This window comes from Lepisma saccharinum, chromosome 22 (assembly GCF_977018435.1).
Source record: "Lepisma saccharinum chromosome 22, izLepSacc3.1, whole genome shotgun sequence".
NCBI lineage: Eukaryota > Metazoa > Arthropoda > Insecta > Zygentoma > Lepismatidae > Lepisma > Lepisma saccharinum.
Genome location: NC_139250.1, coordinates 1,357,069 through 1,645,426, shown reverse-complemented (window position 1 = coordinate 1,645,426; position 288,358 = coordinate 1,357,069). Strand labels below are relative to the sequence as shown.

General features: G+C 37.7%; 10 protein-coding genes across 17 annotated transcripts in view; 5 read left to right on the top strand and 5 right to left on the bottom strand.

Annotated features, from left to right (window-relative positions):
- The window catches only part of LOC146004997 (dual specificity protein phosphatase 22-like), a 103,081-nt gene extending 98,478 nt beyond the window's left edge, over positions 1-4,603 (top strand). Inside the window, exons 5-6 of the mRNA XM_083144103.1 lie at positions 1,572-1,750; positions 2,912-4,603. Of these exons, the coding sequence (XP_083000229.1) occupies positions 1,572-1,750; positions 2,912-3,284 (552 nt within the window). The 3' untranslated portion in view covers positions 3,285-4,603. The remainder of the gene's footprint in view (positions 1-1,571; positions 1,751-2,911) is intronic.
- LOC146004659 (transmembrane protein 42) overlaps positions 1-33,813 on the bottom strand; it is a 165,732-nt gene extending 131,919 nt beyond the window's left edge. Inside the window, exon 1 of the mRNA XM_083143572.1 lies at positions 33,784-33,813. The gene's annotated coding sequence lies outside the window, so the exon portion shown is untranslated. The remainder of the gene's footprint in view (positions 1-33,783) is intronic.
- Positions 32,311-42,371, top strand: LOC146004658 (uncharacterized). The gene is made up of 2 exons (XM_083143571.1): positions 32,311-32,662; positions 41,287-42,371. The coding sequence occupies exons 1-2, from the start codon at positions 32,574-32,576 to the stop codon at positions 41,879-41,881; spliced, it is 684 nt and encodes a 227-aa protein (XP_082999697.1). The 5' UTR covers positions 32,311-32,573; the 3' UTR covers positions 41,882-42,371.
- Positions 42,372-44,288: 1,917 nt separating this feature from the next.
- Positions 44,289-58,583, bottom strand: EMC8-9 (ER membrane protein complex subunit 8/9). Its single transcript, XM_083144186.1, has 5 exons — positions 58,340-58,583; positions 52,594-52,670; positions 50,384-50,453; positions 46,890-46,984; positions 44,289-44,978 (listed from the first exon to the last, which is right to left on the bottom strand). Exons 1-5 carry the CDS (start codon positions 58,541-58,543, stop codon positions 44,807-44,809), a joined length of 618 nt encoding a protein of 205 aa, XP_083000312.1. The 5' UTR covers positions 58,544-58,583; the 3' UTR covers positions 44,289-44,806.
- Positions 58,584-63,928: 5,345 nt separating this feature from the next.
- Tcs3 (Probable tRNA N6-adenosine threonylcarbamoyltransferase Tcs3) lies at positions 63,929-79,115 on the top strand. The gene is made up of 8 exons (XM_083144093.1): positions 63,929-64,273; positions 68,456-68,573; positions 69,967-70,046; positions 70,253-70,394; positions 72,813-73,032; positions 73,680-73,858; positions 77,865-78,096; positions 78,526-79,115. Exons 2-8 carry the CDS (start codon positions 68,459-68,461, stop codon positions 78,560-78,562), a joined length of 1,005 nt encoding a protein of 334 aa, XP_083000219.1. The 5' UTR covers positions 63,929-64,273; positions 68,456-68,458; the 3' UTR covers positions 78,563-79,115.
- Positions 79,116-85,976: 6,861 nt separating this feature from the next.
- LOC146004632 (uncharacterized) lies at positions 85,977-129,950 on the top strand. Of its 2 annotated transcripts, none has more exons than XM_083143527.1 (14): positions 85,977-86,370; positions 90,628-91,445; positions 99,638-99,770; positions 101,561-101,644; positions 102,135-102,289; positions 104,722-104,976; positions 105,865-106,014; positions 107,263-107,468; positions 107,782-107,929; positions 108,081-108,295; positions 110,699-110,775; positions 111,673-111,784; positions 127,184-127,260; positions 129,167-129,950. In XM_083143527.1, the coding sequence occupies exons 2-14, from the start codon at positions 90,643-90,645 to the stop codon at positions 129,287-129,289; spliced, it is 2,538 nt and encodes an 845-aa protein (XP_082999653.1). In that variant the 5' UTR covers positions 85,977-86,370; positions 90,628-90,642; the 3' UTR covers positions 129,290-129,950. The 2 variants fall into 2 exon arrangements, with proteins under 2 accessions (XP_082999653.1, XP_082999652.1); XM_083143526.1 differs by having other exon boundaries at positions 85,977-86,680.
- Positions 129,951-137,320: 7,370 nt separating this feature from the next.
- Positions 137,321-154,168, bottom strand: LOC146004725 (RNA-binding region-containing protein 3-like). 5 transcript variants are annotated; one of them, XM_083143684.1, is made up of 6 exons: positions 154,133-154,168; positions 148,749-148,906; positions 144,141-144,263; positions 140,456-141,267; positions 139,319-139,472; positions 137,321-137,914 (listed from the first exon to the last, which is right to left on the bottom strand). In XM_083143684.1, the coding sequence occupies exons 2-6, from the start codon at positions 148,904-148,906 to the stop codon at positions 137,746-137,748; spliced, it is 1,416 nt and encodes a 471-aa protein (XP_082999810.1). In that variant the 5' UTR covers positions 154,133-154,168; the 3' UTR covers positions 137,321-137,745. The 5 variants fall into 5 exon arrangements, with proteins under 5 accessions (XP_082999810.1, XP_082999808.1, XP_082999807.1 ...); XM_083143682.1 differs by lacking the exon at positions 154,133-154,168 and adding an exon at positions 151,714-151,752; XM_083143681.1 differs by lacking the exon at positions 154,133-154,168 and adding an exon at positions 151,650-151,692 and having other exon boundaries at positions 148,749-148,907.
- A 1,532-nt stretch (positions 154,169-155,700) lies between these two features.
- LOC146004724 (DNA repair and recombination protein RAD54B-like) lies at positions 155,701-226,057 on the top strand. Its single transcript, XM_083143680.1, has 19 exons — positions 155,701-155,852; positions 162,200-162,339; positions 163,703-163,964; positions 164,624-164,723; positions 165,383-165,478; positions 169,513-169,704; positions 171,632-171,834; positions 174,388-174,535; positions 174,966-175,130; positions 176,538-176,661; positions 179,042-179,247; positions 190,384-190,542; positions 190,878-191,036; positions 192,747-192,873; positions 193,692-193,851; positions 194,357-194,483; positions 194,931-195,155; positions 197,151-197,318; positions 225,889-226,057. The coding sequence occupies exons 2-18, from the start codon at positions 162,234-162,236 to the stop codon at positions 197,211-197,213; spliced, it is 2,622 nt and encodes an 873-aa protein (XP_082999806.1). The 5' UTR covers positions 155,701-155,852; positions 162,200-162,233; the 3' UTR covers positions 197,214-197,318; positions 225,889-226,057.
- LOC146004728 (enoyl-CoA delta isomerase 2-like) lies at positions 197,703-216,929 on the bottom strand. The gene is made up of 8 exons (XM_083143690.1): positions 216,444-216,929; positions 214,134-214,410; positions 212,559-212,726; positions 207,686-207,861; positions 204,198-204,318; positions 201,629-201,718; positions 200,167-200,310; positions 197,703-198,153 (listed from the first exon to the last, which is right to left on the bottom strand). The coding sequence occupies exons 1-8, from the start codon at positions 216,473-216,475 to the stop codon at positions 197,998-198,000; spliced, it is 1,164 nt and encodes a 387-aa protein (XP_082999816.1). The 5' UTR covers positions 216,476-216,929; the 3' UTR covers positions 197,703-197,997.
- Positions 226,058-226,361: 304 nt separating the features above from the next.
- On the bottom strand, positions 226,362-277,321 carry LOC146004727 (enoyl-CoA delta isomerase 2-like). 3 transcript variants are annotated; one of them, XM_083143688.1, is made up of 8 exons: positions 277,198-277,321; positions 243,882-244,158; positions 234,953-235,120; positions 230,669-230,844; positions 229,315-229,435; positions 228,685-228,774; positions 227,939-228,082; positions 226,362-226,881 (listed from the first exon to the last, which is right to left on the bottom strand). In XM_083143688.1, exons 2-8 carry the CDS (start codon positions 244,086-244,088, stop codon positions 226,726-226,728), a joined length of 1,062 nt encoding a protein of 353 aa, XP_082999814.1. In that variant the 5' UTR covers positions 244,089-244,158; positions 277,198-277,321; the 3' UTR covers positions 226,362-226,725. The 3 variants fall into 3 exon arrangements, with proteins under 3 accessions (XP_082999814.1, XP_082999815.1, XP_082999812.1); XM_083143689.1 differs by lacking the exon at positions 277,198-277,321 and adding an exon at positions 270,103-270,121; XM_083143686.1 differs by lacking the exon at positions 277,198-277,321 and adding an exon at positions 245,348-245,588.
- Positions 277,322-288,358: the final 11,037 nt, after the last annotated feature.

Here is a 288,358-nt window from a genome sequence, read left to right as displayed (position 1 = left end):
TAAAAGTCATTGATCAATCAAGGGATTCCTATTTGTTTGTCAGGTGTCAAACACATTTATTTCTCCTGTAATATAATGCAATTCACACAATATTTTGCAAAATGGTTAATGTAACCAGTAGGCAAACATTGTCTGTAGTGATGCAAGAGTCTCCCCTTTGAAGGAAATAGAGTCCGTGGTGGACTAAGGGATCCATGTTTTAATGTTCTAGCAAGTACAATAAAATGTATTACAAATTTTTACACAATTCATCGAAGTGTAGATAATATGTAAACATGGTAAATTTCTCGTATCGGACAAACAGATTATTCAAATTTACAGGAGAAATTACTTACCGAATGCAGTTTCTTTATACTTGTGGAAGTTCGGGGAAGTGCTTTCTCGCATCGTTCATTGAATTTTGCCGGAAAATCATCTATTTTTCGATATAAATGTGTGACCGATGCACGAAAGCTCTTGCATCCATTTACTTCCAGGTGGATGTAGCCTGTGTGTGATGACATAATCCCGGTCAATCCCAGTCAGTGTTTCCAAAAACGTGTTTTTGTAACTGAAGAAGGTACGTTTCCGCAAATGATTTGTGGGGCTATGTGTCAATGGTTCGTGGGGCTATGCGAGAATGGTGTGTGGGGCTACGCATATTTTTTTCGAAACCAAAACTATTGTAACCTATACGTGACCTTACCTAACCTAACCTTACCGGAAATGGTTCGAGGGGCTATATATGAATGGTTCATGGGGTTATGTGTCAATGGTTTGTGGGGCTACGTAGGTATTTTTGGGTGCAGTTGGGTGTAAACACTGCATACGTACGGTACTGAAACTGTGACCGCCATTTTGCGTGTTGCCGAAGGCAAAAGAAACGAAGAAAACTTACTCGATATGTCGCAAATAGAACTTATTTCCGTGAAATAAGCGAAATGCCACCTTCAGCAATGTTTCTCAATGCAGAATACGAAAGTTCGAATATTCAAATTTAATGAACTAGCAAATTTCAGCCGTTTGTCCGATAACGAGAAATTTACCTGTAACCATTATTATTTAATTAATTTGATTTTTCTTGCATAGCACAACACAATGGTGTTGCTGGATTCTCGTTAGATTCCTTTGTGCATAAAAATCTTGCATACTGGAAACTAGAGGGAATCATTATGAAGAATGATTTTTAAGGGCTCCCTTAATCACTTCTGCAGAGAGGCCCAAAGCTGTTGGTACATATTAATCGTCTATTAACATTATCGACCTGTAAATATCAAGTAGATACAGTCCCTATTAACCTATTTATGTTAAACTTTATATTCTTTGGCAGTCTGGAAAGGTCATTATCGAAATATTGCTATTTGATGTTGCTGGAAGTTTTTGTTTTGTTTGTTGCAGTTTCAAGATATCATCCATTTTTTTGTTACTTATCTCTTTTGGGGGAGGGAGCAAGTGCCTCTGTGTACCCTGCTATATCTGCCAATGCGACACAATATATTAAAAATTTGCCCCCTCTATGATTGACTTCGCTCCCCCTACAAAGAATTCCTGGCTACGGGCCTGCTACTGTAGCTTAATTCTTTCCCTTCCAGGAGCGCCGGAGACTGCTAGAGCGTTTCCCCAGCCTGGCTCTGGCGGAACAGGATGAGGATCAGTGCAGGAGAATGCTGCTCTCCTACCAGTCGCTCATCATGTCCAGGGACATCTGCGAGGGCAACTGCGCCGTCGGACAGCTCTGCCCCACGGGCCTTTGCCGCACGGACTCCAAGAGGTAAGGCTCTCTCATTGAATGATTTGGTTTATATTACTTCGCTTTTCTGCCACTCCGCCACGGGGCCAGCCAAGAGGTAAGGGAATTTCCCGCTTTCCTTCAAAATATTTACCATTTTGTAAGTAAATTTCCCCCTTTGTAAGAAATATATTCCTTTTTCTAAAAAAAAATAATAAAAAAAATACATTTTCTAATACAGTTTCCTGATAAATATTACTATTTTCCTTATTTTTGAGAAATTGTTTTAACTTTTCCTAAGAAATGTTTTCATTTTTAACTCTTTCAGATCCTCTGTGTACATTTTTAAATATTAATATGGAAGAAAATGTATTTTTCCGTGCTACATGAATGTCACATAACTTCAATTGTACATACTCATTATTTTCTTTGGAATTAGCCCAATGAAGGAGGAAGTTCAAAATATCCGCAATCAGATCAAGATCTAAGTATGGAATTATTGTCAAAGTTCTTTTCAAATTCCGACAAGAGGTTAAAATACATGTTCTTTTCCCAATGAAAAATCTTTCTAGCGATTGTTTTCTCTTGTAAGTAAAGTAAAATGTAGTTCTTGCTCTCTCTCTCTCTCTCTCTCTCTCTCTCTCTCTGCTGAATTTGAATTGTTAATTAGATTTTATTTTTTAAATTTTTTGTTATGTGTACTACAAGACAAATTTTTAGAGTTCGTGTTCAAAGTGACGTTAGCCTAATATATATAAATAGTTATAAAGTGAATTTCATGTAGGGAGGTCTTTCAGATGTGTGTTTGGTATGAATCGTACAAATAAAATTACTTGTAAAAAGCGCAGTGTTTCCCTTGGAGTATGTTAATGGTTTCCCATTTTGCTATTTTCATCGTTCTTATATAGTTTAATTTGTTAATAAGACCGTCCGTGTCAAATTTCATGCAAGCAAAATGCAAAATAAAGCATCTACTTTACATTTGTTGCAACTAACGTAAATATTTTCAACCAATCAATGACCGTTCACTGTTCCTAATTGATCATAAACAATAACTTTTGACGTTTTTAAAAAGGAAAATATACACTCGATTGCTCTGATGATAATTAACTGTTAAAATCCCTCTTCAGTTAATGAGCTTCGTTATTGTTTCAGTGCAATTACCTTTCGTCCCTCGAATGCATTGATTGCTTTTCGTTGCAGCCGCATCTTCCGCCGAAGGTCGTCGCAGAAGAACACTCCCCCAACGTCGGGACGCTCCACGCCGTCCTCGCCCCGCCTTCTCCCGGCCACGCCCACGGGATCACGTGACAGGAGCAGAAGAAACAGTCCCCGTCCCAGCCGGAGCGGGACCCCCTGCCCCGGATCGGCTCCCCCTTCGCGATCAGGATCGCGGGTCGACATATCCGAAGTTCCGGGAGCCACCTGGAGGGGGTCGACGGGATTTCTGGAACCGACAAGGTTCAGGTCCAGGAAGAGAGCGGACTCTGCCCCCACGACCCCCCAAACCTCCCCCGGCCCTTCGCCCTCACCCTCGCCGCGCCCTTGGAGACACAATTACCTCACGAAGTCGTAATGATGGCCCGATGGCGGTGGTACAATGAGAAACCGCCTGAGCTAAAGATTTCCTCGACTCGAGTTTGAGCCGGTTCTTCACGTCTCCGGGGGCGAGATGGTTGATCACGCTGCGAGCTAAAGAACTCAGGAGACTTCGGAAGATGCTCCTCTACAATCATGCTACTTGTTCTGCAAACTCACCTGTCTTCTGTCGCTATACCATACGCACATTCTTTGCCGCACACGAACCAACAAAAGGATAGCCTTAGTGACATCTACTTTACTCTATGAAGCAAGTTGCTTTCCAAACCAATTAGCAGAGGGACCAGAAAGGCATTTCTTTTCTTACTTTGGAGAGCAAAAAACAACGCATCAGGTCCCTCCAGAATCACAGAACTTCTAATGAAATTTCATTTCAGAACACATATTTAGGGAGTTGCAATTGAAAATGACACTGGATACTGTTTCATTTCCTTTGTCAAGGTCACTGAAGAACTTATAGAAGGTGCAATCTAAATGGAATGAATCGTAAAAATATCTTACGAATTGACCATGATTGTAGTAAAAGGGGAGGGGGATTCTTTATTGGTAAGCAATCAAGCAAACAAACCAAATCTTGATGCGAACGAAACGAATTGCGATACACACAAGTATACATTGTTCTGCCGAAATCATAACTTGAAAACTTTCATGACTGTAAACGTCCAAATTAGGTAATTATGTCTTAATCAAAAAGTAAAATTAACAAACACAATACCAAGTATCTGCACTCCCTAGAACACTACATTGCGAAAGTTTGCAACTCCAACTAATTGGGGTGCTATTAAAGATTTCAAAGAGCGTAATTGTTGTGGTACAGCGATTCAAGGGCTAAGGTGATGACAGTTGAAGAATGTTATCTTTCCCTGAGGACAAAATAATTGCTGATAGATCTGCAGCTAAAACATTGACCATAACTTGCAGAGAATATTCTGTTTGTCAAACAATAAACGTCTAAGACGTTGATTTAAGATATATTTAAGAAGAATTAGGAATGCCTTATTGGCATCTGCATCCACTAATATTACACATTTCAGAGAACAAGACTGTGAAGTGAAGTTTACACTAAAATCTATATTGAGTCCACTGGAAAGATGGAAATGTAGATAAATGAAGACCAAATCGAAAGATGTTCAGGTTTGTACTCATACTGAAATTGAGGGTTTGCATATTTAAACGTCAAAGTAGTGGCCAGCATATTTTATTTTCTATGGCATTGAAACTAACAGGATGATTATTATGTTGATTTATCTAGTTGTAATTAAATAATTTCCTTAAATCTGGTCGTATCGAATGTTCTTCGAACTATAAATCCTCCAACTATAAATCAGGCGTCCAGGAATGTTCATGTCTCTGGTATTTTGTGATATACTGACGTCACTTATCTTTTGACTCGCTGTTCCACAATGGCAAATGAAGGGTAGTATTACTAATCATGCAGCAATGGTTAGTGAAGATTGTCAGTTTTCCAACAACAATGAAAGGCTTCCAGGCAAATCCTTACTTGCAATTTCGTTGCTTTTCAAGCACCTGGCTGCTTAACAAACTATATAATACTTCGCATGTGTACAGAAGATCATATGTACTTTACATATACAGTCACACACATACGCATAAATATGCATTCATGCACGCTTACATTTTAATGTTATGTCCTGAAAGAAGCTACGGATGATCAGTATTTACGAACAGACTGCAATTGAAGAGTCTCTGGTTCACACCAGCTATTCTGACTTAACACTTCGTTAATTTCATCTTTCTTCTTCCATAATCATATAAGGTTAGATAATCAAAAAGGTATCCGATGCTTTGAGCATTATAATTGAAAGAAGTACAGTTAATTTTTCGTCAACCAAATCTATACATTTTACCCGAGGATTTTATTACATTTCGGTACAATTTTTATATCCATTAATATATTTCGTGTAATACCTTTTAGTTACAAGTTTGTTGTGTTAGTTATTGCTTAGTAATTGAGATTTCGTGTTTGATTTTTACTAAATGTTTTATACTATAGTCTTACAGTATGTATTAACAAAATGTTAGGACAGGATGTATGGTTGTCCAAGTTATTCAGTAATGTTATGAACAGAAGCTACAAATATCAAAAGTTGTCCTTTTCTCCAGTCTTGTTCCTCAGTCATTATACTAGCCAGTGCTTTGGGTTAAATTGTTTCTGATTATTTCAATAATGAGCTGCATCTTCTACGTGAAATATCATACTGTTTCTAACTCACCATCATAATATTTCTGTAACTGCTACTACAAGAATATTTCCATTTTGTGATATTAGTGAGTTTAGTGGTGCGAGTCAGTACTGAAACATCATACATTTACAAACATGTTCACTATATTTTCAGTCGATTTTTTTTAATGGATTGAAGAATGATGTCAAAATATGACAAAAATGTCTATATGTAAATAACTTACAACTTACAACAACTCGCTTACGAGCATGCATTTCAAAACACAATAAGACTTGCAATACTGGAGCTACTTTTTACACACGGTAGACAGGCCAGTTGCTTATCGTAAACTGTGCGTCTGCTTTACTACTGTGCTAAACAGGGTAGCATAAACATGACTTTCCTCGTATGCACTGGATTACGTTCTCTGCAGTACGTGAAAGTAGTTGTCACAAAATTAACCGTGACTAGTATAATTTGACATGTTGGCTTCTTGCGTTTCGAGTTAAGCGAAGCCTATCAAAATTCTTCGGCTGAAGCTTCTTTGTCAGGAGATTAAGGCCAATAATGATCCCGTTACGCCACAGTGCATTGCTACAAAAAGCTTTTCAGGCAGGTAGAATTCTAAGTTTGTAGACTGAAACCTGGACACTATCTTGAAAGAATAAGAAAAACCTCACCACGAACGCAAGTTTAGAGCTACTTATAATAATATTGATGAAAATCTGCACGTTGATCACTGCATCAACGGCATCATTGCAAACTACTCTTTCAGGACATAAATCGACAAATGAAACACTGGTATTGCATGCTACAACAATTAAAAGTGCTTTCATACTGTATTCTATGCTCATTCGTCTCTCCAAGTGATTTTTCACTATGTAAAATAACTTGAAACTGGAATCCATACAATCTGATTGTGTCAAAACTAGTGTAGAAAAATGCATAGTGTAGCGTTGTGATTTTTGTAACATTACCAACACACGTTTTGCAAAAAAGAAAAGTTTCACAGACAGATCAAATATGTCTAGACGTCCAGACAAAGTACAAGAGCTACTGACAAACCTCTTTCTTTGTCCTTTTTTGCTACTTATAGAACATTTTTCTCACTAGCACTCTTATAGAAAATATGTGCTCCTTTGAAGAACGCTTTGAATGTAGTAACGCAGTTCCAGTTTAGTGTCAACAATGCTTGATAGATTTTACACTTTTCGAGTATATGCGAGAATGGACTAAGATTTGCATTCAGTCTAACAATGTCATCCAACACATCATCATTTGGAGCGCAATATCAACGCACATAACTTACCTAAGGATGGAGTTTTGGTAGCTAAACTCTCTCCTGAAATTGTTATATTATATGTAACGTGCTGTTAGTTTTCTATTTCTAAACTACATTCTGTGTTATTCTCGTATCTGCTGCTCACATGCTAAAGTTTACAACTTCCAATCTATGGTAAAATATGACTTGTTCTATCTTTATAATTGTTGGATTTTGTTAAACCGGGAACACGACCATACAATGATATCAATAATGCTTGACCTGTGGCGTGTCTAGATTGAATGCAATATCTAAAATAATCAATTATTCATGCACAAAGGATCTAAATATAACCACATGCATATTATAACTTTTAACATTATATGTCTTAAAATTTTACGATAGGAACTGAATGAAACGCAACCAAAGGTTACCACACTTGATATTTAATCCGTAAGATACTGGTATACAATTATATCTACAATATACAAGAGCCTCAATAGTAATTATAATAACAAACAGCTCATTTCAGAATCATGCATGTAATAAATAACTTTTAGTAACAACTAATGACTTCCTGCGTGCGGTGTGCATAGATAATAGCAACAATTCTTGCTTCTTGCTATCTCTTCGGAATTAAGTATGAGATTAATATAAGACGGAAAAGCGTTTAGAGAATGATCAACAAGGATAAAGCATCCCTGATTAGATGGGAAAACATTTCTCCAACCAAAGAAGGCGTTATATGTAAGAATACAGTCTTAACTTTCTTACTTTTCCTCGACTCGATGAGGTACTTTAACATTATCGTTTATATCTAATTTCTTTTTCATGTTTTGTTCATTTCTACTTTTCTTTCTTAAGTGTAGTGTTTTCACTTTGTGAATTTTTGCATTAACATTTATACAGTGAGACATCAGCAATAATTTTAAGTTTTATAGAACGAAGCAAAGAATCTAACATGTAAATAAGGCGATTATCTTGCAGCTGCTAAGATTCAAAATTAGAATGTTCGAATATTTGTGAAATTATTAAACTTCGATTTCTCAGCCATATTCTTTAAATGTGCTGTTGACTCCGGTGGCGTAGATGTTATGTTATTTCTGGTAACTGCACTGTGTACTAGAGAGGTCAAACAATGTCTCTCATAAGTTATGAATTCCTTGGTGCCACCGGTCTCTGGATGTCAGACCTCGTTCATCGCGAGACAGTAAAGGAGGCCTAGGTAACTCGCCCTACTTGTGCAAGAGCGCTCTCGTGTGCACGCGTGAAATTCAGAGCAAGCTTCCTGTAGCGGTGTTAGAGAGCGGAAAGGGAGAGATGGGGGTGCATTGTGCAGGAGAGAAGCTCGCCAGTCTCTACAAGTGCCCAAGCCTTTGCTAAAACAATCTCCGCAAACTACCGGAGCTGGTGATCGACAATTTGGCGAACCTTTCCTTAACGTTATGATCGTCTATCAAAGGTTCTCCTTGGACATATTCCCTTAGAATCGCTCAATATAACAGGCATATAACCAGCAAGCCAAAAGCTTCTGCACTGCTCGACTCAGTTTTTACAAGCCAACGAACAGTAGAGTAATTTGTTTCTTTCGAGCGAAATAAAATAACACAAAATAGCGTTACAGGTTCCCAGGAATACATGGAATTTTTCAGGCCCGTAGAGAGGGGTAGGCTAGGGGCGTGAAGCCTATGACGTCATACACAGAGGTCACCATTCAAAGCTTGTTTTCAACAGTCATAATATGCGACGGAGAAATTTTCACTTGGCAGAGGTAAGGGGAGAAGGAAAGCACACAAGGTGTTAGTGAAACTTGTTCCCATTGAAGATTTTCAAATGATGAAGTGACCCCAGATACTTTCTGGTGGCGGGCAGGGGGCACGTGAAAATAGACGTGGCCTTTCCATTTATGAGGTTGATACGATACAAATTGTAGGCTGTAAATATAAAGAAAACATGGCATATGAAGAAAATATCGAAGGACGCACATAAATGTGCTGTTGTGGAATTTCTAAACTGCAACATAACTAAAACAAAACTATAGCAGCTGAAAGATAATGTCCAGTTAAGTCTTGCATTTATGTACAGATTTCGATGTTTGGGATTGTAAAATGAAACTGCATACTCCCGCCAAAAGAGGATGCATTTTCTTTACGGTGCCTTACTCTTGTTGAATGCATCTGTTATGCAGAATTGTGTTGATATTCAGAGGATTATAATCATTGCAAAGTTGTTGTTGGCAAAATAATAATCTGCAAATTTGTTTCATTTATTGAAATGTACAGTTAAATCACTCATGTTTCAATGATACAGTTCGCTAAAATTTGTATAAAGATGCCTTAGAATTATGTAACTGTTATTTCTTGAGCCGGACACTGTGTTGTGTGGCTACTGATGTAACAAGAACCACAGTTGGCTTTATAATGCTTGCATGCTACGCACAGTTATGTGGCAAAAGAAAACGAACGAGTGTTTTGATAACTTGTTTAGGAGGGTTGATGTTAAGACTATTTTGATGTGGTTATTTTGTTGATTGTTGGATAACGTTTGGCTGTATTTTATCCGGAGATATGCCCTAACTGTAAATATCGCAGAAAGTGCTTTGGCATACATTCACTGGAAGGCTTTTTACCACAAGTGAATAAACTTGTTTGCTTTTTTAGATTAATGACATTTACAAAAGGATATTTGATGTGTGTGAAAGAGAAACCTATGTTTATTAATGCTCACAGTGTTGTATTAGTAATTTAGAATACAATATTCACCTTCTCGCCCCACTCCAAATGTGCTGATCTCTGATGGTTATTTTTGCTAAATTGAAAAGACAATGCTCAAATGTTTATAATCATATTGATTGTTCTTGGAATATTGACATGTTTCAGTTTTGGGGACAACGCTAAGTTTAAAATTAATATAAGAAATGTTATCAAGAATATATATGACAATGTTGGTAGTTCTGCATCTAGGTAAACCACTTGACATAAAAAATTAATAAACTTCGTGGCGCAACACCCTTGAGGGGCCAGTACCTGCCAAGTGGCGTTTCGTTGGTAAATCGTTGGAAAATCACATCGAGTATAATTTACATTTAAACTACTAATTACATTTGCTTTAGAATCACATTTGGATAGAAATATGAATTTCATAAAATAACCATCCGTACATAATTTCAATTTTCTTCTTTAAAAAAAAAATTTAATGATTTCAGACATCGGTTAAAGAAATCGATACCTAAGTACCTATTTATTTATCAGAAATCATTATGTTTCTACGTTGAATATGATCGAAAATTCTATTTAGTAATCAATTATAAAATGTGCATTAGGTAGGCAAATATAGTTAGACACATTTATTGGGTAAAATTAGACATTTGATTTTAGGCAAACGAAAGAATCAAATTTGCCTGAAGAGGTTTATGGAGGATATATCCTGAAATTGAATCCATACGTATATCATAACAGAATCGTATGCTACTGACGACTACAAATCAAGTCGTCTCAATGCCTTCGTTGTGAAAATATGTATTGTAACCACGATTTCCATGAAAGGGTCCTCATTTTAACCAAAATGGGGGCCACAATCCTTAAATATTTGCATATTGTAGTTATGAGTCGTACCATCGACAACATAAGCTAAAAATATTCCAGCTCGTCCTATTCATCAGTGAAAACAGAACGGTAAATATGAGCGTCTTCTCTTGCCATAATAAATGCATGAGATTTCACAAATATTTCTATGTGGCTTATTATTTTTTTTATCTAATTTCCCATATTCAGTTCGACAAAGTCATACTTTCAAAATAAGCAGAAATTCAGTTGTCACCACGATTCTGGGCGAACCAAAACGTGTCTCCCCAATGAGTCTAACGCACAACCAGCCTTTATTATCTTGAGTAGTATGTGAAAGTGGTTTGCCGGTAGCTTGAACTGCCTTTTGTAAAAAGAAAATATATACATATAATTCGGATAAATGGGTGATTTATGCTCATCGCGGAAAAATACAGCATAAATTCCTTCTGTGCCTATTCCTCAGGAGAAATATTTTTATCATTTGTTGTTCAATATGATTGTAAAGTAAACATGCTTTTAAAAGATACTTTCCACGCTATGGACATAATGGTACATGGTACCACATGTCAAAACCTGCATGTGAATAATATTCACGTGCGTGATTTAGAGATACCCTTAGTATACTTCATAAGTACATAAAAATCGTAACATTTTCCTAAACAATTGAGTGTGATTTGTGGTTGTGGACAAGCAAGAGTTATAGCACTACATTAAACCTGCCAAATGATATGATCCCTTGGTATCAGTAGTTTCGCATTGTGGTAGAAGTAACAATATGTCTGCACGGTTTTAAAAAGTCGATAATTCCACAATAGTGGCATAAATACAAGTAAATTACGATAACAGAATTATAATGATTTAAAGAAAGGTGATATCATTACAAACGAATGTGATTCTAAACTTGTGAAAAATTGTTCTTTTGACGAAACAATTAAGGTTGGTGGTACCACGATGTTAAAAAAAATATGAGAAGAATTTCATTCAAAAGTGCACATATATTATTTGTGTGTGTCGCATTATGTAAAAGTTAGTATTATTATGTACATTTACATTAGTCAAAGAGATAGAATTCTCTTTTCAGATATTTGCATTTCCACATTTTTGTATATAGATCATACATGTATGAAGGATGGAGATATTTTCATATTGCTACTTAGTGTACGATATATTTTTCCAAGGCATGGCGATTTGTTTAAAAAATGGCGATTTGGGCTCGTTATAAGTTCACATATGGTATAAGGTAAGTCGCCAATACATTATTAGGACTTGTTTCACAGCATCGTAAGCTACACCGTTGTATTGTGTGTAAACCTTAGTATATGACAACAACACATGTGTTGTTTGCGAAGTGACCTTATGAGTTATTAGCCACTGAAACAAATGTATTTGAAAGATGATAATAAAGTTTTGTTTTTAGGTTCTTCTGCATTTTTATTTGTAAGTGTTCAGTGTGAACACAATGTTAAGTGTTATAACCTGACTTTAATACAAGTAGCTTCATACCTAGGGGTTCACGCTAGTGTGCTGCAGTGAGAGGATTTCGCTCCAGCGCCAAATAGTTACCACGGACGACGCTAGATAGCGTACGGAATCGAGAGCTTCTTTGCTCGAACAGGAAAGACGAGCGATATACGCTCGAAGCCCAGTAGTGCACATATATCCGTAATTTGTGTGTGGTAGTGGGCCCTCAAATATGGATCGTGAAGTGAAAGGTGCAGAGAAATTGAAACTAAAGTAAACATAGTCATCATCTCCATGTTACAGTGTAGTTTAGTCTATCTTACCAATACACTGATGTATGAAAATGAAACAGTGATTGTGGACTGAAACTGACAGGGCGGATATATTAGGATACATATACGTGTCTACTGTAAAAGCTCGAGTGTGGGAGACCGTCACAGAGTGGTTAGCACATCGCGCTACGACGCCAGGGGTCCCGGGTTAGAATCCCGGCCTGGGCATGGATGTTGTGAGTGTCCATTCATCAATTTTATCATATCACCATATATCGTTTTTTATTCGGTTTCATTAATACAGTTTTTTATTCTGCCGTCGAACAACGTCAATAACACAAAATGAGATCAGCAGTGAATTTTTATATTTAAGTATCTGAGTATTCATACACCACAAAATACAGTATTAATATTTATTAAAGGCCCAGGCACCTAACGTCTGTGGTTTACAAACGATTCCGGAATACACAGATTAGTCAGCTTCCGGTGTGAATTTGTTGAGATATTAGACCAAACTTAGTTCTTAGAGGTTATTTCACAGAGTACTTACGTCTTCGATGTAACTACTTAGGTATTTACTTCACTTGGCGATAAACACGCTGAAAAACACTAACGTTGAACACTTAGGGGGAGTTGGGGGGAAAGCACAAATCTTGCTGATACCGAGTTCGACGTCTTCAATCTTCTAATCCTCCTGTCGTTGGTTCATAATAAACATGTAGCCTCTCTTCTTTAGTAACCTTTTCTCAGGTTCTGGTAGAGATACTGCACAGGCCGATAGTTCACTCACAGTTTATTCTTTAGACACTATCTCTCTTTCCGGCACAGATCATGGCTGTTAGTTCAATTACAGTTTGTTCTTTGACCCGCAAAACCAATAACCAACGTAACACGGATCCTAACCGTATCAATGCTTGACTCGGACTGTCTTCTCTACAACGCACGTCAATCGTCCCCCAGAAAAGACGTTAACGTCTCTTGCCGCCCTTTTTTCCCCAGCGAGGGCGGGCCAACTTTTATAAGGGGTGCGTCAAGATCGGTTACAACCACTCATCCCAATCTTCGCAAATTAGCCAAAAGTTGCACAAAAAGCGAAGTAAAATAAAACAAATCAATCCATCCAATCTTTCTCTCAAGGTACAACTTCAGTGTGACAATTTTCTCATATATATATATATATATATATATATATGTGTGTGTGTGTGTGTGTGTGTGTGTGTGTTGATGAAGAAATTGGGAGCATGAAAATCGAAATATCCATTTTGTTAAAACATCGCTCTGAAGCTCGCCGGTTGAACACTCATTCACCCCACGCAGAGCCGAGCAACAAGAATTTTCCACTCGGGTCGGCACAGTCAGCAGCGGTGAGTGCACCTCCACTGAAATTTCCCACCAGGTGTACAGCTGGAGGTGCAAAGTCCACCACGTCACGAAGAAATCCTGAAGTATAAAAACCCCTGGTGATGGTAAATCGACACCACACCATCTACAACACGGTCGGCGCTGATTAACGAGACCACTTCGAGAGATCGCGACATCACGAGGCGGCGACAAGCGGTCAGTACAGTTGCAGCGGTCAGGACTACAGACAGCCAGAAGCCAAGAAGCCAGCCCGAGTCCGGAGAACTAGCGTTCCAACAACAAAGCCACCGAATCTCCAGCCGCCTCTTATCGCCAACATCATCTAGGTCAGCGGTCTCTCCAGCGTCTCCCGCCATCTCCAGGTCGCCCGTCTCCGTCAAGATGTTGCGGCGGTCGTCGAGGGCCAGATCATCGAGCAAGGGGTGAGTAGCGTTCAATCGACAAGGCTCCCAACATCCTTCGTCCACACCGTTCAGGGTAGAGGTGGTTCAGCTAGCCCCAAACTACAGGGCCTTCAATAACGTAGTGTGGAAAACGGCACAGTTCTGCGCGTTCTGGCTGGTTCCACTCAAAAATGACCCGCTAGAGGCGCTGGTGTTGACCCCGGTGCTTGGTGTTCGACTGCTTATAATGGAAGTAAATGGAGTTTTCGCTACAACGTCTGATTCTTTTACATGAAGCATTTCTATGAATGTGATAATTGCTATGATAAGTGGTACAGTGGTCGCAAAGATATTAACGAACATTCTAGACAGTCGACCACGTCCTGTTATCGTCATACTTTCGTTAATAATACGGGAGAAAAAATACGCGTGGAATGCTCTTGGCAACTAAATTTTTGTGTATGAATTAGGTTCATTATTATTATCATCATCATCATTTCTTTTAAAGATATACACACTGAAGCATTTGTATTTTTGATATTTACTGTCTCTTTTCTTCCGCTTTAAACTAATCGCGGCGATGATGATAATGATGATTGCATGAAACGACAAGGGGAACCCCACAAAACTTTCTTAGTGCCATCGACATGAGTGTAAGGAAACTTTCAAACCAATGGGACAAGCGACATGGGATGTTCACATTGTCACTAGTGACACACACTTCAAGACTGTAAAATAGCATTCATTGCACATGAGGGTCCAAACAGCAAACGACACGTTCATATGGCGTATTCGCGTGCTACTTGTTACTTCGGTCGGAAAGCTCCTTAAAGGAAGGGTGCTGAGACCGAAGCGACGCGCTACAGGGGGAGTTCCCAACTAAGTGACAAGCGACATGGTGGCTTTAGTCTATTGGCAAGCGTTCGCTGCTAATTGTGCGAACAACAGATAGGCGACACGAAAAACAGTAGTAGTATTTACGGTACTATAAACCCGAGAAAGTATGAACCCCTCTCCAGCAGATTTGCTATACTTAAAACAAGCTTAACATGAGCATATGAGCTTTTTGTTCAAGTGTGGAATCTTGTCTAATCTAAGATTTTTGTGAAAATGCCCTCGGGAATTTCCTCAGAAAGTATGACCCTCTCAGATTGATTTGTTTATACTTACAAAAGGCACTTTTGTGAGATTGTTATCCATAAATTTGTTAAAAATATGCCCCTCTTGTGGCCACACTTAAAACTGGCCATCCACACACATACACACACACATACACACACACACACACACACATATTTATTTCTGGTTTAAGTTCAATTGGCCACCAGGCTCAATTTACATATCTAATATTAAGACAATGTAATTCTTCTAGAATTGCTCCGTGACAACAGACCCATCTATGTGCAAATGCCTGAACTCGGTGAATACTTGGGAACAAGTCCATTTTTTTCATTATGTCAACATTTTTAACTTCTTTTGCCAGTAATAGGGAAATGGTAGCAAGCATTAGACAAAGTACTTTGGAGCTGAATATTCCTTTTCTTAGACGTCGTATATTACTAAAATATTTTCAATTCACATATTTCTCATACCGCTGTATCTTGTTCTATTAGGCCTCTTCGAGAACATTGCCTATTAGGACTCTTCGAGAACATTGCCTATTAGTGAAATAATAGGACAAGCATATGGCGGTATGGGGATATGTGAATTGTCGGTTTCTTCAATTCAGATAAATGGATTGAATAGAAACTGGGATATTTTGTATTTGTTATATTCAGTTTCTTTGTTGTAATCTGTTCATAATATAAAATCAAGCCCCGAGAAAGTATAAGATCAATACTTGAACAATATGTGCGCATGACGGCCCCAAAGCGGTGGGATCGATACTTTCTGCACAGCGATCAGTTCATTTCGAGCCCAGCACCGGCGTGTCGATCAATATTTGGAGCAGCGATCCTTTACAAATTAGTTCCAGACAATTCCGCTCCCCTAAGCGTGGAGGCGCTGCGGTCGGGATTGCATGTACGCTCAGCAGAAAAACGGGATACATTCAGAAGAAAGTACTTCGGCAAAAATGTTAGAGAATAGCTCATGTTTCTGAATGTACTCTCACAGTGTTTCTATTGGCTCTGTAAAACTATAAAAGCTAGGGTACAGTGCAGATTCTTCACCATTGCTGGATTGGCAGTGGAACCCACTGCTCCACCAAAGTATAGGAGACTTGAAGCATATAATTTGGCGGAATAATCCAAGTAAGGTCATATATACATATACATACAAAGCACAGTGCTGAACTCAACTGATCCAGCATAGAGTTTTGAATTTGAACCCCAAGAAATTGTATATAAATACCAAAGCCAAAACTATTAATACACATACACACATACACACACACACAAAGCACAGTGCTGAACCCCAACTGATCCAGCATAAAGTTTTGAATTGAATCCCAAGAAATTGTATATAAATACCAAAGCCAAAAAATATTAAGTGTATACACGCATATATACATACACACACACAAAGTACAGTGCTGAACCCCAACTGATATTTTTATTCAGTATAAAGTTTTGAATTGAAACCCAGGAAATTGTATATAATAAACAACAACAAAAATGCCGAATCAAAAATATTGTAATCAATGCAATAAAAATATATCCAGCCCCAATTGGGCCAAGCATCAAAAAATTTGTAATCCAGACAAATACAAAACTCCCACAAAAATTTGCCCCAAATGCAATAGAAAATACAACATGGAATATTTCACATATAAACATAAAGATACTTGCTCTGCATTGCCCTCTCAACCATCTACATCTGGTCTGAAAAGAAGGCACGAAGCACCTGTTAATGCCAGAGCAGCAAAACAGCCACGCTATGCACCACCTACCCGTAGCAGTTTTAATGCCCAACTTAAGGATTACCAGTTTGTATCAGAGCTAAGATGCGGCATTGAGAATTTCTTGAACAGTATAAATTCTGATCTGCAGGCAATTCTTAATGCACAAAATGGCTCTTATAAGCTATCCCTCAAATTGTTTGTACAATATAAGAAACCAAATGGCACAAAATTTACACAGCCCCACATAACAGAAACTGTACCGGTATATTCAAATGCAAATTCAGACACAATAATAAGCAGCTTGATAAATCAACTGAACATCAAACACTCTGAATTTGCGGCAAAAGAGTCCGGATGGAGCCTATGCGGTTCATCACACAAGTTATATGTTAATATTTCTGAATTCACTCCATTACAAGGATCCACTTATCTGCCTTTACCTGCCAATATTAAAAACAGAAGAGCCGTGGTTAATATAGAAAATACCGACCAGAAATGTTTTCTGTGGTGTATATTAGCTGCTTTGTTTCTAGTTTCAAGGCATCCTGAGAGAATAAGTTATTACAAACAGCATGAACATATTTTTGACGATGCAATGAAGGGTTTAGAATATCCAATGTCAGTTCAGAATATTGATAAATTTGAAAAAAGGGCCAGGCACATCAATGGCAAACAATTATCTATTAATGTTTTTATTTGTTCTACTGGACGTGGCAATTCTTTGATAGAACCTCTCAGAATCAGTACACTTGATGATGAATCTGCAATTCCGATTGATCTGCTCTTAATTGAAGGGGATGGCACATATCATTACACTCTGATACACAGTCTTGAAGCTTTAGTCAGAAAACAACTAGACAAAACTCATACAATATTCAAGTTGTGCAGAAGATGTTTGACTGTATTTGATGGTCAAAAAATGGTGAAGGGGGTTCGGGAAGAGAATGCAGAAATTGCAAAAAACAAGTTAAAAGAGCATCTGAAATACTGTGGCAACCATAAACCTGTTCATATGGTGATGCCCAATCCAGGTGAAAATTGCAAATTCAAAAAGTATGAAGCCCTGTTGGAACACCCAGTATATATTGTCTGTGATTTCGAATCGAACCTCAAACCTATTGCATTCTGTAGCCCAGATCCAGAAGAATCATCAAGTACACCATACCAGCAACATGAACCATCCAGCTTTTGTTATGTGGTTATACGGGACGGTGTTGTTATTAAAATAGATTCATACAAGGGACCAAATGCCATCAAAGAATTTGCACATAGAATAGAAAATGTGTGCCGTGACATAGCATCTAACATCTTATTAATATCAAAGCCTATGTTGCCTTTAACAGAGGAACAGATTGAGGATTTCAACAATGCAGAAAAATGCCCGGTATGTGATTCTGAATTTTCAGATACAAATATCAAGGTGAAACACCATTCTCATACAGATGGTAAATTCTTAATGGCCCTGTGTAATAGCTGTAATATTAAGATCAAGAGACCAAGATTTATCCCCATATTTTGCCATGGAGCATCCAATTATGATTTCCATCATCTGATCAAGTACGAGGGGTTTGAGAAGCAGAATTTAAATATTTTAGCTGAAAATGACGAGAAATATATATCTATTAGCAAGATAATTAAAGTTGATGGTGTTCCTATTCACATAAGATTTCTTGATTCTTACAGATTTTTACCTGCTAGCCTGGCTACACTGGCCTCTCAATTATCTGATGATGACTTAAAAATCACACGTGCAATGTTTCCAAATCAGGACCTGAAATTAATTAGGCGGAAGGGTGTATATCCATACGACTATGTCACAGATTCTTCTAAATTTGATGAGTGTTCCCTGCCACCACAAGAAGCATTTTACAGCAAAATCAGAGGATCTGGAATCAGTGATGAAGATTATCACCATGCCCAGTTGATGTGGGACAATTTAAATTGCCAGATATTTGGTGATTATCACATGGCTTATTTGAAACTTGATGTCACCCTCTTAGCTGATATAATACAGATATTCAGAAAATCTTCTATGCAAAATTATGGACTGGACCCAGTGTATTTTTACAGTGCCCCGGGCCTAGCATGGGCTGCAATGTTTTTCAACACCAAAAAGCCATTGGATCTGATCCACGATCAAGAAAAGTATCTGTTTATGGAGGAATGTATAAGAGGGGGGATGGTGCAATGTTCCCAGAGATATGCCAGAGCAAATAACAAATACATGCCTGATTATGATCCAACACGGCCATCAAATTATATACTGTATGTAGATGCCAACAACCTCTATGGTCATGCTATGATGGATAAATTGCCATATGCAGGGCTTGAATGGGTCGAAGATTTCAATATTGAAGATCTTAAGGATTTTGATGACAGTGAGTATGGCCTCTTCTTAGAGACTGATCTGACAATTCCTGATCATTTACACAACAAATTTTCTGATCTGCCCCCAATTCCCGAGGTTCAGTGCTCACCTGGCTCTAAACAGAAGAAGCTCATGACGACACTGGAGCCGAAACAGGGTTATGTCATATATTATAAAAACCTCCAATTCCTGATGAAACATGGTGTCCAAGTGACCAAAGTTGGCAAAGTTTTGAGGTTCAGGCACTCAAGATGGTTGAAACCATACATTGATACAAATACGGAGCTTCGAACATCTGCAAAGAGCGAATTTGATAAGGGCTTGTTTAAATTGATGGTGAATTCAGTGTATGGCAAAACAATTGAAAATGTCAGGAAACATACCGATGTTAAAATAATTACTGACCCCAGCCGGAGCAAAAAATTGGTTGCAAAGCCCAACTTCAATTACAGAAGAATTTATGATGAGTACATGGCACTTTTCAACATGATGAAAACAAAGATCAAGTTTGATAAACCTATTTATGTAGGGGCTGTGATATTGGAATTGTCCAAATTACATATGTTAATATTGTATTATGATGTGCTGAAACCTTTTTACGGTGATCGTGTAAAATTATTGTACATGGACACGGATAGTTTTATTCTTGAAATTCAAACAGAAGATGTTTATCAAGATATGTCACAGCCTGAATTGTTTCAATACTTTGATACCAGTGAACATACAAGAATTCAACAACACCACAACAAAAAGGTGCCTGGCAAGTTAAAAGATGAGACACTTGGTGATGTTATTGTGGAATTTGCTGGGTTAAGAGCCAAGATGTACAGTTTTGAAACATGTAGTGGTGCTGTTGCCAAAAAGGCCAAGGGCATTGGCAGAGTAACTGTTGAAAAAGAGCTTGTATTTGAAGATTACAAAAATTGCATCAAATCACAGAGTTCAATCAGAACATCAGAAAATAGAATTCAGAGTGAGGATCACTTGTTGACTTCAAATGTTGTAAGAAAAGTGGCCCTGGACCCACATGATGATAAGAGATGCATTTTGTCATGTGGCACACATACTTTACCTTGGGGGCATTGTGATTTGAAAAATGGAAATCAATGCCCAATTCCAGAGCATGATTTGAAATAAATAAACATGCCTATGAACTTATTTGGGTTCAAAAAACAGGCTATTATGGACCTGCCGACACCACTACCCTCTCCTGATTTACAATCTGTAATGTCTAAACTGAGTGGCTTGTTAATTATTCATCTGAACAGCATACTTACAGATAATGATGAAGAAACAGGCAAAACATTGTACATATTTAACAATAATTTAAATCATTACCAATTACCTGTAGGTGGGCAATTACAATTTATTACAACCCCTGAGGGTGATGTCAAGATTTCAGTAGGGAGAAATATTTATAGAATTAAGCACTCAAACATGATTTCTGGCACTGTATATACTGTTTCTGCTGGTGACTGCTTATATATTGAGGTCCCTGGATCCTATGACAAGCTTATACCTTTTTTTATAGAATTAAGAATCAGATACTCTATAATAAATAACCATTAAAAGAAAATGCCTAATGATATATTTGGCCATACAAGACATGAAGATCACAGTGATGAGATTCTGATGCTTGATGTCAGAGTCAAGAAATTAAGAAGTGATTTACAAGCTTTACAAACCACACTCAATGCCAGTCTTCAATTAGAAATTACAAATTTACAATCACAATGCATGGACCCTCTTCTTAAAATTGATTCTGAACTCAAATTGTTGCTTCAGAAATATACTGACCTTGCAACATTGGATAATTTTCAAAGTTTAGAAGAAGCTGTAGCAGCTCTTCAAGCTAAATTTAAGACCCAGGCCAACAACTCTGAGCAATTGAAACAACAATTAGAAGAACAAATAAATAATGTCCAGGCACAGCTCCAAACAATTGTCAAAAGCATAAAATCACAAGAAGATTTTGATCTAGTGATTTCCACTCTAAAAGAACAGATTCAGTCACTCCAGATACCTAATCTGGATCCTCTGCACAATGCCATAGACGAGGTTAAAGAAAAAATTGAGACACTTGAAAATTTTATGAACAATTTACCATCTTCTGATGCTTTGAGTGCAATAACTCGGAGTGTAGCAAATATTAAGCTGCAACTTGAAACATATGAAGATTTTGGAAAAATTCAAAGTACCATAACCCATCTTGAGGGTACAATAGCAGCAGTGCAAAATGATTTGGCAAATGTACTAGAATCCAGATTGCCTGGAATTGTAGATACCCTTGTCAGTGTCCAGCAACAAATCACAAAGCTTGAAAACCTCAACACTGAATCTGAACTGTCTCATTTTCATCACTTGATCGATGATATCCAAACAAAACTTGAAATTTTACAACAATCCACACCCTCTCAGGCAGATATAGCCCTGCTCCAAAATGCTATGCAAAATGTGGCTGATGCTTCTGAATTAAACAATGTAAAATTGGCACTTGAATTTTTACAAAATACAGTATCAAATCTTCCCACATCACAGGAACTTAAAAATATTAAGAGGGCAGTGAATAGGATATTGAAATCAGAAGATATCAAGAATATCCAGACAGAGATCAAACAACTCACTCAGACAGTTGCCACTCTACCAACGAATCAACATATTAATGAACTGCATGCCCTGTTTGAGGATATCAGAAGGCAGGTCCATGATCTCACTGCTCAAAATTCAAAATTGGCAGTTGTTGAAAATTTGCAACAAATTGTAGCTAATATCAAGCAACAGCTAGGGACCATGGAATCCAATCAAGCAAATGCCCTGTCTGTTTTTGCCACCCAGCTACAAGAAATTGTGCAGCAATACAAGAAACTTGTTGTGGACGTAAAGATCAAGCCAGGCCATGATGATGTTGTTAGGACCATCAATGAGCACCTTGAATCTGTAACAAGCAGATTGCTTACAGCAGAAAAAGAAATAACGGGCATAATCGAGAATCCAAAACATTCAGTAATTCTTGAATAGTACAGCATCCCCAACAAAGAATATGATTCACCATTTACACCAGGTGGCAAAATATATATGCTGTCCCCTGCACAATTTTATTACCAGTTTTTTGTTGGGGGCACACTGAGACCAATCAAGATCAAATATTGGCTACAACCACAGGCACACCACTACCCCACCTTATCAATAACAAATGCTGACAACAAACCAAAAATCAGCAGTGTAGAATTGGAGGATTTTACAGACCCCAATACATTAGAAACAGCCTATACTGAAGATGATGGATCTCTGGAATTTAAAATACAAATAGGGGACAAATTATATTTAGAAAATCCTGCAGTCTCAGCTGCTGAACACCCCATAGTTGCAATATTCTTGTTTTCATATCATGTCTAGACAAATTATTGTTGATGAATTACACAGACAAGCCAGACATAATTATAAGAGACTCCCAGTAGTCACAAAGGGCATAGATGATTTATGGCAGAGCGACTTGATTGAAATGGCAACTGGACAGTTGAAAAACTTAGACAAAATCAACAAGGGCTACAAGTATCTACTCACTGTGATAGACACATTTTCAAAATTTGCCTGGGCTGTGCCACTCAAATCCAAGACTGGAAAATGTGTTACAGAAGCCCTCAGGACAATCATCAATCATTCAGGAAGATCCCCGCGCTATTTGCAAACAGATAATGGCAAAGAATTTTATAATTCAGTGTTTCAACAATTTATTAAAAGCCAGGCAATAAAACATTACTCGAGTTACAGTGACCTCAAGGCCTCAATTGTAGAGAGATTCAACAGAACCCTAAAAAATCTTATGTATAAACAATTTACACTTCAAGGTAATTATAAATGGATTAATATTCTTCCAGAACTTCTACATAAATATAACAACTCGGTCCATTCCACAATCAACATGAAACCCTCTGAAGTAGCTTCATCTGATGAGCAAAAATTGATCAGGACTGTTTATTATCCTAGATACCAGCCAACAACAAGAAGGGCCAGATACAGGGTGGGTGACCAAGTAAGAATCAGCAAATATAAGCACTTATTCAAGAGAGGCTTTACGAGAAACTGGAGCACCGAATTATTTACAGTGGTTCAAGTTAAACCTGGGACCCTTAACACATATATAATAAAAGATCACAGAGGAGAAATTCTCAAAGGCAGGTTCTATGAACAAGAGCTCAGCAAAACTAAACAGCCTGACACATATCTCATAGAAAAAATCATCCGCAGAAAAGGCAACAAGTTATTTGTCAAATGGCTGGGTCATCCGGAAAACAGCTGGATCGATGCAGACAAAGTGATAATATGAGCACCTGGGATGTTATAAAAAGGCTGCCAGAACCTGAACAACAGAATAAGATAAATGGAGTGCTGCTGCCTGATAATATTAGATGTCTTATTGTTGGGCCATCTGCTTGTGGTAAAACTACACTAATGGTTGATAATTTTTTATTGGCACCCAACTGGTTAGACTGGAAAAACAGGCACTTGTATATCTTCTCTAAGAGCTTGGAACAATTAAAATATCAGCAGCTGATGAAGCTATATGATGGACTGGATATTGCCACTTTTGAATCAGATGTTAAGCCACTTGATGAATGTCTCGATAATTCTGTTGTTGTGTTTGATGACGTTATACTGGATAATCAAAACAAGGTTAGAAACTTCTTTACACAGGGCCGGCACAAAAATATTGACTGCTTCTACCTGGCACAGACTTTTTCTAAAATACCGAAGCAACTGATCCGAGACAACAGCAATTTTATATGTGTGTTTCATCAAGACCATACCAACCTCAAACACATACATGATGAATATGTAGGTGGGGACTTGAGCTACAATGATTTTTCCAAGTTTTGCAGCAAGTGCTGGAGCCAGGACAGTTATGGGTTTGTCACAATTGATATGACAAGAAAACCCAATAGTGGCAAATACAGAAATAAAATCAACGATTTTCTAGACGTTGAGACATAAATAAACAACCATGAAACGACCAGTCATTGATGATCTTAAGTTAAGAGATTATCTTGTAAAAAGATTTAAGGGATGGAAATCAGAGAACCGTGGAATTTATGAAAAACACAAACAAACAGAACAGCCTGTCATTGATGCTATTAATAATTTAGGTAAGAATATCAAAACTGTTACAGAGCAAAATCAAGATTTGATCACGGAGCTTGTACCTGTAGCTGCAAGGAACATATTAGATTATCCATTCACCCCACTTTCCAGTATTCATACACCTAGTCCTGTTGCTCCTAGAAGAATTGAAGCTACTCAGGATCCTATTGAATTGGGTCTTCTTGCTCAAAAATATTTAACCACACCTAAAGACAACAAAGATGAGGTGTTTGGCTTATATGCCGACACAGAGCTTGATGGCAGTATCATACACAGAATTGGTAATTTCAGAGTAACTTTTATGGGAGATGATCTGATTGTTTATTCAGAATCTCGTCTCGGAGAAAAAGGTGGTTTTGTTAAGTACCCCGGAACACCTGGATTGTGGGAACTGATGACTAGGAAAAGGCCTGGCAGCTATACAGATCAAGATTATGAGCATTACAAAGAAATATTAATAAAATCAGATGCTCTATACCAGAACAATGATCCCACACAAAAAAGAGTCAAGTCGAGCAGTGGAGCAAAATACAATAATTTAATCAAGCCCATATGGTCACAGATCAAGACTGGCAGTGGAATCAAACAATACAACACCCTGCCCAAAGAATTTGTATGGGTTGATGATGTCAGGAAACTTGTAGATAGGTTATTGGTGATAGCCGGGGAGGAAAATGCTGGCAACCACAATTTTTACAATGAAAAGGTTGGAATTATGGACATGATAAGCACCAAATTGTCTAATTTTATAGTGAATGACCCTAAGGGGATTGGATATCTTATAAAAATTATTAATACTCTACCACCCAAATTTTGGAATGTCTCTGAGGGTCGGGGGCTTGTTAATGACATTATAAACAAGCTGCCATTTGAACTACACATTCCAGGCTATCAGTATTGTGGTCCCGGTACAAAATTGGACCATAGATTAAACAGAGGGGACCCTGGTGTTAATCCCCTAGATGCTGCTTGTAGAGACCATGACATAGCATACAACACACATTCTGATCTAGACAAGAGACATGTTGCAGACAAGAAATTAGAAGAGGCTGCATTTGGTAGATTTGTAAGCAAAGATGCTTCTTTGAGTGAGAAAATAGCAGCATTGGGAACCACCATAGCTATGAGCACCAAACAAAAACTGGGGTGGGGGCTGTGAATATGTATATAATAAACCTACAATGAAGGCCAAGGGTGTTATGTATCAAATACCTTATGCAGGTCTCAAATCTCTTAAAACTATTGATAGTCTTTTAACCAAAAAGCAGCGCAAGAAAAAAAGCTCTTGTCTTGCAAAGGGCCATGGTATGAAATTGTTGCTTAGTACCCCCCAATTAAAAAAATTACAGCAATCTAGAAAAAAATTGCATACAGGGGGATTCATATTTACCATCCCTGCCATCTTAGCTGCTCTCGGGGCTGTTGGGAGCTTGGCTGGGGGATCAGCTGCCATAGCAAAAACAGTAATAGATGCCAAGAAGAATAGGGCAGAATTAGATGAGCAGAGGCGCCATAACCTGGCCATGGAGAAAAAAGGCAAAGGTATTAAGAGAGCCATGAGTAAGTTTAAAAAAAACAAGAGCCGCTTACAAACCAAGATATTGAAGCTTTAATCAAGCCACTGGGCATCAAACATTTTAGAGGTGTGTACATGTCTGATTCTTTACCGGAACAACCACTCAACAAAGAGTGTGGCATTGTTAATTTGGATAAGTACAAAAATCAGGGCACTCACTGGATTTGCTATCTTAAATATTTAAAAAATGAGGCATTTGTGTTTGATTCATTTGGAGGTGTTCCACCTGAAAATTTAGTAAAATATTTAAAATCAGCTAATCTTTATTACAATAATGCCCGTGTTCAAAACTTCAAAGATGTTAATTGTGGACATTTGTGTTTATCTGTTCTCAGATATATGTCTCAAATAAATAAACCATCAATTGAAAATTTTCAAAAAGCCTTGTGGTATCTGAAACATCATGGGGGTATTCCATCTCACCAGCCAAAATTCAATATTGAAACTCAAATTGCATGATGACATAGTGTATCCCAAAACAATAGCTCTCAGAGCATTTTACGGCATGTACCTGATCCCTAATATTACGCACCACAACAATACAATTGCAGTAGGGGATCAAAAAATTGTCATCACTCCAGGGCAATATAATCTGTCCACTCTAAATGCTCAATTACCCAGAGGTGTAGTGTTAAGTCAAAATTCTGTCACTCACAGAGTAGAGATTGTATCTGCTACGGAGACAGTACATCTGGGTACTATAGGAGAGCTGTTAGGATTTGAGAACAACACAAAACTTGAAGCAAGCATCAAACACACTGCTATGAATATACCTAAATTCTTAGCCATAGAGACTCTGAATATTCACTGTAATGTGGCTGAGGGTATGATCACCAAATCAAATGGCATAGGCACTCACAAACAAACCGGCATCATTGCAACATTCAAACCTAATTCCGAATTCATGGAGCCAATCATCTACAATCCATCCCCAACATTATATTTTCCTGTGTGCCATAATAGAATAGATTATATTGAATTGATGGTCACTAATGAAAAAGAAGAATTAGTTGATTTTGCTGGAGCCACAACAACTGCTATCATAGAGATTAACATTTAAATAAAAATACATACAATGGAAAATATTGAGAGTTATGAGCTACAATCATTCCCTCCAAACAGGAGGACATTTGCAAATTTAAATCAACCCAACACAGAGATTGAGGTTGATCTTGATGTAGGGGATGGCTTTATACACCCCCACAGAGCAGATCTATACATCAAATTTGATGTTGTAAAGCTCGATGGAACAGATTACCCGGCAAATTCAAATATAAGATTGGTGGATAATTTTGTGCCGCATCTGTTCTCTGAAATTGAGATCAGAAAGCATGGCGTTGTTATAAACAGAATAGATTATCCCGGCATTACCTCCACGGCTTTGGCCACACTAAAATTATCCAAAACAGAGGCTTCATACTACCAAATAGGCGGATTTGAAGCTGGTGATAAGATATTATCTAAAAATCACACAGTGCTGTTCCCCATGCGCCTGTTGCCAGGATTCTTCTCGGATTACAAAGATATTATGTGGAAGGGCGGGTTAAGAATTACATTTAGAAGAGCTGCAAATGATAATAATGCTTTGATGAGGTACAGTGCGATAAACCCTACAGGAGAAGCTCTGCCCAATACCTTACCTGATGAGGGCAAATGCATTATTCAGACTATGGAGTTAAGAATCCCTGTTGTTGAATATGAGGCCAGTTATGCTCTTAAATACAAAGCTGATATAATAAAAAATCCACAGATTCCTCTGCAATTTTATACATATCAATGCGTACAGAAGCCTGCCTCTGGTACTTATTATGAGTTTGATGCCACAAATTCATTCTCCAGTATTCAATTTGACATGCCTGATTTTGTGGTGGTACTGTTTCAGACTGGGAGACACAACAATCAGGAAAAAAATTCAAGTAGATTTGATAACTGCAACATCAAGAACATTTATCTTAAAAATGGCAGAAATGAGGTCTTTCCTAGAGAAAATTACAATTTAGACATGTCCAAGGATGATTTCCTCAAATTATATGAGGCTTTTTCGGCTTTCAAAAGGGTCACTACTGGCAGTACTGATATGTATTACTCACCAGATGAATTCAAAACACGGAGACCCATGTTTGTAATCAACACTTCAAAAAGAAAACAAGTTGTAGTGAACGACAGGACAAACATTAAAATTATCTGTGAATTCCACGAGGCATTACCCGATGACACCATTTGTAGTGTCATTCTCATAGGTGAAAAATCATATGTTTATGATGTAAGAAATGAGAGAGTCACGGAGCAATTCTAGAAGAATTACATTGTCTTAATATTAGATATGTAAATTGAGCCTGGTGGCCAATTGAACTTAAACCAGAAATAAATATGTATGTGTGTGTGTGTGTGTATGTGTGTGTGTATGTGTGTGGATGGCCAGTTTTAAGTGTGGCCACAAGAGGGGCATATTTTTAACAAATTTATGGATAACAATCTCACAAAAGTGCCTTTTGTAAGTATAAACAAATCAATCTGAGAGGGTCATACTTTCTGAGGAAATTCCCGAGGGCATTTTCACAAAAATCTTAGATTAGACAAGATTCCACACTTGAACAAAAAGCTCATATGCTCATGTTAAGCTTGTTTTAAGTATAGCAAATCTGCTGGAGAGGGGTTCATACTTTCTCGGGTTTATAGTACCGTAAATACTACTACTAAAAACCGCACATTACAACAACAGATCTAGGTGACACGATAAGTCACACGTGTCGCTTTGTTGCTTGTGCGTCGCTCAAACTGGGCCATTTCCTCAATTGCTTGCAACATGTTGCCGTGGTTTGTTGTTCGCGCATGCGCGATGCAATGAGTGTCTTGCTTTAGGGAGATTGCGCACCTAAGCGACAAGGGGCACGCGACACTTATCGCTTGAGGATTTCACCAACCGAACGCTGGCCTGTGGTTCCCGTCATGCCGCTACGATGTGAAATGTTGCTCTTGATTGGCTCGTTTCCAAGCAACATATGTCGCTTCGGTGTGAAAGTTGCCTTGGACCGAGGGACCCGTGTCGCTTTGGTGTGAAATCCTCGTATCGTTTGTCGCGTGTCGCTTTGGTGTAAAATCTCCTTGAGGAAACGGTGCAGTCAGAGCTTGTGTCCCTACGGTTCGAATGGCTGCATTGATTACGGACTGCTCGCTTCCAAGCGACACTTGTAGTTTGTCGCCTCGGTATGAAATATCTCTCAGGATACTATTTATATTCTAATAACATAGAAAAATAAAACTCTAGTACACAATCCAACACCTGACGTCCGGAATCACTTTGCGATGTTTCTTCTTGTGTTACGCATACTATTTATTTATTCATTTTATTTTACTTTTCTTTCCATATTAATGTCATTTCGTGACTGCAAATCACTCCACAAATATAACTGTTTCCATCAATTCACGTACCGCCTTTCAAGACAAACAAATCTACATGATATATTCCAAAAACTGACATAGCCGCATTACTTTCATAAGAACATTAGCACCGACATTGATCGCACTGCCATCTATGTTTCTCATCCGTCTGCGGAACCAGCTTCTTGGGTCGTTTTCCACACTACGTTATTCAAGGCGCTGTACCCAAACTTAACCTTTTACTTTATTTAACTGAGGTACGTCCCGGCGTGACTTGATCCCACACCGTACCCAACGTCACGCTACATGATGGAGACAGCCGGCTCCACTCCGTGGATTCGCACATTTTCTCACGCCACCCAAAATTCCATAATTTAAATCTCCGCCGCACACAGCAGCAACTTAAATTATTTTTCTCTCTCTATAATACACTTCGTCCAATACAACCCCCCCCCCCCAACTCGTGCATTTTCTCTTCCGCTCGCTATCTATAATTTCTTGTGAAAAAGTGAGTGAAATCCCCCTCCCTAAAATTCGCATGAACGAATCCCACGTTCGTCTTCACGAGGATGTAGATCTACAATATATAAAAGGAACATGAAATACAGAAAAAAGATGGGGGTTTCCCCGATGGCGTAGTGGTAACGTCGTATCCTTGTAATCATGGGGTCCCAGGTTCGATACCCGGTTGAGGCACTTGGCACAGTTGTTCAGATCCAACTTAAAACTGTAGGTCCAGTCCCGATTAGCCTATATGTGCATAAAGTGTACGTAAAACCCAAATCAAACAGAAGTTATTAGAACCCATTTTAGATGTAAGTAATTTGTCCAGCATTAGGACAAACAATTACATACGTAAAATACAGCAACTAACGTTCGGAGCTTGTCCCAACCGCTCGTCGGCTCGATTATTTTTTTTTCCGGCAGACAGTTATTTCCAAGGGTTTTGGTCGGAAAGTTCGACAGATTTAAACCACCGGATTTTCCTGTCGGGTCACCTCAGATAGCAGGTGTACCCCAACGGCGAAAGAAACAGTAGGCGAATTGTCCACCACCATTTTTATTCGGTATGAATTACACGATATCATAACAACGAATTGAAATAATGACTTCAATAAGCAAAGAACAATACCTGCTTCGAACCAACATAGTTTCTTTCCTTAAAACAACACAGGATGTAGAATAAAAAAAAGTAATGAAAATAGCGTTGTACAATTTTCCTACCATTATCTTTGCCGTTGACTGTACAAGCACCTATGCGAAGAATTATCCCAGCGCAACAGGACAGTGTCTGCCTCCGCAATGCCACCCTCCACGTGACACATGCGGATGCAAGTACTCAGGATATCTAATCATGGTTTCACATATTACAGTATATTACTGACTTATTTTACACCGAAGCTTGTTATATATTATAAAGTTTTATAGAATTTCTACATGAAATATAAATTAGTTTAAAACTAAACGCTGGTTCTCTGTGATTGTCTTTCCAATATCATCCAATCATCACTCATCGTCGCAATTGGACAAGAGTGGTGGAACAGCGACACTAAATAACGAAAGTACAAATATTTATTATTCTCTAAAACTGTCGCTGCCTGGGACAAGTTACTTCCTTTTTTGCGTCGCTTTTCAGCTACTTCTGGCTAATCAGGACGATGAATGCTTATTAGATGAAATGGAAGAGGCCACGGGTGCCGACTTGTCAAAATTATTGGAGGGGCTCTGATCACTGAAATAAATGAATGAATGACTCATTCCCTCCCTTTTTATAAAAATATAAAATATAAAAATAAAAATTACGTCTACATATAGCAGTTTTTAAGCAGCTATTATATTCCTCATGCGAATGAAATGGAACATGAAAAACTTTTAGAAAATGTTTCAAAGTCTTTTTATGTCTTTTGTGTCTGCTCATTTGTTTTTTTTAGATAACTAACATTTTTATTGAAAAGTAGGCTATGTATTTACATTAAGAGGCCAACCTAACAGATTAATGCCGGCCTCGGTAGCTGAGCGTGTTGGGTGGTCGACTCAACTCGATTTGGTGTGTTTTAATGTCCGCAACAAACTTGTATAGAAAGGACATGTGACAGATGTAAATAACCTTAGTATTGACCTACCCATAAAATAACGAATATTTACAAAATTTAACAGTTTTACTTAATTATTTACATAAATGCTAACACAAATCGCAGGAAAATAGTTTTACTTTTTTGATCTTGCTACAATATTTTACTTCTTAACTTTAATTTTGCAATTATAAAAAAACGCATAGCACGCCGTGCTTTAGCAACAATGCATTTGATCATAGCCGTTCCCGCTTTCGCAATACAGACTTTTCATAAGCTTTCCTTGCGTACTTTACTGCAAGCCAGTGTTAAATAAACTCAAAGACTTTAGAATTATTTCCCCATTATTCCTTGGACTAGAGGAAGAGATTTCGAGATTTCCGACCTCAAATTGTTCAGAATTCACTAAACAACATACTGGTATAATTGTCATATCACCTCGTTATTTAGAAACTTCTTTTAGTAAAAATACTCATAATTATATACTTAGCATATAGTAACAAGTCATGTGTTTACTGTCTCCGGTCATAGACCCCCAAAAGTTGATGGTTTAGCGGTCTCAGCCCCCAAAGTTGATGGTCTAGAACATTTCAAATGTGTATTTAAAGTTAAGTTCATGTGGCACAATACGGAGTAAACTTTACAAGAGAAGCAAAATTATACATTAGATCCTCTTAAGCAAAATTATTTGAGGGGCTCTGCCCCAACATCATTAACATTGGGGTGATTCGAGCCCCCCCAAGCCCCATTGAGAAGGCGCCTATGGAAGAGGCACAAAACGCCATGTCCAAGCCAGGAATCGAACTCGGAACTTTCGGTATTTATTTTTGAGTTGACCAATCACTGATCGAGTTTGATCACACTCGGTTGCTTGAAAAGAAAAATTGTTATTAATTTGGGTCAGTGTAAGATCTATTAGAGCTTCTAAGCTTCCGAAGCCAATGTAGATGATTTGATCATCTTCTTTTCAAAGTTTTGACTTTTCCTGTGTCAATTCCAGGGAATTGTTCGAAACCCGTTTTTGAACTCTGTTCAATTCTCGACTGAAACTCGTATTACACCACCCACGGTCAGAGGTAGTGTAAAAAAGTAGTGAAGTAAGTCTAGCTAGCAAACCTAAGTGAATAACAACGTCGTGTTTCATACCTTCGACACAGTACTTTTAACAACATCAAACTTCGGAATCGTTACGTACTGAACTCGCCTCTTTTGCATGTGAAGTGAGCTTGTGTCAGTTTGTGTACACTCGTGATTCCACTTTGATGTATCTCTTGTACCTCATTGGGCGATTTGTTTCTGGGTGGTTTGCTTATTGGAATACGCTCCCTTGGAATTAAACAGCAGGCGCGCTGTTGCTTGTTGCTTCGGTGAGCCAGCTGGATGGGAAGTGGGGCAATGTCATGGGGATAGTAAAATCATTATTCGAGGCGTTTAAAGCGTATTGCGGTGCCTGGAGTTTCACCAAAGGAAAGCCGCAAGCAAAGAACAGGTGAGGATAGTTTTTAAGTTGCTTTTAACAGTAAGATGTAGCAGCAGTTAAAACTTGTAGCTCTTACTTGACACAGACCTGCCATAATCTGTGACGTTCTCATGCGTCTTCTCAAGTACGAAACAATAACCTCATACATGCAGAGTGATTGAGAAACAAAAAGTCGTAGCTCGTAGGTTCTAATCCTGCATGATGCACGAATGTGTAATTGTGCTCGTTCCATCTATTTCATCACCCGTCGCGATTAATGCAAGAGGTATAAAGGCGACGTAAATAACCTCCTCGATACTGTAGCGACTAATGCAAAGGGTATCTGGTTGAATTTCGGTTCGGATCCAACTCACGTCCAGTACCGATCGGCTAATCTGAGCACAAAATAAATATACTTAAAAACTAATTGTACAAAACAAAAAACTTTTTGTAAGATAACCAAAAATTGATTTACTTTAATAGACCTTGGTAAAAGTGTGCCAGGCTCTATTCTTGTGAAGTCTCGATTCGGTTCTACGAATAAAGTGAACTTATCAGACTTTGTCTACTGATTATTTTTATTGGTTTATTTCACAGGGATTCGGGGTTAGCTAGTTGGTGAAAAACAAAGGGAGTTCCGGTGTATATTACTGACCCAAATACGCCTGTTAATAGTAGACGTTACGGTTTCGTTGAACTGATTTTGAAAGTTTTAGAGCAGTACTTTTGAAACTAACAAAATTAACACTTTATGCGCGAAGATTTTTTATGATGCTATTTGACCTCGTTCTTACACTCTTTAGGAATCGTGACGAAGGGTATGAATAGATTAAAGAACAAACAACGAAACTACATGCCCTGTCAAATACTCGAATCCTGAATCTTCAGCATCTTGCAAGATCGTGCGTGAGTCTACCAAGCGACATTCCGAGGCAGCGAAATCAATTAAAACGAACAAGTCATTAAACAGTTTGTAGACATTTGTAGCGCAATAAACCTCTATGCTGATAAGATGTACAGCTCGGGTAACCCGTGAACACCCTAATTGTTAATGTTTTCTTTATAAGCAATAAAGTATAAACGTGACATGATAATGAGATAAGTGATTAAGCAATACAGATGAAAATTTGTTTAAAAAAATGTATACATACCTTTGATGGACATAGCCACAGGAAGTAGGATGTTCCTGATAATATAGGGGAAGAAAAGCCTTTCACGTAAGAAATAGTGGCATCCCAAATAGAACTACTACCAAACGAACATGATAAAGAACAGCACTATGCACATTGGTGTTTTAATCGTAGAAAAAAGTGCATACAAGAGTCGAAAGTTTAGTTCATGCACCTAAATAAATACATGTTTCTTGCTTGTAGAAATGTATCATGCGTTCTTCACAGGGAATTGCTAGTTTCTTCAGTAATTTTCCGTTGATTTTTCATGGCGCAAAATTTAAAAAAGAAAAAATTGCCATAAAAGGTGAAACTAAACAGTGTTGCCAAATTTGATTTGAAAGATAACCAAATTCACAACAATGCCGAACAATCTGTCGAGTGGCATTCTCAGAAAGAAGTGGTGTTAAATCTCACTTTTTTTAACATCCATGGGCGCATAGGCACCGACTTTGGAGGGGCAAGGCATTTTCTGCCCTCCCCCTTTCCAAATTCACGTACAGGACCAGATATATGTATTTTCATATATAAAATATTGTTTATGCCAACCTTGCAACCCCTCCAAAAAAATATTTTAAGTTGCCGCCTCTGCATAGGCGTCACTAGCTTGGGGACTCGAACTAGTTTACACCCTTTGGAAATTGGATCGTTCGCAAGCACCCCCCCCCCCCCAGATTTCTGTAAATAGTTATTGTAATTTGGAATGGTGAAATTGTAGCAATATTTTATAATGAAAAATATTGTTTTCTGTGACTTGCATACCTTAAGTTACAACAACAACTATTATTATTATTATTATTATTTTACAATACCCTTCGGCACGTAAAAACATGGCAAGGGCAGTGAAGTAAATGGTCTCTTGACTCGGATTGATATCTGTGCCATCCTTAAAAAACTACAAAAAGACAAAGAACTCAGGGTTCCCACACCTGGAAAAACCTGGAATTCTCAGGGAATTTGAAGAAGAGTAAAAACTCAGGGAAAATCATCTAATTATCATTGAGTCCCAATGAAGCACATCTGAATTACTAAAATATGCTTGTTCTTGTACTAAAAATTCCAACTTCAATAACTTGCTTTATATGAACTATTTGGAAGATGTAGGCTTTAGATATGTTTATTTTGCATCACAGATTAATTGATATAACTGGGTGTCTACCAGTCAAGAAATCAAGCGACAGGTCAAGAAAAAGTCAAGAAATTATGCTTTAGGTCAAGAACTTTTTCCTATTTTTTACAGTATAGTGAACTTACATTGTTATATTACCTGTACTGTGATTTGATAAAATTGAATATTTGGAAATCTAAAATTGTATTGAGTTGTAGTGAAGATTGGTTCACTTCATTTCTCAAGAATATTTTTTACATGCATTAATAATTAAAGCAAGTCTAAATCTCTTCTTAAAGTACAGCTTCAGTTTTCATCCTAACCATTCTTGGGGCAGGAGTTTTTTTATTGAATAAAAATATATATTTTCTTTCGGGGAGAAAGCGAAAGGGCACCTTCTTTCTTTCTCTCTCTCTCTCTCGAGGAGAAGGGGCTACTTCTTTCTTTCTTTCTCCGTCTCCCCCAATAAAGACCAGAGGGGGTGGGGGGCAGAGACGAAAGAGACGGAACCCGCCACCGGAGGAGTGAAGAAGCATGCTATCTTCTCTTTCTTTCACTCCTTCTTCTCTCTTGGCCCCCCAGAGAGAGAGAGAGAGAACAAGAGATGTACTAGGGGAGAAGAGGGAGAGAAAGAAAAAGAGAAATATCTTTCATTCCTCTCTCTTTCCAGGGTTGCCCCTCGCCCCACCCCCAAGGGGGGGGGGTAAGGGGGGCCGGAGGGCTCTCTCCTTCTCTCTGTCCTGTGCGAGAGAAAAAGAGAGAGAGGGATGCCGGCGGAAGGGGAGCCGTGGCCCGCCTTTACCCCTCTCCCCCAATAAGAGAGAGACCGAAAGAAGGAACCTCTCTCTCTCTCTCTCTCTCTCTCTCTCTCTCTCTCTCTCTCTCTCTCTCTCTCTCTCTCCTACCCCAAGAAAGAGAGAGAGAGAGAAGTGGGGGAGGAGGAAGAAAAGAAGAATGGGGAGGGGAGAAGGAAAGAAAGAGAAGAAATTAATTATTTCTTTCTTTCCTTCCTTAGGAGGAGGAGGAGGAGGAGAGAGTGAGTGAGTGAGTGGTTGGGTTGGGTTGGGTTGGGTGAGGGTTGACGAAGAGGATGGGTTATTGGGGTTAAGCCCCCTCCTCTCTCTCTCTCTCTCTCTCTAACTTTGGGGGGAGTAAAAGGGGGTGAGAGCGAGTGAAAAGGAAAGCAGGAAAGGGAGAAAGAAAGGGATCGGTGGCAGGTCAGGTAGGTCCGGACCCCCGCGTACCCCCCAAGAGAGAGGGAGAGAGAGAAATGGAACCATCTCTCTCTCTCTCTCTCCCTCGCATCTCACTTTGACCCCAACCAACCCCCCCCCCCTCTCTCTCTGGACAAAGAAAGAAAGAAAGAAGGGGAAGGAGCAATAATTCCCAACTATACCTAAGTAGGGTGTGATTAAATAAATGTTAAGAATAAAGAAAAAAAGGTCGAAAATTTTGGATTTGTTATTTTGGTAGACACCCTGTATAATCTTCTGTTTGCTGAAAGTATTCTACGTATACACACCCAGTCTTTCCACATAAATATTTCAAGGTCTGAATGAAGTAACAGAAGATACTTTTAAGATATTATATCCTATGGATGTGTGTTACGTGGATATATTGTGTACACAAAGGACAAAATGGCCGCCTTTGACCTGCACATAGGACCTAAGTCGCTGTGGCCACTCATCAATTGCATTACACCTGTATCAAGGGGGAAATTTTTCCACTCCCTTCATAATATAGTGGTTCAAAGTGGCAATACTGCATTATATGTTCTTGCAAATCATGTCTTGAAGTACAGACCACAATTTTTACTCCCGAGAGCTTAAGCCTACACTGCCAGATGATCCATCTGAAAGGGAAATAAAGTTGAGCACATTTGTCTCAAGCCACTGGTGGGTTGTTTGAGCCATATGAGCTGGTGCACAGTCCTGCTGAAAACTCTACCCCTGGCAATGGAAAAATATTGCTTAGATTCTTGACTATTATCTCCAGGAAGCTCAGCAATGCTATCATAATGCCCCATTTCCCACCACCCCATGATTGAAGCAGAATGGGACCCCTCTGGACCCATTCTTCCTAACTTCTTGTGGCATATAACCTGTCATTCTGAAAGTTGAAAGCTGCCTCCATGATAATTCTTCTGTGCCTTAATGATCCAGTAGGCACTTTGCCTTTATTGCTTTCTGAGGCTAGAAAGTGGTCTGTATGTTGTTTGTACGCTTTCAGTCCTTGGCTACTTTGCATCATAAGAGACATGAACATTTTGGAACTGGTCAGTTCACAGACTATCACTTCTGTACATGATTTTTCCAGTTGTACAGTCCTTATAATACATGGTTGTCCCTGGCTGGGGCCATCTTCCACTTTTTCAGTGTCATTGAAATGCTGGACAGTACGATATTTGAAGCTGACTTCCCTATGTTACAGGCTGCTAAACAGGCACATGATTTTCGTAACTGACCCATTCCATTATAAAAGCTAAAGACAAAATCTTCTAACACTTCTGTAGGTCAATTAGCAATGACTTTAAACACCACGTGATGAGCCACCTCCTAAAGTTTGTGACTGTTTGAAATTTATTTTGTTATTTTGTGTGCTGTAAAAAAGTGTGAAAATTCCCCCCCAAAAAACTTACTCCTTAATTAAGTGCATGAAGATATCATTTTATTCTTTAATTTGTTTTGTTATTGGCTGATGGATAAAGTACTCTCTACTGATCTGATATAAAATTGCATTTGGATAATCTATAGGAAGCAAGAGTTCACTTAATTGTTATTCTAGCAGAATAACCAAAGGGAAAATGTGTTACCCCAAAAATTGAATATAAGATGCCGATAGAACTTTTGTTTCCATAGTGTACCGCTTAATACAAGAAAGAATTGGTTTCATAGACGAGATATTTTCTATAAGAAGTCACACAGCATGACTTTCATGGCCACTAACATAAGGAGGATATTTATAATAATAATAAATAAAAATTTCTTTCTGAGGGCGCTTGAGTTGTAAAGGTGCATGTTGCATAGCTGCGTTCTAAGGTGGAGGGTTTCCACAATAAAATATTTTGTAATTTTAATTATTTGCCTTCGTTTTAGAAGTTGAAGAGACAAACTCTAATTGAGGGTCATTTTAAGTGAGTCTGCACTTTGCCCCCCCCCCCAAGTTCTTTAGACTCCACTGTTTTCATTTGAAAATGTTGATATTCTCAAAATTTCAGGAGGGGCCAACACCACCAACTCTGCCCTGCGAACTTCCGGCTAAAATTTCCATGTAACATCCAAAGATTTTTCTTAACACTGTATATAAAAATTACTAACAAAATAGAATAACTGTGCATTTCGGTATGTTAACTGTATGAAATAAATGTTATGCTGGATATTCAGTCATCTGGTTGAAGTGAAACTGCCTTATTATTAGTGCAATACAACACTTGAAGTGGAAAATTTTTGTTGGGGAGATGTTTGGATGAGCTGGAGGGATGTTTCTATGGTTTAGCATGGTGACAATAAGACTGGTGGATGCTTTGTGAAAATTTTGCTAGATGATGGGATACCACCCACTGCTGCCCGCCTCACTACAAGCACTGAGGGTGTATATAATAATTATTATTTCTATTATTTAACTTGCGTTGCACGCACAAAAAAAACATTATTTCCATGTTTACATATTATGTGCTTATGGCATGGTGTAGTAGGTTATTAGAAGTATATGTAGTGGCTACCCTCTTTTTATTTTTTGAGAAGTCACATTGAGTGATGTAAAGTTAATGGAATGTCAGTTTGGGCTTCTCAAATGACATAATGGTAAAGTTGTTTCTTGGTGATCGGTGGAGGAGGCACATTGCATAGTCATTTACATACCATTTTAAACTGTAGGACCAGTCATGATTAATCTGATGTAAAACAAACTTTGACAAACTTTTGATAAGTCTGTTTGGTGGGCAACTGCTTGATGATGTACGCAAGGGGAAGAATGATGGGATAATGTTAGGGAAAACAAAATCTGGACACACACAGTAGACCTGTTCAATATCGTAGTACAGTGTCAGCAGTCAATTGCCATTGTTAGGGTAATTGAAATTGCTACAGCTTACACGCTATCCTGAAAAACAACCATGAAACATGTATTGTCTCTTGAATGTTACCATTATCTGGCTAGTCTACTAAAAATAGGAACACTGTTAAGTCTTGGTTCCATGTTAATAAAACATTAAAATACTGACCAAGGCAGAATTTATTGTATAATATATATATACACAGTAAAAACTGCATATCCCGGAACCTCTATAAGAAGGAAACCTGTAAATACTGAAAAAAAAGTCCCCAGAACGGACTGATTTTATACCTGAAAATAACCTGCTTAAGGCGGAAACGGAACACCATTTAAAGACCAACGAGATGTTTTTATTCTCAGTAAGACTGAAATTTCTTCCCTTATTTTTTTCGCTCGCAAGAAAACAATGCAATACTGTAAGTGGAACATGCCTCTGTTGCCACTCGCTTATCGGTAACATTGTCGATTTGAAAGAATGCGCTACAATACTCATAGCTGTTAAGATTCTGTTTCTTTCTTTCATCTCTTACCCTCTTTCTCCACCTTTCTTTGTCTATTTCTCCTCTGTTCTTTCGTCGTCTTTCTATTTCTCTTGTTATCTCTCTTTGTTTCTTTCATTTTTCTTTACTTTTACCTCAATCTTTCTCTTTCCCTCTATCCACATCGTGCTACGACGCCAGGAGTATTGGGTTCGAAAAGATACATACATACGTACTGTACGTTCTTACAATACTGTAAAAAGTGTACCAACATGTTGTGTAGTTACATCATTGTAATCTCTGCTATGCTTATTGCGACTGTATCACATTTTTATAAGATGGAAAATTGTGCTCGGAACCATCATGTTCCGGGATAGACAGGTTTTACTGTATATATTTATATTTTTATACAATAAATTCCTTCGTCAGTATTTTAATTTTTTAAATAAAAATAGGAATGAGGGGTATTTTCATGATTCCATAACAATGGTAATTTTCTCTTCACTGTACAACCAGAGCACCGGAGGGGGGGGATCAAAGCAGTCAATTGACCCCCCTTGGAATTGGCATAATTCACTTCAAGTTTTAAAAAAAGCCACAAACAAAAAACAAAGTAAAAACTGCATTAGAATTTAATTGTTTTTTAAAGTCCACTTTCAGGACTGGACCTACAGGTACATGGGGTCTGAACTGTGCAATGTGACTCCAACAGGTATCGAATTCAGGGCCAACTGCATTAGAGTTTAAAGGCATGTTAAAATATAGGAACAGGTGTTTTCATATGCTACCATTTAATGCAATAATAAATGGTTCCACACTTAAAATTCCAAAAATTACAGTTTCATGTAAGCGATCACACAAAATTAACTTTATGATTAAAAATCCACCCACCCCCCCATTTCCATCCTCCCAACTTCTAAAGCCTTTTCTTCGACTTGTGCTAGATATTATCTCGTCCAGTATGTGTCTCCCTAAGGTATAAATTGGTTTATTTTTATTAGTTTATAATAGTTATGGTCATGGACGTCCGCAGGATTTTTTCCAGGGAAGGGCAAGGAAGATTTTTTTTCCAGGGGGGGGGGGGGGCAACATGGCATATTTTCCCCAATAATAGTGTTCATCCCTCAAAAAACATTGCTTAAATTTGAATTTATCATGTTCGTGCAATAATTAACACACATTATTGTGGCTGAAATTAAATTATGTGTGTGAAATATGTAATTTTTGGTTGACTTTCGTTTTCCAGGGGGGGCATGGCCCCCCCCTTCCGGACGCCCATGGTTATGGTGCATTAACAATCATAACCAATATAACAATAATAATTAGTATTACTATTTGTACTATTAAAGTTTTATCGGTATTTCAGTATTATACGGACTGCCTGGTTAGGTTAGGTTAAATTAAATTATATTCCCCTCGCAAACATGATTTTGTCGATCCTAAAACTGGGGCTAATACTCCTAACCTAACCTAACCAGGTAGTCCATATAATACTAAAGCACCGTTTTATTAATGGCTTGACCACCTACAAAACTTTCTGGTGACACCCATGTACATCATGTAATCAAATGCTTGGAAATAAATCCACCTATCTGTAGTGAAGAGCCACCATAAGTTCATTATTTTACAAACAAAACGTGATTAGAGATTTTTATTTATCTTACTTTGGATACTTAGAAATCAGTATGCAATCATTCTTCATCTGTAAAGAATGAATTTTCTGCATGATGATGGTGTTATTCTATTGGATTGTCCTTTCATTTGTTTTAATCCTGCTGATATTAAATTTAGTTGGAAACTGTATACTACCAAACAAATTTAACAAACCTTTTAATCTATTTGCAGCTACATACACAAATATAGGCTTCCCAAAGAGTTCAGGAAAAAGTGCTTAAACATCCTGGTTCATGGTCCAAATGAAATATTTGCTACAAGCAAGAACCTACCACTTTGGAGGAGCGCCAATAGACATCCACACAGCCTACCTGAACCAATCACATCAACTCCACTGCAACCACACTGTGATGAGATGCAACTGTGGGATGTGTCGCCAGTGTACCCAGGTCCAGTGAAATCCAGTTCAAAAGTCGTGAAGCACGGTGCTCCTTTTATTATTTGCAGAACGAAAGTAATAGCACCTTTTGAGTTGCGTTGTGCCCACCTGTATCATATTTCCGGCCATAAGCGGGAATCTAGAAACAGTGGTCCTAAGAAACCCCCAGAGAAGACACGGATACTTTTCAATGCTCAAGGGTTGTGTTCTCGGTACCAAAATGCACCAAACGGAATGTTAGGTTGTTACTCCACTGCATTTCCTAAAAATAAAGTGCAGATGTACAGGAATTCGACCAAGTATGCGATAGCGAGCACAATTTTCAGAAAAGCAATTCACAAGGCCTTTCGTAATCAAGTTGTATTCATGCGCCACACTCATGAATAGTTGCCACAAGTCTAGATATTTGTCAGAACAATATTTCGAAGATGTGATAAACTGTTTTACCTATTAAATCCTATTGTATCAAAATTGTAAGACTGTTGTACCAGTGGCCACAGGATTGAAACCACAATGAACAATTGAGCTAATTGATGCAAAGGTATTAAATAAATGAATGTTTGTGAATTGCTTATGCAATATAGTGCAATTGAAGATAACATGAGGAACCATTCCTTAATCTTCAGCATTACTGCTCGCAACCAAATTACCTGTACAGTTTCTGCACACAGTACATTCAGAAGTGTTAAAAAATGTGACTTGCTAGTTGTTCCATGTTCCTGATATGCTGCCAAACATAGTAATAGAACGCAGCACACTAAAATGATTTTTACTGTTCTGACATGTTTTTACCATTGTATGATAAACAGATTTACTTCTTGCATTTTTCTAGATAAAACTATGAGTGTCATTCTAATTGCAAATAAAAAAAGGTAAAACGCAAGTTTCTTTTCTCTATCACCCGAATAAAACAGTTTTTTTTTCTTCTTCGACAAATAGCTCCAGGTTGGGTCCAAGTTCAGACTGCATAATTTTTGCAAATTGTATACGAAAATAATTCATACATTTAGGATACTGCAAATGTTCATGGGAGGTGGCCGCGGTGGCTCAGTCGGTAACGCGTCTGACTACCATGCTAAAGGTCCTGGGTTCGATCCCCGGCCGGTTCAAATCCGGGAACTTTTCTAACGGTGGAAGCGGCACTGGCGCCCACCCAGCGTCGAATAATATGGGTACCTGGGGGGAAACCCTGGGGGGGTAAAGGTGGTCAGGGGCGTGATGCTGATCACATCACCCCCACTCACGACCGGATCAAGAAAGTGTGGGGCGTTACCCCCACACCCCCTATACGCCTTCATGGCGTGGTGCTATGCACAGGGGAACACTTTACTTTTTTAAATGTTCATGGAGGCAAGTCTGCAATTGGAGAAACTGTTTTGCATATTTAAAATCCACGAAATTATTACCTTGTTGAGTTGTTCCTGTCTGAAGAATTTATTTTTGCATGAAAACCATGCTTTGTAGAAAGAAAAGTGCAGAAATATTAAAGCAATCAATGTGACAATCCTAACCTACTCAAAATGTGTAAACATAACACTATAAGCATGTACAAATAGAATTACAATGCTAGGAGCACCAATTTTTCCTAATCTATCTAGGTAAGCTTATAGAAGGATAACAATTTTTCTGTACGAAATCCATAAGTCATCAGAAAACCTGTTCAGCATGTGCTTCATGTAGAAATCACATGCATATGATACTGAAATAACCACCAGAACTTGCACCCATGCGTTCGTTATATGGGATACATTTAGTTTACAGAACTTTCTCTAACTCGGATGCAAGCACTCAAACAGTGTGTGCTGGAGTTTTAAAAAAAATCTAAGTTGATACAGAAATATATGGGAAAGATTTGCTATGTACTTAATAATATTCAAAAATATGCTTTTCAGCACAAGGATATTTGTTTTAAATCTGCAAATCAAACCAGTATGTTTGTTTTCACATACCAACTTTGTCATACCAAATTGTTTGAAATAATGAAATGCACGGTTTGAGAGAGATTGAATTTAATCGATGAAAACAAAGAAGGATTTATTTTTGGTACAAAACCAGCAGTGTTGAACAATGTTGAGCATTAAAAAAAAATGTTTTTTCTTAACTTTTATTGTTCCACATATTTGTTATGAGCTGGAACTATGCTCATAACATTTTTTTTTTTAAAAAAAATTGTCATCTTTGGAAGTTCCAAAAAGGAAAAAAAAATGCAACATGGCTAGTGAGATTCCAGAATCATTTCAAACTTGGCAGATTATTTGCATAGCAAAATACAAAATACAATATTATTATTGTAGTCCTGGTGGCTGGGACTTGCCATCTTGAGATGGCCCAAGTGTCGCACAACCTTCACAGCGGAAAAGATCAGGAATATGTGGGCGCACATGCCTCCACGTGGTGCAATGCACAACAGAGCTTTACTTTCACTTGTCTTTAAACAACACTATCGTAATTCATTTTCAAGAGCAACACTATTACTGCCAAGGGGGGGGAAAAAAAACATCATTCTCAATTGCACATGTTGAAGTAATTTCACTTTTAAAATCTCAATTTTCCTTTGTGGCCAAATGAATTTGGTCGACAACATATTATATAACAGTAATGGACTTTCCCAACCATATTACATTTAATGCTGCTTAAACCCTTTAAAAAAAAAAAAATCCTTATCAACTTCAGTTTGCAAAGTTATTATTTTTTGTTACGGAATATAAGTGTATCCTTTACATATAGAAGAGGTGAGGGGAAGCTCATATTCTACAAAATATGCAACTCTAATATTTACAAAATAACAGACAACTAACATTAGATAAATGTTTATTTCTTTGGATGCATTTGTACAGTCTACCACCACTCCAAATATGCTTATGTTCTCCATGCACACACATGCAAAAAGCACTTCATCCTAGTGAAACTGGTGATGGTATTGCAATGAAAAATATACAAAAAAAACTATGATTAGGGATTGTAACAATATGAAGCAGAAACAAGGTGTATATACATAAAGCCTGCTTAAATAATCTTGCACAAAGAATACGAAAGTTCATAATTGGAAAGAAATACTGTTGTTAAGCATTTTGGTTGACCCACCAAGCAGCATAGAATCAGAACCAACATCTTTGCACTCCAAATATATTTTTGATTTCTAAAAAACAAAATGCCAATAAATTTCTCATATGAGATTCACTGGAAGAGGCAGGGTTACACGAGAAGTTGGCAAATCAGGACAACATCTTCCACACTTGTTGGAACGTCCTGCACTGTCTGCAATCACCCTCGTTGAATGGAAGTTCCGACGCACCAGCTTCACAATTTTTTTTATGTACTCAATGTCATCGCTTCATCGACCATATCGTTAAGGAGCTGATTAGTCCAATCCTGTGATATGTCATCCAAATGATTGTCAAAGTCCACAAGTTTATCGTATTCTTGTCTCTGCAGGAGGACAGCCACAGACTCCATACAGTCCTCGTCATTACTCAAAAGAACTCTGCAAAGCAACAAATGAGAGAATAATAAAGCAGCAAGAATGGCTTTGAAATAGACTCATTTATTTACCATTTCATGTTTTTTGTAAATCATTCCCACTTACCGTGAGAAACAATACGTCCAGATCAATACTCCATAATATCTACGTTTTTGCCATTACACATTCTTTAAAACCAAAAATATTGCATATGAACACTTACTGTTCTATTTACATTTGCATTATTTAGAATCACTTTTCTGCCACTTCTGGTTGCGATCGTGAGGATGAGTGATTAGATGAAATGATGAAGGGATACTCATAAAAACTGCCAAGCACAGGCCAGGATTCGAACCCAGAGGACGGGATCAAAATTCCACCGTGCTGGCCAGCATGCCAGATGTTTTATTTGTATTTGTGGCGCAACAATATAATTAAAACAGTGTTTCAATACACGTATATTTATAATTATGATGGAGCATGCACACAGTGATACAAACAGTACTGACACAAAAATAAAAAATACTGAAAAAAAAATCATACATTATCATACTTGCACGTGATTGATAATTCCGTAAGTCACTAGCAAGGATTGATTTGAATTTTGTAATGTACACTTCTGCCACTTTTGGCTAATCGTGAGGATGAGTGATGATTAGGGACTGGAACCTTATAACATATTTTTTTATTTGGCATCGGATCGTGTACTGGGGCGAGATCTTTACATATCTGATGAAAATCAGCTGAAATAGACCAACTTGATAAAGCACATTTTGACATATTTTACCAATTTTGCGTTTTTACAATAAATTTCTTAAATTTTCTTGTAATAAGACATATTTCTGTATAATTTCATAATTGTCTTGCATATACTCTGTTATTTTATAATTTTTCTTCGTATATTTATCGCAACTGATAGCTAGTTCATATTATCAATGCTAGGATAAGGAAATTACAAATGGAGAATTTAAAATCAGATGCAGTCTTTTCTTACCAACTAAAAATAGAACAATAATACCCCCTTTTTTATCCCGCTGACAATTAATAGCCATGCAAACATTATTGAGGGAAAATGTCATCTCATTATTGTGCAGGATTCTGGCTTCATTTAATACTCCACCCCCACCCTAGTTGATCTTCAGTAGAAGATACTGAATCCCGTATTATGAGAAATTCGGAAGTACTGCTGTGCATATTTTTGGATTTACTGGGAATACATTACCTTTTTCTGACATATTTTTCAATTTTTATGACATAATTACATACATATTTTACAGTTTTATAGGACAAAGTTCCAGGCTCTAGTGATATATGAAATTGATGAAGGAACACTAGCAAAGAACACACATGCCGAGGCTGAGATTCGAACATGGAACCCCTGGGCATCATAGCATGCTCTGCCACAAAGTACAGTACTCGTAAAGAAATAGTTGAACCTGGAGCCATCAGTGGGGAGAACGTGTGTCACCCACTAAACATGGTTGGCTACTCTAGAGGCTAGAATTCCTACGAAGAAGCCATTCTCTACTCCTAGCAAAAATACAGAATGGATGTATTTAAATTTTCTATCCGAAGAACTGTTTTAATATTTTTCCACATTGAGTTTCTTATAATTTTTAATTATTACATCATGTGAAATGTAATCGGACCTAAAATAAAACACATTTTAAGTGCAACATTTGAATGTACTCCAATATTTAAACTTATTATTGAACAAAACCACCTTGGATCATGCAATAACAATGCGAATGTCAAAATACATTCTTAATTAAAAGTATGACACACACAAATCTTTGGCAGCCATCCAGTGACTCACATTTACACACACTGACTCACAGCTATTTACATAAGTTTCTAGATCATTTGCTACCCTTTACTTATGCTCATCTACTTCTATTACATTCTAAGTGAGAAGAAAAGTACGCTTGCACTCACAATGACTTTTCCTTGGGTTTCCACTTGCCGTCTGAATACTGTGACACACTCAATGCACTGCTCTCCATATTTAGTGTCAGTTTCCGGTTTTCAATCTGTAGGAAGAAATCATAGTAAATAGCAATGTTTTCCTATTACTAGAGGCATGCATATTTCGTTCTTCACAAAAACACGAAATGTGAAATAACACATTGTAATGTTAATTTTTCAGGTTTCTGAAAGGTGTCGGGTGAATTTTCCTACCCTACTTTGTCACGAAATGATGCGAAATGAACTGCATAATGCGAAATAGACTTTTAAACACGAAATTTACCGTTTATATACCGATGTGACACTTTCTGAAGTCTGGAGTATCCTGTGAGTTATGCAATTCACAGAAAATTGATTAATTCTGCTGTAAATATTTGAGAAGCAAAAATGGACTCCTTTATATAGGAATAAACTTAATATTCTGGTAATGATTTACTGTGCTATTAGCAGGGATATGTTTCTTTTGTGTAATAGTGCAGTTTTTAAATCAAATTTGGGATTATATTCACATTTTTAAAACCAAAATGTCATTTTATATACCGCTTTTTCACCGCTATAACAGAGAAATTTCATTTTATTTACCGCTTTTGAACCCGAAGTGCACTGTTTTTATACAGAAATTTTGCTTTTTTATTTACAAAAAATATGTGCCTCTACCTATTACATACAAGTGCTTGTTAGAATTTCAAAGATGCAAGTTTACATGCATTTCCTACTTTGATATTGCTTTGCTATGTCACTCTTGCTAGGTATAAAGATATAAATGAGGTTTAACTGCAGTATGCTATTTCCAAACTTGAATTATATTGAAGATGTTCTTCTCTTGGTAACTGAATATCTCATATGAATGTTACTGCCACATGCAATGTGGCATTGACAACAATTATGAAGTGCAAACACATTATTTCTATAGTAGAAGAATGCAAATGCATTTTCATCAAAACTTCCCCGGTGTCGAGTGAATTATGGTAATTAAAAATAGGTTAAACTGTAAAAGCTTCTTTATATTACACTGCCTTTACATCTGTTCAGGCTAAATGCAATGACGAGAATAAATGATCTTATTAGATTGATGAAAGGATGCCCATGTCAGGCACTGAGCCTGGGAAAGTCAGTGGCACCGAGTCAACTACTTTCACTAAATACAATTGAACAGATCTTGCCACTGACAAACATATTTATTTTTCTTGCAAATGTTCATTGTCAAATTCTCAGGGAAAATTAGGACCAGAATCTCTCTCCAGAAAATTTCACGTCAGTTGGTCACATTGGCATTAATAAGTGCACATTGTATTTAAACTGATGAAATAAAAAAGGCGAAGCCTGGAACACTGATTCTCCAGCTGGGGGAGGCAGACCAAGCAGGGTCCCACTTACCGCACACCGTATTGAGCACCTTTGTCTATGGAGATTCCGATAAATGTTCTTGTTAGGTTAGGCATGTTATATTTAGAGCTGTTAGCATAAATAATACCTTTTTGGTCAACTCCCAAAAATTTGTAGTGTGCTAAGAGCCTTACACCTAACAAGAACATTTATCAGGACGTCAGTAGATGAAGGTGCTCAATACGGTGTGCAATGAGTGAGACCAACCAAACAATGTGTCAGTAAGATTTTACAATACTGGATAATTCACAGATTTTGTTCATATTTCGCATACTCAACAATTTAGGGCTCCTAATCACAAACCTGCAGTTAATATTTGGCGGTCATATTTTTTTACGGTGCCCCACAAACCATTCATGCATAGCCCCACAAACCATTCATGGTAAGGTTAGGTTAGGTCTGGTCAAGTTAGACAAACAGTTAAAATTTGGGGTCGTAGTATGTATATTTGGTTTTTTAAGTATTGCAAATAGAAAATCTTCCGGTAAATAATGAGCAATCGTGCATTGTCGGTTGCGACCACGGCTCCCTCTTTTTTAAAAAATTCTACACGTAACCGCCAAATATTAACTGCAGATTCATGATTAGGAGCCCTAAATTATTGAGTACGCGAAATATGAATGAAATCGGGGAATTATCCTGTATTGTAAAATTGTTCCCAATGTGTCTTCCCCAGCTATGCACAACAGCAGTTCTTCGTCACAAATCACAACTGGGGTAATAACTAACTAACTAACTAACTCCCTAGCCTTCTTAAACCCGAAGGTTCATGGCTGCAGCAACACAGGCCTTCCATCTTTCCCTATCTTCAGCAAGTTCTATATACTCTTTTCCATCCCTACCGATTTCCCTTAGGTCCATCTCAACGTTGTCCCTCCATCTTCGTCTTGGCCTTCCTACAGGTCTCTTACCATCAGGTTTCCCAACAACAATCCTGTAAACTCCTCTTTCCTCTCCCATTCGTGCCACATGACCTGCCCACCTAAGTCTTCTTGATTTAATTATTCTGATAATATCTGGACATGAATACAAATTATGTAGTTCTAAATTATGTAACCTTCTCCACTCACCTGTCTCCTCATCCCTTTTAGGTCCAAAGATTTTCCTAAGGATCTTATTTTCAAATACTCTCAATTTATGTTCCTCTTTCAATGTAAGGGACCAAGTTTCACATCCATATAATACTACAGGCAAAATTACTGTTTTGTATATTTTAACTTTTAGTTTCTTAGATATTAAACGAGAAGACAAAAGTTTATGAAGAGAGAAGTAACATGCATTTCCTGAATTAAGCCTACTTTTTATTTCCTCTTTAATATAATTTCCATTTGTTAATATTACTCCTAAGTATTTGAATTTGGAAACTGGTTCAAACGAGTTGTTATCAATAATTAGATTTTGATTATTACCTAACACTTGGTTTCGGCCTGTAAGCATATATTTAGTTTTCTCTTTGTTAACTTTCAAACCTATCTCTTTAGCAGTTTTGAAAAATATTTTAGCATTATTCTTAATTGTATTCACATCATCCCCCAGTAAGTCTACATCATCTGCATATGCTAACAACTGAGTCACACCATTTAATTTTAGTCCTTCTTTAGTTTCTTTTACCTTCCTAACAGCATATTGTAAGGCAAAATTAAAGAGCAATGGAGATAATGCATCTCCTTGTTTTAACCCATCATGAATTGTAAATTTGTCAGACATATTAATACCCACACGAATTTTACTTTCTGTTTCACTGGTGCATATTTTTATCATACTAACAAGCTTCTTAGGTATTCCAAACTCTACTAATATATTATATAATTTATCTCTTTGAGATAATAATAATTTCCGAATTGTTAAAAGAGTACTGTTACTGTTGTAATTAATTCTACTGACTGTACAACAGAACCAAACAAACTTTACAAGGAACATATCTGCACTAATATACACTTTTCTCAAGATCTTAGCTTTATACGAGTCAGTCTGAAACTGAATCTACACCAACTAAATATCACAGCAGCCTGTTGCAAACTCCAAATATATAATCTACTTCACAGGAGCCAAAATCCCTTTCTTAATCGAGTACTTACAATAACAAGGCAAGGGTTGCTGAAATTTTCTGCAATTTTGTCTGCTATTCTGTGAGCTGCTCCTTCAGAACTGAAATAAAGAACCATGGCTGTAGCATAAACGTGAACCAGAATATTATTTCCATAGCATAATATACACACTGAATACATTATGTAAAAACAAGTAGCACATTAATGTAATCTAATCAAGATTTGCCTTTAATCTTCATGAGGCAATCTACGCATACATGCTTGTACATTTTCAACAATTTTGTTTTCTAACTGCTGACACAGTAACAAACAATAACCCACTATCAGATCTCACCATGTAAGATATCTTCATTTTGCATTTTTTTTAAAATATGGGCTAAAAACCACAAATATACCAAAGACTTCAATTTTTCATGTTTCCTAAAAAAACGATTTTCTAATGTTAGTTTTTAATTAACCCCTCATCTGTAAGTAATTAGTAAAATATCAGCATAATCACCAGAATCCAATCTTTACACTGATGTCTGATACACATCACTATTTTGCTTTCAAACTGCTGTCACTGTAACAATGCAAAAGGATAAGCAGGTTGAAAGTTTTGCTTGGAAACATACATCCAGGACATCAACTAGCTAGTGATGTCACTGCCTAACTAGTCCATTAATAACCACCATATATATTTGCCATCCAGTCTACTATTTCAAATTAACTGTAGAAAACGTGCTGGCAACATATTTGTTAAAACACTAAAATCACACACAAACAGCATGATAAAAAACACTTCGGAGTTCTTCCAAGCTTTCAACTCCTTCACGGAGTCATCTTCAGGAAGAACTCCGAAGTGTTTTTTATTGTGCTGTTTGTGCGTGATTTTAGTGTTTTAACAAATATTTCAAATTGGTCGAGTAAGCAGGAGAATTTTGAAGTTAAAATTTTTTGGATGCATCAGCACTTAGGCTATTTTACACCCGTCACTTCATACGGGTACTATAACTAAAATAAGAAACAATGCAGAAGTGCGAAATTTTCTAAATTTCACATAAGTAAAATAACATAACTGTTAACAACAGTGCACCTAGCGGCAGCCGGAGAACTACAAACAAAAGATGCACGCCAAGCAACAGTACAGCAAGTTCCAACGAGTATGGTGGCAGCATCCAAAATTAACAGAACGAAGAAGAAAAAACAGTTTCGCCTATAAAGTGAGTATTAGTTTCTCCGTATTTATAACTGTAATGTTGTGTTACTAAAATATTCTGACTTAGGCTAAAAACTGCACTCAGCACAAACAATGACAAAATACAGGACAACACACACACACACACAAAATCCTACAAAGAATATACTGGTCGCACGTCTGCAAAATGCAGTCCAGCTACTACGTTTGGTTTGAGTTGTTGTTTTAAGTCCACTTGATGCAACAGTAAGGCAAATCGGGACTGGACCTACAGTTTAAAGTGGGATCCGAACCACTTGTGCCTCCATCGGGTATCGAACCCGGGACCCCTTGATTACAAGGTGACGACTCTACGCCAGCTACTATGTGGAAGTGGAGCGAGCAGTATCCGTGAAGGAGCAAAAATATGATAGTAGGAAAAGCACTCGACAGCAATCAGTCAAGTGACTCTCCTCTTTTGACAGGAACTTGATTATACTGGAGAGAATACTCATGCCAGTACTCTCCCAAGCCATTTATACAAGGAGAGTAGCTCACTCTGCCTTACTGACATGCTTACTTGAACAATGTAAACTAGCCTTAAGATAGAGCAGGGCATCTCTAATGCACAGACTCTTTGGATGTGCCCTCCACATTCTCAGTACTATAATTTACTTCACCAATGATGACAACACTTTTTTTTATATAAAATATTTAACCCTTCATTACTTACCAGTCTCTTAACTCATACTGTATGTTCATTGGTCTTTCAATATTTTCCTGATTAAAGCTATGTTAATTAGTCACAATGTCTTTGTGCAAACAGCACATTGCAAACTTACTTTAAAAATCCAAGCACTAAAAAAAAATCACATAGCATAAGGGTTATGTAGAGGAGACTAGGACATTGAAGTGAAATTTACTTTCTCGAGGTTCAACATTCTCCTGGATATGGATTTATATTGTCCTCTTTCAACAGTTCAACAAGTATTACATTTCCTATTTTTAAAGACTGTTTTCACACATTTATGTCTGTTAACATTCATCATTCTTTATTCAACATTACTGTTCAACTGCATCGTACCTTGTATCCCTCAGCAGTTCATTAGCCTGGTAGTATCCTGCCACAACCATCCCATTCTTTGACGCCATGTCATCAATCTGTGGAAGAAACACAAATGACAACTTAATACCTTTATCTACCATTACAATGAAGATGCTGTGTAATTACCCAAGCACATTGATTTACACATATTCATACCAATACTACTAACTTTTGTATCAAACTCTGAAAAAGTTCTTCATACTAAATTTGGTAAAACTTCGATACGGTCCCAATGGATTTCTTCATCTTTACACAAGAAACTACTTATGGAAATGAGTTTCTGTAGCATTTAGAAGTTCGTGGAGGTATTTTTTTTCATCGTGGAATCTATTTCACCGGGAAATCATTTATTCTTGAACAAATATCTCTCCGACGCAAAATTGTCGTTCCTTTCATTTCCTTGCACTATGTGAACGAAATGTTACAATTGTTTGATGACGTAACTCCCTGTCAGTGTTTGCAACCAGGCCATTTTTTGCAAGACGACGACAATTTGAACTATGTTTGCCTAACGTAACCGAACCTAACTTAACTGTGCATGATTTGTGGGGCTATCCGGGAATGTTTCCTGGGTCTATCTGTGAATGGTTTGTGGGGCTAAGCGTGCATGGTTCGTGGGGATTTTTCGGTCTCTGGGGCTATCCATGAATGGTTCGTGGGGATTTTTCGGTTGACAAGGTTGGAAACACTGCATACCCAATCATGAAGTACCACGCTAGTCAAGCTGTCTCGCCATACTGTGTCTAAGTTTTACCCTAAATTTATGTACAATTTCAGGCTTTTATTTTTTTTAGAAAAGCAATTACAAGTATTTAGGTACCCTTCACCTTCTGTACCCCCTTGAGAAAGTGAAATATTTTGCATGGCTTATGAAGATTATGTTGTGTATGAACATTTTTTGTTAATTTTTTGCTCACGGATACGTGATATTATCAGGTACCAATACCTTACCATGAAGCAGAACAGCCTGAATGCTTCACGCATGAGAATATAGCACCAAACACAGTCCAAAACAGCAGCTATAATTTTATGTCGTTAGGTGAGAAGTGTTACGTTTGGAGCCAATATCAACTTACCGCGTATTCTTTCGCTATCTAAGTTGATTGATTGAATTAAAAGTTTTTGGGTGCGTCGCCACTTCAGGCAATTTTGCATCCTTCAATGTATGCAGGGAAATATTCTCTTCCTTAAAATGGTTAAAAGAAGGGGTGTAAAAAGCCCCTTGGGAAAATTAAAAGTGCAAGGTTGTAAAGGGACTTGCACAAGACAAACACAACACATTAACCCATTAATGCATAAAGTTTACAAAACCATTTCATGAAATTTTTTTCATGGTTTTGGTATCAGTACAATTCAAATAAGACACAATATACGATACATTTTTATTTTTACAGTGTATGTAAGAGATACAGTGCGTCCAATAAATCGGACACTGTGCACTACGATCACTTCTGTGTGTCCAATAAATCAGACACTATGCACAATGACCACTTTCATGTTTTGTCTATAAATAGCTGTCCCAAGGAAAAAGTATTGGTGTGGAACCAAAAGAAAATGAAACGCTTAAAATCAGTCTTGTGCAGAGGCGGATATTGGGTTCCAAAATAGGGGGTGGGGGCAAGGTGCCAATGCCAAATGTAGGAGGCAAAGAACAGTATATATTTCCCTTCGTAGATAAGGTCTATCATAGTGCGGGTGCAAAAGTGACGAAAAATGGGGATGGCAACTGCCCCCTAATCGCCGCCACTGGTCATGTATATGTTTACATACATACATAAATACATAGCCATATTTCGAAGAAACAATACAAATGGAAACGTTTGGAATAGAAATCAAATAATATACACAAAATTATTATTATTATTATAGTACAAAACACAATCGTCCGTTATCAGTTTGTATCTGTGTACAACTGGAAATCTATCATGTAACCACTACTAGAGCTTTTTTGCCAAGTTCTTGAACCCAAAACGGATCAGCTTTCCTCTAATGAACTGTTTTGCGTAGTGCCTCCCGTAGTACGGAATCATACTCTCGTCGATGGAAAGCCTTTCGTCTACACCCCCATGATGTTTGAAAGATGAGGAAAGTTTCTCCAAATATGACTATCTTCTACAGACGATAGGACTCATCTATTTGTGTATTATCATTCAAATGAATATTATGCAGAATAGTCTCAAACCGACCACAACGAATGCTTTCAGAAAGTATCGAAGGAGTATCTTTTTCTTTTGACCAAAACATACATTTGTTTGAATATTTTGTATAACCTGACAACAAGAGACCACCAAGAACAACAAGAAGTTCTTCTTTCGTCAAATCAAGATCAATATTTTTGTGCGAAGCATACAATTTGGATTGATTTGTTATAAGATTTAGCATGTCCTCATCAAAAAATAAATTACAAAAGTCTAATGGTGATACACAGTTTCGTGCTTCTTCAGATGGTTCAATACGGCAGCACTCAGTTTGTAATTAGAATGAAGGTACACTTTTCTTCCACAAGGGTCTTGATTTAGTCTGAAGACGTATTCTTTTTTTGAAGCACCAGTGTTATGTGTAGTGGTAGATGTAGACTCTACATTACTGGATGAACCTTCACAATCAACACAACTTCATATCTTAGTTTGCACCTCACAAACGCTCATTAGCGTATTTTGCGAAAAATTGTTTAGGTTGACCGCATGCTCACCATCAGATTTATCACAGTCTTTGTCTGTATCCTTGCCATCCCTGGTGGAGTAACATAAATGAGTTGTTCCTTCTCCTCCTCGACATCTTCATTCTCCAAAGTAGTCAAAATTTGATCACACACACACACGTGCGCGTACATATACACACAAACACGCACACATTCACACACTAATGCATAAACACGCACACATACACGCATATATGCATACACATGCAGACATACACACACTAATGCGCACACACATAAACACTCACACATACACACACACACACACGTACATACACATATATACATTGACAATGTCTAAACATCAAAGGTATCGAAAATTTTACAGAAAATGGAAAATATGAATAAAGTGCTCAATGTGCATAGAGTCCGATATATCAGACACTATATTTTCTCTCGCAATAGCAGTTCAGGGATGAAACTAATGCACAAATTATTGTTACATATTTGATTACTAATGTTTCTTATGCATATTTGTCAAAACACATCTCGGATAAATGTCAACTACTACATATGAATTGAAATTAGCTTTCCCGTTATGCAGACACGCAGTACAGCTCTCTCTCCATGTTTCACTCCCTTACAATTTAGCGGGAAATTTACAATGTTTCCAAGCTCGTGGGCTGACATATGCATCACAGAGGTGCCAAAGAACTAGATTTGATAAATATAACCAATTAAAGTAAAACAGTGTTACAGAAAATGCAAATATGTCAACGTCCGATTAATCGGACACCATGCATTAATGGGTTAAAATGACATAATATATATGAAAAGCTGTCTTACAGACAGTGAAAGGGTAAGACTCTACTTTACATCCTTTTCCTAAGGAATAAGTGTCATATATCGTTGGAAAGCTTATTTTATAAGAAATTCAACAACGTAAATCCCAAAGCGAGGAAAAAATTACCTGGAGGAGGAAATCGATATAAAAACCTATGTTGTCCGGATATGAGCAATTGAACATACTAAGGAAATTTCTCGATCATGAAGCACATATTTAGGGGTGAAATGAGTGCTAATGGAACCTAACCTCGTAGGCATACCTCGTCCCCGTGAATGGTTCGTGGGGCTACCCATGGATGGTTTTTGGAGCTAACGTGAGTGGTTTGTGGGGCTACCCGTGCATGTTTTTGGGACGGTACTTGTTTACTATCAGTCGGACAGATTTCTACAGAAGAAACTACTTACCGTAATAAGTTCCTGTAGTATTGTCTAACATCGGGAAGGTATTTTGTGTGAAATTCAGGTAAGTTTTCCTTATCCTGGAAACGGATTTCTTCAAATTTAAAAGTTTGGGGCTCATTTGGGGGCACGTGACTCCGGCCAATTTCTAACATGCCTTTAACAGGGAGTCTATAGAAAAAGCCGGGGAGCCGGAGCGAAGGCGGGGCCATGTTAGAGGCTGGGGGCGGTAGGTCAATTACCACAGGGGCGGAGCCCGGATTCGGTTGGAAATTTGAGTCAAAAATTTCAAACAAAAATAATTTTTTTGTTTAAATTTTGCACAGATTCCGGGATGGATAGCCCGAAAAACCATCCACGGAATGTTCCGAAAAGCAGATAGGTAAGTACGAATGTCAAAAATTAACGAAACTTAGAAGTTATAGGTGTCCGACGGATAGTAAACTTTTACCCTAATTTATTACTGGGGATAAACATATTTTACACTATCTACATGTTTTTGGAACATATTCTTCTTCATGCACCATACACACGCACAACGCACCATGAACGCAAAGAAGCAATCACCATGCAGAACGCAAACAAGCAAAGCACACACATTCACAATGCGGCCACAAAGACGAGCCTGCAGTGTTGTTAACTCCCATCGGTTACCACCAAAAGGCAATAAGGACGTAAAGTAGAGTCTAGCCAATATTCTCTTCCTTAAAATGGTTAAAACAAGAGGTGCAAAAAGCCCCTTGGGAAAATTAAAAGTGCAAGGTTGGAAAGGGACTTGCACAAGACAAACACAACACATTAAAATGATATAATATATACGAAAAGCTTCCTTACAGACAGTGAAAGAGACCAGCTCTTCTTAGTGCGCATACAAACCGTTTGAGTAACACTTTACTATACCAGAGACGAATTTCTTCAAATTTACAGGAGAAAGTACCTACGCAAATCATTTTCTGCAGCGTTGTTGATGTCCGGTAATGTAGTTTTGATCCATTTTAATGCGAATGCATGTGGTTTTCTACGAAAATCTCTTTCCGACGCGCTATACTGCTGCCGCCATTTGCTTTCTGCATGAGAGCACAATGTTCCACGTGTTTGATGACGTAAACGCCGGTCAGTGTTTCAACCCACGCAGTCTTTTCGCTATTAGATGACGTGTCGTTGTCCGTATATGATAAATTGAATTAAAGGAGTGCTAATGGAACCTAACCTAACCAAGTAGGCATACCTCGTCCCCGTGATGGTTCGTGGGCTATCATGAATTTTTTGGTTAACATCAATGGTTTTTGGGGCTAACGTCAATGGTTTTAAAAGTGCGAAATAAATCATTGACAGGTGTCTCTGGTATAGTAAAGTAGTACCACTGTTTGTACTAACAGAAAGCGGCGAAAATACTCCCAAGACGCAGATTTTTATCTACGCACACACACTTCGGGATCAAATATCTCCGTTATTTGTTTTCCGCGTGCTGGAACCAATTTAATATTACGTAAAACATAGACTTCTGTCGATTAAAAAAATCAACATAATTCTAGAGGGGTGAACAGGCACTGAATAAAATTTCACAAACATTTGGAAGTACAAAATGTAGAGGTGTATTCATTACATTCATACTTCTTACGATTCATCGTGAAAAACAGAATTCTGGACGAGAAATAAAGTAAAATCGACACCCCAAACATTATACATCTGGGGAAAAAAAAAAAGAAACCCCCCTTCGTACATGTAATACAAAACCTCGAACAGCTTTAACATGTGGCGTTTTGCAAGGTATCAATATTCATGGAAAATGAGGTATAAAAACAAGGGATCTCCAACAACCTGTTCCATCTTACATACCTGTGTAAGAGCGATTTCTGCCATAGGCGAAACATTTAGACATATATGAAATAATGGAATAGCGTCCAAAAACAATAAAGGCTTTCCTTTTTTTGATTTTGGATCTTCAGCCAATAATACTCCATTTACCGCACAATGAGGATATTTTGCTGCATGAAGCAGCATCTTTGCATACGCACGAGCAGAAAACTTTACTTCTGCCATGTTGGCTGTAACAGCAGAATTGCCATCCGTGGGTTCAATATTTTATCACCCTCCAATCAACCAACCAAAACTCTCTGAACGGAACGACCACAGTTCGTTCAATCACAGGTTCAATGGGAACCAGGGTTGGCAAAATTTGTGTTTTTTTTAAAAAAGAACAAAACAAACTGTTTTTTTTTTTTGTTTAAAACATGTTCTTTTTTGTTTTAATAATAGTTTTAAACATGAGTTTAAAAGAACATGTTTTAAACATATTTTAAACAAAACAAATTCAACCTTTTCCCGTTAAAGAGAAAAAATACTCATTTTTATGAGTACAGTGGCGACAAGGACAGTTTATTTACCTTTGGAGATAAGGTTTACCGTTCTGCAGGGTAGGGTTGTGCGGGACGGAATTTTTTGGGTCGGGACGGGAAATTCATTAAATCCCGACATTCGGGACGGGGAAAATTCTCAATTTCCCGAAAAAGTCGGAAAATTTTCGGGACGGGATGTGTTCGAAGTTTCCCAAAGCTCTTGAAATCTCGATTTCTACCCGTAATTTCCATCTTAAGTGCTTGTTTTTGCACTTCTGGTACAAAACCACAATGCAGAGAACGTCTAGAATTGACGACGTTTTAAAATGACCATTCGGAATTTCCAGACTGTTTGGAATCCCAAAAAGACGGGAAGTCATTTCCGGAAGACGGGATCGGGACGGAAATTTTCTTTCCCGATCCCGGTCCCGACTTTTCGGGATCCCGCACACCTCTACTGCAGGCATAGGCGCAGACTCCATGGGGCTTGGGGGGGGGGATTCGAGCCCCCCAGTATTAACAATGTGGGGCAGATCCATCCAAATAATTTTGCTTAAAAGGATCTAATGTATTATCTTGCTTCTCTTCTAAAGTTTACTCTGAATTGTGCCACATAAACTTAAATTTTAATACACATTTAAAATTTTCTAGACTTGGGGGAGGCTATGACCAGAGACAGCAAAACGCATAATTTATTACTAGTATATAATAAGAATGTAATTATGTGACGTAACTTGTGACATATCCATCCGTGAATATTCGAACTGTCAATAAAAAAATGATCTTTTTGAGGAATTCATGGGCTTTTATTAAGGGTGTGAGGGACGGGATCGGGACGGGAAAAATTTTTAATTTCCCTACTGAGTCGTGAAATGTTCAAAATTTCCCGAAGCTCTGAAAATCTCGAATTATACACGTCATTTTCACTTTACGTGATTTCTGGATTAAAAATTAACAATTTACGGTAAGTTCCAGAAATTGACAATGCAGAAAACGCCGAGAAATAGCGACATTTTCAATTGAGCATTCGGTATTTCCCGACTGCACGGGATCCCGAAAAATCGGGAAATCATTTCCCGAAGTCCGGATCGGAACGGGAAATTTTTTTCCCGATCCCGATCCTGACTTTTCGGGTTCCCGCACACCCCTAGCTTTTATGAGATTCCGAACACTGAGGCCAAAACTTTAAAAAGGGAGAGAGTGAGTCATTCATTAATTTATTTCAGTGATCAGAGCCCCCTCCCCAATAATTTTGACAAGTCGGCGCCCGTGTCTGCAGGCACAAAAGTTGTGGGTAATAGCCCCCCTTTTTCCGCCACTACTGAAGTAGGTTAGGATTTATATTCATCTAAATTTCAAGAAACTAAATATTATAGAATTACTATCCTCGTCCTGAAAAAATCACGGTGAAATATTTCCTGCTGCCTGAACAGTTTATATAGCAGAAAACAACCTGCAGTGTCATAATAGATTCTCCAGATGAATTTATCTTTCAAAGTACAAAATTATGTTACCAAAAGTAAGCATCTGCGCTTCATTCAGTTATACAGACCAATGAATCGTATCGCAAAAGAAAAAAAATCACGTCATGATCAAAATCACGCATTGTGTATTTAGATAATTAGTTTCCATTTCAAGCTTCCACCAGTCTCAAACTTAAGCCCCTATCACACGGAACTGGATTTCTAGTAGGAATGCTCTAGTTGGCGCTGAACTAACTTTCTAGGGCCGTGTCCGGATTGGCAAGCGCTCCGTACCGTTCTCTCCCGTTGTTCTCGCGTGCCGTCGAAGTCACGTCCAAGTCGTCCGAATCTGCATGTCCCCTTGTAGTATGGTTGTCACTTTTCCCGCCAGGTGTCAGCCCGAACTTCACCCACCGCGCTCTGGGGCGCAGGCGCACCGCACGGAAGCAGAAGGCAGACGCCAAACAAACATCACAATGATTTCCACCTAGTTACTACTCATATTAAAAATGTAACATGCTATTTCATCATTTATAAGTTTTCTACATTCAGTATTATCGATAAAATGTTAAAGTATCACTGAGTTTTACATAGTCTAATCAGTAAATGTTGTCTGTACAAAGTGAAAGTTAGAATATGGCTGCCAAGCGCAGCGTCACAGCGAGTTCAAGCGTGCATCTGTCGCGCCTCTCTGCTCTCCCCTCAGACTCCACGTCTGCCGCGAATTCGGACAACGGAGGTTGGCTGAGTCCCCGGATGGAACGGTGCTCTAGGTGACATCTGCTGCCGATTCGGACGCGGCCTGAGTAGCAATCATGGCCGCCTGGCTGACTGCTTGACTGGTTTGGAGGAATAGGACATGTTCTAATTGCTACTTGCTTTCCTCGGCTGGATTTTGTGGAACAGCCAATCAGAGCAAAGTTTCGTCATGTGAAGATAATCTGTGAGTGTGCAAAGGAGCGCTTTTGTCTGTGGTTTACGAGTGTTACTCCAGCAATGTTTAACGTATACAGCATGAAAGACGCGTTGATTTACACCATCTATGCTGAGTGCACGGTGTTTACATTTGAAACAACTAAAATCTTCTTTAATGCGTGTACAGTAAACGTTGTAAAGTATGTATTTATTGTTTTGTACCTAATAACATTTTATACGAAACGTTATTCTTCTCGGTTGAATAGTTATCGGCTTTTAAAAATGTGAAGTGATACATTGTTTACATCTCACGCGGCCGCCATTACAACTTCCTTCGCATGGGAACAAAAGTCTATCGACAAGTACGCTGATAAGTATCGTGTGATGCGAAAACTATAGCAAATTGGTAGCCAGTCCAGCGCCAACTAGGGTATACCTACTGGAAATCCAGTTCCGTGTGATGCGGGCTTACCAGGACGATACGAAACAAGGAACTGAGAGGTTTCGATTTCTACAGTAAAGCACGGGTCTTTCTTGTCGCACAACAATTTTCCTACCTTGTGCATACATAGCTAGCCTGCCTAACGTAACAACATAGGGTGCGTTCCGAAAGTCTTAACGAAACGAACGCATTCAACGAAAATAACTGGGCTCGTGAATCTGGTGAAACCAGTTATTTTACAGACTTATGGGACACGCTAGGCGAAAGCGCAGGCGCAGCGTTTTGTTTAGAGAAAGTTTCCGCATGGCGTCAGCGGAATGAATGTCCTTATGGCAAAAATAAACTCTATTATGGTAACTGTTACTCACTTTAATCACATTCTAAGAACGGTCAAGGCATACTTATCTTGTGCATGTTGCTTCATATCGCTATGTGTTAAAATTATAATACATTTTCCGAACTAGTGCAGTTTGAATCCATCAGCACGCGGTTTATCTGCAAGGAGCAGACGATTTTCACGGAACAAACCAGCATCCTGGCCCGTGCGTTTGGTGAATCTCGTTCTTGCACGAAACGCACGGAATGCGACTTTTGGGACAGCATAATGAAACTCATGAAACGCACGGAAGCACTTATGGAACGGCCAGTTACTATAACTCGTTTAACGCGTTAAACTCGTGCGACTTTCGGAACGGGCCCATAGGCATTTAGCCTAAAATTAAAAAGCTTTCTCCCGTGACGTCAGAACATAAGGTTGTTCAAGTGTTGTGCGATAAGTGATACCACGGATAAGCACGGATTATATATAGTTGACACAGATTAAAGGCCGAGTCTGCTGTCACGCACGTGTCAGCAGTATGAATAAGCGTCATATTTGCTACTGCCACGTAATACGTCTGCTAAGATGATGTTACAAATCTTAACAGATTAAGACGAGAGAAATGCAAGTTTTTGATTAGTGGGAATGAATGTACAGGTAATTTAGAACCTTTATCTTTAGAAAACATTAAGCGATATTATTTTAATGCTAACAGAACTTAACCTAACTACGAGAGCATTTAGGTTTATTATTAGAAGAATGCTGAGTTACCTAATCTTAAAACATTTTTGTGAAAGTAATCGCTACAACTTCACAGTATGTGTTACAGACGTAATTGCATACATAGCATGATGAAATCACAATAAAACAAAGACCGAGTCTACTGCCACGCGCATCTTGTTTGAGGTTCCAGCAGAAAAAGAACGTGGCAGCAGACACTGCCCAGATTAAATGAAAAACAGGGTTGCCAAACAAAAAAAATATGACAGATTATAAAATATCTACCACCAAAATGCGTTTTAAACACTTGTAAAAAAAACATGTTTAAAACATATTGTTTAAAACGTTTAAAACATTTGTAAAAAACAAAGCCGTGTGTTTTAAACGTTTAAAGCAAAGTGTTTTAAACACTTTTGTTTGGGAACGTAATCTAGGGATGTCCGCTGTGCGGGAGCGGGACAGAGATTTCTTGGTCAGGAGGAGATCGAAATTTTTCTTTTAATCCCGACGTTCGGGATGGGGAAAAATCTCAATTTCTGACTAATCGGGAAATTTTTGGAACAAGAAATGCCCATACTTTCCGGACATTGTAGAAATCTCAAATTCTACACGTCATGTTCCCTTCAAACCAGTGATGTGCCGTAGACTATAAGTTTACGTCTACATGCGTTGTCTACACGTAATCTACGCGTAGATTACATTGGGTTGTTGTTTACATAGACTACGTAGACAATCTAAAGTGCATTAAAATTAATTTTCAAGGGTTTCATGAAATGAAAGTGACATTTTCAACTATATTAGTCCCTAACGAAATGAAAAGAACCCTATTTACAACAAAATTTCTCTTCTCTTCTATTATCAACTATGGAAGAAGATAAATAGTATGCAAAAAACAACAACAGATGGCAGTCGTGAGGCAAGAGTGGTCTTTTCCCCATAAAGCACTAGAATATTTCCTATATTAGGTGTCTTCCTAGGTGAGAAATTGTTCGAATTTGAAAGCAAGAGTATGAACAGTTCTCCACACACATCAGCAACTGATACGCAGTATACTTTTCTTTTAATTCCACGGCGCTCTTTGCTAAGTTATCACCTTTCGCCATGTTGTTTACATAGATTACGTAATCTACGTGTATAACATAGTCTACGTGTAGAATGTAGACTATCGTTGTTTACGCGTAGACGCACATCACTGCTTCAAACCCATCCATCACACGGAGCTCATGTGGAACTGGTGGAAGTGTTGAATTCATATGTAAAATTTAGAATGAACAGCTGAACATTGAACATAATCGAAACGAAATTATACATTCTTGCCAGGGCACTGAATGAAATATTATGCAGGATACATAAAAAACAAGAAACAAAATTTATACAACTAATGCCTGAATTAATGTAATACTAATGTTTTCATAATTTATGTTAACATGATTCATCTATCGGCAAGTTAAGTTCCATTGTTAAGTAAGAAATACATTTGTAAATATGAATAAATTTTGCATCTTTTAAAATTTAATATCTGGCAAAACTTTTGTTTTGTTTTGAAACATCCCACGAGCGAATGTTTTTTACAAGGTAGGTTGTATTTGATTTATTTTCCACAAACGTAATAGGTATTAAATTACATTGGATTACAATATTGGTATTAGAACAGCTCATATTGCTCTAATGGTCATCGTAATTATGGGATAATGGGTTCAATTCCCAGTATGGTTTTGTATGCACGGTAGCTGACCGATAGCCCCACGAACCATTTCCGATAAGGTTAGGTTTTGTTACGTTAGGCAAGCATAGTAAAAAAATGGGGGGGTTTGAAACACTGGCAGGGTCTTACGTCATCAAACGTACGGAGCATCTGGTTGTCGTAGGGCAAGCAAAGAAAGCAATGGCAATTGTGCGTTGGTGAGATATTTCTCTTGAAAAATACATGATTTCCCTGTCAAATATATTCCACGATGAAAGAAAGGTACTACTTTACTATACCTGAGACACCTGGGAATCATTTCTTTCGCACTTTTTTACATTGCTAACGTACTATTCTGCATTCCAGAACACTTATTCAGGTGAAATAATTGAATTTGTTAGGAAAGTAATGTATATTTCTTACATTTACGAGTACTTACTGTTCTTGTTTATTTCCACACACAACATGGCGATAGCTTACCGTTGATCGTTCCTTGAGCCAGAAAAACCATTGACGTTAGCCCAAAAATTCACGATAGCCCCACAAACCATCACGGGGAAGAGGTATGCCTACTTGGTTAGGTTAGGCCTGTTAGGTTTGGTTCCATTAGCACTCCTTTCGTTCAATTTAGCATATACGGACAACACGAGAGCGTATTGTGCTCTCATGCAGGAAGCAAATGGCGGCAGCAGCAATAGCGCGTCGGAAATAGATTTTCGTACAAAAACACATGCATTCGCATTAAAATGAATCAAAATTACATTCTCGAACATCAACAACGCTACAGAAAATGATTTGCGTAAGTACTTTCTCCTGTAAATTTGAAGAAATCTGTCTCAGGTATAGTAAAGTGTTACCGAAAGAAAATACCTCGATGAACGTTGTATACCTTGGAGAAACTCATTTCCGTAAGTAGTTTCGGTACTGCTTTACTATACCGGAGACACCTATCAATGATTTATTTCGCAATTTTTACATTGCAAACGTACTATTCTGCATTGCGGAACATTTCTTTAGGTGAAATAATGGATTTCTAACGAAAATAATGTCTATTTCTTACATACTACAGCCCCACGAACCATCACGGGTTAGGCCTGTTAGGTTACGTTCCATTAGCACTCCTTTCGTTCAATTTATCATATACGGACAACATCGGAATTACAAATTCCATGGCATCTTCCACACCCGGCAACAATTTCACGACGCATCCTCGACACGTCATCTTGTAGCAGCAGCAATAGCGCGTATTGTGCTCTCGTGCAGAAAGCAAAGGGCGGCAGCAGCAATAGCGCATTGGAAATAGATTTTCGTAGAAAACCACATGCATTTGCATCAAAATGGATCAAAACTACATTACCGAACATCAACAACGCTGTAGAAAATGATTTGCGTAAGTACTTTCTCCTGTAAATTTGAAGAAATCCGTCTCCGGTATAATAAAGTGTTACCATAGTTTCTTGTGTAAAATTGAAGAAATGTGTCTCCGATGTATGAAACTGTTACCTTAGAGGGGAGTAAACTTATATTTCTCAGCTAAAATGAAGAATACAGAAAATATCTCCAATTTCGTTAATTTTTCGTATACTAATTAAATTTGAGATGAGAAAGTACTTATGGAATTGTGTTCTTGAGGACTTTCTGAAGCCGGGGAAATTGTTTTTTCGAATCGTGCAACGTATTTGGCCTGTAAGTAAGGTATTTTTCGTCATTCATGCATCTCCGTTGTACGATAGCTCATGCCGCCATTACCGTCGACTACGTGAATCAAATGTTCCGTGCGTTCGGTTATGTAACCCCCTCACAGTGTAGCAACCACGCGGAAGTTTGACAAGATGACGTGTGAGCGTTTTTTTTTTTCCAATGTCAGGTAAAAGACTAGTTTACGTCCTTTTCCTAAGGGATATGTGTCATATATCGTTGGAAAGCTTATTTTATAAGGAATTCAACAACGTAAATCAGAAAGCAAGGAAAAATTTCCTGAAGGAGTGAATCGAGAAAAACGGATGTTGTCCGGATATGCGTAATTGAATGTACTGAGGAATTTTTTAGATGATGAAGCACATATTTAGGGTGAAATGACTGCTAATGGAACCTAACCTAAAGGCCTAACCTAACCTCGACCCCGTGAATGGATTGTGGGGCTATCATGAACAGAAAGTGTAAAAAGAAAAAGGTACTTACCCGAAGAGATGCCGGGTGCCGCACCGCGAACGCAAAGAAGCAATCACCATGCAGATAAGGACTTAAAGTAGAGTCTAGCCTCAATTTTAGCTTAAAAACATTTTGTGAATAGTTTGTGCGGCATTTATTGGTTCATAAGTTTGGAAACCCTGCACATCAGCTGACGATACTGCATATCAGCTGACGATAGACAACATGAGTCAAAATTTGCGCACCAAATTAGCAGCGACCAATAAATGATTATAATGTAAAAAATAACGCTTTTTTCATGGAAAAAAAAGTGATCCCCAGCTTGAAAAATCTTCCGCTATGCATATGAGGTAAGTAGCAATGATTTTTATTTGAAAACAAACAAGTTTAATGTGTCTCCGGCTTATACTACTGGTACCCTAGACTCTACTTTACGTCCTTATCTGCATGGTGATTGCTTCTTTGCGTTCGCGGTGCGAGATTGTGGTGCGGTACCCGGCATCTCTTCGGGTAAGTACGTTTTTCTTTTTACACTTTCACGATAGCCCCACTATCCATTCACGGGGTCGAGGTATGCCTATGAGGTTAGGTTAGGCCTGTTAGGATAGGTTCCATTAGCACTCATTTCACCCTAAATATGTGCTTCATCATCTAAAAAAATTCCTCAGTACGTTCAATTGCGCATATCCGGACAACATCGGTTTTTCTCAATTTACTCGTTCATGAAATTTTTGCTCGCTTTGGGATTTACGTTGTTGAATTCCTTATAAAATAAGCTTTCCAACGATATATGACACGTATTTCTTAGGAAAAGGACGTAAACTAGAGTCTTACCTTACATTGGAAAGAAAAAACGCTCACATGTCATCTTGTCAAACTTCCGCGTGGTTGCTACACTGTGAGGGGGTTACATAACCGAACGCATGGAACATTTGATTCACGTAGTCGACGGTAATGGCGGCACGAGCTATCGTACAACGGAGATGCATGATTGACGAAAAATACCTTATTTACAGGCAAAATACGTTGCACGATTCTAAAAAACAATTTCCCTGGCTTCAGAAAGTCCTCAAGAATGCAATTCCGTAAGTACTTTCTCGTCTTTTCTCCTGTAAATTTTAAGAAATCCGTCTCCGGCTTATACTACTGTTACCAAATAATTTTCTGACATTATGCCGTTGTTTCCATTATGTACCTGCAGATGGCGCAAGCATCGAAAGTCACACGGTCTTGCCAGTGTTTCCAAACGTGCCTTTTTCTTACGAGATTTTTTTTTCTTTTTTTTTTAAACTATGCTTACCTAACCCAGCCTAACCTAACCTTGCCGGAAATGGTCTGTGTGGCTATCGTGAATATTTTTTGGGGCTGTCGTGAATGGTTTTTGGTGCTATCCGTCAATGGTTTGTGGGTCTATCGTGAATGTTTTTTGGGGCTCTCCGTCATTGGTTTATGATGACATAGTGAATACGAAAGTATGTATTTTTCGGTGAAGAAGGTTGAAACACTGCATACCCACTCTAAATCGACAAAACACAAGCACGACGTGTGATGATCCATGACGAGTGCACGCCATATTGTCTGTTACCCAAGCAGAACAAGGAATACAAATAATGACTCGTAATATGAAAAGTTGACACTATTTTATGGAAGAAGGCACCTTCACCTTAAAGAATCTTCCGCAATGCAGAATAGGTAAGTATCAATGCTAAAATTAACGAAATAAATGAGTGACAGGTGTTCGGGCGGTATCGCATATTTACCAAATTTTGTTCGTAAAACAATGAGATACAGCTTCCAAGAGAAAAAAAAAAATTGCAACTTACATCAGCTTTTTTCACGATTTCCTGACGTGACCCCCGCATTTTAACAACAGATTCGTGTGTTTATGTGGAACTGTAATAATGAGATGTTTTCATTTGTAGGCAATGGTTATTGCTATTGGATTTGAAGGAAGTGCAAACAAGCTTGGAGTTGGAATTGTGAAAGATGGAGTTGTTTTGTCGAACTGCAGACGTACATATATTACTCCTCCAGGTGAAGGTGAGTTGCATTTATTTCAAATGTGTGCATCTTGAAAATATGTTTTGGTGTACCTTTGTTACGATTGGTTTCCTTTTTCTAATTGTCATAACAATGTGAACATTATGTGCACAAAGGTGAAGTTCATAGCTGTAATGTTTGTTTAAAAATGTAAAGAAAAATGGGAGTTGTCAAAGTTTGTTAGAGTTAATTTTATGCTGAAGTAGGTTAATCGGAGCTGGACCTAATGTTTAAAAGTTATATGTGAACCACTGTGCCTCCACTGGACATCAGACACCTGACTGTGTTACCTCCTTACTATGAGGCAGGCCCTGAAAAATAGATGAAGTATTCCTGTGGACTATGTCAGAATCAAGCATATACTGCTCAGCAAAGATGAGAAAGTCTCTCTGGTGCTGCTGTCCTGTGGGCAACTTGTTTGTTGGAGGGTGGGGTCAGGTGGGAGGTGGGGGTTAGCAAGGACTGTTCGATTTCTAACACCCTTTCAATGTTGCCAAACTTACATGGAAGAAAGGTCATTGAGTTCGAGTGCGTCTGTTGTGTATGTTGTTTGTACCGAAATGAAGGGCAAAACCGTACATAGTGAGAGCCGAGAGGTGATTTCGAATGTTGTTAAATTTTTTGACAACGAAGCGAGAAAAGGATGTTACATGTTTCCGGTCAATCAAGGTACAAAGCGAGCTTTTGAGAGCTAACGTCACTCTTATCTTTAGGGATTCCCTTCAATCCCTATCCGGAAATCACCTGGCTGTTTGCCCGAGGAAACCTCTTCAAATCATTCTTTATTTTTAAAATGTAAGCTGTGTGTATATTTGACGGGTTATTTATTTACATAAATATTGTTTATGCGAACCTTCCCCCCCCCACAAATTTATCTTAAGTTAGCGCGTCTGGCCTGGTCCACCCAATCGCCACCACTGTCTCTAAGGATATACTTATAATTAAATTAAAGATAGAATCTGTTTCTTAGATGGTAATATTTACTATCGCATAGTAAGAATCACAACCATGACAATAGATTTTATTGTTATTAATTATTTAAATCGGGAATTGTCACAAACGCTATCTATTCTTTTCAACCACTGACCGCGCAACCCTGAACGTCGCGTTTTGCGGCAGGTGCGCCAGAATTCCATCTGTCAGGAACAGCTGTGAGGCATCGTGGCAACAGCGTGCCATTTGAGAGCAGAGGAAAAGAAGGATTTCCCCCCAGATTTTCGTCTTCTGCTGTTCACCGGGTCAGAAACAAGTTGGGTGGATTTTGGTTCGCATATTTTCCGGGGGTTTTCTCTTCTTTGCTGAGTTATACATTAGAGTTGACCTCCATGTGCTTATGTTGGTTACATTTTGCGATTTCCTTATGTTTTTTTGTTATTTTTTATTTTTTTTGTAGGTTTCCTTCCACGGGATACAGCACAGCACCACCAAGCCAATGTCTTGCCAGTCTTACATCAGGCCCTAAAAGAATCTGGAGTAAGCTTTTCTTCTTAAATTTTCAATTGCTTGGTCAATGTTAGTAGTCCATTTTGAATATGATTTGCTTGTAAGTCTGTTTTAAATGTTTCTGTGTAGAATTAAAGTTGATTGAGAATATATTAAGCAAATGTTAAGGCACAAGAAGCTCTAACTTGTTCTTTCCCGTACGAATAGTAAAATAGCATGTTTGTTTATTGTTGCAGGTAAAACCTGAAGATATAGATGTGGTGTGCTACACAAAAGGGCCTGGTATGGGAGCCCCTCTTGTCTCGGTTGCTATTGTAGCTAGAACCGTAGCCCAATTGTGGAACAAGCCAATCATTGGTGTCAACCATTGCATCGGCCGTATCCTTATAAATTGCATATTACTTTGAATCGTCCGTGGGTGAAAGTTGGGCAAATTCTCATCCGGGAGTTTCCAAAATTACATATTGGCATAAGATTTATGTCAAAATACATGAAGGTAGGAAGAGAACCAAAGTCACTGAGGAGTTCTTTTTTTCGTTTTTTTTTCTCATATTCGCATATTTATTTTTGCACGTGTTTCTGCCAAATATACCTAAAAATACCTTCATGGTGTTTTTAAACTAGTATTTTAATTTGTAATTCACATGGCGTATACCTGCACATGATCCATACTCTGGAAATGACTGAGGAAGTTATTTTCATTTCTTTTGCAGCAAGTACGGATATTATGCTACTCGTGGCAGTAGGTTCACACTTGGTTTCCAAAATATCACATGAATACAACAAAATGCATTGACATTAAAAACAATGTACGTTAATTATTGGATTGGCACACACAATTCCACGCAGGTAAAACAGCGACAGCAAAAAATCAGGTGAGCCCAGGCCGGCTCAGTACCTCAGTGGTTAGAGCAATGGAACGGTATGCCAGAGACCCAGTTTCGAGTCCTGGTCGAGCCTGCATTTTTCGCTGAAAATTTCTACGTAATGTACATTAAGTATGGAACAAAACTGTTTCATTTATAAACTATTTAGAAGTGTTTCAAACACTAGCCTCAGCCTTGTGTAGGCTAGCTGTATTATCAGATAAGGTACAGGGTGGGGCAGTAAAACCAGGTGATTTTTAAAATGATATAACACAGTAAATGAAAAGGTTTTGTCTTTTTCACATGCTAGCCTTACAGTTATGTGTATGCCATTATTATTTAATATATATATATATATATATATATATATATATATATATATATATATATATTTGGTCTAGGAATTAATTTGTGCGGTTGTTACACACACATTGAAGCTGTAGTTCAAACACAAAATACATAAATACCTTAAGAAAAATATTGTCCATCGCGAGCCACCACTTTCGCCCATCTGTCAGGCAAGTTCCGGATTCCGTGGCGAAAGAAGTCCTCATCCTTTGAAGCGATCCAGTCAGAGACCCATTTTTCGATATCTTCTGAAGAAGTGAACCGCTGTCCAATCAAATCGTTATTCATGCAATCGAACAAGTAGTAGTCCGAAGGAGCAACGTCTGGTGGATACGGCGTGTGGGGTAAAACTTCCCATCCGACATTTTCTAAATAGGTTTTGACCGGTTTTGCGACATGTGGGCAAGAGTTATCATGTTGAAAAATAAGTTTATCATGTCTGTTCTCACATTCTGGTCGTTTCCTGGCCAGAGCTTGCTTCAAACGCATTAATTGTCGTCGATAACGTTCTCCATTAATAGTTTCACCCGGTTGCAGCAGCTCATAGTACACCACACCTTTCATATCCCACCATATGCACAGCATAACCTTTGCACAGTGAATATCTCGTTTCGGTTGTGATGGACCTGGTTCACCTGGCTTCACCCAGGCCTTTTTTCGTTTCGGGTTCTCGTAATGGATCCACTTCTCATCGCCAGTAACAATGCGATGCAAAAACCCCTTTCTTTTCTGTCTTTGAAGCAGCAATTCGCAAATGGTTTTTCGTCTTTCAACGTCTCTGTCTTTCAATTCATGTGGAACCCAATGTGACATCTTTTGAATCATTCCCATGGCTTTGAAGCGTTTGGAAACTGTTGTTTGATCAACGCCTAATGCTTCTGCAAGTTCTTACTGCATTTGACACGAATCCTGATCGAGCAATGCTCTCAATTCTTCGTCTTCAAATTTTTTTGGCTGTCCAGGTCGCTCTTGGTCTTCCAGGCCGAAATCACCACTTCTAAACCGTGCAAACCACTTCTGACACGTTCGCTCAGCTAGCGCTTGCTCACTATACACTTCCACCGAAATACGATGACTTTCGGTAGCACTTTTCTGCATGTTAAAGTAATGAAGCAGAACACCCTGCAAAAACACTTTATCTGGCACGAACTGCGCCATGTTCAGTTGACTACATGCTGTTGTTGACGCATCAATCAACTGCCCTATACTACGAACGATGCGCGCTGACAGGAGTTTTCAATGCATGTGTGGCTACATGGAACTGTGGGACGAAAAGCTCATTACACCATCTCTTGTCCAGGCGCACTAATTAATTCCTAGACCAAATATATATATATATATATATATAAAGATACAATCCTATAGTATTATTGTGCTTCATGCATGTGCTTGCTGCAAAGATATTGGAACATTGGAAAATATATATATATATGAAGCACAATAATACTATAGGATTGTATCTTTAAGCAAGGCCATAGTCCTTTCACCGCCCTGTTTCTGGTATTCTCACAGCACAAGTAAGAAATGACTATTGAAGTGACAGCCATTACTAAATGAATGTTCCTTGACCTTGATTCCTCAGATGTAGAGATGGGGAGGTTGATTACGGGAAGTAAGAACCCGACCGTGCTGTATGTGAGCGGAGGGAACACCCAAGTCATCGCGTACCTGAGGAGACGATACAGGATATTTGGAGAGACGATAGACATTGCCGTCGGGAACTGCCTGGACAGATTTGCGAGGGTACTGAAGCTCTCGAACGATCCCAGCCCTGGTTTCAACATTGAGCAAATGGCTAAGAAGTAAGCATTGCTCTGTTGGCAAATATGAAGGGAAGGCATAATGTTTTTCCAGTGTTTCACTGCTTATGTTCTGTAGAAATTTGATTTTTGGGCATATATGTATTATTCCAATCTCATGTGTAGAGTGTGTATTGTTTACACTTTCAAATAATTGTGGGAAAGTGTGCTTTCAACAGCAATGAATTGCTAAATTTTATTGTGTAAAACTGTTGAAATGTAATTTTGAAAATTTCACATGCTCAGAAAAATTGGCAACTGGAGTTTAATATTAATCATATCACGTCCACTAAGGTTGAGATGGAGAATGTATTTTGTATTTTTGTTATTTAGTTTATCTTTTCTGCCACTTTTAGCTAATTATGATGAGAATTAGTGATGATATGATGAAATTGATGAAGTGTCACTCACAAACAACATCCATGTCCAGGCTAGGATTCGAACCCAGAAACCCCGGTGTTGTAGTGCACAGTGCTGACCACTCTGTCACGGAGGTCGATAAGGTGGAGAATGGGTCGGAGCCATGCCTCCACACCCCACTAATGGCATGGTACAATGCACAGAAGAGGACTTTAACTTTTAAGTTTAAGCATTGGTAGGTAGTAGATGTTCCATTTTTGTCAAAGGCTAATTGTCGATATTTGTTTCAGAGGCAAGAAGCTTCTCCCATTGCCATACGCAGTTAAGGGAATGGACGTCTCCTTCTCTGGTATCCTGTCCTTTATAGAGGAGAGAGCGGACAGGCTCCTGAAGAGTGGGGAGTACACACCGGAAGATCTCTGCTTCTCGCTGCAAGAAACACTCTTCGCGATGTTGGTAGAAACAACAGGTAGTTGGCTTCTAATCATCCAAAACATTGGTCTCTTTCCTTTGTTGCAAATGACAATATGTTTGATAAGGGTGGATAAAAATCCGGATTTTTATTTTAAAAAATCATTTTCGATTATTTTTTTTTATTTAAATTGTTTATTTTATTGAAATTGATTTAAAAAATGCTTAAAATTGCTGGATGGTTTTTGGCACCATACATATAGATATGTTTTTTTATAGAAAAGCTTTTTCTACTAAACGGCTCTGTAAATATTTGAATAGTATATATATATATATATATATATTTCTAATACTATATACTAGGGCAAATAAAAAAGTAAGTTACATCCCCCTGTATAAAACAAACAAAACACATTAGAAAGAAAATAATTATTGGACAAAAATGTATGAACATTTAACTTTTTCGACATGGTCACCAAGGTATTCCAAGCACTTTTTGAATCGTGTGACCAGTTTTTTGATTTCTTGTGTGTAAAAATTCTGTCCAATTTCAATTGAGTTGACTTTTGTGCTCATCGGTTAACAATCGTGGCACCCAGTGAGAGCACAGTTTACTATACACCCAACTGATCATGAATTGGCATAGAGACGCTATCATATGATATGTTCAGTTCACTGGCAATCTCTCTTAATTTTCACATGGTGGTTGGCAAGGATGATTGCATTCACATGCTCCGTTTTGTTGTTAGTGTTGTAGTTGCAGGCTGCCCGAGACACTGTTTGTCGTTCACGTTCGTTCTTTCCTCTTCGAACATCTGGCGCCATTTGCTGATCATGGGATGTGACATTGCATTCCCACCATACACCTCGACAATTTGGTGATGGATTTCACTCTGATTGTGCCTTCGTGCCCACAAAAATCGGAGGACTGAGCGAACCTCAATGTTGGACGCCACCTCAGTACGACATGCCATACTCACACTGTGACTACTTGCATATTAAAGCAGCTGCAGCATGGCTGTTTCGCGTATGGGGAGAATACATTCAGGACAGTGTTGCCACCAAGTGTGATTATTTTCTCTCTTTTAGTACAGGAACACGGCTTGGGTGTAACTTACTTTTTGATTCGCCCACGTATATGAACCTGCCATGGAAATATTTGTTGTGTGTGTTAATAAGACAATAATATATAATATTATATAATATATCATTGCGATTAGCCAAAAGTGGCAGAAAAGTGATCAAGTAATGTAGTAGGGCTGAAACATGCAATCTTCATTTTACATTCCCAGATTTGACACTTTCCACATTATAGATTTAATCTCCATGGTCCCAATAAAGCAACTTGCTGTAAAATTGTCTCATGATTTACATTTTCCTCCATTGTAAGTTTCATGGTAATCGAAAACTATCTGAATTTGATGGGACCATGCCCTTTTCAGTTAAACAAAATTTTCGATAATATAGAATATTTTTGTTCATGTACTGGACATTAAAGGAAGTACACGTAACTAGTATTACTAGAGGCACCTATTTTTGGTAAATAAAAAAGCGAAATTTCGGTACAAAAACAGAGTCGATTTCGGATTCAAAAGCGGTAAGTAAAATAAAATTTTGGTGTTATAGCGGTGAATAATCACATCAAGAGTGCTATATAAAATGACATTTTGGTTTTAAAATTGTGAATATAATCATAAATTTGATTTAAAAACTGCACTTATTACACAAAATAAACTTACCTCTTCTAATAGCACATTTATGTAGTTACCAGAGTATTAAGTTTATTCCTGGGTAAAGGGATCCAGTTTTGCTTCTCAAATATTTACAGCAGAATTAATCAATTTTCCGTGAATTGCATAACTCACAGGATACTTCAGACTTCAGAAAGTGTCGCATCAGTATATAAACGATAAATTTCATGTTTAACAGTCAATTTCGCATTTTGCAGTTCATTTCGCATTATTTCGTGACAAAACTGGGTAGAAAAATGCACCTCAGACCTTTCAGAAACATGAAAAATGAACATTACAGCATGTTATTTCATATTTCGTGTTTTCGTCAAAAACGAAATTTGCATGCCTCTAAGTATTACTGTAGTTTGAGTGTAGTTCTCTGTTGTAAAGATATTACAATTTTTTAATCATTTTCAATGTCACAGAGTTTCTTTATTTTACTTTGCTTTTCTGTCACTTGTGGCTAATTGCGACGATGAGATGAGTGATGATATGAAATTGATGAATAGAAACTCACATAGAAAACACATCCTTAGGCTTGGATTTGAACCTAAGGACTGACTAATGTCATTAATAGAGTTACATACATATTAACATTCACAATATTATATCACTTGTGTATGTATGACAATAAAAATAATACATTGTCATAACAACATATGAAAATGGTTAGGCTAAGTCCAAAGTTCCACATTTGAGCAATATTTATAATAATTTAGTCATATGATTGCTCAAAATTTATTCATATAATAATGCAATTAAATGTCTGAAATTACTATTTAAACTAATTTCATTAAATATGATGTTTAAAAAAGCCAATTTGTATATAATGACAAAATTATCAAATTGTGCAATATGTTGAATTCATATTCATAACAGTTATTTTTGACTGACAAAATGAAAAACAAATATTTTAAATCATATGTGTTCTTTCAGACAAGAAAGATATGATACATTCAAATTTAAAATTAAATTTATTGAAATTATGTACATTTGCATTGGCATCAAGGTTTATATACAAAGGTCAACTCTTTAAAATTGTTCAATGTATAATATGATGTCATACTTGGTATTTTGTATCAACATTCAAAAAATGGTAATTGTAATCATTAGATAAGTATATTGTGATATACATAGTAAAATAGCTGTAACAGAGCAAATATGTACATTTACTACACAAACATTCAAGCTGTTAAGCACTTATGGACAAAAATATAAAACAAAAACAATTGAAGATAACTCATACTAAAAAATCTGGCTTGAACTAGTTGCTCTAACACTAGTTGTCTGTGACTTTAGAGGGATCTCAAGATGGATGGAAGATAAGTAAAAATGTGGCTATTGGTGAAGGATTGATATTTGTATAAATCTGGATATTTTGAAAGATTATACTTTACAAGTTAATCTTTAATAGTTTGTTTAAACTATATAGAGACATTTTGTTCATAACAGAAGCTTGAAAATGCTTTTATAATGGAATAATCTGTATAACGAAAAAGGAAAGATTTGGAACTGGTGTAAAGTGCCTAGTTTAATAATTGAGAGCAGGAAATTATTATCTGCTGGCATCTGCATTAACTAGCTAGTAAATGAATATTGCATTATCTAAAATGAAATGTTATGAGAAATAAGACTAAGTGAGTGAAATATTTTCTGCATTTTGGATGTGAATAAGCCAAATGTGAAGTTTTGAAAATTGAAGGAAGTCATCTTGTAGACCTGATTGAGGAATTTGACATGTTGAGTGTGCTCAGATGTAGAACTGATAGATGCCAAAATATTTAGAGAAAGACTTGCTCTGCCTCGCAAGGAGACAGTAAAGAAGTGTTTTCTTCATATAAATAACATTATATGTTATAAATGTTCTTTCAAATAATTGCATAATTTGATGCTCTTGTAACTTTTGTTATTTCTAGTTATTTTATCAATGTAATAATTATAAAAATATTTATTTTATATTATATAAGCACTATTCATCATATGTAAGCTGCTATTCCTTTTCAACATATATCCGTAGCTTCCTACTGAGCTATTACATTGATTTGAATTTTTGACAGGTATATACATAAAATGATGTGCCAATCAAGACTACATATTTAACCGAGGACATTTATCAAAGTGATTGATTAGTGAGATAGTTTAGACTGAATTGTCTTCTCGATATTTAGTCACACTTTCTTCTCTTTTCATCACGTTCCATTGTCATATATGCTATGTAACATCTATTACGTAGGTGAAAAAATGTTTTTTGTTCTAAATTTTAATGTACTAAAAGTAAACAGGTTTTTAGTCGTCACAGTTTACAATTGTTCTGTTTTTCTCTGTTCACAGAGAGAGCCATGGCTCACTGTGGCTCCCAGGAGGTGCTGATTGTTGGGGGAGTAGGTTGCAACGTCCGTCTCCAGGAGATGATGGGGACAATGTGTGCCGAGAGGGGTGCAAAGCTCTATGCAACCGACGAACGATTTTGCATAGACAATGGCGTAATGATTGCGCACGCTGGCTATGAAATGTTCCGGAGTGGCACAAGGACACCTTGGGATGAAACAACTTGCACGCAAAGGTAAATAGTTTTAAGTGCAGGTCACCTGTTCCCCTGCCTGATTTAGCACCGCACGCCACTGAATGAACGTGTTATCATAAGTTTCACATTATGCTGCTAAGTAATAACTTTGAAAGCATGTCATGTACCACATATTGTCAGCCATAGAAAAACATACAAGACTGCAACACTGTGTATGTGTCACCAGGTGCATAATACCTTTCAAGTTAATGATTTCCCACAGCAGAATTCAAATGTTTTTGATTATCCTCTTTTGCATTTTCTTTCACTGATTTGTGGAGACAGATCGGATGATCTCAATCTGATTTAGAGCACCATCATTAAACATTTATATGGTATTGAGGAAATGTGTGTAAAAGTAGGTTAGCAAGAGACCAAACATATATATTGTGTGTATGTTATATTCATGTTATGCATTTTATTTTTCAGGTATAGGACGGATGAGGTTGAAGTCACATGGAGGTGACTGTAACTTCTAAATGATTCACATTCTTGCCACCAACCATTCCCGGTGTGGGCGATCCTTTGCGAGTGCTCTTTCATGATTTTCATCTAAACAGTATGCATTCTCATCATCATGATTGGCCTAAAGATGCAGAAGAGCAACATAAATTAACAAAAAATAAATACAAAGGACCACAGAGTTTAATTGTTACATTCATGTACAATATAAATAAAACAATTATTTAATTCCTGGTCATTTGTTTGTAATGAATGTTCTCTTATGTTTGTTGCTTCATCCAATCATCGTCATTATTGTTGCAAATGATCTAATTAGCAAATGCAAAAACACACTACAGTAAACAAAGAATAGTATTATAGAATTATTCAAGATGAGTAGTTTTGTTCATATTTAAAATTCATCATACATGTAAAAGAGGACTTCCTTGTTTGAGAAAATCTTGCAACACTGGACAAGAAAAATAGACAGGAAGGTTTAGGATGTTGCCTGTGAACAAATTATGCACATGTTTTCATTTAGAAAGCATGTGTAAATAAAGTACTTTTTGTAATGAGTAGTAATTTAGTTTCTTTACCATATAAACAATACCAGAGTAACACACAAGACACTAACAGGCTTCAATAGAGGATCATCTGCCTATAAATTGCCTTATGAGCTACTTTTTCTTTACAATTTGGCTCACACAGGAGATGAACTATGTGGAAATTCCATATTAGAGTCGTCCGCTTCAGAGTCAAGAAATTTAACATAAACATATTTTTTTGCGAGCTCCCATGTTTTGTCCTCCTCGGTTTCGTTTAAAGAATACTGTGTAAACCATAGTGAACAATATGAGGGAGAGGAAAGTTTAACATGGCAAATGGTCAGGCTGATAGTGCTTCAGTGGTGGAACCCAGTCCTAATACAGATAAAAAGGCTCTTGTATTAGATTCGATATTCTATATCCACATGCATTACTGTAAAAATCAACAGCAGAAAGTTGGAATGGTGGTTGAGATTATTCCCGACTCCCTTTTTGTATTAAACTTATAAACATGGAACTATTTTTTAATTTTGACACTATTCAGGAGCTCTAAGACGTCTTCGTAGGTTTTTCTGATGTAAGTGCAGATCAAATGAACATGTTGCGACCATTGTAAAAAACTTTAATTTAAATCTTTGTTATATATGTTTTATTATTTTATATGTTATTAAATATTTAGCAATGTTAATTTAATGTCAACTGTTGAATATGTATATTGTTATCCCTTCGGTGGTGGCTCAGTTGGTAACGCGTCTGACTACCATGCTAAAGGTCCCGGGTTCGATCCCCGGCCGGTTCAAATCCGAGAACTTTTCTAACGATGGAAGCGGCCCCGGTGCCCACCCACCGTCGAATAACATGGGTACCTGGGGGAAACCCTGGGGGGTAAAGTCAGTCAGGGGCGTGATGCTGATCACATCACCCCCACTCACAACCGGATCAAGAAAGTGTGGGGCGTTACCCCCACACCCCCTATATGCCTTCATGGCATGGTGCTATGCACAGGGGAGTACTTTACCTTTTTTTTTCAATCATTAATATAGATTTTTTAAAAATGGCCCCCTCTGAAACTTAAGGGAATAGGAGGGGAGAGAAAGTGTGTGTGTTCGTTTTGTACATAGTGTATTTGTGTATGCTATTTACTGGGAAGGAATGTTCCTGTACTCATGATTTTTGTTTTATTTGTGTTAATCATAAGACCTACTTAAAATATTGTGGCATGGTCAATAAATGATTGTTCATCCATGTATTTACACACTCTCACAAATTTATTTCGTTAAAATAAAATGTTAATAGTTGTATTTTCATCTAGATTGATAGCACACATTTTAAGTCTTGGCTAGACCTTTGGCTGCTGCCAGGCCAGCTGTTTTGAATTTAAATTGGGTGGATCAGCACTGCTATATTGCACCCATCACACTATACAAGGTCCAGCCTCTTATCATAACAAAAATAAAAGCGTGTCTGAAAAAAAAAATCCTTACCTTGGTTAAAAGCTGAGGCTAAAAAGGGCACTCAGTACAAATAAGGACAAAACACAGGACGACACAATCCAGGGTGTACTACGTGGAAGTGAGATTTGACTATTGGGTGCACTATGTGGAAGGAGCATCCCTTACACCCCGCCAGGCCAGCTTTTTTTTTTTTTTTTAATTTTCCTCTCCTTTGGAAAACTGCTGATACAAAAATCTGATAAATTACATGTGTTTAGAATTCCTTCTAGAGCATTCACGTGAATCTTCGAGCGGTTTTGCTTTCACTGTTGTCTATATTATTGACAGTTTAATAGACTTACTTAGCGAAGAAAATAAAGTTAATTTACTTGTCATGTTAAAAGAATGAATTGCATATTGCTTTTTTAATGCCATCATCGAGAACCAGAGGAATTAGGTATATTTTACTGCTTATGGTAATTGGCTGAACTAAATATAATTTAACTCCTTGCAGGGAAAGATTGATATACATTTTAACATACTAGAATCAACATTCCTTTGTTTTTTACACCACCATTGTCATCTGGTTGAACTAGAGATAATTTACAACTTGCAGGGAAAGATAGATTACTTAAAAAAGGATGAAATTATCTTCCCCCCCCCCCCCCCCCCGCCATCAACAGGAACCAATTGTACTCGAGATAAAATACTCCCTACAGTGAACAATTGCTAAGATACACGTTCAAATAGCAAATCCAAGTAGAGAGATTTAACCCCTGCAGGGAAAGATGCATGTTAAGAGACTGAATTCATTAGGAGAATGAAGGGCCTTACCTATGGCACAGTGTAATCAAGAGGTCCCGGGTTCGATACCTAGTGGAGGCACAGTGGTTTGGATCCCACTTTAAACTTTTTAAAGGAGGGGGAACCTCCGAAGTAAGCCTGCATACATTCGAGGGTATACGCTTACCAGTGGCGTGCCCAAGGTAGGTTGATAGGGGTTATAACCCCCCTTTTGCCCAGTATTCCTAAAAAAAAAAAGAACGTCAAAAGTAGGAAAATATGACAAAATGAGGGCTGGCTACCAAGAAAAAGTATACATAACCTTCCCATTCGAAAATCCTGGGCACGCCACTGACGCTTACTGTATTGGTGCCTTTAAATAAATCAGGACGTCAGTTTCTCTGTATTTAAATGGTTCCCCCACCTTTTTTCTTTTCTGTTCATTATTCAAAATATACGATATATAATACAATAATATAAACATGGTGGTATAATATTCCTTGCGAGATTTTACACATTTGAATTTATGTTAACCCATTCTGGGAGCCAGAACGGTAATTATAATTAATTTTGTTAATATAAGGATATGATTAATCATAGATTAGTTAATTGGGTTTAATTTTGATTCAGTTATTATATAATAGTAAAACGATGTGAATGAAGAATTGGTAAAAATGAGTTATTTATATGCTTCTTTATACTTATTATTCTCTTTTCGATTCGTGAATTAGTTATGAATTAGAATTGAATGTATTGCATATACTTTGAAATGTGCGATATATGTCCAGTCCCGATTAGCCTTCCTGTGTATAAAGTGAACATAAAACAACCAGGAACGGCGCCAGAAATTTTCGACCGGGTGGGCAGAAGCTCCTTATTGATAGATTAGGGTGGGCAGTATAAATGTAAGACCATGTATGTGTATAGTACGTAAGACGTATGTATCCCCCTCTCGCTTACACTCCTGATTTTCCTCTTACTCCCTTTTCTCTTTCCTTGTTTTCCTCTTTATTCTTTCCTAATCTCTTCTCGCATCTTGTTCCATTTCCTTTCGTTTTGTCTCTGATGGACACAATTATTTCAAGGAAGTGATTACACATGCGCAGCCATACCCCAGACATACATTCTAAATCATTTTCTTTCATGCATGTTAATACAGTGAAATAAATGTGAATTAGGTTTAAGCTTGTGTTGCAAATACAAGGCACATACTTCATTTTATGTATTCGGCGACAATGATAGAAAGTGCGATGGTAGATAATCGTGAAGTTACTCGTAATTTAAATGCATGTTCCTGAGCATAGTATTTTCAACGTATGAGTTTTTGACTGAAAGACTTTTCTTACTCCTTTGGGGATCACTTTTCTTAGCTTACATGGTTTGCACAACTGACAAATCTATCTGAATGTTTGTAGTAGCAGCGATTGGATGCCAACATTAGAGGGGCAAGGACAATATATTTTTTCTTGGTAGAAAAGGCTTAGCATAAAAAGGCCATAGTGCAGGGGCAAAAAGTGGCAACATTTGGCGAGGGAACTGCATCCCCCACTTCCCGGTTCTCCTAATCCTAATTATAACACCATTAAGCCTTGTTTCCATGATTATGAAAAACTAAGTATCCTGACCAAGGCAGTAATTTATTTTATTAAAAACATAAACTAAACGTAACGTTTCAACCTTCTAGCAAGGCCTTCATCAAGTACAAAAGTAACGAGATACACAAAAGGGCATTATATATACACACAAACATTACTCCCTCCAGATTATTAGAAAGTTGTTTGGAACTTTCTAGCAGGTGGCTTTCACTTGCCAACTGTACTTTCACCTAAAAGGCTAAACATAAAAACTTTCATATAGAATGTGGTTGGACTTTCTATCTCACGCTCTTTTTCCTTCATTTTTCTCCCTTCTCCTCTCCTCTTTCTCTCTTGTCCTTTCCACTCTTTCTAACACCTTCTTCCATTCTTTGTTTAACTTTAAGTCCCCCATAATAGTCTGGAGGGAGTAATGTTTGTGTATATATAAAGCCCTTTTTGTGTATCTTGTTACTTTTGTACTTGATACAGAGTCTGATGAAGACCTTGCTAGAAGGTTGAAAGGTTACGTTTAGTTTATGTTTTTAATAAAATAAATTACTGCCTTGGTCAGCATACTTAGTTTTTCCTAATACTAATGTTTGGATTAAAATGAACGTCTTATTAGAAATGATTTAAAACACACGCGGAAATCAAATTCTTTGTTCATTGTCCATGAATTATTCCTAGGCTAATCAAAGGCTATTTTGACAGAATATCACTCACAAACAAGTAAGATCGAAAAATCTTTTCAGAATTGAAGAGATTATTAGCTAAGTTAATAACGGCGAACGCGATTTTTTCATTGAAATTTGGGGACTTGGCCCCTCCCAACCTCGGTTTTCTCACTTGGGCTTTCTAAATTGTACACGGTCGCGTGCTCCGATGTTTTTGTTTTCAAACAAAAGTTATCCGAAGTAGATTGCTCAAATAATAGTCTCCGAGATATAAAGTTTTTCTGAAATAAGTGTAAAAATTTAAAAATCGCGCGCGAAGGCCGCGGCGAGAGAGGGGTTACTTCCGAAAACCGGCTCGGCTGTTTAAAGGTTAAATATAACAAATCAACCACAACTTACTCTTCCAAAAATGTAGTTGCATTCGTTCATACCTCTTAGAAAGTTGAGATGGTAGTTTCAATTGCACAGCGTTTCATTAGTGGATCAAGTCAAGCCAGCTAATTCCGTGAACAATGATGTTGTTTTCCAAAAGTCTCAAATATTTGTCTCAGGCAATCACCCTCCTAAAATGGACGCATCTTCTGTGGTGATAAAACGCCACGTTTGGTGCGAATTCTTTCTGTATATTTTTCCCCAAAGGCATAACGCTGTCGCATTATAATGAAGACGTCCTGTGTTCGACTCCCCCCTCCTCTGGTGGAAGCACAATGCACACTGGTTCCACGTTAAACTGTAGGTTTAGTCCCGATTAGCCTATCTGAGCATAAAAGTGGATTTAAAAACAAACTAATAAAATCATCTTCTTGATACATCGTGACATAACTTTTTTCTTTACTTCAGCTGCATCTACAAATTCTGTTGACATTTTCGGCTGATTCATGTGGCAAAATTTATGTATGGAACGAGGATTTCTAAATAGGATAAGCCACTCATTAGCAATTGAATAATTCTGTAGCTTTTTTCCATACATAACTGGTTTATTAAAATGTATTCACTGCAGTATTGTAGTGATTATTGTGATTCCTTCTTATTAGTAGAATGAATATAAAGTTGATATTTCGCGTACCATATTGATATTTGAAGATAACAGGTATATAAAAATTGTAATGAAATAAAAAAAGGGACACTTCTGGAATTTGAATGCAGAGCTAATTAAAACTATATTATACTCTCTAGGTTTATGGCTTCAGCAACAGAAGCCTTCCATCTGTCCCTATTCGGGGCAAGATCAATCCAATCTTTTTGATCCTTGCCGATTTCTTTTAGGTCCATCTCAACTTTATCCCTCCATCCTCGTCTTGGCCTTCCTAATGGTCTCTTACCATCAGGTTTCCCAACAAGAATCCTGTAAACTATTTTTTTTCCTCTACCACTCGTGTCACATGGCCTGCCCATCTAAGTCTTCTTGATTAAATTATTCTGTCAAAATAATGTATTGTGTTGCCGGAGGAAGTAACGCTAAGATGATGATTTTATTTGTTTATTTAGAGATTATTTTAACCATACCCAGGCCGGGATTTATATCCTTATGTGGAGGCCTGGAACTGCAGTCCTCAAGTTCACCGTAAGTTCTGATCTAATCTTGATCATACCCTCCATAATTTTGAGCCTCCTAAGCCTACTAACTGTTTTTAATCATGGAAGTATTCATTTGATCACAGTTTTCGTTTCAATAGCTCTAGTAATTACTTTCACTTTCTAATGACAAAATTGACTTTTATGGGTTGATAATATGTGAATATTTCCAGCATAGATAACATTCACAAGTAAAATATACATGTTATGAACACCAGAATACACTTATTTATCGAATTATTCATATATCTCCAAGTATATGTACTTATTGAATTTGATTGGGTGGGCAATCGGGTGGGCACAGGAATTTTTGGGTGGGCGCTTGCCCACCCGTGCCCACCCCTGGCGCCGTCCCTGAAAACAACAAATCAATCAAACTGTGGGTCTAGTCCCCATTACCCTTACTGTGCATAAAGTGGACTTAAAACACCAAATCAATTAATTAGGAGAATTAATTATATACGCCACCATCGGGAATGGTCTGAATTAAAGATAATTCGCCGTAAGGGAAAACATTGTAAGACTGAATTTAATATCGTTATTCCAACGCCACCATCGGGGACGGGCGAAACTGAAGATAATTAACACACTGCTGGGGAAAATTGCCTTGGTATGATACACGTTCAAATACTGAAATCAATATTTCTTTTTTTATTATTTTTGCCCCATCATAGGGAGCTATCTGAACTAGAGATAATTTTCTCCCTTTCTTTTTACGCTGGGACTTGACTTTACGTCAGTCTGGGACAATTAGTAAGAATAAGAATGCGAAAGCGGGATGCATTCGTCATTTTAAAACGTTTGTTTGCGGCATTGCATGATGGGTAATTGTCACACCACAGAAATCTACTTCTAGACCGGAATATTTGTGTTTACGTATCTAGTTTGCTTTCTATTTTCTTGTAGGACGCGATAAGGAAATGTGATAATTCACATTGCGACTTAACTAGTAAAAAATAGTGCACTCATAGGCCTCATAAAGATCACCTTGCATTTTATTTTGTAACTTTTATGTTATTGTCTTGTGCTTTCCGGTCTGGTACTAGATATCTATGAGTGGCCATCAACCTTTTGACCAATGGAGATGCAACAAAAGGAAGCCAATAGTGATTGAGTAGAATGGCTGAATGTTATGTGGACTGAACGTTCCTACATAAGAAGTAGAGAGATATAATCCACTGGCATTTATGTATGGCGCGAGTTAATTAAAGTTACGTTGTATCGTGTCACCGAATTGCTCTTCAAGGTAAGGACTAAAATATCGGCATTTGAAGACTCGAAGTGCATCGGTACCTGTAGGGCTGCCGGTTGAGTCTCTGTACTAAAGAGGTCATAACGCAAGTAACAGAAATGTGAAAAGACTTTCTGACTTGAAATGGTGTTGTGTTAAACGTTTCGTACTTATCATGTATGACGGAAACATTATCGCGTGCTCATTGTACATTTCGAGCTGTTTTTTGGAAGATAAAACGACATCAAATTTACACCTTTTAAATGTGGAAAAGTTGTAGCAAGGATGTGTCAATCCACTGCCCGACTTTTTTCTTCAATTCAAGGTAAGACGCCTCTGTCTTTAATTTAAAAGAATTCATCACCAGCGCACGCTCAAGCAAATATAAAGATGGATAGAAAATTAGGGACGAAGCTCTTACTAGGTAGACTGTATATCGGCATTTCCTAAAGATAAACCACGTTTTAAATGGTTTGAACATATGGTTTTGAGGTAAGTTGTGTTTTGTACGATGCGGTAAAAGATACCACTCGTTAAGAATTTAGAAGAAGTGTTATTTTATTAAAGCAATAATGTACGTACGTGAGGAGTCTTTTCTTGCCATTTCTTTCTGCTCAAGAAATACAATAGTAGGTATAGAAGCAAACAGAGCTCATTTCACTTTTCTGGGAACATTTGGGATTGTACCACGCTTATTACTTACGTTTTAAGCATGATGTCATCATAGTTATACAAGCTGTGATTATTCGTAAATCATAAGGATTAATGTTGCAGTTTGTTGTTTAAACCTGGTCTGCCTAACCTAACAACAGAAGCATTTAGGAATGTAATACCCCTTCATACCTACATCACATGATACATTGTGAGTAGCAGTCCATACCCAAGTAACCAAAAGTGATTAGGCCGACCATACTGAAAATTATTTCTCTTGTAGTCTACGGTTATTACAAGCATAAAAACACAGTTTTTCGTTGTGACGTTTTAAGAGATCACACGCTCCCTTCATCAGGCATTTATTTTTAGTTTAACTAAACTAAATGCGTTAGATACCCGGTGGAGGCACAAGTGGTTCGGAATCCACTTTAAACTGTAGGTCCAGTCCCGATTAGCCTTACTGCGCATAAAGTGGACTTAAAACACCAAATCAAACCAAACCTAAACTAAATGCTTGTAATAACCGTAGACTACAAGATAAATAATTCTAGAATGCAAGCAATACGTGCATACAAGAAAAACCGTACTGAAAATGGTTGGCCCAACGCAAAAACCTACCATTGGCAAACTGTAATTTTGGCCATGGTTCCAACGTACTGAAAACTAAAGAATGGATAGGTTAGTTTTCTGATAGACACATAATTTATTGAGGCCAAATGTAAACACTAGTTCAAGTTATTTATGAAAATAAAAAAATACACAGCACTTTCTCAGTCACATGGTGTCATTGTTGTCAAGGCATCATACCTTCAAGTGGTAGCCAAAGAACCTTCTAACGTTTACTTAGTTTTCCACCATTCATGGAATTTAGTCTGCTCATAACATTGGTTAACCACCTTCACAATAATACCTGTAAGAATGTTCTTGTTCTACTACAGCAAATGAGACAAACAGTAAGCAATTCCCAACACATCTTTCATCCATGGCGGCTGACAAAAGACTGGTGAGTGACTGCAAGTTAAAAATAGCTTCTACTTTCATTAAAATATATTATATTTCCAGTATGTGCTGTTACTGAAATATTCGAAAAGAAACACTGTTACATGTCACTTATTTTACACTAGAATTTTCAGCATTCTCCTGAAAGTTGTCTTAGCATTAAAAAGTTGTTTATAAAACTGATTTTGACTCACGTTTCCATGGTTAGACAAACGTTGACACAACATAAGACCAACGTAAATTTGCCAACCAACATAAAGCCAACCTTTCCCGTGTAAAAACTGACGTGGGTCCAACGGTGGTGGTTACTTGGGTAGTGATACACCTGCTATTCCAACTCCATGTGTACCGAAAGAAGAAAAGTACTGGGTGCCTGCACAAAAACAAATACACACCAACAACTAAAGAATGTGCACATCAGTGTAACAGGCCAGTTCATTTCCATGTGCAGTTGAAAATAGTTCAAAAGCTAGCTCCACCTTTAGTTCACAACAGTACACCAGAAATCTTACAAGGTGAGGGTATATTTTACAATTATTGTAATGTGAAGTGTATGGAGTGTTCTGTATGGTTTATTATGTACTTAATATCATGAAGGTTGAAGAGGCCTTGGAGCGAATTTACAATACCGCCCCCCTGATTTTTGTAATATTTCGCATACTCACTGATTGAGGCCTCCTAATAACGAATTTCAAGTTAAAATTTGGGGGTCACGTGAAGAATTTGCGAAATTGAGTGGTCCGTCCGTGATCGGAACAGACATGCACAATTGCTCATTATTTTCGTATCCTGCAATTTTACGATTGATGCATTGTTGCCAAACTTGCCTGTAATCAACAACTTCTTACTGTTCTCTTCCACCATGCTCTCAAAGTATGAAATCAACAGTGTGGCAATGCTGTAGGCAGCGTAGACAGCAAACGTCAATTGTTCATATCAACAAATATTTTTTCCCATACTTGTATACGGAGAATTATTGCGAGAATAGAAAAAGCTCATTTTACAACTTCTGCATGTTAATGAACAATTTCTACACCTCACCCCAACATGTTTACCTCAGATAAATGATCGCGACTAATTATTTCATGAGTATAAGCAGTAGCATAGAAATTACAGAAGGATCTGGTATTGTAAATTCCTGCTGAGGTCTGTTTTGAAGACACTCTAAATTATATTGTTTAATTAACGTGATAATTCTTCGAGTCATTCCACAACAAGTTAATACACTCTTCGGCTTAATCTTTTCAGATTGTAATAGACTAAGGAAAAGGAAAATTTGCAAATCTTAGGTTGCTATGTCAACTTCTTTTGAAGTTGATAAATTTAACAAAAAAAAATGCAAACATCCTTTATTAAAATTGCATTTGAAGTTCACATAATTGAGCTAGAATTTGAGGTCTTTTTATGGGCTGTGATATGATATATAAACACTATGTTTGAGAATGTTTTCAAAATAGAAAAGTAAAATTGATTTTGAATTTTTTTAAAATTTCAAACTCTGTTTTGTTGCACATTATTTGAAAGCCCACAAAGGGGCTTCAAGTTGGGACTTTATATTTATAGCAGTGACCTTCTGTTGCTGTGTTTATCTACCAAGAAACTCGCAGTCAAACAGCTGGTTAGGCCTATCAGTGTTCCCCTGTTTGGGCAACAATAGGCAACCTTAAGAAACCGCCCTCCCTTAAGCAGCCAGCAGGTTGCTTTTGTTTAGAAATTATGATACTATGAGTATATTTAATTAATTAATTAAAGGAACTAGGCAAAACAGTTCTCACCTGTTCATCAAAAACTAAACAGGATTTTGTCAAAAATACCGCTCTGCAAGGATGTATTTAGGGGGAGGGTGCGATGGGTGCAAACCCCCTTCCCCTCAAAGACTTAACAAGTACTAAAATTATATAATCAATTGTTTAGCATTTGTTACATAGTGGATGGTTATTTTTTCCTGCTAACTTATTGGAAGGCAAACAATTGGAATCATATAGCTTTGAAGGACAGTTTCAAGGAGTTATGCACACTATTTTACTAATGATATAAATGCATAAAATATTAATCAGGAACTTTACTTTTTGCGAATTTGATATAACTCCTTTTTTTTATTATTCAATAAATTTTCAATTCTTTATCTATTTGACATTGATTTCCTTGCCAAGGCAGTTGTTTTATACAAATTTTGATAAGCTAGATAAGGAATACATGCTGTTATATCGCTATTCTTTTATCATCTTTTTACATATTCATGTAATAATAATACAATATTAATTCATTTACATATTAAATTAATTTTAATTATATTTTATTATTATTGAGACACTTGGTTGTCTCCTCCCCAGGCAAATTAATTTCTAGCTACGTGACTGACACTATTCACTGTGAATAGAGGCTGGGAGTTAACCTAGCCTGGGTAAAGTAACATATGATATGAAGATTTTAAATTTTTCAACGGTAGATGTAAACTTGTCAATCTCCCATCAAAATTCAAACTGGCAAAGTAGGTTATGTGTAAAAATTGCGTTGATTTGTTTTGGAATGGCCCAATTGAGAAAAAGAAACTTAACAGAGGGATAGTATGATGAGATGTTCTGAATTTTAATGACTATTTTTTATTTTGTGTTTCAGGGCAACATTCCCATCATGGACTCTGACAATTCGATGGATGTGGCCTCGGAAATTAAAGAGGAAGTGCAGAGTGAAGTAGAATCGGTGCCAGAAGTGAAGAACGGGCCAGATTCAGACAGCGAGGGTGAGGTTGACGTGAAGGTGAAGGTGGAAAATGGAAATCCGGGATCTGATCATCGACGTTCCGCATCCAGTGACGAGGACTCGGACAGCGATGGTTCGTTATCGTCGAAGTCATCTTCCTCGTCCACCTCAAGCAACCATTCACGGAATAAGAACAAAAAGGGAGCCCTCAATGGGGAGGAAGGGGAGATAAGTGATGAGGAGAGCAAAGGTGGTGACGATTCAAAAGTGCCAGACGAACCATCCAGTAAAAATGACGGTGGCTTGTCGGACGTGTCGGACCTCGATAGCCGTGGGGTGCCGGACAGTTTGGAGGGAGCATCGGAAGATGAAAGAAAGACAAGTGCCGAAAGAAATGACACAACGAAGAGGCAGAGGAACGACATGAAAGGCGAGGTGGTTCGGAAAGACTCTCACGTCGACACATTGCTCATGAGGGAGCTCGAACTGGACTTTGAGGCCGACGAGGGCGTGGAGCAGTTGAAGGACCTGACTGACGAGAGGGAGGAGGGGGAGTGCGAGGACAGGAGCAGAGACGAGAAGGACGAAAACAGTGAGGGTGAACTGAAAGATGGTGAAGATCTGGAGGAAGGTGAAATTACCGAGGACGAAGATGGGAAGCCTTCGTCGCCTGAACCAAAACCTATTTGCAGGTTTTACAATAGGGGACAGTGCACGTGGGGATCCAGTTGCAGGTAGGATTTTGAAGTATGCGTGTTAGAATAGTGTAGAATAGCAGGGTGCATACTCACGGGGAATTGTGTGAATTCTGCTTTAATTTTTCTCCGTCAACATGACAAATTGCGACTTCTATTAATCCAAATTCCATTGAATGTATACTTATTAATGTCCCGAGGCAAGTTTTTCACAGTTTAGACTTTATTTTTATCGAGGAAGCAAAACAAAAGAAAGAGCTGTGTGGAAGGTAATGGTTCCGATTGTTTTATAATTTCTCCTAGCACAAAGACTAATTATCGTAGAATTTTGGAAATCATTGTCACACAAAATTTGAACCTTATTTAAAGTAATGAGCACTGTTTGGAATCAAGATAAGTTATTTATGTTTAAGAAACAACTTGAAAATTACCTTACGCACTTCCTTAAGTACTCCGTCGACAAGTGACAGTAAGTATCGTAGAAGCATGGGAATGAATGTAGAAGTGAATCGGAACCTTAGTAGAATGCATTTAAGGACTTTATTTTAATGCTAAAGGAACCAAACCTAACCTAACCATGAAAGCATATATTGAACAAAACTTTAAATAATCGCTAAAACTCCGCAGCATGTGTTAACAGACATAAATCAAAATCGAACCATGTAAAAATTGCATTCGTAGCATGATGAAATCGCAATAAAACAATAGGAACTTGAGCCGATAAGATATCTTGAAGTAAATTCGAAATTCTTGTACAATTAACAATATTTCGTAGATTTTGTGACTTTTTTGTTTCGTGCCAGAGTATGTGAAATGTCAAATGTAAACCCCGCACCTTAAATTAGATACATGTACCGTTCGATTGAATTGAATTATAATTTTTTGATACATTGGAATTGCACACACCCTTTATAATATAAAAATAATAATAACAACCCATGGCTCTAACAACTGCCAGTCTCCCTCCCACAGTCCTACCTAGAGGACACATCCTGTATATTGTTGGTATATTTGTGTGTCTATGTGTGTGGGTGGTGAGAGGTGGTAATATACATAAGGTTGAATAGAGAAAACATCTGCTTGAATTTTTGGAAAGTTCTTCAAAACTTTGACTTGAATTTTATCATGGTCCTAGTGTGGCTACCCTGAATGGCTCTTTTCCTCCTGCTTATTCTGTCCCTCTTTTTCTGTCTCTCGCATAAGAAAGGGTGCATAATTTTTATCAGTATCCTGGTAAACCACAAAAAGCTGACACTATGTGTATATAATTGTCATGTACTACCCATGTGTGCATCTTCTGACACACGTATAACAATTTGTTAGTTTGTTAGTAGAATGTTTAATAATTTTTCGCAAGTTTTACATGAATGCTCTAGAATGGTGGTAACAATTGTGGAAGTTCGAAGATTGGAGAAACTACGTGGGTCGTTCAATATATAAGTTTCCGTATGCTCTAAAAAATGTTATTTTAAAGATACATTAGAAAACTATACATACATGTGTAGGAGGATCCTTCCTCACTTCTCCACATAATCCCCATAGAGATTCAGGCATTTGTCCCACCGTTGCACCAATTTGTCCATACCCTTTGCAAGAAAATCAGGGCTCTGGCTATTGAGCCCTATTCTCACATTCCGCTTCACTTCTTCATCTGTTTCGAAACGGTAACCTTGCAATTCATACTTTAACACCGGAAAGGATGGAAATCACTTGGTGCTAAATCGGGCCTGTACGGAGGGTGGGGCAGCCGTTCCCACCACCATTCTGTGTCGTGTTTGCATTGCTGATTGGGGGGCGAGCGTCGTCGTCAACGAGAATGACACCAGCTGACAGGAGACCTGGTCGCTTATGTCGAATTGCATTTTTCAGTTTATCCAATGTTTGACAACAACGGTCGGCATTAATTGTTCTTCCTCGTTCCAAAAAGTCCATAAGCAGAACACCCTTAGCATCCGTGCTTCGGAACTCCCTTATGACGCGAGCCCACGTTTTCCGAACACGCATTTACTTTTCGCCCTTGAGCGCATGCGCCTTCACATCTCGTAAGGAATCGGTCGTTGTTCCTTGTAGACGAAGGATGGTGCTTGTCAACCATGCGCTTCTTTTTAATGGCATCGCTTTATACAATATTTTATAGCACAGGAAAACTTGTATGTTGAACGTCCCTAGTAATTAGAACAGTTTAAAACTTTACCGAGTATTATTTACCACAGAAATTATGATTTGAGAAGTAGCTTACGTGAGCTGGTTTTGGTTTCTGATCATCTCAGAGACAGCTTCAGCAAATTTTCATGCCAGGCTTTAAGGGTGTTTTGTGCTTGACACCAGATGCTATGTGATCAATGATTGAAAACATTAGGGGATGTTATTTTAATGCTAAGTGCCCTAAACCTAACCGAACAAGAAAGCATTTAGCAACATAAACCCTGTTCACCTCGTGAAGTAGATGGCAACTTATTATATTGGAAGGGAAAATCGTTCTCCAGGCAATATGCACAACTACATAATCGCTAACCTCAACAGACATAAAAGCTTGTGTACTTAAAACATCAAAATGCTCACCAGGGCAAAATTTATTGTATAAAAAATATACACTAAAAACATAATGTTTTAACAGGATCTTCTTCAGACTAAGATTCGCAATAATCTTAGATCACAACATGGTTAGGTTAGGTATAGGAATAATCTTAGATCGCAAGATTATTGCGAATCTTCGTCTGAAGAAGACCCTGTTAAAACATTATGTTTTTAGTGTATATTTTTTATACAATAAATTTTGCCTCGGTCGGCATATTAATCTCTTATTACCATGCAAACAAGTCTTAACAATGTTGTCTGTGATTAATTTAGAATTGAACAATCTGAATTGGGGCCCATGATTTGAAACTCGAATTTGACATCTAGATTCCATTTGGTAACTAATGCGTAGCATTTCAACGTCAAATCCATTGTATGCATAGAACAAATGAGCTGCTGGGACGCAAATAATAAAACACAATGCAGTCAATGTTTATTAAAAAATACCCCATCCCATCACTTCCACGTTGACAAGCATCTACGTAACACTTTGGAATGCTGATCCACATCACTCCAATGGGTGACCATGCTTAAAATAGCCACGTCTGGTTGGCTGCACTATTTAACTCGTTTTGACTCGGGGGCGTGATGCTGATCACATCACCCCCACGCACGACCGGATCGAGAAAGTGTGGGGCGTTACCCCCACACCCCCTATACGCCTTCATGGCATGGTGCTATGCACAGGGGAACACTTTACCTTTACCTTTTTTGACTCTCTTTGCACCGAAGCATCTAGTTGGTTGCACGGTGCAAGACAGAGTCATCTGTTTCGTTGATTTGCAAGTAGTGTATTTGGTGTCTGCACTACCTTCTGGACCTGTGCATGTTTGGTGTATGGTCACGTGGTGCGTGCTAACTAATCAAATGACCTTTTAACCCTTAAATGCGCTATTTTTTGCATTAAGCTCTTAATTTTTGTGATGTTGGAATCACTGGAAAAAATAGGTGAAAAATTATATGTTGTAAATTTAATGTTTTATTGACATTTTATTGAACTTTGCATATGTGCAAAGCTGCACATTTAAGTTACTTTTGCATATACATTGCAGTTCAACATGTGGTGTAAAATAACATAATTATTACATATATCGATAAAATTCACTACATACACTATTCTGTCCGGACATATTAAACCCTGCTCACTACTCATGGAAAGCCTTAAAGCTGTTTTTTTTCTTTGTTGAAGCATAAATTAACCTTACACTTTTCACAGGCTACATATGTATATCCTCTGGAGTTACTGTATTTACAAGTTGTCCTTATCTCTTTCCATTGAGGCCAGTGACCATGCAAGTCCTTTCTAATGTCTTTACTTAGTAGAGTTACTTTGTATTTGACACGCCGTTCATCACCAATGTCAGTACTTCTTGGTCTACCTCTTTTTTGACTCTTCGTCCAATTCTGCACAGAGTGTTTGCTAATTCGACTCTGAATTGCTTTCGTGTCAGAGTATTGCCATTTGCTTTAGAATGGACTTTCTGTTGCAAAGTCCAAGCATTTATAATTGTAATGTCCACACGGTGATAAAATAATCAAAAGTTCCACTTTCGAGATTTCATTTTGATACGGAGATCAACATTTCCCATGTGCTTGTTGTAAACAGATACAACTGTTGGACATTGGACCTGTGGGTTCTTCACCAATGAATGTTGAAAGCAATTCAACATTGCTATTATCCTGTGGAGATCTCTACAGAATCAACATTTGCACATAACTCCTAATAGAACCAACGAGGATGCTTCTTCATATCTTCGTCCTTTAGAAATTTATGGTGTGGTATTCTGTTTCTCTGAATAGAGCCTACACACTTAATTCCTCTTTTATGAAGGTATATTGCAAGGTCCATTGAAGTGTAAAAACGATCAAAGTACAATTTATAATTTGGTATTTCTTTGCCAATCTTACAACAACATTGCCAGTTGCACCAATGTCAGGTTCAGACTGAAGCCTAAACTTCAGATCAATGACCTTCTTTCATCAGCCATGAGTCTTATTTTTCAGTTCCTTCCCATGTGTGTGATGATCCATTGCTAGTTCACAAAATCAAAAAAAGAACGAGAAAATAATAGCATAATCGAAGAGCGCTGTATGCTCCAACACAGACATGTCTCGTTCTGAAAAGGAAGCTGAACGTGCAGCTTTGCAGATATGCAAAGTACATAAAAGGTAGTAAAAATAAAAAACAATGAACAATAATGCCCTGCTCTATAAATAATTGGCGAGGTAAACAGCAATGTTAACCATAGAAAATTTGCCAGGATTGCATGTTGAATACTATGCCGACAAAAGCGGCACCGTGTACATCAAAGAACACAACAATCAAAACTTTGCACCTGAAGGTAAACACTGTTTAATTATTGACTCAGTGTATGCTTTTTAAGTCTGTAACAACTATTGAATGTCGGCATCTTCAAATGTCGAATGCCCTCACGTGAGAAGAACTGGACGAAAGCGGAAGTTTTATGGATATTTAAAGACAGCTTTGCATATGTGCATTAAAATTAAAGCAGCAAACAGGCATTTGTTGAAACTTCTGAACTTGAACACCGCTTCCCATCTAGTTGGTTTAACGTCATTTCCTTGCACCACCCAGACACTGGACACACCTGCACTGCACCAAGTGTCAAAGTGCAGCCAACTAGACGGGGCTAATACAGATTTAGTGATACTTCCAAGTTAGACATCCTATGTTAGTATTATTACCAAATTGGTAAAAAGAAAATGAAATTGACCATTAACAGAAAACATTGAACATTCAATGCTCTTTCATCAGGAAAAAATACTCTAACATTACAGTCACATTTTGCAACTGATGATAGCTGATTTTAGACACTGTTGTAAAATACACACGCACACATGTGTATCAGACACCATGTTATGTTCCTTGCAATATACTGTGCGTTCATTTCGATCTTCAGCCGAGAGATCGGAAGAAGCGTGGTGGGCGGGGCTGACGGAGATGCCGACATTTGCGGCCTGTAATGCCCGCTTATTTTTATGGGCATATGCAGACATTTATATAAATATTGCAAAACGAGCACTAACCTGTGTTTTAACACGCAAAAGTTCTTCTGTAATTCATCACACAAATAAATATGCTTTAGAAACGATGTTAAGAGCCACAGATAATAAAACATTTTAATCATAGTTTTGACCAGTAACGTCCTGCTTAAGTTTATATCCTTGAAAGAGTTTTGTGTCGATGGGGATCGTTTGGAGGTTTCGAATGTGCATCACTGTATCAAGATTACGCTGCAAACGAAACCGTTAAAAGTGAATGGTTTTCGTGAGCTTCCTTGCAATCCGAAATATCCGAGCTTGAGTTTTTTTGTTCCTTCGCGACTAGATGAAGACAGGCGAGCAATGTAAACCAAGAGCGTGTTAATTTCGTACTGTGTGCAAGAGTGTTATTCTTGGTTACTTGCCGTTACTTGTTTGTGTTATTGCAATGCGTATGTGTGTTGTGTCAGTGAGACGATTGGAATGCTAGCTGCAAGGTTCACGTTAGAACAAAGAATTTTTATGTATGACACTTGCGTGAAAACAGACTCGTGTCGAGATGTGTGTAGGCAATTTGTACAGAAATTCCCAGGCGTTTCACCTCCACATAGAGATATGGTTAGACACCTTGTCCTTAAATTACGATAAACTGGATCGTTAAATTTTAAAACACCTAAGCAAAAACGAAGGATTCTAACCGAAGCAAAACTTGATGAAATTGGTGCAGCATTAGAACGTTCTCCAAACAAACCTCTATGCCGTGTTTCACAGGAGATGGGCGTGTCAAAATCATCAGCACATACAGCCACTAAGGTACAAAAATTAAAACCGTACTCTTATAACACAGGTTAGTGCTCGTTTTGCAATATTTATATAAATGTCTGCATATGTCCATAAAAATAAGCAGGCATTACAGGCTGCAAATGTCGGCATCTCCGTCCGCGCCGCCCGCCACGCTTCTCCCGATCTCTCGGCTGAAGATCGAAATGAACACACGGTAGTTCTGTACTGAAAAACTGAGATCTCAAGACACTCATACATAGTTTTAATAATTTACTCATTACAAGATTTTCCCCTTCAAGTAACTTACAGTAGGACCAGAAGTGTTCAACCCCACCCCCTTTATGTTAAAATTTTTGTGAAAACTATTTTAGACAAAAGTTTCCATTTATTGTTTTATTTACACACCTATTGTTTTATTTACACACCTATGTGCACTTTCATTTGGAATCTGAATCTCCCAACTCCCTAAGCGATTTTCTGAATTATAAAGGGGATTAGATTAATTGTGTAAATACGACATGGCATACAATCTACCAGTCCATTAGAAACATAAGAGAGCATGGTTGCATCAGATCCATAGCTAAAGATTTCTGTGTTCATGATGAGAGTAGAGCTTGGCATGCCTCGCAATCAGTAAATATTTTATGCGACTAAGGAAAATGGTCCTCTGTCAGCAAACTGAGCAAGAGCATTTTGTTTATCTTTATCTTTGCAGGCTGACGAGGGAGGCGATTGGGTTCCAAAAGTGGGGAGCAAGGACAGTTTAGTTTCCCTTGGTACCTAAGGTTTAGCATAGTGCAGGGGAAAAAGGGATATTGGGGGAATACAACTGCTCCACACACTCCCTAATTGCTGCCACTGCAAGCTGATAGTAATATTGCACCTGTACTTTCGCTGATTACTCTTTGCATAAATTCCCCCTAAATATTGGGTAACAGAGCACCAAAGTGTAATATCCTGCATGACATTAATGAAGTGATGGGATTCACACACCCAAAAATGCAACAAATAATACTGTTTATAATAATTACGTAAGTTTCATCATTTTGTTAATCATCCACTTGCTCGTATCGCCACTGTTAACCCACAGGAATAAAAATCTCCCCATATTTGTGTGAAGTTAAACAAATAAACTGTAAATTTTTAATTGTTTATCAGCTATTATATTCAAGATGTAATTATTTTTGTGCCCTCCCCCTCCAAATTCTATGATCCTCCCATTTAGACACCCTGAATAGCACCAAGTTTTAGGTAAATTGTGTTGTATTTATTCCTTGTCAAAATATTGGTATATTGGGAATGCCGAAACACTGAAGATGACAAAGATGCTGAAAATACTTTTAATTTTTGGTATTGCCAATACAGGCTCTCAGTATTTTCAAGTACTGGTATGAGTTTTGGAATATGGATATTAGCAGCAGCCGTAGCATGTGCCTAAATTTTGCAAACTTAATTTAATTGCTTACAACATGTAAATTAGGGGGAGGGGGTAATCACTCAGGGGTTTCTTCATTGTAAGGCCTCATCTGTTTCAACACTTGAATGTCAGTTGCTATCATCAAGTTATCCTCGGTTCAGTTTCTAGTGGAGTCACTTTCACCGGTCCCTGATAGCCTATCGGAGCATAAAGCTGACTTAAAACTAATGTAACATATTGATGTTCTGTGTCAAGTTTTAAAGGACCCTCTCAAATAACCGGTAAAAAAACATTTGGATTGCAGTGGATAGATTACCCTTGTACACGGTTCGGTTTTACATTTAGTTTAAAATGAAATAGGAATAGGGAATTGTGTTGTGAATAGTTGCCACTTGCAGTGTGCTGTGCTCTTTCTTGCCCCTGAAATGTTGTTATTTTGTCTTCCTTGCAGGTTTGTTCATCCAGGTGTCACAGACAAGGGCAATTACATCATGTTTGACATCACACGACCTTTGTTGCCAGTGAACGGTCCAGCTCCGTACCCTGTGGACTACAGGGCTCCTGTATACGATAAAGTTGTGGAGGTAGGTGGCGTATTGCATTTAGTCCCTGTCCACATTTAATAACAACACGTGACTTATTAGTTCTGAACTCGGCTCATCTTTAACTCCTTCATTTATTTGTCCATAGATTTAATGGCAATAGGTGCATAGGTATGTAAACTATAAAATAAAATACTACAATTTTGGGCCTCTCTGATAGCATAGTGGTAACGTCATTGCTTTGTAAGCAAGGAGTACCAGGTTTGATACCTGGTGGATGCACATAGTGGTTCGGATGCTATTTTAAGCTTTAGACTCTATTAGCTTTCTGTGCATAAAGTGGACTTAACACAAAATCTTAACCTCAGACACTACAATTTTACTCTACCGAGTTCGTTAAGGAGCAGCCTTTATTATACATACTATGTTTCTGTGGAGTATCTTCCATCGAAATCCACCAATTGTATTTTATACAAGTCATGTGACTTTTTTTACATAGGCATTGTGAATGTCCCCTTTTTATTCATTATTTTTTTACTGAAACCTCTGCAATGTTTATAAATCTTATAGCATTTATATGGCCATTGAGGTACAGGTTGTGGAATTGATAAATGCATTCTTATGTCGCCCTTATGTTCAACCCAGGTCTTTGTGTCTGAATTGTGTGAAGCACAAGCAGATGGTCACAGCATAGTTGTCTGTTTTGTGGGTACATATTAATAGGCATGTGGATTATTTTTTAATTCAGATCATTTGTATTGGGATGTAATTAACAAAGAGGTGGGGAAGAAGAGATGAAGGTCCCGTTGTTCACTGATGACAGGGAAGAAGTAGTACAGAGACAGCTTGATAGTTGGAATGAGGTAATGAGAAGAGCAGGATTGAAATTCAGTGCAGAAAAGAGTGAGGTGCTAATAGTAACAAGAAACAGAGCCAAAAATGTACCAAGAATAAAGATGGACCCAATAGATTTGAGGGTAGTGGAGAGTTTCAAATATCTAGTGGAGAATAGATGAGGAGGTAAACAGAAGAGGACAAATGGGTGGTGGAGTATATCAAAGTGTTCGAAGATTAATATGGAATGGGGATGTTCCTATGAAATGCAAGATGGTAATATATAACACACACTATGTGCCAATAATTACATATGGAGCAGAGACTTGGACAATGACAGAGAGAGACGAAAGAAAGATGCAGGCAGTGGGGATGAAATTTTTAAGGAGTATATTGGGGAAGACTAGAAGGGATAGAATAAGGAACGAGGAGATCCGACAGACAGTGGGGATGGTGAAGCTTCAGGACAGGATAGATCAGGCACAAATGAGATGGTTCGGACACATGAAGAGGATGGATGCAGAAAGACTACCAGTAAGAGCTTACAATGCACAATGAGTGGGAATAAGACCAAGGATGAGACCAAGATGTCAGTGAGAAGAGCAGATAGCGGAGAGTGTTAGGAGAGGAGGACAAGATTGGAACACCGTGGAAAGAAAGGGGTGGTGGAAGACCAGAAGAAAATGGAGAGGCTTGAATTCTATGCTGACCCAGCCAGAGGCAAGAAACCGCGAAGGATGATGATATGGTTTGGGATGTCTATTCCTAGTCCAATATGACCCCATTTGTGGATCTTTTCAATGACAAAGTGGTAATGTTGTCGCTTTGCAATTAAGTGGTTCTGGTTTTATTACCTGTTGGGAGGCACAGAGCAATTTGAGTCTCAACCACTGTGTGCCTCCATCGGGTATCAAATGTGTGAGTATGGACATGTTTGCAATTACTTTTGATTTACGTAACGGTGATTGTAACGTGAGGACTGCATCTCTCTTTTTCAGGTGGATTCCCCTTATCCGGCTGCGAAGGAGGAGAGCCAGTCGTTTGAGTCTGCGTGGGAGAGGGGGTTGAGGCATGCTAAAGAGGTATGCATTTTTGGTAGGGCAACTTCTGGTGAATCCACCAGTCTTTATATGCCAGTAAATTACTTTGTAGTTCCAGTAATTATTGACAATGTGAATTTTGCAATTTCCTTCACGAACATGTTCATTTTGCTGTACCCCACCTCGTCACCTTATTTTGATGGCGATTAGTAGTTCCAATCCCACTCTAAACTGTAGGTTAATAATTACTGACAATGTACATTCATTACCATGCTTATCTACATAATAAGTGGAGAATATTGTAATAAAAGGTACACTTATCCTATGAAACAGTACCGTATTGAGATGTGTGCAGTTAAATTTATTTTTTCCAAGATTCTGTAGGGCTGTAAGCTGAACTGTATGTACAGTGATGACTAGTGGTATACGCACTGTGCTGTGAGTATTTTCACCTAATGTGAGAGTTCTTATTCTCTTTTCCCTACATTTAATGAGAATTTGCAATATTTTTGAATTCTTTTTTTTTTTCCAGATGATGAGGAAGGCCACAAAGCGGAAAGAGACTGACATGGACTTCGAAGAGAAGAAAATGAACCTGAGTCTCGGCCAGGAAGAACTAGACAAGGAGAATGATTACTACACTCGCTCTGCTAGTCCAATTTTGAAAGATGATGTCGATCGCTGGGGGTCAGTGTGTGTTTTGAATACGAAATCTCAATTTGATTCATTCAGTAACTCGATATGTTTTATCTTCCCAAATATTCCGTGAACCATTCTACGGCTATAATCAGGAAGTGAGAAGCAAAACACTTTTCACTTCCTTCTGTCCTTTTATGTTTATTTTTTTATCATCATCATCATCCTTCGCCATTTCCTGCCTCTCGCTTGGTCTGCATAGAAGTCAAGCCTCTCAATTTTCTTCTGGTCTTCCACTATTCCTCTCTTTCCATGGTGTTCCAATCTTGTCCTCTTCTCCTAACACTCTGCTGTCTGCTCTTTCCACTGACATCTTGGTCTCCCCCTTGGCCTTATTCCCACTCCTTGTGCATTGTAAGCTCTTACTGGTAGTCTTTGTGCATACACCCTCTTCATTTGTCCGAACCATCTCATCTGTGCCTGATCTATCGTGTCCTGAAGCTTCACCACCCCCACTGTCTGTCGGATCTCCTCATTCCTTATTCTATACCTTCTAGTCTTCCCCAATATACTCCTTAAAAAAATCATATCCACAGCCTGCATCTTTCTTTTGTCTCTCTCTGTCATTGTCCAAGTCTCTGCTCCGTATGTAATTATTGGCACACTGTATGCGTTATATATTACCTTCTTGCATTTCATAGGAACATCCCCGTTCCATATTAAACTTCGAACACTTTGATAGAGTCCTTCTCACATTTGTCCTATTCTGTTTACCTTCTCAGATATTCTTCCACTTCTCTCAATTATGCTTCCTAGAGATCTGAAACTCTCCACTACCCTCAAATCTATTGTGTCCATCTTTATTCTTGGTTCATTTCTGGCTCTGTTTGTTGTTGTTATAATCACCTCGCTCTTTTCTGCACTGAATTTCATTCTGTTATTCTGATTTCCTCATTCCAACTATCAAGCTGTCTCTGTACTTCTTCTTCCCTGTTTCCTCATATTACTAAGTCTTCAGCAAACATGCGAATTTTTGAAAAGTAATAGTAATAAATTGCCCTATCTCACTTTATTTTTTAATAAAAGTGTTTATATTTCAGTTTGTCCCAAATATCTAGCAATTGGCTTGTGGAAACCATTCCATTCTGTTACCACTTCCTACATTGTATTCTAAATATTGTGCATTGCTGGACACACACAAAATATGTACTGCTTTCACAGCGTACCCACTAACGTAGAGGTGGATGAGAATTTTGAATTTGGCAGTGAATATAGATTTGACACCTGTTTCTGAATTCTGATCTCATATAACAGGTATTCATGGCTAAAAAATATAAATACTTTAAAATGGCATTTCTTTGAACTTGGGCCATTGATTTCATAATCTGATGGGCAAAATATGCTGTAAAGTGAATTAAAGTAAGTTAATATATTTCAGAATGATCTGGAAATTTATTGCAGTTGCCTGTAAAGGGAATTTATTCTGACAAAATGAGTGTGACTCCTGCTTTAATGAGAGTAGAAACTTTAAAACTTTAGTTACAGGACCGATCAATGAACAGAAATTTCATTCCTCTGTGTGTGTGTGCTGATGCTGGTAATTGGTATTCTATACATTCAATATTAATGGCAAACAGTCCACAAAGAACTGAAGTGTTTCTCTCAAGACGAAAATTCATGTACAGGGTGAGTCAGAAATATGGCTACACATGTGAAATATATATATATAAGTATAGTGTGTGACTGTACAATGTAGAAGGAAATGGTGAATGGTATATTACACTTGAAACTTCATTTTTTCATTTCAGACAAGAGTCACGTGCCTGAACTTATTTCATTAGCCAAGATTGTGCTGAACATGTAGCAGGCAGGGAGTTACAGTTGCAGCGTGGGCAATTGTATACCAGAATGATCGTGAGGCTGTGAGACTGGCGAGATTGATTTCCGTCAATTGTGGGAAAGTGGAGAACTGCTTACAAAAGATTGTTGTTTAATTCTATTACTGTGCAAGTGGCTCCCATGATCATCGTGGTTCTCAATTGCCCACTCTGCAACTATAACTCTCTGCTGCATGTTCAGCGCCATGTTGGCTAATGCCATAAGCTAAGGCACGTGACTCTTGTCTGAAATGAAAAGAAATGAAGTTTCAAGTTTAATATACTATTCACCATTTCCCTCTACATTGTACAGTAACACACTACATTTACTTCAAACGTGTAGCCATATTTCTGACTCACCCTGTACATAACCATGTTTCTGAAATTTGTTTTACATCAGAAAATAAAACCATTGTGAATGAACCATTCAAGGTTTGTATTGGATTTATAGAATATTGATTATTGGTAGAACTAGGGTTTTTTACTTAAGAAAGGTCATTTGATCAATAATGTAGTATGCTTGACTTGCATTTTACTTGGAGAGAAAGGCTAAGTGCCAGATGTTGACTAGTATACTGTATGGCTGTAACATTTCATTCCAAATAGTTTGAAGATGGTTGACACTCAGGGTAAGCATCATGTTGGTGACAGCAGGTACGCAGAGGACTACGTGGACCCATACTACCACCAGAGTGACTACTTGCGGCGGGTGCACTACGAGGGGGACTCACGTGCGCTCAGGGTGGAGGCCGACTACAGCAGAGACAGGTACGCCCGGGACAAGTACCAGCGGGACTACTACGAGAGGAAGAAGAGGGGCCGGGAAGTGGCCCATCCCACGGACAGGAAGTGGAGAGACAGGTGCGTTTCATATACTTCTGAGATACATCTTGTGTTTTTATTTTCTTATTGTTTCTGATGCCACAAACTTGTATCTTTTCAAGATTCTTAATATATTGGGCTGAGAGAGGCCAATTTCAACTGCTACCACTACAAAGACTTCAGATTTTATTCAGATATCCAAATGTGTGCATTTTCCGGACAGTTTTATCATTTATCCATTTTACAGGCTATCCACATATATTTTATTCGTCATTTCTGTAATTTTAAGTTAACTGCAGAGAACCTCTTTTCACTATCTTCATGAACAGAGCAAGTGTTCGAAGTTATTTGTTATTACAAGTGGTGTAAAATGGTGCAGGGGCATTCCATGAAAAGTGGTCCTACTCCATGTTAATGACAAAATGAATTAATATGAAAGTTACTATTGTTTTTATTGCATTAAGGTTTAGATGTTTGTCAATGCATATAATTTGCACATTTCACCAACAAAAGTTACTAGCATCTGCAGCTTATATGCTTTGCAGACAAGTTATGTCAAAATTTGCTACATTTTTAAAGCGTCACACATGTAACACACTTTTGTTAATGCTTTTCATGTATTCAGTTTATGCCATCAGACTCGTTTTTCCCCCCTTTTTCATTTGTTAGCAGGAACCACAAAATACTTAATAATTCTATGAAATCAATTCATTATGAATATTTAAATCCGATCTCTTGTCTAGAACCTTAAATTGTATATGTAAAATGTCATACCAGACGTCATGCTGGAATGCCCCTGCATTGACTGTTTTTGTTTAGGATTTTCTTTTAATATTTACTGGTCTTTTCGTCTGCGGAATTGATATTGACATACATGTCTCGATCGAGATAGGTAACAATTTCCTTCACAATTTTTCCTGTTGTCAGGTATTCTGATGTGCCGTCTGTCCCTCACCGAGGACGTGGGGATGAGTGGGCAGACCCTTGGATGCGCTCCAAGTCTCCCTTCCGGAAGCCCACAAAGAGGAACTCCAGGCGGGCATCCTACTCTTCGGGATCGTCCTATTCCTCCTCCAGGTACGTACTAGCCTGTCCCTTACGTATGAAGTATCGTTCATTACTAAAGCACTTAACCCACTTTCATCCAGCTTGATGGAAGAGCACGTTAAATGGTAGACTTTCAGTATCGCCAACAAAGATCCTGGGTTTGAATCTCAGCTTGCGAGTGTCCATTCATCTATTTCATATACAGGGTGGCCATGAAAAACTCACTTGATCTGAAACTAAACTTTTTCCTTAAATAATGTGCTTCGGAAAGGAGGACAGGGGCAGATATGGGGAGAGGGAAGGGAGTGGTATGGCCAAGGGTAGGTGACAGAATAGTTGGAGACCAAGTGAGTGAGAATGTCTGGTAAGATGAAGTAGGGTGGTTTTTTTGTGCCGAACCCTGTATATTCATCAAAAGTGTCAGAAATGCAACATAAAATAACATCTGCTTGTCTGTCAGTGTAGTGGGTACTGTTGCTAATTCTTTCAATTTATGATTGTTACAGGCAATTGTGGAACCATTACATAAAGGTTTTTCACATAAAATTGCAAAAAATATTAGGGAATTTGATTTCGTGATTGTTTTTAAATCTTCAATAAATTTGGATTGCACATGATAAATCCAGGAACAAGTGTCGGATGTTGAATCCAAATTGATATGTGATATAAGTTGTTCATGGTCAATGGATAGTGTGCAGCAAACATCAAGAAAATGGAAAAGAATTTGCATGATTTTTTACAAATTTAGACCCAAGAACAGGCTTGTCAGCCTACATCATTGAGGAAGAGCTTATGAGTCCATTGGTCATTGGAAGAAAACACTTGAAGAAATCAAATAATGATGGAAACATTGATTCACTGTAGAGTTCTTTTCACAAGTGGTTAAAGTCACCACCACTGGAATTTACTCCCAACAGAAAAGGTCAAGAAACTGTAGAGAAGAGTGATTTTGAATTGCCTGTTGATATTTAGAATTTTTAATTAAAGTGTGACAAATTTTTCAGTTGATTATATTGGACTTCATAGGAGAGAAAAAAAACTATTCTTCATTTTACTGTTAATGCTGTTTGACTCCAGCAGTTAACAGCTTTTTCATTCTTTTCAATGCTCATTGTATAACTATTCCTTTTTTGTTATGCATTGCTTGTATAGTCATATATGTACAGGAAGAATAACAAGTAAACACAATTTCAGCTACAAGTGATTTTGCATGCATCCTTGCTTCAGAAGCATGTGGTGCAATTTCCAAGACTGATAAGTTATGAACTCTTAATTTAGTTCCAGTCGGACTTCAAGCAGATCCAGCAGGTCAAGTTCATATTCCAGTCGTTCTCGTTCCCGATCAGGGTCTCGATCACGCTCAGGTTCCAGGTCACGTTCAGCATCACGCTCGTCAAAGTCTAAATCCAAAAGTCCCGCAAGGAAGAAACCCGAGAGACCCGCTTCAAAGCCTGTGCCACCAGAAGTACCAGCCCGAAAGACAGGTAATTGTCCTTGCACTGATACAATAAACATTTGTAGTCATCCAACTTGGATGTAGACCGGTTGCATGTATTGATATTGCAAATTTGTCAAGTGTGTGAGCAGTAAATTTAACTTTGGATATAAATAAATGTTAATGTATGTTACTTGTGGGAAAAATATGAGGTGCACTCAGGAAAGTAATATTGTTAAGCTGTAAGAAAACTGATCTATTTTTAAAAAATTAAAGGCTGCCTCCAAATTCTTTTCACACTGGTATTTTCAGAAATGTACCATCTGTATTGTGATTTTAATTGTTGTTTCTGTTCCTGGTAGCACTCACTCCTCTGGAGAAGAAAATGGCAGGAGGAGGGATAGCCTACACAGCACCCCCCATTGGAGCCTCCAGGCCCAAGAAAGACGAGACCCCACCCTTCAGAAAAGTTCCCATATTGCCTCCTGGAGCAGCCACTCGTGCTGTTGGGTACGTAAAGTAATTACACTGGTGTTTCTGCAATGTATACATCCTGCGGTATAACTAACGTTTGGAACTGCATCTATGTAATTTTCCTTATTTTCTTGCTATTTGTATGTAACATCTTTTAAGTAATACATACTGAAAAACTCAATTTCAGGTTATTGGACAAGGTGGCACCAAAGACCGTGAGGTCCCCAACAAAGTCAAAATCCAAATCATCGTCCAGGTCAAAGTCAAGATCTAGGTCTCGATCAAAGTCAACAAAGTCTTTCTCCAGGTCAGAATCCCGTTCCAAGTCACGCAGCCAGTCCAGCAGCTCCTCGTCAAGTTATTCCTCCTCATCAGACACAAGCAGGGAGCCTTCCCCTGATGGTAAGGAATTATTTTGTATTATAATTATTTTCATCATCATCATGGGGGTAATAAAATACAGGGTGCCCAGTCGCCATGGAACCTGAATTTTCAACTTCAGTGCCAACAAATATATTTCTTTAATATTTCGAGTACTCTTACAGAAATTTCCATGACTTTTTCCTTTTGAGATTGTGTTTTTTTAATGTTTGTGTTTTTTCTGTATCATGTGCATAATTTAATATGTGGGTTAAGTCATAAGTCATGGCAACTTTTTTTTTCTTGTGAACAGGGCATAGCACGAAAAATCTAAGATATACGTTTGAAAGTGTATGGAATGTACTTTCGAAAGAAGCCACCAGATGGTGTATGTGAACATGCACACAAGTTCAGTCGGTGAGTGAGAGCATTCGAAAATGGAGGTCATGAAGCAGGAGCAACGTTCGTATGTTATAATAGCAGTTCTCCACTGCAGAAATGCATGGGAATGCTATACAGAGCTACAGGAAGCACTGGGTGTGCATGCCATGCCCTATGAAACAGTGGCGAGGTGGGTGGAGGCCTTCAAAGGGGCCAGAGTGTCAACTGCCAATCTGTCTCTCGCAGTGGGCATCCTGTGTCCAAGGACAAAGATGTACGGGTAATGGTAATTGAACAGTGTTTACATGAGGACATGTGCCATGCCTTAATAAAACACATGTGGATAACCTGGGTGAATACTTTGAAGGTTGTTAAACAGTGTAGTCTTGTGTACTTGTTGTCCATGCCACAATAAAACACTGTTGTCCAATGTCCTGTGTTCTGCCTCTTCCCTACGAGAGTCTCCTGCATCCAGACTTATCTGCTGACTTCATTCGAAGGTACATTGCATACACTTTCAAATGTATACGAGTATCATAGATTTTTTGTGTTGTCTTCTGTTTGCGAGAAATAGTTGCCATGACTTATGACTTAACCCTCGTAGAATAATAAACATGCCATTATATTTTTTTCACTGTAGCCAGCCAAATTTTAAAATCTTCTGCAATTATTCATGCTGTTACCAGTTGAGCCATCTTTAGGAAGGCCTCTCGGACACAAGAATTATGTGTTTACCTTTAATCCAATCTTGTATTAATTAATAAATTAAAGGATTTAAAATCAGATTTCAAAAAGTGTAGTATTATCTTAGTTGAATCATGGGTTTCTTAGTCCATGAGAAAGAGGGGCTGGTGACAATACTTTTTTTTTACCCATGATTATTATTATGAGAGGCGTTGGCTCAGTGTGTAGCGCATCTGAATGCGAACCAAGAGACCTGGACTATGTTCCCGAGGTGGATGACCTCGTGTGATGATTTTCCGACAATGTTCCTGCATAAAGAAGCTCTGGGGCTCACCCAGCCCACTCCCTTGTGTGTCTTTGTGACATGGTGCAATGCACAGAGGATACCTTTACATATTATTAATGATTAATGGGTACTATATGTGGGTTTATTGGTAAAATGATTGGTAATTTTACCAATCTGATGAGGTATGTACAAATACCCTGCAATTTAGTGCAAAATTCTGTCGCAGCAGAGATTTCACGCTGATGTGACAAGTGACATGAGCCCTTCGTTCTATAAGCAAGCATTCACCGCTCCATGCATGAACAACAGACCGGCAACACTGTGCATATCATTGAGAAACAGTCCAGTCCGAGTGACACATGCAGGGTGGGTACTCTCTAGGAATTCTGCTGAATTATTGGCTCTGGGAATTGTGTGTGAATTTTTCTCCACAGACGTGAAAAAATGCAACTTTCGTTAATCCAACTTTTTATACAGCAAGAGATATATTGAAGTTGGTTAGTTAAATTTGAGTTTGAAATTCTTATACAATTTTTTGTAGGTTAGTATATCCCGTAACATTTGTGACTTGTGATTGTACAGAGTACGTGAAATGGTGAATGTAAACTCTTCACCTTAAATTAAATATTTTAAATATATCATACCGTTGAATTGAATTAGAATCTTTGGATAATTAGAATCACACAGACTACTTATATTGTTAATATATTTGTGTGGGGGAGTGGTAATATGTAAGGTTGAAATAGAGGAAACATCTGGTCGTACCCTTCAATTTTTAAAAAGTTAGTCTTTAAAACAAGGAATTATACTTGAATTTTATCATTGTCCTGGAGTAGCCACCCTGTACCTGCAGCTCGAGTTAGAAAGGTTGCATTGATTACTGAAGGTTCACTTCCAAACAACATATGTTGCTTGTCGCCATGTCGAAGGCGAGTGTGAAGTTCCATGAAAGGGGAGTGCAAATTTGCAGAAATCGGCACTCAATTTACATTTGATATTTGATACCATCCCTTCCTTTTTAGCAGTTATTGCTTTTTCTTCTATGCATAATGTAATTACATTGTAATAAATGTTAATTTGTCTTGATTTTCCAGTTCAACAGAGGCGGCTGGCTGAAGAGAGGGCTGCCCTTGCGAATTCCATGAAGGTGAAGGCCATGGATGCCCTGAAGGTATGGAAAGTTTTTTTTAGGATGTTGGTAGTCCTTCAGATTCATCAAAGGAGCATTTGTTGGCAGCCATGTTTTTAAATTCAGAGATTTCTCATTCCTTGTAACTGATACTGTTGCTATGAGTCAATAATGCCAGCGACATATTATCAAATTTCTCAGTTACTTTACTTGTTGATAGAAATAAATATTTTAGGGAAGGGACCGATTAATCGGTACTCTATATCGGTATCAGCCGATGTAGTCATTGCATCTAAAGATATCAGTTTGGTGGTTATGCGGAGATAGGTAATTAACTTTGATACACTTACTATTCATTTTTCCTCGAAAGTTTCACGGAAAAATGAATAGTAACTGTATCAGATATAGGCATATGGGTTTATTGGTAAAATTACCGATTATTTTACTGATCCGATATATCGATAAATATCTGATAATTTAGTGCAATATTCAGCCATTTTGTTGTAATTTTTATGGATAATCTCCATGCCCTACTTTCTAAAAAAGTAAATGTCTAAATATGCAACTTCTTCTGCACTAGTCACCATGAAATACTCATTTATTAAGGAGGTCAATGAACCTTTCAGGTTCTTCAAGGACCATTTCTGATTTTATATCGGATCAGTAGAATATTGGTTATTAGTATCGGTAAATTTTGTATCGGTATTGGCCCATCCCTAGAATATTTTAAAAAATTCGTGCAAAATGGACCGAAATTTTAGATTGTTAGGACATCTTCTTGGATTGGTATAATTTTGGTGTTAAAAATTAATAAATTTTTATCTAAAATATCAATCAGTATTAATAGATATTAATATTTGCTCTACTGTGTTGTAGAAAACATGTTTTCCTTGTGTGCACAATAATGAAATTGAAATCTATATTTATTATTATTTGTAGCTCTCTGGGCAGAAGCAGCAAATTAAGTTAACCTTGAAGGCCCCAGGAACAGGCCTTGCTCTGGGAAAGAAGTTGCTGGATATTCCAGAACCACCTCCGATTGTCCGGCGTGGTGAGTGTGTGTGGCTAGTTTTATTTCGGTATTGTTTGCAGTAAGGAAAGGAATTGTTCATTGTGAATATCGAAGTATGCTATGCTGTTCCTTTCTTGAACTGTAGCGTCAGCTCATTAAGTGCCTATCAACATACCACAGCCTTTTACGCTTTTGTTGTTGCATTACACAAAATAACTAGGAGAATACAGGATTAGCTTTTTCTAGTCTTAACGAAGTCCCTTGTAGTACGTAGAATGCTGCAGAGAGAGGATTTTGCTCTAGTGCCAAATAGTTTGCATGGACAATGCTAGATATTGTACAGAATTGAGAGCTTCTTTGCTCGAGCAAATAATGCCCGAACAGGGAAAAGTAGCAGCATACGTTCGAAGCCCAGTAGTGCATGTAGGATCATTGTATGTGTGTGACAATAGGCCCTCAAATATGGATCGTGAAGTAAAATACGCAGTGAAATTGAGGCATTGCGGATACGAAGGGCAAACTCAACAAATGTGCATTGTGTGGAAAATGTGGGTAAATTGTCAAGCTCTGCAAATTCCACAAAAAACTTTGGAAACCACGCATGAAACATTCCGATCTACTGTTACCAAGTTTTTGTGGAGTTCGCACTGTTCCAACTTGAAACGCATTTCCCTCACAATGTAAGTTTGTGGAGTTCGCCCTTCGTATCCGCAATGCCTCAATTGAAACTTAACCAAACACAGTTAAAATGTTAAAATGTAGTTTAGTTTATCTTTCCAAGTAGTTGTATTGACTGTATTATAAACCCGAGAAAGTATGAGCCCCCCTCTGGCAGATTTGCTTACACTTAAAACTTGCTCAACATGCCCATATGAGCTTTTTGCTCAAGTGTGGAACCCCGTCTAATCCAAGATTTTTGTAAAAATGCCCTCAAATATTTCCTGAGAAAGTATGAACCCCCCTCAAGCAGATTTGGCTATACTTAAAACTATGCCAAGTTCCCATATGATCTTATTGCTTATAGTGTGTTTTTCTGTCAAAATCCCAGGAATCTTGAATTGATATACTGGGTTCTGAGGCCTAGTGGAGTGTGGTGCATGGTTTTTATTGTCTTGTAATCGGGAGGCTCGGGTTTGAATCCTGGTAAAATGTGAAGCCTCCCCTGATGGCAAAATGTTAATATTATTGCCTTGTAATCAGGAGGCTCGGGTTTGAGTTCTGAGAGATTGAAATATATGTGGCAAAATAATATCTCCATATGTGAGATTTTGAGAATAATTATTGCTAGTTGATAGCTCCCAGATCTTAAACCTAGTAAAAAGTGTTGTTCAACAGAGCAAAATTATTCTCTATTGGGAACCACCCGCTCAGCCATACAATAGGGGAAAAGCGGGCAAACATAATTAATTGTTTGCATGTTTTGCCGGCACGCAAGAGATATAATCTATACAGCTAGAAGGGAGCATTAATGATTTTTCTGTGCGATTCACTGAAGAGGTCATTAATTTTTCTGTGTGACATGTAAAAATGTGACAAAGATTATTGAGATAAAGATACACATTTTCTGTGCAACATGTAAAAGTGTAACAAAGATTATTGAGATAAAGATACATATTTTCTGACACAGTAGCAATGAACTGCTTTTCATGCTGAAAGCAATTCTAGTTTTGTATTATTCTGATAATAAGAGCCTAGGCAAGACTTGGAGAATAATTCATTGCAGTCAAAATCCAATTTTGTCTGTATTAAGGTCTCAGAACCCAGTAAAATGTGGATATATTCCATATGGAGAAGTGTTAATATTGCTGCATTGTAATCAGGAGCTTTGGGTTCGAGTCCTGATATAAGATTGAAATACATACAACTGCCCACAAATAAGATATTCACTGCTAGCTGATATACAGTTGAGGTTTGAAACCTGGCAAAGTGTGTTGTACAACAGCATAATAGAGCAAATATCTTCTAGAATTGCTCTGTGACTCTCTCATTTCTTACATCATAAACATATGATTTTTCACCTATGAGAATAACACTACATATAGTGTCATCAGGTAATGCCTCATGGAATTCACAGATAATTTTAATGTTTGTCCTGTCATTCACCACAACTTGTTTCCTTTTTGAAGTGTTGATGACAAACATGGGTCTCTGTGCCTTGAATTCATCTGGTGTGTAATACATGTCAGTATTGCCAGTAGTGACCCTTTTGAAGGATGTAAATGCTTCATATAATTTAAGGAAATCATTCTTGGACATGTCTAAATTGTAATTTTCTCTAGGGAATACCTCATTTCTGCCATTTTTAAGATATATGTTCTTGATGTTGCAGTTATCAAATCTACTTGAATTTTTTTCCTGATTGTTGTGTCTTCCAGTCTGAAACAATACCACCACAAAATCAGGCATGTCATATTGTATACTGGAGAATGAATTTGTAGCATCAAACTCATAATATGTGCCAGATGCGGGCTTCTGTACGCATTGATATGTATAAAATTGTAGAAGAATCTGTGGATTTTTTACTATATCTGCTTTGTGTTTAAGAGCATAACTGGCTTCATATTCAACAACTGGGATTCTTAGCTCCATAGTCTGAATAATGCATTTGCCTGCATCAGGTAGGGTATTAGGCAGAGCTTCTCCTGTAGGGTTTAATGTGCTGTACCTCATCAAAGCATTATTATCATTGGCAGCTCTTCTAAATGTAATTCTTAAACCACCCTTCCACATAATATCTTTGTAATCTGAGAAGAATCCTGGCAACAGGCGCATGGGGAACAGCACTGTGTGGTTCTTAGATAATATTTTCTCACCAGCCTCAAATCCACCTATTTTGTAGTAAGAAGCCTCGGTTTTGGATAATTTTAATGTGGCCAAAGCTGTGGAGGTAATGCCGGGATAATCCACTCTGTTTATAACAACACCATGCTTTCTGATCTCAATTTCAGAGAACAGATGCGGCACAAAATTATCCACCAATCTTATATTTGAATTTGCCGGATAATCTGTTCCATCGAGCTTTACAACATCAAATTTGATGTATAGATCTGCTCTGTGGGGGTGTATAAATCCATCCCCAACATCAAGATCAACCTCAATTTCTGTGTTGGGTTGATTTAAATTTGCAAATGTCCTCCTGTTTGGGGAGAATGATTGTAGCTCATAACTCTCAATATTTTCCATTGTATGTATTTTTATTTAAATATTAATCTCTATGATTGCAGTTGTTGTGGCTCCAGCAAAATCAACTAATTCTTCTTTTTCATTAGTGACCATCAATTCAATATAATCTATTCTATTATGGCACACAGGAAAATATAATGTTGGGGATGGATTGTAGATGATTGGCTCCATGAATTCGGAATTAGGTTTGAATGTTGCAATGATGCCAGTTTGTTTGTGAGTGCCTATACCATTTGATTTGGTGATCATACCCTCAGCCACATTACAGTGAATATTCAGAGTCTCTATGGCTAAGAATTTAGGTATATTCATAGCAGTGTGTTTGATGCCTGGTTCAAGTTTTGTGTTGTTCTCAAAGCCTAACAGCTCTCCTATAGTACCCAGATCCAATGTTTCTGTAGCAGATACAATCTCTACTCTGTGAGTGACAGAATTTTGAGTTAATACTATACCTCTGGGTAATTGAGCATTTAGAGTGGACAGATTATATTGCCCTGGAGTGATGACAATTTTTTGATCCCCTACTGCAATTGTGTTGTTGTGGTGTGTAATATTAGGGATCAAGTACATGCCGTAAAATGCTCTGAGAGCTATTGTTTTGGGATACACTATGTCATCATGTAATTTGAGTTTCAATATTGAATTTTGGCTGGTGAGATGGAATACCCCCATGATGTTTCAGATACCACAAGGCTTTTTGAAAATTTTCAATTGATGGTTTATTTATTTGAGACATATCTAAGAACAGATAAACACACATGTCCACAATTAACATCTTTGAAATTTTGAACACTGGCATTATTGTAATAAAGATTAGTTGATTTTAGATATTTTACTAAATTTTCAGGTGGAACACCTCCAAATGAATCAAACACAAATGCCTCATTTTTTAAATATTTAAGATAACAAATCCAGTGAGTGCCCTGATTTTTGTACTTATCCAAATTAACAATGCCACACTCTTTGTTGAGTGGTTGTTCTGGTAAAAAATCAGACATGTACACACCTCTAAAATGTTTGATGCCCAGTGGCTTGATTAAAGCTTCAATATCTTGGTTTGTAAGCGGCTCTTGTTTTTTTTAAACTTATTCATGGCTCTCTTAACACCTTTGCCTTGTTTCTCCATGGCCAGGTTATGGCGCTTCTGCTCATCTAATTCTGCCTTATTTTTCTTGGCATCTATTACTGTTTTTGCTATGGCAGCTGATCCCCCAGCCAAGCTCCCAACAGCCCCGAGTGCTGCTAAGATGGCAGGGATAGTAAATATGAAACCCCCCACATGTGATTTTTTTCTTGATTGCTGTAATTTTTTTAATTGGGGGGTACTAAGCAACAATTTCATACCATGTCCCTTGGCAATACAAGAGCTTTTTTTCTTGCGCTGCTTTTTGGTTAAAAGACTATCAATAGTTTTAAGAGATTTAAGACCTGCGTAAGGTATTTGATACATAACACCCTTGGCCTTCATCCTAGGTTTATTATATATATATTCACAACCCCCACCCCAGTTTTTGTTTGGTGTTCATAGCTATGGTGGTTCCCAATGCTGCTATTCTCTCACTCAAAGAAGCATCTTTGCTTACAAATCTACCAAATGCAGCCTCTTCTAATTTCTTGTCTGCAACATGTCTCTTGTCAAGATCAGAATGTGTGTTGTATGCTATGTCATGGTCTCTACAAGCAGCATCTAGGGGATTTACACCAGGATCACCTCTGTTTAATCTATGGTCCAATTTTGTGCCTGGACCACAATACTGATAGCCTGGAATATGTAGTTCAAATGGCAGCTTGTTTATAATGTCATTAACCAGGCCCCGACCCTCAGAAATATTCCAAAATTTAGGTGGTAGAGTATTAATAATTTTTATAAGATATCCAATCCCCTTAGTGTCATTCACTATAAAATTAGACAATTTTGTGCTTATCATGTCCATAATTCCAACCTTTTCATTGTAAAAATTGTGGTTGCCAGCATTTTCCTCCCCAGCTATCACCAATAACCTATCTACAAGTTTCCTGACATCATCAACCCACACAAATTCTTTAGGCAGGGTGTTGTATTGTTTGATTCCACTGCCTGTCTTAATTTGTGACCATATGGGCTTGATTAAATTGTTGTATTTTGCTCCACTACTAGACTTGACTCTTTTTTGTGTGGGATCATTGTTCTGGTACAGAGCATCTGATTTTATTAATATTTCTTTGTAATAATCATAATCTTGATCTGTATAGCTGCCAGGCCTTTTCCTAGTCATCAGTTCCCACAACCCAGGTGTGCCGGGATATTTAACAAAACCACCTCTTTGTCCAAGATGAGATTCTGAATAAACAATTATATCATCTCCCATAAATGTTACTCTGAAATTGCCAATTCTATGTATGATACTGCCATCAAGCTCTGTGTCAGCATATAAGCCAAACACCTCATCTTTGTTGTCTTTAGGTGTGGTTAAATATTTTTGTGCAAAAAGACCCAATTCAATAGGATCCTGAGTAGCTTCAATTCTTCTAGGAGCAATAGGACTAGGTGTATGAATACTGGAAAGTGGGGTGATTGGATAATCTAATATGTTCCTAGCAGCTACAGGTACAAGCTCTGTGATCAAATTTTGATTTTGCTCTGTAACAGTTTTGATATTCTTACCTAATTCACTAATAGCATCAATTACAGGCTGTTCTGTTTGTTTGTTTTTTTCATAAATTCCTCGGTTCTCTGATTTCCATCCCTTAAATCTTTTTACAAGATAATCTCTTAATTTAAGATCATCAATTATTGGCCTTTTCATGTTTATTTATTTATATTTCAATGTCTAGAAAATTGTTGATTTTATTTCTGTATTTGCCACTATTGGGTGTTCTTGTCATATCAATAGTGACAAACCCATAACTGTCCTGGTTCCAGCACCTGCTGCAAAACTTGGAAAAATCATTGTAGCTCAAGTCCCCACCTACATATTCATCATGTATGTGTTTGAGGTTGGTATGATCTTGATGAAACACACATATAAAATTGCTGTTGTCTCGGATCAGCTGCTTCGGTATTTTAGAAAAAGTCTGTGCCAGGTAGAAGCAATCAATGTTTTTGTGTCGGCCCTGTGTAAAGAAATTTCTAACCTTGTTTTGATTATCCAGTATAATGTCATCAAACACAACAACAGAATTATCGAGACATTCATGAAGTGGCTTAACATCTGGTTCAAAAGTGGCAATATCCAATCCATCATATAGCTTCATCAGCTGCTGATATTTTAATTGTTCCAAGCTCTTAGAGAAAACATACAAGTGCCTGTTTTTCCAGTCTAACCAGTTGGGTGCCAATAAAAAATTATCAACCATTAGTGTAGTTTTACCACAAGCCGATGGCCCAACAATAAGACACCTAATATTATCAGGCAGCAAGTTGCCATTTCTCTTATTCTGCTGTTCAGGTTCTGGCAGCCTTTTTATAACATCCCAGGTGTTCATATTATTATTTTGTCTGCATCGATCCAGCTGTGTTCCGGAAGTCCTAGCCATTTGACAAATAACTTGTTGCCTTTTCTGCGGATTATTTTTTCTATGAGATATGTGTCAGGCTGTTTAGTTTTGCTGAGCTCTTGTTCATAGAATCGGCCTTTGAGAATTTCTCCTCGATGATCTTTTATTATATATGTGTTAAGGGTCCCGGGTTTAACTTGAACCACTGTAAATAATTCAGTGCTCCAGTTTCTTGTAAAGCCTCTTTTGAATAAGTGCTTATATTTGCTGATTCTTACTTGATCACCCACCCTGTATTTGGCCTTTCTTGTTGTTGGCTGGTATCTAGGATAATAAACAGTCCTGATCAATTTTTGCTCATCAGATGAAGTTACTTCAGAGGGTTTCATGTTGATTGTGGAATGGACCGAGTTGTTATATTTATGTAGAAGTTCTGGAAGAATATTAAGCCATTTATAATTACCTTGGAGGGTAAATTGTTTATACATAAGATTTTTTAGGGTTTTGTTGAATCTCTCTACAATTGAGGCTTTGAGGTCACTGTAACTCGAGTAATGTTTTATTGACTGGCTTTTAATAAATTGTTGAAACACTGAATTATAAAATTCTTTGCCATTATCTGTTTGCAAATAGCGCGGGGATCTTCCACTCTGATTGATGATTGTCCTGATGGCTTCTGTAACACATTTTCCAGTCTTGGATTTGAGTGGCACAGCCCAGGCAAATTTTGAAAATGTGTCTATTACAGTGAGTAGATACTTGTAGCCCTTGTTGATTTTGTCTAAGTTTTTCAACTGCCCACTTGCCATTTCAATCAAGTCGCTCTGCCATAAATCATCTATGCCCTTTGTGACTACTGGGAGTCTCTTAAAATTATGTCTGGCCTGTCTGTGTAATTCATCAACAATAATTTTTCTAGACATAATATGTAAACAAGAATATTGCAACTATGGGGTGTTCAGCAGCTGATACTGCAGGATTTTCTAAATATAATTTGTCTCCAATATGTATTTTAAATTCCAAAGAGCCATCATCTTCAGTATAGGCTGTTTCTAATGTATTTGGATCTGTAAAATCCTCTAACTCTACACTGGTGATTTTTACTTTGTTATCAGCATTTGTTATTGATAAGGTGGGGTAGTGGTGTGCCTGTGGTTGAAGCCAATATTTGATCTTGATTGGTCTCAGTGTGCCCCCAACAAAAAACTGGTAATAAAATTGTGCAGGGGACAGCATATATATTTTGCCACCTGGTGTAAATGGTGAATCATATTCTTTGTTGGGGATGCTGTACAATTCAAGAATTACTGTATGTTTTGGATTCTCGATTATGCCGGTTATTTCTTTTTCTGCTGTGAGCAATCTGCTTGTTACAGATTCAAGGTGCTCATTGATGGTCCTAACAACATCATCATGGCCTGGCTTGATTTTTATGTCCACAACAAGTTTCTTGTATTGTTGCACAATCTCTTGAAGCTGGGTGGCAAAAACAGACAGAGCATTTGCTTGATTGGATTCCATGGTTCCTAGCTGTTGCTTGATATTAGCTACAATTTGTTGCAAATTTTCAATAACTGCCAATTTTGAATTTTGAGCAGTAAGATCATGGACCTGTCTTCTGATATCCTCAAACAGGGCATGCAGTTCATTAATATGTTGATTGGTTGGTAGAGTGGCCACTGTCTGAGTAAGTTGTTTGATCTCTGCCTGGATATTCTTGATATCTTCTGATTTCAATATGCGATTCACTGCCCTCTTAATATTTTTAAGTTCCTGTGATGTGGGAAGATTTGATACTGTATTTTGCAAAAATTCAAGTGCCAATTTTACATTGTTTAATTCAGAAGCATCAGCCACATTTTGCATAGCATTTTGGAGCAGGGCTATATCTGCCTGAGAGGGTGTGGATTGTTGTAAAATTTCAAGTTTTGTTTGGATATCATCTATCAAGTGATGAAAATGAGATAGTTCAGATTCAGTGTTGAGGTTTTCAAGCTTTGTGATTTGTTGCTGGACACTGACAAGGGTATCTACAATTCCAGGCAATCGGGATTCTAGTACATTTGCCAAATCATTTTGCACTGCTGCTATTGTATCTTCAAGATGGGTTATGGAACTTTGAATTTTTCCAAAATCTTCATATGTTTCAAGTTGCAGCTTAATATTTGCTACACTCCGAGTTATTGCATTCAAAGCATCAGAAGATGGCAAGTTGTTCATAAAATTTTCAAGTGTCTCAATTTTTTCTTTAACCTCGGCTATGGCATTGTTCAGGGGGTCCAGATTAGGTATCTGGAGTGACTGAATCTGTTCTTTTAGAGTAGAAATCACTAGATCAAAATCTTCTTGTGATTTTATGCTTTTGACAATTGTTTGGAGCTGTGCCTGGACATTATTTATCTGCTCTTCCAATTGTTGTTTCAATTGCTCGGAGTTGGTAGCCTGGCTCTTAAATTTGGCTTGAAGAGCTGCTACAGCTTCTTCTAAACTTTGAAAATTATCTAATGTTGCCAGATCAGTATATTTCTGAAGCAGCACTTTGAGTTCGGAATCAATTTTAAGAAGAGGGTCCATGCATTGTGATTGTAAATTTGTAATTTCTAATTGAAGACTGGCATTGAGTGTGGTCTGTAAAGCTTGTAAATCACTTCTTAATTTCTTGACTCTGACATCAAGCATCAGAATCTCATCACTGTGATCTTCATGTCTTGTATGGCCAAATATATCATTAGGCATTTTTGTTTTAGTGGTTATTTATTATAGAGTATCTGATTCTTAATTCTATAAAAAAGGGTATAAGCTTGTCATATGACCCAGGGACCTCAATATATAAGCAGTCACCAGCAGAAACAGTATATACAGTGCCAGAAATCATGTTTGAGTGCTTAATTCTATAAATATTTCTCCCTACTGAAATTTTAACATCACCCTCAGGGGTTGTAATAAATTGCAATTGCCCACCTACAGGTAATTGGTAATAATTTAAATTATTGTTAAATATGTACAATGTTTTGCCTGTTTCATCATCATTATCTGTAAATATGCTGTTCAGATGAATAATTAACAAGCCACTCAGTTTAGACAGCATATCAGAAGAGGGTTGTGGTGTTGGCAGCTCCATAATAGCCTGTTTTTTGAACCCAAATAAGTTCATAGGCATGTTTATTTATTTCAAATCATGCTCTGTAATTGGGCATTGATTTCCATTTTTCAAATCACAATGCCCCCATGGTAGAGTATGTATGCCACATGATAAAATGCATCTCTTATCATCATGTGGGTCCAGGGCCACTTTTCTTACAATATTTGAAGTCAATAAGTGATCCACACTCTGAATTCTGGATTCTGATGTTTTGATTAAATTCTGGGATTTGAGGCAATTTTTATAATCTTCAAATACAAACTCTTTTTCCACAGTCACTCTGCCAATGCCCTTGGCCTTTTTGGCAACAGCGCCACTACATGTTTTAAAAGTATACATCTTGGCACTTAACCCAGCAAATTCCACAATAACATCACCAAGTGTCTCATCTTTTAACTTGCCAGGCACCTTTTTGTTGTGGGGTTGAATTATTGTATGTTCACTGGTATCAAAATATTTAAACAATTCAGGCTGTGACATATCTTGATAAACATCTTCTGTTTTAATATCAAGAATAAAACTATCCGTGTCCATGTACATCAATTTTATATTATCACCATAAAAAGGTTTCAACACATCATAATACAATGTTAACATATGTAATTTGGCCAATTCCAATATCACAGCCCCTACATAAATAGGTTTATCAAATTTGATCTTTGTTTTTTTCATGTTGAAAAGTGCCATATTTTCATCATAAATTCTTCTATAATTGAAATTAGGCTTTGCAACCAATTTTTTGCTCAGGCTGGGGTCAGTAATTATTTTAACATCGGTATGTTTTCTGACATTTTCAATAGTTTTGCCATACACAGAATTAACCATCAATTTAAACAAGCCCTTATCAAATTGGCTTTTTGCAGATGTTCGAAGCTCTGTATTTGTATCAATGTATGGTTTCAACCATTCTGAGTGCCTGAACCTCAAAACGTTTCCAATTTTGGTCACTTGAACACCATGTTTCATCAGGAACTGGAGGTTTTTGTAATATATGACATAACCCTGTTTCGGCTCCAGAGTCATCATGAGCTTCTTCTGTTTAGAGCCAGGTGAGCACTGAACCTCGGGAATTGGGGGCAGATCAGAAAATTTATTGTGCAAATCATCAGGAATTGTCAGATCAACCTCTAAGAATAGGCCATAATTACTGTCATCAAAGTCCTGAAGATCTTCAATATTGAAATCTTCAACCCATTCAAGCCCTGCATATGGCAGTTTTTGCATCATGGCATGACCATAGAGGCTGTTTGCATCTACATACACTATATAATTTGATGGCCGTGCTGGATCATAATTGGGAATATGCTTGTTATTTGCTCTGGCATATCTCTGGGAACATTGCACCATCCCTCCTCTTATACATTTCTCCATAAACAGATACGTATCTTGATCTTGGATCTGATCCAATGGCTTTTTGGTGTTGAAAAACATTGCGGCCCATGCTAGGCCCGAAACACTGAAAAAATATATTGGATCCAGTTTATAATTTTGCATAGAAGATTTTCTGAATGCCTGCAATATATCAGCTAAGAGGGTGACGTCAAGTTTCAAATATGCCATGTGATAATCACCAAATGTCTTGCATTTTAAATTGTTCCACATCAATTGGGCATGGTGATAATCTTCATCAGTGATTCCAGATCCTCTGATTTTGCTGTAAAACTCTTCTTGTGGTGGCAGAGAACACTCATCAAATTTAGAAAAATCTGTAACATAGTCATATGGATATACACCCTTCCGCCTAATTAATTTCAGGTCCTGATTTGGAAACAAAGCACTTGTGATTTTGAATTGATCATCAGATAATTGATTTGCCAGTGTAGCCAGGCTAGCAGATAAAATTCTGTAAGAATCAAGAAATCTTATGTGAATAGGAACACCATTAACTTTAATTATCTTGCTAATAGATATATATTTTTCATCATTTTCAGCTAAAATATTTAAATTCTGCTTGTCAAACCCCTCGTATCTGATCAGATGATGAAAATCATAATTGGATGCTCCATGGCAAAATATGGGGACAAATTTTGGTCTCTTGATCTTAATATTGCAGCTATTACACAGGGCCATTTTGAATTTACCATCTGTATGAGAATGGTGTTTCACCTTGATATTTGTATCTGAAAATTCACAATCACATACCGGGCATTTTTCTGCTTTGTTGAAATCTTCAATCTGTTTCTCTGTTAAAGGCAACATGGGTTTTGATTTTAATAAGATGTTAGATGCTATGTCACGGCACTCATTTTCTATTCTATGTGCAAATTCTTTGATGGCATTTGGTCCCATGTATAAGTGTGGCTCACTAGCTACACCATCCCGTATAACTATATAACAAAAACTGGAAGGTTCATGTAGCTGGTATGGTGTAATTGAAGATTCTTCAGGATCTGGATTGCAGAATGCAAGAGGTTTGAGGTTTGATTCAAAATCACAGACAATATATGCTGGGTGTTCCGACAAGGCTTCAAACTTATTGAATTTTGCATTTTCACTTGGATTAGGCATCACCATATGAACAGGTTTATGATTTTTACAGTATTTTAAATGCTCAATTAACTTATTTTTTGCAATTTCTGCACTCTCTTCACGAACCCCTTTTACCATTTTTTGACCATAAAATACAGTTAAGCATCTTCTGCACAACTTGAATATTGTATTGGATTTGTCTAGTTGTGTTCTCACTAAAGCTTCAAGATTATGTATCAGAGTGTAATGATATGTGCCATCCCCTTCAATTAAGAGCAGATCAATCGGAACAGCAGATTCATCATCAATTGTACTGATTCTGAGAGGTGCTATCAAGCAATTGCCACGGCCAGTGGAACAAATAAATACATTAATAGATAATTGTTTGCCATTGATATTCCTGGCCTTTTTTTCAAATTTATCAATATTCTGAACAAACATTGGATATTCTAAACCCTCCATTGCTTCATCGAAATTGTGTTCATATTGTTTATAATAAGTTATTCTCTCAGGATGCCTTGAAACTGGATACAAAGCAGCTAAAATACACCACAAAAAGCATTTCTGGTCGGTATTTTCAATATTAACCACGGCTCTTTTGTTTTTAATATTGTCAGGTAATGGCAAATATGTAGATCCTTGCAATGGGCTGAATTCAGAAATATTAACATATAACTTGTGTGATGAGCCGCATAGGCTCCATCCAGACTCTTTTGCCGCAAATTCAGAGTGTTTAATATTCAATTGTTCCATCAACCTGCTTATTATTCTGCCCGAATTTGCATTTGAATATACCGGTACAGTTTCTGTTATGTGGGGCTGTGTAAATTTTGTGCCATTTGGCTTTTTATATTGTGTAAACAATTTGAGGGACAGCTTATAAGAGCCATTTTGTGCATTTAGAATTGCCTGCAGATCAGGATTTATATTGTTCAAAAAATTCTCAATGCCACATCTTGGCTCTGATACAAACCGATAATCTCTTAATTGGCCATTAAAACTGCTATGGATAGGTGGTGCATAGCGTGGCTGCTTTGCTGCTCTAGCATTAACAGGTGCTTCATGCTTTCTTTTCAGACCAGATGTAGATGGTTGTGAGGGCAATGTTGATGACTGTGCAGAGCAAGTACCTTTATGTTTATATGTGAAATATTCCATGCTATATTTTCTATGGCATTTGGGGCATATTTTTGTGGGAGTTCTGTATTTGTCCGGGTTACAAATCTTTTGATGCTTGGCCCAATTGGGGCTGGATATATTTTTATTGCATTGATTACAATATTTTTGACTTGGCATTTTTGTTGTTGTTTATTATATACAATTTCCTGGGTTTCAAATCAAAACTCTATGCTGGATAAAAAATATCAGCTGGGTTCAGCACTGTACTTTGTATATTTTGTGTGTGTGTGTGTGTGTGTGTGTGTATGTGTATGTGTGTTAATATTTTTTGGCTTTGGTATTTATATAAAATTTCTTGGGGTCCAAATCAAAAACTCTATGCTTATCTTATGACAGGTTGTAAAGCCAATAGCCTACAAGTGGAAAAAGAGAATAAATATTCATTCACACTGACCTAGCACAAATACCTGCACGGACATGCATGTCTAGAATGGCAATAACCTTGTTATGTATTGATTTTTGTATAACAGGCTGGGACAGATATAAGCCTGACCCCCTAAATATGAGTGGATTACAATAAACAAGCTGGATGTCAGGCAAAATATTGTTCAATATACCAGAAATATGATATTAAAACAAACAGGCCTGTAAGTATGAGAAGCACTGTAACAACACATCTGTTTTTCTCAACCACTCTCACAATAGTGGTTGATGCAATTGTTTGCACGCAAAGCTTCATTACTTGGGAAGCAAAAATCAATACATAACACAGTGCCAGGTCATTGCCATTCTAGAGGGGCTCTGCATATAGATAAAAAAATTGAACCTGGCATCCAATTAAACTTAAACCTGAAGTAAATATGTATATGTAGGTATGGGTTTTAGCTTAATTTCAGGTATAGCCAAAAAATATCAATTTTTGACAAGTTTATGGACAAAAATCCGGCTGATGCAATTTTTGTAAGTATGGCCAAATCTGCTTGAGGGGGGTTCATACTTTCTCAGGAAATATTTGAGGGCATTTTTACAAAAATCTTGGATTAGACGGGGTTCCACACTTGAGCAAAAAGCTCATATGGGCATGTTGAGCAAGTTTTAAGTGTAAGCAAATCTGCCAGAGGGGGGCTCATACTTTCTCGGGTTTATAATACAGTCAATACAACTACTTTTCCAATATAGTGATACATTAAAATGAAGATGATTGTGGGCTGAAACTGCCAAATCTGATATTTTACATTTATGTGTGTACGATTATTGTCACATTAAAATGATATTCTGATGTAACACTTGGGTGTAGGTGGGAAGCTTGAACTAGCATAAGCAAGCGAAAGTGGTCCTATACAGAACTTGAGCATGGCTTTAATGTCATAATACATCAGTTTTATTTTGGTAAGTGTCGCTTAAAAGAAAGGTCGGTTTATACCGCATAACTCTGTCGCAGATGCACCCACACTGTCTGCTTTGCTCCTGGATCAAGAAAACTGTGTTCTGGCAGGGAAAATGTCGTAATATGCTGAGGCGGTTGACGTTTCGAACCAGGGTGTGGCAAGCTATAGCAAGGATGATGGCAGATACGCTGATGTGGTTGTCTTTTGTAGACACGCCCCCATACTGTCATCTCAAGCTGTGATAGGTAGGCAACAGAGTTGTGCCTGCTAGCCTCTAACACACGAACATCGCTATTAAGTCTTGTGAAGTTACCATCGGAAGTCTCCTAAGTCACTGTTGTACTCGGCATCTGCTTTTTCGGATGATCAAGCCGAACATGCTAAGTGGTCAACTTTTGATGTCACCACTGAAGTTCCCACATTTAAGTGTCATCTTGGACATGGGTATTCTTTGAGTGTTTCTGTTAATTTCATCCAATGAGTGTTCACCCTCATCGCCGCAATTAGTCAAAAGTGGTAGAAAATCCAATGAAGATAACAGAACTACAAAAACCAGATTCTGTTTTTAAATAATAATTGTATATTAATGAAATATTTGCTACAAGAACATGGTAGTGTATGTTGAGAACATACGTGTTGGTGTATTTTCCTTTCTTGCAGATCGTCCAATGGCACCTGCTATAATAAGTAGGAAACGTTCGGCCGAGAGTCCCCCTCCGCAGGAACCACCTCCAAAGGTAGATATTGCCTCGTTTATTATTATTTATTGCTTTGCATATTAATGAACTCCCTCCATGTGTTTCAAAATAATTTTATGCAATACAGTTTTATTTCTTAGCTAATTAGCAACAACCTATGTAAAATAAAACATTGTTTACCTTAATGTTGCTATTTTTGTGGAGGTGGTGCGATCTGCTCCGACTCCTATCCCAAGGTACCCAATTTTTTCAGGCTGGGCAAACCCCAGAGCCATTTTATGCATGGACTGGGTGAGAAAAAGTTCCACCTTAAATCACTCACCCCAGGAATTGAGTTCAATTGTACCTTGCATATCTAATTCCTTCATCATATCTGGGTCTCGATATTTTTTGCTCTCATATTATAGCTGAGTTGATACGACCTGTACAGATATTTACTTGTTTCAAATATTTATAATGTTTTTATTACACAATACATTGCAACTCTTGTATCTTATCAATAAAGAAATGGCTTAAAAATATTCATATGTTCACATGCGATAATCAAAATATTAAAGTGTCATTTAATCACAATTTCCACTTTTGTTAAACAATGTTCACACAAATTAATGAGATTTACATAGTTTTCAGAATAATTGTCTTATGCATATTTAATACTAGAAACTTGCCAAGATGCAAAATTTTATCAAAGGAATTAGATCAAAAACTGAGAAAATCTCAAATTTAGGACCGATTAAAATCACAAAACTTTTACTTTCAGATTAGGGATGGCCAAATCCAGAGAAAATTTTATCAGAAAATTTTGTATAGAGTTTTTCATATTATCCAAAATGTATGATATCTGATGTGTGCATTATCTGGACAGTTTTATTATTTATCTATTTTACAGGCTATCCACGTTGTTTTGTCATGTTTGTATATCACTGTACTTCTGCAAATCCTTCATCAAATCTGTACTATCAGGATATCTGATAATTTGAAATTTGGATATCCATTAACCGGATTTTGTGTCTATCCTTATATCAGATAGCATAGTGGTTCAGATTCTGTGTTTAACTCCATGTTCAGTCCAAATTAGCCTATGTGAGCAGATAAGTAAAGTTGAAATGGAGACAAACTGCTCCCCTTCCTGAAAAAAAAAGTTGCGCATTAGATATTACATTTAGTTGTGTACTCGTCATCATCATCATCCTTCGCCATTTCTTGCCTCTGACTGGGTCAGCATAGAAGTCAAGCCTCTCCATTTTCTTCTGGTCTTCCACCACTCCTCTCTTTCAATGGTGTTCCAATCTTGTTCTCTTTTTCTGACACTCTCCCCATCTGCTCTTTCCACCGACATCTTGGTCTCCCCCTTGGCCTTATTCCCACTCCTTGTGCATTGTAAGCTCTTACTGGTAGTCTTTCTGCATCCATTCTCTTCATGTGTCCGAACCATCTCATCTGTGCCTGATCTATCCTGTCCTGAAGCTTCACCACACCCACTGTGTGTCAGACCTCCTCATTACTTATTCTATCCCTTCTAGTCTTCCCCAATATACTTCTTAAAAATTTCATCTCCACTGCCTGCATCTTTCCTTTCTCTCTGTCATTGTCCAAGTCTCTGCTCCGTATGTAATTATTGGCACATAGTATGTGTTATATATTACCTTCTTGCATTTCATAGGTACATCCCTGTTTCATATTAATCTTCGAACGCTTTGATATAGTACACCACCCATTTGTCCTCTTCTGTTTACCTCCTCATCTATTCTTCCACTTCTCTAAATTATGCTTCCTAGATATTTGAAACTCTCCACTACCCTCAACTCTTCCGTGTCCATCTTTATTCTTAGTTCATTTCTGGCTCTGTTTGTTGTTGTTTTTAGTTGTGTACTGCTCCTTAGAAAATGTCTGTAAAAGGTCACGTTCAATATTTCTTAATTTTTCCCTCTTTTCTCCACCACAGCTTGCAGTAACCTCAAAGGCTTCGGCGAAGAAAGCTCCTTCAAGGAGAGAGGAGTTGTTGAAACAACTGAAGGCCGTGGAAGACGCGATCGCTCGCAAACGTTCAAAAATCACCGGCACATAAAGGCTCCACCACTGACGACCCCAGCGTAACACACCGAATGAAGAAATGAATTATGCAGCCAACCCACAAAGGTACACTGTGCCCCGGCTTCAAAGAGTTCGAGGTGCCGTGTATATTGTCCTGGTTGGTTCATATTTACCACTGTTCTATTAATATACTTGACGTGCAACAACTCTATCATGAAAAAAATATATACATAAAAATTTTGACAGTTCAAATGAAATACACATGTAATTATTATCAGAATTAAACAATGAGAAACAAGTTTAAGACAAGAGTAGACGCTCATTCAATTTCTGGTTAAATGTAATTAAATGTTTACGGTAAATGATCATTCAATATGCGTGTCTCAATATATTCTTTTTTTTTTATTTATCGTCGAAGTACATGTGTATGAATTGTGTAGCATCACGCATGAGGTTAACACATTTGTGTCAAGATACTTAGCATTCTTTTTGTAAAGAAAATGCAATGTGATTGTTGAGAGTACTTCACTGTGTGCCTCGGCTGAGGAAGCAATCTGGGTTTCCTTATGTATTATCGTAATAATTTTTCTTTTTTTGGAATCAGCATTTCTGTAATGTGAAAATGAATAGTTGCATCTCCTATTGTGTAAATACTTTATGAAGTACAGATACATATATATATATATATACATACATTCAAAGTGATTTTTCAAGTGTACCATTATTCAGCTGTCCTTCTGTATCGTTCAGAATCATCAGGGTTTAGCCTTCTCTGTTTTTCTCTCTGTGCTACCTCACACACACACAAGCAGGGGTAGAAAAACTTAAAATAATTCAGGGTCAACCCTTTTTCTCAGGAACCATCATTATGTAAAATATGTATGTATTAGAGCACTTTCGCTCGCTCATACTTGTTTTGAGTCTCAAGTGTACAGGTGTGTTTCACCTACATCATAAACTGCTGCATTGTGGCTTCCAGCAGCCATGATTGAGACCTGTTCTTGTAAGCATATGGGCGGGAGATACTAACGCAGACATTCGTGATTTAAAACAAACGTGCAGTTCGTGCAGATGTAACAAACGCTACGTGGTGGATATTTTTTTGCAAACTTCAATTAAAATTGGCCGCATCCTGACGTCTCATGAAACCCACCTAGAGAACCAAATACGTATTTCAATGTGACAATAAATATAGAAATATAAATGTAATATAATCTATCCTGGCAGTTTCAGCCCATAACCATCTAATTTATTTTCTATATTGCTTTCACTTCACGATGCATATTTGAGGGCCCGCTACCACAGACAACGATCATTTTGTGTGTTGGAGGGAAGATGCTGTTAATTCTGTACTCGATCTAGCGCCATCTGTGCGAACTATTAGATGCTAGAACCGAAAGCCCTCAATACAGCACTCTCGTATGTATGTTCTTACACATTTTGAGACAGTGATGTTAACACTTTTAATTAATGAATTAATACAGGATGGCCTTCCAGTAACAGCCTGAATAACTATGCAATATATTCTAATATATGGTTGTTTCTACCATATTGCTCCAGGGTTTAAAATTCGGCTAGGAACAGTGCAAAAATTTATAATGACATTTTATTATTCTGATTTAACGATACACGTGATGGAGTAAATGCAAAGAAATTTAAAAAAAAAAAAAACACTTACTTGTTACTTGAAAAAAGTAATGGAACTTTCCAAAATAACTCTAAATTTTAAAAAAAATGCATTTGAAAATTCATGTGGACCCTGTAGTTTTTCTACCCGTGCACACAAGCTTTTCTTTTGGTGTGTTTTCTGAATGGCAGTTCTCCAGCAGTCTGAATGAAATCAGTCACATACACCCTTAACGTATGTAGGAGTGTGTGCAGGCTGCACTTGTTTTACCCAAAATTTGACAAAACAGTGGGATCTGGCTTATGTTAAAGATAACTAAGAATCTGGCCTAATTTTCAACTACAGTATGTCTAATTTACACTACATTGGTATAACCAGCATCTTTGTGCATGAATGACGGCTACTGTTTGTCGTGCGTGAGCAAAACATACAACTTCCTACTTAAATTTTGAGGTGTCATTCATGTGAACTTTGTCTTCTGTGTAGCTAAGAGGTTACGCTCTCACCTTTGGTAAGAACCTCCAAAATTTCTCCATTGACCTAGCACCATGAAGATAATTGAGAGCTACTTGAAAAGATGGCCTCGAAAGCCAGAAAACTGCGGCGATGGGACTCTAGGCGCTGAGCACACATCACCCAAGGAAATGCCACTCTGGCAGGCCGTGCCCCTTAAAGGGCTGTTGCACCATGAGTTCAGAGATTGTTTGTAGTCAACCCATATTTCAGTGACCAGGCCACTCGCTGGAGAAGAATGCTGCTTTGTTATGCCTGGGAGGATTATATTCATTGATGCAAGTTTGGGAATATTTATTTATTGATTGATACAGAACAGATGTCCATTTTACACTGAAATTGTGAACAACGAAAAAAAAGGAAAATATGTAAGTAAAAAATAACACAAAAATGAACAACTATTACCAAGAATAAGTACAAGGTGGCACTATTTAATATTATTTACAAGTATTTCTTCTGATAGAAGACCGAATATGAAACCTTTGCTGTAGTTCTCGGTACATCTGTTTCTTCTTTCACCTTTGAAAGCCCGGCCTCCCCGATGGCGCAGTGGTAGCATTGTTGCCTTGTAATAAAGGATTCCCGGTGGAGGCACATAGTGGTTCGGATCCCACTTTAAACCGTAGGTCCATTCCCGCATAAAGTGAACTTAAAACAACAAATCAATCAAAGCTTTGAAAACCCAATATCCCCCCCCCCCCCCCCCAACAGCGAAAAGAAAAGTGCAGCTTATGTATACGTAAATATGGTATGTAGAAATGAGTGAAAAATGCAGGTTCGACCAGGACTGGGTCCAATTTCTTGGCATCGAAAAATAAGGTGAAACCAGAGCTGCATGGCTCATTTCCTAAGCGTGCCACTAAAACCACTGCCTGAAAGAACAATGCAGAACCAAAGTAAGCACTGCAGGACTAGGGCTTCTATACTCGGTTCTGGCTATATCTGAAGCAAGGCTGTGCATAGTAGCAGAGAATGTAGGGGGGGGGGGGGGGACAAGTGGACAGAGCAAAGCAGTTCACGCTGTGGTAACTGCAGTCGCTTTCCTCCTCCATGCAATCACATCCCCTCTCATGTGTTCATTGGTGGACCCATCTTGCATCACTGCTTGTGCAGAGACTTTCGCTTACTCCAAAGATATGTGGGACAGAGTATAGGTGTAAATCCAGAATAAAACGTAATCTCAAATGCCCTGTTATGCTGTAAAGAACATTATTTTTATTTCATCCAAGCACTGATGCCCTCCCCTCATAAGCAAAGGTGAATAATTGATAGAGGCACATATTTTTGGTAAATAAAAAAGCAAAATTTCGGTACAAAAACAGTCAATTTCAGGTTCAAAAGCGGTAAATAATATAAAATATTGGTGTTATAGCGGTGAAAAAATGGATGAAAAGTGGTATATAAAAAGACATATTAGTTTTAAAATTGTGAATATAATCCTAAATTTGATTTAAAAACTACATTTATTCCACAGAATTAACATTTCACTTCTAATAGCACATTTATGTAGTTATCAGAGTATTAAGTTTATTTCTGTGTAAAGGAATCCATTTTTGCTTCTCCAATATTAACAGCAGAATTAATAAATTTTCTGGGAATTGCATAACTCTCAGGATAATTCAGACCTCAGAAGGTGTCGCGTCAGTGAATAAACCCTCAATTTCGTGTTTAAGAGTTAATTTCGCTTTTTGCAGTTCATTTCGCATTATTTCGTGACAAAATATGGTCACAAAATGCATCTCACACCTTTCAAAAACATAAAAAATTAACACTACAATGTGTTTTTTTCAAATTTAGTTTTTTCGTCAAAAATGAAAACAAACAAACGGGAAGTGGAAATTTAAAATAACTTATGTTGGCAAAATTGTAACTATTGTCAAAACTAAAATTGAAGGTGGCAAAAAAGGAATGCACGTACATTTACGAGTACCCACAGTTTGGAAGAGAAATATTACAGATAAAACTTTCGAAAGTTAGAATATGGTTATTTGCAATTTCCACTTCATGTGCATTTAAGATTACTTGTTCTCAAGGAATGGATTAATTTCCTTATTTGAATCATTTAGACCATGGACACATGTGATTTTTCTACAAATAAACAAAAACCTAATAAAATCAGTAAACTTTACATTAGTATTGGCTCCATCACTATTAAAAAATTCTGGGCTGTATTGATAATTAAAAAGTATTATAAACTACTAATTAGGGATGGGCCGATATGAAATTTTGGCCGATACCGATAAAGTACCGATATAAAATTTACCGATACTGATAACCGATATTCTACCGATCCGATATAAAATTAGAAATGATCGTTGAAGAACCTAAAAGGTTCATTGACCTCCTTAATAAATGTGCGTTTCAAGGTGACTGCAGTGAAAAAGAAATTGCATATTTAGACATTTACTTTTTTAGAAATAAGGGCATGGAGATTATCCATAGAAATTACAACAAAATGGCAGAATTTTGCACTAAATTATCAGATATTTATCGATATATCGGATCGGTATAATAATCGGTAATTTTACCGATATGCCTATATCGGCCGATACCGATAGAGTACCGATTAATCGGTCCCATCCCTACTACTAATAATAAAATATTACTTATTGCAAATTTATTATATCCTTGAGAAACTTCTGTTTGTTCCAAATAAAAGTTAGGGGTGGAAATTTTAATCCGTTTGTGTTGTGCAACTTCTCATGTAGAATTACCCTTTCTTCTTTAATGGAATCATTTATTATTTCAATTAGGCAGTAGACTGTGAAAACATGAGAATCTGAATTCTGTACTCAGATATTTCCAGCTAATGTATTTCATACTTTTCTTATTCTGTTATAATAATAATAATACAACAGAAGGATCCTACAATGCACTTAACGTTCACAAATAAAATTTTCTTCTTACACATCCAATACTAATGCACAGGGATGCACTGATTTAAATTTTTGTATTACTAACAACTAGGGACGTGAAGTTTTCATTTTAACGATAACACTGAAAAGTTGAGGAAAGCAAAATAAAGTGTTAAAAATGTATTAGGGTAGGTTAAGGAGGCAAGTTTTCGGTGTTTCTGAATCGCAAAATTTACGCGAATTATGCCATTTTCGGAATAATACCAAATCTTACACTTTAACGCAAAAAAAGGCCACGAAATTTGCAATATAAACAGGATAACACTTCTTATGTTCAAAAAAGAGTTGTCATTTCTAGGGTAGCTGATTTCGATTCAAAAGATATTGTCACACTTCATTTATTGAAGTTGTTGCGATCTTCCCAGAAGGGAGATTTCGTAGGAATGGGAAAATTTTCAGTTAGGGGTGTGGGTGTATTTGTGCACACGAAACTGTATTTTGAGGTTGGAGAGGGATTTTTTGGCATTGTTAGGTTAACAGTCAGTCAGGAGGCTGCATGGTTTGTGCATTTCCAGTAGTGAATGAATTTGGTCGTGCACGCGAGTTTGCTTCTAAAAGTACTACATCATTTTGTAATCACCGCAGTTGCAAAATAACACTGAAGCAGGAGGATACCGTAATAAACACAATGAAAGAGAGAAACAAAGAGAAGAAGAGCCAAGCGAGTGAAACAAACCAGAAACTTTGTCGTTGAAGGCTTCGAGAAGCCTAAAAGAAGGAAGACAAAGAGTACATTGCACTTGGAACATTGGAAGCCTTGGTTAAGTTGCATGCCCAATTGGCCCAGTATTACTAAAAAAGAACGTCAAAGGTAGGCAAATATGGCACAATGAGGGCTGACTACTAACAAAAATATACATACCCCTTTCCTTTTAAAAAATCCTGGCAAGCCACTACCTTTGTTAGAGCAATCATTCCATTGGAGTGAATGGAAAAGCTGCCATCTTTATATTTACATGTACGTTTTGTATAGGAAGCGTTGTGAGTGAATACTGTGATTGTTTACTACAATATGCGGAAAACCATCAAGTTTATTGTAAACAGATGTAAATTTAAAACATTTTTTTGAAGATTTTATTCTGCGAGTGAAAAGTTGTAAATATGATTGTGTTCAAAGGATTGGGTGATATCCTTATTAACGTTTCATATTTAGTGGCCGATGAAATAGTCTTCCAAATGCATGAAATTTGATCATTTCTCACAGAGATAAACCTTAAATTTCTTTCTTTTTGTCATTAAAACTAAAATTTGCCTCAATTCTCCAGAATTAAAGCAATGAGGAACAGTAAAATGCATGTTTAAAACACAGATTTTAAATTAACACCTAATTGTAATTAAGGTACTCACGTTTTCCGCGAAGCTGTTTTTACATTATTTTCTATTAATTTTGGTGGCCACAGCCACCATCCTCGGAATTCGTTGTGTTGTTGCTTGGCGCATTTGTTGTTTATTCCTAAATCGCCGCTAGGTGTGCTGCTGTTGCCTGCATGTCTGCGTATATGTCGTCTGCTGTTCACTGGTGTTAATTGCTGCAGTAATGGAAGCCAGCCGTGGTGTGCCTGACCACTATCTGTTCAGTTCATGGTCGTAGTGCATGATGGTGGGTGCTTTGCATTTGACATGTACTTTCTCAATTTTATGGTTGTGGAATTTGATATACTTGGCGAGTCCGGTGGTGATGACACCATAGTCATATACAAAAAACCCGAAGAGATCAAGCTGTTGTTGGAAAAACTAGATAGCATCCACCCCAGACTAAAATTCACCATAGAACATGAAAAGCAGGGCAAAATCTATTTCTTGGACCACCATCAGCCGCAGGGGAAACAAATTCACAACCACAGTTTTCAGAAATACAGATGCAGGCAACAAATATATCCATGCACTATCCAACCATCCACCCAAGCAAGCAAAACGTCACCATATGGCTAAACTTCTTCCGAAGAGCCTTCTCCTACTGTTCCAGAGAAGAAGACCTGAGGGACGAGATAGCAACCATCACGGAACTGGCACTAAAACATGGATATACTGAATGTCAACTCTCCACATGGTGCAGCAAAGCTGAAATCCAAGTCAGACATCCTGCACCATCAACACAACCTGCCCCACCATCGGAACCAGATCCCATTAGCAAAACAAAGTGGTTTGCCTTTCCCTACCATCCTACCACATCCAACCGCCTTACCAAAGCCCTCAGCCCCTACAACATCCAAATAGCACACAAATCAACCTCCAAAATAGCTGACCAACTAAACAAACATAAACGGTACTTCCTCTCCCCCCTCAACAATCCAGGCATCTATGATGCCCATCAGGCCCATCAGTGAGAGAATTCAGCCACACCTATCAAATGCAAAAACTGCCGAACCCACCACCAGACTCGCCAAGCGTATCAAATTCCACAACCATAAAATTGAGAAAGTACATGTCAAATACAAAGCACACACTCTCATAGACACAAAAATCAAAGAAACACACGCCATCATGCACTGAACATAGACAGTGGTCAGGCACACCACGGCTGGCTTCCGTTACTGCAGCAATTAACACCGGTGAACAGCAAACGACGTATACGCAGCCACACAGGCGACAGCAGCACACCTATCGGCGATTTAGGAAAAACAAACGTGCCAAGCAACAACACAATGAATTCCAACGAGGATGGTGGCAGTGGCTACTGAAATTAATAGAAAATAATGTAAAACAGCTTCGCAGAAAACGTGAGTACCTTAATTATATATTACCGCGTGTCTCATTCCCATAGTATGAACCTAATTGTAGTAAAAAATAACACCGAAATTTAGGGGAAAATAAACTAGAACTTCAAGTCCCTACTGCTAATTGATACAGTATAAAACTGCCTAATGTTCCTTCAAGAGCGCCTCTACTTATGAATTATGAGGCAGAAAAGTTGTATAAAATTTGGAACATACCGAATCAATTATTGTTCTGTTATTGCAGTGTAGAAAACTTGGATAAAAAAGGCAAGGACAAAATCTTTTAACAATATTTTATTATTAAAAATTTGGGCACAGTACAAATGCTTTTTTTTACAGTTTGTATATATACAAATTTACATATAAATATTTGGGTTGAGACAATGTTTTCAATTTGAACTACCAGATTTTTCTAATGTGAAATTATGAATATTTTAATAGTTCAATCTCTTTGCAGCGTTGTTTGTTGCAAAAATAATAAAAATTATGCATTTTGCATAGTTTTCATGATATTTAGACTACAAGAAAGTGTTTCAAGGCTATTTTGCAGACCTAGTGATAAAATTCAAACAGTTATTTTGCAATGACATCAGTTCAACCCATAAATATCAACAAGTTTTATGTTTCGTACAAAATGCATAAATGGTTCTTAAAAATATACAGGTGACTTTTCATCTTTGGCGTAATGTAGAGAAATACAACTGAGTCCTGATGAGCGTTAGGTAGCCTTTGGCTTTGCAGACCTCGCGAACTGAACAACAACTGGCTTTCCTTTCAAGATGAATCCGTTGGTTTCCCTCAGAGCGCTCTGTGCGCGCTTGATGCTTGGAAGAGTGACGAAGGCTTGGTCTTTCATCCTACCCTCCTTCATGAGTCGAACATCGAACCTGGAACGAGAAGGAAAAAAATAAAACCTGAAGACTCTCAATTTTGTTGGGAACTCACTTTTTCCCCAATGTTCAGTGACTTGGAGTAACCTTTCTGGGAGATGAGGTTGGGTAAGGGGTTGTCCCATGCAACATTCTCGGCTCACTCGGTTGTCCAAACATACCGAGAAAGTGGGAAGAGTTCAACTACAATAGCTGCAGACATTACATAGGTAGACATGGTTACATCTTCCTTGCACTGTGAGCTTTGCCCATAATGCTCTTACACCAGTTACGGCACGATACTGTTACATACAAGGTTTGGGTGAAAGATAAGGTAACGTTGCATACATGCCATGAAGGCATATTGGGTGATGTGATCAGCATCAGCCTTAACCCCACCAGGTGGCCTCCCCTATGGCACAGTGGTTGTGTCGTCGCCTTGTAATCAAGGGGTCCCAGGTTTGATACCCGGAGGATGCACACAGTGGTTCGGATCCCACTTTAAACTGTAGGTCCAGTCCAGATTAGCCTTACTGTGCATAAAGTGGACTTAAAACACCAACTCAATCAATTTACCCCCCCCCCCCCCAGGTACCCATTGATAAGAGGCTGGTTGGGCGTCAGAGCCACGTAGAAACGGAAATATCTGAAAATTTCCTGTCCAGATCACTTGCCTTGGGATTCAAACCAGGGTCTTTTGCGTGGCAACCAGATGCTCTACCAACTGAACTACAACAGGTCAAAGCAGATTGTAAATTTATCTAGTTAAAACCTTCAGAAATTTTAATTATTCACACTATATATCATGGCACGAATGCCACCAAACACCATAATATAAAAATGGCAAACATTAGCTTGCAATCTGACAAGCTGTGGCCTTATTATCCATCACCACGTGATCATTGGGTTTGGTGGAGAAAGTAAACAGCATACATGAATTCTGCTCCTATGTAATATTTCTGCCAAATTGCTGTTTCACTAGCTACACCAGTCTTTGATATATATAGTGCAGAAGGCCTTAGAAAGAGCGTTTCGCGGGCTAACAGCAGATGTCGCTCGCACACTTTTGCTGATACTCTCGTGTCGTCTGCTCCTGAGCCGAACAAACAGGCCTAGGTAGCAAAAGGCAGAGGTCACTCACCCTTCCAGAAGGGTGCAGCGAGCTAGCTGTGGCAACCGGGCTCGCTCATTCGCGGACCTGATTGGTTCTCGCAGACACACCCCCATATTGTCGTCTGCTGCAAGCCCGCGAAACGATCTTTCTAAGGCCTCCTGCATTATAATTACCAGAACTAGATGGCTGCTGTTTTCTTCTGTTCCACAAACTGAAATGTGGTGTGCGCATGCAAAATGTTTGGGAAGATTCATCATAAAATGTCCCCCTGCAAAACAATGTCATAAATAGAAGGTAAAAAAACTCACATTTTCATTTGCTCCTCATCGTGACGATCGAGGTACCGATTGAATACATAACACAAATCCCTCTGCGTCACTTGCTTCGAGAGGTTCTTCAGGTACAGGCGGCATGAAGGTTCGCCTGGTTGGTAGTTTCTGAAAGCAGGCAGTATTTTCCGATCTGAAAAGATACAGTATATGTTACTAATTTGCTTTTGATTGTTAGTCGTAACTTCCGTTAATATTTCAACCTTACATATACAACTTTTATCTATTTGGTACAAACATGACACATGCCTGAATCTTGCAAAAGGCAGAAAAGTTATATAAAATAACTGAAACAGAAAGAAAAGAAAGGTGTTATTTTTTTGCAAAGTGAGTAAATGCAGAAAAATTTATTGCTGTGGTGATTTCAAAGTTTCCATCTGACCATCATGTAATTGTGATTCGGTGGAGTAAAAAAAAATGGCACTTTAGGAATATTTAATCTCGGATAGAAACACTATACCCCGCGACAGGCTAAGTTTGCAGCAGGTTTTATGTATTAAACCGCGCGAGAATGGCGCTCAGCATCTCCCGTGCGAGTCTTGCCTCGACCGCCGAGCTGTTCATATCACAGACATTGAGAAAATAGGCAGTATTGCAGCGGAACTATATTCTGCATGCACGTTTGGGTCCACATGGGTTAAAAGTTGCTGCAAACTTAACTTGTCGCAGGGTATAGAAATCTAAAGATGTTTACACGAGGGTTGTTACAGGTTCAGGAATTTTAAATAAATTCAATTCTGGTCCAGGAGAGGAAAAACAAAGCGTAAATGGGTTCTGGACCGTAAATAAACTTTTTATCAAATATTTTAATCCGGTCCAGAAATCTTTTTTTCGTATGAATTTATATACGGTCCGGGAACCTTTTTCGGTTTAAATATGGTCCAAGTTCCGTATCGACATGAAACAATATGCAACTTGGACCGAATTTAAATTGTCCGAGAAAAAAAAAATCCGGCCCTGTTACGGAACTCAAATCAGATCTTGGACCTTTAACAACCATGGTTTATACAGATGTATTCAAACTTGAGTATATGAATAAAAAATCAGAAATGTTAGGAAAGTGTGCCCTTGTAAGGAAGAGCTTGGTACCACCTTGTGCAACCATTTTAAACTAACCTTTCTCGGGTATCCTGTTCTCGTTCAGCTCTTCAATAGAAATGCAACCAGCATCTCCATCGTCTTTACTCTCGGCTTCTTCCTGGTTTTCCCCGTCCTGTGGCTTGTTGGATGGAAAGATCAAACCGAACCCTCCACTGCTATCCTCCGTAGTCACTGCCGCACTCTGAGCTTCAACATTCTCATCTGCCTTTTCTTCAGGCACGCTTAGCTTCAGCTCGATCTTCTTCTGCGGCTCGCGGACTACCTTTTCAAACACCTCCTCGGGAGTCTGTTTCTGCACTGCTTTTGTCGGTGCGCTCGCCATCGGTTTCACGAACTTCGGTCTCTTGACGACTTTCTTCTGCGGCAAGGGTCTCTTTGCTGGGATCACTTCCTGAATGTTGAGGCCCGAGTCTTCTTCACTTTCCATCTCGGACTCCTCGTCGTCCTCTGAACTTCGTCCCACGCTCTTGTCTTCTTTTGGTTGAGCAACGAACGCCTGCACACACTTATCTTCGCACTGCGGCCTGTCTTTAGGTTCGTTCTTGCCTTCGAACAAAAGCTCTGAACCCAACAAACTCGCATCGAATGGGCAGGGAAGATTCATCTTATTCATGAGATGAAGCACCTGAGTATAGAACTTAGGCACTCCAGCCATAACTTGTACAACATTGAGCAAAACCCTTTGCGTAGGAGGAGGGTATTGGTATTTCAGATGAGGGGGTGGTGGTTGGTTGAAATTCAAGTTGTAATTCCATGCATTCAGCTTTCGAAGAAACGTTTCATAATTCTTTTGAAATTTATCATCTTCATCTTCGGTAACATTTTGCCTGAAACATGGATAAATGACAATCGATAAAATTATTATTATTAATATTTTTTTCAACATTTGGCTTAAATTATTAATCTTCAGTAACTGTGGTAAGATCTGACGTGTAATTGATATAAAAATTACTAACTTTAATAACAATTTATGTTTTTCTTATTTTGCATCACTACTGGCTTCTTACGATATCGGCAAAGAGACATCCAGGCCAGATTTTGAACTAGAACCATTGTGGTAGGTATATAATATTCACCAGAAGAACATGACGTGCATTGCATAGTGAACATACAGTATATCTTTTACATATTACAATGTCATGAAGAAAACATACTTTCTTATTGATCACAATATGGAAGGGATGTGAATTAGGTAAACCCATAGTTGTCGAAAATAGTATTGCATCAAGAATGATTCTGTTGCACAATACTACACTATTTCATTTTTTATCACTTTGCCGCGAGATCATGAATCGGCTGCTCAATGCACTCCGCCACTGAGGTGGCAACACAAAGTCTGTTTCCGAAAACATAAAATGGCAATTACTCTACTTACATTAAAATTTGGGTAAGAATTTACAACTATCCTAGTTCTTACACTCACGAAATGAAGTATCTGAGATTAACATGTGGGGGTGATGTGTTGAAATTGTTAATTGACGTGCAGAAGTTGTAAAATAAGATTTTCAATTACCGCGATCGTTCTCCGTATACAAACATGGAAACCATGTTTGTTCAACGTAGCATTCACTTGTTCAGTAATCTGCGTGGTTTGAGGAAGATGGCAACTTGGAAGGTAGGACATAAAGTTCTTTCTTTCGTAAGTTTTTTAAGTAACTTTTAGTTGGGTACATACGAGGCGCATCCAGAAAGTAAGTTTCCCTATTTTTTAAAAAAAAAACAACAACACAGTTTCAAAAAAACATTTATTGGCAACAGGTACAGCAAAGGTTCAGCTATTTTTCAACATAGCAACCACCAGAATGGAGACACTTGTCGTATCGTGGTATCAACTTTTGGATCCCACTGTCGTAGAACTCTGCCGCATGTGAATGGAACCAGCGTGTGACAGACGTCTTCAGCTCTTCGTCGTTGGCAAAATGCTCACCGGAGGACAGGAATTTCTTGAGGTGCAAGAAAACGTGAAAATCGCTGGGAGCCAGATCAGGACTGTAAGGTGGATGATCAAACAACTCCCGGCCAAATTCCGTCAAAACAGCTGCTGTGCGCCGAGCCGCATGTGGACGAGCATTGTCATGGAGGAGCACAACACATGCATTAAGCATACCACGCCTCTTGATTTTGTTGTTTTGAATGGCACGTCGCAATTTCCTTAGTGTTTCACAGTAATGGTCAACGTTCACCCTTTCACCTCTGGGGAGGAAGTCAATGAGCAAAATGCCCTTCCTGTCCCAAAACACGGTGCACATCACTTTCTGTACCGACAGCGTCTGTTTGAATTTCTTCTTGACCGGAGATCCACTATGCCGCCAATGCACTGACTGCTGCTTGGTTTCCGGGGTGAAGTGCGAAATCCACGTCTCATCGCCCGTGACGATCCTGTCGAGGAAATCATCGCCGTCATCATGGTACCGTTGCAGGAATGTCAGTGCTGCTCCTGAACGTTTCATTTTGTGTTCGGGTGTCAGGTTTTTCGGCACCCACCTGGCACACAATTTTTTGAACAGCAGGCGCTGCGTGACAATCTCATGCAACACGGATCGCGATATATGCGGAAAAAGGCTACTCAACTCCGTAATAGTGAAGCGACGGTTCTCTACGATGCGCTGCCGCACCAGCTCAACCAGATCATCAGTGATGAGGGACGGACGCCCACTGCACTCTTCATCATGGACACTTTGACGACTTTCCGAAAACTGCCGACACCAGCGACGCACCATCTGCTTACTCATAATGTTCGGCCCATAGACCTCACAGAGCTGACGACGAATGTCAATTGGCGCAATGCTTTGTGCATTCAGGAACTTTATCACCAACCGAACCTCGCATGAAGGAATACGAGCTTCCATTTCGGACCACTGCTGCCTCGCTACTGGCATGCTGTGGGAGAAGGAATATGAGCTTCCACTTCGGACCACTGCTGCCTCGCTACTGGCGCCGGGCGGGATCCGTCCGCCTGGCATATGATTGATACGTCTTAGCTCTGCTGCACATGCGCAATTTACACGGCTCATTATAATTACTTTCATGGGAAAAAAAATAGGGAAACTTACTTTCTGGATGCGCCTCATATTAATAATACAGGGCATTCGTTCATATTTCGCATAGTCAATAATTTAGGACACTTGATCACGTTTGTGTAGTTAAAATTTGTCGCTCAAGTGCTACTAAACTGACATTTTTTTACGGTACCCCACAAACCATTCACGGTAAGGTTATTTATTTTATTTATTTACTCACAGTTTCAGATACAGTCTTATTTGGCCATTTTAGACTGAAACAACATAAAGTAGAAATAAAAAATAACAAAAGATTAATTTAAAGATTAAAATTTTGTTGTAAAATGTAAAATATTGAAATAACCATTGTTTTCGTGGAGAAATCCAGGGTTTCTGTTCCAATCGTGGACAACTCAATTTCACTTATTTTGCAATTTCTACACGTGACCCCCAAATTCGTGATTAGGAGGCCTCAATTAGTGAGTATGCAAGATATTACAAAAATCGGGGAGGGGTCCGGTATTGTAAATTAGCTTTAATTTGTTGTAAGATTTTCAAGAATGTCTTCAGGAAATTAGGGCCACTCACATTTCTTCCACAACCTTTATAACACTATCACCCTTTCTACCCTGACAACCACCTCCTAGAGTGCACATTGATATGATAGTTCTGCCTTAGAAAGTAGCGTATTGACTGCCTACCCTTTCCCAGGTTTGATCCCTGCAGATTCCCCACGTGCGTACTCCACACAGAGAACATGGTCAAGCACTTCAAGCTGATGCAATCGCGACAAGGCAATCTGGGCTGCTGCAGTAGACTGGAACCTGTAAGAAAAAAAATAATAAATGGCAGCATGTGTACACACACCACAAAGAAACAGTTCATGAAATTTTGCTTCCTTCAAATGAAGATTTCACACTGAAGTGATATACAGTATGTCGACTGTCATCCCAGGGAGATGTAGCTTGAAAACAAACCTTAAGAAACATTTACTTTTACTGCTAGCATGACAATCATATACATTCACAGACTCTCTCAGGGCAATGGAAACTGCTATAGCACCCCTCTGTTTGTTGCCAATGTGCAGTGAACACTTTTTCCAGATGTGAGTACCCCCCATCATGTGTCGGTGGCATGGCCATTTGTATGGGGAGGGATAGATCTTTTCTTTAAATTTTTTGCAAATGATTCATGTTGCCACATTCATACTTATGATTTTTTTCTTTCTTCATTGGTTGTAATTATTTCATATGCTTGATGATTACAGGACAAAGAGGAAAGGGGTTATCACCCTCACAAACCCCCTCCCTCTTTGTGCACACTGTTACTTGTCCCTTGGGTGTTGAGTCGACCTTAGTCTCTATTCCTTTACTCTCTTGCCCATGGCCCATGAACCCAACCCATATTTTATAGGCTTCATCATAGTCCCCCGCCATCCTCAGTCATTCCATATAACTGCACAGAAAATATTCTTATTTCTTGTTTATCATTATGTTCAGCATGATGTCACATTGATATTCTCAATTTAAGTAATATCCCATTTCAGATACTATTAAGTACTGCCAGATATGAACAGTATGTAACATTCTTATTCGTACACACGGATTTTCAAAGAAAATGCTTTAATACCTGAAAGGAAATACACTCTTTTGAAATAGTTTCTTTACAATTCATTAGGAACATAAAATCTTACCCAAATTCTGTATAACCAATCACAATAATAAATTAAATGAAACTGAAAGAGAAACATGCCATTTTTGTATAACTTTTCTATTTGTACACTTAATAATATAAAAGAAAAGTATATTCATTTGGCTTTAATTACTGCTTGACACCTGTTCTTCATACAGGGTTCCCACGCAAACTCCAAATCCATTTTCCCTGAGATTTCCAGGATCCTCATATTTTGTCTAGAGTATTGAATGCACAGTAAATGACTACTATAATTTTATAATTTCATTCCCTCATAGCCATACCTTCCTCACCTTCTTTATTACAGTTGTTTTCTTATGCAAATAACAAAACTAGTTCAATAGTAAAATAAAATTACACTTCTTTGCATGTAATTAAGATCAAAGATGACCAGTTTTCTAGAACTTTAAACAACTCTGAAACAATTTCTAACATATCTGATATAGAACATTGAAATATTTTCACACTTTTCATACATGTTTATAAATGGATACAATATCAATTAATCTGTAATGCGTACAATAATAGTTAAGACAAACAAATTATTGGAATTTTTAAAACATATAAAAATGAAGTGACAATTATTAGTACCAATATAAAAAGGAATAATAAGTTATTGAGACTGAAATATAAAACAAGAAATGTATTTAATGTCAGATACAGCAAATTAAAAAACTTTACTTCTCAGAAGCTTCAAGTTTTTTTAATTGTTCTGCAATAGCCTTTGCTTCTTCTTGCATCTTTTGTTGTTTAGCTTGTAAAGCACAGATCTCACTTGCTTTACGTTTCATTTCTTTCCTTTCGTTTTCTTTGTGATCACATCTCTTTCTCATCTTCTGCAATGCTTCTTTGTATCTACTACATGCACCTGTAACACACTGGATCATATATTTGCTTACTTCTACATTTGACACTCCTCCTACCACTTTCACTGCATCATAAACTTGCCAAATAGCCACAACAGACTCTTCTTTCAAGTTTTCTATTAAAACCTGCTTCTTTACAGAAACCCACTTTCCACATATGCATTGTCATGTGATAAAATCAAAACCAACTTAACAGTGCTCCATAACTCAGAGAAGTCATCCTTGCCCTTCATGACACTTGTAAAAAAAAGAATCTAGTGCATCAGTTTTTATTGAAAAGTTACAAAACTTCTCTTTCAATTCCTTTTCACTACTGACAATGTGCAACAATGTCTTAAACTGGCGAATTACTTTATCAGCAGTTACAGCCTTCATTCTCTTTCTCATGAGAAGTTCCTGTATCAGGTCTTCCATGCGCTGAGCACATCGCTTTGGAAACGGAGTCATTTGCTTCGGAACTAAACAACTAGTGGCTCTCACCAACCTGAACTTAAGGGACTACGTTCCACAATCTACTCTGTTGTTGGTTGCAAAAAAATTCTGCAGCTAGTAAAAAACATAAGCTTCTCCTTTTCATTCACCTCGTTAGCTTCCAAAGCAGCTTTGGCACCAATTCCAATATCAATCTTTGTCAAAGGAATCAAGTTGTTAGAATTCCTGACATCAATTTGCATTAATTTAAAACTATTTTTTGCATTGTTCAAGATGTCACTTTTTATGAATCTCCCCATTACATCTCTAACAACACTTTCTAGGGAGTCATGAAGAAATGGGAACATAGGTTTGGGGGTTTGGAATATTGTCAAATATGTCATTCTGGCATATCTGTTGAGAAAACTATTTCACTACATGATATTAATGTAGATCTGCTGGGTCCTACAAGTAATTCCATTTTACACATGTGTGAGCTATTGAGGCATGTAAAAATTCACATTCATGACTATAACAATAGTTGAACATGATCAAAAACTTTAAATATGAACAGTACATAATTCATATATGGTACCAGTAAGTAAATATTTAAAATTCTGTTCTAAATGCAGCAAATGCACAATCAACAATATTGTACACAAAAGATGGCAGAAAATAAATATTTCCCTAAACAGGGCACTCCCATTTTTTTACTATTTTGTTAAAAAAGAAGGAAGAAAAACTTAAAAGTACTCCCTAATAAGGGAAATCAGATGAACACTGGTTAACTTTAGACATCAGGTTATCTTTATTATGCATTTTCCACATCTTGAAATATATTTTATGTCATGTAAAAGATCGAAATTGGTTAATTAAATTTTAAAACGCATCTAAAAACAAGAAACACACAAACAAATAGATACGAGTTCCTTGCTGAAAGAGAAATGCTACAACAGCCTGGATTATCCACAGACCGGAGCATATTATAATCCCTCTGTTTTGCTTCATTGGGAACCATTAATCAATTACAAGATTTTCCCTGAGATTTGTATTTTTTTCAAATTCCCTGAGATTTCCAGGTGTGTGGGAACCCTGTTCATATAATTAACCACTTTCCGACATGTTTCAGAGCTTATTTTATTCCACTCGGCTTGCACAACAGTTTTCAACTCTTGTTTGGACTTGACGCCTGCTTTATGGACTCGCCTCTTCAAAAATGCCCATAAATGCTCAATGGGATTTAAGTCTGGACTTTGAGCTGGTGTTTGTAGTAGTTTGGGCACATTCCATATTAGCCAATTCATGTTTACTCATGCCTTATGCTTACTGTCATTGTCTTGCTGGAATCTGTAGATAGGCGGCATGTCCATTTTTTGGGCACTCTGCTTTACATTGTTCTTTAATATGTCCAAATAGACATATGCATCCATGATACCATCAATAAACTGGTACCAACACCTTTGGATGACATACAGCCCCAAATCATTAATGACCCACCACCGTGTTTAACTGTTGGAACTGTGTTAATGTGATCATTGTTTTTATTTGATTTTCTCCAGACCCTACTTATCCCATCTGACCCGTATATATTAATCTTGGACTCATCTGACCATATGACACTATCCCAAAATTCCTGGTCCTTGTGGATGTGCTCTTTCGCGAATGAAAGTCTATTCCTGCGATTCACCTTATTTACACACGGCCTCTTTCGTGGTATTCTGCCATGTTATACATGCTTCCACAAGGCACGTCGGACAGTTTGATCGGACATCATCTTGTCCAATTTTTGGACTGGACTGGACTGTTTGTCCAATTTTTCTTAACGAATAAGCTCTAAGGCCCAAATTTATAACATCCTTCAGATCGGAACTAAGTTCCTTCACCTTGCCCATTTCGAACACGCTGATAGATAGACGATAGGCCTACAACAATACCTACGCCAGCATTCCACTTGACGGGGAGCGCACCTGCATGTTCAAACTTGTTACGAAGTTGCAAACTGCACGAAATCGCCCGAATAGCGGTGGTGCTGTATGCGAGGAAGATTGAAACTCTTGCCTGTATGAATAACAATGTTGCATGAAACATCGTGTTTTTCTCTTTTCACACAAATTATATGCTCTGTTTATACTGTTTGAACATACAGTTCAAACAGTTGTTGGTGAAACCTTCATTAACATTAATTTCCAGGTACATATGAAAATGATTATATTTACTATTAGATATGACATATTTTCCTCGGAAATTCTATGTGTACGAATAACAATGTTACATACTGTATTCACAAGTAGTCAAAACTATGAGAAAGGGAAAAATACATATTACCAGCATGGTACATACTTAGCAAATGCAACACTTGTTTTTGTGTTGTTCAACTTTGACTTGGGGCCAATACATCTCACTTCACATGCTCCAAAATGTTTCAGCAGATCTTCCTTTTCTTCATCTGACAGTTCTGCAGGTAAATGGCGAACCAGGAGCGTACTTGTCATAATCATCTGAAATCATAAATATCTTTAAATTACATTATAAATCACTACCATTACTGAACAAATATTACTTGACAATAATCTGAAAACAGGACAATCATAGCAATGCTTAAAATGACTGTTAAAATACACTCCCTACTTGTACTTTAAAAGCACCAATAACACCGATTGCAACATGAGGCAATACATCCAGTGAGATCACCATAAAAATGAAACAAGTTCAATACTGCCTCACTATTGCACCAGGATCAATATGCTAATTTCAGGGCCTCGATGGTGCAGTTGTAGTGTTGTTGCCTTGTAATCAAGGGGTCCCATGTCCGATACCCGGCGGAGGCACACAGTGGTTCAGATTACACTTTAAACTGTAGGACCAGTCCCGATTAGCCTTACTGTGCATAGAACGGACTTAAAACATCAAATCAATCAATCACTGTGCTAATTTCCTTGTGTAACATCTCTCTCTTTCACGAGTGTGTACAGCTGTATTATACGAGTTTGATGCTTTAGAGATGATAAAATGTTTCGGTATAACTATAAGCTGGGAATCCTCTGTAACTCGTTTATTCTGTAATTGTTTACATGCATACTTACTTATTCTGCATTGGGAAAGATTGTTTAACAAGGGATGTCGTTTTTTTTTAACAAAATTAGTATCTATTGTCGACATATCGAGTAATTATTGTTCGTTCTTTTCTCGCTTCCTGAACATGCAAAATGGCGGGCTAATCTTGACTAGCATTGTGTTTCAAATGGCAAAGCAGTGTTTCAACCTTCTTAACAGAAAAACTCCCACATAACCCCAAAAACCATTCTGGATCTTATAACCATCCACGAATAGCCCCACGCACCATCACAGTAAGGTTAGGTTGCTTTTAAGTTGGGCAATATAGTGAAAAAAAACTGTGTTTGGAAACACTTACCGGGGACTACGTCAAGTTCAAGTACAGGTACATGGATGGAAAGGTACTTGTTTACTATCCTTCGGACACATTTATTTATTTTTACAGAAGAAACTACCTACCGTACTAAGTTCCTGTAGCATTGTCGAACATCGGGAAGATGTTTTGTGTGATGTGGGAATGTTTCATAGCTGAAATTCATGTTGTTCGTTGAAAATTAATTCTCCGATGGAGATTAGCATTTGGCGCATACACCTTTGTACACCATCACGCGTCGTGACTGTATCATGACGCGTCGTGATTGTGTTTTGTTCATGTTCATTGGGTATTCAGTGTTTCGAACTGTCTGTGTTTGCAACGAGAGTTAGAAGGATGACGTGTCCTGGATGCGTGGTGAAGTTTGTACCAGGTGTGGAGGATCCAGTGGATTTTCTAATTAAACACGGGGTCGTGAAGAAAGGAAACCATTGGCGCTAGAGCCACGAACCATTGGCACGTGGATAGGTTAGTTCTGTTAGGTTACGAAACATGGTTAAAATTTTGGTGTCGTGTTAGTATCAGGATCTAGAAATTGGAAGACGTACTGGTAATGTGAAAAATTGCAACTAATTTCATCAAAACAACGTTGATACACCTTCAGGAATGTTCCGCGAAGCAGATACGTAAGTACAAATGTCAAAAATTGACGAAACGAAAAAAATTAGATGTGTCCGAAGGATAGCAAATTTTCCCACTATGGCAACACTAATTACACTATATACTATAGCAACACTAATTACACACTTTTAGTTGGAAATAAAAATGTACAAGGGAGGTAATAGGCTATATTGCAACATCAATATCTTCCTTGGGTAAATATGCGATATCGCCCGGATGGATTTCTTCAAATTTACAGGAGAAAGTACTTACTGAAATGAGTTTCTTTAGCATTCTGGACGTTCTTGGAGGTATTTTCTTTCACGGAAACTTCTAGTTTAATGCTGCACGACAAGAATTAATCACTTTTTACGTAAGAAATTGGCATTGCCTGCCACATTATGCCGTTTTTTCCATTGTGTGCGTGCAGAAGGCGAGAGCGTTGAAAGTCACGCGATCTCTGCAGCATTTCCAAACGTGCCTTCTTTTTACGAAAATTTCTATTTTTAACTGTTCGCCGCGCTTTCTTTTTTCGATGAATTTAGGGGTGAAATGAGTGCTAATGGAAACTAACCTAACCTTGTGTGGATGGTTTTTGGGGCTACCCATGGATGGATTTTGGGGCTCACGTCAATGGTTTGTGGGGCTACCCGTGGATAGTTTTTGGGGCTAACGTGCATGGTTTGTGGAGGTAAAAACATGAAACAAAAATCGAAATAGTACGTAATTTTCCGTCATGAAGGTTTGAAACACTGCTTGCGCACTGAAAATCGACAAAACACAAGCTGGCGCGCCATTACGAGTGCACGCCATATGGTCTATTACAGAAGCGGAACAAGTAAGACAAATAATCAATCGTAATATGAAAAGTTGACAGTATTTTATGGAAAAAGGCATAACTTCACCTTAAAGAATGTTCCGCAAGGCAAAATAGGTAAGTACCAGTGGTAAAATTAAGGAAATAAATGAGTGAAAGGTGTCCGGGCGTTATCGTATGTTTACTCTTCCCTTGCACTAAAATAACAGCAAAAGCTTGACTTGGAGTAATATTTTATATATATATATTTGATATATTTACTTCCACAAAAGGAACAACAATAAAAAATTGTTTTCTCTCGCTTTCATATAGTATCTACTGTACGGACAGTTCAAAAACATTCTCCTTCCATTTAAAGGGAAATAAGTATTCGGTATCTACTTTTCAGATACTGAACATAAATCTAAAAAAATCTAGAAAACACGCAGTTTCTTAATATCATCTAGGAGTGGACAATTTACCTCTTATCATCACAAACTCTTATTCCAGTTTCTAACGTTTTGAAGCTATTAGCATACGAGTTTGGTGTGGAACACTTCCAGCTTCTAATACATCGCGAAAAATCTGTTTGAATCAGCGTTGCCAGGTCAGAGTTTTAAAAATCGGGAGATCGTGCCCTGAAAAATCAGGAGATCTGCTTAAAAAATCAGAAGAACTAATAATAGCGGATTATCAACGTTCTGGGGGGGGGGTAGAGTGGGAAAAGCTTTCCACTATCATTATTGAACATTAATTATTAATTTTAGATGTCAAAAAATAAATTTATTACTGTTATGTTAATACAAATTTTATTGTGAATTTGCACTTCAAGGGGGCACGATAACCCCACCCTCTTAATTCACATAAGGTAAAGGTACAGTTTCCCCAACCAGTGGCGACGATCGGGCGGCCAAAACTGAGGGGGTGCAAGGAGTGCCCCCCCTAATGGCCGGCACTGCCCCTACACATTGCTAAAAGCAGTGACATTACTGGAAAAAATCCGACCTCGATTTTCTGTTCATCTCACAAATATTCTAAAATAAATGGTTGTGACTGTGCGTTGATTTATGTACAGTGGGATCCATGAGTATTATCGTGCAAATTGTCCATGACTATTTTCATTAAAATTTCTCTTACATCCTATATGTTTTTAAGCGATGGATTTTTAATGTATGATGTTGCAGAAGTTGTCAACAGCTTGTTTTGAGTTTTCTTTTAATTCTTGAAGCTCTTATTAGGTCAAATAAAGTGCGTGAACATAGTGATGGACAATTTGCAGGGTAATACTCATGGATCCCACTGTACTTGGGGACTGGGGTTTAAAAGTTTATGAAAACATTTCGTGATTTTTGTGTTAACTAAGACTAGAGTTTCAGCCACTACGCATTCGGGGATATATATTTTTAAATACTCTACCTGATAACACCTTAGATTGCTTTTATTTAAAACTAGCCAAAGTTACAGCATAGAATAGTTACAGGGTGTAAGAAAGTCCACACCTTTTTTTTAACAACACGTTCAAAGCATACTCGCATTAATGGTAATGAAGAAGGGCTATCATGCCTAAACCCCCGAAATATCCTTGAATTAAAACTTTTCTTGCATTCACGGAAGGTAACCAACCAGTATTAGACAGATTGATTGATTTGGTTTATTTTACTTCGCATCTGCCATATTTGTCTGCCATCAATTTCATCATATCATCACTCATCCTCGTCTTCGCGATTAGCCAAAAGTGGCAGAAATGCGAAGTAAAATAAACCAAATCAATCAATCGACAGTTTACTAAGAGCTTTTTTAACCATAACCTTTGGCTGCATTCGTAATGTGGACTCCCTTTTTTATCAGAGTTAAAAACCTGTATCTAGCATTTGCAATAAACATTACCATAAAACTGAATACTTGTTCGTATGTGTGGGTGGCAACATTGGTATAACCAGTTTCCAGTTGCTTCCCCTTTGACAAAAACCTCACCCAGATGGGAAAAGTTAGGACACCCTCCTTGGAGTTCCCAATGCACAATGGAATATGCTCAAGAAGCCGTGCTTCTTTCCCAGTGTCATCAAGCCTGATATGACCCTCCTCTCCCACCTCTCTCTCTATCTCTCTCTCTCTCTCTCTCTCTCTCTGCGGAATATTCATGAGTCTTTGCATTCCATCAGCTGAATATGTAAATTTTAAATCAACTTTCGATTTTTTTTAAATAATTGTTCATTATAAATATTTTAGGAAGCAAAAAATCAGGAGATTTCCACATTTTCCTGAAACTTGTCAGGAGATCAGTAGATCGTGCTGAAAAACAGGAAATCTCCTGCGAAATCAGTAGACCTGGCAACACTGGTTTGAATAGAGAAAGAATATGCAATTAGATGTAGAGTATATAAATGTGCCAAGCGTCAAGCAGAGCTTGTAGCACGAGGTTAAAGAACCGATCGCCAGATGGCGACAATGTTAATGCTCGAGTGTATCGACGTATGCTGTCCACTGTCGATAATATTTGGAACTACGACCATTTTAGCGGTTGAACGAGAGCAGCGTTGCCAACCCCTCAGCTACGAAATGTTCTGCTCGAACTGTGAAATTATGCTAGAACGCCACCCAATTGTGCTAGGGCATTATGATGTTAGATTGTATCCCACCCTAAGATCTATTTATTTTAAGTCGCTTCTTTTGCCTTAGGTTCCTGGGAGTAAGTACGACAATGAGGGTGACTATAATTCACAAATGTCTTTCATATAGGTACTGCATTTTTTGCGTTATATGGAAGGACCTATTAACCCATTTCCACCGCCACACACTTTTGTACTAGTTTTTTACAACTTTCAAATGCTCTTGCAATGCATTTCTATGTATACTAACAACATTTCCGAATAAAAAAAGGAAAGGTAAAAAGGTACTCACCAAACGAACAAATAAAAACCGCCTCTTTACCACTCCTTTCTATATTTCTGAGCATACGACTCCCATTTCTGGATTAAATCCCCACGGTCTTTTTCTTTTCACAGTTACTTCCAAATATATTTTACAAAGAAAAAAATTAAAAAGCAGAGAAAAACACTCACACATACACTCAAACACACACACCCTCAAAAATACTCTGTAAGACGCACGCACGAGGAATTAAAATGATACACACGAACAACGCTTTTTTCGCCGACCGAACCGAACCTAACACAAGCTGAAGACAAAGATGGCCAAAATTTACCAACAAAGGAGGGTGGCACATGAGCTTTATTTGTCAATCCAACTTTCTATTAAACATTCCTCGCGAAAATACAGGCACCACAAATGGCTGACCCCTTGTGTCGGTGCTGAGAAGGGACAAACTCTTCGATTTTATGGCAGGAACATGCGGAAGAGATGAAAGGCGTTGGTGGGGGATGGGATTCCTGTGCCGTTTCCTTTGTTGGGAACATGTCCACTCCTGAAATAGAGATGTGCAGTTACTTTTATTTTTACTTCTTCAGAGCACTTTCCTCTGAGTTCAGTATCCACCGACGGTTGCAGAATATGCTAGATTTGGCTGTTATCCCAGAAACAGGGTGCTAGGTGCCACAGACGGTTAAATAATGCTAGATTTAGCACTATTATGCTAGGGTTGGCATCGCTGAACGAGAGTTACATGTAGTTCCAAATACTGCCGCTAGACGGTTGTTCACGAATCTCCCTCCCTTCTTAAATATTCTGTGAACCTGCGAGCCATCAACCACCTTGAAAAGTTATGATTAGTAATCTGTGGCAAGGAGCCCGGGAAATTTCTGGATATTGGATAAACGTAAAAGGTTTTGATTTATATTGAAGTCAATCTTGTATTTTAATTGAATGTGAGGTAAACTTTCCGTATCCGGAAATTGGATTTCTTAAAATTTACAGGAGAAATTACTTACCGAATGCAGTTTCTTTAGACTTGTGGAAGTTCCGTGAAGTATTTTCTCGCATCGTTCATTGAATTTTGCCGGTAAATCATGTATTTTTCGATATAACGGAAAGTTTACCGAATGGGTAACATACAAATCGGTGGCTGATGTCACATGCACACAACCCTGGTTTTTGTGCATATAATCTCCCACGAGCGGTTTTGACATTCATCATTCGCTTAAGGCTAATTATCATCTAGCTCGTCTGACCATACTACCCAAAACAAAATGTATTTGTGGGGCAAAACATCAAGAAACTGTTAATGTTTACTATCCTTCGGACACCTATAACTTCTGAGTTTCGACAATTTTTCACATTCGTACTTACCTATCTGCTTCGCGGAACATTTCGTGAATTTTTTTTTGGGCTATCCATCCCGGAATCGGTGCAAAATTTAAACCAAAAAATTATTTTCGTTTGAAATTGTTGACTCAAATTTCCCACCGATTCCGGGCTCCGCTCCTGGGGTAATTGACCTACCACCCCCAACCGCTGACGCGGCACCGCATCCGCTCGGGCTCCCCGGCTTTTTCTATAGACTCCCTGTTAAAGGCACGTTAGAAATTGGCTGGAGTCACCTGCCCCCAAATGAGACCCAAACTTTTAAATTTGAAGAAATCTGTTTCCAGGATACGGAAAACTTACCTGAATTTCACACAAAACACCTTCTCGACGTTAGACAATACTACAGGAACTTATTACAGTAAGTAGTTTCTTCTGTAGAAATGAAGAAATCTGTCCGAAGGATAGTAAACTAGTACCCTTTTTACACGAAAATAACTTCCATTTTTCATATTACGAATAATTCTTTTGGGTCCTTTCTTCCTTTGCGGAACATACAATATGGCACGCACAGCTGTGGATCATCGCACGTCGTACTTGTGTTTTGTCGATTTGGAATGGGTATGTAGTGTTTCATCCTTCTTAACCGAAAAATATCTACTTTCGTGTTCATTATGTCATCACAAACCATTGACGGATAGCCCCAAAAACCATTCACGATAGCCCCATGAATCATTTCCGGCAAGTTTAGGTAACGAACTTTCAAAATACTACAGAAACTCATTTCCGTAAGTAGTTTGTTCTGTAAAAATGAAGAAATGTGTCTCCGATATAACAGACATTTACCATTTCCGATCCATCAATACATATAATATGGATCCTCTATGGTTTGATTGATTGATTTAGTTTATTTTACTTCGCGTTTTGTGTCTCTTGGCTAATTTGCGAAGATGGGGATGATTGATGAAATTGATGAATGGACATTCACAAACAACCACGCTTCGGTGTGGGGCGGCCATTTGTGGTGTTAGTGTTAACAATTGCCTATTTATTTCTATAAATAGGAGGAAGAGGTTGATGTCGCTCAGGATGTTATCTGTGACGGATACATTCTTACAGTACATATGTCCAAAATCGCAATGGCACGATAGGAACACGAGGAAGAAGGAAGGAAGGAATTGAATGTGAAAGTGCTAGTTGTAGAAATCTGTTTTTTTTCCACAGTAGTTTTGTGAAATATCAACCTTGTTGACAAATGCCAAATTAAATGTGAGGAATGACAAACTATATCCATTTGCGGTAACTCAGATTTATAGTCTATAGAATAATCGGTAAAACTTTGATAGCGTCCCAACACCTCACTCGTTTATTTAGTCATTTTTAACATTCGTACTTACCTATTCTGCATTGCGAAAGATTCTTCAAGGTGCTATTTTGCTTTTTTCACGAAAAAAGTTCAATTTTTGACAAAGAGCAATTATTAAATTATTGACGTTATCCCCAAAAAAACATTGACGTTAGCCCCAAAAACCATCCACGGGTAGCCCCAAAAAACATTGACAATAGCCCCACGAACCATCACGGGGAAGAGGTTAGGTTAGGGCTGTTAGGTTAGCACTCCTTTCATTCAATTTAGCATATATGGACAACATCGTTTTTTTCTCTATGAAAGAAAATACCAACAAGAACTTCTAAATGCTACAGAAGCTCATTTCGGTAAGTAGTTTCTTGAGTAAATATGAAGAAATCCGTTGGGATGCTATCAAAGGAGTTTTCAAATAATCAAACCAAGAAGGAAAATTCGAAATGACCTCTACGACAATTGGGTGGATACTTTACAATAGACGGGAAGAAAATATGGTTCACCGAAAGAGAAATTTGAGGCCAGTGAAATATATGTTTACACCGTTCTTCCTTGATACACTAATCGCAATGATGAGGATAAAAGATGAAGGAACATGCACTCATGCTCAGGCTGGAACTCGAACGAATAATCTTCGATGAAGTAAATTATGTCCGAGCGTATTGTGAATTTTTTTTTCTCTCTAGAACATGCTGTCAATTAAGTTTTGGTAGGCAAAGGACTCTGTTGGCTGTAGGAGTGGGCTAGGTTAAAATATGTACAGTATTTATGGTAGAGGGGAGACCAAACCTGGGGCTTGCTATATTGATATATTTAACCATCGTTGCATATAAGAGAACAGTGCTTGCATAAGGATACATTTAGAAGCTATTTGGGACACAAAAACTACTTTGATCATGAACAAACATTTTACATTATAGTATAGAATGTTACTTTCATTTATATCTCTCCAGGTTGATCATGACAATGAATTTATTTTCCTTGCTGGGTTTAAAATGCACAAAATATCACTGTATTCCAAGGCAAAATTGAAAATTGATTCACCAGTTTGAGTAGACTGAGCATAAGATTGCAACTGCTGACACTAAACACTTTAATAACTGCATTTAAAGACTTTGTCTAGTTCAGTTCCCCTTTAATTGAAAATAGTACACAATAAAAGCTTAAAGGCTTCCCCGATGGTGCAGTGGTAGTGTCATTGCCTTGTAATCAAGGTGTCCCGGGTTCGATACCTGGTGGAGCACATAGTGGTTCGGATTTTACTATACACTAGAGTTACAAAAAAGCCGGCTTTTTTGAATGAACCTTTTTTTTTCGATAAGCCAGCTTTTTTGGGGAAAAAACGGAAATTTTGGCTTTTTTACCAATTACAGCTAATCTATTTCACTGGAAGTTACTGTTATGAGTTTACAGGTTTGTAGTGGCATATTTTACAATTAGCTAAAAAAGAATGACATCATGTAAAAGCCAAGAGACAGATATTGCATACTGGTTAAGATACAATTTTAACCCTAGAAAAGCAGGGAGTTTGCCTTGCAGGCCCACCACCTCTATTTTCTTTCCTAGGATGTTCCCAATATTTCGTTATTACTTTTGTTCATAAAAATATAAATGTAATGTAATTAGGAGGCAATCTGCAATTGTTGGGCATATACAGTAGCGTACGCAGGATTTCATCAAGGGGGGTGTTATTTCGAAAACTTTCCACAAATTCACATTACCATTGTTTTATTATACTTTAATTAATAATAATAATAAAGTAATACTTCTCATAATTAATTAATTAATTAGTTTAATTACTAATAATAATTACTACTAATGCAGCTGCTATTATGAAACAAATAGAACAAAATTACATTTCTTTTGTTTCTTTGTTACAAAATAATTGTCTAGTCAACGGTTATTTGTATGTGATAAGTCAGACATTTTAAGTGTGAAGAAAATCCATAAAAAAAGCAAATATATTAAATTTATTGAAATAATCGAAATATGAAACTCATTCAAGGGGCCACGCTGGTTTAGTCTGACAACTTCGTGGGATATTCCGGGTTCGATTCCCAGAATTGGTTGGAATTTATCCAGCCTTATCTCCGCACCCAGCCTCATAGCAATGGGTACCTGAGAGCAACCCTGGCGGATGAAGGCTGCCGGAGAATGGTGCTGATCACATCATCTGCAAAATAGTTCGAGATCGAGAATCTTTGGGGCCCACCACACCACTACGTGTGCCTTCATGGCACGGTGCTATATGCACGGGGGAATTTACATTACCTTTACCTATGGAACTCGCCCAGGATGATGATGAAGCGCGAGAATACATGTTGCTAAATTCCACTGAGTCTATATTTTCGTTGAAAAGTAAGTTTATAGACATTCCAACACATTTATCACTTCTAGGTGATTCACAAAGCACTTCTTCAACATTATTTAATGATGTGGATGTAGACTCAGCATCAGTTGAGAGTTCACAAGGGAATGTGAAATCAGTACCTGGAAGAACTTTTGCAATAAGGTCGGCACACTGCGACGAAGCAAGGAATTTTCACAATTCTCACGAGAGTCACTGCGCGACTTTTTGCAAAAAAAATTGCAAAATTGAACTTTGCTGCCGCTTAGATTGTGTTTGGAATGTTGTGTTTTTCTTCATTCTGCATGGGAATAATAATTCAAATTATTATTATTATTACTGTCGCAGATCTTTGACTGATAAATTAGCCATTTTTAATTTTTTTTCTGCAGCATTTTCCATAATATTTCAAAAGCTCAAGGGGGGGGTTTAAACCCGGTAACCCCCCCCTTGTGTACGCCACTGGGCATATAAGGCGCCATTTTGAATGTGTCTCATCCGAGACACTCATGCCAGTGACAGCATATAATTGGTTGGTAATGATTGTAATTATTATATTTAATAAACAAATACACTTCTGCAAACTAGGAATCATTAATAAAAATTATTATGGATTTTGTGAGTTTTAGTGAATGATAAAATATAGCCTATGTGAGACATATAATAATTGGTTATTATTTTTTATTAATATAGTAATTTTTGTAATTATTATATAAGGTTAGGGTCTGTGAGTCACCCTCCCGGTATGTAAGTTTCTTGTACGGCAGGGGTAAGCTGGGGTTAAAACTGAACATGTAGTCCTGATGAGCACATCTGACCACGAAATGGACTTAAAACAAGCTTTTACATGTTTGTGTCTCAATTCAAAAGTTGATGTCATAATATATGAAACAAATGTTAATATCAAAATATTCGATGTTTCGGGACAATTAAAAATCTTTACTGTTCACAACACATATGCAGAAGTATACATATTACGTGAATGTGTGTATATATCCTGTTTAACGGAGCTTTCAGATGGAAGAGACACGTGGCTCTTGGAAACCAACCCTTAGAAGTAAATGCAATCTTTCGAACCGAAGCAACATAAGCTACAAGTGTCTCTTTGTCACTTGTACAGTTTTCTCAGGGAACTTTCAGACCGAAGCAACAAGTGACACGTTTCACTGAAGCAGACCTTCAGTAATCCGTTTAACCCTTTGAACCAAAGTGCAACAACGAGCTGAACATGTCACTTGCATGTTGCTCAGACTGTACTGTTTTCTCAATGGTGTGCATCGTGCCGCTTCAGTCTGTTGATCTTGCATGCACGGTGAATGCTTTGCTTTATACTGAAGGAGACTGTGTCGCTTGTCATCTGTGGCTTCAGTCTGAAAGCTCCTTCAGTGGCACACATCGTGTCGCCTCGGTCTTGTTTGTGCATGTGGTGAATGCTTGTTTATAGACTGAAGGGGCTCATATCGCTTGTCACTTCCATGTTACACCTCCACTGCAATGTGTTGCTTCGGTCTGAATGTTCTCTATACTTAACTAGATTGTTAGTTACTTCATCAGAGATTAAGATTTAATTTAGCCTGTAAATTACAGAAAACAAATAGCAAGTATTGTCGGAAAAAATCTGGCGTTTTGATAGAAGGTTCCTTTCATAATCATGAATGGTCCTCAGGAGTTACATAAAGCAATGCTGTTGCCTTGTAATAAGAATGGGTCTGAGGTTCAATCCTCAGTGGAGGCAGAATGCTTCAGATCTCATTTCAAACTGTAGGTGCAGTCCAGATTTCTTAAATAGATTTTGTTTTTGGCCATTTGTTTTATTATTTGCTTCAGTTTTAGTGCCAGTGCTTTTCAACCGCCGGTCTGCAAAGGTCCGTTGCAACCAGGGGTTGACGACTAATTTAAATCTAATTTTATATTTGACAGCAAGTCTATACATAATTGAACTATGATTATACCATATTTGATATATTAATATTAATAAAGGGTGCATATTAATTTCCATATAAACTTTAAAGATCAGAGATGTATTTATAAGTGAAATTGTTGGGATCAGGACATTGACTTGTAAGAAATAAATGTACTGGCTGTGGTTTCACAAAGGTTGAGAACCGCTGCAACAAACAGCCAAAATACATCACTAGTTGTTCCGTGCACAGGATTAGCGGCCATTTAACCAAATTAAACATGATGTACTGGAAAGCCAGAATACAAATACATAGATTTTACTGAACACAAAATTTAATGTAAAGAGATTTGATACTAGAATTTCAAAAGATATAGCAGTACTTTCTTTTTTGCTTCATGTACATATTCGTATAACAAATTCAAACATTGAGAATCATATCATACTATTAGGTTCCATTAAAAACACATACAAAACTACTCTAGTTATGCAAATATGTTTATACTACATAGATATATTTAATAAGTCTACCGAAATATGAAGATAACACTCGAAAAGAACCGCCCATTCAAAAAAGCCAACTTTCTTGAAAACACTGTTTATGTCTAACTACAAATTTTATATTGTAAATTGTATTTTATATTTAGAAATGGCTGTCTACTTTACTGTAAGGAGATAAACGAAAACCATGGAACAGGAAAAATACTGTCAACTCCTGCATTTTCTTTGATTTCAGACACTTTTGTGAAAAAAAGCCCAAAAAGGCACAGAAAAAAAACTTTTTTTTTTTTTTACCACTTCCAACTCTACTTTAAACTGAAGGTCCAGTCCCGATTAGCCATTCTGTGCATAATGTGGAATTAAAACACCAAATCAATCAATAAATGCTTAAAAATTTATATAATATTTCAAAAATTGTCCTGCATTGAAGTACTTTCCATTTCTTCCGTAAATGCCAATAACTTTGAGACACACTTTGTGTGAAAATGTAGTACATCGTACTGCTTCATGTACATGTATACACCATTATTTAATGCCCAAAAACAAAAATCCCACACAATTATGTTCTGAGTTTGTTATTTTCAATTGATAAGAATTGCATACACTGTGTATCTTCTCAGAACAAGTTTTTGATAAACCTTCTCCCTTCTTTTGCAGCTCATCTTCTGGCTGTGCATTTGACAACAGAGAAATGAGAAGGTCTGCGGCTCCTTCTAGAAAATATTTTGCTTGTCCTTGTGTAACCAAAAAACCTAAATTGGATGATGATGTCCATACTAAAAGTGATTACTCAAATGGTAAGTGTACCATACAAGTATTTTTATTATGTTTGTTCATTAATGAAATTTGATCAGCTACTGTATTGTCTTTGCTTTGGTAGTTTGTTTGTGTTATTGTGGATCTTTCAAGTCCATGAAATGGTCTTAAAAATAAAGATATTTCAGATAAAGTACTAATATAAAATGTTAATGTTCTGTGATATAAGATATTTACTTTACAAAATCTGCATGCAGGAACTAATTCGTAATATTCATAAAAAGTAACAAAAATGGCAGATCTGTGTGATCAATCAGAGTATCTACAGAAATATTTGGTAAAAATATTGACAATGCTTATCTTGACTGATGCCATTCAACCAGTGATGAATCGACCCTGGCTCTAGTAACAAGTAGAGGAGAAGGTCTAAATATGGGCGAAGGTTTAAATATGGGTTTTTGGAGTTATCAGCGCTCGTGGGTGCTGCAGCCTGGCAGCACTGGTTATCTATCAAGGACAAAGGTTGTGGCGCCAATTCGCAAGAGAAAGTGGTGGTTAGTTTCGGCCTTGGATGCTGTTATAGAATTACGACCTCCGAAAACTTTTTGCAAGTATGTTTTAACTCAGTGTTTTCTGAATTCTCATCTGCTTTGTATAGGTTACGATATTAGCAGTACATAAAACAAATGTGGGCTTTTATAATGCCATGATTTGTTCGTGAAATATGTACCCCAGGGAGCAAAAATAAATTGAAGAAAAATAGCACGATGGTCTAAATATGGGCTATGACATGAGGTCTAATGCTCAGATCACATTTCCAACAAATATTTGGATGTTTTTCTTAATTTCGATTTTTCCCATTCTGCGTGATTTTCAAAACAACAGATTATTCATAAATATGAATTTTATAATGTTTTAGCAATAAATGACTGTTTTTTAAAATTTTAATTGCTTTTTGTGATATTGCCACTAGTAGCCCATATTTAAACCACAATTTTGAAGTACATCATTTTACAATTCTTTGGAATTTTTTTTTTAAAAGAAATGGAGACCTTCTATACTTTAGCATGCTATTACATATAAGTATATATTTCATAGATATGCATTTTACAGGCAGGTGCTTGATATTTTCATTTTTTTCCTCTGAAAATGACAAAATAAAAAGGGGGCCCATATTTAGACTTTTTCCTCTATACAGTCTTGCATTGTGTTCACAGCTCCTAAGAAAAACATTTTGTGTGGATACATTTAGTAAATGAAAAAATTCACCACAGTTAGTACCGCTTTTTCAATATATTTAATACTGAGTAAAAATTAAACTGTGGCTTAAACTAAGTATTGCCTTGATGTTGTATTAAACATATTGTTGTTATAAAAAGTATTTTTATTACATTTAATATGCAGATTCTGCAAGAGGTGCGCCCATGGTTAGCATTCCTAATGCAACACGGGACACGGCCAGCATCCTAGGTCTCTTGGAAGATGTTCCGAAGAGACTGGAGGATCCAACGACTGAGCATGCAATACAGGAGGACTTAGTAGAGAATACGCGACTCCCAATTGCAAAGAAATCATCAGGTGGACAAAAGCCTTACTCTGGCGGATTGCAGGATGCGGAGGTGCCTGCATTGCAGCCCTTGTTGGAAAGGAATTCACCCGACAAAAGGTACGGTTGGCACTCCTTCTCTCGGCCATCTCTCATTTGTGGATGTGTTGCAAAGGGAATGTTCCTTTTTTTTTTTTTTATGGAAGACTATAGTTTACCGTATGAACATCACTAATTAATTAGTAATAAAAGTAGGTTAGGTGTTTTGAATAAGATGAAATTCCTGCACAATTACTACAGAATAAAACACAAAAGCTTATTCTGAAAGAAGCCTTTACTCTTTTCGTGAGATTTCTCTTCAGTTTCCCAAAACTGTTCCAAGTTAACACTAGCTGGCCGAGTTCTTTAAGTGGTTGACTTCACTCATCATCGAAATTTCTGGATTCAAGTCCCAGCCTGGGCATGAGTGTCCCTTCATCAATTTCATCTAATCATCATTTATCATCATCGAAGATTAGTCATCAAAATAGCAAACATACAATACCAAGACAAGACTACATTTGTACTCACTGGACACAAATGTACGTCGAGAAAGATAAAGGCATCTTTCAAAATAAGGATTTAGTACATTAGTTTGTGATATGTGCGTACGTAGGCCAGTTCTGATGCTTTGTTTCTGCACGCAACTAGTATTTATGCTTTGATTCTTAATTAGATTTCATTTCCATACTTGACGTCAATTGTTATGAAAGTTTAATTTTTAAACTTTATATTTGCAGATTGTTCAGTGTTGTGTGGGCCAAATTGTCCAGCAGGAAGCACAAGAAGTGGGAGGGGGATGGCACGATTGAAGTCTCCCAGCGTGTAATTATTTTGAAGGTGAGGCTTCTGTGACTGTGTAATTTTGACGTGACTGCAGTTTTATGGTAACTCTTGACGAGCATTCAGTCGAGAGGTTACAAGTATTCTGTTCTTTTTTTTATATATAATTTTAACAAATTCTAACTCACTTTGAACTGCATTTTGAGGAGAAATCCATGCATTTAATCTTTCTGTTATGTCGAGTAACTAAATCACTTAAAAAGAGATTACTTTCCTATGTAGAGATTCAGCTTCTACACTGCATAGATAATGTGTTTTGTAGGGATGGACTGGTAACGACAAAGTACCAAAATAAAATTTACTGATACTGATAACCAATATTCTACCAATCCGATATAAAGTTCCAACTGGTCCTTGAAGAACCTCCTGGTTCTTTCACTTTAATAAATGTGTGTTAATATGTGACTGCAATGAAAAAAGAAGTTGCATATTAGAAATTTACTTTTAAGAAAAGTAGGGTATGGAGGTTGTCGGTTTGCGTACATTACAAAATGGCAGAATATTGCACTAAATTATAAGATACTTATAAATAAATGATAGGTAAAATTATTGGTGATTTTACTGATTTTTGGATTGCATTTCCATTGGCTACTTTTGTTGTTGTTGTTGGACTTGTCCTTGACAGGAGCTGTTGCTTAATGTACATTTGTTTCCAGGATGTTGACGGGAAGGAAATAGGACGATCCAACAGCCTGAAGGCCTCCACGGTGGAAGAAGGCAGCCGTCTTGTTGTCGGAGGGAAGGAAGTTGAGGTGGGGGAGGTGCTAACTTAAGTTCATTGTAGTATATTATATATTTTTATAATGCGAAAAGCAATATAGCACTTCTGTTCATGTATAATACACATTAAATTGAATAAAGATATTTTGCATATATGTTGAGGAATATTTTTTTGAAAGTTCTTAGAAATTACTTGTGTTATTACCTTTACGTACCTGTCGAATTACAATCACTTAATTTTGGATAATGAATAATGGGATGATACCTGAGGTGTAAGGATTAACTCTCTTGCCGAGAGGTCCTGGAGTCAGTATGACCCAGCATCATATAAATAATGGATGGTCTTGAAAGCCAGATTGATTGATTAATTTTATTTATTTCACTTCATTTCTCTGCCAGTTGTGACTAATTGTGAAGATGAGGATGAGTGATTATATCATAAAGTTGATGAAGGGACATACAAAGAATGGTTTTCGAACTTGGGAACATAGTGTGCTGTGCTAACCACTCTGGCATGGATGTTGGCACTGCAAGCCAAAGAACAGCGGAGACGGCACTTGCACTGGGGACACGTCATCCAATGAAAAGCAGCTTGACAGCTTTTTGACCCTCAGACAAGTGTTGCATCGCAGTTTTGGAAATATTTGTTGTTTCTCTCTCAATTCAATGACATAGCCAACTGTTGTCAATAAATCTCATTTTCAAAGCTTTGATCTTCATTTTTAAATCTAAATGCAAGTCCTTTACTTCTTTTTTTAACTTTTGAAAATGGAAAACTGCAGGAACAATACAAAATATGTGAATGTGAAACTTAGGTGCAAGCATGTACAGGTAAGGAAAGAACCAAGGCTTGAAATACAGGATGTTTCATGAAATAATGTTTTAAAATGTGCCCCGGTATGCACTGATTGAATATAGCTGAAGACAGAGAAGTAAATATTAAGGATGGCCCAAAAACCATGTATTTGTACTGTTTGTCAGTACTATTTTTGTCTGGAGGGGTGACTTCCCAATTAGTACACCCTGGACTTCTTTGTGCAGACTAACGAGGCTCTGGCGACTGGCACTATAATTTTGTATGTGTTGTCCTATGTTTTGTCTTGGTGTTGAGTGCCCCTTTACAGCCTCAGCTTCTAACCTAAATCAGAATAATTTAAGATTTTATTTACGCAACGTTAGAGTTGATATTTGTAACGGTAAGGGGCTTGACCCCGTATAATGTGACGGGTGCAAAATAGCCTTAGTGCTGACACACCCATAATTTTAAATTTAATTTCAATTTTCTCCTCTGGAGCCGGCCCCCATGGCAGAGTGTTAGCACATCGTGCTACGATGCCAGGGGTCCTGGCCTGGGCATGGATGTTTGTGAGTATCCATTCATCAATTTTTTCATCATATCTTCACTCTTCGTCATTTTCACAAATTAGCCAAAAGTGGCACAAGAAGCGAAGTAAAATAAAGCAATTCAATCAATTTTCTGGTGTGGAGCATAAATATCCTGGAAATTGTGCAAAATGCACTATTTTCTATAATTTTGTGGCAAAAGTGTTTATCATAATTATACAGTAGCTGCAGTTATACAGTATGTAACATGTATGTAACATTCTTATTCATACACATGGATTTTCAAAGAAAATGCTGTAATATCTGAAAGGAAATACACTCTTTTGAAATTGTTTCATTACAATTCAATAACTAATATCATTAGGAACATAAAATCTCAACTAAATTCTGTATAACCAATGACAAGAATAAATTAAATGAAACTGAAAGAGAAACATGCCATTTTTTGTACAACTTTTCTATTCGTACACTTAATAATATAAAAGAAAAAAGTATATTCAGAGCGAATTGACTGACAGTTCTAATACTTTGATGCGTATCCTTTGGCTTTAATTACTGCTTGACACCTGTTTTTCATAGAATTAACCAGTTTCCGACATGTTTCAGAGCTTATTTTATTCCACTCGGCTTGCACAACAGTTTTCAACTTTTGTTTGGACTTGACGCCTGCTTTATGGACTCGCCTCATCAAAATTGCCCATAAATGCTCAATGGGATTTAAGTCTGGACTTCGAGCTGGTGTTTGTAGTAGTTTGGGCACATTCCATATTAGCCAATTCATGTTTACTCATGCCTTATGCTTACTGTCATTGTCTTGTTGGAATCTGTAGATAGGCGGCATGTCCATTTTTTGGGCACTCTGCTTTACATTGTTCTTTAATATGTCCAAATAGACATATGCATCCATGATACCATCAATAAACTGGTACCAACACCTTTGGATGACATACAGCCCCAAATCATTAATGACCCACCACCGTGTTTAACTGTTGGAACTGTGTTCATGTGATCATTGTCTTTATTTGATTTTCTCCAGATCCTATTTATCCCATCTGACCCGTAGATATTAATCTTGGACTCGTCTGACCATATGACACTATCCCAAAATTCCTGGTCCTTGTGGATGTGCTCTTTCGCGAATGAAAGTCTATTCCTGCGATTCACCTTACTTACATACGGCCTCTTTCGTGGTATTCTGCCATGATATCCATGCTTCCACAAGGCACGTCGGACAGTTTGATCGGACATCATCTTGTCCAATTTTTGGACTGGACTGGACTGTTTGTCCAATTTTTCTTAACGAATAAGCTCTAAGGCCCAAATTTATAACATCCTTCAGATCGGAACTAAGTTCCTTCACCTTGCCCATTTCGAACATGCTGATAGATAGACGATAGGCCTACAACAATACCTACGCCAGCATTCCGCTTGACGGGGAGCCTGCCTGCATGTTCAAACTTGTTACAAAGTTACAAACTGCACGAAATCGCCTGAATAGCGATGGCTAGAGGCACATATTTTTGGTAAATAAAAAGGCAAAATTTCGGTACAAAAACTGGGTCAATTTCGGGTTCAAAAGCGGTAAATAAAATAAAATATCGGTGTTATAGCGGTGAAAAAATGGATGAAAAGTGGTATATAAAAAGACACATTGGTTTTAAAATTGTGAAAATAATCCTAAATTTGATTTAAAAACTACACTTATTCCACAGAATTAACATTTCACTTCTAATAGCACAGTTATGTAGTTATCACAGTATTAAGTTTATTTCTGTGTAAAGGAGTCAATTTTTGCTTCTCCAATATTAACAGCAGAATTAATCAATTTTCCGGGAATTGCATAACTCTCAGGATAATTCAGACCTCTTGGAAGGTGTTGCATCGGTGAATAAACCCTGAATTTCGTGTTTAAGAGTTAATTTCGCTTTTTGCAGTTCATTTCGCATTATTTCGTGAAAAAATATGGTCACAAAATGCACCTCACACCTTTCAAAAACATGAAAAATTAACACTACAATGTGTTTTTTCAAATTTCGTTTTTTCATCAAAAACGAAATATGCATGCCCCTAGCGATGGCACTGTTTGCAAGGAAGATTGAAACTCCTGCCTGTACGAATAACCGTGTTGCATGAAACAGCATGTTTTTATCTTTTCACACAAATTATATGCTCTGTTTATACACTTTGAACATACATTTTTATTGACATTTGTTGGTGAAACCTTCATTAACATTAATTTCCAGGTACATACGAAAATTATTATATTTACTAGTAGATATGACATTTTTTCCTCAGAAATTCTATGTGTACGAATAACAATGTTACATACTGTATCAACCCATAGTATAGATTACCAATTAATGTGCTACATCTACAGCAAACTTGATAAATATTTGAACTCTTTGTTCAAAACTGTAAGTAAATCAAATCCAGGTGGAATTATCACGTTATTTCTTAAGGGAGAACTATGTAAATTGTGCTAATTTCTAAATGGAGTTGGGGGCTTTGAGTATATTATTGTTTAGTAGCTTGGGCAAACTTCCAATGTGCGAAAATATTGCAACATTTTGTTTTAACAGGTTGGAAGGTAAAATGTATACAGGAGAGGATGACTATTTTTTTAAAATTATTATTAAAAATAACTTAGATTATTTTGCATTACAAAATGTGGTTAAGAAGAACATAGACAAAATTTTTCTTACTTAGTGTTTTTCTTGTTCAGGTATTGGACGAAATTACAGGTCCTGTACCGAAGGCTGAGCTCAAGGAGAATGCCCCTGTAGCAGATGTTCTGAAACCAAAGAAAAAGCAAGAGTTAAAATTTCCGTCCATTTTAAAAGCACCGAAGAAAACCATTTTTAAGTTGGGCAATTCTAATCCTTTAGTAATGCCTCGGCCAAGTCATGAACATCAGGTATGAATTCTTCCCTTTTAGAAGATAATATGCATTGCACTGTAATAAATTTGGTCCTAGAGCTACATAAAAGTTGTCACTGTCTTCCTGCTTCCGCATATGCTCTTCACTCTAATTCCAACCCTGGTTAGCCTCTAAACTGTACATCTGTGTTCCTCTTCGAATTTATTTTATTTATAATCACTCATCGTAAAGTTTGTTTCAAGCTCACTTTTTGTTAAGATAGACCAATTAGAACTTGAAATTTTAAATGGATTTGAACAACTGTTCAATGTGCCTCCACCTGGAATTGAACTCAGAACTTCTTGATTTCAGTATTGGCTACTGTTGTGTCTAGAAGACATTTTACTCATCATGTGAGCTGACTTAGAAATTGAATATCTGAATCTGACCAGGAAGCTGTGGTGTAGAGTAGAACTGACAGGTAAAATGTATGCCCAGTGTTCTCTGTCCATAATTAAATGAAGTTGTACTCCAAATTAGCAATTTTAGTGGGAAAAAATTCCATCCCTCCTGCCTGGTAATTTTATTGTGTGTGTAAAGCAAATAATTTCTTGATTCAGAATGTTGCTAGACTTTCTCCTTAAGTAATGGGACGACTGGAGAAATTATCTATCACTTCACTGGAAAGTCATTACTAGGGCTCGGAAGTTGAGGAAAAGTCCTTTTTTTCCCTAGTGTCCAAAGACGAGGCCCAACATAATATATGTTCATTTTGGGTCATTGTAGGCCAGAAAGAGGTGGGTTTTATTTTGCCTTTTTCGGCTTATTGGTCCTTTTTTAGCCTATATTTAGGTCTTAACCGCTTTTTTATGCAACTTCATCTTCTTTCGACTACGTTTTTACTGCCCATTCTCAATTCGAATCATCATCAGTTCATCACCTCTTAAACATCCTTTCTGTAAGAAAGAAATATATTTGAACCATCCCTGAAACGAGAGAAAAACATTTTTGGACGACTGAAGCAGGTACGGTACAAGGTCCTTTAACCGTAACTTGTCTGGAAGGTGTAAGTAGCAACTTTATCTTGTTTTGAAGCTTTCAGCACGGTGTATACGACCAGGCAGCGCACACCTGAAAAGATCTCAAGTCAGATAAGGAGGTGCCGAGCATATTCATTAAATATGTAATTAGAACTGAAGTTATTAATTAATTTGGATCACATTTATACATACTTTTTCTGTTTTTAGGTCCTTTTTTGTTATTTTTAGGTCTTTTTTTGGGAATTTATAAGTCTTCAACTTCCAAGCCCTAGGCATTACCTTTTGGTTTTTAATGCAAATGCTAGCTAATAAGTTTGAGCAAAGTTACTGTACTTTGAAGGCTGACTTGGTGGAGTAATGTCATGGTATTCCAAAACAAAACATTTTGTGTCTTCGTTGAGCCTTGCCATACACCTGTTACGTCAAATTTTGCTTAGGTATGGAACACGGTCCTCTGAATTTCAAGAATGCATAGGCAAGCTTTCAAGGTTCCCTAGACAATGGCACATAAACCTATGTTAGTATACCAATATTCACCCTGTATTAACTCTACCGTTTTTCTATGAAGATATGACTATCCTCGTCTTCTAACTCGCCTGTGTATAAATGTAAAAATTGGTTCAACTCATAAATGACATCAAGAATGACTACTTTTTATGCTGGGTTCTTGAAAGTACTTTTTTTTTTTTTGCATAATGTAACATTTTTGTATTATAACTATAGTTTTTACAGGCACAAAAATTATTTTTTTTGGTGGTAACGTAAAACAATTAACTGGTTGCCATTAACTTTTGTTCTTGTAAAACTTTTTATTTTTAATTAATTATAATAAAATGATTTCCTGTATGTACAAGGAACACTGAAACCAAACATTTTAAAGTGAATAATGTGTATAATGAGGTACAGACATTATTATAATGGAATTGTATTTTCCTACTTTTCAGTGGCAATACAACACATCATATCTTCCCGTGTCGGACGTTTCCGTGGACCCCCACGTAGCCGACAGGCTGAGGCCTCATCAGAGGGAGGGAGTCATCTTCCTGTATGAATGCATGATGGGAATGCGGCAGCTTGGGAAGCACGGGGCCATTCTAGCGGACGAGATGGGCCTCGGGAAAACCCTTCAGTGCATAGCCCTTCTGTGGTACGGTCTTCAACTCAGTGTGTCTGTAGGTTAGGGCTGAGCCGATAACACTTTGAACCAATGGCGTTACAAATGCTTGAACATTATAACAATTGAAAGTTCTTCTTAAATATTGATTGTCTGGCTCAATGGCCAAGTGCATTAGGTGGCCAGTTTTTGATCTGACCATGAAAGTCCCTGGGTTCAAGTCCCTGACAGGACAATGGTGTTCTTTGTGAGTGAACTTCATCTATTCCATCGCTCATCCTTATCTTCGCAAATAGTCACAAGTGGCAGAAAGGCAACGCTCGATATAACAAGAATACAAAGAAGAAGAATTATTCAGTTGCAATTATACCACTTCAATATAGTAATGCTTAGCTTTAAAATACTCACAAAATTACATGTGAATGTCAAAATAACTATCATTTAATCCAAGATCCATTTTTCAATAGTTTGGTCAGCATTTTTGCAACATGCAAGATTCCTGCACTCTAACATTAGTATCAGCTCACCCCTACTCCTAGTAGTTAGGTACCTTGAACATTATTTGTGCTTTTCTGCAGTACAGTAGAGTTTCGCTTAATGGGCCGGCAGAACGTTGAATAACCAGAAATGTTTGATAATAGGGAGGTGTTAAGAAAAAGCCTATTAGATGTCAAACTAATGTTATAATTTTATACACTACGAACCTAATACAGTAATCATGTTTTACAACAATACAGAGAAAATTAACTGGAAATATGAATTTACAGTTACAGAATTGTTTGAAGTTAAACACAGTACGTACGTACAGTACTTCAAAAGTTCAGTCCTGTGATGATTGAAATAAATTTTTGATCGTAGCCTGCTTTCCTGACGATTGTCGTTTCTTCGCTGCCAAGTCTCGCCACTTTGCAGCATCATTATGTCGATTCCTGTAGCTTCTTCTTGTTCGATGTATTTAATTGCAATTGAGTCATAGTGTAGATGGATGCGCCACGCAGTAGAGTCGGGGGACTACACTCATGCTCGCAACTTGCATTACTTGTTGCCGATAGATATTTTTTTTCCCGGTGGTATGTCGGATAAGCGAAGGTCGGATAAACGAGACTCTACTGTATTTCTTCTGAGAATATTGTAACTTGTGTACTTAAGAATATTTTGGAAATATAAACCATTACTATAGTTAGTCCCCATGCATGCTAGGAGAACAGTATAACTTCATGTAACCAGACACCAAATGAACTTTCTTCCTGAACTTCTTGGTTCCAGGATTATAATGCAAGTCAAGGTGGATTCATTTAAATCAGGTGATTTTTTAAAATTCAAATCACTTAAAAGAAATAATTTATTGAATAAAGTACATGAGCATTTTGTATGTCAGATTCACTTTTAGTGAAAGTACATTAATCTCATAGTCATATTTTGTTTCGTTTGTTTTCCTTTCTTAGAGCTTAATAAACATTAAATATGTACTGATGGATGAAGCTCATAGGAAACAAAATGCAAAATGTAAACGCACTTAAATTTTTCTTGATTTAAAATTGAATAATTTTCATAGGCAAAAGTAATTTTCTATTTGCTTTAATGAAACTCTTCAGATATTTTACAGGGCCTTCACTAAAAAAAAGCCTTTCTGTGTAGAAAAAAAGAGACATATCTGTATGCATGGTGTTAAAAACCATCAATCAATTTTAAGCATGTTTTCTTAAAAAAAAATAATTTAAAGAATCATCAAAAATGGTTTTTATCCATCCTCATGTAAGTCTTTATTATAGTTATTGTTTCGTTAGTGCTGACAAGAGTAGGTGATGTGTACAGCAATTAGCATAAATCGTCATAATGCCAAGAGTAAGCTGCGGATGTTTATTGGTTGGAAAATAGACAAAATACAATACAAGAGACATTCGCTTGTTTGTAACAGAAAAAGGAAGCCATTACTTTGACCAGGTGGTAAAAACATCAGAAATAGCAATTGTCATCAGAACTAAAATGCCATGTGTAAAGATAAATTATCATTGTTATTTTTAGAGAGAAAGCCATTGCATAACCTAGCCAGCAAAAATAAAAGCAGTATCTCTTACAAGATAAACTTTATCACAAAAAAAAATCACATTCAACGACGAATCATGAGACCTGGTGAAAATAGGAAGAGAATAAAATAATAATATTTTTTGTGTTACTGGAATAAATTGTGTGTCAATACGGGCACCTGTATTGGATTAAATGGGGAAATCCCCTTCGGGGGTCATATTATTCCTAATTCAATGGTTGGTGATGGTCTTCTATGAAAGAAATGCTCAGAAAAATGATACAAAAGATATTAATACTGAAATTCTCTGCTACCATTCACAATGTACAGTCTGTTTGGGTCTAGGAGGGTCAATAACTAAATATAACTAGTTGCAGTACTGTCTGAAAGGTCAATAAATAGAGGACAAGTCTCAAATTTTGTATTGATAGAAATTACACTTCAAATAATGCTATAGAGGTAATCCATATTTCTGCAGCTTGAAATTCACAACGAAAACATTGATATAAATGTTCTATGCACCTTAGTGATTGTATAATTGTTTCTTCCTTTTTGAATAGGACGTTGCTGAAGAAAGGACCTTATGGAAGCAAGCCTGTGATCCACCGTGTGCTCACCGTCACACCCAGCAGCCTTGTAGCCAATTGGGAGCAAGAGTTTCAGCGGTGGCTTGGGAGAGAACGGATAAATGTCTTCACTGTCGACCAGGTATAAGGTGCACGATTAGAATATGACCCTTCAGTCATCTCAACTTATCACATTCCCACAATTAGCCAAAAGTGACAAAAAAGCAACAGAATAAACTGAATGAAATGGACTGTATAAATACGTATCAAATCTGAAGACGGGCGTGGAAATATGACTTCAAAATGCCACAAGTAAAACTATAACAGTCGTTAAAAGTAAACTTTCGAGCAAGAAGTTGAACAAGCTATTCAGTCCAGTCTCTTCGTGCAACTTTTGCACTTTCATATCAGAACAGAAAATTCATGAATACGGAGAAAAATAGTACTCACTTTTTTTCTGCAAAATTGTTTTATTTGTAGTTCTATTAATTTCAGTGGCCTCTGCCACCATCCTCGGAACTTGTTGCACTGAAAAAGAATGTTTTCATGATAAAAACAATTTTTCTTTTCAGAAAAGGAAACCGCGGGAGTATTCCAAATTATGGAATGTTCCTGTGATGATAATTTCCTACGAGATGTTTGTTCGCTATGTAGAGGACATCTCAAAGATGAAGTTTGATCTTCTCATTTGCGACGAGGGACATAGACTGAAGAATGCCAGCATAAAGACTTCTGCAGTAAGTATTCCACGATTTCATATACTGCGTAAGAAACACCTGAACTGAGAAATTTCTGCTCTTTTTTTTTACATAGACGAACAAAAAAGTGTTGCTGATAAAACATATTAATAACATTTTTACATGTAGTTTTGTTACTGTTTCTTTTTTGTTGTTGTTTATATTGAATTTCTGCCCCTCTAGGTTAGTAATGAAGATGAATGATGAATTGATGAAATTGAAATAACACCCATGCCAAGCCTAGGACTCATGATGGCAAGATTTTGAGTCAATTCTTCAAGATTCTCAGCTGTGTTGGTGATGTGATGACATTAATTATGCAGCTATTTTGCCCAGTATTGCTGCAGGATCTGTTCTTAGTGTCATTGAAATTTCATATTAATATTCCCTGATGATGAGATCAATTTATGCACTCAAAATTGAAATAAATGCCAAGTTAATCCGAGAACACTTGTTTGAATCATGTTGCCATTATTATATCCATAAAATAAAACCAATGGATATCACGAACTAAAACTTCACGTTCTGTTAAGTAGATAGATTCTTGATCTAGTATGTTTACTCGTTGGTAATAAGAAAAACTCAATATGCTGACCAAGGCAGTAATTTATTTTATTATAAAACATAAACTAAACGTAACGTTTCAACCTTCTAGCAAGGTCTTCTTCAGACTCTGCACCAAGTACAAATGTAACAAGTTACGAAAACAGGGCGATATATATACACAAACATTACTCCCCTCCAGACTATTAGAAAGTTGTTTTCCTGGAACATTCCAGCAGGTGGCTTTCCCTTGTCAACTGTACTTTCACCTGACAGGCGATATAGCTAAACATTTTCTTTCATCTGGAATGTGGTTCAACTCTTTATCTCACGCTCTTTTCCTTTCTTCCTTCTTCTCTCCTCTTTCTCTCTTGTCCTTTCCACTCTTTCTAACACCTTCTTCCATTCTTTGTTTAACTTCAGTGCACCATTCCAGTTCATTGTGTCTTCTTCACCTTTCTTCTCTATTTCCTTGGCTTCCTTCCATTTTCTCACTAGCATTCTCTTCTCCCTTCCTATCTGCTTAGCCTCATCCCACTCTATGTCATGTCCTGTTTCACTCGTGTGTTTAAATATCGCATTTCTCTCTCTCTTAAGTCGTACATCATCCCTATGTTGTTTCAACCTGTTTTCAGCCTCTTTTTCGTTTCTCCTATGTACACACTGTGACATTCTTTACATTTTACTTCGTAGATAATCCCTTCCTCTTCCTCTTCTCTGTTTTCCTTTGTTTGCATTCTTCGCTATTCTTAACATGCTTCTCCCTCCCTTCCTGTATGTTTTAATGCCTGCTTTCCTAAGCACTTTGCATATCTTTTCTGTGGTCTTCCCCATACTCCTTGGTAATAAAAATGCCTTTTCCAGCTCCTGACACAATTGGAGTGCCCAAGAAGGATTCTGCTCACTGGAACCCCTATCCAGAATGACCTGCAGGAATTTTATGCTCTCGTCGAGTTCGTGAACCCTGGTCTACTCGGAACAAGAACAGGTGCAAACTCTCACTTATTTTAAATTTTACAAACAGCAAGGTTGTTTGTTAAGTGTTGTTGTTAAGTTTGCTTTCTGTTATACACACATTCCTTAGGAAGTGATTCCCAAATGTTGGTCTGTGATTTTTTTTAATTTTCTAAGTCGGTGTTTAATATTTACTGAATGGGTTTCATTTTATTGCTTAATTGGTAATAAGATGATCAATTAATTAAGCCATGCATTTCCAGCCAAGCAGTTCTAGTGTATGCTTTTACCTGTTCCCATGTCTTTTGTTTTATCCTTGTGATGATGTAACATCCTTCAATCAATAATAATCTTTTGAGGCTTTTGATTGTCATGATGTGTGATGTTTTTATCCTGATTTTAATACATTTTGCATAATACGTTTTACAAGGGCCTCAACTGATATCAATTGTATTTGCAGGTGCCTTTCTGAGTGCAAAAATGCCACACAACGATTTTGAGATGTCTAAATATCCTGGCAATCGTGCAAAATTCATAATTTTCATTATTATTTTTTTTTGGTTAAATCGTTCTCATATCAAATTACGAATAAATTAAAGCAAAACTTACATATTAAAATTTATAAATACAGTAGAACGTCGTTTATCCGCAACGTCAGTTGTCCGCACACTCAAAAAAGCAAGATTCAGCTTTGAACAAATTCAAGCAATTTCTTCAATTGTGCATTGGATCTAGATGTGTTTTAGTTGTTTTTTTTTTAAAATGGACTGGCAACCCTGCAGAAGGAAAGTTGAGTAATGGACTCTGCAACAATTAAGCAGAAGGGGTGGGAACACCTGCCAAGCAACTTTGAATTCATCAACCTAGCATTGTTATCAGAAACTAGCAGTACAGTACAGTACTGATTTTTAAGATTGCTTCTTTGTGTACTGTGCATGCTTTTCTTTGTTAAATAAACACATGTTTGGTTATCCGCAAAAATCGTTAACCTTCGGTCCCAATTAATGCAGATAAACGACATTCTAATGTACTCTGAACCACATTGAATTGTTTTTTTTTTTTAAAAATTAAATTTCTATTGGTAGGTATCTGTAAGAATGTTGCACTGGTATCAGTATCATTAAAAGTGGTATCAGCTTAGATGCAGTTTTATCAAGAAGAATTGTATATATTGGCTTGCTCCTCATTAGTGATGTGACGAAGCTGAAAATTTACCGATGCCGATGTACTCACCGATAATTTTTGGAACCGATACCGATGCTGATATTTAACTGATTCCGATACATAAGATTATTACACAGAAATGGAATGTTATTTTCAGCATGACAAAAATAAATTTGCTATGTACATTTCTATTGCATATCATATGTATATACATATATATTCTCAAGAGTGGGAATGTACATTTGCATCCACAAAATGTTATGTGAACCTTTAAGAAGAACATGGATTCTCAAGAGATTAAACATTAGTACACAAGCAGTTCTTTGAAATGCAAAATGAATTCCTGTTATGCCAGAGTCAACTTCAGAAACATAAGATTTGGAAGCACTTCAGGAAGTAACCTTCTTCTTCTCTTATCTCAAATCTGTTCAGCAACACTGAACACTCAATCACTGAATACTGATGCAGCAGGTATGCCCAAGTATTTTCTCAGCACTTGCTTCAGGTTTGAATATTCATTTTTGAATTTCCAATACAACAGAAGATTCTGGTTCAGCAATGCACTGTTTTATTCCCGATTTATAGTTGTTGATCCTCTGAATGAGTTTGCAATAATTTTATTACAAAAACTCTACAATAATGACGAATCATAACCAAATTTTCAATAAATCTTACAAAACTAGAATATAAAAGTTATTAGAAGGCAAAAACTCTAGTATAATCTGTACCGGTTTAAATATCGGATTTTTGCCGATTCCGATGTGTCAATTTCGGCCAATTTTCATACATCTGTAATTGGCTTCGGCACATCCGTACTTCTCATGTAGATGGGAGACTTGAACAGGGAAATACTGATCTAAACGTTTGAAACCATCACCACCAAAACCATTGCATTGTGCCTTTATCAGTGGCCGCGGTGGTTCAGTCGGTAACGCGTCTGACTACCATGCTCAAGGTCCCGGGTTCGATCCCCGGCCGGTTCAAATACGGGAACTTTTCTAACGTTGGAAGCGGCCCTGGCACCCACCCAGCATCGAATAACATAGGTACCTGGGGGAAACCCTGGGGGGTAAAGGCGGTCAGGGCTGTGGTGCTGATCACATCACCCCCACTCACGACCGGATCAAGAAAGTGTGGGGCGTTACCCCCTATACGCCTTCATGGCATGGTGCTAAGCACAGGGGAACACTTTACCTTTTTTTTACCTTTACCTTTATCACTGTCACTGTGTCTTTTCATGTTCGTGGCAGCCTTCAAGCAGCAGTTTGAGGACCCAATTGTTAGATCAAGGCAGCCTGGTGTGGACGAAGAGACTCAGAGAACTGGCGAAGAAAAAGCCTCGCACTTAAACTTCCTGACAAGTTGGTTCGTTCTCCGAAGAACTCAGGAGATCATAGACAAGTATCTGCCTCGGAAGGAGGAGGTGGTGCTGTTCTGCAAGGGTTCTCCATTGCAGGTATGTAGAGCTTTGTGGTTATTGAGATATGGAGACTTTTATATGAATGAATTGATTTCACTGGGGAACAGTGAAATTGTGGCACAGTGTTTGAGAACTAATTTAGGACAATTTCATGCTGCTGAATAATGATAATATAATATATATCCTGAATTGGTTCTAATTTATGAAATAAATGTAACTAAACCAAAATGGCGGAAACATAAGACATACCTATAAATGAACTTCCAACAACAATTGAATATTTCTTTTTGTGATTACAATCATTATTATAAAAATAAATTTATATAGGCTTATGATCATAATAATTAAGAAAATATGTCAATGAAGTAACAAACTATATGAAACGTTTTCTATACGTTTCCTGCTGTATTGCTTTTTAGGACAATCCCTCTGCAAGCTCCAACAGTAGTCGGCCATCATGTGGCGATTCCACCGTCTCTAGAACCTTTCTTCCATTATCCTTATATCCTGATGGAACCTTTCTGCCTGTTCTTCACTAAAATCACCAAGGTTCTCAGGGAATCTCTCAATGTGGCTATGTAGAAAATATATCTTCACACTCATATTAGCTCCCAATTTCTCAAACTTTGGCAACATATTTCCAACTATATCGCAGTAGTTTTCTGCCCTGTGATTCCCCAAAAAGATTTTGACGACGGACACAAAGCTCAGCCAGGCCTCAGATACGATGTAAGACATGTAAGTTGTAAAATTGGCATTATTTATAAGTGTACGAATTTGTGGTAAAGGTAAATTTTCACTGTGCAGTATTGGCGGCTTTGCTGACTGTACATAGGGTACACCCAACTACGCTTTTTGAATATATTCATGCCTTTAACATTCACAGCACAAAAATAACAATCATTAACATGATTTTTTGGTTCACTCCATGTCATGGGCACTCCAAATTTGAGTCCCTTTCGTCCGTCTTGGCCCCAATAACAAAGTGATTCCAAACAAGTCTTGCAAACTATATGTGGGACCCATTTTTTATTCTGTTGTGCCAGATTTTTGTCAAAATAAGCCTGATACAAATCTCTCACTTCATCCGTGATATTTCTTCTCTGTGACGGTAGACAATATATTCCACATATATAGCAAAAAACATTTGGGTTACTGAAACACTTACTACGTGAGGAACTCATATTTCCAATGTATTCACATTAAACACATTTCGCTTAGTTATACTACAAAATTCAACATTAAGAGATATATTGCCTACTTCTTCTTCTTCTTCTGACCCTGTCAGACAAAACACTGTCGACTTTGGCCAATGTTTCTGTATTTATACTATAGGACATCATTAGTCTGTGATATGGGATTTCTGTTACACAACTTTTCCTTACAATACGCAACAGATGACACTAAACAATCTTCAATTTTTACACTTTTACATTCTATGTTCTGTTTATAATTCAATTTGACATTTTCGAGCGTATCCATATAAAATCCAAATAATTGGTATTGATAAATCAGATAAAAGAGAAAGTAAAGATATAGGAAATGGAATTTTTAATCTTATCAGATTTTTATATAATATGTTTCGTTGGTGAGAGAATTGATCACATTCCAAAAATAAATGTTGGGCATCTGGATTATCTTTACCACATGTACAATTTTGTTGATGTATAATACCAATTTTCGCTAAATGTGCTGGTGTACGTACATGACCAGTTCGCAATCTATTAATAAAAACTATAACCTGTCTTGGAAGAGGACATCTGTGGAACCATGGTTGACTTGCATCAAATTCCGCCAGCCATCTATATGTATGACCTACCATCGTCAATTGTTCCTTGCACCAAATTTTCCAGTGATTTTTTATTTTAATTTTAACTCTAGGTAATAGATCTGTATAAGGGAGTCTGATGAAAGATATTTGAGGTAAATCCCTTGCTCTCTTAGCGTACATATCAGCCATATTATTACTCTGGTTAATGTGATGTGCCTTGACATATGTAAACTGAACAGTAATATTTTTGGATTGTGCTTGTTGAGTTAATTGTATAATCAATATAATGAAAATAGATTGACGACATAGTTGAGGATATGATGATGTTAGTGCCTGTAAGACACTTAACGCATCTGTTAGAATGAGTATTTTTTTATAGTTATTTTGTATGGAATAAGTTAATGCACGGTAAATAGCATAGCATTCTGCTGTAAAAATTGTAGTGTCTGCTGGTAACCTAAATATTTGGTGTTGATTCATTTCAGGAATATAAAACGCACAACCTACATCCTGAAATTTTTTGGAGCCATCAGTATATATGAAAATTAAATCTGGCCATATTTCTCTATACCGAGCGTGCTGACCATGATCTAAAAATTGGACGTTAGCCTGAGCATAAAGAGGCAAATCTAATTTATATACTGGAGGTGAATGATATGTGAAAGAATTTTGGTACGCGTCAGGATCCATACAATAACAATGAAGAAAATAAAATTTCGGGTTGATCGGATCTATAACATTCATAATTGCCCACTGTTTTTGTGTTTCAAATAGCAAATTGAATGGATGATTATGATTCTCCCAGGTTTGAAAAAGAAATTTATTTGTTAATTGTTTGTGCCGATGAGATAGAGCCATCTCTCTATTTTCCATATAAACACTTACGTTTGGACTAGAATTCATCAATCCAGAGCAAATTCGTAATGCTTTGCGTTGTAGTACATCAATTTTTTGTAACTGTTTTGAGGACGCACCACCGTAACTGAAAGCCGCATACTCAAATAAGGAACGAAAGCAGTTTCTGTAAAATAGCAACATAATTGTGGGTTGACTGCCCCACTTAGTAGTTGCCAATCCACGAAGAATGTTTAGGACAGATTTCCCTCTATTTATTAAATAATCTATATGCAGTTTCCAATTATTTTTACGATCGAAATGAATTCCTAAATATTTACATGTAGATACCACTGGGATGTCAGAAATATGATTAATATTATTAGGAAATACATTTTGGCTACGAGAATTAAAAATCATAACTTGAGATTTATTAAGGTTGAAAGATAAACCTACTTCATAAAACCATGCTTGAAGTTTATGTATTAAACGTGTCATGTCTATTAATCCCTGTGTTGCTTGTGGAGTAATTCTGTAAAAACAGAAATCATCTGCATACTGAATAAGTTCAAAATCCTCCAATTGTTCATTGTGTAGAGACTGTGTGTATATATTAAATAGTATAGGACTGAGTGGAGCTCCTTGTGGAATTCCTGTAGTTGTGAATCTAGGCCCCTGGATACAATTTTGAAACCAGGCAAAAATTTTTCGATCAGCATATAAATTCCAAATTAATCTGGGAATCATAGGAGATATATATATTCTTTCTAGTAATTGACAAAGTTGCATCAGTGGTACAGCATCATAGGCTTTTTCCACATCGATAAATAAACTATAACAATAGGAATTCATAACAATGTTATTTTGAATTACAGCGTTGAGAATTGCAATGGCATCTTGACTACTATGTTGTAATCTGAAACCAATTTGCGTAGGGGGAAAGAATCGTTGTTTTTCTAAATTCCACATAAGACGTTTTTGTAGCGTGCGTTCGAATAATTTTTCCAATACTGAAATTAGAACTATTGGTCTGTAGGAACGGGCATTTGATGGTGGTTTATTCGACTTTAATATAGGAATTACTACATGTGTTTTCCATTCTGAAGGTATACTACCCCCGGTATATGTTTTATTGTATATAGCGACTAAAATATCAAATCCCCTTTTAGGTAAGCTCTTTATAGCTTGGTATGGAATTCCATCCATTCCTGGTGCTGAATTTTTAACTCTATGTAGTATATTATGTAATTCTATGACAGTCACAGCTGGAAACTCTCTTGTAAAAATTTGTTGTGGAACGAGAGGAGGTTGATATTCTATATTTACTGAAGGAGGCGCAATCATGGAGAGAAATTCATTTTGCCAGGTTACATCAATTGTCTGTTTCCTGCTTAGTTTCGGGTGTCTTAAAGAATTAAATTTTTTCCAGACGAGTTTTATAGGTTCAGCATTTCCTAAAGAGTTACAATAATTTATCCAGGCTATTTTTTTGGCTTTTTTGAAAGCTTTTTTAGCAAGAGCCTGACTTCTTTTCCAGGCAATTTTGTGGGTAATTGTGGGTCTGCTAGCAAATGTTTTCTCATCACGTTTACGGTTCTGTTTAGCAGTCTCGCATTCTGGTGTCCACCAATATAATTGTGGGAATCTATGTGTATCTTGCCCTTTTGAGCGTACACCTACGATATCCAGAGTTTTTGTAATTAGTTGTATAAATTGAGAATACGAGATATCAGTATTAGATCGTAAATTTTCTGATAATATCAAGGAGTCAATTGTTGTGGAATACAATGACCAATCAATAAGGTTAGTTTTCCAGCGTCTAAGGAGAGGTGTATTTCGCGGGATCTGTACATTATACATAAATCTTCCTTGAACATGTATGGGTAAGTGATCACTTCCACGTATATCCTCATCCACAAACCAGGTAAGTTGGGGGAAAATTTCATCAGACACTATGGTTAGATCTATCACAGAAGGATTATTTCCTGATCGAGGAATATGTGTTATGGAACCATCATTAAGTATGATAAAATTATTATGTTCTATCCAGTCCACTAAAATCTGGCCTAAATGATCTGATCGTGAACCGCCCCACATTGGATGATGCCCGTTAAAATCTCCTACACAAATATAAGGGCCTGGAATATTGTCCAGAATACCTTGAAAATCTTGTAGTTGTATTTTTTGAGATAACGAATTCGAAGGTATGTAAAAATTAATAATACTGAAATAAAAGTTTTGTATTTTTATGCGCACTGCTATGATTTCTACATGATATCTGTTTACTATATTAATTTTTGGGTATAAAAAAAGAGTTTGGTGGGCCACACTCTCATGAATGTGTATGCTCACACCTCTTTCATTGTGTTGAAATGGCGGACCTATAGTATTATAATATTTTAGATTGTAATTCTCGTATTGCTTTCCTTTAGTCTCTTGTAAACAGAGAATTAAAGGATGGGATTCCTCAATTAGTTTATTTAATTCGATTTTACGTGCGGAAAAACTATTTATATTCCACTGAATTAAAAATTCCATTCCCTACAATATACTATTAATTTTTTCCCCTTTGATTCCTGGATTTATGAAATTAAGTTTTGTAAAACAGTCAAGAGATTCCCTGTTAGCTCATGAATATGTTTAAGTAGTGGTTGTTGTCTTCTAAGTTCTGATATATTTATTAGTGCCGACCACAGCTCTGGCAAAGTTTGCATTAACGATTTATACAGTGCCTGAAGATTTTCCGCTGGAGGATTTGAAATGATCTGTCTATTTGATGATCTATGCTCATGTGGATGTTGCTCAATGTGATTGGATCCAGACTGGGGTTGCGCATTTCGTCCAATTGGGGGTGATGGCGTATTCTCCTCGTCTTCGGATAAACTGTCAAGTGATGAAGATTCATAAAATAGCTCTTTAGGTGGTTTTGGAGTTTCTCGTGTCCTTATATTACTTCTACGTGAGTGCAGCCCATCTTTGCTCACACTCGTGTGATTTTTCTGTTTTCGCATTGAGGGTTGCGAGGATGTAACTATTTTAGGAGTTATTGACTCTCTAGTTGTCACAGATATTAATGGACTTGCCATTGTACATTGGATGACCTCAGCGTGAGAGGGGAGCGGTGGAAATTGTTTAGCAGTTAATGGAGGTGCCAAAATGTCTCTTCTGGTTAGAGGTGGTTTATATGTCCCCAATATTTTTGCCTTAGCTTCAAAATAAGATAAGTTTTCCTCCGCCATCCGCGTCTGTATTTGCTGTTCTATTTGTCGTTGAGGGCAATCTGGGGATGTAGCTCTATGATTGCCTCGACATATGACACAAATAGGAACTTCTGTGCAGGAATCTCCATGTTTTTCTTTTCCACAGTTGATGCAGATTGCTTTTGAACGGCAGTTCTTAGTTTGATGCGCATAACGGAAACAGTTTTGACATTGTAAGACAGACCTCGTTCTAGGTCGGACCTCGAAAATTTCACTGTTTACTAGTATTCTTTCTGGTAAGACATTACCCTGAAAGGTTAGGCATATTAATTTTGTGTCTCTCAGATCGAAAGAACCCGTATTATTCCATACTTTCTTCTGCATACGCCTCGCGCTGATGACTGGGATCGCCGATTGCACTCCATCCATAATGTCTTGTACACTGATATCTATGCCAACTCCGAAAATAAGACCGTCTCACTGTACAAGAGCTTGAGGAATTCTAGCTCGAACCTGTAAATCTTTATGATACATTTCGTTTTGTGTGAAAGCATTTGCAGCTTTTGCATTTGGAAAAGTCACACGGACTCTATTTTTACCACACTGTTCGATCAATTCTATGTCTAGTCCTGCCTTTCGAAATTTATTCCCTAAACTGCCACCGGACAGTTTTCCTATATTTTTTCCTGTTCCCTCTAACAGTACTATATATGGACCTGATTGTGCATTGTCATATGTGTACTGTCGTGATGGAGAATTTTCATTCTCGTTCGATCGGATGATTTTATCTGGTTGGGCAGTTGATTCTGAATCCGCCGATCTCTTTTTTGCACGATGTTCTTGTTTTTCTTCCTCCCCTTTCATGATAGCATCCTCGTCATTCACTCTTGATATATTATTCTGTAGAAAGACGGGAGTTTCACCACCGCTTAATGCTAATAGGGTATCAGCAGCACATAGGGTTGCTTCTTCCCCCATTACACTGATTAATAGCGTTCAGGTGAGTCAGTTTATCGTTACCACTACTATACTCTTATTTACACAAATACACACACTAAGTTAATAAATCCAAATTAATTTTCACTTCGAATACCTCACAAGAGGTATTTTATAGTCAAACACGTAATAACTACGAAATAAAAACCGGATAACACAATCACGATCCGAAAAACCTCGTAGCCGAACACAAGCTCCAACTTACCTAGTCACAATCAGATATATTGCCTAGCAATGCTTCATAAGTTGCCTAGCAACAATTTAAAAATAAATAAATAAGTTTCTTCATGGGAATTTCAGCCCATTATCAAATTTTGATATTACCGAGAAAAGCGTGGAGTAATTTTACAACCTACATTTTCCATGGTGTGTTTATTTTTATAACTGGAGTCAATTCAACTGAACCAATCATACAATTGGCAATCACAGCTGTTTTGTGTGCTGAAACTGTTATTAAACTTAATGCCACAAAATAAATTTTTTTTTTTTTTTTGTTCCCCAGTGTTTTCAATTGAAGTTCTCATACAGTAGTATTGGGAAGACAAGCATGGTCATTGGGATGGGGACTGAACTTGTCTGTTGACCCACTGGAAAATTGATCTCTCTCTCTTTTTTTTTAAATTACAAAAACTGTTTTTATTTTGTTTTTATTTTAACATTGGATCGTAAAAAATAAATTTGTGAAAAAAACAGGCCCATATTACATTTTTTTCAAATTGCTCCATTTAATCCACAGATTAGAGAATTCCGAAAATCAAAACTTAATGTGACAGTTAAGGCATCTTACACCACATGCCATCATTTCACTAAATAATACAGACCAGTTTTTACATGTACTTACTTTGTTGCCAGCCAGATATGGAGTAGGAAGGAGTGACAGGGCACTGCATTGTCTTTTCTCTTTTTATCTTATTTTAACATTTTTTAACTTAACTTCGCCATGTTTTAAACCCTGACTAGTCTTGTCCATCTCCTGAGGAAGCCACATGATGTGGTCAAAGCTAGAGATCAAAGGAAATACGTGCCAAGACTGATTTTTATTACTTAGTTTAATGTGACAGACCAAACAACATAAACGTAATGGCTACAATTTCCCCCTAACCTTTCAAGCTTTTTCTTGAACAAGATGTGTGCAATTTAATAAAAAACAAAAGAAGTCATGCATTTCTGTACACTAACTATAACTATATGAAACGTACAAATATAATGAAAAACGGTTCATCATGATATTCACTAAGTAGAAAAGTCTCTCCAAAGATATAATAAAGTGAAGTAAAGTGCTCCCCTGTGCTATGCACCATGCCTTGAAGGCGTATAAGGGGTGTGGAGTAGGGATGGCCAGATCCGGATCCGGTTGGTTCCGGATCCTAAAATTTTTCGGATCCGGATCCGCGGATCTGGAATTTACAGACCGGGATCCGGATCCAGAACTTTCAGATCCGGATCCGGTACTTTTAGATCCGGATCCGGAATTTTCGGATCCAGTTCCGTTTTGCCATCCCACATGCTTATAACATATTGCTACCTGTTAATATACATATATATATATAATATACATACATACACACACACTATATATGTGTGTGTGTGGGCGTGCGCAATTTATAATTAATTAATACACTTACAAGAAAGGTCTAAGTCTCCCCCCCTCAAATGTCAAGATGAGGAGAAACTAAAGTGGGGATCTGACCCTGAAACCACGTAAATATGGCATAGGAAGAAACAGGGGGCATAGGGCCTCCCTATACACCTGTCAAATTTCATGGGAATCGGAGGGGGACACAGGGGTCAGATGATCCCCACGTCAATTTGTCCTCATCTTGACATTTGAGGCGGGTTTTGCCCCCTAAAACAGTTTTTTAGCCGAAACAAAAAAACACGTATTTCTTCCTTTGGGCCCCTCTATACACCTGCGAAGTTTCATCAAAATCGGAGGGGGACACAGGGGTCAGATCCTTACTTCAATTTGTCCTCATCTCGACATTTGAGGGGATTTTGCCCACTAAAACAGTTTTTAGCTGAAACAAAAAAAACACGTATTTCTTCCTTTGGGGCCCCTCTATACACCTGCCACGTTTCATGGAAATCGGAGGGGAACACAGGGGTCAGATCCCCACTTCAATTTGTCCTCATCTTAGCAATTGAGTGGATTTTGCCCTGTAAAACCGTTTTTTAGCTGAAACAAAAAAAAACACGTATTTCTTCCTTTGGGGCCCCACTATACACCTGCCAAGTTTCATGGAAATCGGAGGGGGACACATAGGTCAAATGCCCTCTTAAATTTGTCCTCATATTGACATTTGAAGGGGGGGTTGCCCCCTAAAACAGTTTTTTAGCCGAAACAAAAAAAACACGTATTTCTTCATTTGGGCCCATTTATACACACACCTGCCAAGTATCATGGAAATCGGAGGGGGACACAGGGGTCAGATCCTCACTTCAATTTGTCCTCATCTTGACATTTGAGGGGGTTTTGCCCCCTAAAACCGTTTTTTAGCTGAATAACCTCCCTTGTTAGTCTTACACTTTGTAATTATATAACACTGCATATATTATAATGTTTTATTTTAATTTGTAAAACTGTAACTGTAGAACAATTGTATAATTTTTGTATAACATTTCTATCTTGTTATATGTGTTAAAAGTTTCATCCTGGAATGGAATGTCTCACATTTATGTGTGTTTCCATTTCCAATACATTCGAATGAATACATATTCGTTTCAATGGCATTTACAAAATCACCTCTGACATTTTATGTTAAACTAGTAAGATTATTTTTGTGCACGAGTGTGTTAGCCAATGCGTAGCAAAGTATTTTAGGAACAACACTTGAAAAAAATTATTGTAGAACTAACTAATGAAAAATTTCTTTGTAATCGAAGATCATAATACCTTTTAAGGTGTGGTAATATTATAATGGGATTGAGATACGAAACTCTCGGATCCAGAATTTTCGGACCTGGATCCGTTTGGCCATCCCTAGTGTGGAGTTATGGCCCCACATATTCTTGATCATGGCCGAAGGTGGGGGTGATTTGATCAGCACCATGCCCCTGGCTGCTTTTACCCCCCAGAGTTTCATCCAGGTACCCACTTTATACGACGCTGGGTAGGCACTGGAGCCACTTGAACAGGTGGAGAAATTCCCGGTTTTCCCCTGCCAGGGATCGAACCTGGGTCTCTCGCATGGCAGCAGATGCCCTAACGACTAAGCTACCGGGGCTGTATTATACCAAAGATATAATAATAATTATTATTATTGTTATTATTTGTACAGTGGGATCCATGAGTATTACCGTGCAACTTGCCCATCACCATGTTCGTGCACTTTATTTAACCCAATAAGATCTTCAAGAATTAAAAGAAAACTCAAAACAAGCTGTTAACAACTTCTGCACCAGCATACATAATAATCCATTGCTTAAAAACGCATAGGATGTAATAGAAATATTAATGAAAATAATCATGGACAATTTGCACTGTAATACTCATAGATCCCACTGTACTATTCAGGTTTTATCAATGTCCTGACAGCCCCATGCAAAAATTTCTGGCGACACCCATGAAGACAAGTTAGACACATCTCTCCAAAAATATATACTTCTAAGTGCGGTACAGCAGCACAAGTGTTGGCATCTTGCATGTAAAAGTGCTAGAAATATCAGAAGATAAAATAGAACCAATTGTGTGATGCACTTATTGCATACTACAATTTATGGTTGTTGGCTAGGCAGGGGAAGCTTACGGGAAGTGACAAGTGCCTGTCGGTCAGCAAGTGGAGTCGGAAATAGAACCAACCTTCCTCCACATGCGAAGGCTGAGCATGCAGGAAGTTAGTTGTGGAATGGCATTCGATTTAGGCCAGCCTCCATGACAGAAATGACAGGGGTCCCAGGTTCGAATCCCAGTCCAGGTGTGGGTGTTCTTTGTGAGTGTCCCTTCATCAACTTCATCACTCATCCTCATCTATGCGATTAGCCAAAAGTGGCAGAAAAGTTAAGTAAAATAAACTAAATCCTTCATTCATTCTCGCAAATGTCAATCTCACTTCCACGTAGTACTACAGGCCAGCGAGGCTCTGGTGTCTTGACCTATGGCCAATATAATCCTCATAGGGTTGTGTGTGTGTTGTCCTGTGTTGTGTGTGTTTTGTCCTCATGTGTGCAAAGTGCCCCTTTACAGCCTCAGCTTTTGACCTAAGTAAGAATATTTTAGTCATCAGAGACATGTTTATTTTAACTAAGATAAGGGGTTAGTCCCCATATAATGTAAGGGGTGCAAAATAGCCTAAGTGCTGACACACTCACAATTTTCAATTCAATTCAATAAGAGTTGCGAAAGTTCTTTTCAAAAGGCTTCATTTCTTGCAGATGCAACTGTACAAGGCAGCGGTGGAGTACTGGGAGTCTAGGGAGGCCCAGGAGAGTGCAGACGTGGTTCCCCATCTGTCCATCCTCACAGCCCTCAGGAAAATCTGCAATCATCCGTTGCTTGTGAAGGCCTCCTCGCGTGATACAAAAGGAGAAGACGTAACTATATTTTTCTTTCTCTTCCTGGCCATTTAATTTTTGTACGAACCACACTAGCAGGTATAAACTGACACGCAGCAAATAATCAATTTGAAATGCATGGAGCATGAGCCCGGTGGGTCGTTAGTGAGATCTTCAAAACATGCTATTTTCTTTCATACTTGTAATAATTTGGTACATTTTCTGCAGTAAACTCTGTGGTCTTTCATTCATTTGCCCAGCAGAGGAACAACACACTCCAGGACTTGCGGAAGTTACACCAATTGTTGGAATGATATAATAGCGCTAATAATTATTCACACATGCATTGGCTAATGGTGTTTTTTTTGTTGCAGGATAATTTCTACGACTACCTGTCGCAGTTTATCCCACGGGAGCAAATGGTGAGTGTCTCCGCAGTCGAGCAGTCCGGGAAGCTCAAAGCAGTCGTCAGCCTTCTGGAAGAAGTCTGCTCCAAGAGACAGAAAATAGTCCTAGTGTCCTACTACACTCAGGTGTGTGGTATTTCCTCATTCATTCCAATATGTTGGTTTTTAACTGACCATAAAGGTTATAGCCAGTGGGAGATCAATAGATGAAGAGAACATTTCCTTAAATGTTTTAACATGTTTCCTTGAATTATCTTCAAAATGTGAGGAGCCACAGCAACTGTTGCAGTGGGTGTCTTTCCCCTTTTATCATGAACCAATTCTGTTTCGCAAAATTATTTTAGCACTGAGGCTTAATCACCTCTCTGGATGTCTTATTGAACTCAGCTGCCACCTCCCTCTGTGTCACCCTGCTTGTCCGCAAAGAATTATCTCCACTCTGTCATGTTTTGACAGTACCATAGCTTTCCTGTAATCAGAAAACCATCCTGCCACTGTTTCAAGACTGTGAGCATGTTGTACATTACATATAACAACATAGCAATATACAGAGTGGTCCAAAAGTATGGAGACACCCGAATAAAAGTTCAATGGTATACTGTTCCGCAAAACTAACACTGCAGGTTTGTAATAGGGGTGGGGGAAAATGTTATAGGGCATATGATGATGGCCGTCATCTTGAATTCAACTTCAAAATTTTAAATGGGAATTGGGTGATATGATGTATCAAATCAGGCTAGAATTTCATGAGGAATGCAGTGGTGAAGGTTATTTTGACATATCTTTAACCAGTAAAAAGTTATGAATGGATTCTTGTACCAATTTGCTCCTTGTCGATGTGTCAGAAAGAAACATTAAAATAGCTCTAATTCATCGAGATCATACTGACGTATAGGGAGAGAAGTTTGCATGCCATTGCACATGATTTTAATCAGGGATATTCCCAAAGGGTTGAATTTCGTGACTGGTTGTTTCCAACAATTGGAGTGTGATGCTTCCACTGGAATGAAAAGTCCTTCACAGTGGCGAGGCTAATTTATATGTTTACAGGGAAATTAATGAACAGAACAGAACTGTACTTTCACCTAAAAGGCTAAACATATTTATTTCCATATAGAATGTGGTTGGGCTTTATATCTCACGCTCTTTTCCTTTCTTCATTCTTCTTCCTTCTCTCCTCTTTCTCTCTTGTCCTTTCCACTCTTTCTAACACCTTCTTCCATTCTTTGTATATCTTCAGTCCCCATTCCAGTTCATTGTGTCTTCTTCACCTTTCTTCTCTATTTCCTTGCACTCCTTCCATTTTCTCACTAGCATTCTCTTCTCCCTTCCTATCTGCTTAGCCTCATCCCACTCTATGTCATGTCCTGTTTCTCTCGTGTGTTTAAATATCACATTTCTCTCTCTCTTAAGTCGTACATCATCCCTATGTTGTTTCAACCTGTCTTTCATCCTCTTTTTCGATTCTCCTATGTACACACTCTGACATTCTTTACATTTTACTTCGTAGATAATCCCTTCCTCTTCCACTTCTCTGTTTTCCTTTTTCTTGTTTGCATTCTTCGCTATTGCTAAGATGCTTCTCCCTCCCTTTCTGTAAGTTTTAATGCCTGCTTTCCTAAGCACTTTGCATATCTTTTCTGTGGTCTTTCCCATACTCCTTATTGTTGTATTCTTGGCAATTCACACTAACTGTAATACCAAGCTAGACTGTTCCTTACTACTAAGTTAATTGCAATGAATAAATGTGAATTTTGAAGCACAAATGTAATGTTAATTGTGACAGCAGCTTTAAGGGTTCAAGTAAGTGATGATATTTATTTTGTACTTTTACAGACATTGGACTTATTGTCCGAACTGTGCTCCTTCCTTGGATATCCCTTCTGCAGGCTTGATGGTTCCACCCCAACAGCACAAAGAATGGACATAATTAAGAGATTTAATGGCTCATATTCCAATGAGTGTAAGTTTCTTGTTTATAATCTTATCTAGTAAAAAACAGAGTATTGAATCGTGGAAAGGTCCATGTAATCTATCTTCTAATTCACTGGCTTTTCGTGTTCTGAATTCACTCGATAGATCCTAGTTCACGTCAACTAATGTTCCTTCTGTGCAGTTTTGAAATTCTAACAGGCCATTTAAGATTCAACAACCAATGAACAATCAATATATCAGATCCTGATTGATACCCAAGGAGTGTATGCAATATGCACAGCTCTGAAGCTGCGTATTCTTTGTTTTTCTTGGTGTTTCTATGACGTGTTCAGACTTCTTTCTCAAGAGATATTTTATTGCATGGTGGCACAGAAAGTAGAAAGTTCAGCTTACTCTCACAGTGTATTAGTATCAGAAAGTGTCAGTTCAAATGTAATCGCTGATGCCAGCCAATACTTCTCTGGAGTTTTTGGTGGCTTACAGTGTCGATAAAGTGCCACATAACACTTGTAGTCTAAAGTATACCAAATATATATCCAAGTTGTATTGACTCAACTCTAATTGAAGTACAGTATGACCTCGTTAATCCGGATACCAATAAGCCAGACTTCGCTTAATCTTTAAATACACCATAATAAATGTGTTTTGTTGCTATAAATGGAGTTTTAATGCACTTTCTACTCTTCTTTTAGGTTATTTCAGTTAATCCGGACTTTCGTTAAACCTGTCAACTTATCCCCCCCATTAGTCCGGATTAATGAGGTTTTTCTGTATTGAGCAAAGTAATACGTAACATGATCCAATCTTGATTTTACTGCTCATGAGGTGGTATCTTACTAATTGCAGATGTTTTTCTCTTGAGCGCAAAAGCTGGTGGCGTGGGACTCAATCTGACAGGAGCATCCAGGCTGGTGCTGTATGACACCGACTGGAACCCAGCGAGCGATCTGCAGGCAATGTCTCGCATTTGGAGGGATGGGCAGCTCAACGCCGTTTATATTTACAGGTATTTAATAAGCCTCGATAACAAATTTGTTCATTCATCTTTCTTAAAGCAAAAATGTTCTCTCTATCAATTCAAATATTGCAACAGTTTCTATTAAAATTCCGTATTTTCTCCCCAGAAAGAAGAAATATTAAATAAGGACTGGCTCAGTCTCGCAGTTGGTATAACATTAGCTTGGTATGCCAGGAACCTGGGTTCAAGTCCTACAGAGTGACCACAAACAGAAAAAACCTTCCGCTAAAATCGTTTGCGCACTTTCTCCTCGATCCGTTCAGCTCGGGCCATAAGGAAGCATGGTTCACCCTGCCCCTCGCGGGAGTATGGTGCACAGGAGTCGCGGGTCTGCGCAAGTTTTTTTGCCTGTTGTTCCACTATAGTCGAGCCTACATTTTTCTTGCAAATTTTTACGTAAAAATTTATTTGTTTAGATTCAAATGTAACAAAATGGTCACAAATTCTAATCACCATCTTTATGAATTCATAAAAGAGTAAAATTTTATTCCAGGCTCCTGACAACAGGTACCATAGAAGAGAAGATCTACCAGCGTCAAATTTCCAAGACAGGCCTGAGTGGCACTGTGGTTGATCCTAAGGATAGCAACGCCATTCGCTTGTCAAGAGAGGAGCTGTTGGTAAGTTACTCTTCTCTAATTCCAGTACTGATGTACTTGGATGACATTTTTACCACTTCTGATATTAAATTTACCAATAGCAAGAAGCAATTCACAAGCATTTAAAAGGTGACTGATACATCACATCTTTAATAATTCCATGGAACCATATGACATGTATGAATTTTGTTTTAGGGAAAGGAAAAAAATGCAGAATAGTTCCAACTACTTATCAAGAAAAGATCCAATAATTTGGAAAACTGACTTAAGAAAGGCTTTTGTCAATGTCAGTATTAAAATCTGTGCAGCGTGTGCAAGAAATATCACCTCTTTTCAAGGATTGGCTGCATATATCCTGTGTGTGCAGCATGATATTTAAGTTTGAATACCCAACTTTTTAATATTACAAATTGATTTTATGTAAATGTGTTGCTTCTTTGCTCCAATGCAACCTTTCTGTCTTCATAGGATCTCTTTACCTTGCATGAAGACAGTTTCTGTGTAACGCACGATCTCTTGAAGTGCAACTGTGCAGGAACAGGACAAGTTCTTTCAGCTGAAGACGACGAGGGAGAGACCTCTGAAAGGGACTGCCAGCTGCAGCTTCTGAAGCCCTCCCTGTGCATGCCTCGGATGAACCAGCTGTTTAAGTGGCAACACTTGCATTCGCCCTTCGACCATAGCCTCCTAGAGGTGAGTATACAAGCGAAGTTGTTGTTTTTAGAAAACAAAACCTTTCTTGAAGCCAGGACTGGACTCCATTTTAATATTATGTGCTATTTTGTGTTACTTTTGGCTAATTGTAACACTGAAGAAGAACAGCAGGATGATATTAATAAAAAACACCCTGTTGCGGCCCTTGGTTAGGTTGTAATTGGTTATTGAATGCTGCTTTCCTGTCTCTTGAGGGCACAGGGAACAGTTTCCATGTCCAGCCAGATGCAAGGACCCGAAACTGCTCCTCCCCTGTCAACCTTTCCCCATAGTAAGCTGGGGAAAGAGAGGGAGAAAACTTAGCATTACGCTTATGAAAGTATTGTCTTACTTGTTCTCTTTGGAATATCACAAAAAATGTGTAGAAAAACGCATCAGCGGGAACAGAACAGGCTGCGATTACGCTTGTTTTAGGAAAAGACGAAACTTCCATTTGATTAGCCGTAACTTAAAGTGGAAGTTATTTGTACGTAAGGAATACATGGGAGTCTATAAATAATTACATTATTATCATATTTTTTACAGATTTTATATAGCTTAATAAAGTAAAGTAAAGTAAAGTTCTCCCCTGTGCTTAGCACCACACCCTGAAGGCGTAAAGAGGGTATGGGGGTAATGCCCCACACTTTCTTGATCCGGGCATGAGTGGGGGTGATGTGATCAGCATCACGCCCCTGACTGCCTTTACCCTCCCAGGGTTTCCCCCAGGTACCCATGTTATTCGATGCTGGGTGGGCACCGGGGCCGCTTCCAACGTTAGAAAAGTTCCCGGATTTGAACCAGCCGGGGATCGAACCCGGGACCTTTAGCATGGTAATCAGACACGTTACCGACTGAGCCACCGCGGCCACCTTAATAAACGACTTATAAAACAGCTTCCACTTGCAACATGGGTAGAAAATAATGCTCGCTTGTCCTAGGTTTTGCTTTTTTCAGTAGCAGTGCCCATTCCGACGATACTGAAATAAATGCATAGCTGATGCGAAACTGTCACTCTTTGCCATACATCAATCATAATGATGATGAATGAAAGAACACCCATACCTCTCTTGAAAGACAAAATACAGATGCATGTTCTGTGGAGCCTTATGTCTTCACCCTTCTGAGTAACCAACCAACCCCCTACTAATTCCCTTTATGCCTATGCTAGATTCATATGGTGCAGTCACAATGTGTAAAATTTTCAAATATCCTAGGGTGAAGATTACTATCAACAGGAATTGATAGGTCTGCATGTATTATGTGTTGATGGTGATTTTGCCTCAGCCATAATTCTCATTTTATTCACAAAAATTAATATCGTTACACCAATGGGCAAACCATGAATGTTCAAATTTCAACTTTTTCATCTAATGCAATTTGACCATTTTTTGTCGATAGATTCCTATGTTAACTTATATGACCTAATAGACAGCCGAAAATAGGTACATAAATACTGAGGACTACAATTATCAAAATGTAAAACCTCATTTTTTTCTTTGGGGAGGGGGGGCTTGAATATTAAAATGCTTTTATCTCAAAGTAAGATTTAGCACATTTCTGGTTTTGGCATTGATGCAATGATATGTACAGTAAAACCTCGTTAATCTGGACTAATGGGGGGATAAGTTGACCGGTTTAACGAAAGTCTGGATTAACTGAAATAACCTAAAAGAACAGTAGAAAGTGCATTAAAACTACATTTATAGCAACAAAACACGTTTATTATGGTGTATTTATAGGGCATGAATGTTGTTTGACTTCAAAAATTTGTGTGTTGGCTTAAAGGAAGGGGAGTCCATTACGGAGCAATATGACAAATGCGATTGTTGACTTCTAGCCACATTTAAAACTTTTTTTTGCCTGTCTAGCTTATCGGGGTCCAGATTAATGAGGTTTTACTGTATTTCAAGATTTTGAAAATCAATTGAGCTAAAATAAAAATTATCTTAAGAGCCGAAAGTGAAATAACGATTTGTATTTATTTTATTGCAGGAATTGGGACTGACTTCTGCATCTGATGCTATTACATTTATTTTCAAGAATTCTGTAACATAGTCCAGCTTCACACTGGAGCATTCATTGGCTGTGGACAAGCGTTGTTTTGTTAACATGATGTAATAATATGTTTCAAGGAAATAAGAACAAGGATAGAATCGGAAGGTAAGAGTACTTGTAGATATTTGTAATAATAAATGTTTCATGTTATTTTGTGAAATATTCTTGCCTAATTGTTTTAGTGACATGCTTTGGCTTATCAGTTTTCATTATTGCGCAACCAGGATACAAGCGCATCCTTGCACTTAAGATACTCATATTTCCTTACGAGTTGACATGGAGGTTTGGATCCCACTTTAAACTGTAGGTCCAGTCCCAATTAGCCTTACTGTGGGTAAAGTGGACATAAAACACCAAATCAACTGACCAACCTTACGAGTTGTTCCGCAGTGGAACGAAAGTGTATAAACAACTGAAAATCGAACCAAATGCTTGTAGATTCTCAAAGTACCATGGATGCTGTACAAAGGTAAAGTACAGTAATTGAAATATGAAGTACAAAAATATTTATTTTGTAGCAATGTACAAAAATATATACATTTTTTGATGAATATTTTATCTGTACACTTGAATACTGCTTAAGTGCACTTGTACTATATCTCCCAATACTATTTCTTGAACACAAGTACCTTTATTTTTCTAGCATGGCACAAAAATAGGAATTTTCTTGAAAGAAACTGTTTTTCCCCCTTGAATGACTATTTCCTGTAGCCTCACTGCCTTTTAATGTCCCTTCTGCATGTATACAAGTTTCAACAGAAAACAGTTCTTATAACAAGGAATTCTACTTCTTGTTCTTCCGGCTCAGGAAGTTTACTATTGCGTTATTACACTCCTTGGACTGCCACCTCTCCACCAGTCGCTCGCACTCTGCGTCGTTAGTCTCATGCAGGGCCTTAAGAATCTCTCTGCGAGTCAGCTGCTTTGAGTACATCATTGACTGGAATAGCAGATGCAAAATTATTATAAACTGTACTAATAATATATTAAAGTGGAAATTTCATGCAAAAAACGTAAATTATATTAACCATGGCTGTTGTATGGATAAAGTTTCATGTAATTTTTCTTCCAATTGGTGAAAACTGCAGCACAGAGAAGGAGTTACATCGAAGCACCCTTCCATCACACAGCTCCATCATAGAGTAGAAATCCAAATATGTAGTACAGTAAAACCTCATTAATCCAGACTCCAATAAGCTGTACTTCGCTTAATCCGAACAGGCAAAAGGCAAAAAAGAGAAGAAAAAAACAGAATGAAAGGTTTTAAATGTGGCTAGAAGTCAACAAGAGAACTTCCCAAAGAAAAGGCAGTCAACCACTGATGAAATTCTGTTTCCTGCAGACTTTGTACTGTACTGTATAGTGTATTTAGGCCTATGCCCTTTAAATACACCATAATAACCATGTTTTGTTGTTATAAACGGAGTTTTAATGCACTTTCTACTGTTCTTTTAGGTTATTTCAGTTAAACCGGTCAACTTATCCCCCCATTAGTATGGATTAACGAGGTTTTACTGTACCACCTGTGCCATACATACAGAAGGCACAATAATGAAGGTACGGGCATTCAAAACTAATTGGCCAAAAGAAAATAGCAGTGTGGAATGTTTTTGATATGTACCAGCAGTGAGTATGAATTTAGTACCACAATTTTATGCAAGTTGTTAGTTTATCTTTCTTCTTGCAAGCGAAGAGAATGTCTCAATATTTCCACTCAAAAAATATGCTGACAAGTTAAAACTTGCAGAAATTTATTTCAAAACAAACGCTACCTACGGCTACTTTCAGTTTGAACATTGCATGCAGGAAAAAATATTCATCATTTCTATAAATAGTCACTGCAGCAAAATTCTTATATATGTCCTGCAAAATGTACGTCTTATACACAGAATCCTTTCCAGGGAAAAATTGCATATCAATTCATTCCTAATGAAAATTTGGAATCGCATGGTTTCACACTTGATTTCCAGTGTTTTCAGTGTGTGTAGTAGTCTGAAAAACATGGAAATCCTGGAAAAGTCTGGGAATTTTACTTTTTCTGGAAAAGTCATGGGAATGTCAGGAAAATTTACTGTTTCTGGAAAAATTAATGTTTTTTTACTAGTACATTAAAGTCTTTTTTTAACAAAAAAAAAAAACAAGCAAAAAATTTTAAATTTGTAGACAAACTAAAACTCAATTTAATATACTGATTATTACTAATTGTATATTAAATACTCTTGGAAAAGGTCATATTTTTAAAAATTCCCCACTTTTATTTTGTAATTTTTGGGTTGCGTTTGGCAGATATTAGAATTAATACAAATACTATTAATAAATTTTACGGTAATTATGTATTACTTATGCTGCAATTGCTTTGATTTTTTTAATTTCAGAAAAATCTTTGTCAACCGTAAGTCAATATGTGTGAAGTATTATATAAAAGCTCATCCCTTATAGCATTTTCCAGTAGTCAATTTCTATTCTAGTTTTCCTCATTATCACTTTTACATGTGAAGTGAATATTCTAAAACATTGGTTAAGTAGGTTTCTAAGTATGTGGTTAGCTAAAATCTAGTCAGTTTCTTACAGACATGAGCCGGTCCCCATGGCAGAGTGGTTAGCACATCACACTATGATGCCAGGGATCCAAGGTTCAAATCTCGACCTGGGCATGGATGTTTCTGTGTCCATTCATCAATTTCATCATATCATCACTCATCCCCATCTTTGCAAATTAGCCAAAAGTGGCACAAGAAGCGAAGTAAAATAAAGCAACAATGAATCTTACGGACATGTTTAAATACTTGAACTGCCCTAATTTCTTTAGTCTGGAAAAATTTTGATTCTTGATCTGTAAAAGTCAGGAAATGTTGTTTTAACAAAATTGTAGTCTCCCTGGTTTTGCATCCTACTTTAACCTATAAATCATAATCCCCCTCTCCCCCCCTCCCAAATAATAAAAGTACGTTACCTGGGGAGGCAGTGTCCCCAGATGCTTGAGCCGTGGCCAGATTTCCTGGTGAAAAGAAGTGTCGGGAAAGACCTCCGTCACCAGGCCCCACTCCCTCGCTTCTTGGGCCGTGATTTTGCGATTGAAGTACAGGAGTTCGCTAGCCTTAAAAACCAAAGAAATGGGCATTTAAACTATTTGCTCAGTGACAATATGCATCTTTCATTTGGAAAAATAAGAATACAAAATAACGGGTGTCCCACTAGCTTTCGAACCCGAAAAAAACGTTATAATTTCCGAACAAACATACATAGGAAAATGAAATTCACAATACACGTACCTTGTTTCATGCTGAACACGAGGCAGGGTTGAAAATAAATGCACGCGTCAAAACAAAGACGGTAGGTGGCGCCAGGGGAAGTGATGCATGTGGGTTAGTGTGATGCACGAGTCCCTGCATCGCGAGGATGGATCGGTACACCGTACCAGAATGCGTGTTCATTGTAAAGAAATATTGGATATCGGGATCGTATCAGACAGTTCAACATGAATTTGGATGCCGAAAAGGACCATTGAAGGTGGGAGTTTGGTGTGCAATTTCCCAACAGCGTATCATTGGACCCATCTTCTTTGAAGATACAGTAAACACACAAGTTTACTTACACATCTTCAGTGCATTTGTGAATCAGCTGGATGATGAATAACTGTGTCGCGGTTATTTACAAAACGGAGCGACATGCCGTACTTCCAACGTGTCCATGGCAGAAATTGAGTCCTTTTTTGGTGACAGATTCATTTCCAAAGGATTGTATCCGCCAAGATCCCCAGATTTGACACCTCCGGATTTCTTTGTATGGGGTTTCCTTAAAGGTTGTGTATACAGAAACAAACCACGATGCGAAACAACATCGAGAATGCAATTCACGAGATCACACCGGAGACTCTACATCGGACTTTTCACAATATGGAACGCCGTGTATAAACATGTCTGGACGTCCAGGGAAGACACTTGCAGCACCTGCTGTGACGATCATGTATTCAGCATGAAACAAGGTATGTGTATTGTGAATTTCATTTTCCTATGTATGTTTGTTCGGAAATTATAACTTTTTTCGGGTTCGAAAGCTAGTGGGACACCCTGTATAAACTGTAATTAATAACTAAACAGGAAGAAGCAAATAGCTTCCTAATTTTTATCAAGATTTACCTGTTTTATACATTTTAACCACAAAATGAACTCGTAAGTTTTAATCTTGTTCAATCCTCAAGAAGCGACATGATGTGGTGAAAGGCTAGAGGTTAATAATACACAAAATGGGTGCTCTCTCGAAACACAGTGTTACAATAGGTATTCTTTCCATGCAGAATTTTATTATTAATTATAATGAAAAATAAAAATGTAGCAAATATTGAATACAATAACAAGACAATCACACTTACAGTTGTTGATGAAATCTTATTGGATTCGTGTCAATGATCTTACCTTGCCCTGCCCCATGATTCGTGGAAAGAGATATGAGGAGCAGCCTTCAGCCGACAAGCCTAATGAAGTGAATGGAGTCTGGAATGTTGCCTGGAAGTAAACAAATCTCATGAACAAGATTGTAAATAACTACGTAATTATTACTGTACTTGACAGCGATTGAATCTGGAGCTTGACCCTTAGGGACCTTTTGGCTCCTAATGCATAAAACCTAGTTGCATTTTCTCACTTTTACAGTGATTAATAAATCATATAAAAATTAAATTAACAGAATTTCAGGTTTATTGCAGGATTATTTTTGTTTTTTTGGGGGGGACATATTGCTCAGTATTTTAATCTTCAGCGAAAAGCTGGTTCCGAATGAAACCACCCAATTTTTGCACTTTTGGACACCTGGTTTCAAACGAAACCAGCAACATGTGGCAGCAATTACAGGGTGGCTACTCACAGGGAATTCCAGGAATTATGCATGAATTCTGCTCGAATGTTTCTCCATAGACATGAAAAATTGCAACTTTTATTAATCCAAATCCCATTGAATTTATACATATTTAATAATGCCCTGAGGCAAGCTTTTTACTGTTTAGCTTGAATTTTTATCAAGAAAGGAAAGGAAGAGAATGGTACGTGGGAAATAAAACAAAATTCTCTCAATCATTTTGGTTTGTTAGTATTCATTTCAGAACAATCTATTTGGCACACGGAAGATTATTGCGAGATAAGATATCTTGTAATCGATTAGGTAAATTTGAAATTCTTATACAATTAACAGTTCCTCGTAGATTACTACATCTTGTAACATTTGCGACTTGTGTACATGTATTTCTAGTCTGAGTATGCAAAATGGCAAATGTAAACTGCACATGCGTGTGTGTACCATTCAGCTGAATTGGAATTTTTGGATACATTGGAATTGCAATATATAAAATAAAATTACATCAAGTGAGTAAGTCGCACGTAACCTGAAAAATTGATTGGAGTTGCAGAGACTCTTTATATTGTAATAATATTGTATGTGTGTGTGTGTGGGTGGTGAGAGGTGGTAATACGTAAGGTTGAAATTGATAAGGCATCTGCTTGAATACCCTTGAGTAGTTGGAAAATTCACCTTGAAAACCAGGAATTATACTTGAAATTTATCATGGTCCTAAAACTACAGATGATATTTCAGTTGTCTTGTAAAAAGGTAAAGTGCTCCCCTGTGCATAGCACCATGTCATGAAGGCGTATAAGGGGTGTGGGGGTAACGCCCCACACTTTCTTGATCTGGTTGTGAGTGGGGGTGATGTGATCAGCATCATGCCCCTGACTGCCTTTACCCCCCAGGTACCCATGTTATTCGACGCTGGGTAGGCACCGGGGCCGCTTCCATCGTTAGAAAAGTTCCCGGATTTGAACCGGTCGGTTGTCTTGTCTATTCATTTATATGCATATGAAGGTATGACAAACTGGAATGACAATACAATACATTTATTCATAATGTGGTTTTAGTGTCTCAAATTTGGATGTTTTCCGAAAACATCCAAATCACAATGTGAAAACACCAAACTTTACGTATGAAAATGTATTAATTGTTGCTATTCTTTACAAGTGCATTTTGAAAATGGCAATTTTCTCCGAGAAAAATGATGTGCTATTTAAAATGTAACATAGAAATGGGGTATTATGAAAAGATTATGAAAAGGCTATTGACCAAGTGAGTTGTGGAAAGGATTTCAAGCTTTCTAGAGCTAACGTCATTCTCAGCTTCAGGGTAGAAAGTCTTCTTCTGAAGATGAGTGACGTTAGCTCTCGAAAGCTTGGAATCTTTTCCACAACTCACCTGGTTGATAGCCCCAGAGAATCTTTTCATCATTCGTCACCAGGAAATGGGGTAGTACTTTTTCAACCACTGTTTCTTGCTCGTGTGTCTTACTTTTACATGTAATAATGACAAACATGAAACAAACAAAAAAAAAAAAAAAAGTTTACAATGTGCCATGTTTATTGTACCAGCTGGAGACCTCCAATTTACAAAATTAGCCAAAAATTGAACCTGGAACCCTTTGATTACAAGGCAATAACATTACCACTTTGAAATTGGAGAAGACCAATTGGCTATTTTAGAAACACGTGTGTTCATGAAATGCATTGGATGGCAACCTAAAAAATATAAACATGAACAAAAACAATTTTTTTTTGTTGCATTTTGCGACTGCTGATTTCTAACACCGATAATTTATTTAATAGAACCATGTCTTTTTTTATTTATTTCCATGTAACTATCCAATTATTCATCCCCTAATACAAAATACATCAGTATGAAAAATACATTTCTTTTATTGATTTTATTATTATTTATACAAATGTTCAATTTCTGCACATAATGACGTACCACGTAAAATTTTGATTCACAGTAAACTGTAGATGAAAGAAACAAGATCAGAGCTGCTTTTATTTGGCATTCTGTGGGAGCCAATAATGTGAACTTCTGGGAGTTAATATGCACTAACCTTATGGGTATACAGTGCAAAATTAATGCAGAAGATGCTACTGCTATAATAACTCACAACCTGCTTGTAGGCCTTACCCTGTCAGTTGCGTAAACAGCATCGCAAAGAGCTAAGGTGGTGACGGCAATGCCTATGGCTGGACCATTCACAACAGCTATAAGGACCCTGGGAAAGTTTATGAAGGCATTGATAAAATTCCTGAAAAGAGAGAAATAATCCAAAAATAGGCATAACAAATGCATTTCTTAGCATAAGCAGAAATCAAATTCATCGTTACAGATTTCTTCCAACACTGATATTTGAAAATAATCTCAGCTGGTGACAGCATTGGAAACAATTTCTTCATGTGCCTGTAACTTGGTACTGACTCTCTCATGAACACTCCTGTGAAGAAAAAATGTGTATATATACAAATAAAATGATCAATAACATGCTGTAGGACCAAGGATTCTAAGTTTGAATCCTGGTTAGGGGAGGATACTTCATCATATTTGTACACATCTGTTCAGATAAAGTGGTACATTGTGTGAATGAATAATCAGCTAAACCCATAAAAAAAACCTCAAGCATAATTTTCTGTAACCTTCCAACAATGGCAACACTGTCAGTTTAACAGCTTATCTTCTAAATCAGTGCTTCTCAACTGTTGGGCCACGGCCCAGTACTGAGCCGTAAGAGGTTCTGTAATTTGTCGTTTTCATTTTCTAGCAATATTCATTATATTTTGTAGAGAAAATATTCTGAGGAGAATAATATTGAATAAGCTGAAAGTTCAGATGCAGATCGTCTAAATAAATAGATCCAAGCCACTTAATTTGGAACACTGAAATTACATTGCATAAATATTTTCTGTGTTTCTCCAACATAATGAAAATCAAATATGAAAGTTATCGGTTTTTTGAGTATAATAAATAGTCACAGATGTTCAAATTGCAATATAGCAATGAAAATCAAGATTTACCAAATTAATTTAATAATGATGGCCTGAGGAAACTACAAGATCTCATTAAATCCAATGGTTGACAACTAATTTAATTTTTGTTAATAATCCTAGACAAAATCAAACTACAGTAAAACCTCGTAAATCTGGACCCCGATAAGCCGGACTTCGCTTAATCTGGACGTGCAAAAACAAACGGAATACAAGGTTTTAAATGTGGCTAGAAGTCAACAAGACAACTTTCCAAAGAAAAGGCAGTCAACCACTGATGAATTTCTGTTTCTCACAGACTTTGTACTGTACACTGTATTTAGGCCTATGCCCTTTAAATACACCATAATAAATGTGTTTTGTTGCTATAAACGGAGTTTTTTAGTGCACTTTCTACTGTTATTTTAGGTTATTTCAGTTAATCTGGACTTTTGTTAAACCGGTCAACTTATCCCTCCCCCCCCCATTAGTCTGGATTAACAAGGTTTTACTGTAATTTTTTTATGATTATGCCGTAATTTATTTATTAATATTTAATTTCAAGGGTATTAATTAATGTATACCATTAAACATTAGAAAGGCATTTATGAATAAAATTATCATTGTTGGTTTCATTGACTTCCAAAAAGAATTTACCAGGCTGTGGTCTCGTGAAGTTGAGAACCACTCTTCTGATTAATCTGTTGTAAAATGGCTTCAGTGATTGTTTCCACTTTGCTTGCTCAATCACACCTTGAAATGTCATCACAAGAAGATATATACAGGGTGGGACCGAACTCTACAGACAAACTTTCACAGGTTGTTCAGGGATGTTGGCTGAGTGTTTTCATATGAGAAACCCATGGTCCCCGGTCCCTTATTACTGTATAGTCTAAATATTTGAGGATCGTTGATGGGCTGTGACAGCCTTTAGCCACTCGCTTGCTAAGTGAGAGGAACGTTGTAAGCGGAAGGGGGTGGCTCTGAAGAGCAATGTCGACACTCAAACTGCAAGGGGACTAGCCCCGTAAATAAGAATACATGGACATATATTTAAAAACACTACCTTTGACTGAACAGGCAGGGGGAGGAAAGACATAAGGAATGTTCGTTACCTGAAGTTCTACGGTGATCTCTTCTCCACTGGTCCTCGTTGTGACGTGGCCCTACTCTGTAAGAAAACGGACGAGGGAGCAACTCCGGGCTCCAAACTCTGTACTTTCGTAGACCGATATTCTAAACGATAACTTTAACTTCCGGATCGTTCGTTCGTTTCTTTTTCTAAACTTACGATGCCTATGGAGCTCTCTCGCAATAACCGGATTCAACGTAAACTGGAAACAACTAGAAACGGAGTTCTTTGTAACTACTTCATCTGACTGAAAACGGAAGACAACTAACACTGAGATTTTCTCACGCGACCTATTTAAGTGAAATTCGAACTGTCGGCCGTTACAACGGTTGCTTCGATCGCGTCCTTTGGCAACAGCAAATCTGAGGAAGAACGCTGATTCCTGATTTCATTTTCTAATGCAATGTCAGCGAAGTTGGAAAAACTCCGCTGAAGGACGCTGTCGCGATGAGCTTATAAGAACCCTTTTTATAACGTGATTAGCTTATTTATTTATGATGCCTGGGTCCTAGGTTCGATTCACGTCTGCGGCGTGATACATTACAGAGTAATATGACAGAGTGTCTACCAGTTAAGAATGTCAAGAAATGAACAGGTAGGTCAAGAAATTATGCTTATGGTCAAGATTCTTTGGTATTTTTCACAGTATAGTGAATTTACATTGTTATGTACCTGTACTGGGATTTGATAAAATTGAATATTTGGAAATCTAAAATTGTATTGAGTTGTGGTTAGGATTTGTTCATTTTGTTTCTTAAGATTTCTTAATCGTGTTACTATACCTAAGTAGGGGGATTTAAATAAATGTTAAGAAAAAGGGGGGAAGGAAAAGTCAAGAATTTTGGATTGTTGATGTGTTATATTTGTATTATGTCCTATGGACCGTGATAAATGGGTTCTGATACCTTACAAAGCAGAATTAATCAACTACTCATCACCATCTGTAATATGAACAGCAACACAATAATACAAGAAAATTACATGAGTAAACAAACAAACGTAGAAGAAAACTTGTACTTGTTTGTTAAATAACTGTACTATAGTACAGTCCAGTGCACTGTGTACTCTTCAATATGCAGTGTTTCTTTAAGGCAGCTGTACAGTGATGCAGCATGGACTGTCACACGTGCTCTAGCATCCCAGGAGATTGACACACATCTTCAGCGGCTGCGATGATCCTAACAACCAGATCCATGGAGTGTCGACTGGAGTCTCGTACACTATACTATACCGTGGCAATCACTCAAATGGTACCAAGCTGAGTAAACATACACAAAAGTAGTAGAGTTTGAACAAATGAAAGAAATGTAATTACTCTGTAATAAGGTACCGGGGACCATGGGTTTCTCGTATGAAAACACTCAGCCAACATCCCTGAACAACCTGTGAAAGTTTGTCTGTAGAGTTCGGTTCCACCCTGTATATTGCATGTTCGGTTGCGACAGAAAGGTGTAAAACAGCATCCATGACAGAAAACTGCTCGGTGATTTTGAAAGAAAAGGAAAGGCATTAGCTATACCTACTTCAGCCTCATGCGTGTGGCCTTGACATCTTTGGCGACGTTTGACAAATCCACTTTGGTAGAGTTACTGATGTCGTTCCCACTGCAGTAATAGTCTCCTGCTCCGGTGAGAACGGTTATTACATTCTTCTCATCCTTTGCAGTCTCGTTTAGAATCTCCGTTACATCGAGGTACATCTGGAACAGGGGGGGAAAAGGAAAATGTTCCGTGGTCTAAACCCACATGAATCTGGGTACAGTAAGCATCCAGCATATTTTATTTATTTATTTAGAAAAAGATCCTTAACAGAACCAATAGTTCCAATTACAAAGGATCATATTAAAAACATTTATAATAAAGATTAAATATACATTTTAAAAATTACAATATTACAGAATACAAAGCAAAAGAAAAAAAGATAAAAATGGCAGTAGGTATGTTACACAAAGTAACAGAACAAAATACAAACACATTAAAAAGTACAATCACAACAGAGTACTGCTAAATACTTTCAGATACAAACACATTATACATTGCACAATAGTCCATGAACACTAAGATTAATTACACAATTTGTACAAATATCAAATCCATATGAGAGTAAATAAGGCATGACTTTAAATACATAGTATCGATAAAAATAATATAATACAAACACAGCTTTAATCAAATTTACGGTGAATTTAAATGATTAGGCAATGACAATATATGTCGTTTTATTATTGAGCTATATGTTATAAAAGGAAGCGCAAAGTCTACTTTAATTCCCTTTTGAACAAGGTTGTTATAATTTGTGCATAGTCCGATAACTGAAGATTTATGTATATTGTTTCTTGATTTTTTAATAAAAAAAGGAAGCAAACACCTAAAATTTATTGGCTTAACATTAAGTTTAAAATATTGCAACACTTCAGGCGAATCTATTAAGTAATTCATAATCTTATAAAGTATAAAATATTGAGCTATTAATCTTCTAGATTTCAAAGGTGGCACCTGAAAATCTACAAGTAAAAAATTATAAGAAATTCTATTTAATACTGCTGAACGATTATACTTTTTAAAATACAAATATCGTAAAAATTTAAACTGAATTCGTTCAATATTATCTGAATGTACTTGATAAAATGGATCCCAAATTTCACTTAAGTATTCAAGCCTTGAACGAACGATCACATTATATAGGTTCATTAAAACCTGCGTATTCTTAAAATCTTTAGTTGACCTAATTATGAATCCAAGACGTTTATATGAATCCGAGCAGATGTAAGAATAATGATGTTTATAGTTTAAATTCTTATTCAATATTAATCCTAATATTGGACTTGGAGTTCGCATACGATATATCAGAGGTCTATTCCACGGCTAGTGAAAAAGTCAAGTACAATTCATTCCAAACATTAATTTTATAGTGTTTATGTCATGAACTCGTGACCCCTACAGATCTAGTTCAGTTATTTAAGTGAGAGTGGATTTTCCCTTCTGGCGTTGCTGATTTTGCACTGCAAGGAGCTTTGTTTGAAATCCAAAGAAAACAGCATGCCAGGGATAGGACAGAGTAATCAGTACTCTACCAGTATCTTGGTTTATTAGTAAAATTACCAATCTGATAAATTTACACATATTCTGTAAGTTGGTTTGAAATTCTATTATTTTGTTAGTATTTATATGAATTTGAAGACATGTTGGTTTTGAAAATGCAATGTCCTAATACGTTGCTTACTTTTCAAATTGAAGCATACCTAAAAATATTTTCTTAATTTATTTCTTTGCCTCTTCGTTCCCTGGTGCCTTCCTGATAGCGTATTATAACATCATAGCATTGTAATAAGGGATCCCAGGTTCGGTACCCAGTGGCTCGGATATCACTTTAAGCTGTATGTCCAGTTCCCATTAGCCTCTCTGCATAAAAATGGGCTTAAAACCAAACCACTTCCCAGAAAATCATCCCCGTACACCAGGGGCGTGCGGTGACATTTAAACTAGGGTACGCAACATGGGTCAACCGAAATGAATTATGGGCCAGAACCCCCCCCCCCCTTCCTCCCTGGCCATCATGTTATTCAGAAAATAACTTTTTTCTACAATTTTATAATGGGAAATTTCTCATCCTTGTATCAATATCCAAATGTAACGAGGTAAAATATATGTATGATATTTTATATTCGCAAATATATTCTGATAGTAGCTACGTAGAGCCCAACAATTCAACTTTGATTATTTCCTTCATGCAGTGCGATGAACATTGAACGGGAAGGAAATGGCTCAATCATTTTCCATTCTTTCAAATTTCATGTAATAAATTTGATAAATCTCAGTATCGTCTATTTCACAACACCTTTCGCAGAGGAAACCAACGGATAAGGCCAACAATAAAGTTTCACTGTTTTTCTACTCAGTCAATCACTCTGTAGAGATATTTTTTCTTCTTCTCAAAAATCAAAATGCCTAATATACTGCTTACCATCCTTCACAACTCCTGCCTGAAACAATTTTTCCAAATCAGGAACAGACCTTCCATTTCGGATTGTTTACACTTTTTTCGTAAATTCCGAAAATCCCTTCTCCAGTATGTCATCAGTAACTCCCGGTCCCCCTATTTTATCACTTCACAGCACCGACAAACAATAGAGATCCTGTAATGTAAATAATATGAACGAAACACTCGCTGCAAATTTCAAACGACAGAAGAAAGCAAAAGTCAACCTCCCACGGTACGTTATGTCCGGTCCCGCTATGCCCGAAAACCACGCGTTCTTGTGGACGAATGAATCGGAGTTGCCAGTCGACAAAGTATTTTGTAGAAGGCAGATAATTAAGGACAAGTAGAAAATACGTCAGCATACATCCCAGAACACTTCAAAAGCTAAAACTACCGTACATCACTTTGCAATGTCTGGCGGGAGGGAGGGGGGCTCATTCGAATCCCACTGTAAGCATTGTGTTTTATTATGTATGTTTTTCTTTTATCATTCATTCATATCGTCGGGTCAACAATCAACACCCATGCTATGGAACTCAAAGGAAATGTTGATCCCGAAAGGAGATAAACAGATACTTTCATACTCTGAGAATTGTGCGAAACTTGCAAATTGTTCACATATTTTACTCTCGACACAGTGGCAGTCCATTCTGGTCCTCACCTCCCTATACGAAAAAAAAAACTTGCTAGCGTAACTTTAACCTCACATAAATATTTCATATGTGATAGTTTACGCGTATATTAAATATGATCTTCCACCACTACATATTCTTGCCCTCCTGTCTGGTTCCTGCATCACTTTTTATAATGTATTTTTATTGCAACCCAACAGTGATCTATCTACGCGTGGCTGCTAAATGCTAGTAAGCTAAGCATTCCAGAAAAAAATATGTTGACTACTGTCAACACTGCATACGCTGTCAAAATCTTGGGTACCTCGAAGCTTAGAACCGGGAAAGAAGTGAGAGAGAGGGTAGGCGCGGGCAGACCCAAACACGTGGTCGAGGCTGATATGAGCCAATGGGGTTACCTTCTGAATTTCAAGGGTACCAAGCAGAAGAAACAGCGTCTTTCTGCGGAAATCGGCAGGGACGCGGATCGGGTGGTTGCCAAAGTCACAATCGGGATCATTCGGGACTGCCTTCAGGAAGGCAGCAGCATGTTCGTGCGGAAATCGGAATTTCTTGCAGTGGAACTGCTTTCGGAGCGATAATTGTTGAATTTTCATGTTCGGGGAAGACGAAAAAATGTTTATTTTTTCTTACTGTGTTCTGGGTACGCAGTGCGTACCTTGCGTATCCTGAATGCACGCCGCTGCCGTACACAATTTAAAATCATGTTTTACAACCACATCAAATGTGTTGGAGCCATTATAAAGAGCAGTGTAAAATTTAGGGTCAATGAGAATCACACTTGATTGCCATACATACTTGTGACCAGATGCACAAGGTACTAAAGCCGGACCCTGTGGCTGAGTGGTTAGCACATCGCACTGCAACGCCAAGGGTCCCGGGTTCGAATCCCGCTCGGACTTGGTTGTTTGTGAATGTCCATTCATCAATTTCATCACTCATCCCCATCTTCGCAAATTAGCCAAGAGGCACAAAACGCGAAGTAAAATAAACTAAATCAAGCAATCAAAAACACAAGGTACTACAGGGTGATTCATATAAAACTAACATATTTCTTTGCCGTTTTATTGAAACAAGAATACCTCGTAATTCTCCAAGATAGTTTCACATGACGCAGGACATCTGGGAGATTCATACATCGTCAAGAGAGTACGCAGCTGTGCAGGATTTGGTAGCTTTCGTCGCTGAAACTGGCTCAGTCATTGCAAGAATACAGTACGTGCTACATATTTTCATGGTGTTTGTTGAGCAACTGAATGACACAGAGCTGCGTAAAGGCAACAACATATTTTCAACAAGACTGCACCACATGCCATACACCGAACAAATCCATGTGGCTCATTGAAAGTTTTTCTGACGACTGGATAATTTCCAAGAACCTGTGGCCACCGAGATCTCAGGATTTGACAACTCCAAACTTCTTCCTATGGTGTTACTTAAAAGACAGGGTTTACGCCACACGCTCCTATACTTTGGACGAGTTGAAGCAGAACATTGCACACGAGATCAATGGTATTGACAACAGCGTTCTCCCACGAGCAGCCAGTAACATGAAACAAGACAACGTGTTGCGTTGTGCTTGGAGCAGCAGGGAGGACACTTTCAGCATTTGCTGTAGAGGGTAGTAATCTCCCAAAGTTACTCTACATTTGTGGCATAACAAATTGTGTTTAGCAACATTCTTGTTGAAATAAATTAGGAAAGAAATGTGTTAGTTTTCGGCAAATATCAGTAACATGTTATTTCAAAATGTTCTTGAATTATGCTACAAGTAAATAAATACCTGATTTGTTATGGCATTACATTTATTTGGCCTGTTCAGTTTAATAACCTTCAGCCCCCCATCGACCGTAATTTTGATGTCCGAGTACTTCTCCCTAGTCATTGTAGGCTGCTCATCGGTCGATGTCAGTTGTCCGACGAGAACGACGTATTGTTCCTTTGCAGCTTCCTGCCAGAAAATTCAATGAATCAATCAGTTAATAATTGAACATAATCAACAGCAGATGAAGACTAATCAGTATCCCATCCAGGGTCCCCACGCCTGAAAAAGTCGGGGAATGAGCGAGAAAGTTGCTATCGATATTAGCCTACATAGGCATGTCAATGAATTGTTAAAATTGTCCATAGTCCTATGAATTCAATCCTTCTGCCATTCTGTTAAAATTTTATGTAAATAGAGAGAATAGCAATGTTACAACCTTTTCTTTTTTGAGGGGAAGGCAGAAAGGGGGGGGGGGGTTGCAGACAGGAAGTGAATGTCACTTGTACAAAATTGGATTATTGTTTAGGTGCAGGCATTTCAAAGGAAGAAGGGGGACAATTTTCAAATGGTTCAAAAATTAATCACACATCATCTGACATATATGCTACCTTGAAAGAACTCAAACAAGAAGTTGCTAATGATTATATACCAAACTGAAAAGAATATATCAGTAAATTAAATGTAAAATAAAAACCAACCAATTTTCATGAAAAAAAAATATGAACATAGCATTTTACAATTAGGCAAACCAAAACTATTTTGAATATCAACATCAGGGATAGACAAAACTACAAATAATTCAAGAGCCAGCACTTCTTTTTTTTAAAATACAGGTTTTGAACATCATGGATCTAAGATAAAGCTACACATTTTGAAATGTAACCTTAAAAAATCTAATTTATTAATAGAAGATTGGATTAACAGTAATTAATTTTTTAAAAGTCACTTACTCAAATAGCCAACAGTCAGCTCCCAGTCGTCCTTATGAAGTTGCATTATGTGTGTGTGTTTGATATTCTGGCAAATTACAGAAAACACACAAACAACAAAAACATATACAGTACATAAATAATGGACATTTGACATTTTTTGAAACTAAATTTGACCATGGTTATCAGGCACCCTGTATTTGTCTACCCCTAATCTAAATCATTGTTGGTTTTGTATAAATTAATTTGTAATTCCTGTGAAACAATTTACAAAACTGCACATTTTTAGACTCCTACAGTTAAAACACACACATATGCACGATATCCTTGACTGTACACTGTGAAAGTGCATTACATCTTTTTGGTGGCTCAGTTAGTAACGCGTCTGACTACCATGCTAAAGGTCCCGGGTTCGATCCCCGGCCGGTTCAAATCCGGGAACTTTTCTAACGATGGAAGCGGCCCCGGTGCCCACCCAGCGTCAAATAACATGGGTACCTGGGGGAAACCCTGGGGGGTAAAGGCAGTCAGGGGCATGATGCTGATCACATCACCCCCACTAACGACCGGATCAAGAAAGTGTGGGGCGTTACCCCCACACCTCCTATACGCACGCCTACATGGCATGGTGCTAAGTACAGGGGAGCACTTTACCTTTACATACTTTTGACATGTCCCCTAAAGAACTCCATGAATCCCACATTGACCTCTTGACAATATCCAATATTCTTGGTTTATCTGATGTGTTGGGGCCAACAGTTGCCTGCTTGTACAAAGCGTACAGTTTCAACTTCGTATTATTGTCTGCATCTGCTTTGCTGTCTTTCAGTTTGCTCTGGGCATCCACAAACTTATCATCCACAGTGGACATGGATCTTACGGCAAGTGAATGTGGCAGTTCCTTTCGTAGCAGTGGCCCTGGTTGGCCAAATTTCTTCACTCTATAACAAAATATATATATACTATATATGTAGTCAAATATAGTATATACTATATACAGGGTGTATCAACAGTCCCTTACCACCCCTTGTAAAATCCGCAGTGATGTATTTTCATGGAATTTGATATGGGCGATACAAAATAGACCTAGGGAGACACTTTTTGGAGTATGTCACAGGGACGGCCGCCATCTTGGTTCCGCCATCTTGAATTCAACTTTTTTATTTAAAATGATAGGTGGGCCATGTGATACATGACGATAGGCTAGAATTTCGTCAGGATGTCAAATCTGAAATCAGATTTCATGTAACTTCATTTGGTGAAAAGTTATTGGCAACTTAAAGTGATGTTTACCTGTTACAGAATGTGCTCCACATGTCGTCCGTGCTGGGCAATGCACGTATGCAGACACTTCTCCCAATGTCTGTGGACACCGAGCAAGTTATCTGGTGAAATTTGCTCAAAGGCAGCCATGATATGTTGTTCCAGATGACAAAGATCACGAATTGGGCTATCGTGCAATTACGGCTAAATCAAAACGTCGCTATGCAGATACTCCATTCCGATGAAGCGAACTTCTACCTAAATGGGGAGGTGAATAGGCAAAACATGCGCTATTAGTCGCATGGCAACCACGCATGGACAGATCCCTCCAAAATGACCGGTGCAGGCGAAATTATGGTGTGGGCAGGCATATTGGCAACATGGATAATCAGTTCTTTTTTCATTCAAGGAAATTTAAATGCTGGATGATACCTGGGGATGCTACAGGAACAGATACTGCCAGCTCTGATGTCGGAAGATGGTACATTTCCCAGGTTTTTTCAATAAGATGGTGCGCCTCCCTATTATGGCATTCAGGTGTGTCAGCACCTGGATGAACAATTTCCTGGGGCATGGATTGGTTGACCTAGGCCAGTTCAATGGACTTCAACCTTTAGGGACACATTAAGGCTAGGGTGTATGGTGTGAAAATTCATGATCTTTATCATCTGGAACAACGTATCATGGCTGCCTTTGAGCAAATTTCACCAGATAACTTGCTCGGTGTCCACAGACATTGGGAGAAGAGTCTGCATACGTGCATTGCCCAGCACCGACGACATGTGGAGCACATTCTGTTAACAGGTAAACATCACTTTCAGTTGCCATTAACTTTTCGCCAAATGAAGTTACATGAAATCTGATTTCAGATTTGACATCCTGACGAAATTCTAGTCTATGGTCATGTATCACATGCCCCACCTATCATTTTAAATAAAAAGGTTCAATTCAAGATGGCGGCCATCCCTGTGACATACTCCAAAAGGTGTCTCCCTATGTCTATTTTGTATCGCCCATATCAAATTCCATGAAAATACATCACTGCGGATTTTACAAGGGGTGGTAAGGGACTTCTGATACACCCTGTTTATATATATATCTGTATTTAGAAGTGTAAAACAAAATACATCAAACTGAAAATCAAATTTCTATACTTTCCCTGGGGGTTTTGTGACCAAAATGATTAAAGAAATGCTTTTTCCCCCCCGTTCTTGGGACTTAATTTTGAATTTCCCTTTTAAAAATGACTTTTTTTGTTTACCTCAGGTAAATGTAAAATTGTGCAAATTTGGACTAAACAATTGCATGGCCCTGTACAATATATAAAACGTTATTCTATATGAAAACAATAATTATTTTATGCCTTGCACTTTACTATTTTCAGTCCTAAGAGTATACACCATAGGCGGAACTTGGCTGGGGTAAAGGGGGAACTTCCCCATCCAATTTTTCAGGTTCATTATAATTTACAAGTTTATATTACTTTTTAGTTTACCTCCTGGGACCTTAGAAACGAAAAGTAAAATTAGTATTTTTATATTATTACTCAAGTGTAGTTAGCAATATCGCCCTGAGGGTTGTTATTATAGGATGGAAAACTATTAGATTTGCCCTCCCCTCCCCCGCAAAATAGGGGCCAAGTTACACCCAAAATGTACACATCCATATTTAAAAAAATAATAATAATAAGTAATTGAAAAACACTTCTTACGCATTACTGAACCTCCACACTACCCTCTCCATTTCCTCTGAAATTTGGTTGCTATGCTGCCGAGAGCTTTATGTTCGTATCAGACACGTTAGTGTGTTTATTGTTCAGTTTAAAGTTTCAAACCATCACGTTATCTTGCTACCATGACTGGCAAAATTACTAAGGAACTCATAAAGGACATTTCCGTCGGATGCGGAAGTCTGCCCATAGGGTTAGAATAAAAAACTAATAGTAATAAATCATGGATATAGGATCTAAGGGTGCGTGGGACCTCGAGCATTCGGGAAATACCGAATAGTTATTTTCAAAAGTTGTTAATTCTCGACGTTTTCTGCATTGTAAATATCTGGAATTGTCGGAAATTGTTAATTTTTGTACCAGAAATGCAAAAACAATCACTTAAGGTGAAAATGACGTGCAGAATTCTAGATTTCCAGAGCTTCTGGAAATTTCGAACATTTCCCGTCCCGAACGTCTGGATTTGAAAAGTTTTTCCAACCCGGGGCGCGTCAAGTATCTGAGCGCTTAGCGAGCAACGTGATCGCTCAGCTACTTTACGGCCAAATAGGCGTTGCTCCGCGAGCGATGCTCACTTGATCCCTGAGCGAACTTTAACTTTGTTCGCCACAGGTTTGAGTTACGGAATATAACCGTTTTGGCAGTGTCTGCTGCCACGTTTTTTTTCTGGTTTGGTTTGAGTTGCTGTTTTAAGTCCACTGTATGCACAGTAAGGCTAATCGGGACTGGACCTACAGTTTTTTAAAGTGGAATCCGAACCACTTGTGCCTCCACCGGGTATCGAACCCGGGACCCCTTGATTACAAAGCAATGACGCTACCACTGCGCCATGGGGGAGGCCCTACGTTTTTTTTTTTTTTTTTTTTTTTTTTTTCTGCTGGGACCTCAAAAAAGATGCGCTTGGCAGTAGACTCGGTCTTTGTTTTATCGTGATTTCATCATGCTATGTATGCAATTACGTCTCTAACACATACTGTGAAGTTGTAGCGATTACTTTCACAAAAATGTTTTAAGATTAGGTCCCTCAGCATTCTTCTAATAATAAACCTAAATGCTCTCGTAGTTAGGTTAAGTTCTGTTCGCATTAAAATAATATCGCTAAATGCTTTCTAAAGAAAAAGGTTCTAAATTACCTGTACATTCATTCCCACTAATCATAAACTTGAATTTCTCTCGCCTTAATCTGTTCTTAAGATTTGTAACATCGACGAATTACGTGGCAGCAGCAAATTTGACGCTCACGTGTCAGCAGACTCGGCCTAACGTTTTTGTGTTTCGATCACGTGAGGCAAAGGGAAGAAGAGGAAACCTGTATGAGGATGACGGGGTTACAGTGGGGTGAATAGATATGGGAAAAACTGCTTAGCGGTAATCCCAAGTAAAATGTAAATAAAATAAATACAGTGGGGTGGCGAGCCGCGAGTGGCCAATGAGGAAATATTTATGACGAACGGCTTGCGATATAGCGTAATTAGAGAGGAAGTTCAAGTAACAAAAACATGGGCGTCAGGAAGGGGGGCCATGGCCCCCCTGGAAAATGAAAGTCAACCAAAAATTATGTATTTCACACATAATTTCATTTTAGTCACAATAATATGTGTTAATTATTGCATGAAAAATTCAAATTTAAACAAAGTTTTTTTTAGGGAACAACACTATTTTGGGGGGAGAAATGTGCATTATTTGCCACCCCCCCTGGAAAAAATACCTTCCTTGCCCCTCCCTGGAAAAATTCCTACGGACGTCCATGAACAGAAGGTGATGTAATATTCCGGTTTTTGTAATTGTATTAAAATGAAAGTGTTGTTTATTCCTATTAAATATACACCGTAGGATTGGAAAGTTGTGCAGGGGTGTGAAAAAGAAAATTTCGACAGTTTTTATCACATCAACTATTCTATTTCCATAATTAAGAGCTTTTCAAACACCGAAATCTTGTCCACACGACGCAGCCACATTGATCACAGATTATTCAAAGGCACTTGTATTTTGATCAATGAGCAAACAGCGTCAAGTAAATGATCTGTCTGCTCAACGAGCGAAAATCTTGCTCAGCGAGCGCCTGGATCGGGAACAAAAATGTCCCGTCCCGATCCCGACTTCGGGAAATCACTTCCCGACTTTTCGGTATCCCGAGCAGTCGGGAAATACCGAATGGTAATTTTAAAAAGTCGTTAATTCTCCACGTTTTCTGCATTGTAAATGTATGGAACTTATCGGAAATTGTTAGTTTTTGTACCAGAAATGCAAAAACAATCACGTAAGGTGGAAATCATGTATAGAATTCGAGATTTTCAGAGCTTCTGGAAATTTCGAACGAAATTGCGATTTTTTCTCTCCCGAATGTCGTGATTTAAAAAAAAAATCCGTCCCGACTCAAAAATCCGTCCAGAACCTAGAGTCTTGTGATGTGATATGTCAAAAGGAGGTGCGTTGCTTGCGCGCTCTAGGGAAGAAAATATAAAGGCCGAGTCTGCTGCCACGCACGTGTCAGCAGTAAGAATAAGCGTCAAATTTGCTGCTGCCACGTAATTCGTCTGCTAAAAGGATGTTACAAATCTTAAGATCAGATGAAGACGAGAAAAATGCAACTTTATGATTAGTGGGATTGAATGTACAGGTAATTTAGAACCGTTTTCTTTAGAAAGCATTTAGTGATATTATTTTAATGCTAACGGAACCTAACCTAACTACGAGAGCATTTAGGTTTATTAATAGAAGAATGCTAAGGGAGCTAATCTTAATTTTATGTGAAAGTAATCGCTACAACTTCACAGTATGTGTTAGAGACGTAATTGCATACATAGCATGATGAAATCACGATAAAACAAAGACAGAGTTTGCTGCCACGCGCATCTTTTTTGAGGTTCGAACAGAAAAAGAACGTGGCAGCAGACACTACCAAAACTTAAAATTGTAGTCCCGTCACCGACTGTAGGATGGCGCGGCAGTCTCGTTTTACTTAGAGTCGATGGCTTATACTGTCCTCTGGCGACAATGTTTAGAACTACGTGCAATCTCGTATTAACAAATGGCCAAAAGAGGATTGAATAAATAGCAAAATGTTACATGTTGTATTGTCAAATACTGATACAAAATGATTGAAAGAATTTCGCCCACTGGGCAATGCTCTAGAGAAGTTATTATTAATTTGTGCCAAGTGACCCGGAAAATGTGTAATTTTTTTCTACGTAAGAATATTTTGTATATTGTGATAAAGTCGATCTTTTATTAAGATTTATTAAATTTTTTTCATCCAGTATTCCTAAAAATGTCCTCCTCCGTAGCCGAGCGGGTTAAGGCGTTCACTCGTCTTGAGATCGTTCGCTGCGGGACGGCGTAGGTTCGAATCCGGCTCTGGTCGGAATTTATTCGGCCTACGTATAGGGCCGGTGGCAACCCACCATCGTGAGGAAATTGGGGAGCTCCGAGTGAGTGAGCGTAATCCGGTCACGGAGACCTACTATAACGGCTGGGGATACGTCGGGCAGACCCCCCGACTATTCCAATACCGGTTGAAGGAAGATCTCCACGCTTAGAGGTGACGAATGAAAGCGTGGGAGGGAGACCGGCAGTCGGTAGGTACGCCTAGGCCCTTCATGGGCTGTTGCGCGACGGATTATTATTCCTAAAAATAAAGGAACGCCAAAGACAGGAAAAGATTGCAAAATGACTACTAAAAAAAGTACAGGTAACTCGACCCACCTCCTTTCGAAAAAAAAACCTATTTGATTTGACTATTAAGCCAGAGATCCCGGGTTGACCTGGCCATGGATGTTTCTTGTGTGGGTCCCTTCATTAATTTTGTCGTATCATCGCGATTAGCCAAAAGTGGCAGAAAAGCGAAGTAAAATAAATCAATCAATGATTTGACTTTTCTTACTTAGCGTCGCTTTTTTGTACATTTGATTAATCGCGAAGATGATACGATAAAATTCATGAAGGGACAAACATGCCCAGGTTGGATTTCGAACCTGGAACTCCTGGTGTCATAATGTACTGTGATAACCATTCCCCCACGGTTGGTTGGTTTGGTGTTTTAATGGGACTTAGTGCACAGAAAAGCTAATAGGGACTGGACGTACAGTTTAAAATGGGATCCGGTGCCTCCACTGGACCGATCCAGGACCACTTGCACACCCCGACGGAGGTCCTCCAAAAATTGTGCATTGCTTGACTTCCCTAATTTCGCCATCACACGATCTTGTTACTGAAGGCCGGGCTCGAGCACTGGCCTGTGCATTAGTGTTTATTTGCATCCACTCTTCACCCGATTAATTTTATAATCCACGCGTTTACTTCGTTAATGTCGAAGAACTGAAGAAAGCCGCCGCCACGAACGTAGGTGGGGATAAACAGCGGGCGAGTTGTTTTCGTCCAATCACACTCAACCTTCAGCAAATGGGCGCAGCTGTCATTCTGCTCGTCTACTCCACGTGGAGTCTCAGTCACATGACTGCGGATACGTTGTTGCCGTACTTTGCAGACCGTGGGAAGGTGCTTGTGCGCTGAGGCACAAGGTGGCGTATAGTAGATGTGTGGCAACACTGTGCGTTGAATGTGATTGTTGCAGCTGGTGGGCGCTCTCCAAAGCCAGCCGGTCGTTAACGTAGCTAGCGAGTCGACTATATCAACTTTCATCATCATGGCAGAAGTTAAGTAAAGTGATGGAAGAGAAGATAGAGAAAGATAAATCCTCCCAGTGCATCTGCAGGACACTGTGAAATCAGGAGTCCAGAGTTCTCTGTTTATGATTGTCCCTCATGACTTCGATTAGCTCATTTATCTACTTATTGCAATTAAATCTATACGTCTAGAAAAAGTAATGGGAGGTGGCAAAAATTCAATATATTAAAGGGAATAAACATAAAAAAAAAAAAACTTTTTTGTAGTTTCTTCAATAATATTAATTTTACTTTTTGAGTTCTGGGATACATTTTTCATTCCAAATTATTTCATTATTCACTGCAGACTACAGCACATAGGAACAAGAATGTACGCTAGTCACAGGTTCGAATCCCAGCCTGGATTGTTCTTTGTGAGGTCCCTTCATCAATTTCATCATATCTTCACTCATCCTCATTTTCGCGATAACCAAATGTGGCAGAAAAGCGAAGTAAAATAAACCAAACCAACAAGAAGAAGAACGTGCGTTCTCTTGCCCAAATAAATATATCCATATTTATTAAGACTGTTTAGCTTACCCACGATTATGGGGGGGGGGGGCTGGGGCTGGCCAGTTGCCTCCGCATTATGTTAATCCTTATCTACTAAATGAAAGTAAACATATACTGCCCTCCAGTTTTGCAACCTAATCGCCGCCACTGACTGAATGAAAAGAAATGCAAAGCTAGTAAAATACGTACACACCATTTTTTGGCTTCGTAGACTAATTGCAGTGATAATAATAATAATAATAATAATAATAATAATAATATATCTTTATTGAGCGGGCGAGGTTCAGTGTACGCTGTTCTCCCACCTAACCCTTGTCAGAATACAGTCTAGTTACAAACGGTATATATATCCAATAAGAAAAAAAAAGAAAACAAAACAAAATAATAATAATAGTAAATAAGTAAGAAAGATGAAAGAAAAACTTATGAACAATTTGAAATCAAATAAGAACTGTAAAGATACAATTAATGAGTATATGTCTGTGTGTGTGTGTGTGTGTGAGAGAGAGAGAGAGAGAGAGAGAGAGAGAGAGAGAGAGAGAGAGAGAGAGAGAGATAGAGAGATAGATAGATAGATACATACATACATACATACATGTACACGTAAATGCATGTTTGTTAATGTTTGATGCTGCAAGCATAGAAATATTTGACATGAAGTAATATCAAATTCTTACATTGACATTAATGCATTGTGGGATGCATTTTTATTCATGTGTGCTTCTAGATTCAAACTTTTTACATAGTAGATAGTCCTTTGCTTTGGATTTAAGAACATGCGGTGTTGAGTGGTTAGTTATTGTTATGGGTAATTTATTCCAGGTTGAAACTGCATTTACTGAGAATGATGATTTGAAGGAGGTGGTACTGTAATGACATGTAAAAAGTTTGTTATGCCCTCGCGTGGAGTGTGAGTGTATTTGAGTGCCTATTTTAAGTTTTCTGAATAGATAATGTGGTTTACTTACTTTTAAAATATTCTTTATGAAAGTGATGTAGTGCATATGCCTTCTTCTGTCCATCGTTAATATTTTTTTGTGTTCAAATGAGATAGGATATGTTCAATGCAAATCGTAGTATTTTGCATCACCTGAATTTTCCTTTTATCTCTGACTGAGACCCCAGGGCCACAAACTACATCACAGTAATCAAAGAGTGACCACAATAAGAGCTCGGTGAGCTTCAGTTTAACTTTTTCGGTCGAGGATGAATGATGAAGGGACATACAGCCATTCCCAGGCGGTGAGTGGAAACCAAGAACCTTCGATTGGAGGCTTATGAAGAAGTTGTCCAAGAGCATTGCAGAATATTTATGGTGAAAACCTCACCTTGCATCTCCCTTCCAATTACTCACACCCAACGACGTCGCCAAAAAGAAGTGGTCATCTCCCCCCCCCCCTCCCCCCAACTGGCGGTAATGAAATATTGAATAATAAGGGTCTTCACTTCTAAGAATATATTGCTTTACATTCAGTGCTCTTTAATCATTACACGCAGGATCTGTTTGCATACATCAAGGAAATTCTCTCCAAGAAATCCATAGTATAATGTGAGTGATACGAGGGTCACTATTTATATTTTGAGCCTTGGCAACACTGATTGAAGTTAGGCGCGATTTGACGTTTGCACGGAATCGTCCGACATTATTGATCATAACATACTTCAAATGTTTTGTCAATAGCTTCATTTGTGTTGTTTATGTTGCCTTGGAGATTACGTGACAACAATAAAATGGAATTAACTCGTGAACATTTTCGTGCGATGATTTTTTACGATTTTCAACGTGGATTATCAAGACAAGAGTGCATCGATCAACTTACTTCCACATTTGGTGATGAAGCCCCACCCTTTACCACTGTGAAACGCTGGTATAAGGAATTTAATCGTGGCCGCCATTCGCTCACCGACAAGATTCGCGAAGGTCGTCCAAAATCAGTTGTTGTTCAAGAAAACATTGATGCTGTGCAAAACCTAATACTGCAAGATATCATGTGACATACTGTGAGATTGAGGCAACCATAGGCATTAGTTCCACCAGCATATATAAAATATTACATGATCATTTAGCTGTGAGAAAGGTATGTTCTCGTTGGATCCCACACAATTTGACAAAAACTCAAAAAGACGCTCGCGTCAATTGGTGCAAACAAATGCTCAATAAATACAATCGTGGTGCTTCAAAAGACGTATATAAGATTGTAACAGGTGACGAATCATGGATATATGCATATGAGCCAGAACGTAAACAGCAGTTGACTGTATGGGTGTTTCAAGATGAACCCAATCCAACAAAAGTTGTTCGCGCTCGAAGCACATCGAAACAAATGGTCGCCTGTTTTTTCGGGAAAACTGGTCATGTGGCAACTGTGCCTTTAGAGGAACGTAGAACGGTCAACTCTGAATGGTACACAACAATTTGTTTGCCAGAGGTCTTCGGTCAAATACGGAAAACAAACAAACGCCGTCGGATCATTCTTCATCAAGACAATGCCAGCTGTCACACATCTCGTCTAACAACCGACTTTATGAACAGTCAAAAAATCGAAATGATGGGTCATACGCCGGCACCCAATGACTTCTTCTTGTTCCCGAATGTCAAGAATAAATTGCGTGGACAACGATTTTCGTCGGCGGAAGATGCCGTTGATGCGTTCAAAAACCATATTATGGAGGTGTCTCAAGAAGATTGGAAAAACTGCTTTGACAAATGGTTCGAACGAATGCAAAAGTGTATTGACCATAAAGGAGAATACTTCGAAAAACAATAAAGCATTTTTCAATGCCAAATTCTTGTTTTTTCATTGTTAGGCTCCAAATATAAATAGTGACCCTTGTATATAGAGAGAGAGGTGTGCAAAGTCTACTTCAAGATGACGCTATTCAAGCTTTGTACTTACATTGCATGAACCATAGACTACATTTAATGATTATTAATATTTGTAAATATATTTTTAAAAAATCACTTGTGCTTCATAATTTGTGTGTTTGTCTTCATCTAGCATTTTGTGTCACTGCAAAAATATATGACAAGTTCAACAACAAATATTTTATTTTTGTTATTTGTAACTTAAATATTTAGGCCACTAGAAACAACACAACGTAGAGCAGCTCTCACGGATCAAAAAAGAGCTATTTAGACTAAAATAAATTGTATGGTGAACTCCTCACCAAGAATTAGAAGTTAGGCAGTAAACACCCACCCAGCACAAAGACGGACACACACAAAACACCATAGACATATACATATTATATCTGCTATTTTTCAGGCGTAATAAATCTGCATTAATACACACTGTTGTTTGAAGAGAGATCGTACATGCATTCTGTGCAAATAATGCAACTACCCTCTTACAATATTTTTATCCCTGCCCCAGTCACTTTCCTCTGGCGCAGTCACTTCTTATACTCCTTCTTATGTACAGAGTGGTTACAAAATGGTTGTGCCCCCTTAGTTTTCAATAGTTAAGGTTGAGGGTTAAGCATGTGTAGGCATCTTCCACAGATGTTTGTAACTCTTGCATTGTGTGATACCAGTTATTTCTGACTATCCTTGATGAACCTCCCCGAGGGGGCTTCTCGGAGACGAAAGACCAGCTGCAGGAATCATATGGAAGGTCCAGTGGCATGGGAACATTTCAGATTTTGAAGGAGACTGCATTCATATTTGGTGTGCATGTACGACTATGCGGATAGGTCGAAGCCGCTACTTGTCAGTATTTCATTGACATACATTTGGTTGACTTATTTATCATTGCTCAGTGATGGCAATGTATTTTCCTGGCCATGTTACTATGTATGAAATTTCAATATTATTTAAGCAGCAGAGGATTTCCACTGAAACTGTTTCCCCTTATCTGTTCCACAATTGGAAAACTGACTTAAGGAAAGCTTTTCTCCACGTTAATATTAAAATATTTGCACCATGTGGCATGAAATATCAACTCTTTTCAAGGGTCGATCGTATATATCCTGTGAGTGTTGCATGCAATTTCAGTTTGAAAACCCAACTTGTCAATATTAGAAATTGATTTTATATAAATAATGCTCTAATGCAACCTTCCTCTCTTCATAGGATCTCTTCCAGTTTGTGTGCAACGCACGATCTCTTGAAGCGAAACTGTGCAGACAGTTGGTTCAAAGTGATGTTAACTTAGCCTCAATAAATATTACTATTTTTTATTCTTTTGTGCATGAAAACTAAAATATAGTGCAGAAATTGATGGAACGATTTGTATGTATTTTTATTCCAGGAATACTGACTTCTGCAGCCGATGCTATTACATTTATTTCCAAGAACTCTGTACCATAGTCCTGCTTTGTAGATTCATACTGGAACATTCGTTGGCTGTGGACAAGTATGGTTGTTTTCTTAACCTGATTGTAATAATATATTTCAAGGAAATAAGGAACAGAAGTAAACAAAGGTAAGAGTACTTGTAGAATTTGTAATAATAAAAGTTCCATGTTATTTTGTGAAAAAATCTTGTTTAAGATTTCGGTGGTATGCTTTGGCTATACAATTTTGAATATTGCACAAGGACACAAGAACATCCTTGCACTTAAAATATTTATATATCCTTGGGAGTTCCTTGTTCCACAATCCTAAAAGCAGTGGACACCCTGAGATTCATGAGGTGAATGAAAGTGAACAAATGAGAATCAAACCAAATGCTCGTAGATTTTCATTATACCACAGATACCGTACAAAAGATAAATACATTAATTGAAATATAAAGCACAAAAATATTTATTTTGTAGCAATATACAAAAAGTATACAAAAACATCACCCTCGTGAATATTTTATCTGTACATATTAAAATAACAAATAACACGTACAACTGTACACTTGAAGTACTACTTAAGTGCACTTGTACTATATCTCTCAACGCTAGGTCTTGAACCCAAGTAGATTTATTCTTCTACCATGGCACAAAAATTTCAATTTTATTTAAACAAATTCCAAATTTTCCCCCTCAATAACCACTTCCTGTAGCATCATTGTTCCCTTGTCCCTTCCGCATGTCATGTTACTAGTGAGGTTGCAATAATAATTAGGAAAACAACAAAGTATTTATACCAAGGGTTTCTACATGTTGCTCTTCCGGCTTAAGAAGTTGACGATTGCGTTCATGCACTCCTCGGACTGCCACCTCTCCACCAGTCGCTCGCACTCTGCTTTGTTGGTCTCCCGTAAAGTGTTCAGAATCTCCCGGCGAGTGAGCTGCTTAGAGTACATCATTGACTGCAAGTGACAGATGAAAATTATTAGTAACTGTACAAAGAATGTACTGATTGTCTGGCTTTAAAAGTCAGGAAATTTCACATAAAAAGGTAAAGTCTGATTACGTAAGAGAAGTTTTGTGTTTCTGCGTTGCAGAATTGAATAGTTTTTTTTTTTTCGATTAATTTTAAAGGCTTACTGCCTTCATTCACTAATTTTGGAGATGCCGTACCCTTAGTGAACGAAATTAATCGGAAAAAAATTATCCAATTCTGCAACATGGAAACATGAAACTTCTCATTCGTTTAAACCACGTTTACCCCATCCATCATGTAAATCCTTGTATTAAATATGGCTGTTGTATGGATACAGTTAGATGGACCTAAATGAAATCTGTAAGGATGGAAAAGATTGGATTGATCTTGCCCAGGATAGGGACAGGTGGAAGGCTTGTGTTGCTGCAGCCATAAACCTTCGGGTTTAAGAAGGCTAGAGAGTTAGTTATTTAGTATGGATAAAGTTCCATGGTTTTTACCTTCCGACTGTTGAAAGTACATTCCACAGTGCCTCTAGCGACAAAGTAGAAACTGTACAGGGACGTAATACCAACTGTCACGGAACATACGATATTGGGCCTTCAAAAGTAAATGACAAAAACAAAAGAAGATATCCATACCATTCCATGACTGGCTGTAGAACCAGCAGTGATATTGATTTCTTACATATTTGTAAACCTTAATTTGGTCCATCTGTTTGCAAGCGGGAAATATAGCATAATTTTTTTAGATAAAATATTAAGGCAAAGTTAAATTTCACACAAATTTATTTGAAAACAAACAGTTTGAACACTGCATTCATGGGAAAATATTCAACATTCTATAAATGGTTGCTATGACAAAATTCTTGCATGTATATTCTGTAAAATGAATGTCTAATACACAGAATCCTTTTCTATGAAATGGTTGCAAATTTGGGAAAAACTTGCATATCAATCCATCCCTAAAAAAAATTTGCAATTATATGGCTGCAGATTTAATTTCCAGATCGTCCAAATTAATCTATATATAAAGTACATTACCTGCGGAGGCAGTGTAGCCAGATGCTTGAGCCGTGGCCAAACTTCCTTGTGGAAAGAAGAATCGGGATATACTTCCGTCACCAGGCCCCACTCCCTCGCTACTTGGGCTGTGATTTTGCGGTTGAAGTACAGGAGTTCGCTAGCCTTAAAACACAAAGAAATGCATATGTAAACCACTTGCATCTTTTATTTGGAGAAGTAATAAAAATTGATTTCTTGTTTAGTGTAAATTTCTGTATTGAAAGAATAAATCGTTACTTTGCACAGGGTTGTACGTCCACTTGGAACACATCTATTTTGTTTTGTATTCACTATATTTTACGATTTTTTGAGAGAGAGAAATTAAAGCAACAAATAAAAACAAAACAAACACCACACTAGTTTTGTTCCTACTATTTTTATGTAGATTGAGTGGCATTGTAAGTTTACACATTATGGGGCATTACATGTCAAATCGGCTAGCTAATTTTCAACATGTTACTCACTAGTTGAAATTTCCACAAGACAAACCAAGGTATCTATCTGTTCGCCTGTAAGGTTTCCGAGATATAGGGAAGACAAAGATGTAGAAAATTGATTGGAAATGTCACATGAAAATCGAAGTTTATGCGTGTCATGGCCTAGGTGACTCGCATGGAATGTCTGGTATGAAACGCAATGATGTAGCAAATATTGAATATAACAACAAGACAATCATGCTTACAGCTGTTGATGAAATCTAACTGGATGTTGATGAATGCTCTTACCTTGCTCTGTCCCATGATTCGTGGAAAGAGATATGAGGAGCAGCCTTCAGCCGACTGTCCTAATGAAGTGAATGGCGTCTGGAATGATGCCTGGAAGTAAAAAAATATCATGAACAAGAACGTAGATAACTACATTATTATGAGGATAATTTACAGTGTCCAGATCTGGAGCTTGAGACTTATGGGTAATTTGGCTCCCAACGATTCAAAGCTAGTAGTAGTCTGTTACACACACACACCACCATAATTTTATGGCTTCCTTGATTCGTCATTTTATAGTTTTAAGTCCACTTTATGCACAGAGGCTAATCGAGAGAAGATGTATGGTTTAAAGTGGGATCCAAACCAATACGTGCTTCAACTGGGTGAACAAGGCAATGATGTTACCACTATGCCATCAGCGAAGCCCAATTGGTCATTTTAGAAACCAATGCGTTCATCAAATGCCGCCATTGGTTCATAGTTCACAACTTAAAATTTTGCTACAGGTAAAGCAGAACAAAATCAGCGCTCCTTTCATTTGACATTCCACGGGACCCAAAAATGTGAACTTTTTGGATTAAATATGTATCAACCATAGAGAATTAATGCTACTGCTACAATAACTTGCAACCTGCTTGTAACCCTTACCCTGTCAGTTGCATAGACAGCATCGCAAAGAGCTAAGGTGGTGACGGCAATGCCTATGGCTGGACCATTCACAACAGCTATAAGGACCCGGGGAAAGTTTATGAAGGCATCGACAAAATTCCTGAAAACAAAAACAATTCACTATGATCCACGAATAAGCATATACAGTGTTAGCTTTATTTTCTTGTAGTTTACAGTTATTACAAGCATAAGAAAACAGTTTTTCGCTGTGACGTTTCAGGAGAACACACGCTCCCTTCATCAGACATTTATTTTTATCTTGACTAAAGATACAGTTATAACAATAGTTAGCAGTTTTTAGTTAGCAGAAGAACACTGGAATAAATTAAATAATGAAAATGGTAACATAGATCCAGTATGGAGTTTTCTTTTTCACAAATGGAATAAGCCACCATCTTTAAAATTTAATATAACAGAAAACATCAAGAAACTTTGTGAAAACAATGATGATTTGAATTACCTGATGATATTTGGGATTCATAATTTTAAATAAAAAATAATGTGATCAATTTTTTTATATGAAATAAAAATAAAAAAGACTGCTTCTTTTCACAGTTAGGTTGCTATATTACAACAATGTAACATTGACAACATCCATTATATAACGGATTCTTTTTGTTTAAAAAACTGTTAACTATTATTATAACTGTATCTTTAGTCAAGATAAAAATAAATGTCTGACGAAGGGAGTGTGTGTTCTCCTGAAACGTCACAACGAAAAATGTTTTCTTATGCTTGTAATAACCGTAAACTACAAGAAAAATTACAGTATTAGCATAAGCAAAACAGAAATTCATCAGTACAGATTTCTTTCAACACTGATACTTGAAAATACTCTCAGCTGGTGATTGCATTTGAACCAATTTCTTTGTGTGTCTGTAATTTGGTACTGACTCCGCCATGTACACTTCATTCATTATTTCATCCTCATTGCCATGATTAATCTTGCAACATAAACTAAGCAAATTCAGTCACATTTTCATGGAGTCTAAATATGCTAGAAATTATACAAAATATGCAATTTTCACTAATTTCGCACGTTAACATTGTGTGGTAAAATCAAGTTTCCTGTTGGTGTATTTCATATGTGAACCTACAAATATTTTTAGGTGGGAATCGCAGTTCACAGTAGTACTAGCTTGGCTCAAAACAAAACCCTGAAACGAGCATAATTTTGTTTAAACTTCACACAATGGCAGTTCAACAGTTTATCTTCTAATTAATCTGTTATGAAGTTCAGTTGTAATGGGACGATATAGAACAGCATCCTTGACAGAAAACAAGATGCAGTGATTTTGAAAAATAATAATAAGAAAGCATTAGTGGCACTTACTTGAGCAGCTCGCCATTGTCCTTGGCAGCTTTGGTGACATCCGACAAATCAACTTTGGAGAAATTACTCAGATCGTTCCCGCTGCAGTAATAGTCTCCTGCTCCCGTAAGAACGGTTATTACATTCTTCTCTTCCTTTGCAGTCTCGTTTAGAATCTCCGTTAGATCGAGGTACATCTGGAACAGGGTGAAAAAGGAAAATTTGCTGTGATCTAAACACCCAAGAATCAGGGTACAATTAGAATCAAGCAGATGGGCTTGCCCTTTTACCTCTAGAAAGTAATTTGTTATTATTAGGGCTTGGAAGCTGAAGACCTATAAATTGCCACAAGAAGACCAATAAAAAGACCTAATAATATCAAACAAAGAACCTAAAAACGGAAACAGTACGTACGAATGTGATCCAAATTAATTAATGACCAGTTTTAATTACATATTTAATGAATAAAAAAAAATACACAATTCTGGTGGTATGGAACACACAGTGCGAAAAAACTATATGAATGAAATGAATCTTCTTTCAGACATTATATATTTTTTAGATTAACATAATTTGAAAAATCATATTTGAAGAATTATATTTGGCCTAGCCACACTAGGGTTACAGAAATTGGGCTTCGGGTCATATTTCAGTCATCCAAAATTGTTTTTCTCTTGTTTCAGGGATGGTTCAAATATATTTATTATTATTTTTTTATTTCTTTACTACAGAAAGGATGTTTAAGAGGAGATGACCTACTGATGATTCGAATTGAGAATGAGCAGTAAAAACGTAGTCGAAAGAAGGTGAAGTTGCAAAAAAACTGCTAATACCTTTAAAAAAAAGGCTAAAAAAGAACCAAGAATCCAAAAAATGCAAAAAAGGATGAATAAAACCCACCTTTTTCTGGCCTACAATGACCCAAAATGAACATATATTATGTTGGGCCTCGTCTTCGGACACTAGGGAAAAAAAAAAGAATTTTTCCTCAACTTCCGAGCCCTAATTATTATCATTTTGAAGAAAATTTGAAAAAAAAATTATATACACCTAATCTATACCATATTTCAAATATTTATTTCATATTTTTACTAATTTTTACTATGGAAACACCAATGAATAGCTGTTTTCACCATAATTGAGTAAATGCAAAGTTGTGTGCATGGACATACTGTCAATAAGAATGACGCTAGTAATGTTCTTCACTATAATTCAACTATTATGTTGTAAATAACTGTTACATACATTGGTATCAACATATTTAATACAATAGATTATATCTCAGATCACCCCTGTGCCAGCTTGGTGAGTACAGCTATCTGGTGCTCTCACTGAACTTTCACTTGTAAGCGATGCAATCAGTTACTTGTCGTGTAATCCTGCTCTGTGTTGCAAAATTCTGTGGCTTTCTTCAACACATCATCACCGTTATTCAATGCCGGGTGTTTGAATCATCATGCAGGGCAAAATCGTAAAAGTAGATGCATAATTTTTAACGTTGTTTAATTTTTTGACAACAAGGGAGGTACTCCGGGACAAATTAAGGGCAAACCAGAAAGAAAACAAACGACTGTCTGCTTAAGTTTGTGAGCTTGTCAGAAAAGGCTTCAGGTTTGAGTCCTACCTTAGGCATTGTTGTTTCTTTGTGAATGTTCCATCATCAATTTCATATAATCATCATTTTTCATGATCTTCATGAGCCAAAGTGTCAGAAAAGGCATGTACAAGGGATATCCACAAAATAAGCTTTACTGGCAAATATTTGATGCAGACGCTATGTGGTTACTATGGTATGAGTTAGTTGATTCTTTGGCCAGGTCTGGATGCTATCTGCAGACATCCAAACAATGCTTATGCCTTGCACCGTGCTTATAAGAACTAAGAAAATCAAGACTAGGACGGAGCCGATACCGGGGGTATAGGTATTGGTTGATATTTTTGCACCGATACCATTGTTTTTGAGTTGCTAGAAGCACAGCCAAAACCAATTGCCTTTTTCCATTTCAAAGTTTCGTTCACCTTTTCCAACTTACCTTTGGTTTTGAAAAAAAAAAAAAAAACGAAAAATAGTTATGCATTTGTTAAATGAACCTGTACTCAAGTTTCCGGGAACAACAAGTACGTGACACAAAGACCTGTACGCAGATAAGACTCGCGGTCAAGTATCTTGCAAATGAAGCGTAACGTGAAATTATCCCCATAGGAGTTTGCTGCTTCTGTTTAGTTCTCTTCGAAGTCTACCAGGCTTTGTTCGTACAGATGCGGTCTCGAACAATAACCCCTATAAGGTTCCGAAAGCCAACGATAATCCTTCCACTTTCTTTGGTGTTTGTGGACATCCCTCTCTTTAGAGACCCGCAGTCAAAAAGGCCCATGAAAGTGGTGGACGTGTCTCAGACACGTACATAGCATTCTCATGGAAATTCAAATACCTGGGCTAATCCCCCTTTTCCTTTCCAACTTTAGACTTTTGTTTGTCCTGACTGGGTTTCAGCAGGCATGTTTCGGCACAAGGAACGCAGCAGGGGAATAATTATCTTTGAACGACAGATGGCGGCAGTTAGTTTCTGGAAAGCGTAGTGATGGATTTGAATTTCCTCCCACGCCAAGCGATAGAACTATGCATTTAATTTTTCTTAGAAATCATTTGTCGAAAGTACATCGAAAGCAGAGTCACTTTGGATATCACTGTACTGATGTCAATCGCCTGATATAGATGCAAGAGACTGGTTAGTTATCATTCTCCCCTTACATTTCGTTTACTAATTATTATTCTCTTTGTTAAAGGACAAAAAAAAGAGAAGAGATTTGTTTCACATTACAGCTTTACTGTTAGTGTCCAGGGCTGCTAAATCGCCAATTATTCTTGTGTTCATGGATGATTTAATGTTAGTGTGGGAAGAGTGATCCCTTAGCTTTAGAGGATGTTGAAGAGGCATGATCTCATTTTTCAACATTGGGGGAGAGGAGGACGACGACCACACGATTGCCTCGCTCTTAGCTTCACTTAATATTTCTCTAATATTTGAAACATTTGATCGATTGTCACTTAGAAAAAAATGTGAAGTTGAGATGCATCGTTGCAACAGAGCATTGTTTGGTGGGTTAATTTATTCATAGCCCCTCATCAGAAATGCATACGTATAAAATGTAATAATATTAATTACACAGACACACACATATGTATGTATATAAATAATACAACCTTTGTTATTTGAAATTTTAAAAGTATCGGTATCGGTGGGTATCGGCTCAGCTCTAATCAAGGCGTTTGTCAAGTTCAATGGAGAACATGATATGAATGATTCAATGGTGCAGAGATATGCTACTCTTCAACAAATGATGTGGAAATGTGCACAATGTTCTGCAGACCGACCAACTGTCAGTGGTGCATGAAGAGAACAGATAATTCTGTCACTCCTTCCCCACAGCCTAGACTTAGCACCAAGTGACTGTCATGTATTCCTGCATGTGAAATCTTGCTGTCGGGGTTCCACGATGCCAACGAAGTCAAAGATACCGCTACCACATGGTATGCATCTCAGTGAAGGGATACAAAAACAGGTATTCTGCTAGTACAAGTGCTCATCAAGTCGACAAGTATAGTGTGCAGTGTGAATCTCAAATGGTAATATAAATGGTTTGTAAATATATTCTTGTTGTTTTGTTAACAGCCCATCGGAACTTACTTTCTGGATAATCCTCATAAAATAAAATAAATTACAAAATCAGCTTTTTTACATTTGTGAGTAAATGTAACAACCTACTATTATGTATTAAGTAAAATGATGGGTTCAAAAATTATGCAAACATACAAATAAGTGCTACAAAGTCATAAACACAAATTGTATTCATTAAATTAGATGATTCCACACAGGTAAAACAGCGGCAGCGAAAAATCAGGTAAAAGCCAGGCCAGCTCGGTAGTAGAGAAATAGCACAGTTATGCCCGAGACTCAGGTTCAAGTCGTGATCGAGCGTGCATTTTTCACTAAAAATTTTACAAATTGTATCACAAAACAACAAAAAATTATTTCTCTGCTTCTTTGTAGCAAATTCTCATAAAAATAATCCCCTCTCCTAAGCAATATCTAACAACCACTCCAAACTAAAAAGCAATGTAAGATTGATTGTCAATGAGAATCCACTCGGCATCCTGCATGTCTGTGCTCAGATATACAAAGTACCATATTACTGTATGAAATTAATCATCGGGTGATCAAAAATTTGCACATATCAATTGCAACATATACTTTTGCAAAATGTTTCAAATGTTATTAAATTATCCTACAAGTAAATAAATACCTGCTGTGTTATGGCATTAAATTTCTTGGGCCTGTTCAGTTTGATGATCTTCAGCCCCCCATCAACTGTGATTACGATATCCGAGTACTTCTCTGTAGTTGTTTTAGGCTGCTCATCGGCAGAGGTGAGGTTTGCAACGAGAATGACATATTGTTCCTTAGCAGCATCCTGCCAGAAAATTCAATGAAACAATCAGTTAATAATTATACATGATGGAATGTAATTGTCGATAATTATGTAAATAGAAGCAATGGCAAAACAACAATATTTTCTTGGGGGGGGGGGGTAGAGACAGACAATGATTAGGTATGGTTAGAGGCACATATTTTTGGTCAATAAAAAAGCAAAATTTCGGTACAAAAACTGAGTCAATTTCGGGTTCAAAAGCGGTAAATAAAATAAAATTTCTGTGGTATATAAAAAGACATATTGGTTTTAAAATTCTGAATATAATCCTAAATTTGATTTAAAAACTACATTTATTCCACAGAATTAACATTTCACTTCTAATAGCACATTTATGTAGTTATCAGACTATTAAGTTTATTTCTGTGTAAAGTAGTCCATTTTTGCTTCTACAATATTAACAGCAGAATTAATCAATTTTCCAGGAATTGCATAACTCTCAGGATAATTCAGACCTCAGAAGGTGCCGCGTCGGTGAATAAACCCTGAATTTCGTGTTTAAGAGTTAATTTCGCTTTTTGCAGTTCATTTCGCATTATTTCGTGACAAAATATGGTCACAAAATGCATCTCACACCTTTCAAAAACATAAAAAATTAACACTACAATGTGTTTTTTCAAATTTCGTTTTTTCGTCAAAAGCGAAATATGCATGCCCCTAGGTATGGTCATTGAAGGCTTATTATTAAGTTGAGAAGTATTCACCTTGAGTGATAACTGACTAACGTATGATTTTGTTGTAGACATTTCAAAGGGAGAAAGTGCCAATTTTCAATAATGTTAATTTTTATTCACAATATGTTTCATTATAGAGTTGCAACTGGTTAAAAAATTAAACATCATCATCTGACACACAGGATATCTTCAAATAAACTCAAACAAGAAGTTGCTAATCATTATATATCTTAGGCCAACCTGAAAAACAAGCGAAAAATTAAACAAACAAATTTTTAATATAGAAAATGTACTAAGCATAGCATTTTACAACTAGGCAAAAGAAACCAATCCTATTACACCCTTATGAGTAAAAAAATAAAATTACAGCCTACAACTTGGCATAGCAAACCAAAAATATTATAAATATCTATACATCATTACCGGTTTTGTATCAGTTAATTTTTAATTAATTAATTGGCATAATCAAGTGATACCAGTGGCGTATTCTGAAAATTTGACCAGGTTGACAGTAAAGATTCTTATTTACTGTACATATTTATTATATATTAATTAGATATAATAGAAATAAAGCACCAATGCATGCAAGTAAAACAAAAACAGAGTTCGACTATTTCAAACTTTCCAGCAATATCGGTAACAGTTCAGATTGTTTTATGATTTGTTTCAAATTCTCCTAGCAGAAAGACTAAGTATCGTAAAATTTTGTCACACAAAAATTTGAACCTTCCTCAAAGTAATGAGCACTGTTTGGATTCAGAAAAAGGTTATTTATGTTGGAAAAAACTTACAAATTACCTTTTGCAGCATGCATGCTCGCCAAGGAGCATTCTTCCATCATTTTCTGTTGTAGAATTCAAACCCATTGACTATGATCAGTAGTAGAAAGCATTTAGTGATCTTATTTTAATGCTAAGAGAACTAAACCTGGCCTGCCTAACCTAACCACGAAAGCATTTAGGGTTATAAAAAATTGGGTCTTACTCTGATATTATATGAAAATCAAGATATAGAGCATTGCAGCCTACTTCTAGGTGATACTAATTATCCACTTTCATTTGACATTTATGTGATTATACTACATTATGTACATTTGTCTTATGTAAAAGTTGCTTCCATGTATTCAGCTATAGAATAAAAAAACATGCTTCAGAAGCATTGATTTTATCTTGTGCTTGAATATCATCAATTTTGGTTCTCTCCTCACATCTTGTGGTAGTTTATTGTAGAGATCTATGGAAGAGTTTAAGAGACCTTTCTTACATAAGTTAAGGCGGCAGTGTTTTATGTGAAGTTTGTCTTTATTTCTTGTGTTTAGGCCATGTATTTCCTCATTTGTGGCAAAGTTGGAAATATTTTGCTTAACATAAATTAAGCATTCATAAATGTATATGCAGGGAAGAGTTAACACATTAAGTTTACGGAAAAGAGTTCTACATGAATAAGTTTTCTTTACTCCAGCTATGATTCTTATAGCTCTTTTTTGAAGCATAAAAAGGACCTTGGAGTGGCCCTTGTTACCCCAAACCATAATACCGTATCTTAGTAAAGCATCAAAGTTTGCCATATAAAGGCACTTTACAGTTTGGGTGCTTGAGATGTCTACCATTTCTCGAAGGGCATAGCACACACTACTTAATTTTGATTGTAGCGTGTTTATGTGTTCTGTATAGCTAAGGTGCTCATCCAAAAGGATACCCAGAAATTTTGATTTTTTTTTAGGCTCTAGTTGTGTATTCCCACATATTAGATTGGAGCTTATTTGGTTTCTGGTTTGGATTGTAGAAAATGTAATGTTTTTTGCTGTTGAGGAGTATGTTATTATTTTAAAAAACAGTCATGTAATTTGTTTAATACGTTATTAGCCTTAGATTGTAGAGCATCTTTGGAAGTGTCTGTAACTATAATATTTGTATCATCAGCATATAATATTGCATTTGCCTCAGGTATAACATTTGGTAAATCATTTATGTACATAAGAAACAAAAGAGGGCCAAGAATACTTCCCTGAGGAACCCCACATGTTACACTTTTCATGGTGGAGTGCTGATGTGTTGCATATCCTTTTGTGTTTCGCATGGTTCGTACTTACCAATTGTGTATTGCGGAACATAGTTCAAGGTGCCATTATGCTTTTTACACGAAAACAAACACAATTTTTCACATACAGAGTGATTTTTTAGATTCCTTTCTTCGCTTCTATAACACACAATATGGCAGGCATATTTTGACTCATGTTGTGGATATGCAGTATTTCCAACCTTCTTCACTAAAAAATACCTACTATCGTGTTCGTCACGTGTGAAAATTTTACATTATGCGCGGGTAGCTGACTGATAGCCCCACAAACCATTTCCGATAAGGTTAGGTTAGGCAAGCATAGTGAAAAAAAGGGGAGTTGGAAACACTGACAGGGGCTTACGTCATCAAACGTATGCAGTTCATGTAGGGAAAGCAATGGCATTTGTGCGTCGGTGAGATATTTCTCTTGAAGAACACATGATTTCTCAGTCAAATATATTCCACGATGACAGAAAATACCTCGAGGAACGTTGGAAAGCTTGGAGAAACTAATTTCCGTAAGTCGTTTCTTCTGTAAAAATGAAGAAATGTGTCTCTGATATAACTAACTGTTGCATTATATATATATATATATATATATATATATATATATATATATATATATATATATATATATTGCAGCAGGGAGGTGCAGTCTGGCGTTCGGAAAAGTTCGGAACCATTCGTAAACCTCCACGGATGACGTCAGACACAGGACATGTCAAAGACGAGCACAAGCAACGGCATAGGAATTCATATATACTTCTTCCGTGTTTTTGGAAATAAATTTGTCTTAAAAATCGATTGAATGTTCTAGCGTGCGTGTGTAAGTAAATGTATATGTATAGAGCAGACTATATCTAGTAAACTGTGTCGCCGAAGGTTAACTATCAATATAATTAACATGTAATGAAAAGCGGGAAAGCCGGCTCGGGGGTGGAGCAGAGGTCTATTCAGAATTTTCTCTTTTAGGGGTGTAAGTTCGTGTTTATGGGGGTGAAAAGGTATACTTAGAGCCAAAATAACCACAAAGTTGTCCTTTTTTAAAAACTGTGTGGAGTGTTAGGGCGAAGTTAGTGAATAAATCACTGGGGCCGAGACATTACAATATCAAAATACCAAAATGTAAATACAAATGAAAGAAAATATACTACCATGCACAAGTTAAAATTAATTGATAAATGTGACTTACCATGTCCAGGAAAGAAGCATTAACAAAACGCCAGGAAATACACAAAAAGCACACACACTGCACTGCGCACATGTAGCAAACATAAATAATCCAAACACTATTGTTATTTCACTTCACACTCTGTTCACGCTTCATTTCAGAGTCTGGATAGATGGCTTTTTATATCCCGTGAAGCGTCAACACACACAAAATATTGAGTACTTGTTTCTCATTTGTTCTCAAAGTCAAATATACATTAATGTAAATTAGATCACAAGTTCCCGCTCCAAAGTTAGTCATGCCTGACTACAGGTTGGCATTAATTAGATAACAACCATTTTTTACCTTTCTTGAGCAGACTTCGATTGTGTTTAATTTTCGAATTTAAATGCCTGATACGAATGTATGTCCGAGTTTTGACAAATAAATCTATAATTTCCTTCTTTATCATAGCAAACCTGAAAAGTAATAATTTCATCATTGCTTTCATTACTCCACATTCCCTGCTTAAATCACCAGGAGGATTGTATAAACAAAATGCATTTTCCATTTGTTCAATGATTTGGAAAAATTCTTCAGTAGGTTTATACAGTCCACCACGCGACACTATGTCAACCCATTTTTTCTCTTTTTGACGAACGGGAGGAAGACTGTCCGTACGAGAACCCAAATCTTTATCTAAATGCAGACACTTTTGCGCAATGAAACCTGCGATAAAATATAAACCTTCCTTGGAACAGTCGTGGGCTTCGTTGTCACTGCACTCTGTTGGAAACTGGAGTTCGCTGCCATCGGTGTTATCCTTCGTCTTTGATTCGCCTTCCTCTTTGTCAAGTAAAAGGTCAGACACCATCGTACTAAAAACACTATTGTATGTCCTACTGTGTAATTCATCATTCTCGCACTGATCCCTGGTTGGCATTTTTAGGGGAAGTTGTCCTATATTCACTCCTAACAACAGCAGCCTAAGTCGGTTTTAAATTCTGTAGGGAGAGGGTGATCATAGAAACCTCCCATGCCACGAAGACGCGACAAAAGATTTTCAATTACATCCTGATTCAACCTTGCAGTCAGTAAAAAATTCATATTGTGTTTCTGTTTCATATCCTGATAGAGCCCAAATAATGCGTTGATAGATTGTATCATTCCTTGCTGAAAAGGCAACAATTTTCCATGTCCTTTCACGCGAACACTTTCGATGACCTGCTTCATTTCATTTAACACCTTGGTTTGATGTCCAAGATGCACTCCAAAAGCACTTTTTAATTTAACATCAAAATTCTCTTTAACATATGAATTCATTATGTCAAACCAGTTGTTAATTAATGCGAAAAATTCTGCACTTTCAACTTCATTTGGGAATAAATAACATATAGCACTGCTTGTCCTTCTAGAAAATAACTGAGCGGCATAGAATACTCTTTGTCTCTCGCGACCTGATACGCAAATGTGTGCATCCGTTATCGATAAAGGCAAATGAAGTTCACTTTCATTTTTATCTAACACTGACTGTATGACTTTTTTTGTTACGACATTCTGCGATGGCAAGACTAAACCTTTATCAATAAAATGGTTTCTTAGCAATTTAAGCATGTGTGGAGTATCTGCAAATACCCAAATGTTCCGTCCCTTATCATTCGGATTCACAAACGAAGGATGACTCGAAGCGACACCTAATTCTCGCCAAACCCTTATATTTCCACCTCCCAAGTCGGAAACACACGCAACAACTTCATAGCCCGCACTTTGCACTGCTGATATTACTAAATATAAGATCTCCTTAGTCATTTGTGTGTCGAAGTTGTAGTATACAGTTTGTTTCCATGGGGCGTACAACCCGCGAACCAGAATGACCTGTAAAAAAAAAAAAAAACTTTCTAAAATCTTGTCATTAAAATGTTGAGTTTCGAGCAATAATTACGGTATTAATACTTGATAATAATCTCATTATGAACTACTAATAAATTTAGTACTTCATCCTGATAACACAGTCTATCGAGATGTGTCTTTCCAAATTTTAATATGTATTTTTCATTCTTAATTATGCTATGTAACACTTTTTTAAGGACTTTAAAGTAGTTTACTTCTATTAGAAAAACTTCAGTCAAAAAATTAACGCTGAGTTTTGGTGAACACACCCTAGCAATTTTATTCATATTTTACCTTATATCTTTTCACATTTCCAACACAGTAAGAATACACACGCGCGCACACGCTAACGCAAGATAGAAAAAGATGAAGGTTGCAGCGGAAAAACTCCGCAGTCAATGATGAATGATTTGGATTGATTTGGTGTTTTAAGTCCACTTTATGCACAGTAAGGCTAATCGGGACTGGACCTACAGTTTAAAGTGGGATCCTAACCACTATGTGCCTCCACCGTGAATCAAACCAGGGACCACTTGATTGAAAGGTGACGACTCCAGAACTGCGCCATCGGAAAGGCTCTCATTGATGAATGAATGAAAATGATTACTTGCTCATTCGTTATGCTAGAATTTGACTTCCGTTACGTTCTAACATTATATAAATAACTTGTTAATTCTACTTGTAAGTAAAGTAATAAATTATTTATCTGTGCATTCTTGAACGGTCCCATGACAGTGTCACTCTCAGCATCGTACGCAACTTTGGAGTATATATTCATTTCGTCGAAGCATAATACGCAGCACTTTTGGTGTGGTTGAAGTGATTCTCCATAACTCTTCATAACATCAATAACACTTTTCAGAAGGCCTGGTCTACACTTGAAACTTTTTGTCCAGTGACGCAAAGTGGAAATGCTTGGAAGAGGGATTTTCATATTTTTCCTCATGTAGGTGTAAGCTTTTCTTGACACATGCCTAAGTGCTAATGCACTTACAATATCACTTCTCGACCACAGTTTCGGTCTGCTTTTGTGGCTAAGAAGACATTCGATTTGGTTGGAGGAAAACACTGGTCGAAGAATTTCCCTTACTTTCTTAGACACATTGAAAGCAGATTGCTTTGATTTGTGAAGTTTTACTAACTGTTGCCTCAAACTTTTATTGCTAATTTGTAAATTCTTCACTTTATGTAATAAACGATTGCATTGTTTCTTTACTTTGTTTACTTTCTTAGCACTTTCATCATGTAGTGTCTGCAGTTTCTTTATTTGTTCTTCAGCACATTTTAATTTCTTTGTCAGCGTTTCGAACTCACTATCTTGTTGCAGATTGGATATATTTCCAGTACTCAAAGTCCCTGAATTATGTGCCATGCAAATTCTTTTGCGAGGAGACAACTCTTCAAGTTTTTCCAATGCTCGCTTTCTAATCTGACGTTTATTGGCACGTCCACTTCGATCAATTATGTCATTTGGCTGTTGCACACTACTACAATTCACCACACAACCAGGCTAATTTAAACTTGGTACAGCATTTTTATTAAGTTGCGGTCTACAGGCAATGCTCAGCAGTTCTGCTTTTAAGTTCCGTTCGTAATCAGCATCCAGAAAATGCGATGAGCACACTGTCGCTGTTTTGGCGTTAACAGGATCTAACCTCTTACACTTTGAAACCCATATCTTGCACGTAATCGGATCCTTTGGGAACGAAAAGTAGCTTACACCTACAGTATTTCTTGCGTTGTTCGAGCACAAAGCAACAGCACAATTGCACGGCATCTTCCTTAAATGTTATTGTTGTTGCAAAAAAAATTCTCCACTATCACACAAGCTACAGAAAAAGGAAAAACAAGGCACTTTCACACTCTCTCGCACAAATGCAGATCCTATAACGAGCGGAAAGGTCAGTGACAGAGTCACCCCTGTCCTGTGAGTGACGTCAGGGTTGGGACCGCCCACGACCCTCTTTTTTCAGCTTCGGGAGGGAAGACTGCGCTACTTTCTCAACTATATATATACTTACTTTGTATTGCAGGGCCAAGGTTGGCAAAATTTAGGTTTTATTTAAAAGAAACAAAACTAACAGTTTTTTTTTTTTGTTTTAAGCCGTGTTTTAAACAAATGAAATGATTAATGAGGAATCTGTTAATCATCCGATGATTGAATATGTTCCTGTTATAAAGTAAACACTTGATTAACTTTTTAAAATACACATTTATGTTAGTCTTAAATCAATCTCGCATTCAGGCTATTCGAGAAGCTTCAACAAATCCAGTGAGTCGACATGGTAGCTACTTTATTTTTTTCAATACGATATTTTATCATGATTGCAACTAAATATTGACATTAACAATATGCACATTTGGCAGTGCGTTAAGTGAGGAACAAAATGGTTTCATCCATGTAATATTCCATTTTAAACACCTGTAACAAAAACATAGCCAGGTGTTTTAAACGTGACCCACGGGTATTCATCACGATATGTTTCTTTGTTAATTCAATATACTTTTCAACCACTGAACATATTTCTATGCACAGTAAACCGAATGACATGAATTGAATGAAAATATATAGTTACAAAACACGCAAATAACCACAAACATCAAGTATCAAAATGTGTTTTAAACAAGTCTGAAAAAAACATGTTTAAAACACTTTGTCTTAAATGTTTTAAACCTTTGTGAAAAAAACAAAGCCATGTGTTTTAAACATGCCAACATACATGTGTTGAAAAATTATGTTTGTTTTCGTGTAAAAAGCATAATGGCTCCTTGAACTATGTTCCGCAATACACAATTGGTAAGTACGAACCATGCGAAAGACAAAATATCTAATTTTAATGTGTCTCCGGTATAACGAACTGTTACAATATATATATATATAATAACGTTGGCTTAACTGGTGGGAGAATACACCACTGCATGTTACCCTTCATTGTGCACAATAACATTTCTTTCCATCCTTTCATACCTGTGACATGTCCCCTAGAGAACTCCATGAATCCCACATTGACCTCTTGACAATGTCCAAAATTCCTGGTTTATCTGATGTGTTGGGGCCAACAGTTGCCTGCTTGTACAAAGCGTACAATTTCAACTTCGTATTATTGTCTACATCTGCTTTGCTGTCTTTCAGTTTGCTCTGGGCATCCACAAATTTGTCATCCACAACAGACATATTTCTAAGGGCAAGTGAATATGGTAGTTCTTTTCGTAGCAGTTGACCTGGTTGGCTAAATTTCTTCACTCTGTAATAATATACATAATCAAATATAGTATATATTATATTGATTGAATTAAAATTGTTGGGTGCATCGGTACACATGGCCATTTTGCACCCTTCAATTTATATGGGGAAATTTCCATTTATAGTATATACTATATATTTACAAGTGTGTACAAGAAAATACACCAAATTGAATATGGAATTTCTAATACACACGTACTTGACACAGGGTTTTTTTTTGTGACCAAAAGGATGAAACAGATATTTTTTAAGATAATAGTATTTACATTTGTCCTTGCTTCCCTGAGTATTATTATTGAATATCCTTTTAAAATATGTATTTTTCGTTCACATTAAGTAATTATACAGTTTACTCATAACAGTTTACCATTCATGATTTTTATATTTTCTTATTCACCTGTCATCTTACTTCTAGATTAACTGCAATGAATGAACATTCTCACATTAATCAACCTCAGAGCATCACATACACATCTGTTTTTGAAAAAAATCTTAGGATAGCCTCCAGTGTTAAACATTTTGCAATGGTTAATTCTTTCACAGGTATGTGAACTGTAGTGTATTTGATGCACATAGGCTTATGGCAAACCTAATATGCACCTTGCACTTTCTGTACAATTAGGTATTTATGTACAATACTATCACTGCTTCATTATTTTGCATTTTCTCCGGACCCTTACTAAATCGTACCTTATTTCTATTTCAAATGCATGCCAATGTGCATTGCAATGCAAGTTTAATAATGGTCAACTTTAAGAATGCGTGTGAACGCAAATAGAGAGTTTCGCCGAAAATAATGAAGAGAAAGTGACTGTATGCGGCTCTACACATAACTCTTAATGTCTTGGCCGAGTAATATGGGCTCCAACAACTTCGTAAAACACAACGGCAATGAAAACACACATTCAAACTTTTAAGAAAATACGTATTTTACTAGGAATACGCATCCTACAGTTATATCACTATAATTCTCGAGGGATGTACCCGATATATTTACCAAACATGGGCCTCCTTTTTTACACAGTGAAAGTTTAGTCTACCAAATGACATAAACACGCTCCGTACATAGTATAAAATATTATTCTATACCAAAACAATATTATGTCATGCCTTGCACTTTTAAATTTTCATTCCTAAAAATATACATAACACATTTTAACAAAATTAATCAATTGACAAACACTTCTTACACTTTACTCAACCTCCACGCTACTCTCTGCATTTCCTCTGAAATTTGGATGCTGAACAGGAACTTTCTTTTTTGTTTATTTTATAAAAAGTCGGAATGACTTTTGACTTCTGCTACTGTGCTACAAGTTCAAAGTGCAAAACTTCGGGTTCGTGTCAGATATCCAATCACGTTCGAGCTTTCAGTTCAAAGGTCCACGCCTTCATCAGGAAGCAACAGCAAAAGATAACACAATTACACTACAGGTTATTAAAATTATAACAGTGTTGCCACATGATGGGAAATTTCCCTTTTGAAGGAAAAAATCAAAACCCAATTTTAAACCAAAGGGGAAAAGGGAAATTCAATGAAAAATAGCAAGGAATTAATTCCTTTGAATGCCCCTATATTTCTATTTTATTAATTATTTGGGTAATAGCGACAATAGGAATGAATCATGATGATTGATTTATTTGATTTATTTTACTTCGCTTTTCTGCCACTTTTGGCCATGGACGTCTGTAGGATTTTCTCCAGGGAGGGGCAAGCAAGATATTTTTTCACAGGGGGAGGCAATTTTCCCCAATCTTGATTCCCCCCCAAAAGACACTACTTCAGTCTGAAATTATCATGTTCCTCCAACTCCCTTATAGTAATTATCATTAATTACTGACTGCAATGAAATTATGTATAAAACATATAATTGTTATAGTCGACGCGCTAGCTACGTTAACGACCGGCTGGCTTTGAAGTCGACGGAGCGCGCCCACCAGCTGCAACAATGTGACTGAGACTCCATGTGGAGTAGACGAGCACAATGACAGCTGCGCCCATTGGCTCAAGGACTCCACGCAGGCCCGTAGCTAGAGGCGGCAGGGGGGCAACTGCCCCCATGAGAGCCTGCTTTGCTCCTTTCTGTGAAAAATACAGAACATATTCCTATCTGGAATTCTCACTAATCTTTACAATTATATCATCTATTACTCTAGGAACATAACAAAGACCCTTACTGATTTTGTGATTTATTAAGGTGTGCGGGATTCCGAATAATGTCGTACTAGGATTAGGGGGAGAAAATCCCTTCCTGATTCAGACTTCGGGAAATGATTTCGTAATTTTCAGTATCTAGAACAGTTGTGACATTTTGAGAAGTCTTGTATGAAAGGTGCTTAATGTGGTTGGACGTTTTTTCTTGGATGTGTTGCTATGAAGTTTGAACTGTTTAATCTTTTGTTTCCGAAGACTACCTATTGGTAATAGCTAGGGACACAAATTTATGGTAAATAAAAACTGAGGAGAGCGGTAAATAAAATGTTAGATCAGCGGTATATACCAGCGGTGAAAAAAAAATTGCACAACTTTTTCATTATGAGAGGAAACAACATACAAAAGTGCTATAAATTGATAAACTACTTCATTTTTATATACTGTACACATACACAAGTACTTAGCTGTCCAACAAAAAATAAAACATCAACACAAAATCACTTCATTTCTAAATTGCATATCTCAAGTGATTTATTCATTGTATGTATTTAAAGGATATCCTTGCTGTCCAACAAATAAAATAATCACTACTGCACATACACAAACACATGTTAAAAATCACATGATGATAAACAAAATTCATTCATGACTGAACACAAATGACACCATTGTCTCCCTTGATGTGCGGGAACAGACTAATCTTATCGCTGCTACAGCTAGCAGGTTCAATGCAACTGGAAGTTGAGTAAGCCAAGCGTCAGGTTAACCTTGCAGCAGGTTTTATGTATCAATCCGCGCGAGAACTGAGCTCAGAATCTTCCGTGCCAGTCTTTCCTCAACCGCCGAGCTGCTTACATCGGAGACACTGAGAAAATCTACAGTATTGCCAACCGCACAACACATCAAAACCCGCATGCATGTCAAGTGGATTGTATTTTTGCTTCTCTTTGTCTCCTGAAACATAACATTTTAAAAGTACTTTCTGCGCATATATTATTTAATAAATGTGTCATTAATATAAGAGCGAAACAACTTCTAAACATGAGAGCATGTGTGTATATTTCGAGCACGCAAAAATAAAAATAAACAAAGATAAAAGTAAACAACGATAGGCCCCTCTTGAATTTAATGACAAATTATTGTTTTTGGTTTAGAAAGAAATAGATTTATGAAAAACTTGGTTGCTTCGTTCGCAATACATCCGTTACTGTAAGACACACGCACTTCAAGTTGTACCACCAAAAAAGCATGATTTGTTATTGGTGATATATACAATCAGGTGCATTGTCTGTCGCTATTACTCTGGTTTCAATTTATGAATCACTTCACTAAACCAGGATTCAAATCTTGGTCTGTCTATTTGTTGCTGATAATCACCCTTCCCTTTCTTTGCGCGGAACAGTAAATATGCGCCTTCAACAAAGCTTTCATTGCCGCCAGTGGGTGAAACAATAAGCCTCCCCCTTCCCCTCATCGTCGGTTTCTTCAGCCCTGGCGGTGGTTTTGCATGGTGGTATCCTTCCATGGTTTATTCCCCCTTCCCCCACTCACCGAGTTGAAGGACGTCTCGTCCAAATAATAAACATGTTTCTTCTCACTGCGATATATTTTAATACCGCGGAGATTCTTTTGTCGTCAAACAACAAACAATCGTTTCCTCTTGCTAAACTCAAACCGCAAATCATTCAACACCCGTGATACAATTCGTGTGCACATTGACGGCAAATCACCTCACGCCCTGTTTTACTTTGATCTTGTTGCCGCAAGGAGGATTATGCATTTAAAACAACTTGCTTGACTTTGAAGAACATTTCCTTTCGGATGAAGCCCAAAATAACATTCGGGTAAAACCGCGCGCTGAACAGGAGATTCAGCCATTCTCGCCGCTCTACAATAAACATAGGGTTAAAATAGTGGGATGTGCAACACTGGTATCAGCGATTTCACGCGCTCTGCAACGCATTCAGTCTCGCTCGACTCGCTCTAAAGTTTCAATGTCTCTTCAACGCAATACAGATTCGAGTTGGCGAATCTGCGGTTCTAAGTTCGTCTGCACAGTGATTGCAACCAATTAAGTCCATACCTGCTAATCAATGTATTATTTTGTCTGTATATTACAAATTAAATAACTGTTTTCTTGCAAGTATGCAGTTGTGTCGGAATAGAACCCGTCTCAGTGGAACTATATTCTTGCGCGCACGTTTGGATCTACATATGCTAAAACCTGCTGCAAGGTTGACCTGACGCTTAGCTTAGACATTCGGGGGAAGAAAGGAATGCAGCTTGACAGGGAGCGAAGTTTTCGAACTGAGATTATGTGCATGGGATATCCCAATTTGCAGCGTCTTCCTGATGTGCTCGAAGATAAAACGTTCTTCAGCTGCAAGTGGTAGGAAACTTTAGGGAAACGTTTCGTTACAAATCGACAGTTTGCGCGCACAACCTCGATTGCCGGTTTTTGCGTGTTTTCTACTTAATTTGATGATATTTCACGGTTATTTCGCGAAAAAGCGTTCATTTCGTGGAAAAGCACACATTTCGCATTACTTCGCGAATAAAACTCATGAATATTTCATCATTGGGGTGTAGTTACGTGCAGAATGTTCAAAATTGAATCTTTTTTTCACATTTCGCGATTTCGCGCATCGCGAAAATTCAATGTCCCTAGTAATAGCGATTCATGTGATAGAGAGAGGGAGTGGATATTTGATTTTTGTTACTTAGCGTTGCCTTTCTGCCACTTCGAGCTAATCGTGACAATGAGTGATGACGTGAAATTGATGAACAGACACACTCAAACAGTACTGCAACCACAGCAGTGGGCAGGTGCATTACCCCCCCCCCCAATTTTGGTCGGAAGTCCAATCTAGGGGGGGGCGAACATTGAAGTAAAAAAACATGACTAGCAGAATCTAAGAAAAGCAGTACAAATGGATACTCAAGATTGAATTCGTTTTCAAGTGTTTCTTGCATTTTTCTTCCAAACGACCAAGGGCAGTTGCAGGGGGTACAGAGGGGCAATTGCCTCCTCGATTTCAAATTTTATACAAATAAAAGTACATTTCGTAAAATTTTCTTGCTCGCTTCGCTCGCAGGTGCGACTTCTGCTATTCTTATAGTCCAAAGCCCTGAGAGCGAAAACGATCTAAATGAAAAAGAAAATGTTAAAGAGATTGCCATGGCACCCGTGAAATTATTTGCGCCCTATTAAATCAATATTGTTTTCAGTTTGGAAATATTTGGATCTAAAGATTTTCCTGCTCGCTTCGATCCCAATGCATTCTCTGTAATGCATTCTAAATTACCAGAGAGAGAAGTAAGGCCAGATACATATATACTTCAGATTGTTGCTGCTTAAACGCACGAACAATTATTTTGAGGAAAAGGAGCACGCACATTTGAGAGACAATTTGGCGTATGAATTGATCATGTAATGTATTTAAATAATATATATATATATATATATATATATATATATATATATATATATATATATATATATATATATATATATATTAAAAAAACTTTGATTACATACACAATTTAGCGTTAAGATGTTGCATATGTATTTTCTTATTTTACGTCGCTCCATGTTGCATATGTGTAAAATATATGTTGAACATGAAAGTTATACGTGTATATGTACAAAAAAATAAGTTCGTCAGGCATATTCTGTCTTTCAAAAATACAGTTTGTGTGCTTGTTTTTCATTATTAGCTAATACAAAATTGAACATGTTGGATAAATACCGGATGATCCGTTTGAGATGTCATAAAAGTAAACCTTTATACACATACACAAGACGTTAATGTACGTATCTCCGAGCAGCTTGTAAAATAAGCAGAAAGGATGTAAGTTTCGAATTCAGCCACTTTGCGGCGCTAATGTGCATGGTAACAAAGGTGGTGATCACGTCACAACAGCGCACACAGTATGTCGTATGGTATGAGAAATTTTCTAGTATCACATGCATGCTACTGCCATCACGCAGCTGAAGTCCGCAAACCTCCACTCATTCGAAACTTACACCCTTTCTGCTTATATTACAACAAGCTGCTCGGAGATACGTACATTAACCTCTTGTAATGCGAAAAATGTATTACAATTACGATTTATAATGAACTTCCTTAATCAGTTCTGCAGAGAAGCACAAAGCTGTTTTTACATATTAATCGTCTATTAACCTTTTCGACATGTAAATATAAAGTAGATAAAGTTGGTATTTATGTTAAACTTTATCTTTGTATTCTTTGATATTCCGAAAAGTCATTATCGAAATATTGTTATTTGATGTTGCTCGAACTTTTTTTGTTCATTGGAGTTTCAAGATATCATCCCTTTCCTGTTACATATCACTTTTGGAGGAAAGGGACAAGTGCCCCTCTGTACCCTGCTATATCTGCTAATGCAACACAATATATTAAAAATTTGCACCCTCTAGGATTGATTTTGCCCCCCCTGATAAGAATTCCTAGCTACGGGCCTGACTCCACGTGGAGTAGACGAGCACAATGACAGCTGCGCCCATTGGCTGAAGGTTGAGTGTCATTGGACGAAAACAACTCGCCCGCCATTTATCCCCACCCACGTTTGTGGCGCCCGTTTCCTTTGTTCTTCGGCGTTAACGAAGTAAACGCGTGGACTTTAGGTAGACATTCATTTTTCAGGAGGTCGCGCCCCCCTCCGTTCCGGACATCCATGCTTTTGGCTAATCGCGAAGATGAGGATGAAAGAACAATCACAAAAATAACCCTATGATAGCAAGCAGCTCAAATCTCACAGAGGATTGGGATGCTGGCTGTGATTCTAGACGCCAGAGCATCGTTAGTCTGCAAAAAATCAGTCCACGGTGTAGTACCTGGAGGAGATGTTGGGGAGTGCTTACGGGAAATTACACCATTGGCGGAATTAGCGACAGGGGAAAGGGAGCACGTGTCCCTCACAAAATGGAAGACTAATAAGCACATAAAAAATATTTGTAGCATTCCATTACAACGAATAATGTTAGAGCAATCCTTTTGCAGACTGTAAAAGGATTCCGCATACATTAATCGGGACTAGATTTACTAGTCACTTAAATAAGTCGACACGGGAAATCAAATCCGGGACTTGGTTACAAGAGGTCATTATTTCCTAACTTTATGGCAGTTTCACCTGATGAGATCAATTTTCAATGCCATTTCTGTCTCTAATCGTTGTTAATACAAATAACTAAGAACTACAAAAAATACTACTAATGTTAAAACATTATAATGATAGGGTCCTAGGCTCATTTACTGTTCAGATTTTACTTTATAGGTTCAATCTCGATGAGTTTATTTGACTGCAAATTATCATCATATTTCTTTAGATTAAGGGGAAAATTGGACAAAAAGGGGAAATTTTGTTCTTGGAAAGTGAAATTGTGTCAAATTGTGGCAACACTGTTTTAGAACCAAGGAACTTCGTAGAGTGACATTTTCGTTATCTGCAACGAGGCAATAATGAATGTAAGTGTAATGGCCGTATAACACTACAATATTGCTGAGTAATACTTATTTATTTGTTTATGAGCTCGACAGGCGCATACCTAATTACAGAGTTAATTAATATAGTAAGTATAAGGGCGTCCGCACGCCTTTTTCTCAGGGGGCAGAGTAAGATTTCATATCTTGCTCTTCAGTCATAGAAGTTATTATTGTTGTTGTTGTCAGTGGCGGCGTTTAGGGGTGACGAGGGGGGCTGTAAAAAGAAAAGAAAGTAATAATTTAAAATGACGGAGTGTGAATTATCAAGGTCTGATCCCAACTTCGGGAAAGGATTTCCCGACTTTTCCTGATCCCGAAACAGCCGAAGGACCTTATTTATGAGAGGTTAATTCTTGATATTTTCTGCACTATAGCTAAGTGTCTGAACTTTCTTGAAATTAACAGTTTTTATTCCAGAAGTGCTAACACAATCACTTGAAGATGCAAATAGTGTCTACAATTCGAGATTTTCAACGCATCGTAAAATTTCGAATATTTCCATTCCCAACCAAAAATGTTTCGTCCCGCACACCCTAGTTACGGCAGTCAACATGATTCAAATTTCTCTTGCGAAAATGTTCTGTCCTTATTTTGGAGGACATGGCAGTTAATTGTTGTAACTGACAACCTGTAAATATCACCACCATTTCACCATTCGAACTGCATGATCCCCCCCCCCAGATAACTCAGGAGTTGGGGGAGGGCAAGTGCCCCTCCTGTCCCCCTCCCCTGCGGGTGCTTGTGCTGAGTTACATTTGGTTAACAAAATGTTTGTGGTCAAGAGTGCATGGAAAATATATCAGTCGTCTTTTTTCTTGATTAGCAATTTATTGTAACTCCTGCGCATTGTCCATAATGGAGATGTCTTTTCCGATCTACACAGAGAAAAATGTTTGTTTGGATTAACCATAAAAATGGTAGTGGTGAACAATTCGTTTGTTTAAATAGGTATCAACCAAACAATTGTTCACCAGTACCGAAAGATTTGGTCAAGTTCTATTTGTTTGTCGTAAACATTTTTTCATTACCAATACCAAATATTATTTTGGTAAATCTAACAAAATGTAGTCCATTTGTTTAGGAAAACCAAATAATTTAGTCAAAATTACCAAACTTGCCTTCTTATTCTTACCAAATGGTTTTATTTAAATTTATCAAACGATTTGTTAAATAATTTATTCAAAATTACTTATAATGTAGTTAATTTTAGCTAGGGTGCATAGTTTGTACAAACTAAACGTTTATGAAACGTGTTTCTTTTTCTTCGGCACACTTAGCTCCTAGTTATATAGCCATCTAGCGGCTGGAGGAGGAAACATCAGCATAACGTATCATAAGCCTTGCTTCCATGTTAATAGGTCATTAAAATACCGAGGAAGGCAGAATTTATTGTATAGAAAATATATACACTAAAAATGTAACGTTTCCACCCTCTAACAGGGTCTTCTTCAGACGAATATTCACTCTAGAATGATGAAAATTACAAAACATCATCTTATATATACACACTCCCAGACAGGGTCAATACACAAAACAACATGAAGGCACCAGTCCTTATCTTAGAATATTTCCTGTCAGGAATTCCTGAGTGTGGAATCTCCTGACAGGTACCTGGTGAGAGTCTGTGCCTTATCAATTCCTTCACTATCTCCTGGACTCCTTCCCGCTTCCCCCTATCTTCTTTCTTCGTTATTCTTCCTTCTTCTATCCTCCTTCCTTTCTCTCATCCTTTCCACTCTTTCTAACACTCCTCTCCATTCCTTGTTGATTTTCAGCCTTCGATTCCAGTTCATTATTTCTTCTTTTCCTATTTTCTCTATTTCCTTTGCCTCTTTCTACTTTCTCACTATTCCTCTCTTCTCCCACAATATCCTCCTAGCCTTTTCCCATTCTATGTCGTGTCCTGTTTCTTTGTGTGCTTGAATATATCATTTTCTCCCTCTTTAATCTTACGTCATCCTTATGTTGCCCTAACCTGTCTTTCAGTCTCTTTTTTGTTTCCCCTATGTACACACTATCACATTCCTTGCACTGAACCTCATATATAATCCCCTCCTCTTCCTCCTCTCTGTTTCCTTCCTTCTTCTTGTTCGCTATCCTTAAAATGCTCGGCCTCCCTTTCTGTATTTTTTATGTGTTGTGAAAGCTCTGCAAACTGTTTGGGATAATGGTTACTGCAAACTGGGTGATAGAATAATGAAAATGAGTGAAGGCATAAATGTAGGCTCTTGTTTAAGCCCAGTGTTAGCAGAATTGGTAATGAACGAGTGGGAAAAGAAGGTGATCGAAAAAGGAGGGGACAAAATAATTCTGTTCTGCAGATATGTGAACGATTGTTTCGGCATACGAAGGGGAACAAGGAGGCAGCTGGACATATTTGTCAAAGAAATAGAAGATGAAGCAAGAGGGATATTACTGAAGCTTGAAATAGAAGAGGAAGAGAAGATACGTTTCCTAGACATAATGATGAAAAGGGAGAAAGGAAAGAAGATTAAGACAACTTGGCATCAGAAAAAGTGTGCAGCAGGGGTCTTCTGTCACAAAAGAAGTGATGTGAGTGAGGGGACAAAAAAATAATTTATAAAGAATATGGAAGACAGAATCAGGAAAATAAGCACGAAAGAAGAAGAAAAATAGAGCAAAATAGAGAGCCTATGGGAACAGCTACAACAGAATGGTTACAAAAAGGAAGACAGACTTGACGTAAACAGAAGAAGAAGGAAGAAAGAAGATAAAGAAACAGGAGTTGGGGAAGAGAAGGATGAAGAGAGATGGGTTGGTATAAGGAGTATGGGGAAAGCCACAGAGACGATAAGCAAAGTGCTTAGAAAAGCGAGCATAAAAAATACAGAAAGGGAGGCCGCAGCATTTTAAGGATTGCGAACAAGAAGAAGGAAGGAAACAAAGAGGAGGAAGAGGAGGGGATTATATATGAGGTTCAGTGCATGGAATGTGATAGTGTGTACATAGGGGAAACAAAAAAGAGACTGAAAGACAGGTTAGGGCAACATAAGGATGACGTAAGATTAAAGAGGGAGAAAATGATATATTCAAGCACACAAAGAAACAGGACACGACATAGAATGGGAAAAGGCTAGGAGGATATTGTGGGAGAAGAGAGGAATAGTGAGAAAGTAGAAAGAGGCAAAGGAAATAGAGAAAATAGGAAAAGAAGAAATAATGAACTGGAATCGAAGGCTGAAAATCAACAAGGAATGGAGAGGAGTGTTAGAAAGAGTGGAAAGGATGAGAGAAAGGAAGGAGGATAGAAGAAGGAAGAATAACGAAGAAAGAAGAGAGGGGGAAGCGGGAAGGAGTCCAGGAGATAGTGAAGGAATTGATAAGGCACAAACTCTCACCAGGTACCTGTCAGGAGATTCCACACTCAGGAATTCCTGACAGGAAATATTCTAAGATAAGGACTGGTGCCTTCATGTTGTTTTGTGTATTGACCCTGTCTGGGAGTGTGTATATATAAGATGATGTTTTGTAATTTTCATAATTCTAGAGTGAATATTCGTCTGAAGAAGACCCTGTTAGAGGGTGGAAACGTTACATTTTTAGTGTATATATTTTCTATACAATAAATTCTGCCTTCCTCGGTATTTTAATGACCTATTAGCATAAAGTATGGATATCCTCAGCTTTTTCTTCAGCATATTAGACTACACGAGCTACAAAACATCTATCTACATGAGTTTCAATTTTCGATAAAGGACTTTCATACTACACTCGACGAAACTGGACAATCGTTATTTCAAATTGGAAAGCACGCTCACGCACATATAGTACATTTAGCCAAACGTTTTGTTTCTCTTTAGTTAATGTATCATTTTGTTTACGAGTACCATATTTCGCGTAACTAAATTTTTGGGTATTCTTAAACAAAATGCTTTATAATTACAAGCAACATTTGGTTATCGGAAACAAAAATCATAACCAAACAGCTCAACCAAACTTTTTTCGTCATTCCAAACAAACCAGTTTATTTCTGTGTAGCCTTCTTGAGAGAAAAACTGCATTCTTGAATCTAGTTTTCGTTGACGGAATTCAAAATTTTATTTGATGGAGTAATATGCTCAGCATCTGTTTCATGACTTAACAACTTTTCGCAAGAAAACTATTTCTTGTATATTGAAATTAACATTCCAGAAAGACAAAGAAGAATACATATGGACACTTTTGAATTTGGAGAGGGGAGGGACTATGTTAGAGTGCTGAAATGAGCGTATTTCGGAACGAATTGGCAGCGTCTTCGCTCGAACAGGCTCAGCGGTCGAATTTAGGTACCACCCTACTTAATTTTCATGAAACACACATGCTTCAAATTATTTATAAAGGTTACCTTTTATTATCATGTGATTCTATAGAAGAAATAAAGAAATAAACGCCATTATAATTATTTTTGGAAACATCAAATAAAATGTATCAATTCAAAGACAAATTAGTGATAATGACACCAAAATTATATTAACTTTAAATTTCAAAGTGTGAAATGCAAGGCATATAATTTCTCAATTTTCATGTAAAATCGTAATTTATTGTATTTGCCATTTTTTTCCTTTCGCCATTTTTCCCTTTGCCATTTTTTCCGCTTGAGTCATTCCATGCCAAATCAACACAGATATGTGCGATTTCCGACCTGACCATCTCCGATTTTCATGAAATTTGGGGAGTTGAAACTATGCATGGAACTTAGTAACTATGGACATTTTTAGTTCCATTTGTCTTGTAATTGTTAAATTATTCAAGGTCAAAGTTCGCATAAATTGCTCTTTTTGAGCCCGCTTAGCTGTACTAAATGTGCTGTAACTCCGCCCCTATTTCACCTAGGATGCTCAAATAAAGGTTATTGCACAGAGAATTAAACAAGCTTTCCAGTGATATATAACAAGCCTAAAAAAATATATATAATTTTGTCACGTGACTTTGGTCTTTGACCTTGAATATCTCAAAACATGTCATCACCAAAAATCATGAAAAAAATGTATTTGGTCCGTCATGCCATACTCTAAAACATATCAAAATATGATTCTGGGACTGCAATGGGATCAGAAGAAACAAAATAATATGTGTAACTGTGTGACTGATAAAAGCCTCATTACATGAACTATGACGAGTCAAATTTCTCTTAACACCCCCCTACAAAATGTAAAGGAGTTATCCTGGGTATAATTGGTCATGAAAGAAATAGGTTAGGCACAGGGAGATCCCTAGCCGTGTGTGTCAAGCGCAGGTCCGGCATATTGTTGACCGCCATATTGAATTCAACGAAAAGTTTCAAAGGAAAGGGGGTTATGTTATATATCAAATCAGGCTAGAATTTCACGAGAAATGAAGCGGCGAAGGTTTTTCCAACATATATTTAACCAGCAAAAAGTTATTACTGCATGCTTGTAACCATTTTCTCCTTTTGGAGGTGTTAAAGACAAAGCATTAGAATGCTTCTAACGTGTTAGGAACTCATCGAGATCACGCTGACATCTCGGGAGAGAAAGAAGTATATCTAGGTACGCACCATTGCATATGATTTTAATCAGCGACATTCTCAAATAGTTGAATCGTGAAGATAATATTGGGAAAAGTATCTCAAACAAACACTTCCTTTGGAATGAAAAAATCTTCAGTGACGAGGCTATTTTTTATGTTCACGGTGAAGTTAATAAAAAGAATATGCAATACCTGTGATTTGATAATCTACAGTAGACAGATCCCAGCCGAATAGTTGTTGCTGGTAAGGTAATGATGTGGTATAGTGTATGGAGAACGGGAATGGTTGGTCCATGTTCAACAACGGAACCTTAAATGGTGAGGGCTTCTTGGATTTGTTAAGTGGACAGGTTTTTCATCTTTGCTTACAGGATATGACACTTTTCCACAGTTTTGATACAGGACAGAATGTGATCACACTATGTAGACATTGTGGCAATTTCTTCATGATAAATTTCTAGGTAGATTGAGGGGCAGACGGGGATCTATTAAAAGGCCTGTACATTCCCCAGATCTAACATCTTAGGAGGACTTTTACCCCCAGGAACATTTGAAGAAAATGGTGCATGCATTAAAAGTCCGTGATATTGACTATCTGAGAGAAGGCATAGTTGCTGCTTGCGATGATTTTGCACCTGCTGCATTGCTAAATGTTCTATATGAGTGTGAGAGACGTCAACGAGTGTGCTCACAGAAACATTGACAACATTAAAATGTGCATATAAAGTAAGTGAAATATATGCGTATAACTTTTTGCTGGCTAAAGATACGTTGGAAAAACCTTCGCCGCTTCATTTCTCGTGAAATTCTAGCCTGATTTGAAATATCACATCACCAACTTTCCTTTGAAATTTTTCGTTGAAATCAATATGGCGGTCAACAATATGCCGGACCTGCGCTTGACACACACGGCTAGGGATCTCCCTGTGCCTAACCTATTTCTTTCATGACCAATTATACCCAGGATAACTCCTTTACATTTGTAGGGGGGTGTTAAGAGAAATTTGACTCACTCGTCATAGTTCATGTAATGAGGCTTTTATCAGTCAAACAGTTACACATATTATTTTGTTTCTTCTGATCCCATTGCAGTCCCAGAATCATATTTTGATATATTTTAGAGTATGGCATGACGGACCAAATATATTTTTTTCATGATTTTTGGTGATGTCATGTTTTGAGATATTCAAGGTCAAAGGCCAAAGTCATGTGACAAAATTATATTTTTATCCAAAGGTAGGCTTGTTATATATCACTGGAAAGCTTGTTCAATTCCCTGTACAATAAGCTTTATTTGAGCATCCTAGGCGAAATAGCGGCGGAGTTACAGCACATTTAGTACAGCTAAGCGGGCTCAAAACGAGCAATTTATGCGAACTTTGACCTTGAATAATTTAACAATTACAAGACAAACGAGACTCAAAATTTCGATAGTTACTAAATTCCATGCATAGTTTCAACTCCCCAAATTCATGAAAATCGGTGATGGTCAGGTTGGGGGCTGTGTTGATTTCGCATGGAATGACTCGCTTGCCATTTTTACCTAAATTCGTTTAGGGCTATGTTAACATCTCAGAAAAAGATTCAATACTCTGCATCCCTGCTGGCGTCGTCACTGTTCCAGGGAGTTGATATATCACACAACACGCAATCGGTGCACCCATCTCGCACCAATTATCGGTATCGATACGAGTCTTTTATAGTAAGCACTGGCAACCCTGACGGAAATTGAACACAATTGCCCATCGATGCCGATATCATTGAGGGAGTAAAAGTACGGGAAGCGAAGGGCGTTCCCAATGTTTTCGTAACATATCCAGCGAATGTGGCCGTGCACGACGTGAAGCGAGCGGATCGTGACGTTCCGTTCCGTTTACTCGGCGACTACAGCGCCACACAACGGAGATTAGGAGCACTATTTGTTCAAACTGAAAGGATTGTTTACATCTGATGGAAATATAAAAAAACTGGGGAGTGAATGAGATGTTTTAATGTATTTCAATCCTTTTCTGGATTACCAAAGGCAGCTTATGAAAACAACAGAACGTTTTAGTAATAAATACATTATAATTTTAACATTCAGTATCCTGGGTTCGAATCCCGGCCTGGAAATGGGTGTTCTTTGTGAATGTCCCTTCATCAATTTCATCATATCATAATTCATCCTCATCTTTGCGATTAGCGAAAAAGTTGCAGAGAAGCAAAGTAAATTAAAACAAATCAATGAATCAATATTCAATATTTCAATCTCCAAAATACTTGGCCTACTCGATGGTGCAGTGGTAGCGTCGTCGCCCTGTAATCAAGGGGTCCCGGGTTCGATTTTCGGTGGAGGCACATAGTGGTTCGGATCCCACTTTAAACTGCAGGTCTAGTCCCGATCAGCCTTACTGTGCATAAAGTGATCTTAAAACAACAAATCAATCCAATCCAACATACTTAGAAGGAATTGTAAACTGACCTGATTCTAGAGAATTTAGAAAATCATCGTAGGTCGAGAGGTCGATTTTTATCCCCGGCGTAGGGAGAGAATCTGATTTCTCTTCCACCCTTTTCGACATTCCTTTTTTAAACTAGTGCTGGCGATTATGGGGGCGTCGGGGCATTCCCCCTATTTTTTTTTGCCCCATCCCCCAGTTTTGTCGCATAATTGCCGCTACTGTTTTGTTCACATCATGTCATAATGAACGTACCGTATATTATTTGCCACTGTCTTTAAAAACGTTAAATCTCACGTTGATAGTGCAACTTTTCTGTTCATTGATGTCTCGTTTCGGCACTACAAGCCCTTGAAAAACAGTAGTTTAATCCTGTTTCTATATATGCAACCATGCGATGCAAATTCACGCTTGTCATATACGTTTGCATTTCTGCCGGAAAACGACATTTTTCTTAGCATGCAAAAATTATTGCAAGGCCGTCCTCTGGACATTTGGATAAAGTTTACAATGTCCTTAAAACATTGTGGAACATACATGCATGCATGATTTAACCAGTTAAATCTATTAATTTGCCCTGCTAGTATCATTGCTCATACTTACATGGTAATTTATCCATACTGTGGCTTTTAGCCTGATATCTGACAGAAAAATAAATGCCAGTGGCAACCGTGAATGCAACGGGTGGTTGCATACATGCAGGATAGAAAATGACGTCTTGCGTGGGTTTGGATTAGGCATAGTGGCAGAACAGTGTAATAACATAAAGAAAACATAAAAATAATAACCGCAATTAACCCAGAAGGGATTAAAAGTTATGGTATAAAACACAAACAATTGAAAAACGAAACCACCCCTGTTCGTTGCACCTTGCCATGAAGGCACGTGGAGGTAGGGCCTCGCACATTTCCAATCTCTGTCATTGTGAAGGTGATGTGACTAACATCACTCTCCGGTCGCCTACACCACCCTGGGTTGCTCCCGGGTACCAATTTTTTCCAGGCCGGATGGACCCCAGAGCCACTTTATACGATGACATTGCCGGGAAAATCCCCGCCTGAGATCACCCACACCGAGAATCGAACCCGCTTCTGCGGGTGACCAAACATCCAACCACTGGACTATCGCAGATCTACTTGAAAAATAGCGTTACCAAAATATTTAAGGGGCTGAGTTTGAGTTTTTGAAAGTCCAATTTATTTGTGAACAGAGTGAGAGGCTAATCGGGACTACAGGTTAAAGTGGGATCCTAACTTCCGCGTGCCTCCGCAGGGTATTGAACCCGGGATCCCTTGATTACAGGGCAACGACTTTACCACATCGGGGAGGCCGTACATAATATTTAAAGTAAATAATTTTGTTATATCATGAGGTGTAAGATGCAATATCGGAAATCCTGGAGGTTATTGGGAAAGCTATACAATAATGAATAAATAAATGAATGTCAGTGTAATAATAATACTTATAATTAAGGCTCGGAAGTTGAAGACTTATAAATTGCCAAAAAAATACCTTTAAAAATACCTAAAAGTATAAAAAAAGGACTTAAAAACAGAAAAAAGGACGTATAAATGTGATCCAAATTAGTTAATAAATTCAGTTTTAATTACATATTTAATGAATAAACAAAATACAAAATTCTGGTGGTATGGAACACACAGTGCGAAAAAACTGAAAGCTTCAAAACAAGAGAAAGTTGCCAGTTACAGAGCGACCTTCCAGAGAAGTTACGGTTAAAGGGCCTTGTACCGTACCTGCTTCGGTCGTCCAAAAATATATACATTTTTAAAATTATTTCCTTACTACAGAAAGGATGTTTAAGAGGTGATGAACTGATGATGATTCGAATTGAGAATGGGCAGTAAAAACGTAGTCGAAAGAAGGTGAAGTTGCAAAGAAAAGACCTAAAAAAAGGACCAATAAGCCAAAAAACACCAAAAGAGGCAAAACAGGACAAATAAAACCCACCTTTTCCTGGCCTACAATGACCCAAAATGAACATATATTATGTTGGGCCTCGTCTTCGGACACTAGGGAAAAAAAGATATTTCCTCAACTTCCGAATCCTACTACTAATATTAAATTCAATTCAGTTTTTTTTTTTACATGTACCTAATTGTCAAATGCTTTTTGAGATTTGGCAAGAATTTTGATTTTGTCCTTACATAAATGAATGGATTGTTTGTGGAGGGAGGCAAGTTCCAGTAGTCTACAGTCCGCAATATTTGCAAGGCTGCCAGACGTCCCGAGTTAGTTTAATTTTTTGCGTTATTTTGGACCATAATATTGCAACTCTGTAGTTGTATGTGTAACTGCAATATACTCCAAGTCGTTTCGAATGTTCACTTTGTTACACGTTTTCGAACCCCCACCCTCTCAAGAAATCCTGGGTACAGACCTGGTAACTTGAATGAACATTAAGTTGATCTTCTCTCCCTCTCAATGTACTTCTATGCATAGATCCGAAAATTGAATTGAAAACACTTTGGCGATTTTGTCAAGTTCGTACGTGAGTCCACTTTTAAATAGAAACTGGATTCGCCTTGCTTCTTTACCATAAGCTTCTATAAATTGATTATGAATAGTTCCTTGTCTTAATGTACTTTTTCACAATGCACAGATATCAAACAGAGACCATTTAATCTACTCTCCTATACGAGCCGGAGGGTACTGTTAAGAAAAAAGTAATTCACAATGACGGCGCGTGAATTGTCATGGTCAGATCGCGGCTTCTGGAAATGATTTCCCGAATTTTCGAGATCCCGAACAGTGGAGAAATTCAAAAGGAACGTATTTAAAAATGATTGGCACAGGTGTCCGAAATTTCTTGAAACTAACCGTTTTTATTCCAGAAGTGTAAAAGCAATCACTTGAAAGGGAAATAGTGTGTGCAATTCGAGATATTCACCACGTCCGAAAATGACGATTTTTTTCAGCCTCGAACTTCGGGATTATAATTTTTTTCTTACCAATCCTGTCCCACACACTCCTTCGCAGTCAACATGATTCTGTCTCTTGTAAAAACGTTTTCTCGTTACTTTGTTCGACATGATAGTTAGTTGCTGTGACTCGTAACCTGTTAATCACAGAAAACAATATTATTTGTAATAAAATGTCGGTATTTCACCATTCGAATTACATGAATGTCTCGGGGGGCAATGCCTCTTCTGCCCCCTTGCGGGCGATCTTAGCGATTAGCTAAACGGAGCAAGCAAAGCAGTGTTGATACAATAAACCAACGAAGAAGATGAAGAATGACTTCCGCGATCCAACATGTGTTACGCAATATTTCTCCGCCTCCTGGCAACCCTTGCCCTGTTCGGCTGCTGAACCCCGTCCGCTCGCCGAGCGTGTCCTTGGCGGAGAACGCGCATGAGCCGACATTGGGTGCTGGCTCTGTGGCGCGTACGCCGATCGCCTACGACGCCAGAACGGAGAAGTTTCTGCTCTGTGCGATTCCTTACTCCAAGCGCCTCCAGCCGAAAGCTTCCGCCGGCAATCTCTCACGATATTTCCATATTTCTCTTGGCACCAAGGCGTTCACATAAAGGTGTACCAATGAAACATTAAACTCTCACTTATTGTGGACGTAACGACGATAGGAAGGATCATATCAATTAATTCTCTCTCCCTCTCTCTCTAATATATATATATACATACACACACAGGGGTAGAAAAAACTTAAAATAATTCAGGCGCCAGTCCCCATTTTATTTTCAGGAATCAGCTTTTTTGTTGGGGGGGGGGGCCAACGGTCTAAGAAAGCCATTCCCATTTAATAAATAATAATACGTAAATCAATATGAGTGTATCGTGCTATCATACTTAAAAACAAAGCGTAAATATTGTGAGCACTCGCCATGGGCGTCCGGAAGGGGGACAAGGGGGGCCGTGGCCCCCCTTGCAAAATGAAAGTCAACATAAAAATTATATATTTGACACATATCATTTCATTTCAGCCACAATAATATGTGTTAATTATTGCACGAACATAATAAATTGAAATTGAAGCAATGTTTTTTGAGGGAACAACACTATTATTGGGGAAAATATGCCTTGTTTGCCCCCCCTGGAAAAAAATACCTTCCTTGCCTCTCCCTGGAAAAAATCCTGCGGACGTCCATGAGCACTCTCCCGAGTTCCTCGGACGAAATGGAAGGGTATCGAGGAAAATCAATCCAATATCCGGAAATCTGATATTCTTATATTCGAATACGCGGATTATCACGATATCCGAATGTGTGCATTATGTGGACAGTTTTTTTCGTCTATCCGTTTTACGGGCACACATATTTATTTACTCGTGATTTTCGTTTTTCGCTGTACGGATTTTCTACAAATCTGTCTATCCGGATATTTGGATTATTCGTTGCACCCGAAACGGATATCGGATAATTTGAAATCCGTATATCCGTTTACGGATTTTGTGGCCATTTCCAGCGGAATTATGTAAACCGATGTGACGTAGAAATGAAAATGAATAGATTGCATCGTGTAGTTTGCTATCAATGTTATCTAGATATTATCATTAGTTTAACAGATTTATGTCTATCTCCATTTTTATCTCTTCATGCTATCACTTTATCATTATTTCTCTGTCCCTATATTTTCCTGCGCTTCTGACAGGATTTGAAGGAATGAAAGGAAAGTTAGAAACAAAGAAGGGGAGAAAGAGAGATAGAAAGAGAAACAAAAGGAAATATAGATATAGATAGAATAAGAGTGAAAAAGAAACAGGTGGAAACTAAGAGATAAATAGAAACAAAGAAAGAGAGAGAGAGAGAGAGAGAGAGAGAGAGAAAAGTAGAAACAAAGAGAGATAGGAATACAAACAGAGAGAGATAGAGAGACAGAAACAAAGAGGGAAAGAAAAGAGAATGAAAGAAAGAAAGGAAGACATTATACAGGGTGCGAAATCCTGGGGGGGTGGATTTCCCCCACCAAAAATTTCCGGGGGGAGAGTTTTTGTTATAAGAAACAAAAGATAAGCAATTAATTTTAATTTCAAATACTTTACTAAGAATAATATCGAAAACACACACAAATTAGTGTAGTTGTGAGTATTGAATGCATTATCTTTCAAGAAATCGTTAACAAACCTACATCAATACGCACAATAAAAGTAAGACAAGATTGATTGATTGATTGATTGATTTAGTTTATTTTACTTCGCCTTTTGTGCCTCTTGGCTAATTTGCGAAGATGGGGATGAGTGATGAAATGATGAAATTGATAAATGGACATTCACAAACAACCAAGTCCGACCGGGATTCGAACCCGGGACCATTGGCGTCGCAGCGCGATGTGCTAACCACTTTTTTTTTTTTTTTTTTTTTTTAGGTGTTTGACACTTATATTTTATTCGAGTCTACAAGTGCAATGGTTTAAAAAGTTGAACAGACAGAGATTTGGATATTCTGGGCGTCAACAAATACAATACTTTGACCCTTTGAAAGTCGCCCAACGTGGGGCTCGAACCCACGACCCTGAGATTAAGAGTCTCATGCTCTACCGACTTTTTTTATTTTTTTTATTTCCTTTACTATTTACATCTGATTATTAACAAACTTTTCATGATTACTATACAGGTTTTACAAACTAGGATATATTACATTTAGAAAATTTGCATAGACATTGTTCTTTTTGTTTGCCGACATATTTTGAAATGTGTGCCTTAAATAATGCACAAATTGTTCATGAAAGTCAAGTTGCTGATAAATAGCGGCAAACCAAGCATAGTGCCCCAGTAACCACAATACACTGTTTTGTTTCTTGTTAGGGAAATAACTAAAATTGGGAAACAGAAGATGATCAATTGTAATATTCTTCTCATTGGTACGACAAATGACACTTACGAGTTTCGCAACATATTTCCATGACGTAGCGGTTATTAAGCATTCACTGAGCTTATGCACTAAACTATCAGGCACGTTACATATTACACACAATGACGAATCTGCCACGTGCAGATCATAGAGTTTCACTCGAGTCAGCAGGATTTGATGCACTATAACGAACCACGCTGATCGTATTCTTGTTGGGAGATGCCTCGCGCGTATATTTTTCCACACCACAGGCCAACGAACTTCCGGGTGTCTTGCAACTATCTTAACAGCCTGTTGAGACGCTACACGCATTCTTCTGTACATTTGCGACACCACTGGAACAGGCAGGGTAGGAGTTTGTAACAAGCCATAGCAGATCTCTACTAAGGTATCACGGAGGTACCTAAGGTTGGGGGGAATTGAGGTCACGTTTATGGGAGACTCCAACGGTATACGAGCCAAGCAGTATCGAAGGACGTAACTGGTAATGCTATCCGGCCTCTGAATCATCGTCTCGATGTCCGCCTGGCTCTTATGTTGCACGTGTGCAAGATTCAAGCCTCCTCCTGTATTATGTAAACACAAGGTCTCGTGCTTAACTCGTAACAACTGCCCATTCCACACAAACCAGTTCACCGCACTTTTCAGTTTTGCTACATCTAGCATACGCATTGGAATTATTTTTGCTACAAACCAGACTTTCGACAGTGCATATACATTGACAAACGTGACACGTGCTTGCAGACTAATAGTTCGAAACTTATTAATTTGCAACACAGCTTTAACGCTCCCAATCACTCTATCATAATTTACGTGTATCATTTGTTGCAGAGAAGGCGTAAAGACTACCCCAAGAATTTTTAAGGTGTTAACAACAGGGAAGTGTTGTACGGGTGTGTTGGATGGGTCGGTATTTAAATACATCAGACAAGATTTTTTTACATTAATGTGGAGGCCTGAATGCACGCCAAATGCCGTCGTTAATTTATGAACCATATCGACATCCACAGGTGACTGAACTAAGATGCTGACATCGTCCGCATAAGCTAACACTTTTAGAGACTTCGACAGTATAGTAATGCCTTTTAGCTGTGCTTCCAAAGAAGTAAGCAGGGGACTTAGGGGAATACAGAACGCTATTGATAGGGGATCTCCCTGTCGGACACCTGTCATTATGCGAAGCGATTTTGTCAAAAAACCATTAATCTGTATTCGCGATTCAGCATTGTGATAAAGCCCCTGCAACGCTGCGAGAAATGTCCCGCGTATTCCAAGTTTTTGGAAAACATGAAACATATAGTTATGGGTCAGAGAGTCAAACGCACGTTCGAAATCCAGAGCTAAAATCGCTTCATCTTGTGAACTTTTTGTATTGTGATGATTAGTAACTACCTCACGCAGCGTTTGCAGCACGGCATGAATGATTTTGTTTCCACCATATACATATTGCATATCACCCACCAAGTTGGTGGAGTATGGCATTAAACGTGCAAGCATACATCGTGAGAAAATTTTATAGTCTGAGCACAAGAGAGTAATGGGGCGATAGTGAGTAATTTCTGTCGGCTTTGCGCATTTCGGTACTAATACTATAATTCCGGTCTGGGAAGTTTTACCCATTTTCTGTTGCTGAAAGACAGCATTGACCCACTCAGTTAAGGTCTGTCCCATTAGCGTCAAAAAAGTTTGAAATAAACTTGTAGGAAGCCCATCAACACCAGGGGCGGAGAATGGCTTCGCCGCTTTCACCGCTTTATACACTTCTTCGATTGGGAAATCCGCGTCCAACTTAGTTCTATCTTCATCTGAGAGTACCTCCGACACGGCATCCACCACTGTACCATAATTTGAGTTGTCCGGGTGCTTCTGCGAAAACATCAAACTAAAGTGCTCATATATTTTACCTTGTATATCCTTAGGTGCTGTGATTTTATTACCCGCACCATCTGAGAGTTCAGTGATGATTTTCCGTTGTGCATTATGTCGTTCTTGGATCACGTGACTAATCGAGACAGCTTCTTCATGGTCCACCTGAGGAAGTCTACTTCGAATTTTAGTACCCATACGTTTGTGCGCTGTCATGCGTAAGAGGATAGCCTGTACACGTTTTATATCAGTGTTGACCGGTCTCCCTGCCGATGCTTCGTCTATTAATTCGCGCAAAACCCGATAATAAAACTGATATTTATTATTCCAATCACGAGACCTCTCTTTACAGTATGCTAAACAGAATCGTTTAATTGCCGGTTTTAAGAACTCGTCCCACCAACGAAGGATGTCAGTATGTCTAAGGCGGTGCGCCTCCCAAAGACTCCATTGCTCACGAAATGCTCGTTTGAAATCGTCATCAGAAAAGATTGACGTATTCAATTTCCAATACCCATATCCCCGAGGCACTAAGGGAAGATCAATGTTAATTGCCATTACCACTACCAGATGGTCCGAAAAACATCTAGGTGTGAGGTAAATCGAAGTTACTTTCTGACGCAGTAACGGGGTAACATAGAACCGGCCCAAACGGGACGCACAATTGTCTCTAATGTATGTATATCCCCTCTTACCGAAATGTTTATCTGTCCAAACGTCTACAAATTTAAAACCCGACACAAATTTTTGAAGAGAATTTGATGTGTAAAAACCAGGACGTTGATCTTGTGGTCGCAATACGCAATTAAAGTCCCCGCCACATATGATATGTTCCTTTGCACCCTGCAATTCAGCTGCCACGTCTGTCGCAAAAAAAATATTTCTCTGTTGTCTCTGTTGAGTACCTGACGGGGCATATATATTGCAAATCCAAACATTTGCCACTTTCGCACATATAATTCGTCCGTTTGGATGACACGAAACATTTGTGATCGGCACAGTATTTCTCGCTAGAATAGCAGTCCCCGTTGCCTGACAATTTGCATTGTTATAGACTACTATTGATGGGGGTAAGTCAAAATTGGTCACTTGTACCTCCTGGAGGAAGGCTATATCGAGAGACGACTGGATGAAAAAGTCACCCAGCGCCTCTTGTTTATCACGGTTTTGCAATTTATTAATGTTAATCGTGGCTATTCTGAGTGAGGTAAACATAGCTAAGTGGGTATTCCTAAACCTGATCAGGGACGTTTTAGCCCCCTTACTGGCAAGAAGCGCGTTGTATACATTATACCAAACATTAACACAAAAAAACAGTAACACTATCACACGCATCATTAATTTTCATGAAGAATTATCTTTTCACTAGCACTAACACTAGCACCTAGATTATTAACACTTTGGGACCGGGTAATTCGCACTGGGGAGGGAGAGAGGGGCGTTGGTCATCAATCTTCTTGGTCGGTGGGTTGATTTCCGCATCCCTTTGAGAACTTTTCTTGCGCTTCTGATTCTTCAGCTGCTTCTGCTGTCCTTCTGGTGGCATCCTTCAACGGGGCCCTTGAAACAGCAACAGGCTTCACATAACTTGGGACTTCATCTGGAGTCAGCTGGATATCAGAATTGTCATGCACATTCATCTGGTCTTCACACTTGATTTGGTGGGCACCCTCTGGTAGATCTTCATGTAGTTCCATTTGTACAGTTTCTTCCCGTTCCACTTCATCAGTCCATAACAGTGAAGTTTCCATGGTTTCGTCCGTCGCGTTGTTCCCCGAAATTGTTACCACTGCAGGATCGTCTTTCGGTGCTTTCTCAGTTGACGCTGTTGGTACATCACCCTCTGTCTTCTGACTCAATTTCGTTCTGGTGGGTATTGGCAACACTGTGGGTCGAGAGTCCAATTGTGTTTCTTTGACAGTGAGTTGCGTTGGTGGTCGATTGACACGTTGGGCATAGGTGCTGAGTTCCTGGTTGTTCGTAGATGTGCCCGCTTGGACTGCGGTTGAACTTGCTACGTTAGGATTAGTGCGTCGTCGTCTTTGGGGACACGTGGCTGCTGCGTGTGTCAATTCGTCACAGATCTTGCAAGACGGCTGCTGCCCGTAATATGTGACCCAATATCTCGCACCTTGGATCGTGACGTAAGACGGTATTGACTGCTTCAATACCATCCTCAACACTTTTATGCCCGTGCGGGTACGATAGATATATTCCTGCGAGTAAGTCTCGTCGTCAATAGACTGTATTTCGCCATATTTTATGAGTACCGCAGATAATGCCTCATCCGTAACTTCCATCGGGATGACATGTAGTCGCACCATTGTTGATATTCTGTCCGCCCATTCCAATCGTACATCATGATCACCATCCTCATCACGAAACACCAACATTCGTCCACACGTCCGTATTGTTTGCTCACCTAACAGGTGTGATACCAGTTTAATGTATACACACTTACGAAAATGGTCAATTTCAATGCTTAGAACCTGGTCTTCGGTGAGAGCCAGCGTTTCACTAATCCAACGGTGTAACTTCACTGACGTGGGTCTCTTTTGAGCACTCGAAAAAGACAATTTTAACGTGTTAACACGACGTGTTTCCATTATACAACAGTCCGAATTACTTCTATTTGACTCGTAACTAGTGTTCCTTCCTACTCACCAGGACACGGCCTCGTTCGAACCAAGCTGCAAGCGCCACGCGAGACGATGTTGCTCGTACGGCTGCTTCCGCGAGACTATCCACTCGACCACAGGGTCGGGCAAAAGTAAGACAAGAATGCAAAACAACAATAACTATGAAATCTAATTGATTTATATTAACATAAACAAAAACTAAAGCAAAACTTACACATAACAAAACCACTTGAACTATTTCATAATTTATTTAATATATTTAACCAGTTACTAAAGAAATTAGCTTCTTTGCAATATCTGATATGTATAAAAGTAACAAATTAATTTCCTTTATGTAATTAATAATAATAATAATATATTTTAATTGAGTAATTTATTTTTACTTTTAATAACATTACAAATATGTATATCGTATAATGTACACATATGTTTGTGGGGGAGGGGGTTTGAAGATGAAGAACTTTCTCCCCCACCAGTTTTCAATGATTTCGCACCCTGAAGACATAGAAACAAAGAACGAAAGAGAAGGAAAAGACAAATAGAGATTGGGATATAAATAGAGAGAGAGAGAGAGAGAGCAACAAAACGGAAGGAAATAGATCTTAATGTATTACTAAACACGATATTATATGTATTTAAAAATCTGTGATGGTCAAGGGGCACTGCTTTCAAATGGTAATGGCCCAAGTGTAATTTTTGGAGGGAGAAGCCCGATACCCCCTTTTAAATACGCCGCTAATGGACAGCAACTCGTTTCTTCCGTTACGTCACTTCCGCTAAGACGTGGAGAGTGATGAGTTTCATCCCATAGTCGTTCCCCGAAGTTATCTGCCCATTTGGAGTTTCATCAGCAACACTTTTGCAAGATGGCGCGTTTTATGGCCATCTAAATTACAAGTCTTTTACGTAATGAAACCTTCGAGAAAAAAGCAGATCGCTGGCGCTGCTTATAACGCTCATGTCGGGGCACATTATGGGACGATTAGTAGATTTCGCAAGCTTAAAAGTGTGAGGGGCATGGGAATCGGTGGGGGGGGGGGGGTGTCAAACAATTCCACCGACCCGCCTGGTAATTGGCATTGTTCATTTCAGGTTACAAAAACAAATCAGAAAACTAGTTCTTTTTACAGGTAATAATGGAAATAAAGTTCAGATAATTATTATTTGAACAGAATAGCGATGTACAAATGGTGTTAAATCGAAAATATTTAGTGCAAAATACAGGAAACTGTTTATGTTCTCGTATTCTACCATTTAACTCAATGGTTTTACGTTTTCGGAATTCCAAAATTAGAGTTTAATGCGAGACGCCACACAACATAAACAATATGACTAAAATTTGCTTCTAACTTTTAAAGCTTATCTTGAACAAGGTGTGTAAAAGATAATAACAAAATATGCATTTTAGTACACTAATTGTACGAATTGGTGAAAGAAGGAAGTTCTGATGGATATTCACTTATCTGGTGGATCTAGTAGAAAAGTGTGCCCAATAATATAATAATGATAATAATAATACATTTGGAATTAAATTGGTAAGTTTTATTAGTTTATAATAGTTATTATTGTACAAGAATAATCATAAGCATATTAATAATAATAATAATAATAATAATTATTATTATTATTATTATTCAAGTATTGTCAATGGCTTGACCCCCTTACAAAAATTTGTGGCGACGCCCATGGTGAGGGGGGATGTTTAGTGTTTACAATTCTAATCAGCCGACCTTGAAAGCACCAGAAAATTCCAGAGCTGCTCTGAATATCAATAAAGCAATATATGTGGTTACGCCGAATAATCGATATTGATATTCCGAGTGGTGAAATATCTGCATGTTAATTTTTCAAGTGTCGCAGGAACAGAAGGCACAGTACAAATTTTTGGGGTGTTGTACAGTAATTCATTTAAAGTCACTACGTTCTGAATATTGTCAGACAAGCTCAAATATTATTAACAAATGGTAAAGTAGATTTTTGTAATGTAAAACATATTTCTTTTTCCACCCACATGTTTATAAAAGCATGCAAATCACATTAGAATATATCATTCTCATTTCTGTAACAAAAAATTCTGGCATATTTTCAATATACTGATTTCTGTGCAGGAGGTTTCATGAAAACTCATTTTTAAGAACGTGTTAAGCTATAGAACTGCTAATGAAAATACAAATGAACCGTGAACAAGCTGTCTACCATCAAATCGTTCCGAGGGTATACCAGTATTTTGAGCAATAGCAATTTTCAACACGTGAACAGTGTTTTGGTAGTGGAAGCAACACATTTCGCAAATTTGATAAAAATTAAAAGAAGAAGGCCGCGATTGAGGTCGAATCGTGTGCTGAATCTTTCTCTTGTCTTGTGTGTGTGTATGTACGTATATGTGTATATATGCATATGTGTATATAGGCCTACAGGATGTCTTTAAGATGATGTCCGCGGACAACGGGAACGTATAGGGGACATCAAAACAAACAACCGCTCTTTGTACAATTTTTGTCGTTGGAGTGGCGTATCCTGAAAAATCTCTCCCAATAACAAATTTCCTCACACTAAATTTTCCTATTCTGTTTATCGTTCATTAATATATAATCTTCTGAAATTTAGGCTGTAGGCAGTGATGTGCGTCTACGCGTAAACAACGATAGTCTACATTTTACACGTAGACTATTTTATACACGTAGATTACGTAATCTATGTAAACAACATGGCGAAAGGTGATAACTTAGCAAAGAGCGCCGTGGAAGTAAAAGAAAATAATACTGCGTATCAGTTGCTGATGTGTGAGGAGAACATTTCATACTCTTTCTTCCAAATTCGAACAATTTCTCACCTAGGAAGAAACCTAATACAAATATTCTAGTGCTTTTTTGGGAAAAAGACCACTCTTGGCTCTCGACTGCCATCTGTTGTCTTTTTTGCATACTATTTATCTTCTTCCATAGTTGATGATAGAAGAGAAGAGAAATTTTGTTGTAAGTAGGATTCTTTTCATTTCGTTAGGAACCAAAATAGTTGAAAATGTCACTTTCCTTTCATGAAACCCTTGAAAATTAATTTTAATGCACTTTAGATTGTCTACGTAGTCTATGTAAACTACAACCCAATGTAATCTACGCGTAGATTACGTGTAGACAACGCATGTAGATGTAAACATATAGTGTACGGCACATCACTGGCTGTAGGTAATGATATAATCGCTTTAACATTTGTAACAAGAAATCGAAATACAAAATGTAATGAAATCAATTACTTAGCTTTGAAATGAAGTTTACCTTCTGTCATTAAACATTTACATTGGTTAAATTTTCAAATGCAATTACCTCACGTAAAAGATATCCACTACCTGCATTTCCTGTATGTTGCAGTAACAGAAAATCTCCATATTTCATGTGTATCGCTACAAGAGGAAAACAGGAGTAAATGTGAAGTGTGAAAAATGGAAATGAACGTTGTGATAGGCATCGTAGCAAAACTGGAATTGCCGCTTTACCTTTGAAGTTGGTTTCGCAATCCTGGCGATAACATAGAGCTTCCTGGCTTTCGGCAGTCACCCTTCCAGGCCTCCTGCCATAGCTTGATTAGTTCCAGTGGCTCAGGTAGACTGCTCGTGATTTTTGTAACAGCACACTTAAATTTAGGTTCAGAAACTTGATTGGACAGTTTAATATAATATATAAGGTGCAATTTTATATATATTGTGGCTAAATCTTTATAAAAACGTTTCACCAGAGGCCATTTTGCCGCCTGTATGCTTGCAACTCAACAAAAGATTTGATGGCCTCTCCCCCCCCCCATCCTCCTCGAGCTATGAAATATTTAAATGTGAACCTATAAAAAGGTAGGAAAAAACATCAACGATTTTTCAAATTTAAAAGTTCGATTTTGTCGTTACATAAATGAGTGGGTTTGTTGTGAAGAGAGCCAGGCTTCTGAGGTCTGCAATCTGCAATATTTGGTAGTTGTTTTTATAGCCATTGATGCACGACTACCAGACGTCCCGATTTAGTAGGAGAAGTCCATTCCTTCTAATCCCTGTCCCGACTTTCTTCCAAGCAGTCATGGAATTAAGGCGGCCTGAGTGTGGTGCTGATAACATCACCTCCAAAATGACCGAAATCGAGGATATGTGGAGCCCTACCCCTCATCCCCTTAATGTGCCTTCATGACTAGGGTTACCAGACGTCCGGTTTTTCCCGGACATGTCCTACATTTTAGCTTCGTGTCCGGCGTCCGGGGGAATTTGAAAAATGTCATAAACGCCTTACATTTTGAGCGTCACACAATAAAATTAGGAAAATACGGAACAGAGAAATCATGCAAGTTACAAGTCTATGGACTGCGCTCCCAAACTCAATAGTGACATTTATTTTGATTCAGTCATTGCCGAAAAATAAATTAAGAATATTGTCCTGCTAGAGGACAAACAGAAGCAATTAATGAACAAAAGTTTTGGGGCCACATTCTGATAATACGACCGTTCAATGCGTAAGGGTAATTTCTTGCCTTGGGATTTAAACTGATGAAACGAGGTGTTTCCCATTCTTATTCATTATTTTGATTGTGAAGCAGGGGTTTAGAGAACAAAGTTTTTTAGGGTGTCTACTAGTGAAGAAAGTCGTGAAAGTCAGAAAAAGTAATGAAAGTAGGTCAAGAAGTCAATAAAAAGTGAAGAAATTATACTTGTGGTCAAGATATTTTTGCTATCCCAATGACTGATTAGTTGATTTAGTTCATTTTACTTAACTTTTCTAAAAACACAAATTTGCTGACCAAGGCAGATTTATTAAGAAATAAAAACACTTAACAAGTAACGTTTCAACCCTGTATCAGGGTCTTCCTCAGACGAAGAACTAAACTAAAAGATTTTTTTTAGTTTAGTTCTTCGTCTGAGGAAGACCCTGAAACGTTACTTGTTAAGTGTTTTTATTTCTTAATAAATCTGCCTTGGTCAGCAAATTTGTGTTTTTAATATGGAAACAAGGCTTAATTATATTAACTTACTATTAACTTTTCTGCCCCTTTGGCTAATCGCGAAGATGAGGACGAAGATGGATGACGGGACAATCACAAACATATAGGGACGACAACACGAGCCCCACATAAGATTATACTGGCTGAGAGTCCAGACGCCAGAGCCTCGCTAGTCTTTCAAATGCAGTCCAGGATACATTAATAGATAAAATAGGTCTAAATCTCTTGTTATATACTGCTGCAGTTTTCATTTGACCAGCATTTTGGTAGGATTTTCTTATTAAATATTATTTTCTTAATTCTAATTTTCAACTTAACCCTTATTTATTCGACCCCTCCTTAGGTAAAGAAAAACGAAAAAAAAATGTAAAAGAAAAAGTCCTGAAAACCTCAAGAATTTTGGATTTGTTATTTTTGTAGACACCCTGTTATTCAACTAAAAACTACCCAAGATGAAACTTCTGGAACTATTTCAATTACAGTAATTGCTGAATATTTCTTTGCCATTACAGGTCATAATTCAAAAGTTGAGACACTACTTTTATTACCATCAGCACAACGGACTCAGGAGAGAATTTTCTTTTCATAAAGTCTGTAAGAAGTTTGGTACTGGAGCATATAATATCAAAGAGTTTGACTGTCCAGTCTCTCATAAATATATTTTGACTAAATCTGCATTGTTTAGTATGATTAGAAGTTTGGAAATTTTGAATTAAAGAATTCATGAAGAAATCATTTTTTTTTAAAACTGAAAAGTGTCATTTGTAAATTACTCTCTAACGTGTTCTATAGAAATATGTATTATTTATTGCAAATGTTTTGTGTCCTACATTTTGACTCAATGTCCTACATTTTGGAACATTATGTCCTAAATTTCCCTTATAGCGATCTGGTATCCCTATTCATGGCACGGTGCTGTATGCATTGAGAACTTTACCTTTACTGACAAGCTGTACCTACAGTTTAAAGTGGGATATGAACCTCTGTGCATCCACTGCTGATATACAGGGAGAATTTATAAAATTTGGGCCCCTAGGCTATCCTATGTTTTAGGGCCCTTTCAACATTATTATTATTATCATCGACAATTTTGTTGTTATCATGGTACTTCACCAGCAGTAATTGCATGCTCTGTACAAATAACACCTGTAAACTTTAAAAATATAGACACATCTGATTTAAAATTATTCATTAAATTTCGATAAAACAATACACATTATACATTTAAATTTAACAAGATTGTTGGCATTCAAAATGTTTGCATTCGTTTCTTCGAGGAACAATTGTTTATATTCGATCACTGTTACGTAACCTCTCGCGGCTTCCTTTGCAGACTACCATATACAGACTTGCACTCCGGTTAAAATACAATACTGAAAATATGGTTATGATCTAAGAAGTTATTTAAACTCTAGAAACTCCTTCCTTCTACACACAGAGAACTAAATGCATCATATCGATTGATGCACCAGAATGCATCGATTGATGTACTAAAGTAAGTTTTATGGCTTCTTCAAAGAATCAGATTCACATTTGATGCATTTTTGAATGTCGTGAAAGAAACAACAAACTGCATCATTTGATTCAAGTTAGGATTTCTTTCAGTTGAGATGCACTTCAATGCATTAGTTGATGTTCCTTGATGCACCTTCCTGCATCTTTTTGGATGAAACAGAGTTTATGTAGCTCAGACGAAACGTTTAAGTGCATCATCGAAAGAGATGCATTCTGGTGCATCAAAACGCATCATCTGATACATTGAAGTGCATCTCGACTGTAATAAGTCCTCACTTAATCAAATGATGCATTTTGTTGTTTCTTTCACGACATACAAAAATGCACCCAAATGCATCAAATGTGAATCTGATTCTTTGAAGAAGCCATAAAACATACTTTAGTGCATCAATCGATATGATGCATTTAGTTCTCTGAGTGTACCTTCTTTCATGAAATATGTTGTTTTATTTTGCTATTATGATATTATCACAATATTAAGGGATTTTAATAGTGGATGGTCTTTGTCACTTCTTATTTTTGTGCGGTCCCTAGAATATAATCTAGATTAGCCTAGTGGCAAATCCCCCTTCGCTGATATATATAGTAAAAATAATAATAATAATAATAAATAATAATCTGTTGTACTCACCTGAATTATAATTGACCAGACATCTACTTCAAAGACCATAGACCTACATTTGTAGACCACCAAAGCCGCACAGCACAGTTCCAAAGCAGTATACATATATTTCCACACTTGTCGACGTCATTTCAGCTTTTTTTTACGATTTCGCCAATCTTGCAACCGCCTTCATCGCTATCTAAACGTTCAAACCGCTCGTCACGACGCCGTTTATCTGTGCAGCCAACATCAGCCGTATACTGTGACTTCCGATGAATGCTTAGGGAATAAGCGTGCTTTGCATACTGAAAGCAAAGCATGAGAAGGGTCAGAAGATTAGAAGCTGTTCGTCACAGTTCGACAAGCAAGAGCATTCAAACCCAACTGTCCATTCATTATGTTAATGCCATTCGCAATTTAGACAATGCCATCTCGAGTTTGAAATTTTTCCATTGTCATTCTCGTTTTTTATTATTATTAATAGGGAGCGGAATTATAGGCACTAAAGACCTATAAAAATTAGGCACAAAAATTATGAAAATAGGCACTATAAAATGAAAAAGAATCAAAATAGGCAATACACATGAACTTTATATTTCCTTTCGTCATTTTAACTTTATTTGCACAGAGAAAATAGGTTAGGTTCAGTGTTGTTAGCATGTTTTGCACAGTAGACAATAAATGTGGTGACGTCATAAGTCACTGCTGATAGTATGTATCCAAGTTGCTAAAGCTGTCGTCTCCACTGCCACTAATGGATTGACATTTCTTAATATCTGGAAATAAAATATTTAACTAATCTATAGATAACCAAGTAGATTGTCCGCTTGGTGATCTGAAGAACCTGTACAGCAAGTTTGGTTTAGTTACGTTTTTCGAATATCATACAAAAATCTGGAACAAGATTACAGATGTGCCTAACCTACAATAATTAACATCTGTACGCTGGGAGGAACCAGGCAACGTCGAAGTCTGCTGTGTTTCAAAGTCAACTCATCCCGTTGCGGTAGCACTGGCAGAGACGATTCCACGCAGGTAAAACAGCGATAGCGAAATATCAGACGAGGTCAGGCCGGCTCGGTAGCTCAGTGGTCCGGGTTCGAATCCTGGCTCGGACATGGATGTTTGTGATTGTCTGTCCTGAAAAAGTCCTGAAATTGAAATATGAATGAAATGATATGAGTGAATGAAGTGTGATGGGGGAAGCTTCCGCGTAGGGGCTTTCCTTTAAAAAAAAAATAATAAATAAATAAAAAGTGGTTAGAGCAATGGCACGGTGTGCCAGAGACCCGGGTTCGAGTCCTGGTCGAGACTGCATTTTTCGCTGAAAATTTCTACGTAAGACGGAGAGAGTTTCCGATATTAAATCTCGATATGGTCTCAAGTTTATACAGGTCTGATTCGTTGGATCGTTCTCGTGTCGTCTCGGTTTTGTGAATCCAGCTTGCTTTCTCTGACTTAGGATCTCTTCTTTGTATTCTCTTCTAGTCGCTTCTTTTTCTGTTTTCTCTGCCGTTTTGTCTCGTTTCCGCATTTGACTCCCCCCCCTCTCTCTTTCTTCTGGTTGTATCTTTCTTGCATTTCTCTGCTGTTTTCAGTCACGGTTTGTTCTTTGTCCGCCTCTTTTTCTCTCTCTGTCTATTTCTCTTTCGGTTGTATTTCTCTGTCTCTCTTTTTCTTTCTCCCTGTCTTATTCTCACTTCCTTTCTTTCTCTCTCTATCTTTATTTTCTCTTTGTCTTTCTGTTTCCTTCTCTCTGTATCTCTCTCTCTCTCTCTCTCTCTCTCTTTCTCTCTCTCTCTCTCTCTCTTTCTATGTCTGTCTTTCAGAGACGTGCGGTGACGTCGACACTTGGGGTAGCAGTCAGTGGCGTGCTCAAGGGGGGGGTGGCGTAGGTCACACCCCTCCCCCCTTTAGGGCCCAGTATTCCTAAAAAAAAAAGAATGTCAATAACAGGAAAAGATTGCAAAATGATGAATGAGTACAAAAAAAAAGTACATGTAACCCCCACCCACATTCGAAAATAAAAAAAGATTTGATTTGACTGTAAGCCAGAGATTCTGGGTTCGAATCTCTGCTTGGCCATTTGTGTTCTTTGTGTGTGCCCCTTCATCAATTACCAAAACTGGCGGAAAAGCGAAGTAAAATAAACCAAATCGAGCAATCAATCAAACAATGATTTGATTTCATTTTTGTTACTTAGCGTCGCTTTTTTTATCACTTTTGGTTAATTACGAAGATGATGCGATAAAATTAATGAAGGGACAAACACAAAGAACATCCATGCCCAGGTCGGGGTTCGAACCCGGAACACCTGGTGTCGTAGCGCGCTGTGATAACCACTCCTCCACGGTTGGTTGATTTGGTGTTTTAAGTATACTTTGTGCACAGAAACAAAACAGGTTACAAAACACAACACACTTTTTTGTAGTATCTTCAATTATATTAATTTGACTTTTTGAGTTTTGAGATACATTTTTCATTCCAAATTATTTTATTATTCACTGCAACACATAGGACAAGAATGCGCACTCATCACGGGTTCGAATTCTGGCCTGGATTGAGGTCCCTTTATCTATTTCATCATATCATCACTCATCCTCATTTTCGCGATAACCAAATGCGGCAGAAAAGCGAAGTAAAATAAACCAATCCAACAACAATATGAACGCGCGTCCTCTTGCCCAAATAAATACATCCGTATTTATAACTGTTAGAGGCCAAGAGTAGTATATTTAAATAAAACACTACTAAAACGAGAGTGAGAGAGAGCCTGAGCACATATTTGTAATTTAATCATTATATATTCAATATTTGAAAAAGAAAAAAGAAAGAAAGCATAACATTATTGTCTGCACATAACACGTTCCCATATCATAAATAATAGAACTACATCCCATATTACACATACATATTGAACAACGTGTAAAAGGTTGTGTAAATACAGAGAACATAAGTACTGCAGAAAATTTTACCCTGTGTTCTTTAGAGGATTTACAAAAAAAATATGAGATACCAATCCCCTATCTGTCCTATAGGAGATAGACTGGGGGACCTGAAAGCCTGGGCTTTTAACCATTGCAGCGGGGGGCGAGGGGGCAAGGGAGGTAGAGGTAGAAATCTTCCTTTTTCCTTCGGGCGGCCGTTTCTACCTGGAAACTGGTCAGGCGGAGGAAGAGCGAGCTAGGGTATCCAGCCAGTTTTGCCCGCGGATCCCACCGATGGACGAGAAGCGCGTGGAAAAGAAAGTGTTGCATATGAACTGTGGGTTTAGCAAGACAATAAATATTGTGATTTGAATATAATTCGAGATGTGAGATTGATTGATCTATCTCTGCTAGACTAGCTACTCCTCAGTGCACGTCACTGCGTCTTTCTCTCTCCGTGTATCTTGCTCTTATTCTTTCTCCCTCTCTGTCTCTTTCTCTAACCACCTTGCACTCTCTCTCTCTCTCTCTCTCTATTTTTCTTTCTCCATCTTCCGCTCTCTGTCTTTCTGTCTCTCTTCTTTCTCATCCTCTCCTTATCTCTGAGTGTCTTCTCTGTTCATGCCTTCTCTTTCCTCTTACTCATATAAACGTTTCCTGTTTTCTGACCACACGTAAACATAACGTCAATATACTGGATTCTACTTACGGTTATAAGTCTTCGTTTTGACTTCCCCTTCTTTCTTTTTTCTCGTTTGCCGGCGGCCCTGGCGTCCGAACTGCGCCGTAATTTGTTACCGTGGAAGTTCGAGTGTCTGTAGGGTTGTGTCCTAATTGCGAACACATAAAAGTGAGAAATAATTTCATGTCCTAATTGCGAACACATGAAACTGAAAAACCTGTTTTCAAAAACAGATAAAATAGTGACGCAGAGAGACAGCTGGTTTGACCAACAACAATAGCCAACCTGATTGATTATCATGGTCTTCTGCTTTGCAAATCCCTCCAAGGTCATTTCACCCTTTCAGTCTGTCGACCTAATCTGACTTTCATTCGTGTGTTAATTACTCGAAAACCCCTTGGTGCCTTAAATAATGTAGTGGAGGGATGAAACAGCAAAATCAACAGAGAGCTAGGTAGTTAACATCCGTGAGTGGAAGACCTTATATAAAGCTTAAAGGCTGAGGCAGAAAAGTCTAATGGCATAATTCTTAGGATGGAGATGATCCTGGAAAATGTAAAACGGAAGAAAAAATGTGTTTTTTTTTGTTTTTTTGGCGAAGAGCACTAACAAGTATAAGGAGATTGACGGTATTCCTAAATTTTTAAGAGCAGTGTCATATGTTTTGAAATTTGAATTTGAAACTTAGGTAAAGTTAATAATTGTATTATTAAATGACGAAGCTCTTTTCAGTTAAGAAGGGCAGTACGTATAAACAATAAGCCACACATCTATTAATAAATTATATTTTGGCGACTACTTTAATCATGTCGAATTTTCTATGATCCAACAAAACACTGACCAGCCTCAAGTCTGGAACTTAGTCCCTTTAAAAGAAAATCGTTAAATAGACTCGGGAAGTGTGAGAGGAAGTTGTAGGTCCCAGGCAGAAAAATGTGTTCGCAATTAGGACATAGTCCTTCGATTATATTCCTGTTCCGGCAGAAAGTGTTCGCAATTAGGACGACACCTTCTGTAGTACCTGTTCCCCGTTACTGAAAACCAATCTATTTACACTGAACGTTGATATGATTTATAATTCATTACATCGTACAGTACACGAACTCGATGAGTCAGCCGAGCACGTTAAGTGGACAACTTTCGATCTCGGCATCGAAGTTTCCGGATTCGAATCCCGGCCTGAGCATGAGTAGAGGAGAGAAGGTCTAAATATGGGCGAAGGTTTAAATATGGGTTTGGAGTTATCAGCGCTCCCGGGTGCTGCAGCCTGGCAGAGGCTATTAGAACTGGGTATCTGTCAAGGACAAAGGTTGTGGCGCCAATTCGCAAGAGAAAGTGGTCGTTAGTTTCGGCCTTGGACGCTGTTATAGAATTGCGACCTCCGAAAACTTTTTGCAGGTTTGTTTTAACTCAGCGTTTTCTGAATTCTCATCTGCTTTGTATAGGTTATGATATTAGCGGCACTTAAAACAAATGTGGGCTTTTATAATGCCATGATTTGTTTGTGAAATATGTACCACAGGGAGCGAAAATAAATTGAAAGAAAAATGGTCTAAATATGGGCTATGACATGAGGTCTAATGTTGAGATCACATTTTCAACAAATATTTGGATGTTTTTCTTAATTTCGATTTTTCTCATTCCGCGTGATTTTCAAAACAACAGATTTTTCATAAATATGAATTTTATAATGTTTTAGCGATAAATGACTGTTTTTTTAAAAATTTTAATTGGTTTTTGTGATATTGCCACTAGTATCCCAAAAATAAACCACAATTTTGAAATACATCATTTTACCATTTTTTGGAAATTACTTTTTTTTTAAAAAAAAATGGAGACCTTCTATAATTTAGCATGCTATTACATTTAAGTATATACTTCATAGATATGCATTTTAAAGGCAGGTGCTTGATATATTTATTTTTTCCCTCCGAAAATGACAAGATAAAAAGGGGGCCCATATTTAGACCTTTTCCTGTATTATTTGTGTTTGTTCCTTCATCAATTTCATCCAATCATCATTAACGTCGCTGTTAATCAAAATCGGAAGAAAAGCGACGATCAAATCAAAACGATTTAAGAAAACAAAAATTCATCACTTTTGGCTCTTACGACAACCTACTATTTACATAAAAATGTCAGACATGTAGTGAGGTACTTGTAGGAGAAGGTGCAAAATACAATCAGTCCCCAGCTTCGATTCCTGGTTCCCCCACTTGGCACGGCGCCACCGTCGAGGGATATATAAAGACGTAGCGAGCGAGCCCAGGAGAGGGAGCCAATAAGAAAAGCCGACTCTTGATAAAGACAATTCTTTCTTTTGCATCGCCGGGAAGAAATGACTCGCAGTTGAATTCGTTACGTTTGACGCTGAAAGACTCGGCGAAACGGATAGTTCTTCCTCTTCCCGGTGGCGCAGGCGTTCTTAAAAGGATCTATAGACGCGGAAGTGCGCCGTTCTATTAAGATTACGGCTCGCCTAGGATCTCTCACGAGTCCAGTGCAAGCTGCACTCGTAATTCTGGCCGCTCTCAAGACTGAATGCATACAGGCGGGGCCAGGCACGTATCCAGAAATTCTTTTCGGGGGGGGGGGCTAAACATATATTTTTTTACAGGGGTATAGATAGAACATCGCAAGGTTTAAGATCGATGGTGGCGATTCAGTTCTAAAACGGGGGGGGGGGGGGCAAGAAAATTTTACTTTCTCTTGGTAGACAAAGGTTAGCATTAAAAAGCCATAGTGCGGAGAGCAACTGTCTCCTAAATCTGCCACTCTTTAACGTGCTGGTTTTTTTTCTTTTAGAACGTGATATCGGGACATTTTTTATCACTCGACTCCTCTGTTGCAATGTACGAACGTTGTGTTTTAGCCGAAAAGGTCTCAGTATATGTATGTGTTCGTTTCACGAAGCTGTTATGCAATGGACAATCCATTCGAATGTTTTGATTTGATTTATTTTATTTTACTTCGCGTTTTGTGCTTCTTGGTTAATTTGCGAAGATGGGGATGAGTGATGAAATTGATGAATGGACATTCACAAACAACCATGCCCGAGCGGGATTCGAACCCGGGACCCTTGGCGTCGCAGCGCGATGTGCTAACCACTCAGCCACAGGGGCCCATTCGAATGTGTCTTCCAGGTTTGAATATGATCCTTTATGGTGTTGTCGCCTGCCTTCGAAACGTAACCTTGACAAAAATCCTAATTTTCCATCCTTGTGACTTGGATCTTCAAGATTTAGGAAGAATTCAGTCTGAAGGCACACACACGTCGTTTGCAATGAGTGACCCAATCAACAGAAACTTTTCATACCGTAGCAGCACGACAGGCTGCACAAGCCTGTGTTCGATTTGTGAAATCCTCAAGCGACACGTATAACTTGTAGCTTCGGTGTGAAACGTGGTGGGTCAATCTCATTGTCACCTTCAAACAACATCTCGTGTTGACCACAGAAGAAAAATATCTTGTCAACCGGTGGGAATGTCCCTTAGTTTTATTCTATCGCCTTTTTCTGTGCTTGTTAATTAAACTGGCAACATCTTACGGTTGCGCATACACAAGAGATGTGCCATGCAGAAATTTTAGCGGAAAATGCTGACTCCACCAGGCATACCGTGCCATTGCTCTACAGCGACAGCAAAAGATCTAGCGAAGCCAAGGGTGACTCGGTAGCTCACTTAGTAGAACAAAGAATGGCACGGTATATGCCAGAGACCCTGGTTTTGGAGTCATAGTCCAGCTTGCTTTTTCCGCTAAAATTTCTACATATGCAACATCTTCTTGCTTTCTCTTCTCGACATTCATAAAATTTTCGGCCTTCATGGCTTCCCCTTTGTGGTAGTTAGTGTTTGAGTGTTTTTCCGAAACAGTTCACTTAAAAGTCCTTTTTTAACCCACGAAACTCTAGGACTGCATACAGGAAACTTTGTCCGGCCACTAATAAATCGTCACTCAAAACTTAGATTTTCAGTCGATCTGTGCAGCTTATTTCCTTTTTTTTTCTTTTTTTTTTTAAATGATGCTCCAATGCCCGTTACTGCTGAAATATTTACTTTAGAGACCTTCGATCTCTTCGGCTCATGACCCGAAACTAGAACTACACTGTCGGCAATATCTTCAGCTTTGGACCCGAACCTGTAATAGTGGTCGACTTCAGCACTTTCCATCAAAATGTGTCACTAGTTCTCCCCCCCCCCCATCCCCCCAATCTCTACATCTTATAAAACTGTCAATGGACACTAACGGATCACTAATTGACTGTCACACTTACTCCTGAAGTCTTATTGAATGATTCTGTTGTACAGACCAACCGTGAAATTGAATCCGCGTATTTATATCCATATTATATTCTGGAATGTTCCGCTCATAAATTGTTTTGTAGTTCGACTCCACCTCCTATTCAAGAACGTTCCCTCTCGAGCTTTTCAGAGAATTAGTAATCCAAAGAATCGCCCGACTCATGGCGCTGCCTTCAACAGTGCTTTGTTGTGCAACTTCCAAATGCTGACAAATCTTTAAATAATACTCAAGTTCGTTGCGACAACACCGAAAGAGCAAGAAAAGTTTACATACAATATTAATATAACAGGGTTATTCCTCAGGTTCTACAACATTCTCCGCTTTTCCTCGATAATTATATCTCTCTTTAAATTATAATCACAATATTTTATTTCACACACACAAGCCAAAAACCTCATTTTATCTAGTGTAAATCGAAAAATTTCGGAGGGGGCTCGAGCCCCCTGAGCCCCCCCTCTGGATACGTGCCTGGGCGGGGCAGTTATTGAATTCGAACAGGCATTGGTTACCGACAAATGACGTCAACTTTTTAAGAGAAATAATAATAGAAGCACACTTGGCAGAAGGTTAAATTAACGTTTTACGAAGTCAGGACTCCCAGGCTAGAGTTCCCGACATGAACGTAGACAGGAAAAAAATTCGGGAGGGGGTCCACGATAATTTTTTAGGAGGGATCAGGCCATTCATAAAATTTGAACAACAAAAATAGTAATGAATATTATACAATAGTAATTAAAATATACAAATGAAATAATTTTATTTAATTTATTATTATTATTATTATTATATCCTGCACAACTGTTTATCATTGTATTTTACATTTCTTACAGTTAATGCACTGAAATTCTATTTCTTTAATGCAGTTATTCTATTTTGCTATTAACTTCTAGATTCCTTGCTCAAGAAAAAGCTTGAAATGTTTATGGAAATTTTAGTTATAAAGTTTGTTGTTTGACCTTTCACATTCCCAATACTGTGAAACCATTTATTCCTTCGATTAAAAAGTAGATTATGAAAAATACACAAACTGTATTATACACTAAATTTATCGATCTTACGCAGATTTTACTTTGGTTATCCAGCATGCTAGAAGTTTCGGGGTGGGAGGTGGGGTTTGAACCCCCAACCTCCCCCTAAATATGGCTTGGTCCCCGACATAAACATAAACGTTTAATTGTATTTCTTCCTTTTCTCATTCATCTTGAAGAGGTTAGAAAGTAACGTAATGTTACGAGAAATATAAACAATGCACTCGATTTGGTTGAAAACTTATTTATTGCGAGAGTTTGAGATAAGTGCAGAGCCCATTTCACAATGACTAACAGACATGGGAAGGGTTTAACTCGAGACGGCGCCAGAAAATTTTGACCGGGTAGGCAAGAGCAAAATATTGATAAATTGGGGTGGACAGGTATATAGATGCAAGTCTCAAAAGTAAATAAGTAAAATAACTGTTTACTGTTGTATAATGTAAAATTGACGTATTTCCTTAGAACTTGCATAAAAGTAAGTATTATATTGTGATTATGCAGCTTAGCGTACAATGTCAGAAAAAAAAATATGCATATCACTACTGACAATAATAATATCCGTAAAAATGATGATCAGGGACTTAACCTTTCTTCAGGTGGACATAAGAGTCTTTTTGATATTCAATAAATAATCCATTACAACTTTTTTTGACATTTATTTCTTCGGTAGGACAGCTGTTTTATTGAACTTATGTCGGGGTTATATCGATTTTTCGATATCGAACTTTCATATCGAGCCACCAATAATATCGATACCCTGCGCCGCCAAAAGACACGGTCTCCGAAAGACTGCGTCGCCACAGGCCAAGGTCTACCAAGGACGGAATCGCCAAAGCACAGTGGCTCCGAAAGACAACGAACAAGGTCTCCGAAAGACTGCATCGCCAAATGGCGAGGTCTCCGATATAAATATTAGCTTGATATAGGCCTGCATTAATTATGTTAATCATAATAATATTGTTTTTATATTTAAATATGTCAGAGTTAGGCTTTTTTTTTAAAAAAAAAAAACTTGCTTCTGTGGGTGTGAATGTGTGCGATATTAAATTAACTTTCAAAATCTTTTGTAGTATTTTCACCTATTTTGAGATGTTTATTGGTGACACAATTAGACTAAACCCGTGGGAGGGGTGTGGATCCGTTAAACCCTTTCCTTATATACGGCCATGTGTGTGTGTGTGTGCAGTGGCGTGCCCAGGATTTTCGAAAGGAAGGGGTTATGTATACTTTTTCTTTGTAGTCAGCTCTCATTTTGTCATATTTTCCTACCTTTGTGGTTCTTTTTTAGGAATACTGGTCGAAGGGGGGGGTTATAACCCCCTTCAACCACTCTCTTGGGCACGCCACTGTGTGTGTGTGTGTGTGTGTATTTGAGTTCTCCCAAAATTCTAGATTTCACACACTGAAAGTATGCTTTGTTTAATCAATTGCTGTGAATATTTCTAGACGGGTTCTTTTTTCTACTAGATCCGTCCATAGTCATAGACAAAGTAAAGTAGAGCCTTTGTGTTTTAAACTGGAAAAGAACTAAACAAATTACTACTTTTAAAAGCATTAAAATACAGTTTTATTGAACAATTTCATTTCAAAGATGCCAACGCCGTTTACTCGTTTTCATAAACCTAACATGTGACGTTATTTGTTGTCAGCCAATGCCTGCTCACTGCCAGTGATTGACTTCCCTGTTAGTCACTCACCTTTGCATGCAGGGTTATTTACCTTTGAGGCTAGAAATGTGACGTGCCGATAGAGCGAGTGCTTTTGTCTCAGCGAAAGAGAGGCTCACTCAACAGTCCGGAACACTGTCATCCAGCGGATCGCTGTTTGTGACGCTCAGCTGACTTCCAGGGAAACTTTTCCTCGCAATATTTTGGAAGCGAATGTGGTGAGCGTTCTCCGCGGAACATTTTATATCGGAAGACCGTAGTGGCAGCTGAAATTGGTAGCAACATTTACTCGACTGATTGACTCAAGTTAGCATTCTGAGTGCATCAACTCTTGGGCTATTGTTCCCTTCAACTGATATGGAGGAAGTGGTGAGGTCGTCCCGGGTTCGATAGCCGGTGGAAGCACATAGCACAATGGCTCGGTTCCCACCTTAAACTGTAGACCCAATCCCGATTAGGCTTTTTGTGCATAAAGTGGACTTAGAACAACAAGTCTTTTTCACTGATTTGGGTACAATTCACTGTAGGAGAGGAAGAGGGCAAATTCCCCTTCTCAACAGGAAAATAAAACACATGAG

Coding starts and splice junctions, on each gene's coding strand:
- EMC8-9 (XM_083144186.1), bottom strand. CDS start 58,543: ATGGCAGAAGTAAAGTTTTCTGCTCGTGCGTATGCAAAGATGCTGCTT. Junction 52,671..58,339: donor CAGAAATCGCTCTTACACAG/GTATGTAAGATG, acceptor TTTCTTCCACAG/ATTGATGACATGGCGTCAAA. Junction 50,454..52,593: donor GAACTGCTGAGGGATACAAG/GTACGATGCAGT, acceptor TCTTTATTTCAG/TTCTGAAGGAGCAGCTCACA.
- LOC146004725 (XM_083143681.1), bottom strand. Junction 144,264..148,748: donor ACAAGTGTTGCATTTGCTAA/GTATGTACCATG, acceptor TTTTTCTTACAG/GTTCCAGTCTACTGCAGCAG. Junction 139,473..140,455: donor GAACAGGATACCCGAGAAAG/GTTAGTTTAAAA, acceptor GTATCTTTTCAG/ATCGGAAAATACTGCCTGCT.
- LOC146004632 (XM_083143527.1), top strand. CDS start 90,643: ATGGACTCTGACAATTCGATGGATGTGGCCTCGGAAATTAAAGAGGAA. Junction 102,290..104,721: donor GATGATGTCGATCGCTGGGG/GTCAGTGTGTGT, acceptor CATTCCAAATAG/TTTGAAGATGGTTGACACTC. Junction 107,469..107,781: donor AGTACCAGCCCGAAAGACAG/GTAATTGTCCTT, acceptor TGTTCCTGGTAG/CACTCACTCCTCTGGAGAAG.
- LOC146004724 (XM_083143680.1), top strand. CDS start 162,234: ATGAGAAGGTCTGCGGCTCCTTCTAGAAAATATTTTGCTTGTCCTTGT. Junction 163,965..164,623: donor AGGAATTCACCCGACAAAAG/GTACGGTTGGCA, acceptor TTATATTTGCAG/ATTGTTCAGTGTTGTGTGGG. Junction 164,724..165,382: donor AGCGTGTAATTATTTTGAAG/GTGAGGCTTCTG, acceptor ATTTGTTTCCAG/GATGTTGACGGGAAGGAAAT.
- LOC146004728 (XM_083143690.1), bottom strand. CDS start 216,475: ATGGAGAGGGTAGTGTGGAGGTTCAGTAATGC. Junction 212,727..214,133: donor CTTTAGGGGACATGTCAAAA/GTATGTAAAGGT, acceptor ATTTTCTGGCAG/GAAGCTGCAAAGGAACAATA. Junction 207,862..212,558: donor GTAATGCCATAACAAATCAG/GTATTTATTTAC, acceptor CCCCTGTTCCAG/ATGTACCTCGATGTAACGGA.
- Tcs3 (XM_083144093.1), top strand. CDS start 68,459: ATGGTTATTGCTATTGGATTTGAAGGAAGTGCAAACAAGCTTGGAGTT. Junction 68,574..69,966: donor TATTACTCCTCCAGGTGAAG/GTGAGTTGCATT, acceptor TTTTTTTTGTAG/GTTTCCTTCCACGGGATACA. Junction 78,097..78,525: donor GAAACAACTTGCACGCAAAG/GTAAATAGTTTT, acceptor TTTATTTTTCAG/GTATAGGACGGATGAGGTTG.
- LOC146004727 (XM_083143686.1), bottom strand. CDS start 245,379: ATGCAGAGAGTAGCGTGGAGGTTGAGTAAAGT. Junction 230,845..234,952: donor TTAATGCCATAACACAGCAG/GTATTTATTTAC, acceptor ACCCTGTTCCAG/ATGTACCTCGATCTAACGGA. Junction 226,882..227,938: donor TGGCTACACTGCCTCCGCAG/GTAATGTACTTT, acceptor TGTCACTTGCAG/TCAATGATGTACTCTAAGCA.
- LOC146004658 (XM_083143571.1), top strand. CDS start 32,574: ATGGGGATAGTAAAATCATTATTCGAGGCGTTTAAAGCGTATTGCGGT. Junction 32,663..41,286: donor AAGCCGCAAGCAAAGAACAG/GTGAGGATAGTT, acceptor ATCTATTTGCAG/CTACATACACAAATATAGGC.